Source organism: Vanessa cardui, chromosome Z, assembly GCF_905220365.1.
Source record: "Vanessa cardui chromosome Z, ilVanCard2.1, whole genome shotgun sequence".
Lineage (NCBI taxonomy): Eukaryota > Metazoa > Arthropoda > Insecta > Lepidoptera > Nymphalidae > Vanessa > Vanessa cardui.
This window is the reverse complement of record NC_061154.1, coordinates 16,806,167-17,040,296: the sequence shown is the minus strand read 5'-3', so window position 1 is coordinate 17,040,296 and position 234,130 is coordinate 16,806,167. Positions and strand designations below refer to the sequence as shown.

The window sequence follows — 234,130 nt, the reverse complement described above, 5'->3', positions numbered from 1 at the left end:
TATACACGACCTCTATAGTCTCTGCTCGAATACGGCCCTTTAACACAGACCAGCATTGCTTCTACAAACATAAATCAATATCGACAGTTATTCACACACACATGCACCAATGTGTCTGTGTCACACAATCTCGTCTCTTGGCTGTGTGGTGCGTGTTGTAAGCTTCACCTCATCCACGTCCACCGAAGGCGAGAATTGGCAAAATAATATTTAATCAACTACTATGAGACAAGATCTATATATGTTTCAAATGAATCAGAGGCGAACTGCCGAGCTAATTTAACGTCTATTAGCCTCGATCCAACTCCGCCCACACTGGCGACAGCGATGGCGGCAGTCGAAGACATCGTCCTGCGTTACTCATTACACTGTCGGGTAATGAGGAACGAATTTTACGCGTTATTTATGAGCACGTGGCCTCAAACGTTCACGGTCAGACGATTCAGACTACTCAGAATTTTCAACGAGCAAACCTAAAACGCGCCACAGCTCGCTAGTCCGTGAAGAGATTGTTGATCGGGCTCGGACAAACCCTGCACTAAATTTAATTAAGTTAAAAAATCCAGCCGTGACTTACAACGGGTAGTCACGCCGTATTCGTTGTGATAATAACTAAGTTCGAGTCGTTTGATGAAGACTTACTAAGCCTGAATTTGATGTGTCCGATCGATACTAAATATCTCTAAATACATGAGTAGACGTAGTACTGGAATACATCCGCAACGACTAAGTCACTTATAGCTCTCGAAGACTCCACGCCCCGTCGAGTCCTCGCGTGAAAACGAAACACCGAAGCGCCGCGCGCTCCACGCGCCGCAGCCGCACTGCAGCCCGCCTGGCCACGGGAAATTCCCGGACGCGAATATTCGCGCGGTGCGAACGGCGAAGCGTCTTGCGAATGAGACAAACGTTTATAAACTACAGGCCCAAGTCCAAAAAATGGATGGGTCATATGAACCACCAGGTGACGTATATAGGATGATATGAGAGCATAAAATAATAAGATTCAGCTCTATGCCGTCACTTGTAAGCTGCCCAACTGAGTGCTGGTGAGAATTCAAAAGCGCAAATAGAGTGAGTACCTTTTGGGTCATAAATTTTTGTACGGCAATTTTTACCATCGATAAATCCATGAAAAATAATAAGCGCGCAGTGCCGTAAAAAATGATGCGCCACAAAGTCGGTAAATTTTTTTGATTATCTGACAATTTCCAGGGTAAATTTGGTCATTTTATTCTGTACGGCATGAGTTTCATTCTGTTTCAATACAGCTTCTAATCCATTATCCCGCAACGCCGTACAAAAATCATGCAACATCAAATCATCAAACTTGGACAAAAAGCTCAGTTCTTCGTTGGCTGCATTCCATGCTTTTACGGGATGCGACTTTAATCCCGCATTTTATAGGAAGGGTAAACGCAGATCATTAAAAGTATTGGAGAAATCTGGGATGTTCCTAGATGCATTTATTGAAATGGGGCATAATACGTTTGTTTTAAATACACTATTCATGGAACAAACTTTCAATGTTCTGAAAGAATATGTATGCGTTTTATACGTAAAAGCAAGAAAAACAGTCAACGAAGTAAGGTGTATCATATTCGATAGAATATATACACCGAAAAGCTATAATGAAGCTTTTAAAAAGACAACTATGAAATTGGAAGCAACGTCATTTCCCCTTTGTTTCCGGGAGTTAAAACAACATATGAAGAGAAGTACCTACATGGCACAGATTTGGTGTGATGTCTACAAACAAATACCATCGACCTTGTTACCAATAAGCTATAGATGGATTCTCAATGACGGTCGGTACGATTTCGACTGGTTCCACGGCGAGGAATGCCCCCAAAAAGTCAGTGACATAACGGAACCGGATGAGGAATCAGGCGAAGAAATTGATGACGTCATAGGTAAATAAATAAATCTTTACATCTTTAACCTGTACGTAAGACTTTGATTTTGACGAAAACTTATTCATTAAATGATAATTCATTCAGAAAATGATAGAGAAGATAATTCGAACGTCGATTAAGACGTTGATTCCGATGACAACTCAACGGCTGATTCCGATACTGAATAATTTAAATAAAAACCTTATTTTGTGTTATCATCTTTAAATATATCGAATTTTTCTAAAAAAATTTTGTTTCATTTATTCACACAATTACAATGAAACAAATCAATTATATACATGTATCAATAATGTTTGAAGTATATTTTAAACCAAAAAGTATACAGAACTGTTGACACTGGGATTTCACTTTCACTTCAGTTAGACGTTATAATGATTTTATCATATTATCAATTGTTCTCTTTAAAAATATGTTAATACCGTACATTATCAAATGGCTATAAAGTACTACACCCTTAAAATGGTAACATCATTTTCATCAGCCTAAAGATATGGTCTGCATTAAAATGTACAGCATCACTTTTTCCTAATTTATTTATCTTAATTTAGAACAAGAACAAGAGGAAAATCTAGAAAATTGCTATATTTTATTAATCTATGATTATTTAAACATTTGCAATAATTTAAAAAAAACATTTTTTGCATTTCTCTATAATTTTTTTTAGAACAATTTCTTTTGAACGGCAATATTATATAACGATTGTATTTTACAATTTCATGTTTAAAAAAAAGTTGCCGTACAGAGTCCAATGATTTTACAGCTTTATAAATCAAGTATACTAGGAAATCAAGATAATTATTTATATAAATTCAAATGAGGAAGAATTTTTCGACGGCATTATTTTCAATAATACTTTTGAGTACTAGATAATGTTTTGGAACCGAAGCCGTACTTTTTTAAATCACCCCCACCACGGAAAGAGAGAGGGTTGCAACCCTCGATTTTTTTCCCTTGTCGCATGATTTTTGTACGACGTTGCGGAATAATGGATTAGAAGCTGTATTGAAACAGAATGAAACTCATGCCGTACAGAATAAAATGACCAAATTTACCCTGGAAATTGTCAGAAATTCAAAAAAAATTACCGACTTTGTGGCGCATCATTTTTTTACGGCACTGCGCGCTTATTATTTTTCATGGATTTATCGATGGTAAAAATTGCCGTACAAAAATTGATGACCCAAAAGGTACTCACTCTATTTGCGCTTTTGAATTCTCACCAGCACTCGCTTGGACAGCTTACAAGTGACGGCATAGAGCTGGATCTTATTATTTTATGCTCTTATATCATCCTATATACGTCACCTGGTGGTTCATATGACCCATCCATTTTTTGGACTTGGGCCTGTAGTCTTACTTGATTTTGACATACTTGATTTTGATACTCACTTCTTTATTGTTAACAAAATGTTAATATAATATAAAATAGAGAAACATTGAAAATAAAAAGAACAGTTTAATGAAATATCAAGTCGTCAAAATTTAATATAAAATTTAATAATTACATCGCAGGTAAAATTTGAAGTAAAATAATCAGTCGACGAGAAACATCGGACGAGTCATAGTTTCGTCGCCCGCTTGGCACAGTCGGAGGCTGAAGCGGACGGCGTCTGCGGAGCAGGCGACACCGGCAGAGGGGTGCCACCTATACTACCTAGATAATTTGTTATTTGACTAACCTAACTTAGCACAGGACGCCGTTTCATCAAATTGATGCAGTTTTGTAGACATAAAATATAATTCAAGTTTGTGCTTTTAACACGTTTATGCCGGAATGGATTGTGCATACAAATAAAAAAATATCATCTCTCGAGAATTGACCTATCTACGAGCGCACGTTCGCAAGGCAACGTCGTGGCGCCATTAAACGTAACTACAATTCGCATTCGCACTATCACTATTGCAGGTATTGCTTCGGGAACTTATCCGACCTAATAAATATATTAGTGTGTAATGATATAGGGCAGCCAGCGCGTCCGCTGCGTCATTTGTACTCTGTGGCTATCACTAGACGGTGTGCACGACCGTCACCCTCGCGTCGTCGGGCAGCGGCGGCACGTCGAGCAGGAAGCGCTGCAGCGCTGCGTAGTAGTCGGGTCGCGTCCACGTGTCGTCGTGCCCGCCGCCGGACAGCACTGCGAGGCGCTTCAGCGGCGCCCCGCAGCGCACGAGCAGCTCGCGCGCCATGCGCGGCGGCACCAGCGCGTCGCACGCGCCGCACACCACCAGCGTCGCGCTCGACACGCTGCTCATCTTGTGCAGCGACATGTACTGCACGAACGGTACCACGTTACATCGGACACGTCTCGCCGCGCCTTCAGCCCGGACTCGAGACTGCTCACCTTATTCTTATGACAAAACATTGGCAGCCAATTGAGACATCTCCACTTCAGCAATATCTTCGCCATGTCGGGGATACTAGTAAAAGTGTTTTCGACTATCAATGCCCATATCTTGTTCTTATACTCCAAGCGTGAAGCTAGATCTATCGCCACAGCTCCACCTGCAGAGACAAAATAAAAATGTACCATAAAGTGAGACCTGTACCATAAAAGAAAACAAATGTAATTTTATAGCTGCGATTAAGGTACCAACCGAGAGATCTTCCAAACAATATAATTTGAGTGCGGTCGATATCGTTTCTTTGCATGAGGTAGTCAAAAGCAGTTTGAGCATCCAAGTACAGACCCTGTTCCGAGGGAGAGCCCTCAGAAAGTCCATAACCTCTGTACTCTACCAGTAGGATATTTATGTTTAATTTATGATAAAATCCAGACACATTACACAATCTAAAAGAATTTACAAGATTAATTATACAATTTTTTTCAGTCTCTACAGCTTTATAATCAGTTTTCAAAACCAACAACTATGGCTAATGAAGCATGTTCAATCATTCATATTGCTATTTAGTTTTTAGTGAGAATATATTTAGCAGACTGTGATTGAGGATTAGATGAATGGCAATCAATACAAAAATGACTTGAATGTGTAAGTGTTGCATACTATACTGACCTTTGGCCCATGTTTCCAGCATTACCATGAAAAAATATCATGGTCGGTCTATGGTTACTAATTGTAGGCTGCTTTATTAGAAACATATGAATTTTAAATCCATCCTTACTTTTTATCTTAACACTTTCATATGGCAATTTATAGTTACTAGGTTGCAGAACGAATACTCTTGAATCTGGAGGATCATTGGGGTAGTATAACAGAAGATCCTGGGCACTGTACAGTATACCTGTCCCACAAATCACAACAAATGAAAATAAATACAGTCCTTAAATCTTAATTCCAGCAATAAGCATAAGTTTGAACAAAAATAAATTTGAATGGATATGGATCTCATTGAAGGAACTGCTAAACACTAACAACTATCAAAATATAAACTTTAAAAACAATCTTGCTTGCAGGTAAAAGCCTGCTTAGAGAACACAAAGTGTTAGGTTATTGTTGATGCTAGCATTATGTACTCTATATAGAACTAATTAAGCCAAATCATTAGGACATAAAATATGTCAATAACACAAAGATCTTCATCTGCTGGATGAGCCATGTGGTATGTATGAATGAGTGTATCGGTAATTCTTCAGACTAGAATACTTGAAAGTCTGATTTCTCCTTGTCACAATTAAAATATATTCAGACATATGTCTTCAAACATATTTATGAATTCTTATAACAATGGTCCTTTTTAATTACTTCTAGAAGTTTACAAGAAAATTGTGTCACCTAAAATTTTGATATTTATTGTAAGAAAATCTGCTATAATGTATGTTATGATTTTAATGATACTGACACTTTCTTTAAACAGAGGTAGTAAATCAAAATTGGTAAGTCACCCAGAGGTTTGGGCTAGATAGACCTTTGAAATTAAAGAATGTGTTGATGCACGGAAAAAGACTATAGCGAGCCATTTTGTCATTGCCAATCTACATGAACATACTCAAGTGTTTGGTCCTATGCCTGAACTCTTTCTCCTCACGTCAGATCTGCCGCTGCGAGATTATAAGAGTGAGGAAATGTTTGCACACTATAACATGGTGTCCCATGTCTTTGATATTGGCCCCTGTGGCCGAAATAGGTCAAGTGGGCTTTAAACTCAAGGCTGTTTATACTTAAGCAGAGTATTTTACACTGGTAACAAGGCTTATCCTTAAGTAGAGGGTAACAGATATAATGTAACTGATGTATATGTTTATTGTTGCTAGTCTAAGTTCTTTAGGTACGCTTTTCTATACATTGACATAACGCGTTTTTTTGGTTTGTACTTATTAAGCAGCTTTAAGGAGTTTGTATCCTCAAAAAATAAACATAAATGCAATCTTTTCATAGTTTCACACTACATTATAATTACGTACCTGATATTCCAAAACTGAACACAGTTAGTGCCAGAAAAAATCCATAAAACCAAAATATAATTGCGCTAGAGAATAAAGTGAACGTCGATACAACCCATAGCCTGTACAATAACACGCGTAGAATGTGATACATTATCTAAGCCTTTTAAAAGTCCTACAAAATATCATTTTTTTTTTATTTAATCTATTAGTTTTTAACGAATCTTGTATCATGTGATTATGGACATGATATATAATTAACTGTATAAAAATATCTAAGTACTAGATTGGACGAAAACACTGTAAATTTTTACTTCAAAAAATATTTATACACCTAAAAGTTTTATGAACCAAACATTAAATATGTTTACTTAATTATTATTCAAAGGTTATATTTAAGGCAATACGCATACTGTCAAGTCAGTGTCTTTAAAATCTGTAATCACAAAATATGACATTTACTTTTTACTTGCCCTGCGCAATGGCCTGTTTAGTGTTTACAACTTTACAGAAAAAAAATGTTTAGAAGAGAATTTAACATGTATTGTATAAAAATGAGGTTAATTAAGGTAATAAATATCATACTGGTACATACAGACCGATGGTTACACAATACACTTACATGAATGCTTTATTATTTACAAATGTATTCTTTTTGCTTTTTAAAAGCAGCCTAGTATTGTTTTAGCTTTATATATATATAATATAAATACTTAAAATATATATATGTATAAATCCTCTTTTTTCTTTTCTATCTTTTTATTTTGCATAACTTCTACCGTCTATGAATTTCAAACACACATTTTTAAATATAGGTTGTGTTTCCATTGTAAAATATTTTTAGATAATTAATTATAATGTATAATTTCAGCACTATCTAGTCATAACGTACGTCGTACATAGGTACTCCATATTATGTAATATTTTAATGTTTTTGTTAAGAGCTTACACAATATTGTAAAGTTCTAATTTTAAACTAGCGATAAGTGGTTATAACAAACCAAAGTTACGCTCATACCATTCGTATACTTTTATGTTTGTTTTGTATGTTTGTAGTCTGGACGTTTTATTTTATTTCAAGCACAGATTTAGGTAATAATTTTGTGTCGTTTCGACGACGTGATTACCGTATATGTATGAGGGTGATGTGATATAGTGGTAGCTTCACTTAATTGTTAAATGATGATTCAAAAGTGCTACTAGCACTCTAAATCCTACTTGAGTAAAGTTTATTTTGATTTTGATTTTATGCAGACTGCAGTCACGATACACGGTATCGATACTCGATACGACTCCGTACGTACACCATGTGAAACGGATTTCGTTCGATTTCTAAAGGAGGTACTAAATACTAATACGGCACGTTTCCGCTTGGGCGTGATGCCGTTGCACGTACGCGTATCGTTTGTTACGTCTCTGCGATATTATTATATACGATATCGCTGACATAAAATATTAATTGAATCACAAAGATGTCTTAAATTACAGCTTTTCGATGCCGACAAAAGAAAGCATTTATTATGAGACCTAACCACAGAAAATATTATAATAGGAATCTGAAGTAAAAGGCTTGGAAAGTCGTTTGGCCGCCGAAATTTCTACATTACACTTTTGATCGAGATCTGACCCAGAGCTGGACAATTTGATACGGAATAAATTGAAATGCGTCCACAATTATATACGAAGATACTTCTAGTAGCCGACGCCAGCGACGTCGCTCTCGTCGGTCAGTTTCCTTAAAGGTCGTCGAGTTATCGCCTAATAACGAGGCGCGACGAGAGCAACCGGGCGAAATCGAATCGTTTTCGAAAGTGATTGTGACCGTTCTAATAATACCTAACATTCCTTACGTTTGCTAAGAACTTACTTAATTTAAACCATCTTTGCCGTAGACGTCGGTAGGGTCAGACATTATCTTACTCACGATACATGTATCTAAATCATAGGAGAGCAGTTGTTGTGGTTTATTTTCGTTAGCGTACGTTCCAGGTGATGTGTTCACTGATTTCAAGCAGAACACTGTTCCGTTGTCTACGTTGCTAGGTTTCAGTACAATCACTGCGGGGCCAACAGCAATCCACGCGCTAACGACGACTACAAACCTATTCGACAGTCGACTCGAAACAAAAGGGCGGCACAAACTTGGCAATCGAGTGGAAATGAAACACAGTTATCATGATAGTAGACTTATTTTATTATTAATTTATTTACAATAAACTGTTATAAAAGTGTAAGTAACAAATTTAATCAATAATTGCATTATATCAGAATAAATTGATTGAGGATAATACGTTTATAAAATTAGTATAATTTCTTTTAAAATCGTCTTACTGCTATATTTGTATAGATATCTACTATAATCTTTAAGGCCACAGAATTAATCAGTTTTGTACATCTCACATATTATTATGAAGCTATAATTAATATTGTAAAACCACGTGTATAACAATAACAAAATACATTACTTATAAAGGTTTTAGGCTAGCTGCTCAGTACTAGTGTTTATTAGGTTCTACAATGAGTCCAGACGAGTTCCGCACTGCGCGAGGGCGCCGCAGCCCGGGGGCGCCGCCCTCGCGCCCTCGCGCGCGGGCTTAGAGATATGGAAGATATTTGTACTATCAGAAAGGTTATTTTCACTTGAGGTCAATTCGAATCATTTTTAATACATACAAAATAAACTATTCAATGATACCTTCGTAGGCAGCGTGCCGTGCTCACGTGTGTAGGCCATTCAGAGACGGGCGGTAAAATAAGTCGAAGCTTTACTCGCGGTTATCCGAGAGTTCGGCTTATATATTCATGCGCCTCAAACAGTTCCCGATTTATACATCGCTGTCTGTAGCAGTATGAATCTTATTTCATATAAGTTCGGACACCGACTTCTCAAACAATACCATAGACTTTGTTGAACTCGGAAGAATGAACAACTAATAAACCAAATACTGATTGTACGCAAGTTTTTGATGATTTGAACGAGATTAATATTATTAACTTAAGCTGCGCATACAACACACATTTATTATTCGTCGTTATCAGGCCACTCAATGAGTTGCCACAAAATCAAAGTCTGAGCGGTTTATTCACTTCTGTCGCTGCAGCGGACTACACACTGTGCTCTCGCAAACGCCTGCCTACGTACTTGCTACGTGAGTAAAACACTCGCTAAACTGACAAGGGAACACTATCAGACATGTAAGTAAGATAACTATATAAAATGCGCATGTAAAAGCAATCGTGTGTGGTTGCAACGGCTCCGTGGCGGCCGTCGCTAAGACTCAATAAATAACATTAAAATTAAGAAATATTTATTACCCTCACCTCCAAGCGATACCAAAATAAAATATCAATACAAATCTTTAACAATGCCCTCGACTGGTCGCGGGCCCGAGCAACGCCGCACGCTTGTCCTAGTCTATTCGAGTATCGGCGATACGATGAGTAAACGACTACTGCAAAAGTACGAACTACAATATTTTAAAGCATCGATGAATTGCATTGCTGAATTGTAAGTATTTATTAACTTCTAAACATTTATTTATTAAACGAAACAAAGAATGCACGAAATTGTGATCGATAATGATTTAAAATACTTGCGTTGTTTCCTCTTAAAATTACACAATGACGACAGACATGATGGACAACAGAAGTATTAATTACAACAAAAACAAAACCGCACAATACAAACTAAAACAAGGAGCCGCCCGGCGCGGCCGGCGGGGCGGCCGGCGGGGCGGCCGGCGGCGCCACTATTTGCCTTTCTTCCTCTTGAACTCGGCGAAGAGGTCGTGCACGTCCTGCAGCGACTTCTCGATCTGTCTCACGAAGTTCGAGGAGCTCTGTGGGCAACGACACGGGCGGTGAGGGCGGTTAACGCGGCGTACGGGGCGGTAATAGTACCGGCTATAGCGAGCGGGCTTACTGTGATGGGGCAGCTGATCTTGCTGGACACGTGGAAGAAGAGCGTGTCGTCGCCGACGATGATGTAGGAGACGCCGTAGCCGTCGTCGGCGACGGGGCCGAAGCCGCCGCCCGCGCTCACGCACTTCGGGTACTTCTTGAGGTCCAGCATGCTCGTTTGACCTGCGCCGCGCGGACGATATATCGATATTATGTGCTCGCTCGCGTTCACACAGCATTCGATTCACATTCGATTCGTTAGTCAAATATTAAATGTCGTAGTACCGTGTGGGGTTTGACTGGTGGACAGGCGCCACGGCTCGTTGAAGACCTCCTGCAGGAAGGGGGATTCTAGTTCGAGGTACTTGGACACGACGTAGAGACAGAAGAGGTGCCGGTCGATGCCGCGGCCCGCCATGGCGTCCTGGTAGCCCAGCTGGTGACGATTGCTGGCCTGCACGAACAGCGACATGCGCTGCTCCACCTGCCGAGAGAAACAAACTCTCAAACACGGCAAGTTCCGTCGCTCGGAGGACGGGCGTGCTAGCGAGGAGTGCTTGCGGGAAGATCGCGTTTACCTTCTTTAGAGAGCCCAGAGAGTCACCGGCAGTGCATATATCAACACGACCCCGCACTCTCTCTGATCAGTGCGAGGAGAGAAAGAACTGTATTGGGGCGTCAGTGTACTGTACCGTGGCGGTCGGGTCGAGCATGGAGCGCACCCAGGCGGAGCTCTCGAGCGTGCACGAGCGCACGGTCTCGGTGCGGCCCTCTCGGAACAGCCGCGTCATGGACGCCTCGTAGGTGAGGCAGAAGCGGCCCGCGTCTCGGAAGTAGGCCAGCTGCAGCACCATCTGGATGAAGGCGTCGGGCGACACGCGGCAGCTCTTCATGAAGCCCTTGCCGTAGGCGGTGTACATGAGGATGCGCAGGTCGACGTCGTTGAGCAGCTGCGTGGCGACGGCGTGCGACTGCTCCACGGCGGCCAGCAGCGGCTCGCTGAGTTCCCAGCGCAGGCGCACGGGCGCCGGCGGCGGCGCCTCCACCGCGCCGCGCGCGTCGCCCGACTCGTCGTAGCTGTGCGCACACATAGACGACTCATACTAGTAACGATACGATGCACGCGGTACGTTGTTGACAATTAACATCTTAGTGTTTTAGATTCTCACCCATATTCTAACTCAGACCAGATGACGTACTCCCACAGGTGTCCCATCACCGGCGCATCCGCCCTGCAAGTATGAGATACAGATCAGGTTCGCGAAGGCGTGAGGCGGGGGTTGTAGCTTGCGATAGCCAATTAATATCACTCGGTCTCACCATGTGTGCTCCGTGTTGAAGCCCACCTGCAATCAATTTTTCCCATTACACACACGTACATGACGATAACGCGAGTTTAGCGGCATATAATAAGCATATCGTCGCCCGTACCGAGCCGTTGGTGCTGAAACAGAGGTTGAAGGACTTGTCGAACCAGCGGTCGTGGCCGGAGCCGTGCAGCAGCACGCGGCCGTAGCGGTCCAGCTTGGCGGAGTCGGCCTCGTCGAAGCCGTACTCGATGTCGTCGAGGCACACGTGGAAGGCGGCGCGCTCGAGGCAGTGCAGGGACGTGCGGTTGTGGCCGCGGTTGAAGAGCGTCTGGCGCACGTGCGCCCAGTGCGAGCGCTCGCCGGCCGTCAGCGCCGCCAGCCGCGCCTCGCCCGCGCCGGCCTCGGCCTCGTCGTCGAGGATCTGCTGGATCTGCACTTGTATCTCGGCCGGGTTGAGCAGCCGGCCGCGCGAGTACACCAGCACCTTGTAGTAGCGGCCGCGGTGCAGCACCGTCACGTGCGCCGAGTCGCGGTAGTGCACCAGCTTGTCCGTCTCCACGCCGGGCACGCGCGTCGTGTTGAACAGCCGCTCGTACTGCCACGAGCACAGCGGCACCATGCCTTGCAGCATTATCGGCTCGAGTTCCTGCCGCTCGATCAGCCGTCGGAACTTGAGGCAGAAGTGGATGATGGTGCTGGCCCGCGCCGCCTGCACGCTCGTGGGCCGCAGTAGCGTGTCCGTGCCGTAGAAGTTGGAGTTGACCATGAGCGGCGAGCGGCCGCGCAAGTACACGTACTCCTCCCACCAGTCCGACACGTAGTTGCTGGACCACCTGTGGCGACCGATTAAATTAACTCACACGTGGAATACGCGCCAAACGCAATTAGAACAACATTCGATGCCTCGTGTTGGTGCATGAAAGGAGTGCATAAGTACCACGACTTCAGGACGAGATATCTCTGCAACTTGACGGCGATAGTCTCCTCGAACTCCTGGGCCAGCCTCTCCACGCGGCGGTAGTTCTCGTCGTCCAGCAGCGGCCTCACGCTTAGAAGGTACTGAGGATCAGAGACCTCGTGCTCAATGCGAATACTATCTCTTACGGCACATGCGTTTATTGTGTTCCAAACATACATGGTTAAATATCTCCAAGTGTGCGGCACCAGCAAAACAAAACTTAAAACATTTTGAAAACAGCAAAATATATTAAGAAATCATACAAGTCTATTTAAGATATAAAATGAACAAACTTCGTATGCGTGACGCGAGGAAGGACTACATATAACATAACTCTAGCAAAGCTATAAAGGTTGCCTATACAAATGATGCTAAGGTCGGTGTCTGGTTGTATCGCTCACCCGTCTCATGGTGTCCTTGACGGCAGGCAGCGGCAAGCGCGGGAGCGAGCCCTGGAAGCTGTAGAGCCGTGGTTTGTTCCAGCCGGAGAGCACTTTGACCACGCTCGCCCATAACATGGTCTTCATCGATATCTTGGAGCCCGGCGCGCGGGACTCGTACATCCAGCCCTGCGCACAAATGCGAGTTACCGCTACCGCAACCACCCCGACTCACGCGTGCTTCGGTTGAAAATCGTATTGCTAAGACAATTTTTCCTTACGTTCCGATTACAGAAAACTAGGACTCGTAGCATTTACTTTAGCATTATATCGCTAGTGGAGGTAACTCTCTTCTGTAAGTACGTACGATACGTAGGTGATTACGGCATTTTAGATCCGACTCGATCCTCCATTGACGACATCACATCCAAATATTGATTACCTTATACATAAGGAGCAGCTTGAGCAAGTAGCGCATCAAGAATATAACGGAGAGCCACATGGTGAGCGCGGCCAGCAGGCACGCGATCACCTGCCACATCGGCGACGCGCTGTTCGGACAAACACGAGCTCTGGTTACACTCATTCTGATCAATTCACGACGACTACTGCGCCGCGATAAAACATTTCTTACCCGGGCAGTATGGTCAGGGCTTTTTGTACTAATCCGAAGGGTATGTTGACCCCTCCGAAGTGAGCGGCCACAAGGACAGTCCACAGAAAGTATAAGGATTGCAGGTGACCCGGATACACGCCATTATGAATGCTGTTCTGTTGGCAAAGAAAACAATACTTATATAAACCTCGGTAATGAAAATCTCATTGATATTTTAATAATTCGTTAGAGACCAAATAGCTATCTCGAAGTCGTTGACTGCGAATTGAACCTCACAAATAGTACTACGACACGACTTGTTCACGAGACGCCTCTCCCGCCTCGACGCACATTTCCCAGCTCGAGTAAAAGCTCGTGACAAAAAATTGAATGTTGATTTTCTTCTTGCAGTCGCTGTAATAGCGAACCCACCATCAAGTCAACGTTATAGAACATAACCAAACTAACGTATAATTAGAAAATTTGGAAAGACACAAAAGTAAATTTTGTTCCGGATTCCCACATTCGACACTCAGGCTCGGCAGGGGCGGCACGTGTTGCTTGTGTACGAGTTGAGATTTGTGGCGTAATTATAATTTGCAAGGACAACATTATATGAATAAAAATTAAAACCCATACTCAACAAAAACAAACAATTCAAAGAGTGACGAAAGCAATAGGTAACATACGATTCCATTCCAAAGGCTCCAATTTTTTAAAGCAAGTTTTATTCAAAATTCGCGGCCTCCCTTTGCTTGCTGCGGTTACGTTTACTTTGTTACGTTTTAAACTACTACTAACTACTTATACATAAGCTATTTCTGGTTCGCATTAAGTGTACATAGACACGAGGCTGTTTAAGAACCTGTATAAAAAAGCCGTAAAACGCGATGAAGACAAAAGTTTGTCAAAAAACAAATGTTAGTCCGTTTATCCGTTTGGTCCCGTGCCCGTGATCCCAATCGTGAACTGTGTCAATGTCCGTGTCCGCGTGTCCGCGTCCCGTGATAAGCGAGGCGCGCGCCCTCAGTCAGCAGTTCGCTCGCCGACGCGCAATCGTCTGCCACGTGTGACCTCTCGCGCGCCTCGCGACGGGCGCGCTGTCTGACGCCGATTTTATCACTCATCTATACTTGACAATCTGTTCTGTTCTCTTGCAACCTATAAATAATAGCCTGCGCGCTGCAGCGTCTAGACGACGCGACGTCCCCGTCTAGACGCACACTTGTGTTATGTTGTCAAACATATTATATTCAGTTAACGTACTCGTTACTTTCCTTGACAGCTAAACTTTGTCTCGGGTGGGAGGAGTTCAAATGATTACTTACTCTGAAGCGCGCTAGCCTCTTCTTCCACGAGCGGATGCCGGACTCCCACACGAGGTACAGCACCTCGCGGTCGAAATTGACGTCCCACCCGTCATGCGTGATGGCGAACGAGAAGGCGACCGCAGAATGCGCTTCTGCCATCTTACTTCACAACCTGCGAAACGTTCTTCGCTGAGTCGTTGGGACCGCAACTTGTACTTTTAACTTAAATAGAAGTCGCAGCAATACAAAATTATATGTCGCTTACGAATCTAGGAAAATATTTTTTTATAAATGGTAATGAGGGGAAACAAAATAAAGCCTTCGCTTAGCGCATAAAAATAATACAAATTTATATCTTGAATGTTAGCATTTAAAAGGAGTGACAAACGAATTCTTCAATTTCATCCATTATGTAAAGGTTTATTTACAGTGGTTTTCATCACCGCCGAGCGAGACATACATTATAAACACTAATTATTATTAAATAGGTATAGGAGTAAGTACCAATGTACTTGCCCAGATTTTAAACTTTCATTTTATTTTACTTACAAGGATATTCAGTTCCAGCTTGTTCTAAGCTTAACAAACAAGTGTACTCGTCTGAGCAATACATATAAGAGCAGTGGGCTGTTTATATGCCATAAGTAAGAACTTTGTTACTTACATGAAAATGAAATGATCACTCAGTGAAAGGTAACCAGGCTATGATTATATTACATTTTTCTTACTTTTAGTTTTCAAATAATGATGATATCATAAGTTTATTAAAACTTACACTTGGGATTTAGTAACTGATATCAAGATCGCCAGCATATTTATAAACATAGGAAGAAACACATCATGAAATAAACTTTAGATGAAGTCATTATTTAATGGTTTAAATTTAAAGAAAAACATTATGAATGTATTAGATGCAAATATAATAATGACAATATATTAGGTAAAATCAGAATAATTAAAGATCATAGCTTGTTTTATTTTTCAGTGTACTAAAAAAACTAGTGTCAAATGAATGAAAAGCTTTGTTCATTACTCTAAGACAAAAATGTAGTTTGATATCATGTCATTTGTATACAAAGGATCATCACAATCAGTCCCACAAGATCAACAACACCATTGATGTAAGATGTGTACACTGCACACCAAATATTAAATCAAATATATCATTGAAATCACTTGTATAATCAATTGAAAATGGCCTTGGAGATAAAATATTAGTAAGAAAATAATAGCTCTAATTTTCAAATAAAGTTATATAATTAATTTATTACGAATTATTTTTATCCTTTTCTATATTTGTATTTAGAAATTAAAATTGTATCAAATGACTATAAAACTACTTTAATCAATGATCTACTGTATTGTTAACTCTATAGAACAAGTTTACAGTTGCATTCTTTTAAATTGTAGCACAGTAAGTCAACAATATATTGTGGGTACTTACTACTACTTTTAGAATAGAAGATTTTCGTAAAATTAACAAAATACTTACTCATAATGAAAATATAGCAAAGCATTTATTAATATTTGAATGTAAAGCTCACACAACTTACAACTTAAGAGAAATCGTTCCAAAACCACATTCGCGTAATCGGAATTCGGACGAACACATTCGCACGGCTCACGCACACTAGCAACCGGTGTCAAAGTCTAATCTGAGAATGCGACTGTTCTACATATACGTGGATTACAAGCAAAATACTTTTTTATAGCATGCGCTGCATATATTTAAGGAAATTTATATTTAAAATGAATTTTCAAAATTATTTTCTTATTCTTATTTTTGAAATTATAAATAAAATATTATAAAAATAATTTTATAATATCAAGCACTTTAGTAAAATAATACATAAAAATTGTTTAGTTACTGACCTATAACAGTAGACACTAATTTTAGCACCAACTACGAACAGTTTTCTCGCGACGAATAGCTACGCGGGTACTGAAATAACAGTACCTTGTTGGTTATTATTTAAACGACACCTATTACAAACATAATTGTTAATATTGGTAATTCCACTGTTCCAACTAACTAAATGTTTCACAATACAGCAAAAGATTATAAGATTTTCAATAAAAATTAAAAGTGTATACTAATTAAAAATTATGTCTGCTGAGATTTAAGTTTGTAATTTAAATAACTATTTAACTAGACAGTACGCAAAGTGCACACTGAGTGCTGTACACCATCGTGTGTCACCAACTGACTTATAAAATACAGTGTTGCAAAGCTAAAATCATTTATTTTTGCACTCATAGACAAGTGATAACAAAAATGCTCAGGTTTCTTATAATAATATTTGTGATTTTACTTAAGTTAATAAATAATTTACTTTTCATTTTGGCAATGTTCAAATCTTAGGCAGGTTTACGATAAATTGAATACTTTGCTTCAATCATACTTTTTGCAAAACATAAATATAAAATAAATAAAAAAGACCCAATAAAATTTAATTAAATTTATTACTAATGCATATAGTCACTTTCGAATTCTTATATAAGTATTTCCAAAGGTCTTTTGCCTTTAAAATAGATAAGGAGCTAGTATTGATAAATGCATGAAGTATAATAATTATTGGTCTTTACGTTAGATTTAATATTACCAAATTCTTTAATAAGTTCATCGAAGTTGTCGGCCCGATCACGTAATAAATTTAATATTAAGTCATGTACTTTAAATGACATCCTTATGTCTTTTGCAATGTCACTTTCGTTACATCGCTTGCAATTATTTAAATAAACTGCAGTTTCTCCTTTAAGTTCTGGTGAAGTAGCACAATAAACTATGGTACTAGCACCTTGCTTCTGAAATAGACAAATATCCTTGAATTAAACAAAAAATATTTATGTTCAGTATTTATACTGAAGCATTGTGTCATAAGACATTTAAAAATACACATCTACCACTACGACAGCGTAAATTGTCAAGGCATCGTCGCTTGACAATTCATCGAATGAGCTGGAGCTACATTACAATTCTGTGCCCTCTTGGCACAATAAAAGCCATAAAAAAATACATCACCATTTGCTCGTCTTCCTCTACGGCTGGTGTTGAGAAATCTTATAAAAAAGAGGAGTATTAAAGAAGGATTCACAACGCTTCACAAACGTAAAAACAGTATTCAGTGTACTGTATTTTGCGCGATTCTGTATGTCGTCTCTTGGAGGGTTGTTGATACTTCTTATACGAATAAATACTATTAGGCAAACATTTGTTGAGCCTAAGCGAGACTTCCCACATGTCGGTCTATTAACTTGTACAAGACCAAGGTCATATATTTTCCTCTTGGGTCAACAAATTCAAAAAGGAAACCGATCGAATCGTTCGCTTACTATTTGGCAAACTACGTCAACTCCTTAGGCAAAGGATCTTAGTTTGATTAACCAAATAGAAAGAGTTTCCAATAGTAAACCTATAAAACCTAAAAAAAGTCTTATTGTCCCAAGTTTTTACTAAAAATGATTGGTAATTTTAGAAGAAGTTTAATTTTTATTCATTTGTTATTTTTTCCATCAAACTATGTTGTCAACGCTTACTCGATGTACTGGAGATACTAATTCATGAATACTAACAATGGATTTAGAAAATGGCATCATAAGCGTGTACAGTGCCTCATATGCCCACCAATTGCGGCATAAACCAGTTTTAATAAAGGAACCGGGATGAGCACAAAAAACAGATTTTTTACTATTCGCCCACTGGTTACTCAAATAATGCATCAGCAACAATCCACACAGCTTCGATATATTATAGGCCTTAATAGAAGTATATTTCTCTTTCGGAAGAGATATACTCTCTAAAGTTGGCGATGAAGGCCAATTTATATTTCTGCAAATAAAGATAAACATTAAAACATACGTATTATTTCAGCTGTGAAATTCAATAAGTTTGTAAATTTATATTTATGCATATACTCATATACAGTCAAGAAGTCAGTGTAGTTAAAGGCACAACGGACATAACATCGTCGTTTTCAGAGTTGGTGATGCAATGACAATGTATGGGATGGTTAAAATATGGCTCCAATCCTACTACTGTTTGTGCCCGTTCTCAGAGGGGCCCGATATATTCTATGATTTGGCTGTGATTTTATTTTTCTATATTAAATCGATATATCTCAAAAATATTCAGATATTACCTTTATTATTTACTAGTTTAAGAATACAGTAAAAAAATTTATAATTAAATATTTTTAGTTGGATAAGAGCCGATTTTGTCGACAGTGGAGATTTTATTAATATATAAAATACACCTACCTAATATAGGTAAACAAACAAATGGGCTGAGACGCGCTGCTACGCACGTACGGCGTGTACGTAATAAAAGAATAAACGTTTGCTAAGATAGTTCGTATATATATCGACCACGCTGATTGATTTATTTTAAAAATGTTGTCAGATCCGAATGAAAGAAATAATTAATTTCTACTTCTACTTAATAAATAAAGAAACATCTACCTATGAGATTCAGACGAAGTGAATATAACACGTACATCCGATGCTAGAATTCTTCCAAGACATAATAGCAAATAATATTGACTGAGAAAATTGACCTGAAATATTGTTTCAAGCCGGTCTTCCGTAACTGTCCAAGGCAAACCAAACGTGGCTGCATTCAAAATAACTATGTCTATTTTTCTAAAAAGAAACAATCGCTATTAATTATGTTATATGAAGATAATAACTTAAATTAGAGAAAGCTTAGAGTATAAAAAAATGTTGACACCCGTATCCTAAAATTAATTAAAATCGATATGTATATTTTAGTAATCGCTTGGGAGCACTTTTGAATTAAAATTTCACTTTATTTATAAAACTACTACCGTATTAGTTTTTTTATCATATACATGTACTTATAATCGTTTCCGGAATAAAACTTATTCTCTTAACGATTGATTTAAATTCATTTATTGGGAAAGCTGAAATGATGCGTAAATTAATCATAGCAGCGAACACCTTGTCCAAAGAAGATTGAATTGACTTTCCGAAAATTTAAAAGGAGGGTAACGTTGAACAAATAAAAAATAAATAAATAATATTACTTATTATAGTTAAAATTAAAAGTAACTTATACTTTTCTTTAGTAAGAATTTCCTCGGCACAATTCTTGACTGATTTCAAAGAAGTTAAATTAACTGGATAAAACGTGAGGCGCTCAGTTTTCTCGCAATTCCTTTTAGCAAGAACTTTGGCCTTATACACATTGCGGCAAGCCATGAGAACGTTGCAGTCGCGGAGGCTGAGACAGCGCGTCAGCTCTAATCCGATGCTGCCACTTGCACCTGTGATGAGACACGTTTTGTCTGCTAAATTAACTTCTCTTACCAGCTGAAAGTAAATATCAATTTAGGAGCTGCGAGTAGACAAAGGCATGTTTCATATTTATTATCTAATGGTTCCGTTCGCGCTTAGTGTAAGGTGGTATGTGTCGTTTACAAAATTTCAAGATGTTCGGTGAGCAGTCGAGATGTGAAAGCGTAACAACCGACTCACTTTCGCTTTTGCAATCTAAATTAGGATACTTGAAAAGGTGCTCTTTACTTTCATAGTAATAAGTATTAAAAATATTATTTGTTTGCCCTGTGTATTTCTAAACCCCAATTTCTAGTCCCAAAAAGATTTTTTTACTAATAAGCTTATCCTTCAACAGAAAGTTTCAGCGAAACCGGCTCGCACTAGTTGGAAATATAAATAGGTACCGCTTCAGCCGTTGGCCCGAGTATTCTTTTATAGTCAGTCTTGCTTAAAATTTTCCTCAACATGAATTCTTTCCATATGATATTGCTCATATTCCTCCTTGTTTTTAAGCTGAAAATATTACTGTAATCGAGATTTTTTTTCTGTATTATTTATAAATAAGTACTTATTAATCTAAATATATAATAAAAGTGGTGTCTGTTTGTAACATTAAAATAGCTCTTTTTACTCAATGCATATGTATATTATATATATACACGGTACATATACCAAAATAACATTTTTTTACAAGTTTTGTCTGCCTGTCTATCTGTTTATTCCGGCTAATCTCTGGAACGGCTGAACTGATTTTGACGGGACTTTCACTGGCAGATAACTGATATAATAAGGAGTAACATATGCTACAATAAATATATTTTTTTTGTTAAATTTAAACACGTACAAGGTCGCGGGCACAGCTTGTACTAAATATTATTATTTAAATTTTAAAGGTCTATTATATGCGTTACCATGAATATTTTCTGTTGTTATATAAAGTCTTATATTTTACTATATTAAATGTTTATGTAATCTAACCGAAATTTATAATAGTTGTATGATGTCAGCATTATGTAAAGTAAGATTTAGTCCAGCACACGTTGATAATATGTATCCAAATCTTTTGGTTTTTCCTCAATTGTGATTGAAATGTAATTCGCTTCCAATCTATAACACCTTTCTATCACTTAACATGTCAAATGTCGCATTACCAAAAAGTTCGTACTGACATCATTAGAATATTAAAATTATGGAAGAAATCATATTACCTTATTGAATACTTTGATCCAAAGTGCAGAAATCAATATACTTTTTGTAAGCGCTAAAGGATATAGTAGTTTATATATCTCAAAAATACATCGTTTTTCTGTCATTCTACCGCACTGTTTAACTACCCTGCGTGGTATTTCCGCTGTAAATTAGAGCTTGCGCGTGAGCACGTTATAGGGGATACCTCTTTAAATATTTTTAATAGTCATAAATACGTAATTTTATATGACAACTAAGCTGAAATCTGACTTTATTGAAGGCCTTGAAAGATCTTGCTTTATACTCAAGTCAAAGAATCCAATAATATTTCATTAAAATAAAAAATAAATATAATAATTTTTGGTTCTTTTCCATTTCTAGCATGTATAAATGATCTTCCTTTGAATGTTAATAGTATTTTGATGTAGTGTTGTTTGCTTACGATACTTCACCGGTTTTGTATGGTCAGACACACCATTGGTTCATAATAAATAATTTAGTTTTGAATAACCTATATTGAAAATACAATATATAATTACACGGTGGTAGTCTTGATGTAACTGATAGTTGATACTACGATGTTTTCCGGAATAACTTTGTATTATAAACTTCTGTGGACTCCTTATTAATCGTCCCTCACAGAAAGAGCAAATTAAATAAATAAACGTCACAGCATACACATTTAGAAAACGTAGTCAACAAAACTCAAATTGATATTTAGCAGCTAAGTTTTAAGTTCTTATTTTTGCCGCCAATCCATATAATTTTTATTTATACATTGGTTTCCACTTGTTATTTGTATAATCTGTGTTCTATGTTACTGTACTCTTAACTCTATGCTTAATACGTTTCACTGTGCCCCGTGGTGTGTTCAGTGTTAAAAGTCATTAGATATTATGTTCTCTTAAACCACAGATTTCAGGGTTGAAGTCTAAAAAAGTTATAATTAAACAAGTTAAGGAGTAATAATCACTCATTTTATTTTAAGTGCGGAGTTTCTTACTCCTAATTTATCCGTGATGATGGCCGGTTCGGCTTTAAGAAGGCTAATGGCCGAATATAAGCGTAAGTTTATATGTTTACCTTACTTTTACTTTATTTACATACTTTTGAAAAGCTACAGTTGAAAACACGCTATTATTTTAATAGTATAGTTTCAAAATTGTTTATTATATTAGCATTGACATTGCAAGCAGATAGAGTACATTTTTGAAATTCTAAGAGAGAGGCAGGGCTTATTCGAAGTTGATAATGTAGTTAATCCAAAAATATTATCTTAAAATGTAAATTTTAATATATAATTAAATTTTATTGATATGTGATCTTAACATGAGATATTTATGTATATTTTTAAGTACTTGATCTACAATTAAAACAATGGATAAAATCTGTTTCAAAATTATAATGAAATTATAAGAGAGCCTGATTGTTTTGGGACATTGTAAGTATGTTAAAAATCTTAAAGAGACAGACCAACTGACAGTGTGTTCAAAAAATAATAAAATACACTGATTACATTCAAAATATTTTTGATAACTGTATGAATAAACATTTTAGATTTGTAGAAGCTTTTTTGACAATAACATAGAAAGATTAACTTTTAACATATTAACAAGGCAGTATGATCGGTAGAAAAATTAATGCCAACTTCTCGTGGCTCCTATACATTCTGTTACTTATATAGCTTTTATCTGGATAATCTATGTAGATAATCATAATTGTCTGTATAATAGTTTGGCAAACTCCCAGTTTAAAAGGTTGAATTCAAAATATTATTTTTTCACTAGGCTCAGCATACTTCATCTAAATCCATGAATATAATGTTGAATTATTTCAGATCCATCAACAGTTGCACAATGTTATATAAATGTTTATGTTATTGAATGTTCTGACCCAAAAGTTATCATTTAGTAAAAATCTGCCATCTATGTTTAAAAATATTACATATGTTACTGTAAAAGTTACAATGAAACAAATGTCTAGAAATTGATGGAATTGATGTGTTAGAAGTTGAGAAATTCAAAGCAAAAGTTATTTTCAAGGACTAATTTTTGGCCAAAGTGGTCACATATCTTTGTCAAATTGAAAGCAATTAACTTGGTTTATCTCATTATAGAACTGACCGTGAATCCTCCAGAAGGCATTATTGCAGGGCCAGTTAATGAAGAAAACTTTTTTGAATGGGAGGCCTTAATAACGTATGTGCTAAAACATTTCATTTATTGTTATTAAAATTAGTGCATTTGTAAAGGCCATTTTATATTATTTCATGTTATATATCTATATTTCTAAAATATTTAAATGAAAATGCTTTAATAACCTAATATTGTGTATTTGGTATATTATATAGAACCTAACATTGTGCTCTAGTGGACATGCTCATTGGAGAGTTATTTTAATTTTCTGCAAAAGACAATAATTTAGCAAAATAATGATTGTTACTTCTTTATTTCAAACGAACAACAACAAACATTTTCTTAACAATAATGAATTTACTATGTGTCAGAGGCATCAAAATATATATTCTTTTCCTACTTCTGTTTTCAGAGGACCAGAAGGAACCTGCTTTGAGGGTGGCATATTTCCAGCTAAACTTGTTTTTCCTCCAGACTATCCTCTGAGTCCACCCAAGATGCAGTTTATTTGTGAAATGTTTCACCCAAACAGTAAGTATACATTTAAATAACAACAGCTCAAAAATTTCGTAGTAACTACATACAGATAGTCATTATACCTGCTGGTATGGTTGTTTCGTAAATCGTTTCCAGTCTACGCAGACGGCAGGGTGTGTATATCCATACTGCACGCGCCCGGGGACGACCCCATGGGGTACGAGAGCAGTGCCGAGCGATGGTCGCCAGTGCAGAGCGTTGAAAAAATCCTACTCTCCGTAGTCAGTATGCTGGCTGGTAAGACTAAAGGTTTCTTTTTAAACAGGCTTGTTACAAAAAAAACACAAACTTATTATTTTAATTTTATTTTCAGAACCTAATGATGAAAGTGGAGCCAATGTAGATGCCGCTAAAATGTGGAGGGAAGATCGCGAACAATTCAATAAAATAGCGGAGCGCTTAGTGAGGAAAACGCTGGGCCTGCCGCCGCCGGAGTAGGGCCGCGCACTTACCGGGTGTACAGTTAGACGAAATAAAGTGTTCATTGTATTATATATTTGTATATTCACGAGAACATGCATTCTACATTTTTTCTACGTGTAACTTACCACCGCACAACACCGCAATTTGTTGGCTGAACTTATTTAATTATAGATGTATTTATTTAAATAATCCACCATCTTCAGGATAAATATTGGTTAATTTTCTTAAAATATGAATATTTACGTACGAAAGTCACGCAGAATCATTATCGTTATGTTATTTAAGCCAAAAATATTATATTTATATTCACTTCTAATGTGCTTAATTTAACAAAATTAGTTCGCATTACGCTCGCTTCTAACAAATTAAAAATTTGTGATAAGCATATTATTTTAGTTCTTGATATTATCATCTGATTACAATCATAGCAACGTGTTTTAAAAATTAATCAAACTGTAAGGGGAGAGGTGCCTGTAGTGCAACTCTATGTGAAAATAAGCAAATATTGTGAAAATAAACATATATTAAATATCAAATAAATTATTTAATGCAATGATTATTCACTCTGCGACGTGGCGCCGGGCGCGCGTTGTTTATTGTAATTCAGGCCGGGGTCACGAGGAGTCACTTTTATTGTGTACGAATATATACATTTTAATTTTGACTAGGTAGACTACTCTTTTTTCACTTTTACTCAATATGTCTGTTTTAATAATTTAAATGTATCGTCAGATATCAGGGACATGGATCACTAAATATGCAATTGTTAACTACACTTTTTTAAATATTAAAATTATTAATATTTTACTAATTCATTCGTTAGCATGTAGCCTGGGGAATGTAATGTCGTCTCTCTGCAGAATAGATTTCACTCATCAACGTGTATCGTCGTATCTTATCAACCCGTAGTATATGAATACATGAAGCGAACTCGATGGTTAATGTATTGTAATCCGCGATATCAAATAATTATGATACAATATATTCCGATAATTTTGAATGTTATTTCTTTATCAGCCGAAGCTACTGTTATTTATTTAAATAATAAGACAAAGCATCTTAAGGAACGACCCCCCAACAGTTGCTTCTACGAAAAGTTGTAATACTAGAGGGCGAATGATCAGGGATGGACAAAAATTGCAACGGTTTTAGAGGTGAGGTCTCTAAGTTCGCCAGACTATCGTGTGTGCTGCTTCGCCAAGCCGTCTGATAGGACGTAACGTCTACGGTCTAATACGGGGACAGACACCGCGCCAATCGCCATTTAAAGAGACAGTACTAGTGAAGTAGCGATAGCTCTCACCATATCATCTAATAATTTCGATCTTTCACATCTGCCAGACGCTTCGCGACGGTTAACTTTTTTTTTTTTGTTATGTTGGTAACATTCGGAGGTGCTGTAAATCACCTAACGTTTGTTGTGACATTTAGTTTTACTGTGTTTGTATTTTGTACATAATTTTATTTAACTCATAAGATTAATTTACTCATAATTGTCTAAACAGATTCTTCAGTTGAAACACCAAACGTCAACACAATCGTCGTTTTTCAAAATGTTGCGAATAAACAAGCTAAAAAAAACATCCCATGTTCGATGTCTACTTTTGTTAAGCAAAATGTGTCGGTCAAAACAAACGGAACTGCAATTTTCTGCGAATTTATTTGCCTAACGCTTCCATTTTATTGATATTGTGAAGATGATGGGATAATGATGTTTTAATTTTCATCAAAAATATGTGATGTAATATATTCTTATAAGCTTTGCGACTGACGCTAGTTAATTATTTACACTTGTTATGTTTTTGTAAACACATCGCAACTGGAGATGCATCGACTTAGAAATAAATGTCTTAAAATATAAAATAGAGATCTAATTTTATTCACCGCCCTTATCTACGTCTGCTCTACTTTGATCTGGCTTTGCGAAACCCTACGTTTTTATTTCACTGACCTCGATATCACGTTTTGCAGCTGGCTGACGAGGATTTCTATATCTATGTAGAGTTCGTTAATTCGTTTGCAGCATTGAAGTAAGTGTAAATTGAATGCAATTTGAGGAAGTCCTGTTAGATGAATAGTGGTGTGGAAAAATCTACATGGATTGATTGATGGCATACTGGACGAGCTTAGACGAGCCACAACGGCAACTCAAAAGCGCCATGATAGTTCAAACAAAATGGATTATGTTATTTGTTGTGAAATTAAAAATAAAAGGTTGTTTTTTGTTTCTATACTATTCTTAGTAAGCTTTGAATTTATTTTTGGTATAATGAGTTAAGTATTGACGAATAGTCTCGGTTTTAAGCTTTTTGTCCGTTAGTGGAAGTTCTACGGTCTGCTAAGGGTGACTATCCGATTTGTAAGTAAGTCCATTGGCATAAAACATATTATATATGGGTCAATAGTATCATGATTAGTATTACATTACACACATGGTCATTTTGTCTTAAATGGTAGCAGTGTGCCAGAGACAATGTCGCTCATCGATGACAAAGCGGCTTTGTTTTCTGGTTTCAAGTGTCGACATTCAAAAAATTGTATTCAAATAACATACGTATGTAAGAAACATTATTAGATGCCACCTTGAATTCCGAATTCTTAGACATTTTCTTCCTCGCACAATAACTTTGTAAAACCAGCTTTCTTCCTGGTGTTGGAAATGTCCATGGGCGGTGGTAGTAAGTAGTAACTTCCATCAGCTAATAGTCTTTCTTACATTCTTTTGTGTTTCCCATGCTCACAAATAACGATTGGGTTCACGGGGAGAATTGCAATACTCTTGCTTGAAAGTCATAAATCAGTAATGTTAATAAATCAATAATGCAGTAACGTTATCTTTGCAAGTGTGTAATAGTAGGTTATAATTAAGTTACGATACATTTGTAAATTAAACGTTTCTAAAATATTATACGGTGAAAATCACAATCCGAGTGAATATTAATTTTAATGGCAATTAGTTAATTGGGTTTAAATGAATCTCATTGAAGGCAATCTCGTGGCTAGTGATTAGAATGCATGCATCCTATTCGATGATTGCAGGTTCAAACCTAGAAATACACATCTAATAATAAAAAAAAGTGGTAAGTACACTGCATCGTAGGTGGCAGGAGACGTGTGCATGTTATGACTTTTACAACTTTTTGAGTCATAATATGTAAAAAAGGGTGGCTCGTAGAAAAAGAAGTATTGATACATTATGTGTAGATAATCTTACAATCTACAATTTTTGTCTGAAGTATTTTCATAATAAGATTTACCGTTATGTTGAAAATAAAATAAATTTATTGACATGAATAGTTAACATAGTTGCAAACAATGATGTTATAGTAAACAGATATGTTATTAACGCGCAAAAAGTGAAGATTAGAAAACGTCCTAATTGGGACGTTTGCCTTTAGTTGTTTTACGTAGTAATATTTTATAATACATCATAACTACGTAGTAATACGTTTTGCGTAATTAAGACATCTAGTTATCCCTTTTACTTATTGTTTTTATCAAGCTATCCTTTTAACTTTTAACGAAATGTAAAAATAAACTAAAATAAACGGTCTCCGGCGCGGCAAACTTTTTTCTGTTGTTTAGTATGGACAGATATGTTATAATCTGTTTATTAGAATATCATTGGTCGCAAAACATCCAATGGTCCCGCACTAGGCGAGCCTGTCTTGCGGGTACCAGCTACCGGTTACAATTTCATGTTATGAACAGGAGCTCGGTCTACATACGATCCCATATTTAATTATATAATAATACAGCATATAAGAAATTGAAAAATATCTATTACCTAACGAAACAAAAACAATTAGTTAAATAAATATAACAATAATCCGTATAATTAATAAGAGAGCCTACATAGAACTAATGTATTGAGGATGGAGCTTGAATATACTCTTAGTTTAGAATCTAGTTTATTGGTGCCCAAAAATGATCGAAAATGATGAATCATGAAAAACTATCATATTTTTCTGTACCTTGAGTAAATTTTTTTCCACACAGGATGAATGGGGACGTTATATTTATAATGGAAAAATTTTACCACTCATCAGCTTTTTGTAAGTTAATGTGTGTTTGCTCTTGTTTTCGGGTTCGGTCGGTAAAATAATTACCGAATTATTGTTATTTTATATAAATCATGGAATGAGGAAAAAACTAGTGTTACATACTTTGGAAAAAAAATCGCTAGCTCCTTTCTATATTTTTCTTGATTTGATATTTTCTTTCGTATCATTTATTATTATCAAATATAAAAAACAAATCTGAAGATTTCAAAATTTTATTCTTGGGTAGAATCGTAAAAATGTAAACATTGTAAGCATCTGCAAAAATCACTTGTTCAGCATGCTGTAGTCTATTATAAAAGGCTATTTGATTGGTTTCTAAAATCCATTTTATATTATTTAGTCGAAGTTAAGGATCCCCGTATATAGTTCTTTTTTTTTTATTATTTCTAGTACGTATTAGCAGAACATCATATTAAAAATTCCATATTTAAATAGCGCGCGAAAACGCTACTGGGACAATATGGCGCTGCAGGAGGTCGGTGACGTCACTTGCCTGTATTTTAATCTATGGTACATGTAGTAGGCAATCAAGTGACTTCATCATAAATACAGCCAATCAGTAGCGTTTTGTGGCAAGTGACAAACGTTTAAAAAAATGCAATTTTATTTATGGATTTTTAAATAAATTAAGTATTATTGTCAACATTAACGTTAGTACACAACCATTTTTAAACTCATAATATAAACTGATTACAATAATTGACATATTATTATAGCATAGTCAAATAGTCTATTAACACACAGGTTGTAACTATTATATTGTTAAATTTTAATAATAATTATATGTTTAATGCGTTGCTTTTGTTGGAGACTCATTAATGAAATAAAGGAATACCTAAACTGTCTGTTATTTATGTTGATCTGTGTGTTTTTTATTATCTGTGCTTTGTTTTAGAAGTGAAGTCGATTCGATATTTCGATAGGCTAAGATTTTCTTCTGTATGTTTGTTCTGACTGAGAAAAATAAATAATTTGTTTTCATAATAAAATATAAAATTTCATCTGTTATAACTTTAACCGTGCACTACGTTAGAACAAAACAATAAATTACAATTTATGTTTAAAAATATAATAAAACAGCTTCAATGTTATAAATTTTATTAGCTGCGTAAATTTTCCTATTGTGTACGATACTTTAAATAAATATTGTAAAAGTATATTAATGAAAAACTATAAGATGGCTTCATGTAACACTGATATGCAAGATCGACTAAAATTATTTAAATTTACAAAAATATTAACATTGAAAGTGGCTCAGATAGTTGTCCAAAGCAGACAAGGAAAAAAAATAGCTCATGATTGCAATGTAATCAAACCCTCGGACGATGGCCCACCACCTTCGCCCACCAGCTTGCAATGGGTATGTATGTAATGTTAAACTGCAAAAGCTAGGACATTTAAATTATGAATCTGTCATCAATTAGGTAATCATAACTCTCCACTCGTCGATACAACTACTTATAAATTAAAATATTTCAAAAGCCTCTTTTAGAGCCAAGTGAATGTAACAGTTAATAAATTATCATAAATATATACATAAATGTTGGAATAGTAGATTCTATGGAAAAGAACCAGTATATTTATTGTTTATATCTGCAATATAAGTGCCACCTTTAGGCAAGTAAGAAGTAGTTAAGCATTTTAATTTTCTTAAAACGGTTTGGACAACTCTTGTGTGCAACTCACTGCACAATATTCTACGAACTATCACCTTATATATGAATACATTCTATTGTAAAATAAACCTAGATGAGTCCTATTTGAATATTGTAAAAGTTATGTCAAAGATTCTCTGTAACTTTCACTAAATTTAGTAAATACTTTTAGCCAATAATAAATATATTGCCATATAATGAGAGAAAGAATAATTGATAAATCAATGGTTTTGCTGAAATTAAATTATGGTAATTTATGAACATTAATTTTTATAACATAATTCCTTTTATTTATATTGTTCCCTAGTCACATGTTCAAGATAAAAATTTGACATTATTCAAATATTTTTATTAACTTCTAAATAAACTAAACAAACTAAAATAATAATATACTCTTAAAATATATATAACATTCTGCCTGAAGTCTCAGTCACCAAAAAGAATATATGTATTTGTACCAAGCTTTACTTAGCTTCCTACCATATTTTTACCCGTCTTAATCATTGCATTTGAAACCCATGGATAGGGGACAGAAGTAATGCTAGTAATCAACAGAAAGCATGATAATAATGAGGGATAACATAGATGGAACACTCAGAATCCATATTGGATTGCAAAAAAAAATACTTAATCTTGCACCTCCTAATATCCTATCTTAATATATTTGCTATGATAAGTGATTTATGGTCGAAAAGAGTAACTACTGAATTTCCTAACCGATCTTTACTCTAGAACCTACATTCTGAATCAGTTGCGGTGATATATTCATTTCAATGCTGCTAAATGGTTATTTAAAGCTTTCTTGGTCATTAGTTGAGCTAATACACCTTTGATAAAAACTAATATTGTACTCTGGGCTTCTGTATTAAATTTTGAAGAAAATAAAACAAGGTCTTTGTTTTTAGTTCAATTTGTCCATACCAGACATGCCCGAAGTGAATACTGATACCAAACGAGTGATAAACGGGGAAGTTATCGAAGCATTAACGAATGTCCTGTGCATCGAAATATTCTTACGAACGAACGACGGCGACGAGATGGTGTTGGAGCAGTGGACCGTGCGCATGGCGCCGGGCTGCGACATCAGCATCAGCTCGGTGTCCACGATATACTACCGCATGAGTATTATGCTCAAGTCTACATTAAGTATTTCAAGGATAACACCTGCATACAAATTATCCAGATTGCAAAATAAAGAGTCCTATATTATTTCTCATAAAATTTATGGTGGGAAACCAAATTTAGATCTACTAGGTAATTATCTAAAACGTGATTGTGTTCTAATTGTGTAATATGAGTACAAATCACTGGTGGTGCTTACTCTGAATGTTGAAATTTACAGGAGAAAAACACAAGACAATCAAAGTGAGCGAATTACACACTCCAATAGGCACGATTCAGATAGAGGTCGTATACAGGACGAAGATGACAATATTGCCCGAGGACAGGAAGCCTGTCGAGAAGAATGTATTGATGACGAGCGACGGCATTATGATCAAAAGTGATCACTTCCCGAAGGAGAGCCCCAGGTAACAATAGGTCCATCGACGTATGCACGTTTCATATATACATACTTATTTAGGTCACGTATAATTACAATTAGAAAACAAACAATTTTAGAAAAAATTACCATGAAAAGAAAGAAATAGATCTCTCCAAGCCCTTGACAGCAGGAGCGTTTGTGGACACCGCTAAGATGAAGGAGTTGCACGACACTCTAAGCCAGCAGCTGCCGCCCGAGCCTCCCATGATGTGGATCCTGGCCGAGAAGGACAAAATGGACAAAGTTAGTTGATACGTCACATGGAAGGTGTATTTCATTATTTTGCGATTACGCACACGATTTGAGGCGGTACATTATTGTTGCTTTGCAGAAGATGCAGCTGCTGTCCCTAGCGGAGTGCGTGTCGGAGGCGGGGCCGGATCCGGGCTGTCCGGCGGCGACGGCCGGAGCGGGCGCGGCCGCTGTGGCAGGCTGTAGCAGCGGCCGCGCCGGCGCCAGCAAGGCCATCGACGTGCCCAGGCTCAGGGACAGCAACAAGTACGCCAGCCTGATGGTAATAATATTAGCTATGATATCCGGCGATAGCGATGAGAGGCGATGTTTCCTTACGAGGCGATGCGATGCGATGCAGGAGTTCCCGTTCGCCGACGGCAGCCCGATGACGGAGCTGGCGAGCTTCTACCAGGAGTGCGTGGCGGCGCGCGCGGCGGCGGGCGCGTGGGAGCCGCCGCCCGAGCGCGACGGGCTCGCGCGCGACGTGCTGGCGCGCCAGCTGCGGGCCTACGAGGACGCCGTGCCCGAGTTCGACAGCATGCTGGCCGCCATGCTCAGCGACTCGGACCACGCCGCCGACCTGGCCGAGGGCCGGGCCCGGTCTATCGCCGGGAAAAAGAAGCAAATATAAATTCAGAATGTTTAGCTAACTAGTGAGCTGATCTACTCGTTCCACATCGGCTCTACGCGTAAACTCTGAGATGTTGAAAATATATATCTAAGTTATTGTAGAGGTCATCGGGCGTAGTGAACGTAGTCTATCCTCACTGAGTGTTTGTTACGTCGTCTGGGGCGCAGGTTGGACTGACGTGTGACGCGCGACGTGCGCCGCGTGTCGTGAGACGTGACGTGTGACGTGACGTGACGTGACGTGCCGCGCGAACGCGCGGGGGGAGGTTTTGTACTGGCTTCGAGTACATTTTGGTTACATAGTTTATTTATGGCTAAAGTTAAATTGACGTTTCTCACGCTGTTGTATCGTTGAATCGATGGTGCCTTACGTTAAGGAAGAGGTATTTTAATTTGTAATTATAATATATATATATGCCTATGTGCCAATCGGACGTTTCAGCGCACTACTTGCGCACTAAGGTTTTACTTGGTGCGCGAGTGCTGGAGTTCGTTCGTCCGCTCGTCGCGCTCGAAACTCGATGTTCGAAACGCTGCTAGTCAAAATGTATAAACAAAAGTCACTTTTAAAAGTTATGCTCCCTGCCGGGCGACCCTCTGTCCGTTCGTCCCAGTAGGGAACTAACAAACTCATTGAAATACCTACCTTGATGAAATTATTGCTTTTTGATATATTGTTAAAATGTTTATTGTATCGAATCCATATCAAGTAAGGACTGTGCTCATGAAACAAGCGACTGTTTAATTAAGTGATTCATTGATAATAAAAATCATTTGATCATTGTTTATGTGTGCGTGTCTGCGTGTCTGCGTGTGTGAGACCGCGAGCTTGTTGTGTGTGTGTGCGTGAGTGTGCGTGCATGCGTGCGTGCGTACTTGCGTGTATCAGAAAAAGAAGTTTATATTTGACAATTTTATTACTCTCTCATTGATGTAAAATATCCGTGAGTAATTTATTAATTATGGTTATTATAAGTTAATCTCTAAACATATTTATAGTGTAGCGTATCGTATACAGCGCACGACAGAGCATTCCAGTGAGCGAGTCCGAGTTGTGAGTTGCGTTGCCTTTCATGTTGTACTGCATGCCATAGTGTACTAATTCGCTGACGTTGTGAACGTTAGTGCTGTGTAGCTCTGAAGCATTCGACAGATATTATAAATACATATGTATATTCAAGTTTTATTCTCAGGCCGAGTTTAAATATATGTTGCGTTGTAGAATTTCAGTTTTTCATTTGTACCTGCCATCGCAATAGTGTGCTACGTCCTGGCTTCAGGGTCGTGCCGAGACTTGCCGTTATTTTTCCAACGCGGTGGACTCTTTAGACAATTTCGAGACCTAGTGTTCCTCACTGCAAAGCAAACAGTCACGGACAGAGACAACCTCTTTAAGCTGACGTCTCACGGGAAATGTTGCTAAGGGTGCGTCCATTAGGCTACAATGTTTTATAAAGTCTCTGCATCTAAGTTCACTTAGCGTAACCGGCCTACGGTCTTGTGCTTAACATACACACGAAAGAATCTCTTGGAGGAGGGACCAGCACCTGTGTAATTGTATCTCTATGCCGTCCCACTGCCTCTTCTACCGAAAAGCCTTCGACAGATACTCTCAGATTTGGGCGCGCTTTGCTTTATATTCTGATGTTCTGATAACGGCTAAATGTAATGCTCCATTTCATGTCCAAATATTCAGAGGTTTCAGAGTGACGACAAATGAAAATGTTATAAGTTAATGACATGATGAATATAATATAATTTGCAGGTGGCTAGCCTGTAAATAGCTGCCCGCCAGTATGTTACTTACTACAAAACAGTACACACTAAATATAACACATAAAATAGGAATAAAGTTTCAAACATATGTACTGCTAATAACAATTGTTCTTTATTTGAATATTATCGCCAAAAACACAGAAACGGCAGTAGCAGTGAAATAAGACAAAAGGGAAAGAAAATATAGAAAGATTTATTTTTTCAAGTTAAATATCTGATATTACTTGTGACAACCCATATTTTGCTCAGGCGAGTCATTGGTCGGTGGAATGCTGTACAGCTTCATGCACTGTCCGGTTACATTCTGCAAATATAACAAATTATTATTTCGGATTTATTCATGCACATACGTATATACATACATAAACACGACGCAGACTATTTATTAGCGGGCCTATCCTAACGGAGTTTGCCACGACTGGCGACACAATCCTCGTTTGCCGTCGCCAATCTCAAATCTTGTAACCAATCAAATCAAATTTAAATTTCTTCATTCATTCATATCATAGAAGATAATTCAATATCACAAAGAAAGCTAGAAGGCGCTTGTTTCTCTCTAATAACCTTTTGTAAACAAGCGTTCTTTTACATTTTGTTTTAATTTTGACAATGAAGGCATTTTGAACGCTTTTTAAGCTCCTGTCGTAAGACCGTATACTCTATACAGCGCAAAACCTAGTGAGTCTATTCGGTCGAGTCAAACAATATCGTTCAAATAGTACTATAGCTCAGAGATAATGTCAGTGTGTAGTTATTATTTGGATGGAAACGGGTTCGGTTAGGAATCGCTCATTGTTAAATGCGTAGTAGCCAGGACTGTCACGTAGTAGTCGTTGTGTTTTTTAGGGTCTATGCGGGAGGACGCTGAAGGTATAATCAGTGTGTAGTGTAAAGAACTCAATAGTGATAATAGGTAACAAAGTATGGGTTGAAAACACACTGAAACCACATATTTACACGCTGGCATCAAATGTAGTATAAGCACAAAACTTTCGGATATACCTGCTCCTCGTTTGTTTTAAACTTATAAGAGACGCTATCAGCTGATGCAGATGACTGCATTTGGTAATAATAAAAGTGACCGAAGCCTTTGATTATATTACACAAACAATTCGAGATTCCTTAAAGTTCAGAAGATATGAAGAAAATATTCTTTGGTTACGTCACAGATTGTTTTCTTCTTATTCATTACAGCTTAGTCCTTTTAAGCATTAGAAAAGAAAGAGTATGCTGTAACTTGATCGTCGAGCGGTGGTCGGTAGGTGCGGATGAGCGACGCGTCCCCCCGGAGCGGGGCGTCGCCCTGCGGGCCGCGGTGCGGCGTGCGTGCGCTCCTGGCGGCGCAGCGGACTTCTCGTAGGGCGTCTAGTGCTACGTTAAGTCGCACGCGCTGTAGGAATACATACAGAGAGTTTTCATCTTCCAGTTCCTGAAATTATACAACTGAAGATAATGCTTTATTGATATCAGACTCATATGGATGTGCTGTGAATGGTGATCTTTAATGATTACTCTTTTGTGCCGGTTTTCTATGACGTCTTGTTGCTGTCGTCTGATGTCCTTTGCCCAGCCACCATTTATCTCTAGAAACTCGTTCAATATCGCTTCATCATGCACCAAGAGTCCTGGCCGGTTAGCCTTTGTTTCTGACCAAGTCTCGTTGATTTGAATCGTCAAATAGTGTGAGCACAGTACCAGGATTACCTTAAACCGTGTCTTTTATAAAATAAATAAAAAATACTACGAATATTTATTATAACATGATCGCTGAGTAGGGTTGTATAGGAATCACTATTTATACGTCCTACATTCTATACGTACGTAAGATGTTAAGCTATTAAGGGGTATCGAAACCTGTAGAAATATATAAAAGATATATCAGTGAAATAAAAAGGTACGGGCCAAGGAAAACATCTATTATGTTCGGGTAACCAACTCGTTATAGTAAGTACATACATATCTTTTTGGCCTTTACTTGCCACAAGTACAAGAAGTGCTTAGTGCGTTTCTAAATAGTTGATAAATAGCCTCATTTTCGGAACTCTTACCTCGTCTTCTGCTTCAAGTAGTACGTTTTTATACAAGTTGTACGCCTCGTCCGCCAGGGAAACTTTGTTCTTTAAATCTTCAGATAATAATTGCAAAAGCGCGAAAACCTAAAATATTCACATCGGTACCTTCTTATATTGTAACTTGTCCGGGACATAGTATATCATTCTATAGTACTCTAGCCGAAGCTGCGGCTTTACCCGCGCGAAATTTATAAAACACAAACATCCAGCTCCAATTCACTCGTTAACTAATCGAGACATCTACTGCGGCGCTTCATTGTGAGCGGATCCTGATTATACCGTACCAACAATGTTATTTAAAACCTTAATTTGTACGAGTATAAAGTAGGGCAGCTAGTATATCACGTAACAATCCTCGTCAAACCTTGGACGCCCGCGATCCGGCAGCTTTCGCCGCGGGCACGCACTCGGGCGTTCTTCGACTTCTCATTTCAAGGTTTTCTTGAGCACATATTTCCCCATGTGATTCTGACGGCTGAAGAGGGCTATTCAAATCTAATGAAAAAAAATCCGTCTTGTGATAAACTAGGAGGAATCTGTTTGCATAGTACTTCAGAACAAATATCCGTAAATAATATGATTGCCGGTGCACAAAATTATTGTTAAAGTCCTGTACTATATTCTCAACGGGTGGAAGGTCTAGTCTTGAACCGCCTACCGTTTTATTCTACTCTAGTCGGAAGGCTGAAGGAATTTTAATTTCGGTATGTCAATCGCAATTGGGTATGGTATGCTTACAAAAATAAGAACCTTTACAAAACATTGTGCAGTAAAGAAGGTCAAAAACATATACACAAGCTCGCAAGGCAGAGGTGTCAGAGCACAAAGAATCCAGCTACGTGTAAATCCATCAAAAGTTCGAATGGTGATTTGTTGTACAAAGACAGAGACATTATAACGGCTTGGTTTCAATATTACAAACAGCTACTGAATCCGAATCCAACTGCCACAAAACTTCCAGTTATGAATAAGAACTTGAGACTTATACCTCCTATACACCCAAACGAGGTGAAGATGGCCTTGCAAAAAATGTCCAACAAAAAAGCCATAGGACCGGATGGTATCCGAGTAGAAGCTTGGAAATGCTTGCGAGAAAAAGGAGTCAACTTGCTCACCAATTTCTTCAACTGTGTGATGTTCTCTTCTAAAATGCCAGACGCATGGAGATTGAGCACCATAGTTCCAATTTATAAAGAAAAAGGTAGCAAGTATGAATGTAACAACTATCGCGGAATCAAGCTTTTAAGTCATACGATGAAGCTTTACGAGAGAGTGATAGATAGTCGCCTAAGATCTGAGTGCGTCTTATCAAGAAATCACTACGGCTTTGTTCCTGGCTTATCAACAACTGATCCGATGCTCTGAACACAATTGCTGAAGAATATCGTGCAAAAAACCGGCCATTGTATGTTGCATTCCTGGACCTGGAGAAGGCATTTGATCGCGTCCCAAGAGATACGATTTGGTGGAGCCTTCGTAAGAAGAACGTCCCCGAACAGTATGTTAACATCATTGCCGACATGTATAAGGGTGCAAAATCAATGGTACGGACGCCAGCGGGTGCCACGAAACCGATAGCGGTCACAGAAGGTGTACACCAAGGCTCTGTGCTCAGCCCCTTTTTGTTTTGCTTGGTTTTGGACTCGCTTACCGAGATAGCGCAGAATTCAACGGCATGGACCTTTGAATGATGACTCACATTGTCTCGGAGGCCCGAGACAATGTGAGTCATCATTATCATCATCATCACACTTATAGGTCACTTAATTCTTGGACATATGAAATTCCTCGTGCAAAAGTGACTTATCAGTCAAAAGGAAATGAAGTGACAGAGAAGTGTCAAAGATAGTTTATTTATTAATATTAACTGTATATTAATATTTTGTGTGTTTTTCACATGTTTTTGTTCGCCGGCAGCCTGGCCTTTTTGATAATGGATTTCTCGATAATACATCGAAGTTATAACGTCATGTCAAAGAGCACGAGTACGGGTTGGTAGACCAAACGTTAAAAAATCTGTAGAACTGTTGTGATTTTTTTGTGAAATTAGACAGATTTTATTCGAACAATAACAAGGTCTTCCTTCTTAGAAAACAATATTTGTTTTTTAAGAAGGAAGAAAAGAAGAAAATAAGCCAAATCTTCAGAGAAACGTGTACAAATTGCGATTAAATTGATGGTATATTCTTCAAAACGTTGACGACCTCCATCGGACGACATCAAAAAGATAATCAATGACACGATGTTCACTCAATATCATTAATATTTTGTGGAAGATAAGTTTTTTAGGTTACTTTGTATGACGCCATGTTCGTCAAGTGGTATTCCTGCGGACCGGCACTCATCCCTGAAGACAGCCGCCAACAGAGCCGCTATTGAAGATCCTCGCTTCACCATACATGGATACTAAGTTGGTTTTAATTATAAGTCAAGATTATGCGTTTCTGCATTAAAAGCTTTGTAAGTCAAAATTTTTCATTTATTTGTCACCAGACTAGGCCGCCAGGTCACCAGTTGCGCGACGGCGTCTCCACTGCGCACTACGTCGCACAGCACCGCCAGCGCGAGGCACTGGACGGGTGCTTTGCTAACCTGTATCGGGATTGTTATTTCCAAAAAATAAACATTAATAGGTACCTGGGGCATCACGTCTCCCAAAACTAAAGGCGCTTTGGCCGATGGCTATAGCGCTAGAGCGGTGGTGACCACCTATCATCAAGAATAATCAGATCAAATGAATGTTAAATGCTTCACAACCAACGTTGTTAGAGTTAGCGATCGACCGACCCGTGAACCATATCGACCCGTCTAGTATCGCTTGTCCTTATCGGTCTTCTTATCTACTTATTTTTTTTGTTATAAAACACATTACATATTAGCAAGTAGAAATCAATTCATATATTGCGAGATATCTGAAAAGGCTAGAAATACTAAAAATAGTTCAAAGAACTGTAAATGAATCGTGTTAAATGATGTTTCACTGTTTTGTTTCCAACACTACATTTTATATAATAATATTGTACGTGATGTTTAAGTCCGTTATTAATTTATTTAATGAAATAAAAAGGAAATTTACAAACTACACGAACACAAGTAGGTAGTTATTGCTTAACATATATTCGATAATCGATAGAATAACTCATTATTTCGTGTTTCATTTTAATTGGTGTAATAAAATAAAGGGAAACACTGAACACATCACATAGCTTGATCTACCGAGCATTACATGTCAGCCATGTTGAATTAAATACATCATGAAAGAAGCCATTATTACCAGTTGGGAATCAATTGTGTTGTGGTTTAATTGGTCGTTATTAGCTCGTAGCTGCTATAGACGTCGAGACAGAAGCCCCACAGCGATAGGAGGTCTACATCTTACGGAGACGTTCACATAATAATGTGTACCAACAGTGACATACCGTGATGATATCCAGGAGATTATAAACACCGCTATTCACGATGAAACGTTCTCTGTGCTCGCTTTGCCAAACGATTGCCTCCCAGATAAAGTTTAACAACGATATAAGCCACCTGAACAGACATATTGAGTGAACAGAATGAATACGAGTAAGTATCGCCTATGATTACAGTAGTGTCATTTTAATGTAGTTGCTAGACAATGGACAGTAGGAGAGTGTCTCGGCCAAGCACAAACCTGTCGGCGATAATGAGATGCTTGTTGAGCGAGTAGAGAACGACGTTCAGCATCCTGGTGGCGAGCGCGCAGACGGAGGCGGGCCAGCCGAGCCGCGGGTACACGCAGCAGTCGACCCGCGCGCCCGCTTCCACCGCGCTCGTGAGCACGCGGAGACAGAGCGCGATGATGACTTGGCTCTTTTCCATCGGCGGGCACTTCTGGTTTAGCAGTGTGTAGCAGAGGTCTACAATACATACTTTATGCCTGTTATTTCGTGTTTCATTTTAATACAATTTGTTGTTTTTGTTAGCTATAGAGAACATGCAAATATAATATTTATGAAAATTTTGCTGTTAATGTTAAAACAATATTAAAGAAGAGCCACTGCAAGGTTTATATTTGATATAATTTTGTGTTTGAATAATCATTATGAATTACAATAACGCGAAACGGAATGTATTTTAAAACACTATTTAGCTTTCAGTGACGTCACTCCTGTTGTGACTAATTATTTAAGGTTAGGTAAGTATAGTTGTAAAAAAATGAACATTGAAACGATAATTAATTAGGTTTTCCGAACTAAAAGGGAAGTTGGGGTTTTCAAAACAGAGTCCAGATTCCTCCTTTCCGCTGAAAACCACTTTTATCAGTTTTTGTCAGAAGATCCAGTCAAAAACCGTATTTTTTGAAAACTTCATTGAAGTAGATGAACACATGGCACAAAATGGCAACATAGCTGGTTTACGGGGTATCGATACCTACACTCCGTTTTAAATTTTTACAAAAAAAGTATGTCAAAGGTCGAGAAACAGTACATAAGTATGTAAGCAAATGAGGACAAGTACGATCAGTGGGGCTGTGACAGACAGCAGTGACGTCATACGAAACATAAATCCGTTTTCGCGCGAAAATTTAAATTGACATTTTGAAACCGCATTTTATGCAGTATATTGCAGTGTTTTAGATTTTTTATCATTATCATGATAGATAGATGATAGATAATCGTGCATTATTGGTAAAAAAATAATCTTACGCGTCAGTATTATGATTCCGTGAGTGTTAAGCAGGTCTTTCACGGAGTCTTGTCTCGAAGAGATTTGACGATTGTGGGTCGCCACCTGCAGCAGGCGCACGCTCCAGTACAACGTCGGGAGCTCGTAAGGACTCTCCGAGTACCATTCTATGTACCACAGTATCCTAGAATATCAGAGTAGCTATGAAACGACTTCTAACGGTATATTATTAGTCGATTTAACATATAGCAACACCGAGGACAGGGTAGACGTAACTTAGTGACATGTAATAACTAATTTAATTGTACCTTCTTATTATCGCATACTCTTGTACCAATCTCGGTGGCATGACGGGTAGTGTGCTGACTAAAGCCTGTAACGCCGTCTTTCGGAGGTCGGAAAAAAGAGCCGGTGACCAGTGGGCTCTGAGAGGGCTTAGACCAGGATCTAGCAAAAACATCAGACCCAATAGCCAGTTCTGAGACTGCACCATCTGCGATACCAATGAATTGTCTTCTAGCTCAAAATAGGAATAATTAATAAGGAAAATATTAAAAGAAATATGGAGATAAACTCACAAACTTATTAACTGGTATGGCCTTAAGGAATGCCACAGATAAGTAAATCAAAACTTTTTTGAAAAGCAGGTCCGCCTGGGCGGTGTTGAAGTTGACGGTCCGAGTCCAGTCGTGTCTGCGAGGTACCTCAGTGAGCACAGACAGCGTCATTATATCTGAAAGATTTTCGCTATTAAATGATTATTTCAGATTTAAGTATAAAAGATTTGATTTATTTGTCACGATAGCATGGCATTGCGTATAGCAACGTTTGGTGTATTGGTCAGTGATCTCAACGATACGCTGACCCAACTTTATCATGAGAACTATGTTTTGTAGTCCAAAAATAATTGCCTAAAGAGCTTGCAACATTTTTATAAACTCTGTGAAAAGAGCAGGACACAAAAATAAAATATTTTAAAAATTCCGGCTCTTATTAAATCTCTGTTCTCCGTGTCCTAACAGTGTACCTGTTATTGTAGCAATAATAGTATGACACAAACGAAAAGTTTGCGATTACCGGGCATCAGGAGAGACGAGAAGGCCATCAGGCGGTCACCGAAGCAGTGCAGGAGCGCATGCGTGATCACCGTCAACGTGCTCCTCTCGTGGTGATGTTCCCGAGCGCGACATTCAAAACGATACGCCCAAATAAAGCATCTATTACGAACGTCAGGGAAGTTTAACCCATATTATACACTATAAGGGAATTACGCTGCCCCGTGTAGGTAATAGTTACCGCTGTGAGTGGTAATCCGGGCACGGAAGGAGAGTGCGAGAGGTAGCATTGGTGGCTAAATAGTCCTTTAGAGCCTGTATAAGTACCAGGAGCAAGGTCAGCGTCGTCGACATGTTGATGCTACTGTCTCCTGTTAAAAGCGTGTCTGCATTTTATACAAGTCACTTTTTAATTAAATAAATTTAATGAGAAAAACAAAATATGTATCATTGTTAAATTTTTGTTTGACAACTACTAACACAATACACGATGTATATATCGTACGTAGACTCCCAGCGTTCCATCAGATATTGTAAATTGTAAGAGGCAATTTAATTGTTTAGTAAGTGATAAATTGAACATAATTTACCAACTTGAGTTACAAATAAAAACTGCGTCAGCGGGTCATTACCTAGTCGGACTGCGTGGTCCTGGGGGTCGACGGGGTTGTTTTCATAGGCAGGCAACCTGTCGCCGGGGAAGTAAGGATTGAACCGGTAAAATATATTCTCAATTACGTTTTCTTCGAGCATGCCGATACCTGTAAGTATTGTTACTGATATTCCGTGTCTCAAGTATAAAATATATAAATCAATATATAAATTACTTATGAAATTATTGTGACAATCGATAACCCGAAACAGTACTAGTATCAGAGTATTTTCAGGCCAAATTTGTGTTAAAATGTAGTTGTATGTTGTTTGTTACGAATGATCTTAATACTTTGCTCATTTCATTGATTTGGCTACTTTTATACATTCAAGAACCTGGATATATTTACAGTATTCAGCAGAGTCGCAGGCCATAAATAAAGCAATTTGCAGGAAGGCGGGGAATCGATGGGACGAGCACAGCGCCAGCATGCGCACCACGGTGTGCAGCGCCGGCGCCGCGGCGCGCAGCAGCACCCCGAGCGGCGCCGCGCCCGCGCCGCGGTCCCTGTCTGCGGCTGACAGTTGCCATATCAAACCGCGCGCTACGTAGTCAAACAGCTCGTCTTCCTCCAACCGTATGAGAAGGTAACCTGGGGATATTTTACCTTTGGCACTCGACAAATTCCAACTCTCGAATTGAAACAATACGTAATGCATTTTGTATAGACAGCATAAAACGGAACTGAGCATGCTTGTAGCGCGTGCGCGACTGCTGCAAACCATTCACCTCGATACGCGCGCCAAGTGTGCGCATGGCACATATGGCAGCCACATACAATTAACACTAATTTAGACCATTATTTAATTCATTTTTACACAGTCGTGGGGTATATGATGTTATAATGAGACATATATTTCCCATAAATTACGACGTTGATGATATGATATCTATTGTCACCAATCTTTTAAAATAAATATGAATTTATCAATGCATAATAAACAAGTTTCTGATTCTAATGTTATGACGAATTATGAATAAATACATTTACAAATCTCCTTTATTGTTATTGTAAGTTAGTTTAGCTAGCGTTCGCCTGAATGACGACCTGATCAGGATCTTATCTCCGAGTAAACTGTCGTAATAACCTCCTCCTCCATCGTTTAACCATATACACATACTCATAAAATGTAACACGTACACGTTTCATAATTCTCTATTGAATTACCAAAAAGTAATAATGTCCAACGGAACCTACTCAGAAATCCGACGTATCTTGTAAGTTCGTCGAATTGCGAAACAATGTTAGATGCAACCGTTAGCAAAATTGGTTTATCCAAATTCTTCAATAGAAGGACAGTTCCCTCTCGCAAATTAGGCTTAACGCCTAAATTCTCCACGAGGTGTTCCAAGATAACACACAAACTTTTTAAAACTTCTATTTTCTGACACATTTATAGGTTTTTACGAGGTAAATATACATATAATCGAACGGGAAAATTTCCTTTCAAATGAGCCATCACGTATTACATGCTGTGTAATGCGGCTCACTCACACTTTCAGTCAGAAGACATCAATATAATACTCGCTACTTTTTGGTTGTACAATTAAAAAAGTTTGATGTAACAAATGAAATTATGACTGTATACAAGGGCCCTCATTCGCTTCTTGTCGACGTTGCAGGAATTATTAATCGTAGTTAAAGGATACATATCCGTGACGAGATGTTTTGGAGAACTCGCGGAGGTAGGCTTCGATTCTGTCCGTTTGCTGAGCCATGGGCTCCGCAGTCATGAACTCCAGGGTCGCCGCCACCTCCCATCCGCTGGCGGGCCGGCATTTTTCACTCCATTTACTAGCTGGAACAATTACAGCCATTTATTTTTATATACCATAACTTCTAATGATGGAGTTTTTTTGGATATTTCTGAGTGAAGAATTACCACAATTAGTAACCTATGTCTGCTGATAAATTCATTTTGTGGCTGCAGCAAAGTCAGAATAAAATGACATTTTACAGGGGTTAAAATTATTACCGGAGTATTCATGGGTAATAAATTTAGTTTAAAACATTTAAAATGTTTTATAATCCCAAGCATATTTTTAGAAAATTTTTAGAAAATCGATGTATCGTATCACTCACTCACGTCACAACTTCGAATATGGGATCTATTGAAAGAATTTATAATTATAGACAACCAAAATATCCATATTGCCTAAAATAATAGAAAATAGAGTTTCATTAAGAAAATAAAATATTTTTATTACTATAATAGACTAGCATAACTATTTTCGAATTTAAGAAACGCGTGTAGTATAATTAATAATGCCTTGGAGTTCTGTGATATAAGGTTGTAATTTTGGCCGTTATATTGAAGACTTTTGATTTTATTTTATAATGTGCAATCGTCTAATAAGTTTGTCAGATCTCTTCGTTGATGATCTTGTTACCGATTTGTTTGTAACTGTAAATATTATGTGGCGAGCTATGGTCACAATGATTGTGTATATGTTAATCCGTAACTAGACCGTCTTCTAAGATTACTTTTTATATCTACTTACCTGTAATACTTTACGCCCAACTGTTTCAAAGATTTTTTTTACTTCAACAGAATATTTTACGTTGACTATTTAAGATATTAAGGCAACCTGCCATATGTTCTCGTAAGACAAGTATTTAGGCAATGTATAATCGCTCGGGCGATCATCGATATTATAGATTTGATCGACTAAGTTTTCATGCTATCGACACCTACTATACCGTGCTGTGCTCGAGGTACTAACATAGACTGTGTTTTTTTTATTATTTTTTTACTTTATGTTATTAGAGGCCGTTTTAATTAACTTAGACCTTATCGATCTTGGTCCGTGTCAGGAGTTGCAGCTCTATAGGTTTATATATTATATTTTATTTTTATAAAAAAATTATGAACATATCGTCCAATCATTCGCGAGCGTCGAGCTAACTATGATGTTGTATTACATGAACAATTATCAAAATATTCAGATTTCCTTTCTATTTCGCAATTTCCTTATCTTGTATTGTTGTAATGTTTATGGTATTATTGGTTTAATTCAATATAAATTAAAAAAATGTCTTAGAAAAAAAAAATTAAAGAAAAACCTACGTAAAGTATTTTCTGGTTACGGTTTATTAAAATTTTATGATGATTATGTTGATTGATTTCCATATTAAACAATTTCCCAAAAGTTATATAGTCGATCCAAGGAGCGGCTAATAATTGTTTTGTGTTCATTAAAAAAATACTTCTTCAAAAAATACGGAGTAATCGATAATCTGCTATATTGTAGAATATTTAGTGATATTTTATATAATCTCATAATTATTGTGACATGATTTTAATAAATAAATCTTCTAATTTTGATTTTTATAAGCAAACCATGTATACTAGATTACAAGGAATGTAATATATCTCGCAATTGTGTGATTGGATTCTGTTTGATTTTTCTCATAATCTGACTGATTCGGATTCAAATAATTAAATAAATAAATACTTCACATTTTACATTGTATACAGTTGTAAGATCCAATCGCATCTCGGACGATTGTTATATTTATAACTCATATAAGTAGTTAACTATTACTCATATAAGTAGTTAAATAGTGAGTCTATTTATCAAAAGGACCTAATGACATAAATCACAGTTTAATAAATAACGTTTAATATTATAAAATAATCGTTTTTGATAAAACCTTAGAGGTTCGAAGCCTTTTTAAGATTATTTATTTTGTTTCAAACACTATTTTGGAATAGAAAACGAAGTTGGTACTTAAGTGTGATGTCGTCACAGGCGTCAGCCGACGTCGTGGCGAACGCATCTAACAATAGAAAGGTTTGCGGGTCAAGATAGTAGCACGCGAGAAATCCAATAAAAATATGACACTCATACGATGGCGATGTAGGTTGAGAAAGCGTATTTTCAATTCCAATAAAAGGACGCAATGATTTGCTTTTAAGTATTGCACGTGTACCACGCGGCACACATACTTATCCTTGCTCGCGACTACTTTCTTGTCTCTGTATGAGCTATAGATGGCAGCAGAAAGTTAAGTTCCTTTAATACAGTACTGAATAAACAGCACAGATAGTTTTAATTTTCGGCACCGCGTTTCAGAGCATCTTCATGCTATGAAAGACTAACCAGTTAGCGGCGCACTGTAGATATTCAGCAATATCTTTCAACGAACTCAACCGATTTTAATGAAATAAAGGCTGAGTTGTATTTAGGACATTATAACAACCTGATTAATTAAATTTATACCCGTTTTTTTAAATGTTATTGTTCCAAATAATATTCAAATTCAATATTTAAAAAACTGACTCGAGCTTCTACTCACGAATTTGAATAGGATCCAATTCCTTGATCAAGTTTCGTTTGAGGCGACCCTCCTTCGTGTAAAGCTTCCCCTGCGATCCGTGAAAGCAGTGAAATGTGTCAGACGATCCCGAAATTGATTCTGATTTCCCGAAGTACTCGTCGTGGGTGATTTGTTTATACCCAATTCCGTATTTGTCCCGTTTGAAAATATGTGCACGAGTTGAGCCCATGGAATCATCGTCGTATCCTTTTGCAGTTTTCAATGGTTCTTTTGTAACATGGCTTTCTCCCGGGGGCTCTCTTCTAGAAGACGTATGTATTGATTTTTTTTTATCCATTAACGATTGTTATGCTTATTATATTTCTTATTGGATTTATGAAGATTTGAGTCTCAAGTTTGATATTTTATCAAAGTATTAACACTCTTTTATCGTTATCCGTTGACTTTAAATTAACGATTTTTTTGCCATAAATACCAAAGTACTAATATTTATTTTAAATCAGATTTCGATAGAATGTGGGGCTCGTCAAATATCCTCGAGACGATTCGATGACGCCTTGCGCATGTCAGACGTCACGTTCGTCGGTGGAGTAATTTATTTTAAATTTGTATAATCAAAATTTATTTCTGCCAGTGACTTATAATAAAAACTAAAAGAACGATATTTCATAATTTTATGCAGGTTAATATTGTGATGTAAGTATATTGTTTTAATGAGAAACCGAGGAGAATCGGTCAGACCCCTGCGCCGGCGCAGCTTGCTGCCGAACCGTTCGGCGCGAGAGACCAACGCGGAGACGCTCACTCGCCAGTCGCCGCACGGCCGCAGTCAGTCGCAGATCGGCCGCGCTCGTTACTGGACGCACGTTGCAGTGATAAGCATTCAGTTGACTATTACGTCTCGCCGTTAAATTCATTAGTTTTCCTTCTGAGAAAACCAAGTGATAATAGCCGCGCCTCGAGGCTTGTGAGTGGATTTGTCATATGTGCTAATACTCGTATCGGAGCATTTCTATTCCACGCAAGTTTTCGGTAAGTGAAGCTATTTTACTTATTTATAAAGTCAACAGCTTGCCAGTTAACAGTTTGTTATTATTACACTATTGGGTTGACATAGTTAGCTGTTTCAACTCAATTATATCAGGGCATTATTTTAACATTAGCTATACGTAAACTATGACAGATATTGTATGAGATAGATATAATGCTATTTCATTTTTATATGAATTAGGGAAAATAAAAAGGACTGAAATATTGTAGATGGATCATTCGTCGACAGATGTTTGGTTCTTATGCGAGCGAGTGAGCTCAGAGCTGACACTAGTACAGGCAGTCTAGGTTAAGTACTAATTCACTCTCTTTCTAATAAGCGAGGCACGCTCTTATTAACCTACTATTTAAATAGATAATGATTTCCGGAGATTAAATGAATTCGATGTCGATGCCGTAAGAGCTGATGGAAGGTGCGCCTGCGGCGTAAATATGTTTGTAAATAAACGGGACAACTCTGTGTAGCCGTGACGGCGCGCAAACGTCAGCCGAGTGCCGAGCCGTTGCCAATAATTGCTAAAAATGGGTAGCTTATGACCAACTCACCGGCGAATGCTCCCAGCGTAGTATTCTTCGTTATTTTACGATTGCCTATATTTTTAATAGCTGTTATTTACATAACTCTGGTTGTGACCTTACGTGAGCGCATGCAGCGTTTACATAACAATATCACGTACTATTGAAAGGCATTTTCTTAAATATTTTAAAACAAAAGACCTTAAAGTAATATTCGTGTGTACAATAGACGTTACATATTTGTTTAACAGTTTTAATGAACCTCACAAGTAGTTCCACCTGCTGATGGTCATCCACTACTTGCTAGCGCTGCGTCGGCAATTCGTTGCTAAGGAAATATTAGATGCGTTGATCGAATCGATCGAAATATGAGGCTCAACTAGACGATACCTTGGCACTACTACAATAAAAAACATTCTAAGGTAAATCGTTTTTATTGTTGTTCATATTTGACATGACGCCGTGACGTATGTTACGTTATCACCGGCTACAGGCGCGGAAACTGCACATGCACGTGTACATGTGTGTTAAACGTATCGCAGCGAGTATGTCGTCTTATTGGTAAAAAGGGGCACAAAGTGATTGCTTCATTTATTAACGAACAAATTCCGTTTTTGATGTCGATAATACATATGTATGTTGTTAAACAACTTTGGCGTCGAAGTAGTTACATTTAAAATAATGTATTATTTTACTTTTAATTGGCAGAGTGACTGATAAAAAAGTCACCTTCTAGAATTCCTCGCAGAATTCGCCAGTAGCCACACTGTCTCGCTCGCTCTCGGCGGGAACTCTTTGAATACTTTTCTAGTCTCTATGCTAAAAGGTAACAGTGGTCGTTATACCAATACAATTGCTGCACACTTGCGTCAGGAGCGATCTGTTCGGAGTTACCAGCCCTGGAATATTAGAATAATTATACTTCATTGCCTCTAATTATTGCTCTCCATAAAAAATAAAAAGTTATACTTTATAAAGTTCTCTAATTCAATAGAAAGTCACACGGAGCCTTACATAAGCTAACACTTAATTTTGAATATTTAGCTAAGTAAATTATAAGAGTTATTTACAGTCCTTTTTTACCAGCCCCTGCTTCTCTTAGGGTGAGAGGGGCTGGGTCACGTTTAATTATTGCTGTCACGTGACACCAAATCATAGCGACAGATAAGGTAACTGCCATCTGCACAGTACATCGGTCGCAGCTCACTCCGCCTCGCACCACCACGCGCCGCCTCGTACCACCTCGCACCGAGAACTTTAATTGATAGTTTTGGAAAGATAATACAGCGTGAGAATAATAAACGACTACAGTTGCTCACTGTAAAAACACGTTTAATTTCATTGTAAAAGCCAAATGTTGTTAACGTTTTGCCAAAATGAACGCAGTGATGTAATGGATCGTTCGCTCCTCCCAAGAGTCCACGTGATGCTGCGATGAGAACCGTTATCGGCGGTATCTCCTCGTCTGCATGATTGACGCGGTGTCCTCAGGCGGCCGATAAGAGATAAAAGCCGATCTGTCACTGATAAACACACGAGATAATTCAAGAGCTCAGATCGCTTAGTTCGGAACAATATGTGTGCAAATGAGGTGTTTAAGTGTCGTCAGTGCTAAGTTAATATGGCGAATATATTAAAAAGGTATCGTCGACTCTAATATTTTGTAATTTATCATAGGTTAACTGTTTGGTGTATAATATTATAAAAATATGTATTTAAAAGCGCTATTTGAATTCCTTAGTTGAACACTCCGCTTGAAATAGAAAGTCAAATGACTTCGTCTCATACTAAAACTTTGTGTTGCGAGTTGAATGAAATTACATACGAACAAGCGCCGTGATTATTGCCCATTTACTCACCGTGAGAACACTAAGTAGTGAGTCGTACTTTGAGTTATTTCTGCTCCGAATCACCCTCCCGAGCCCAAACCTCGCGGTGGCAAAATGATTACTTTGGGATGCTAGTATCGATAGACGAATGAAAACGAGGCATGTGCCATATTCTTGAGATATCATAATTAAGTTTAATTAAAGCGTTAAAATCGAGCTCAAATGTGAAATCACAAAAGTCGAATATTGCTGATCGGAATATGTAATGTGCACTGCATTACATAATTTATTAGTTAAGAAAACAGCAAAATAACATTTTGTAGCAATATAATAAAATACATATAAATTACATTATATTTTTATTGCATTAATGACGTCAATCGAAATGGTCGAGACGGATCACTCCACGTCTTCGAAATTAGAGCAGGTATTTATCGGGAAGAAACACTCCATACCGCGCGCCGGGCACTTCAACATCGAAAGCAGAGTGAGCCGAGGGGCGAACTGAAGTGACCACTGTCTATGTTCTATCATAAAATTCCCGCCGAGAGCGGCGCAGCGGCGCAGCGGCGTTTAATTAGAACACATTTAGGTCGAAAACAACATATTTTTTCCGACATCCGTTCTATATTTTGCCCGCAAATGAGTTTACGATAACCCTGAAACTCAGTCGTTGCTTCTACCAACATTGCACGCCTTCAAGGCAGGTCAGTGATATTTCGAAGGAATTACTTAAGGCTAGCACACTCCCTCGTGCAATTATAAATATTCAGCGATCACTTTTATTTCTCCCAATATCGGCGAGAGTTCTCATATGACTTCCGCTAACATTGTTGTTCACTAAAGACGAATGGAACGTGTGGATGGGGCACTGAATCATTTTTCAGAAGACAGGTATTGCAAACAAAGGCTTGAACAGAAATATAACTAAGTAAATAGAATTTAATATCTGATTATTTTATCAGTAAGCCGAGATGATAAGAAATCATTTCGACGCGGTCATGTTATTTTCCTTCGCTCTATTTGTGGTGTCGCAGGACGCTGTACGAGCTCGCCTGGGCCCTGTTCGAGTCGTACGACTAACAAGGTGCGACGGATTTTGTGGTTGATTAGTCAGTAATCGGTATAATAGTTCCAACACAGTTTATATTTAACATATTTTAGCATGTTGCTTACTATATCAATTGTCGAACGATAACAAGTCGGTCATCTGCTAGCTTGCCAAAATGTGACAGCACGTCTGATTTGGCCAATCAGAAGGCAGTGATACTATACATCATACATATATCGGCAGTGATACTGCCAATATGTGTCTGCATGACAGAGATGTCTTAAAACATCTGATTATTTAAAAAGAATATCGCGTAAACAACAACCGCGCCTGACACGTCGGGGCCTGTAGCGGTCGATTATAAATTGGTCTCGGGAGACCAGGTTTCCCTTGATATGGAGTGCGCAACAGTCGAAGCACTAGCCTTGGTTACCCGTGGTGCATCAAATGGCTTACTTGAAATAAACGGCTTTAGATTGTCGGTGATTTCCTGCACTTTCTATTTAATTACTATACCGGCTGTTGCGCGAAAGTATCTAAAATACTTAAATGTTTAACATTATTAAAATACCGCACTAATCATACGCTCGCATCTCCGCGGGCCGCCGGGTGGCAGTCCTTCTACGCCTGGGTATTAGGTATTCGATAGCAACGCCGGCAGAGATATTGTATGTTTTCAATTCGGGCGATCAATTTATGATCATAGTGCAAGTGTTTAAATTATAAATTTTTTTATTGGACAGCATAGTATTAAACGAAATAATAATGAGAAGTGTAAAATCTTAAAATATTATTTATTAAGGTAGTGGAGTAGGTAGGAGTAGCGTCGACATTCACGGCCGAGAATACAAGAACAATGGCGATGCTATGACGATCAGCAGCGAGGTTGCACCGGCGCGGGCGGCGCCTCGGATAGACACGACCGCCGCCCGCGCCTCCCTCGCCGCCCGCGCCCGCGCCCCTGCCCTGCTGCGCGCCATTGTCTAGCACTGGCGTTATTGTTGCCGCTCCGGGTAGCCAGGAAGCGGCTGTCGTTTGTATTACCCGGTTTCACGCACTTTATATACGCCTCTCAGTTATATCACTTTGATTCCGAAGGCACTCGATATAAACATTTGTAGAAATGTCTCAAGCGATTGCCTTGCTTTACATAACAAGGCAAAGCACATGTGCCACGCTATGCGTTCGCTGCAGTGCGCTGCAGCTGAGTAAACTAGCCCGGGCCTTAGTTTTGTCTCTAACTTTATCTAACGTAAAGTTTGTTTATGCAGCTTTCTACTCCCAGTTTTCGATCTGATTAGTCTTCTTTCTAGTATTTTAAAAATGTTACATTTATTAGTCGGATTTGAAGTATAAACAAGTCGCGCTAGCGAGTTCGCAGTAATGGTCGCAGGTTCCGCTGACCTCCTTCAGAGCACTAGCTGCCCGACGGTCGGCCCGCTGGTACAGTTATGTCGTGACCGCTCAGGGATCTGAAACAAGAGTAACTGCGAAGATATGATACCTTTGCGCTGATTTCCACGACGATCGCTCACTAATGTGACGGAGATATTGCAAGCGCCGCGTTAGCCGGCATCCGTTTCTTTTAATTGCCTCCAAGATTGCGATAATTTAAACGAAAACAGTCGCTAAACGAGAGCGTTAGCGCTTTCATCCAGGATATCAACGTTTAAACCAAAGCTCATTATTAAATCTACATTGAGAACTTTTATCGTAGCATTTTGTTTTGTATAAACTGCAACCCCCACTCCACTCCTTATATTCTTTAAGTAACTTACAACGAGGTATGTGTATAAGAATGCATTATATGTATTAAAAAAAAAAATAACAAAATAATCGATAAATAGTTTTAGTAGGTAAAAATTGTTATTCGAGCTTAGATAAAAAGTTTAGAAATCTTATACTGTTAGGTTACATTTCTTGAATCTAAATCATTTCGTAAAAAAGATGCGCATTGTGGCGATCAGTGGAATACCGAAGTGCTCGTCAATCAATCAAAATCAAACTTATTACAGCTTCTCTGGATCCCGATTCTCCTGAACCCGGTAACCTTAATAACTATACAACAAACAAATAAAACTCAGCATTAAAATGCACCCATTGAATTTAAAATGGAATATGTGTTTATGATAGTTGAGCACACTATAGGTAGCAGTAGGTATGTCGTAGGTGTACGCTCGTACCAGCACAGATGCTCGTGCTCCAGTCCTGCTCGTCAAGTCACGGTGCGGCACGTTAGAACGGAGACGTTAATTTAATTATAGCGACCTTTCCATTGAAGTCAATTGCCGGTCAGAGCTGTGGGCTTCGGTGCGGGCAGATCCTTCCCCACTTAATATGTCATTGTGAAATACGCGTCACGTCTATTTTGAATCGCAACTAGTAAGTGATAGTATTGAAGTAAATAATGATTCAAAAATTTAACTGAATTGCTACATTCCGGTTTGAAGGGTGGGCGAGCCAGAGGAATTGCAGACACAAAGGGATGTAAAGGAAAGGGAATATAACATCGATAGCGCCGCGGGCTGATGGCGACCATCTATCAGTTCTCGTCTTTAGGAGCGTTTGCCTGTCGGCGCGCTTATCCGACTGATGTCGGCCAGTTTTGAGGAATCTGCTCGAAATAACCGCCGCGTTTCGACTGATTGGAGGAATGTGTTTGGGCCTGTGTAAATAAGACTACATTTTTCTCATACTTTTATAGTTCTTTTGTCGCGACACAATGACTCTACAACCGCATGCTAGTGAAAGTTCCGATGTTTTTATCTGTTCTCAAGCGAAGCTGCGATTGCGCACATTTTATGTATCTAACCGCCATTGGTTCTTATCGTTCTTAGCCGCATTACAACAATGTTTTTGTCTTTTTAATTATTCTAATATTGAACAGGGAAGCGCTTGCTTGTATGTTCTGGATTCTCAGAAAAACTTGACCAGTAATACCAGAATCATTTATAAGAAGGTACATAATGCGCAGAGACAAAACGGCTGAGGACGTTTTCCGTCGTTACTCACCCGTTTTCTTGTCTCTTCTTTGGTAGTTGGCGACGAGCTTTAGACTTCGCTAAAACAATATAGAAATAAGCGGAGAAAACGATGAAAGAAATTTTATTCATCTAAATGACAAGTAGTAATGACGGATATTAAATATCAAAATAGTACATTATATGTAGTTGTAAATGCAATCAATCGATAGACACGTAAACAATCATGTAAATAATTACTGTAGTTCAGGTCGAAAAAAAATATCACAAGGTCGAATCGAGCTGTGGCCTCCGGTGCGGCTCCGGCGCGGCCCCGGCGCGGCGCGGGTACGGCTCAGCCGACTGCGGACTGCGGACGCAGTAATTAAACCGAAAGGAAAAACCATCTGATATCAAAATACAAATATTCATTAGTATCGTTTAATTCAGGGTCTCTTAACTCTAAATATTAATGGAATCCGAAGTGTCTCAAGGCTTGTATACTAACAGCCACTGAACTTAATTGAGCGCACAAAACGTTGATACATAATATATTGTCCCTATAAATAAAAACACAGGCCGCAATACGTGTTTGTCATTTACACGAAACCGGTTGACTCGCCGTCGGTAACGTTTACTTATGTTTTTATTCTTTTGCTGTCAACGACAATTTAAAGCTGCGTTAATCGCCTACATTGTACAACAACATTAGAACACTGTTCAAAACCTTATAAAGTTACAATACTGCCATTGTTACATTCAAAGTATTACCAGCCGTTGATGTTTGTTCGTAAAAGGTAAACACAAATTAAAATAAATTAAATACCTTTAATACGTCAACACCTGTGTTGCTTTATTGTCACCTATAGAATGTTAAAGATACAGTATGCGCCAATTGCTGGGTGAGAGCACTCAGTCATTGGGGACTAAACTTAAGTTAGTTATTGACCACATCGAGTCGTCAATACTTAAGTTTAGTCATTGGGAGAGAGCCTGTCCGGCATGCTCTAGAGTTATTTAGAGCAATACATTTGAAAATAAAATTGGTACTGAGCAAAAAGTTAAATACCAAATGTAATTAGAACATTTTATTTTTAAATAAGCTACACAAGATTCTTGCAAACTACGAAATTATTCATAAAATGGAAAAGAGTTAGACCACTTAAATTAGAAATACAAGATATTTTAAAATAATATTTCCGACCTTACTATAGTATTCTGCTGTTCGAGATTATTTTTCTACGTCTCTATTTAACAAGAACATTGTAATTGACTTGGTTGATTGTATTGACGCTGCATTAAAATACTTACATTTTGAATGCGGTTTCGTTTGATAACGCAGATAACGTACTGATCTACCCGTACCATTAGGGATCTATATTTTTTATTATTTATATATATCGTATGGATTGTTTTAACATAAATTGTTACTAATAATTTAATGCTTTAAATGTGGACACTTTTACGATACATTTATGCACAAGGTTGAGCTCTAAAATATTCTATTTCAATACATAAGATGCATCCGCTTCTTCGCCCCGTTCAGTCAGATATAATATAACTTTATGAGTAAGGCGGTCCCTGGTAAATGGAAACTGTAAATCTGTAACTAAAGTAATCGATAAAGGTTTTTCTGACGTAATCATAACCAAAACTTGTAACGTATACAGTTGATTGTCACAAATTACGCAATGCGATTTTGTCACCGTTGAATCGACATACATTTACCAGCCTTTGATGTACTTACATTCACTTTTTGAACTTCATGCTTTAAGTATAAATAAATAATATTAAAAGTATCGATCGTTGATATATCTCATATCCAGTTTCCACCGTCGAGACGTCTGAAACGCCAACTCCTCTGTAATAAGACGCATACCAACACATTATCGATTTCAAGACCGACTTTGGCACCGGACTAGCCTTAACGTTGGATTTACATTTCTTGCTTTATAAGAAAGTAAAGGCGTCGGCAACGACGACTATGTACTGTGAATGTGTAATAAAGTAAGAGTGACAAGGATTTAGTTTTTGCTTCGCAAGCCGACTGCTGTGAGACGATTGCGTTGACGCGCTGAGAACCAACAATTCTCAAATTGCTATCGTTGTCGTTGCTTTTATCGTAATTCTTAAATGAGCAGCGAAGTAACTGCAGGACGACGTTTTTGACAACGTAGCGTGTGGGTCGCATCTGGCGGTCGTATCTGTTCGAAGGCAGCGTGACCTTCGGGCCCTGCGATAGCTTTATATTTTTTATTGTGAAACCGAATATGGCAGGCTACTGGGTCGAGTATACGCTTATACAAAATACTCGTTTCCTTTTAACTGTTTTAGGTTATGATCGACTTACAACCGCGGGACCGAACTCGACTCATGTTTGCGTAATTATTTCCATATGGTTGCTTTGCAACAAACTTATCTCGCTTTTTTGAATTGATGGAATGCATTTGGAGATGACGCTTGTGTATCGAGGGTCCTGTACTGCGGCCAGCGGTCATTGTGAGTCTTCCGTCGGCGACAGCAAACCTTCCCTTTGTTTTATTCTTTTATATTCTCGATATTAATGTCATATTACTCATATTGCTGACCGCCCATCCAATAATGCTCATAAATTATACGTAGTACGGCCTGTTCAAGGTTTACAAATTAATATTACCTGTGTTAATGGCGGCGAGAAAAACCCACTCGCTTATATAAATTATTTTGTTTAGGACTCTCCATTCGATAAAAATAAAATCACGACCGATACGGTCGAACATTCGAAGCGTGTCACCCACTAGGCCAGTAGTCTCTAGCGGGCACCCGCGCTCCGCTGCGCACGCGCAAGCGTGGAGGATGCGGATGGAAAAAACCTATTGATTTGTATGTATTCATATTTTGCATTGCATTACTAAGTAGCGGGCACTGCAACGAGCGCCGTTACTTCACCTTGCTCGCGAGACATCGTGCTCACTACTGAATCGCCGACAGCGCGCTCCGAATTGAACCTTACACAATAAACAGTAATAAAAAAATGGGGAACTCTTCAATTATGAAGTCTATAGTTTTTCAATTTGTATATTCGTCGTCGTCGACATAACTCAGCATGCAAAATTATTTCTATCTTTGAAAGAGATTTTGAAAGGTCTAATTTGAATTTCTTAGAGGTAGACAACTCTTCAATAAATACAAGTAATCAATAGCAGGAAGGCTGGTTCGTTTTTTGCTCGGACCGGAACTCCGAATCAACGGCGAAATGCAGATATGCAAACGCCATTACTGCCGCCATTGCTTGCGGTCATGGTTCCCATATAAACAATCAACAATTTATTACAGATAGTAATTATTTGTAATTCTTATCTGTATATAGTTCAGGTCTTTATAATAATTCTTATGATATAAAATACATATAAATATTTTAAATTTAAAAGTCATCAATAGTATATACTAGTAATATGCGTTGTTACGTTCTATTGTAGGCCTTTTTGTTGAAAATCTTATTTAGAGCGCTATGATAATTAATTAGCGTTTGTTTATTTGTTTAAGTAAGGAATCATAGCCAACGTTTGTGCACATCTCTGTTACTAGTATAGGTCGATGTAACACGTAATTCAAAGAGGCTAATTAAGTATTAGAAGGCAGGTCGCACGACAGGTGTATTGAAACTTCAAGGTTATCGCGTCGGAGCGCGATCAGCGAGCCGGGCATCGCAGCGGCGGCGTGCCACTCTGAGCGGCCACTCCACGCCGGCGGCGGCAGCGGTCACGGTCGACCGTCGGCGTGTTAAACGTGTCTGTATATCGTGTACCGTATCCTATCTGTATGTCTCTTGTATTATTTGAAACATGAAGACGAATATATTTAAGAAACAGCGATTCAACTGAGATGTAGCAATACAATTTGTATTATTATTAAATGAATTGGATCGAGGACGTGTCCATCGACGACAGTTTGTTTCAGCTCGTAACAATTCCTTCTCTTGCTCGAGTCGCCAGGCGAGCCGTTGAAATAGTTTCGTCGTCTTTCAGTTCGACAATCGACACGAGTGTGAGCACGGTGGGCCCGTCGTCTGCTCGTATTTCCTTTGGCGTCGCTAGCTTTGCGTGTGTGTGAGTAGGCACGCGCAGTGCGCATGTGTGTAGGTAAACAAATGTCAGCAGCTCAAAGATAGTGTATCACGATTACTGCGCGGAGCTGTGAGAAACTACGATAGCTTACGAGTGTTCACGTATCTGATGAAAATGCCGCTGATGAGGAGATTCGATCTCCTGGTTCACGTCGAGGTTGCGACCTCGCTCTCGGTCCCAGCCGATGTCTGCCAGATTTTTTTGAAAGATGTTCTGGCATACTTTTTCTTTGAATAAAATATAATATGAAGCCTTAAAAAAAATTAAAAAGTAACTTTTACTTGTGCATAGAAAAAGTGAGTTATTTGACGAGAAAGGAAATGTTTTATGTAGGTTTATAAATTATCACATTTAATTTAATTTGGAAAGTGTTTAAGGCGTAATATTATTCAAATGAAATAGACGCGAGCCTCATTAAAATTAATACGTCGAGAGACTTCGCTCTGCGAATAAGAGAAATTGTTATTCGTTTTTATTAAATAGTCCAGTCTGTGCTCATTGCAGATTCGGTAGAGTTTGTTACATAAAATAACTGTCGGTAGTCTACGGACGGGCAGAGAACTTTCTCTTGCCGAGTTTCGATTCAGGGGGAAGATGTGCCAGTTTATGTGACCAATCATGACATGCCAGATCCAGAGTCAGTGTCACAATGTGGTGGCCAGTGGTGACCGCTTAGAAAGGGTGGCGATCCCGTGGACCGGTGGAGTCGATCTCGTCGACGCTACTTATGGTCAATCGATTTAAGAGTTATGGTTAAGGTCGTTGACCGTTAGCGACTAGCACATACTTCCTTATTGAACACACGTATGCAAATAGTAAACACCTTGATTAATATGCAGACAATAAAAGAGTAAAGTATCAGTGCGTTACGGAGCGCTGCTTGAAAAAGGGCGTGGGACTCATTCTTCAAAGGTACAAATAAATTTTAATAACTCGCCCGGTAAATTTTAAAATGTTGTTTCAAAGAAATTACAGGTAAAACAAATGACAACCAGGACCGTACGTGCTGCGGCCGAACAACCGAATGCCCGTTCGGAGGACGCGTCGTGTGCTCGATTACAGACACCTTGTGAGGAACACGTTTAAGATTGAACACTAACATATCACTATAACGACTTATAAAAGCGAAAATACGAAAACGAACGCCACTTTTCATTGCCAAACCCGACGACCAATTACAGCAACGCGGGTCAAGCCGTAGGCGACAAATATAAATAGTGAGCTGTATAAACACATGTTATACTACAATCGAGTGATCCGAGCCGAACGGTCTATTTCTGTGATCTGCCGCGTCGCCTGAATCTGAATGCGCAGATATGCAATAAATGTCTGTCAAACTATCAGTCCAAAAGCAAAAGATAGCAGCGGGATTTTGAATTTGAAGAGAAATGTTTAAACAAATGTGTTATTAATTTCAATGAGCTTGATCTTAAATATAACCGTATAACAAAGCTATCATACTCGCATTTCATTTTTATATAATTTAATAACTTTTACTAGCAGATCTTGAGGACCTATGGTATCGACGTACATAAAGTCTGTTTCTTCACAGACATTCCTTTTATAGATAAGCTGCAGTACACTTATTTTAACGTAAATAATATTTATTCAAAGTATTTACTAAACATTTATTTAACGTGACTTTTATGATTTAGCCCAAACGACAGATAAAAACTTAGGTTACTATTAAATACAATTTCAATGTATTAAAAACCAAAACAAACAATTTGTAATGCATGTATATCGATGAATGCTTCGTCAAACATCTCGATAGATGTTTCATCGCATCCTAGAAATCAGCGATCTAGTGTAGTGCGAGGCCAAATTTTCCGTTGTGGATAATTTACGACCGCGATTGTATCAAACCTGAGTAGGAAATTAAATGTAATTTAATTTTCAACTCAGGGTCACTCGAGGTCGTACTCTGTTGTCGGGGAGCCCGAGAGAAGGGGACAGTTTTAAGAAATATTTATCATTAATAATTTCCGGTTTATTTTAAATCCGCTACTACGACTGATTGCCCTGTTTCAGTACTTAGAGCGACGATTACTACAAGTAATACTGGCGGATACCGACACAGGTATTACATCACATCACATTTGTGTGCGAAATACATATAAGAAGCCAAGTTTTGTTGCATCGCCGTCGGATAAGTAGGTTTTATATGTTGATAGGACAGCTCATGGTGAGAGGTCTCGGTAACAAACGAATGTCCCTCGTGCATCGCTCACCCTTCAAACCGAACGCGACGCGCAGGGTGCGACCGGGGTAGGTTACGTACGTCTCTTACTAGTCAAGGTCTAGTTTCCTTTTTCATAAGAGCTTCAACCTAATGACTTATACTTACTTCATATCAGGTAAACCGTGACGACTTTCAGATTCACTTTTGCGCTAATTATGCACATAAATATGCATAGTTAAGCGTGGGAATTTGCGATTTAAAGTTGTTAGCATTCGAATGTCTAATCGTCGCCCTGAAAATAAGCTTAACGCGAGCAGAGCGGCAGAAGCAGTACGCAGCGCGGCTCGCGCGCGGCTCTCGGCGCAGTGAAAGTCTCCGAATCGATCGATGTAAGTTTCGATCAGCAACACTTTCGTTGCCGCAAATCGATTGTCATTCGAGGGAGATCCTCGCGAAAGATTTCTCCTTAACACCCTTCAAGAAATTTTCTAAATAAGGCAGCCTTCCGACCATCGGTGGTAGCTTTACGTCCAACTCTACCCTGTAACGAGACGATTCATTCATCGAGGCGCTTCAATGAGCCCACTCGAATAAAGAATGTTTTGATTGTGATAGAATATATCTGCAGCCTTTTAAACAATAGCAAGGTCTTAAAGCGGGCGTTTTATTATTTTATTTCTTGACAGCATTCAAGCATTACAGGAAGGAAACCTCGTTTATCGCAAAATCAATTCTAGCTTCAATGAATATAACACAAGGTCCCGCCAGTCGTTACAGCCGAATGTCGGCGTCGACTTTCGTCTCGGCCGAGAGTGCGGCTGTCCGAGGTTCGGCTGTCGAGCGCTCGCGTTCTGCCACCACACATTGTGAAACCGATCCACTCGCCCCGGTGTGGGTTACGTGTGAGATGTCACAACGCGGCGATAGAATTAATACAACGAGAACGTTGCAGCGTCAGTGTCGGTTTCGTATTCTGAAGAATCAATTACAGTGTGGACGATAAACGAACTTGCTGTGATAGTCGTCGTATACTCGTATTTGTGAGAAAATAGTTTACACAACCGCAATCGGGTGCGATCACTCAACCGGCCTTGTTCCAAAGTTCACATCTATAGAATTCGAATATTAACTCTAAAACTCGCTTATGAAAAGGGTTGGACTCGATTGGGAAAATAGTGACAGTGCCTACGGGACGTGGATTCAAACGGTGCACTTGCCATTTCACATTTAACAAACGAGTAGCGTCACGACGACTTTCGAATAACGAATACGTATTAATTCGCATTTGACATGACTTGGACTTGTAAAACAATTCAGTTTCACACACAAGCTTAAACATAATAAAACTATCAAGTTGATTATGATAAAAGGATGTTATCAGTTGACGGGACACCGATTTCAGTAGGCAGTAATGAAGTTACGAGTGAGAGTGCACAAAGAGGTCAATGGGCCCCATGGCGCGGCGGGCCGGCAGCGGGCGCTTGGAGGTTATGTAACGGCCGGCGGCAAATCCTCCAATAGTATCTCAGAAACTAATCGCTCGGCCGTTTCGAAATAGCTAAATGTCATCATCCAAATAATTTACATTAATATGTGTTAGAAAATAAAATCGCGCAATACGAGATCACAATACGCCGGAATGAACCCGTATTGTATTTTTAATGAATATCTCTGTGTTCGTTTGATTGTCTCCTCAAACATTTCAAACAATTCCTTTACGCAATATTTCGATGGCCTTAGAAGCTAGAATTTAAATTTGAAGTTATAAAATGTACGCTCATCGCGATAAAAGCACGATTACAATTCTTTAATTAATTAAATTTAAACAGAATTTGATCCTAATTTGAACGATCACACATACGTGTCACCGTGTACCAACGGCCACCTCGATAATCGATATACGCATTAATGGGACAGTCGGTGATTTAGGACCGATGTGTTTCGTATAATGTGCAACATTCACATTCGCCGTTTTATTCGCCTGAGTCCATCCTGATATCCATTTTATTAAGTTTTGTAAAAGCTTAAATCTGGTGATTTTATTGCGTAAATTAAGAAAAAAATAAAATAAATTCAACCATCAAACCTTCCCTCTAAAATGAGTGTGATTGTTTACAATAGGTAGGTTGAATGTAACGATCTCGCACCAGGTGGTTTCGCGTGGACGGTTTCACAGAGCTTATCGCCGGCAATAGATACAAATTAAATAGAGCATTAATATTAAATCTCGAGTTTGCTGGTTTAACTTGCAAGTCTCGACGCTTTTGAAATCGAAACTCCACACGCTCGCTTATTTCTTAACGACGTGTACTAAGTGCCGGGCTTTGTCAATAAATTGCTACATCGGCTTGTCGTTACGGCGAATATTGAAAACGTCTCCAAACGCACCTCTAGTGAACGGAGTACGATAAGGACAAGGGAACATATCGCCGTCCGCCCCGTGACGGCGGAGTAGCGGTGCACACTGCACTGGTGTAACATGTGGCCGGCGGCGGCGACTACCGACTGCACGAGGGCAGGTGTCGGCGCCGGTGCAGAGCTGCGACGTAGCGGCGGAGACTGACGACCGGGCAAGGCCAACTCGAGCACGTGTCTAATCGTTTTAAAAATCTATATAGGCCTTACACAGGAAGCTACGCACATAACATAGCATAACACATGTGCATAATGTTTAGGTATTCTGTATTTTATGGCATAAATTATGCCTTTCATAAATATTTAACATTGTAAATATGATAAGAATTTCTCGAGTTCACAATTTTATATCTATGTTGGAACTCGCTGGTGATGGAAGTAGGTAGCGTTGGGTTTTACGAGAATGTTTTAGAAGATCTTTTAGGCGTTCTTGATTATTTGAACAAAATTAGAACCTCTCACGAAAGATCTCAGGTCCACCTGCAGTCTCACCCGAGCCAGGGCTTGGCAATATATCGCTAAGAGACGAGTGCATCGCGACGCGCCGCTATTGTATCGGTAAAAAGCTGTGAAATCGTCGATGGTAAATCTGATTGTCTTCGATTACAAAGTATATATGTATATCATATTTGACAGTAAACCAGGAGGCTACGTCAGAGTAAGGTTTCTGGCGGGCTTAGAAAAGTAAAGTAAAGTAATAGTCTGTAAACTTCCCACTGCTGGGATAAGACCTCCTCTTCCATTAAGGAGAGGGTTTTGGAACATATTCCACCACGCTGTTCCAAAGCGGGTTAGTGGAATGCAAGTGTGTCAGAATTTCGATGAAATTAGACACATACAGGTTTCCTCACGATGTTTTCCTTCACCGCCGAACACGAGATGAATAATAAACACAAATCAAGCACACATATATAGTGTTGCATGCCTGGGTTTTAAGCCGCAATCATCGGTTAAGATGCACGTGTTCTAACCACTGGGCTATCTCAGCTCTACTGGACCATCTTAGCACTCAGCTTATTACTGTGTAATTAATTACTAAACAAGACTCAAAAATATGTAAATAGTAATTATCATTATGACATTTTCACATCGCACTAAGTATTCATAGGTATAGGTATATTGTATATCGACTAGATAGTGGCGTCTAACTTAAATGTCCTTCAAATATTTCAGTAGTCGGACAGACTGAAACAGCGTTTCCTGTTTTTCATCGTATCATAGCTGCAGGCTAATTAAGCGTCATTTTTCACACAAATAACTCTCGATGAGTAAGAAAGACTTACGCATAAGGAAGTATGAATCATTATGACATGGCTCATTACAGCTCTATCGAATTACGTTTTCCGCTCCGTATTGTGTGGTAGCGATACTAACTGCAGAGAGAACACGTAATCTGCATAACATATCTCACACGTGCAACGCTAATGAGCAATCGTTTGCTGCAGGACGTTCAGCAGCAGCAGCGCCAAGAGCGTCGGCAATGAGGCGGCCGCGCAGCGCGAGCGGGACGAGGCCGTGAGCCGAGACGCGTCCGCGAACAACAGCGCCGGCATGGACCGCTGGCAGACCACGCTCGAGGACATGATTCACCTGCGCTCCTCCAACAACCAGGCCTTCAAGGACAACTACTGGGTAGGCTGACGCTCTTTCCTTGCAGCTCACATGTTTAGTGACAATTGCTTGCTTTGTTTGTAAGACAAGCAACATTAAGAGAAACATTGGAATTTCTTTGAAATCAGTATTTGCCAGAAAATCAAATTTCTATTAAATACATAAAAACAGTCAAAATCTTCTTAATGTTAAATAATAATATCACAATCTTTTTAGTTAGGTATGGTTTACAGAATTTATGATGAGTCAGTGCCGACGTAATCGTGAAATAAACAATTAAAGCCATTACCGCGCTCCGTTCGGCATCCAGATAGTGAAAGTGACTTAATGGGGGTAAAAGTTTACTCAACGGCGAAACTTACTGTACGAGTGAAAGGATTTTAAGAGTCAGCGCAAAATGTGCCAAGGGAATCCAGTTGATGTCTTCCAGGTCGATACGAGTTGCAATCCAACACAATCTGATAGGGAACCGTTCCGATGGCCGACTGTAACGGTTGTCGACGCGATTGGCGAGGGCTCGTTTCGGCTGTTGTTATTGCGTAATAACGTAACGATCCGATGTTTTGATTGATTCATAAAATAATTTTAATGCTCTGCTCAAAGTTATGACAGTATGTTACTTTTGAATGATTAGGGACGATCTACATGAAACCAGTCTATGGCATATTTTATTAATATCTACCATATAATTCACACATAGTAACGCCAACGAAGCGCCGCGCGCGGTGGACGAAGCGCCGCTTAATATCGCTGTTATGAGTGAGGTTTCGATATTACGTATTTCACAAGAAGGTCATTAACATCAATGAACTGAATGTACAGAAATACATCAACAATAAGTAATTGTAGTTGTGTCTATAATAAATAAACACCAACAGTACGCTTTTCTATTGAAATTAATTGTTATAAGTCGTCACTTTGCCTTATTTTTAGGGAAAATATTTATATTTTAGTAAAAAGAAAGGTCGGCGGTTTGTAGTTACGAAAACTAAGTAATACAGGCACTGATGTCACTGATTAAGGCGTGTGTACGTTTGAAGGAAACCAATCAAACTGGAATGACTGTACGGAACAATGTGAAGTCAAATAATTCATCAAATGAACAAATAACGCTGGCCTTCTTTAAAACAGTCACTAGCATAACATTGAATAGCGTAGAAAAGTTTGTTTAACGTTTCCGACCTCCGCGAGCCACGCAGCGTCCAGTAGGGAACCGCGACATCTGCAGTAAGTGAAATTACTTCGCGGCGACGGCTCTGTCGCATCATAGTAATAAAAATGTACTCACCTTTATTTGCTTTAAAAACTAAAAGACGTCGCTCCAACAAAATATTGTGAAATACGCAAACAAAGATAGGTGATCATTGTGCTGGGTGTCGCCGGGTGTCGCCGGGTGTCGGTCGGGTGGCCAGTGCGCTCGCCGCCCGACCGCCGCATTCGCTCACACGTGCGACTCGCGCGAGCTCGTGACGGCTGACATCCGCTCATCCGGTCCACTCGGGGCTGAGTCGTCATTCATTCTCTGACTGTATGATAAATGTCAGTATTTTTTTATTTGCTTAAAGGAAAACGATATTTGTATATGTAATCGAGATAGTTTAAAAGACGGCGACAAAGAATATGATTTGATCTTTATGCCCCGTGACCATTAACCGCATAGAAAGTTTAGTCGGAAGTATCGGAACTGTGAAAAGTAGATCATGAAAGTTGCAAAATATTGTTCTAATTCTGATTCTAGTGACCGGCGAGCAGCTAACCGGTCGACAAATAGGACCCGCTACGGATACGGTTACTAATTAATTACACTATCGGTAAAAAAATTTAGTTTACACTCCGTGAACACGACGAATGATGATGTCGTAGGTTTTGCTCGAGTTCGTCCGTCGTACAGGCAAAGCGATAACTATTTATATAACTTAAGTGGAAATCATTTAGAAAAAGTAGAAATCGTTTTCCTGCTTTCCACACCTACCGGTAAGAAATCTTCCGAGTAGAGATAGTAATTTAAAAACGTGATTTACTGGATCATTGCTACAATGTGTTGCGCGAGATCGAGACACGATAGAGACGTGGCGTCAGGCCGGTGGCCGGCGCGCCGCAAGAATACACAGCCGCGCCATACCAATGTTGGTATTAGTAGAAAACGTTTCAACAATCAACTTGAAAATTTTTGTAAATCTTATTTACATTTTGCTATCAAACTAGTAAAAAATGGTTTTGCATATACTCTTAACACCTTTGTCTCGTATAGACAGCGACTTCGTATCGTCAATAACAAATAGTACGTGTACGTGTAGCCGCGCCGGCCGTGTATAGAAAGCGTGCACGCAGGCGAGGACGTTTGCCTAAGATAACAAAGATTACCTTACTTTGCAAGTGAGCTATCAGTCACTCTTCACGGGCTTTTTACTAAAATTTTTAATTTTTTTTACTAACCTAATAACTTAAGAATGAATGATTTGTATTAAAACCGAAATGGAGTAATGGAAAATTAAATGGTATTTGCTACACTATTCCGTGTCATCGTTATGGCGCGAGTGCTTCCCGTGCGGACGGATGTTCATGGGCCGCAGTACTTGTCGCCATTCAACGCATGCGCGACGCTTGCTATAAGCGTCGAAATTGAATCGACTCAATCAATCGTGCACGCTAGTTGAAACCTTATGACTGAGAATTTTAAAATCCATTTCGACTACGGTGAAAGTAATTGTGTAAAGAAAGTTATGGTATGCTCGGTATATAGCATCGCTTAATCCATTGGTGTATACCGTTGTGGCGCGACCGGCGCGTGACCAGCGGATAAAGAAAGATTTGTTGTGACTGACGTGAATAAATTATATCAAACGGAGAAATGTTGCCGATCGGGAACGTGCCTCGGCCGAGTCGCCGGTGTCGCGCTGACCGCTAAGCACTATTCTGTAGATCGATCTGGCCTCGTATGTACTATGCGTTACATCATATCGAAAAATAGATCAACAAAAAGTGTTCATTGTAAACAACAACATGAGCTCGTGACAGCACGTGCTGCGCGCGTCGCTCTGTGACGTCACGCGCCGAGTGGCCACTCGTGTGTGCGCCGTGCGTCGCGCGCCGTGCGGTGGATGCGGAGGACACGATGTCGATGTGTTTAAATAATTAATCTTATTGCAACCATTACTTTTTCAACTATTGTTAAGAGCCGCGTGAGTACATGTTTGTATGTGTGGCAGGCTCTCGCGGGCTATCTCGTTAATGTTTGCGTCACGACTGCGAAGCTACAAAGCCATTTCTGATAAATTCGTTAGCCGCCGATGTTGTTTTAAATTACCGTACGTTATTTTCATTTGACGAGAGATATAATACAAATTTTTGCTAATTAACACACATCTTTCACCGTCTGCCAGCACTCAACGGAATATATTTTTTGCGCAATAAATATTAATTTCTCTTAAATATAATTCTCATTACCGTTTTTTTAATTGCGTATTTTATTTTATGGAAGTTTCGACTGTTATTGCCAGCGCTTAGAAGCCGCAACGCCGCGGTGTCCGCTGGCACACTTGCGCCAACCCTGGCGGCTCAAGCGGCGGCGGGACTACGGCGACACTCGTATTGATAAAGCGTAGTGCAGTTTCGATCTTAAGAGACAAATAAATATCGTTTCATAATAAGTATTGAGAAACAAAATAGAAAGTAGATCTATTTGACTGTAGATAGTGACATGAATAATTTATTTGAATGATGTAAAATACAACTCTGTTAGTAATTGGTGTGCAGATACTGTAAGAGCTCGTCGCGTGGTCGTTGGTGGTCGCGGGTGGTCGCGGGGTGCTCGCGCGGTGGTCGCGGGGCGCGGACGCGGTCGATTAGTATGTAATTATCACAGCGGCTCTCCGCGAGGATTCTCGCGTGCAATTAATAACTCCGATAATACAGCAGCGCTGCTCTCGATCTCCTTTTGTCTTACGATTTCTTCTCATTAGCATATTTATTTACCTACGAGCGTCTGTGCGCAAATGATATTATTGTTTAACTGAACTCAATATAAACTAGTGCAAAATATACTTACTGTCCGCGGTATTTATTGTTTATTGTGTAAAATTAATTAACAATTTATAAAGTTCACAAATGGAGTAAATCTACCAAAAACTTTGCAGCTTTAGCAATCCTCGACCACGGTTAATAAATAACTGTGACCTTGAGAAAATGACAATGAACTAATCGAGAGATTAACTAAGACTAAGATTAATTGAATTACTGTTTTATCTACCGAGAGTAAAAGTTATACAGACAAGTGAGATAAGTTTAAGATATCTTCGGTACCTCTTCGAAGTCACAAGTAATGTTTACTTCCGTTTATCATGTCAGTGTTTAGAGCGTGGCATCGTTATTTCGGCTTTTGAAAGAAATATTTTGAAACGTGACAAACACCTATATACGTGTAGTATATAACCTTGTTTCATGTGTCTGCGTGTAGCAAGTCATAGCGAGTGAGTGAGGTACACTTTGAGCAAATCAGCTCGAAGAATACAATGCCCTGTGAGTTGACAACTGTTCGCATATCACATTCGGTTTGTTGTTGTTTTCAGGCTCAAAATGGCTTTGATGAGTTGCGTCGCTACGTGAAGCAAGGCAGCGACTTCAGTAAGGAGCTGGCCTCCATTTTACAAGAAAGGTCACTTTTCAATTCAGAACTATATCATTCATTTTATTTATTAATAGATTTTTATCATTAACAGTCAGTCGTATGCAAGTTTGCTTATCTGACATCTTATCGATATTTCTTTGTGATGTTCGCTTTCTGCGGCTCGAGTGATACACACGATAGCACAATAGCTTATTGTTTGAAACGAATCAATGTTACGTCCTTCGCCGCGATCCGGGATGAAACAGCTGTATGACATGATCCCTTTTGGAGGGTTCGAAGATTATCATAGACGAACGATTCTTGATTCATTTTGCTTGTCATATTAGGCAAATCTACTTTTTATTTGTTGGCCTCGTAACAGGTTCCGCCCTTCCCACGAAACGGGGTAGGCAACTTGTTAGCACGAGTGATGCTCGCTGTAAGGTTACGGCAATGGCCACAAAAACAGAAATAGACCGTTGCGATACGACGCCCCACTCGGCGTCACCGCGACGGTCACAAATACACCGCGTATTTCAGACATGTATCGCAGTGCCGCTAAGAGCGACTCGGAATCATCTAAATTGTTTTTATACGAAACTGCAGTCGTACTCGTATTCGATCGTAATCGACTTCGACTATTACGCCACAATGACTAACTTTTATGATGCTTCATCACGATGCTTCCGTAATGATTCAATAAGTTGCAAAGTACACCCAACGATTTAACGTTACGTGACCTTGATAACTGTTGCTCTTGTGTAGACACTACAGCTTGTGCAAGTCAGTTTGTGTACTTTACAGGGTAGAAGCAGAAAATTATTATTCGAAATGCTTAACGAAACTCAGTACCAAGTTAAGCAAAGCTTGCAAAGAGAGTGTCGGCTCGTGTGCGGAGGCGTGGAAGCACGTGGCCTTAGAAATGGAAAAACGATCAGAAATACACCGGTCAGTGTAACAGTTCTTTCTTGTCATTTCGTTGATAAAGGCCATTTGACTAATACACTTATCTTATACCTTGCAGAAATTATTCCAGTGCCTTAACAGAAGAACTTGTCAAACCAATGAAACACGTCATAGATAGCCAACTTAAACTAAGAAAGAAGGTATTGCATTAAGTTTCGATTACATCAACCGACCTATGATCGGTCACCGACTGTCCTTTTCTCATCATATCTTAATAACGGGCCTTTCAGATTGAAGGTAATGTTGATAAAACGACTCGTACCTTGTCCGACTGGAGGTCTGCCGAGGCCAAATCGAAGCGGCAGTCGCACGCTGCGGCGCGAGAGAACGAGAAGCTACAGGACGCCTCACTGGATGTTAGGTCTGACCTCTTGTTAAACTCGGCGCCTCTAAACGTTATCTAATTACGCAAAGTGATTGATTGCAATGATCCCTCAACTTTGTTTGCTATGCGAGTAGCTGTGCGTTATTTTGAATGCTTTGCGATGATAAAAGTGCTCGAGCGACGGGAGCGAGTTACTAGCTCTGTGTGATTGTTTGCAGCCGCATCTCCCGGAGCTCGAGTGTGGGTCACATTCCGCATTCAATCCTGAGCGCGGCGCGGGCGGATCGCGCCGCCAACCCGACGAGTGAACGGGACGCCGCCAAGCTGCAGGTGAAAAAGAAGAAAACGGAGGACGCCGTTAAGAAAACCGAGGTCGAATATTACAACGTCTGCGTTCAGGCAGAAAGGGCGAGGTAAAACAGTACCAATGAAGCGCCAGTATCACAAGTTGGACCGGTTTCATTTGTCTTATAACATGCTGAAATCTTCCAGGTTGGAATGGGAAACGAGCGTTGTGAAAGGTGCGGGGATGCTGGAATCTCTCGAAGAGGAGAGACTCGCTCAGATGAAGAACTCCGCCGATTGTTATCTGAGGCTGACGGCCGCTGTACCTCCACAGTTAGCAGAGGTAAACCGATGAGCAGAGTGGCTAGCCATGCAGTCACAATATTCGATGTGTTTACTAACAAATTGGCAACACCCAGGCTACGAACGCTCTCGTGGGACCGATCAAGAACGCGAATGCGAACGTGGACATGCGCGTCGTGCGAGGCGTGCGCTCGGCGCCGGCCGGGGCGAGCGAGCAGCTGCTGCCCGACTTCTACTGCGAGCACACCACGCTCGCCATGAACAGAGAACGACGAAAACAAGTATGTTGTGCCAAATACATTATTACTTATTATATGTAACAAGCAATGCAGAGCGGTCCGCCTTAGTATACCACGGTATGTATAGTTCGAATTACTTATAATTTGAAGTAACTAAACAGTATTACATCTACAACAACCCGTAGGTGTAGCAGTAAGGTTTAACCTTCGCATCAGAGAAGAGATCCTAGCCCGTCTGCATTAGGATCGTTCCACATTCCAAAGTATATGCTTTACAAAACAATAACAAATCCGGAGATCGGAGTACTACCTAACCATTATATACAATCGATGAGGACAAAGTCGACACAGACGAAGCATTCATTGCATTTACTCGCTATTTTACATCAAAAGTTACATAATAATAGGAATATAAGAATATTATTTATTATATTTAAAATAATATGTAATAAAAATTATATTCTTATTATTAGTAATAACACTATACTTTTTGCAGTTTTCTTTTGCTTACGTCGCTGATAAATTTGGTTTTCTATATGTTTTAGACAACCCGTGTAAACGACTTGTCCGACATAAACGCTCGTAAGCATTGATAATTTATTAGCAATTACTTACGTTTTACAGCCATCTTGGTGAGGTTGTCATTGTTATTTTTTCTGAGAATAAGGATAATTTACAAATTTGTAAGTTTTATTATTAATTATTTATTAGTCTAAGGAGGAACTACGACACCATATTCAGCCTCGGTTTGATTTGTTTGTTTAAAATATTCGACATCAATTTGACACGAAAATATACCCCAATCTGTGTGATGAAGCAGACTTCTTCATGTATTTTTTACCCAGACAAGTTTGTGTTTTACTTTGACTCACTGCTATAATGAATAACATCAGGATAGAGTAATTAATTTGTTACATTATCTAAGCAATTAATTATATTAATTAATAATTTGCTCAACTAGTTTCACTTCATACGTAATGGCTACATCGGGTACGTCGGGCCTTTCGGCGAACTCTCAAAAATAATAGGCTCCGTCCAGCCGGCTGTCTATCAAGCTACTCAAGCTACCCTAGTTTTTGTTCACGTGTGCATCTTTTTTATTATACGGAACCACTGCTCCTCCACCAATCCTTAGATGTTATCACCTTGTACAAAGATTCGCCACGTTACAGTTTATAGTGAGTGATACGATTGCTCACAGTGCACTTTATTTTCAGGCACTGCTCAAAATCATGCAATTGGTAAAACAAGACATAGAAAGAGAACGCAAGTCCAAGCAAGGCTTGGAGAAGTTATCGATGGCTATGAAACAAACGCCGACTTTCGGTAGCGACGACTCTCAACAAAATGTCGCCGACAAATTGTATCATGTGAGTGTGGCGCCCTGAGGCATGTTATATATTACTACCTACAAATACCCGTGTGTGTCAGTTTATAGTATTGATTAACGCAAAACATTGTAGATGAGATCCATGCTAACCTACTTAGAGGCGGTGCGGCACAAAATCACCTCCAGCTTGAGCGAACTAGACAACCGCCCGCCCTGCCAGCACCCTCTGGCGACGCACATACAGGTCGTGAGAGACAAACAGGGCCTCCAACAGAGCATTCTCAAGGTATAACATATCATTTTACTTTATTCGTTAGTATCACTTTGTAATCTAACATGAGAATGAATAAAATATAAGAGAAACTTGAAGTATTGAATTAAGTAAGTAATATTTTAATGACACTAGAATAATGAATTAGTGGTCAGTTTTGTAGATCGGTTACCATGATATCGGGGTGCACCACAACATCGGTCACATTTGCTTGCTGTTTCATAGTATTATTTCGGAATAGATTCCGCCGTGGCTGCAAGCTGATTACCAAAACGAAGTCAACAAGAACCTACAACCGAATTACACAGCTTTATCGAAAAGCGTGAATGGAGGGGAGGAGAAGGAACGGCGCGACTCGATCATGAGCCGCGCGTCCAGCAAGCTGCGCATCGAACACCTGTCGTTCAGGCGCAACGCGGAGCACAAGAGCGCGCCGGTGACGCCCCTGAGCGCGGAGCCGCCGCCGCCGCTCAAGCCGCCCTCGCCGCCCTCGCCGGACCCGCTGCCGCCGGAGAGCCCGCTCGACTGGAGCGAGCGCGGCGCCGGCGACGGCCTCTCTAACCAACAGGATAGTGATTTCGGTGAGGACACTATATCCGGTGGCGCTACTCAGATGATTTATTTAGATGTATAATGTATGTTATTAAGTTGCCCGTTGAAGGTTTATTATATCTTTTACAACGGTTATTGATAGAGTTTGGCAAACTATGTATGCATGTATGAGGTTTTTTAATAATTACTAAATGGATACTATAGCAAAATGCATAAAATTCTGTTTGCTCGTAGACGAGTTCTCGTCGCAAAGTGACAGCTCGACAGACCTCACGGACGTGGGGAAGAACAGCGCGAGCGACGAGCCCGCGCAGAAGTACATCGGCAAGTGCCGCGCGCTCTACTCGTACGAGGCGCGGCTCGACGACGAGCTCACGCTGTCGCCAGGTAGCCGCCGCCCAGTCGTTACTGTCTACCAAACACTGCACAGAAGCTTTTCTAGTTACCCTTTTCGCAGTTCATTTATATTCATTATTAAAGCACCGATCTTCTAATCGCTCTTAGAGACTACAATTAGAGACACAGTTACAATACTTACGCACGACGAGCTAAACATGATGCCAACTCGTAGCTGTTTCTATCGACGCTGTGCTGCGCGTACACGGGTGACCCGCCTTTTTTCAACTTCCTCTGTTGTTTGTTCACTAATGCAATTGCGATTTTTTTTTTATTTCTTAAGAACAGGACAAAATTTCCGTTTCATTTTATGCAACGATTAACATCCAAACACATGTAACAATTTTTGTTTCAAAATAGTCAGCGCAAGTTTCGTTAATTAACCTATAAAACATCATCTCTGTGCTTCTTGCAATAAATGCTGTCATGAACTGTAGTGTATGTTTTCGATGGCAAGCAACAATTTTGCGAAATGGATTTGATTATTTTCTAAATGGTGTCCCGTTGCGATGTATACATGTATGAAAACTTTGCAAATAACAAAGACTGACTATACATTTTGTGAACCAGGTGACATAATAAATATATACGAGAAACAAGACGACGTCTGGTGGAGCGGGGACTTGAATGGCTCCTTCGGAATCTTCCCGTCGTCCTACGTGGAAGAGATCACCTCTTGCATATGAAGCTTCGCAAATTGTGCCCAGTAACGCGACCGAGCTTACCTGAACTGCGCATGAGAGTAAACAGATTTCGTGTTCATTTATAGGGAAATATAAATTATTGTACTAATCACACTTTTCGTAATAAATATAAAGAATTAATTTCACGAACCTCATTTGACTATTTCAACTAAAAAAACAAAATCAAGACGGTGCTTTTCAAAATAGAAACCAAACAATGAAATGCGAATATTTCGCGTGTGCGACAAGATGGGCTGAGAAAGGACGAGCTCGTCCTCTGCGGGAGCACCGAGTGCGGCCGTCACGTTACCTTCGCAGTCGCGATAGCACAAAGTCAATACGCGTCGTCGTCTCGGAGTCGGCGAGCCGGAACCATCCAGCGTGTTCATCTCTGACTCTCAGACGTTAGTGAAACGCAATACAAAATTACAGTAAAAACGAATTCGCTAAAGTGAAAACAGACCAGTCCGTTACGTAACACCAATAAAGCAGCCGGTGCTCGGCGCTTCCGCAGCGGCCGCGGCATCGCAAAAACTAGTCCACAGTTGGCTGCGGACTTATTTGATCAACAAACAAAAGCACAAATAGAAACGTATTACATTTGTAGTATTCGTACTTAATTTACACTTTGTTTACAAAATGTTTAAGAATACGAGTGTATCGAACTCGCGGCAAACGACGTCACAGTTGAGTGAATATGTCTCCTGGGTCGCTACTGCGCCATCGATTGCCTTTTTCTTTTTATCGTCTCGTAATAAGTCTAATTAGGATTTACTCGCGACTACCTTGTAGATAAACGTTCGTTAATTATTTATGAACATTGTGCATAAGTAAGTTCTTAGACATAACTGCTGTTAGAACGTCAATTGAGAGATCGTGAACATACGGAGATGCTAAGATAAGTGGTAGATAACTGCAATATGTACGTGTAAGTGTGCTAGCGTTAAATTAAACCAAAGTATTTTATGTAATAAACAAAATGGTGATAATTATACATAACTGACTTTTTAATTGTAATTATCTAAATATATTTCTTCAATGTTCCAAGTCGTTTCATTTGTCCCCAAAGCGGTCACTTCTCACGTATTACTTTTATTAGGTTTAATGCTCATTTTATTTATTTTAATGCCTCATGATGATGTTGTTACATCTCGCGATAGAGCAATCTTTAAAACAAAAATACTTCTGCCAATCTTAAATGTTATTGTTCTTATCAGGAGGCACCCAACTCCGACAAGCAAAAGAAACCGCAGCACTTTTATGTCTTATTCTTAGAAACACTTGGGTATTATTTATTTCGCCATTTATCCATCTTTCATACAAACCACACTGTTCTTTACTTAATGTATATTTCTGTATCTATCCCCAAACATATTTATTTATTTAAAAGGTACATCAACATCACAAATATTCAACACTTATAAATAACAGATAAAACAAAAAAAATTAGGACCTGATATGAGTGACAATTACAGATGTACACAACATTCACACAAAGAAAAAAATAAAACTTATTGTCTGATGTATTTAATACTTGAATACCTGTTGTATTTAAGTAATAATTAAATAAATATATTATAGAAAAATCATAAGACCTAATATACAAAACTAATATATAAAACCACAAATGAAAAATAGAACAATTATATCTAAGGAACAGTACAGTGATAAAATGTGACTACAGACGAAATTTTTTATTGATAGATTTTATTCTTAAATCTGGGCAAGGCATCAGAAATTATGTCAAGATGCGGGATCTTGGAACATAGTTGGTTGTACTCAGAGCAAAGTCTATTCATAGGACAATATTTGCCGACATTGGTGCGAGAGACCGTTGTATGAAATATTTTATAAATAGGCTTTGTAGGAGGTCTAACGGGTACTGAGGTGTTAATATACGACAGAAAGTGCTCACTTTTGACTACCCCGTTAATAATTTTATATAAAAATCAGGTCATGCATTTGCCGACGTTTAGACAAGGTTTCCATTTTAAAGAAATTTAAACGCGTGTCATATGGTGTTCTGTGTGATAATCCACTGCAATTAAAAGCAAGAGATCTGGTAAAAGCACGTTGTAAGTTTTCTATTCTCTGTGAATGAACTGTACACGTGGGGTTCCATACTGGGGACGCATATTCAAGAAGACTTCGTACAAGAGCATTATATAGGGAAATCTTGGTGTTACTGTTAAAAGTTTTTGTGTTTCTCTTTATGAAACCGATCATTTGTAATGTCTTCTTGACTATGGTTTCAATATGAGGAACAAATGTGAGTTTTTTGTCGATTATAACCCCGAGATCACGAACGTCATCAACTTGTTTAACCGATTCTCCATTAATTGTGTATTCAGCTGGACAAGCGTTTATTTTCATTTTGGTAAAACGAATGTGGTAACTTTTTTTGGGTTTAATTTCATATTATTGAGTGCATACCAATGTTGAAAACTATTCAAATTTTTTTGAATTAATTGCTCGTCACAGCGTGATTTAACTGTCTGATATATTTTAAGATCATCAGCAAAGAGGAAATATTTGCTATGACGTATGTATTGAGTGATATCATTAATGTACACTAAAAACAACAGTGGATCCAAGTGAGAACCCTGAGGAACTCCTGATTTAGCATAATATACGGCTGATTCATACCCTTTAATAGATACTATTTGAGGACGATCGGTATTAGTGTTATATATGTCGAAACCATATTATTATCTAATATTTTAAATATATTTTTGGTCCCGTTTTGGTTTAGTACGATTAACACGCTGACCTACCTGATCATTTCAACGAGGGCTTGCTGTCGCGTGCGGAATGAGGTTTCATTGATATATAATAGCGACGTATTCGCTTTGAAAGCTTCTTATCTTCCGTTTCACCGACATTAAAGAGCTAATGTCGAACAGTTCACAGTAATTATATTATAATGATCTTGTTCGAGATCGTCTATACCGTCTGTCCTCACTATGAATTTTCTGTAACCAAATGACTATCAACTTAATTATTTACTATTAACTTTCATATAAAATTTTAACTAAATTAAAGTAATATTTAGCTGTATTAAACTAAAAGAACCAACTTTTAAACCAACAATAGGCACGATTTTGAACTGGTGATTAAGTTACTATTGTAAGGATTTACCGAGGGTTGATCGCATCAATTTCGGATTAAATACAATTCGTTATTTATACGTCCTTCGTAACATCATCAATCTCGACTTCAATATTAGCACTGCCCAAAGATTTGTAGAAGCATCATCCAAAATTGCATTTGATGTAGCTGGATAAGATAAGCGTTAGAGTATTGAATCGACTACAGAAATATATTTTTCAACTGTTGCCAGACCAGGAGCTCGGCGGTCACGGGGCCCAGTCGCGTGCTTCATTTTGTACACGACAGCGGAAGTACCATACTTTCAGCAGGGTCAGTTATTTTTGTTGCGTTGATGGAAATTCCAAGAATAAGTGATGCACGAAATATCGTCCTTTCCATCGATCTTGCATTTTAGATCGTGGTGGATCTCTCGTGACAAATCAATCTTTCTTAAAATATATCTTATATATCTTATATCTTTCTTAAATATATATATATATACTTTTAGAACCAGAAGTAGGAAGTAGGTTAACCTCTAAAACAATAACAATTAATCTACCACAAAAGAAAAACATTTGGTCTACAACTCAAATAACCATCAATAATCACATTACACCGTAATAATTATAATTGCAATTCTCAATGTGTCAACTACGAATCTCCCGCCTTTTTTTTAAAGGGAAGTTGTGTGACTTGGCGCTGATGTTGCTTGTTTATTCCAACAATATGACAGTGTTTATGTCAATCCTAAGTATGGTGCCAGATGAAATGAGAGCACTGTGTTGGAGGCTAGACCATACTTGCTAACATATAGACCGGGAGATGATAATGACAAAATATTTGGTCATTTGTACCAGTATGGCGGTTCTTCAGGGGTCTAATTGTGTAAAGGCAAAAATGAAAATGATGGTCATACCGCTCGCACCGGCGGTCCAATCGCGTGGGCTTCAATCGAACACGTCGGAAAAATAACGAGTTTCGAACGATTTGTTCGACAACAATGCTTGTATTTTCAGATAGTCGAAAAAAAGCGAAATAGGCGGTAGCGTTATGCCATAATTCTCGGGTGTGGCTTACAGCCCGCCATACCGACGCGAATACATTAATTTTAATAGAACAATTCAACCATTTGTACCAGGCTAATTTTTGGATAGCTAATTATCGTCGAGTTGCCATTCACGAAAATCAGCTTGCCATACTTTTCCGACAGTTCCCAATGGACGCCATAGTGGCAAAGGAGTAATTTTTTTTTTAGCCAAATGATTTGTTGACGTTGTTGTTGTTGACGCGTTCGATTAAAGCCCACGCGATTGGGCTGCCGGTGCGAGCGCTATGACCATCATTTTCCTTCTTGCCTTAACGTAATTAGACCCCTGAAGAATCGCCATACTGGTACAAATGACCAAATATTTTGTCATTATCATCTCCCGGTCTAATATATTTCATTGGCGTTGGCTTCTACGAGCGCTTTTGAATCGTTATTTTAGAGAATTTTATTGAATTAATATTATGCGATATATTAGATAAGATTATTGGATTTATTGACTTCACCGAGTCAACAAAATTGCCGCGTAAGCTTATCCCATTAACACTGCGCCGTCTTGTTATTAACATGAACCAAACCTCTCTCAAATACGATCTCCCCCAAACTCCAAACATCACATTACTAAAAAGTATCATTGTCTACATGTAACTATCATTGTGTTGGACTTGTTAGTACACCCGAGTACAATATTAGATAGGATGTCAGCCGACCTCGCCTATGTAGTACCTGCTATAGTCACAATAAACATCATTACACAAGAGACAAAATGGGTTTACAGAAAACAATCTATAATTTTATACCCCAATTTACACTTTTAGAATCAGTTTATAATAAAAATAGATATAAAAATGTAGGTATCTAAATAAAAGTCGATTAGAGATGACAACAAATTATTTATTAAAATAACGTTCGTAGATTACAGTATTGGCAAGACAGGACTACAGTCCAAAAATATCTACTACTAATTGTTGTTGCGCGTAGTATGTTCAGCGAATGGCCCGCGCCAGTGCGGGCAGACCAGAGACGACGCGCACGCGAACACGACCACCGGCCCGCCTGCCCGCGCAGTCGCCTTACCGACACGGCGACACGGTAATGAGGTGCTACCGTTCCGTGTACAAAAATACTCTATAGATTTAAGATGGACGAGAATAGTGTGTATCTACGTGATACCTCCAGTGGATCGTTGGATCGACCGATAGAAACAACTTGCTACAACATTTTTAAATATGGACAATGCGTTCGTTCTCAGCTGAATCGGCCCTCCACTAACAGGCGGAGCAGCGGCCGCGAGGCACCCTCGGAGTTCTCGAACGTCGAGGGAAGGCCGCACAAGCGCATCGTGGCGCAGACAGACGCCTCGTCACGTGCACGGCAAGGGGGCCTGTGCGGCCGCGAGTGAGGATGGCACAGACTCCTCTTGTGTTATTCATAAATATTGATAAAAAAATATAAGAGTACTCTCCCTAAGCGACTAACGAATCAGCGGTCGACCCGTACCTCCTACGAATATCGGAATTGTTGCAAAGAAACACAAATACTGACTTCGCGTATGCAAGCAGCTGTGGTGTCGGTGGGTGTCTGTTCCTAGAGTTTGCCGGCGCGATAACGATCCCGAGGCAATCCTCAGTAATTACTTTTTACACCTTAAAACTTCGATACATTATTTCTGAACAATCGCATCAATTTATTGATCACTTGGTATAAAACTCTAGAAACATTTAATGCTTATAGATTATTACATTCATACATATAAGATAATTAGAATCACAATAAGTGTGCAATTCCTTTGCACTGTTGAGTTACAATTCCTACGACATCTATCAAGATTAATTCATTAATGATTAAACACTAAACACGTGACCGGCCGACACTTTACAAATGCCCCCGCCGGCCCCGCAGGCCCCGCAGGCCCCGGGGGCGGTTGGTGGCGTTGGTGTCGGTGCGGTATACGAGTACGAGAGAAGTTTGCTATGTAAGTAAGTTATCATATCTATATCTATTTTGTCTCAAAAGTATACTTTTTCAACCTTTAGGTTGCAGAGAACATACAGTTGGAGTATTATTATCGACTTGTGCGGTGTTACTTGTGCGTTACTCAAACGCGACAGGGCGCGCTGACAGATACACTACTACAGGTACTTTAAGACGATTTCAACGATCACAACTTAAACGCACATCGATTGCGATTGAACTCGCTCGCAAGGGTTCCGTATCGTGCCGTATCGTACCGTATCGTGCCGGATCCACTCTGCTCGGCGATCATTTCGTGAAACCCGTTCCACTGCACTCCGACGAGGTAACTCATGTAGGAACTTGTTTTTTCGCTTTTTGTGTTTTCTGTTTCTTTACCCATACGCGCAGAAACGGAGATGAAAAAGGGTAATTGGATTGAGTATTACTTTAACACTTCATACTATACTTACGCGCTTGGAAAGCTTTTGTAAAAGGAGCAAAAGTTGGCAAAGTTTTAAATTCCAGAAAAGGGATGAATGAAACACAACTGCATGACACTGAGAATGTTGAGGAATGCGTGGTGTTACGCCCATGGACAGAGTAAGGAGTTAATGCATAAGGGGAAGTTTGGAAGTGGCACCGATAACTGAAAAGTAACGCGAAAGTTGGCTGTCACGGTGCGGGCGTGTTGTGAGGAACGCCTTGACGTCCGTGCGGACGTGGATGGATAATAGACAACGCCTGCAATTTATCTCTATCACAAACGAATGAGTGTCAATGACGTTTCTGGGAACAGCAATCATTGCAAGCCTACAAGGGTCTTGGTTTCACGCAGAGCGCACAGAGCAGTATCACTGCTCGTCGCATTTGACACACTACGCACGCCTCAAAAGCTGCCGCTCGGGCCTCCGGCGCACAACTGCCAGCTACATCTACACGGACGGAGTCCCACTTCGAACCCTTTTCACCTTTCGTGATACGGAACCCCAAACTTACTTATAACTTTATACATCAATATCGAAGCGGTTTTTTAAAAACCAGAATAAATACTAAGTGTCTGCATTTCTAATTTGATACAAGACTTTGAACTTTCGACTGAAAACACACCGCCGCGCACGCGCGCCGTGGCGGCTGCGCCCGTGCGCGGGGCGGCGTTGAACAGACGACGACGATTCAATGAGTTATCGATGAGAATGCAATCGCTATTACTGAAAATAGATTCTTTCGCCTACAACATATTTACAAAAATACAATTCACGTACATTTTAATTTTTAAATATCACGTTTTCCGTTCCCGGGTGGTGCTGCTCGATTCGCAACCGACTCGCGAGCCAACGCCGTCGGCGGGCGCGGCCCGTCGGCGTAACGCGTCAATGGGAAATTATACGATATCAACATATCATTGTCATTTCGAGTGATCGTGTCACTGTGCACTGGTGAATGCCATTCAAATTAAACGTTAACGAAACGATTGCGCCGCGAGTGCTCCTCGAGGCGTGAGGGCGAGCGCGGCCGCAGCCGTCAGCCGACGGTCGCCACCTTTGGGACGTCACTTAATGTATTATTGTTCCGAGTGTACTCTTGAGACGGCAGACGCATCTCGTCTCCGGTTTGCGTCCCTAGCGATTACGACTTAGCTTCGCTACAACTAGCGATCGATTATATTTCAGCAACTTACTCTATATTATATCTTACGCGAGAGCGAGAGGGAGTGAGAGGAACGAAATAAAACACAAACACAAGCATACGTTTGAAAAATAATATAAAATAATAATAAAATAGAATACAAATCAACGCAAACACATCAGTAATAAAATATAAATAAAATAACAGTCGTAGGAGTGTAACCGATAAAGTATTACAAAATAAGAACACAAGTCCAGCGGTGAGGTCCAAGCTACAGCGGTGCGGGACTGGGGACTAGAGGGTGAGCGGACAGGCGCTCGGGCCCGAGGGACCGCCTACGCTATCACTATCACTTACGGCTACTGTATATATGTACACGTAATCTCCTTCCGAGCCACTACTCATCTCACTGCAGCCCTGGCCGCCGGCCCGCCGACGCCGGCTCACCGGCGCCGGGTCGCCGTCGACGCGGGCACTCGACGTTCAATATAAAAGTGAATAAAAATAATTGTGCTTTTAGCTGTAACAACTTAAATAAACTTTGGCCAACATATAACAAGGGCGCGCCGGCGCGGTCGCGCACGTCGCCAGTCTGCGCTCTCAGAGCTTACCCGTCGGCGCGCGCGCTCGGCGGCGCCGCGCTTCGCAAAGGAACGCTACCGAAATATCCGTAATCGTTGAGTTCAGAACAAATAGGCGACTACAACGAAACTCCTAACGCAACTAATCTCAGCAAAAGCATACGAGTAACACAACGTGGGAATGTCGTTAGTAATAATAACAATAAATCTCGAAATGTTCAACAGAGGAGAAGACTTCGTCCAGTGCGTCAGACGCAACGCGCCGGAGTGCGAGGCCATCGCGGACCTACCTATAAAGTATTTATAAAAGCTAGTCGTATGGCAGTGTTTTATTATGTCAAGGAGGCTCCGAGTCACTCGACAACGATACTCTAATCAACTCTCACCGGGCTCGCAGCGGCCCGTCGAACATCGATAACTTCCGAATTTGTAACAATTTTATTCAATAAGTTAAGAAAATTACGTGAAAATAGTTTCCAAATTAAGAAATGGCCTCAGACTCCGGCACCTAAACATTAGTAATGTGATTACAATATAAAATACAATAATAATAATAATATGTCGTAAGATCACATCCAATACAAATACATCGATAATATTGATCACTACTGGTAGAATACAATACAATGTACGTCAGGGGGCGCGTCACGGGGCGCTCAGTGCGCGGCGCGGATCTGGTTGAGGTCGTCGTCGGAGTCGGTGGGCGGCGCCAGCACGGTGAGGTGCGTGGAGTCGCTCTGCAGCGTGCTGCACTCGCCGGCGCCGCCGCCGCACGCGCCGCTCCAGTTGCCGCACTGCGCCTTCTTCTGCAGCGCCTGCACGTACGACTGCGAGATCACGTCCCCGTGCGCCGTGCGCACCTGGTACAGGTAGCGGTACTTGCGCTGCTTCATCTCGGCGCGCTGCTCGCGCGTCACCGGCCGCGACTGCTGCGCCTTCAGCCGCCGCTTCTGCGCGCCTATACCTGACCGCACGCCAGTCTACAGTCAATGTATACAAACATTACATTACCGGGAACGAAGAAAAGCACATACTTTGCTCGTGGTGCGTCCCGGCGGCGGTGAGCGCACCCTGCGCTACAAAGCCAACGATCGTGGCCGCCGGCCACGCGGCCAGCGCCAGCCACGACAACCGACACGGCGGCACCACCACCGGCTCCAGCTTAGCGCGCTCCCATAACTACAACACGATACAACGCAAGCTGTGATGTCGCCTGTATCTCAATAGAGTATCGTTAATGTATGTACTAATGAAACATACAAGATCAATAATATTGAAGCAATTCTTTGGGCAGTAATAACGACTCACAGTCGTCGGGCTCGTTGCACATATGCGTGGCGTGCGTCACTTACCCACTTGAGCATGACCATGCGCTCCAGAAAGTAGTCGAGGCAGGTCGCGATGACGGCGCCGCCGTACACGCTCGTGCCGAACACCGTGACCACTGCAACGACACGCAAACGCACCTTACAACCGCACCGATACACACGACGTCGCCCGCCCGACGCCTCTCACTATGTCTTAACATTACTTCCGTGTTACGATAAGGTAATTCTACTATGTTTGAAAAACTACTTCAAAATGACAATTTTATAAGCCACAAATAATATATTCCGGCAAGATAAACATTTCTAGTTATAAAATTTAATTTTAATCCTTTTTCAGTCCCGCAAAAACGCTGTTAGTCATTTTCGTGACGTCACATGGATATAAACAACAGTTGTGTGTCTACGACTGGCAGCTGTAAATATTTGGTGTTTTTTGGAAAAATATTGAATTACAAGGTTGTTTAACAAAATGCCAGATGCTATTGAAACGATAGATTTGAAAAGATACTGTTCCGACATCACACGACAAGGTCTTTGTTTATACGATGCCACACCACGGCGGCTCGCGTACACTATATATTTTAATTTTTATCAAATTTCACACATCAGTCATCGATATAAACTAACAATAAAGTATCGTTGGGTTATGGAGAGAATATGGCTCAGCATGTGAGGCAACCTCCGTCACAACGGGCGAAGCCTGGAGTCGAGATAAGGCGCAAAATCTCTCCATTTCCTAAATCAAAAACACCGAGAACTAGAACTAACAAGGAACCAACGCTCGTTTTCTTACGACTCTCCTTATTCTATTGACAGAATTTTTAAGGAGAACGGAATGAAAAGTAACGCAGAAATAAACGTTACTTATTTATTTTAGGGAGTGGAACAGCGCACGGCACAGCACATGTATCTGTTAAGCAGAGTATACATACATGTAAAGAAAAAGGTATTTTTCTTTAATTTGAATTCCGCACATCAACCGTTATCGAACGCATCGTGACAGCTAAATTTTGTTAGCTATGAAAAATATTAATATAGAAGCAATCTTAGAGAAGTAACGAATCTGGTAACTTAGGAGAAGGCATTGTTAATAGTAACATTAAATGTCGTTTCTCTTACAGGTGCGTAAATATTATTTTTTGAAAAGCAATACAATCTTATTTTATTGTATTTTGATTATTGTAATGTATGTAAAAATAACCAATAAATCTTCCCTTACAGAGAAACTCTATTTTGTTTCATTGACCGATGTCATCTGTATATATATATATATACACATATATTGAATATTCAATAATGTGTCCGTCGAAATCCTACGGCGCCCCCTATTCGATGCAATTGATAATGAAAGTCTCGACCGCTCCGGGATCTAAATGTATATTCACTGTATCGTAAAACCAGTATATTTGATAATTGGTATTCCGGTTTCTTACGCTACGCGAGTTATTATTAAGAATACTGGAAATATAAATTATCTTCTGAAGCAAAGTACGGGTGCCGAATTGTGAGGATTTCAAAAGTTATGGAACTCTGTTCTCGCTTTAGATATGTAGTTTTGTATTGTTAGCAACAACAGATTCCTTACCAGAAGCGTCCATATCTACAAAACGCATATTTTCAGTGCAATTACACGAGAGAGCGGTTCCAAACACTTATTTTATTTTTAAAAAAAACGCAGTGACGTCACGGTTCCCGCATGACTATTACTTGATTATCTTTATTGGGTGTTGTGTAATAAAGATTCAGTGCAGATAATATAAATGAAATACTTTATACATCGGACGCTTATACATGATAAATTTGTAACGTATCATTATTTATCTGCTGATAAGACAACTCACCTTTCTTCCAGTAGAGGTTAACGACCGCGAAGAATATCCCGGAGACGAGCAGCACCACCACGCAGAGCCAGTACTGCAAAACACGAACGATATTTATGTTGCGGGTTTCGTACGAGTTCGCTTTCCGGAGCATGAGCTCGCAGCAGAGACCGCGCCACAGCTCGTGTGATTACACGTAAGATCGGGCAATATTATGTTTAGGATATTTATAATAGGATAATAGGATAATTATTCACATATACAAAGCTGTAGGCAGACACACGATCGCGTATACCTAGCATTTCTGTTCTTTGTCATGTAATTTTTCTGTAAGGTTGTTAACGTATTTCATTGTCTGTTTAATACATAATACAATATAAAAATGCAATTTCGTTCTTTTTTTATCATAAAACATAATATTTTACGGGTAAGCAAGTAGTTGCTGTATTGCATGGGAGCCCCAGCTGTTAACACGCGCTGCGCGTGAGTTCATTTAAGGCATTACCGAAGCAAGTTTAGCTTCGTATGACACTATACCCTATGAGAACATTATAAAGAAAATATTTTCGCCAGTTTTAATATCAAAATTTCAAGTCGCTTGCAAAACATGTGAAACATTTTAATCGTAGAGATAAAATGGAATGCGCGTGCACACAATACGAGCAAATATTTGTGTTGAGTAATCGTGACATTCGAATCGCCCGCGCCGTTTGTACGCGTCATCATTAATAAATATTAAAATGTTTTAGGTTTCTTAGACCATCGTAATATGGTGCAATTCGCCCATTGGGAAATATCAAAGCAGTAATCATTCGCTTGCGACTGATAGATGTGTATAAATCAAATGACACAGGACCTCCGTCCTCGGCGGCCATATTGACGTCGCCGAAGCAATACAATAGCAAAGCAGTTCGCAGCACGCAGCGCCAACACAATCGTATAATATTCGAACAGCAAATTTTTCATAATTTCTCTTTTATTCGTATATAAACAATCGCTGCTTTACAATTAAATATACACGTAATAAATCGAAACATAACAAGGCGCTACACGGCAGACCAAAACGGACCAATGGCGCGGCAGTGATTGATTGTTCAGAAATAAGTACACTTATAGTTTCCAATGTGTTTATCAGTTTAACTTATTCATGTCATTTTATTTATTGTACAGCATCAGCCATCTCATATTCTATGAGCCATGCCCGCCACCGAGATCTCTCTATGTAGCTATGAGGTTTGTTACGCCAAAATTGTACACTTTTTCTCTTTATGATGGACAATAAAAAGCTCAAATAAAAAATAGTGCTGAGTGCAGCCTCGCTCAGACATCATGCACGGGCCGGACAAACGATTCAACTAAATAAGGTTACGCCTTTCTTTAAAATACATCACAGAAATGTCTCTGGGACCGACAGAGTGTCGCATGAAGCACTAACGAATTCATTCTGATTCGCTAACGAGTCTTCAGTGTGGCACAATTGACATATAGCAAACATCAAAACAGTTTTTGAGTATATTCAACCTGAAGATAACCCGGTTTAGTTAATGATTCTTCGGTTTGCCTACAAATGAAAAAAATATAATACTTGGTGGTAGGGCTTTGTGCAAGTCCGTCTGGGTAGGTACCAAATAACAGTACTCGGTATTGTTGTGTTCCGGTCTGAAGGGTGAGTGAGCCAGTGTAACTACAGGCACAAGGGACATAACATCTTAGTTCCCAAGGTTGGTGGCACATTGACGATGTAATGAATAGTTAATGTTTCTTACAGCGTCATTGTCTTTGGGTGATGGTGACCTCTTACCATCAGGTGGCTCGTATGCTCGTCCGCCAACCTATACTATAAAAAAAAAAGAATTAGGGAGTTTTAGTGAGTTTCGGACGTTGACAAGAATTTAAGTTTATTGCTGGTTCAGTACCGCCACTCTTGACTACTACGTAGTACTCTCAGATTGGAATGGCGATTGAGCCAGTGCCAATTGCTTTCAGCGTCAACGCCTTGGGTCGGTAGTGACCGCCAGCCTGCAGATCTATTTTAAATCATAAACATATGATTGATTCGAAAGAGTCGATTCTGATAAATGTTCATTTCGAAAAGGGTCCCCACGTACTACCTACGAGTGACCGCGTGGTTCTTCACGCTAGATTCGACATTACGACCCAGTATTGGCTTATTATTCAAATATTAATTGTGTCAAATATACTTTTGAAGAGCGATGAAAGGAAACAAGTGTCCTTAATGTATATAAATATTTTGTTTTCATATCTCCTGCAATATCGTCAATCGCAATGCGTCAATAAGTAACTTAACGAGTTGCACAGTGGGTAGCCGTCTTATAAATAACTAATTACAGTGATGCAAGCAATCTCGCCGCTCGTCTAGACTACGTGTAGCTCGTCTTCGCTTTGTTCGCGGCATCGATCAGTGCGATGACCTGAGATCATTTTCTCGAACGACTGTCTCACTTGTACTCGTGTCGCATGTGTCTGTGTGTTTGTAGATTTATTTATGAATCGCAAACTATGTAACGCGCTGCGATTTATGCTCGTGAGGATGTAATAGAATCGGTGACTGTGAGAGCGATATCCCCGCTCGGCCGCGCCGCGGTCGAGCAATCAGCACTCAGAGTGTTCTGCTCCGGAGAATCGGGTCGGTGGCGACTAGCGGCACGCATTACACTCGCACTCGGCAGATGCGCTCGCCACCGACGTTAACATTTTATCAATTAATTTACGGGAACTGTTCGTGTACTTGCGCCAAAAATTTCGTTAAATACTGTGCTTTTACAGTTTCAAAGATCGTATCTGTCATTACTTTACAATAATTTAAATTAATATTACAAGCAAAGGTTGTCGGTATTACAGTTCTACCTGTCTATCGCTGCGCGAAATACCCGAGACTGGTCTCGCTGAGGACGCTGCTTGTATGTGATACTACTTATAAGTAAGTTCCACTCCAGAGTACGAACCAAATTTTTATAAAGTCATGCAAAATTAAACTTTATCAAAACACAAGCTGAAGAGTGGTTAGACATACAGCACATGTCTCTTGCGACTCAACAAACAATACACATGTTACCGAATAAGTACCTACACCGAACGTTCCGTTCACCGATCCGAGCTATCTGATGGATCAATAGCCGGCACGCAGCTCATGATAGCCAATCACAGGTGCGATATGGAGCTAGGAGGTATTGGTATCGATGCTCATAACAACAAGCCGTAGCGACAATCGGTATGAATAAGTCCTAGTGCTGCGGCGATATCGATAGCGAGATCTCCGTCGAGGTCAGGGCTGCGTGCACACAGCGCCGCGCTCACCGCGCCGTGTGCCAAATACTCGCGCATAACACATAACATAGAGTATATCTGAATAGCGACGCTCATTACCAACGTTAAGTACACACAAATGTTCACGTTTGTCGTTTGCCTACGTTTCGGCAAAATTAAAGCGGACTGAAAGGTACATTTCGTCCGGGGTCGATTATGGCACGGTTGACGCTGCAGGGTATAGAATACGTTTCGAAGCAGTCAGTAAGGCCTAGGTGGGCTGCCGGCGCCACATTTTTAAATTTCCCGTTTTCCTCGAATGTTTCAAAAAGCTGTTAAGGAGCTAATGGTCCGTTCTACGCGGCCACTCATCGGGCAAGGCTCGCAGCACAGCGAGGACGTCCGAGCGCAAGTTGCATCACTCGTCCGACTTACGGACGTGACTCGAATACAATAAAACATAAACCAATACGTCAAATAAGCTATTTCGAAAATATTTCAACGATCATCATGTCTCAAGTTAGCCAATTACTATTACTAACATACAGTTCGTAGTTTAGTTAATTGTATTGACTAATATTGAATTCGTACAAGCTCCGCATTATCGCTGTCCGTGTTAACAAGGGGCGAGTCACTCGCTCTCCCGACACGACGGCGGAGACGTGACGCAGGCGACGCGGGAACGAGAGCGCCCTCGGCGACCGAATGAAACCACTCGAAGATAACAAGCGCAAGTTGCAATTGATAGAATCCGGTTTGCATTACGCGACGACGCGTGGGAGACGCCATCTCGAATCAGTTTTATGTAACGTACAGGTACACAGGCAGTCATTCGCATTTCTTATTTTTATAAATTATTTAGCAATCACGTGACCAAGAGTAGCCCGAGTGTCAATCGAGGCTTGTATCGTCCGGACCGATGATATATCGCATAAATGTTTGATATGCAATTGTCGACTTACCGTATTAGGTCTGCTTTCGAGAAAGTGGTCGTAGATGGCGAGGCCGGCGATGGCGAGCAGGAGGCCCGTGTGGAAACCCGTCATGAACAAGCCCACGTACTGGATCAACATCGTTATAAGACCGAACAAAAGTCCGGCACACACTGCTACCCCTGTAGAGAGAACCAAATTTAGGAAAATCTTATAGTTTAAAAGCTTAATGTTAAAAGAAAATGCTTTTCACTAATTTCTTTTCTCTAAATGTTGAAATTTTTCTTACCAACATTCCCATAAGGAGGCATTAAATATTCTTGAAGACATATTAGATATACTATCGCTGAACCAAATGTGAATCCCGTTAGAAACATGCTTGCTTTGAAACATCGGTACCCTAGAACAACATTTTGAATATTATAATGAAATATTTGAAATCAACGATTCTACCCTAATGTTTTATTAAACTACTTGTCACAAGCTTGTCTGGGAGCTGCAATAACTTACCAAAGAGTGTGTAGACAATTCCAAAGATAATATACATTGCACAAATCACACTGATGATGGGATCGTAGTTGTAATCTATCAGAGAGCAGAATGAGCCTTCTATGTGTGGTCCGTTGAACTTGATGGTCATGTTGGGTGGGCCACGTGTCACCTGGGGCACTAGCTGCCCTACTGATGACATCTTTAGACCACAGCCGTGAGGATAGTTACAAAGATTTCTGTGAAATAATTCTTCACTTGAGCTCAAACTCAAACTCAAATTCCTTTATTCAATATAAAAGCATTACACTTACTTATTGATTGTCAAATAAACACTACCACCGGTTCGGAAAAAGGAACACCCTGACCTGAGAAGAACCGGCAAAAGAAACTCAGCAGGTCTTTTTTTTCTGTTATTTTTTTTTTGTCAAATTTATGTACATTTATGCTCACAACTTGATTCTTTAAATTAAATTTATAACAAATATACAAATTATTTAAAAGTTACAATAGCAATTACATGACTGCTTTAAAATAAATAAATGTTGTCTTACAGTTCATACTAATGTATTATTACCAACTCAGAAACCGAAAATTATTTGAATACCATATAGTTACTAATATTATATTATTATGGATAAAATTTTTGCTGTTTTTATTATTACATCAAATTCTAATTATAAGTTTTTTTTTTAAGTTTTATAAGATTAAACTATGAACAAACATCGTCATAACAAGACTACTCAAACAAAATACTATTATTCAAAAAAAACATGAGTACTATAGAATATCTATCGTAATTGCGTCGCGAACGTAATTAAATATCAATTCCATTAATATATTAAATGTACATATCAGCCATCTACATACGAAGTAAACAAGAAAGTTTTAGCGAACAATAAATAAGTCACATACAGGCTTAGACCTCGACACCTCAACCAGTTTTATTTTAAGGCAATCATTAACTTTCACTGTATAATAATTAACACTTAGTTCAACGAGCAACCGAAAAGGAATACTAAAATATTTAGATTTTTAGCAAACAATGCTGGCTCAATATTTTGATAAACGGGTAAATACATAATATATAAATCACTTACCATTATACGTCAGTTAGTCGATTTCACATTGTAAACTAAAATAACTTAAGAGCCCTGACCTACTCACTAAAGATCTCAATGAGATTTTAAAGAAGAATTAAGAGAAATTCATTTTTTTATAATTAGGGACCAAAATTAAAAGGTTTCAAAATATTAAAGCTACCTATCTACAAAGAAAACTAACAACAAAGGTTTTCCTCGAGTTTCCTCTCGTCATTTACTTTTTTTTTTAGTGATGTCTAGGTATGTCTCTCAGAAACGCGAACCGCTAAGAGCCTCATAAAACCGGTATTTTGTACTCACGTTTGTAACACAGATAATCACAATTAAATATTTGGTAATAGTAATTATGTTCTTATTTAGTTAGTTAGTTCAAAATAAGAAGTATAAAAAATGATATCATTTTATTAAGTTTTTATTTTTTTTAAACTTAATAAAATGTATATTTCAATAACCGTTAATAAGACTTGAAATTGTTTGTGGTACATACCTACCATTAGAAGTAAGCTGCCTGCCACCTTCACGAAGTTCGAGGCTGAACTCGGAGAACAAATAAAAAAGTTTTATATTTGTGCGTGCATTATCGCGAAAGAACCGGGACTTTATATACCATTTGTACTAAAATGTTTTGGACAGTCATCCTTAAAATATAAATAACGCCGCCCTGCTGCTCGGGAAACAGTACACTCAGTCTCGGCGCATCATCAATATCTCACGATGAAAGTTACGGTCAGCACTCTTAACGACGAAATATTCGTTCTCGACGTGTCGGAAGACTTGGAATTAGAAAATTTTAAAGCATTCTGTGAAATCGAATCCGGTTTCCCCGCAGCAGATATCACATTGACTTTCAATGGGAAACCTATGATACACGATAAGAAATCACTCAAGGAACTGGGAGTACATGATGGCGATGTAGTCGTAATGCTCCACATGGTGCACAGCAGGACAGCTTCGAACTTGAAAATGAACGACGCCAGCCAAGGTAGCTTTCGCTTTACGCACAAGCATCGAGATTACATTGTGTTTGTTTAAAAGTGCATTGTCATTCTTTTCTGTTGTCATTTGTGACACTTGTTATTGTCATATTGCGTGTACCGGCGCACTGGAAGACGAGATTTCCATCAAATTTGTTGTTTAAAAATAAAATTGTCATTTAAATGTTATCATTATATATTTTTTGAAGTATACAAAAATTTCGTCATATGTTCTGTTTAAAGCAATAAATTTTATAAAACTTAAAAATATTACAAAAACAAAGACTACTTTTAGCTCTGCCAAGTGGTTTGGCGAACCTTGACTTCAGCAACATACAGGTGCCGCAAGGAGCAAGCACATCTATGGCATCAAGAAATTCTACAGTAGAGGAAGATCCTCGCATTATAAGAGAAATGTTCTTGGCTAATCCAGATCAGCTCGCCTTACTCAAGCAGAACAATCCGAGACTGGCAGATGCTCTGCTCAGTGGCAACTTGGGTATGATTTAGTCATTTATTATACATGTACATAGATTACATTTGGTCTGCTATTATAATTTCAAATTGTTTCTTGTTTTTAGATACCTTTGCCTCGGTACTGCGTGAACAAATATCTGCTAGAACGGAAAGGCAACAACAAAGAATAAGGTCATTACAATCCTCGTCTAGTGTCTTTTTCAATTTAGTTAATACACTTTGATAGTTTTATCTGACACAGTAAATATGTTTGCAGTAAAGAAATAAGCATTTGATGAATATGTTTAAACTTTATATTTAGAATTTATATAAAATTATTATTTCTATTAAAGTATACTTCTGAGACTCATAGATACATACTTCCAATAGGATGATGAATTCAGATCCATTTGACACTGAGGCACAGCGCATGATAGCAGAGGAGATCAGGCAAAAGAACATTGAGGCCAACATGGAGGCAGCCATGGAGTACAACCCAGAGACATTTGGAACTGTTGTAATGCTCTACATTAACTGTCATGTCAACGGGTAAGAGGAGAAGCATAGTGAGCGTAGCACGTACCGGCTTGTCAACTTGTGTGCTCACAAAATTTGTCTTTCAGTTTTCCAGTCAAAGCATTTATTGACTCCGGGGCGCAAACCACAATCATGTCAGCTGCATGTGCCGAGAGGTGCAACATCATGAGACTAGTAGACACGAGGTATAACATGCTCGATTTTTTTTTAATTTGTTTTAAATGAGGGATGTTTTTCATAAAAATGTTGAACAGATGGGCAGGTATAGCGAAAGGGGTTGGAGTACAGCGCATCATTGGCCGCATTCACATGGTACAGATGCGCATCGAAAAAGACTTCCTGACCACCTCCTTCTCCGTGCTCGAAGAACAACCCATGGACATGCTGCTGGGTCTCGACATGCTGAAGCGACATCAGGTAGGAACTAGGTCTTGAGCCACGCGCGCACCTGAAGCGTTCCTTGTACACTTGACATAAGCCTGCAATGTAATATTCCAGTGCAACATAGATCTGAAGAGAAACATCCTTCACATCGGAACAACGGGCACTGAGACGCCGTTCCTCTCGGAGTCAGATTTGCCAGAGTGTGCTCGGCTCTCGGGCATTTCCGAGGACGACATAGTGACACAGTCGGTGAGGGACGCCGAAGAGAAGCAGATGCGGGAAGCTCTCGAGAAGTCTAAACAAGGTGGGCGCGGAAAACGAAAGTGATTATCATAATTTTAGCTCCGAGATAACCTCAACATCACATTCAGCAAGCGCAGCGACACGGAACCAAAGGTTATCTCAAAGACGCGCGCCTTGCCAGAAATGTCGTTCTTTGTAGTCATTAAGGCGGGACAGCTGTACAAAAAAATGGTATTTTAGAAAGAAAATAAAAATGGTAATATTCATAATTAGTGTCTTGTTTGCTTGTCGCTTCGTGGTGGTTGTAACACTTGCCGAGGGCAGGTCACGGCTGCAGTCTTGCATTCGTGGACGTCGAGTGACGTATGAGTCCCTGAGTCCGTTGTAACGACAACCCACATTAAGATAATTGCTCAGTTAATGTTGTTATAGACCGTTTTACTATAAGTTAATTTTCTCAGAGAATGAATATTTAAAATAAGTATAGAATCATGACAAGAGCCTTTGTCGTCGTCGTTTGTGACGTCGCCATAGGCCGGTCACAGCTCGAGTGCTGTCTGAGACGAGCGGACGCTAAACTAAAACATAACTCATTTTGTACTGACTGGTCGCGTATCTCCCGAGTGGCTCGAAGGTGTGGGTATGTATCACTGTTTGCTATACTACGAACTAGAGATGCGATTGTTAGATTAATGTTTACAGTATGTATTAGTATATAGTTTATTTCCTTCATATATTTTGGCGTACCTATTAGTTTCCAGCCGTAGATGTAGACGTAGCCTCACCACGTGTCCGCCAGTCCGTAGCACTGACCGTCGTCATGCATCCGTAGCCGAGTGTAGCAATAGCAATGGCAAATGTACAATTGACGTTTTACTCTCGCCAAGACATTAGCGGTATTTGGAAGTGTTTAATGTTATAAGAAAAATTGCTTTCGTTTGTAAAACTATTGTACAGTTGTATTGGCATATTATATATGTTATAATATTGATAGTCATAAACGTGTGCTTGTGTTGGTGCATGTAGAGGCCGGCAATCAAGCCCCGCGGCCTGCCAGCTCTGCCGGCACCGGACAGACGACCACGCAGAGAATCGGTGAGTGCGATCCTTTTACGATTACACCCACACACACACACACACACGCACAGAGTAGAACATAGCGACCTCTCTGATGGTTCAGTCAGTTGACACCCGAGATCTAAATAAATACGACAACAATGTGCAAATAATTATTTACATTCGAATAATTCTGCCGCAGTGAACCCCAGCGTAACGATCTTGCCCACGGACACGTTCGGCGAGACCGACGTCGAGGAGATCGTCGCTCTGGGCTTCACCAGGGAACAGGTAACGAGCGTCGCTGGCGCGTGGTCGGGTGGCTGTTGTCGATCGTTGAACTGAACTGACACCTAATAATTTGCAGGCTGTCGTGGAGCTGCGGCGATTCAACGGCGACAAGACGCAGGCCACGGTGGCTCTGTTCGCGAAGTCGCTCAAATTTTAGCAAGTCTCCGCTCTCCGGAGCCCTGGAGCCGCACACCTCGCCGGACCGAAGCCGCGACCCGACTGATGCATCGCAGCCAGTGTCAGCTGCTGCGATTAACTGTTTAGGAATCATTCGAACTAAGCCCACGGCTAGCTTCACTTAGATAATTATGTGTTTGTAACTTGGATTCGTTCGCCGGACTCACAAATATTTCGTCTCCTACTTGTTCGAGTTGCTAACACCACTCTGTACGAGTTCCTCTGTAAACGCTCAAGTGTCTCCGACATTCGCAACCAGCCGACTGGCGAGCCAATAATGTTAACGTTTTTAACAATCTTATACACTTGCATTTGTAAAGGATTTATGTCGATCGATATACACGGCAATTGAGCCAAGTCCTCGAGGGGTCATTTCGGGTTCAGAGTCAGAGGACCCACAGCGCCACCGCCTCGAAAGAGCCCGCGACTGCGACCATTGCATTTGTTTAAGTAAACAGTAACAGGAAAGGCCTAACGTTTTGAAATAGGATCCGTGATTGCTTTAATGTAAAGGCTTGAGTGAAAGTGCACTATATTTTAGTTTTGTAAGTGAACGGTCGCCATCAGAGCCCGACTATGACCGATATGATTGCCAGAGGGGGCACGTCGGTTCTGTTCACGTATCATTGGCCGATTCGTGTGTTGTGATCAGAATTCAAAACTATGGGCCGGCCTCAAGTTCAATATAGATCAGATTATTACGACGTTGTAATTTGTGGCGTGTTTTGTAGAGCTACCACCATGAACGCGTTAGAGTCGAAGGCGCCGTCCGCAGGGGTGTGGAGCTCCCGTCTAGTAGTCACGGCGCCGCTGGGCGCGCCCGGCCGCAGTAATAATACGATGCATATCGACGCGCTGACGCTCGGGAGTCCAAAGCAATACTGAGTGTGACGGGTGTACTGTGTGGACTTAGTTGTAATTATTTGCGGACTTTGTACTAAATGTAAAAGTAAGTGCGGGGTCGTTTTTGGATACACATTATACAATTGGGTTTAACATAGGCTTTATAATTAATTACAAATATTAGTGAACGTGAGAGCTGTACTCTGTGTTAGCTTTAACACTGTGCCTTCGCGACGCACAGGGAGAGGGGCCTCTGGTTACTTGCGTGTGAACGTAATAGTGGAAGTGATGTCGCTACGTCAGACACCACACTGTAGTACTCTTAAGTATTTTATATTATTTTCAGTAAGAACTTATATTTACAATATATTTTAATTACATTGTTCTAAAATTAAGTATTTCCTTTGTTAAAGTTTTGTATTTCACTGAACACCGTATAAATAAAGTTATTGCATTGTACCGATATTGCCTCATTAACGTCCCCGCTCCGACGCGCCCACTCCTGTACCTTCACGTGTGTCAAGAATCCTACTGCAAATTTAACTTTCTTAACACAAAATCCGCTCCCGCCGACTGAATGTCGGTAACGACTTGTTCGTGCGTCGCCTTCATAACAATTAAGTGTCGATGCGAGTCCACTCTGTCCGACTAGTGGTGGCCCCGGTGCGCCTGACAGCTACAACGCTTCGACAGAAAAAACAATTGAAGGCATTTGCTGTAAATATAGCCTTCGCTGGAGGCGCGCCATATGTCAAACAACTAAATTGATGTATATTCAAATAATTTACTATTAAAGCTAACAAATAAATTTGGCTATAATAATAAACAAGTTGCTTTAATAACATTATTGGACTCCAGTATTTGGCAGATCGGAAATTCGAAGTGTACTCTTTACAAAGACAAACACACACTTTACAATGAACAAAAAATATATTGCAGGGCCTTAGATGTCAGTCGGTTTTCGTAATATTCAGCAGAATTCTTTAGATCAGCATCAGTAACTAAGCCGAACAATTAAGGCCTATTTCTTACAAATTGACAAAAAGGCACCACCACGGAGACTGACGCAGCCTAATCGTTTCGTATCTATTGCCATCCATACCACTATACGGAATTTGGCTCGCCAGCGTCAGCGTCGCCTCGCCAGTGAGGCGCGCGACCGCAACATACAAACGCACAGCAATTACAAGCGCATGTCAAACTCGATATCACAGGTCGCAGCGCAACATTGGGAATTCGCATCTCTGGATATTTCCGCGCCACAAAAGCACGTCATTCATAATCTCGAAGAAATTCGGGAAATTCAAGGGAAAGTAAGGCGAGACGACAATCTTCATTATGTTTATTTACACAAACGAATCGATGAACGGTCGACCTTATGATATAAATGCGGTTTGCCTGCTTATCACATTTAATGTACTAGTTAATATAGTATAATGCTTATCGCTAGACTCGCTAATGTCGAAGGCCCGCGACGTTCTCTGTACGAACCACTTGCGACATTAAACGTTTCATATACATTGTATAACTTTTGGTTAAATAGTTCTAATTTACATTTTTTATGACTGCTGCCGTCACCGCTCGTGGTCACCGGTCTCACCAGCTGAGAGCGATTGCGCACGTCGCATTGATAAATACAAAATCTTTGATTAAATACGACGTGATAATTATTATCATTAGATAAGGATTTTTTTTAAATGCTATACTTAATACAATGTATTGCTGGATCTATTTTATATAAAACGTACAAAAATGGACTAAAATACAGTTGTATGATTATTGGAAGTGAATGGATTATTGCAATCGGTCTCGTGCGAGTTCATAGAAATTGAGCGACATTCAGGTGTGTCTCCTGCGTACTGTGTTCTGTAACACGGGAACATGGATACAAAGTTATCAAAATATACATTAAAAAATGATACTTATATTACAACGTCCTTAGATCAAACATGTTGATCGAATGTTATGTGACTAATATCTTTTTACATTTAGGGATAATTTGACACAAGCACAGTTCTGGTCTTGAAGTCAATGTTATCATTCCTACGGGCTGGCTTATCTTGTCCTACGCGTTTCCTATACACGACTGTCTAATGCTATAGATTCGTTGCACGAACTAATGTTTACAAAATGCGGTATAGTGCACTGTATATATGAGCCGTTTACAAAGCGTCGTCGCCGTCTGGTGGCTGGTTCGCTAACTTGGAGGCCATCGCAGTAAGTATGTCCGTTAATCGGGAAAAACGTTGGTTAGGACCCGTGAGAGCGCCTCGTTCGCCCCACAGAAAATTGATATGAAATTCTGTCTTGAATAACTCTAACAGTATCGGGTCTAACATTGGCCCGAGAGAAGACATCTCCTGCACCACGGTCCTTGCGTTCCTTTTGAACATGTCAACTTGTTGCGGGAAGAGTCGCGCCGCCTCGAGGTGAGCGGCCGTCGCGTTGAAGTCGAACTCCAGGCTGTTCATGAGGCTGGTGGCGAACGAGTCGTCCGGCTGCATCAGGCCTCCGCCTTCGCCGTCTGAAATGTAACGCCATCAGGAATCACGTTATTTGAGAAAAAGAGAACTTGGATGTATTACAATATTTTTTGAACTTACCGAATAAATGAAAACACAGGACAGGAGGTATAACGTATGGAGTGGTCGTGTTGGGAGGAAGAGGGTTCGTGCCCTCATTCATGCTCTTGAAACACGGCCTTAATTTCGCTTCAAACATAAAAGCATTGTCGGTATAAGCTCGTCTTAAAATATTCCAAGCATTCTCCAAGCACTCCACCTGCAGACATTATTACATAATAATCCTTGTTACGTTATAATAAAATTAATTAAATGTGCTAGGTTCTAAACTTTACCTGAGGCATACATAAGCCGAACATTATAGCTGAGAATCCGTAAAGATTACCTAGAGCCGTTTTGGTTTCAATAGCCAAGAGTATCCAATCATTTATTGTATCTGCTCTCTGTCTATCCGTTTGGCAAGTAAGAATTGTTACAGCTACTAACAGGCGGAATGCTTCTACCCTACAAAGTAATAATGACAATAATATACTGATTAAATAATCATCCATATAATAAATAAACTTAAGAATAATTAATAACATAAAAGTAAAAAGTAACAGCCTGTACATTTCCCACTGCTGAGATAAGACCTCCTCTTCCATTTAGGAGAAGGTTTGGAACATATTCCACCACGCTGTTTCAATGCGGGTTGGTGGAATGCACATGTGGCAGAACTTCAATGAAATTAGACACATGCAGGTTTCCCCACGGAGTTTTCCTTCACCGCCGAGCACGAGACGAATTATAAACACAAATTAAGCACATATATATAGTGGTGGTTGCCTGGGTTTGAATCCGAAATCATCGGTTAAGATGCACGCGTTCCTACCACTGGGCCATCTCAGGTTTTAATTAACTGTATACTTAATAACATTAAATACTTAAATATATACAAATATGAACTAAAACTAGTTACAGTACAAATCTTAACCACGTGTAATGGTAGCAGGATGCTAGCATGATTTCACCGTTGAATCGCAATTCCGATCCTCTGAGCATAAAACGAACCAGCTTTCCTATCACCAGTGGAGGCAATGAGGCGAGATGTTAATATAATAGTATGTTAATAACATGTAATACTGAAATACCGTTGTAGTATCTTATACTACGGATAGTTATCATAGTCCACTAAGTACGTGCAATCTACTACATCGAATAACTTACCTTTCGATAACGTCCAGCCGCAGAGCACGTCCTTGAGGAAGAAAGCAAAGCTCCAAACCCGTCGCAGTTTTATCAAGTTTTTCTATTTGTACGGATTCTTCCAAGAGAAAATGCAGATCAACTTTAGTCATATGATTTGCCAGTATTCGTGGACCCGATGTTCGCAGTAACAGCTTTATAGTGTGTAATGTTTCAGACTCCAAGGGCTTCGTCAGTGTGGGCGGTATGATCTGCGATTGGAAATTTTCAAGATTTATCCGTGACTCTACAATGTAATCTAAATGTTCCAATTGCAGGAGCTTCGCTTCTGTCAGTTCAAAGTCGAACTGGAGCTTGTTAGTTGGCGTATTCACGAGGTTGTAGTCAGGTTCGTTCCTCGATTTGTTATTCGGGTCGCTGTGCGCTGAACTTTGTGTAGAGTCGCCGGAACCGTTGCCGGAATCCGATCCGGAAACATGGTATAGTCTGTGAAGCTCCAGTCGTCTGTCGTCCGCCTTAGGGCCCTCGTATCTCGCTGGCTTCGCAGGAGGGCTCGTCGGCAGATTGACGTCCCAAGTGTTAGAATTAGAGTTTGATTCACTCGAGAAAATTTTCGCATGCTTAATTGTTTGACTTTGGATAACACCATCGGCACTTGCACTCTTACCGTGCGTGACGTGCTGAGTCATATCTATCGGCGTCAACGAATGTGACCGTTGTTTCTTGAAAGGCACTCGCAGAGATCCACCAGGCTTCGCAGCAAAGTGACTGTAAAGGCTGTATGCATTCCCGTAGTTGCTTTCGCCATTCGGTGACACCATAGCCCCCGAGTCTTCGCCCGATATATAATTAGTTAAAGGCATACTTCGATTGGCGGGGTACTGAATGCGAGCTCCAGATGCTGCCGATATCGGTTTCCCCGACCCAACGTATGATGTTATGAGATCTGCAACAGTGTCATAGGCTTCGTCCTCGAATTGATACTGATATCTTTCAAAAACTGTATCCGGATGGACGATTATCTGAAATATAGCATGAGCACTTTATTGCAACCTTCCTTGGGTATAAACACTAGGCACGTGTATACAATTAGTAAAATATTATTTATGGACCATTATTATCGAATATAAACACGCAAAACGTAGATGCTCACCCTCTGGATCACAAAGTGCAGGTGTTGTCCGTTGGAGCGGCAACTTAGCACGAAATTATCCGGCTGAGAGGAAGACTCCCTGACAAGAAACTCCCGGTCCTGCTGCAGCAAGTTCTCGGCTGCCGTCCGGCTGAGTGCTCCGTGATACCAGCCGTGTGATATTATCTGATCAGATGGCAGGGAGAGCTCCCACTCTAGCAAACCGGACGTTGTCATCGCGTTTGTATCCTACAAATACATTTTCTTAATAACTGTCACGTTAATTTGTATCGATAGACTAAGTAATTCATATATTTACTCGATCACAAAAATAAAATGTATTTATGTATTGTAATCACTGTTTTACACTAAAATCGACCTTGTATCTTCTAATCAACGTTAATGTTAAACTTCGTTGTCACGTTAATATGAAAGTTATAAGTTTTACTCACCATCATATGCGAATAGTAAATTCAATGCAATGTTGATATATTACGCGAGTCGGCGCTCTCGCGAGGGGCGCGCTAGTGGGGCTGAGGGTTGAGCCCGATCAATAACATTACCCGCCCTATTTTACTTACATGTTGGCAACGGAAAGGCAAGAACTTCGCACCGAACTGCAACGCAGGCGTAAACAGCCATGTTTTGTAATCTGTAGGCAATTTAACGGAAATACACAGTACTGACCTCCACTTACTTTATGTAGACTTTTTCCGTTATAATACACGTCTCGTTGTTTGTTTTAATGAGCGGTTACATCTTATTCTGCAACATTTTCCGAGGGGTTATTAGAATTTCTTTTGTAAGATAAAAAAATCTATCTAGTCGATACTTTAAACAATTTTATTCATTTTCATATCCAGGTTAATTAAATACAAATATATGAATTACTTGTACCGCGCCAAGCCCCTATATGATCTCTACTCGTGCCTTATGGACAGGTAAATGTTATTCATCTTACGGTCCCTCTATCGTCTTTAAACCTGGCCACGTGACTCGATCTTTGAACGAGAAGATTCGAGCAACAGTTACTGATGTCTTACGAATTCGTAAGGGGTCTACATATTTTTTACCTTGTCTTCTAATTTTATACAAACATCCACACAACACAACACTCCAACTTTCTTTAAGTCTGGTTTAGGTACTGACAAATAACTAAAAACATGTTAATTTCTGACCTCCTATATTACGTGCCTTTGTTTAAATAACTGTTGTATAATTTAGTCGACTGATTGACTATTGTGTTGCAAAATTACATTTCACGATAGTTGTTAGATCGTAAATAAGAAACGAGAAAATAAAAATACATATGCTGTACCTCATTTGGATTAATTTTCGGCCAATTTGGGTGCTGTGAGTGACGAACAAGGAGAGAGATTCTACCAAGACATTTCCTTAATGGAGAAGCGGTTTCAAGAGAAATTAAGTCCAGGTATGCTAGCAGACTTAATAGGGATCTGCTGAAAGCCAAATATTCAAGTAAATCATAAGAATTCATTACATATAAAGAAATAATTCTGTGTGGCTGATTTTTTTACTTTTTATGAAAATGTATTTTTTTTTACACAAGAAAACCTTGATGTGCCCATTTTTTTTCATTGATATATTATTATTTTGGTGGCCCTAGTATATTCTCCATTTGATATAAGTTTTCATGTGATAAAAAAATAAATACAAATTTGTTGACCAGTGAAATTTTATAAATTGTCTATTATATAAAGTATAAAAATATGTTTTAGGGACTATTCAAGATCGACCAGGATGAAATTATGGAATACCAATGTATGATTATTAATATTAGAAACAACTTTTTACATTACCTCTTCTAATCAATATAATTTTTAAACGATCGACACAAGTGGGCCTAATATTTATTTTCGAAATTTATCTCCTATGGGGTTAAATCATTGGGTGTTACAAGTTTATACGAAAATTAATCTCAAATCAAACTCTAATATTTAGGAAAATATAACGACTAAATAAATATTAAATCTTTTAAATTTTAATATTTACCCAGAAAAAAATAAGAACATTACAATGATTTGATTGAGTATATCCTATTCGTGTCGTAATCACCATTGTCCGCAAAAGTACACTTACGATGCTTACATTTCAGCGTACTGGATAGTAAATCAAAACAGGGGAAAAAACGGACAAATCAAGAAACTTAATACTTTATTGAACATTGTTCAGTCCAAACATTCAAACACCGATTGTTCCGCGAACAGCCAGTCAGCAGAGGCCAGTCTGATTCGTCCCGCTGTCTGTCCGTCTGCTGTCAGCGATATGCTTATTAAAGTCAAGACAAAACCTTATGAGTTAGAGTTTGTTTTTATGTTAGTGTTTGTTCTGGGAAGTGATTGCTATGAAAAAAGTATGGCCATTTACTAGAATGATTTGGTATAAAATTCCGGCTTAAACTTATGTACCTAAAATTTTTTTTTAATTAATATCTTGTTTTGCAGCTCTTCGAAAAATCGTTCGTGATCAAACTAAGATGGTGCAAAGACCCTTTCATGATAATAATGCAGACTTCACCCTTAGTAACAAATCGCAGCTAAATTTTCAGAAAATGATGTATCCCCGGTTTACGCAAGTTAAATCAGTCGTGCACAGAATGGAAAGACCTAAAATATCCACAATCTTATCTTCTATAGATACGGCAAAGAGCAGGTCAATGTTTTCTAGAATGAATATTGCTAAAAATGAAAACCTAAATCCTTATGACCTGAGGATGGCAAGAGATGCCCTCACTAACGTTATCCGTTACACCGAAGATAACTTCATATTCCCCGATAGCGAAGCGGTCCTCGTAAGAAACATGAGTTATAATAATGTAAAACTCAACAATGTTTTTAATGATTCAAATTTCTTCTCATCTCTTGACGAACTACAGCAGCACAGCACGCCGTCGTCTGAAAAAAGACCTATTTTTTTTCCAGACAACGTAGCAACAAACATCGATAATCACAAATTTGTAAACGGTATTTTGAAATACAATACTGACTCTGTTACTAGAGACGTCACCGACACACGAGCCAACACGACGCGGCTGTCTCAGACGACCGATTCAAGCTATGATCCAAACTTAGAAAAGGTTGACTTTCTCATTGAAGAGGCACCTATGGTGATTGAATCAGGCTTTAACATTTACAATAAATCGGGGCCGCCTTATTTTTGCACAGATCTGTATGAAGCTAAAGCCGATATCGACGGGAAAGAGAAGTACTCACGTATGGACATTGAGGTGAGAGTGTGTGTAAATAGCTATAATCGCTTTTTTTAATGTAATTATTCTTATAAATCATTTAAATTTAAAGGCGCCGTGGATGGCAAAGAAACAGTTTTGGAGTCAAGTTTATGACAGTCGCTATGAATCGCTCATGAGAAATCCCAAATGGCCTTCATTAAGAGTAAGTTTATAGTCAACCTGTTATGTATATATTTATTTATAAGTAGAAATACTTTAATAAATATACTTTTTAAGGTTATTTTAATACCAAGGTCTCAGGTTCATACAATATGGAAGCGACCCTTCGAAAGTTTACATAATGATACAGTGCATCGCATCATATCAAACGTGGTCAAAAAACTTCAATTTTATCCAAATTTAACCTTTTCTTGGAATGAAGTTTCTCATTTGAGTCAATGGTGGAAGGGTGCCCGGCCAAAAAGTCGAGCGGTATGTGATTGTACGATCAAAATATATGAATATATTTTCATTAATTAATAATTTATATTTATTAGACGGCTTAATACAGGCAGTCCGTCGGTTAATCAAAGAAGGGCGACTCGAAGTCACGACTGGGATGTGGGTCGAAACCGACGAATCTACATCACATATATTCGGTATCATACATCAACTAATGGAAGGTAATCAAAACAACATCTTAAAAATGTTGTGCTAACGTGATAAACTGAAAGCGTCCAATTATTTTTTATTCACAGGTCACCAGTGGCTGCAGCATAACTTGAATTACTCGCCGGACGCAGCGTGGTTGACGAATAGTGTGACCCACAGTTCTACTATACCTTATCTTTTATCTGCGACGGGAATATCGAATTTAGTATTCACGAATTTACATTACTCTTGGCAGCAATTCCTTACTGAATATCAATTTACTGACTTTATATGGATTCAAAATTGGGACCACGACAAAAATACACAGACAAAGCTGAACGAAGCCTTCAAAAAATTTGGTAATGATCGCTATCCAAAACATTCTGTCCTCGCTCACTATTTACAATTCAATTCAGCTGGTTTTGAAGCTTGCGGGCCCCAAGGTGAAATATGTGCCACCGAATTCAACTTTGCTAATAATAATAACAACCTTGACATAAATACATTTAACGTTAAAGAAAAATCTGAAAGATTACTTGAACAGTATTCAAAGACTGGTTCTACTTCGTCGCACAACGTGATTGTGGCACCACTTGGTGGACCGTTCCATTACGAATTTCAAACAGAATTCGATTATCAGTACAATAACTATGAAAAAATTGCTAGTTTTGTAAACAATAATAGAGATATTTATAAGGCTACTATCGAGTTTGGCACATCCAAAGATTATTTCGAAGCAGTTTCGTCAAGCCAACCACCTATACCTACTTTGAAAGGAGATTTTCAGAATTTCGCCGACATCAGTGATGGCAGTCCAGCTTATTGGACAGGGCTTTATACGTCAAGGCCACAGTTTAAAATCTTATTAAGGCGTCTGCAATCAACTTTACGAAGTACAGAAATCCTTTTTTCTTTTGCTCTTAACTATGATGTCTTTAAAGCATACAACGCTTCGAAACATTTCGAACGTTTACTTAATGCAAGGGAGGTAGTTGCACGCCTCCAAGACAATCACGTGGTGTCCGGAACGCTCACTACTGGCGCGAAGCGATACGTTCACTCTCAAATTCTAAGTACAGCTAAAGATTGCTGGCAAATACAAGAAGTAGCGGCAAGTTTGCTCAGTACGAAAGCAAGCCAAAATAAAACATATTTGGAGAAATATGTTTATCGAGAAGGAGAATTCATATCTTCCTTTAAATCAATTACGCCAGGTGATCATATATACATATTCAATTCCCTAAATGGTGAAAGAACTGAAGTAGTTGAACTAATGACCAGACACCCCAACATACGAGTCATAGACCACAATAAAAAAGATGTGACCATTCAGATCAACCCTATTTGGAAATTTAACTATGAAAACAAAATCAAAATATCAAAGCAGTTTTTTAAAATTACCTTTGTCGTTGTGGTACCGCCGATGACTCTTGAATTGTTTAAAATTAAAAAGACTTATGACAACACACAGAGTGCCTCTACTATATATTGCGAAGTATGTGAATTTGATGGCATTGATAATTTTTATTTTGACGTTCGACCTGTAGAAGTGGGCGATATACAAATCGAAAATTACAAACAGCGACTCGTCTTCGACGAATACACAGGTTTCCTAAGAACTGTAATCGATAAAACGACAAATAATGAAAAACTCGTCCTCGTCGACTTCGGTGCCTTTAGAAGTTCTGCTAAAAATGCCGGAATATTTTTGTTCAATACAAATTACTCAAAACCTTTACAAGATATTCTATCACCATTCAGATTGGACTTCAAATCAAAGAGCATTATGATTATATCGGGACAGATCACGACAGAATTGATATCGATTTACGGAGTCCTTCTCCAACATTCGGTTAAAATATTTAACCTGATGAGCAGTCCTTTATCTGATGCCATTAAATTTGAAACGAAAGTAGATTACGAGATTGCACCTAAAAATAGAGAATTGGAGATATTTATTTCAATCAAAACAGACATAGGCAACGGTAACCCTCCAGAACTCACTATAGACAATAACGGCTTTGACTACAAATCACGCGTTATTAACCTTAGCAGACGTATCGAATCCAACATGTATCCTATGACCAATATGGTGTTCATACAAGATCACAAGAACCGACTGACAGTTGTTACTGACCACGCCCAAGGTGTCACGGCTCTACAAGAGGGCCAGATAATTGTGATGCTTGATCGACGAATTCTTTTTGACGACGGTCGAGGTTCAGGAGAAGGCCTCGCTGATAATAGTGCTACATTTCATACTCATTATATTTTACTGGAAAGTTGTGTCGAGCCAACAAATGAGTATTTAAAATCTTCGAATAAAAACAGCGTGAGATTGCCCAGTTTTTCCGCAAATTATTTTGCCAATATTCTTAATTACCTTTTGGATATTTTTTTTATAGATACGAGCAAGGTCAATCTTTGTCATTATGCTTTCAGGCCTCTCGTAAAAAACTCATTTCCTTGTGATGTAACACTCATAAATTACAGAACAATACTGGTTAGAGGAACTCCAGAAAAATATTCTCCAAACACAGCATTGATGACGCTCCACAGACAGAGCTTCACTTGTCTAATAAAGCACGACATAACTGTTCGTTGTAACGGAGAAGAAACGCTTAAGTTAGATAAGACTTTTCATAATGTAATTGCAGTGTATCAAACTAATTTGGTAGGTACGATCGAAGGCATCCCTGTTAATGTTTTGAATAAAGATAATTTTCCGTCTATGGAAATTACCACCTTACGAATACATTTCGGAAATGTTAGTAAATTGTAATAATTACTACAATTTTATTCACCATCACATTGGTATCTGTAACATTTTTTTGTAAAACTTTTAGTTACTTGAAACAAATTGACTTTATAATAAATATAATACATAGAAGCACGCGCTTTTACCAAATACCTGTATAATAAAACAAAATAAAAATCTCATACTTTATTTTATTTTAAAACTAGTTACAAGTACTGATTTGGACAAGACTACTCAACGCTGTTATGAAGTTAACGAATCAAACTAAAGGTTTTAATTTAAATTTGTATAAAAGTTTGTATAATAGATTCAAAATACGTTTATTTCAAAGGAGTCTTGAACATTCATGCAGTTTATGAAGTGTATATTTTTTTAACCTTTTACCTACCTAGCAACATTTTTTTATAATCCTTATGAACAGTCGAGAAATTGCAGAAAAAAATTGTTGTTAATATATAGATTAGTTACATTCAGAACATAATACAAACCTAATTATAATAAAATACGACAATTGATTTTTTTTTTAAATTGTAAACTAACATTTTTAATAAGTATTTTTTAATGAGAATTGCATAGACATATAGAGCATAGACTACAGTTATCATCGACCGTCGAGTAATAGATAATACGTGAGTCGTGACAGTCTTATTCTATATTTCATAATAAGTGTTGGTGTCGTTGATTTTGATGAAAACCTTAATGTAGATATTTAAAGGTAAATTAATAATGTATTTTATAATCAACTTCCTAAAGGACATAAATAATAAATGGAAAGTTAAAATATTTTAATCAAAATATTAGTAAATTGACCTACTTTTCAACAGGTATACTCACATAATAAGGCTCTCTTGTAAAATCGAATCTAAATGAAACGAGGCCTATGTAACATATTTTTTGGAATTTTAACCATAACAGAAGACCATATTATGATGTTTCTACTGAACAACCAAGCAAACCATGTGAAGCATTCTGAAAATTATTAGTTATTAAGTGCATTAACTTGCAGTGACGATATATTTAAAAACATTTGGAGACGATGTCAATATTGAACTAAAATTATTATTAAGTCTTTGTCGTAGAAACCGTACATTGGTTGTTGTTAATCAAATTATGGGACTGCTTTTTTCAAAAATATGGAGCTTGTTCGGAAACGAAGGTAAGCTAAATTTTTTACAAGTAGTTGTATATAAATGTCGTAACATGATAAGATAGTGCAGTCAGTTGAAATACTTGACGTAGTTAGATAGTAGTTAGGTCAAATTTATCTTTCTTTGTTTTCCAGAGCACAAATTGGTACTCGTTGGGTTAGATAATGCTGGCAAAACAACAATACTTTATCAGCTGCTTCTCGGTGAGGCCGTGCACACGAGGCCAACTATCGGCTCCAATGTCGAGGAAGTAGTATGGCGGAACCTGCGTTTTGTGATGTGGGACCTGGGAGGGCAACAGAGTCTACGCTCGGCTTGGACCACTTACTACACAAACAGTGAAGTATGTATTGTCAATGTCACACACCTGTGAGTTATGAAACTTTATGCCTAAAGTGACTTAATATCGTTTTGTTATAATGTAGGTAAACATAAAGGCTGTTTCTAGTTCTGTTGTTGAACTCAACTTCCATGCTTGCGATATTGCTGTGCCACATTTTTAAAACCTTCCTTGCAAAGATTATTGCTTTTGTCTGCATATTCTGCATTTCAAAAATCACATATGAAAATAAATTGAAAATAGTTTTGTCTGTGTTGTTGCTATTGCAATGCGAGTGTGTATAAAGAATAGCTTCGCAAAGAATGAGCACCTTGTACTGAGCTATGAGGACAATATATTAAGTAGACATACAATTTGTACAATTCTTATAAAACTGTTTTCTTTTAAAAATTGCAAATTTTCAGGAAATCCATAAGTAATATAGCAATGCCTTACCTTAGATACCCAACATAAACTTATAAACAAGAATTGTTTATTTATTATTACTATGAAAAATATGATATGCGTAAGTCATGTAATTAAGTACAGAGCGCTCATCTCTCTTACAGTTTGTGATAATGGTGATTGACTCCACTGATCGACAAAGATTGAACATAAGCCGAGAGGAACTGCATAGAATGCTCTTGCATGAAGAACTTAGCAAGGCATGCCTCTTAGTCTTTGCTAATAAACAGGTATATGTTATATACTGTACAAGTTACGATGTATAATTGAGTTGTCATTTGGTAACATTTGAAAATAGTATTGTGGTATCATAATCAATATTAGTATTTGTAATGTACATGAACATTAGTAATTCAAGTTGGTGAGTTAATTCATCACAATGTAACACATGCTATAGGTAAATCTTAGTTTGTAATTAATTATAAATATCTATGTCCCATTAGTTGTTAAGCCTGTTCATAGAGCACAGATTTATAAATGATAAACCAGAACACCGTGGACTTTTATATAAGATTCACTAAAACTGAATCGTGTTTTAACTTTACGGGGACTGTAGCGAATGAGAGAAGCTCGTCACCGATCCCTCAGAGCCGTCGCCGCCCCGTGTGATTATTAGGCATCTTAAAATAGTAGTCAGTCTCACTCGAACACGACAGATAAATAAAATTTGCGTAACTGTGGCTCTTGCCACGTTTAACTGTTATTTTAGTCGGTATATATATATGGACGTTATCTCGTGTTCATGTTCGGTAGCGTTTGCCCAGCACTGACTGCGCCCGCCGGCGCCTCACGGCCGTTGCGTACACTAATTGTACGAGTACATCGTGTTGTTCATGTACTTTTATGAGGACGAGAGTCTGTTTAAATCAGTTTTATTGCTAACATTTTTTGTCTAAGAGTCGTCAAAAGTAGTTTTTTATTGTATACCATTGGTTATATTATTGTAGCAGTGAACTTATGCAGGATGTGGATGATTGCAGGACGTGAAGGGGTCGATGACGGCGGCGGAGATATCAGAGCAGCTGGATCTCACTTCCATTAAGCAGCATCCGTGGCACATCCAGGCTTGCTGCGCGCTCACCGGCGAGGGGTAGGCCTGCCCCGTTTTAATGATAGGCTGTCGAATGATTTCGTTTACCTCTTCGCTTTACTAATTATCGGCAATGCTTTTAAAGATCCAATTTCACTTCATAATAAATAAAAAAAATTAAAATAGGTCAAAACTTATTACTTATAAATTTGTGATTTGAAATGAATATGTCAATCTAAGACAACTAATAGCTCCCGGCGTACTCGGTAAAGCTTTGGAAAACGAAAAAGCATTATTTGCTTTTCTCAAAGCTTTAGCCTTAGTTTGCGGTCGCCGGATAACCGGCGCGGGCGGCACTTTAATATTCCGTTGCGTTGGTTTCAGCTTGCACATGGGCCTCGAGTGGATCGCGAGCCGGATAAAGAAGAAGTGACGCCCCGGCAGCGTGCCCTCGTCGCTGAATATTAATATTGATGTTACTTTTTTCGATAATGGAGTATATTTTTTAAAACATGTGAAATTAAATCCTATTCTTCTTGTCTGATTTTACTCTATTATATATTGTAATAAATAAACTATTCACTAGGCATGGTATGAGTAATGTAATAAATAAATTTTCTCGATTTTTTTTTTCGTTATTTTATTTCAACTACACATTTGATTGTAAAACAAAAATTGTACATTTCCGAACAAAACACATAATCAGTATCAAGTAAAAAGTGCAGGAGAACGCAAATGCTGTCCACGCGCAAACACACCGTGGACACTCGGGCCGGCCACGGGAACGGCCTGCCACACTTGTCTAGGGGAGATTTTAGCCGACGCGACGTATGGGGCACATTGGCCCACAGCCTCCTCAATACTGATTAATTAATATGTTGAGGAAAGCTGAACTGCCAAAAATACTTTACGTTAGTAAGTATTTAAAAAAAACAATTAAACTAGTAGTATCACTTTGAAGATCCACAAACACAAAAATATTATTTAATAGCAAAAAAATTGCGGCAGATAGATTTGGAGCGTTCCCGTGGCCGACACCGCATCTGTACAAACGGTTAGATGACAGCAAGACACCAGGGCGTTCCCGCTCACGGGGTTGTCGTGACACAAGCACGAAATAAATAATATTTACACTCGTTTATGTACAAATAAATATAATGTGACAGTTCGTCTTATACAATACTCAACTTAGTCATCGGCAATAGGTCGTCGCGTTCAAAATAGTATTAAATATAAAATGTACGAAGTGAACATCGTGAAAAGCCTAGTCGCTTCAAACAGTGGCCCCTTCGTACTAGAAATTTGACGATAAACATTTAATAACATCCATTTCAATACTAACTACGATTATTTCTAGACAGCAATATTGATAGTAGAACGAAGACACAGTACAAGGTGACGTGGATGGTACTCGGATACCGGCAGAGCGTAACGAGATTCGGAAACATTCCTCTCAATATAAATAATGACTACTTCTTATCACCTCGGACGACCCGACGCGGCGACGCCGTAATCCCAAAACACGAGTAACTTAAATTGTACTAAATCGCCTAATTCTAAAATTATGCGAACACAACCAAATATAAATCATGATTGTACTTGAAAATAATACAAACGATAAATAATTATTATATCAAAATTATGACTAAATTAACGTTTTTACATTATTCAATTTGGCAAAATTTGTGATAAATCAGCGACGTCAGGCCCGAGCACCGACACGGCCCACCGGGTCACTGATCACCTAAAAATACAACATTACGTTTTACGACTATAACATCCGAATGGCCCTCGAGGGCGCGTACTGCGTACCGATTGTGTATATTCGTGTAACGATTCCTAACTATTTCACTAACATTGACCAGTAATGATAGAATTAAAGAGATCTTTGCAAGTACTAATATCATAGATAGTCAAAAACCGAAAACAAAAACCGTTCCTGAGGACGCTCAAACGACAGTAAATATAGTAACAATATCTCAAATCGGGTGCGAAGGCGAGGCGAAGTATATCGTGTATAGTGGCGCTGTCGAATAGGCTATACAAAAAAATAGATTCATATTTTAATAGACAGGGTATTGCAAAATTGTGAGTATTATTATAATTTGGTCCTGAGGTAGATTAATCTAGATTTTTGTTGACTTGATGTGTCGAAATATAAATTGTAATAATAGTTTGTTTGCGAAGAAGCGCTCAAGGAGAAGGGAGTTTACACACTACTATTAGACACGTACGTAACAGTTGAATATGTGATTCTAAACAGTCATTTCCTCTCATTAATGTTGACGCCGGCGCCCGTAAGGCGACTGGGCTACACGTGCTCCTGTGTTGTTTAAAACCTTATTTTGTAGGTTTTTATTTCGAGCGGATCTATTTCGATGTCCTCCAGTCCGGAGAGCGACTTGTACGTCCTAAGCCCAGTCAGACTCACTGAGGTAAGGTTTGAAATGCGCAATCCGTTGAACAAGGTTTTCGCCGTGAAGCGAGCGGAGGTCCGCCGAGAGCCGTCGCCCAGCGAGCAGCTGAAGCCGGGCCTGTGCAGCACCATAAAGCAGGCGGGACTCGGGAACTGCTCCAACACCTCATCAGTAATAGTTCGCAACGAGACCATGTGTACGTCCGGAGGGAAGTTTTGAATAAAGGTCTGATAGGTCTTTACGTTTACGTTGCCCACCTCGCTGGTGTCCACGACGTACACGTTTAGCGGGTAATTCATGGTCCTGCTCAAATGATCTGCGGTGCGCGTGGGCAGTTCGTATATAGTGGTCTTAGCATCTGGACTGAAGTTTCGTCTGTTCAGTACTCCGGACACGTGCTCGCTCGTATCTCTCTTCCGCCTGTCTGCAGAAATTGGCTCGAGGAGAATCCAGTTGTGGAACACCGTGGGTTTGTTGTCTACGACCCCTTCCCCGATGCCCCGATGGTCGTCGTACAGAGTTCGCCTATCGAGCATGACTTCTAAGCGGCCGGGTTCATAAGATGCGGCTCCCTGTGCGTGGTCGGTAATGAGAGTAAGCCTGACCTCCTCATCCTGCAGCCAAGCCATCGTCGTAATCGGATAGTAGTTTCCTTCGATACCTAACTTCTCTACTTTAATCCTCTTCTGGTACTGGAAGCCGTTCTGATCTGTGTAGAATTCAGGCACTTCTCCATTCTGTATGTTTGTTTGTAATCTCATGAATAACTCTGTTTCTCGGTTTTTCGGAGGGCTTTCAAAGTCAACGACATTCTCGACGTGTACGGCATGGGACAGAGCAATATCTTTGACATTGTAAATTTTAACCGTATGGACTAGAAGAGGTAGGTAGAGGGTAGTGATCTCAGTGGACACGGGCCCCGACAGGATGATTATGTTCTCGTCTTGCGGGCTTGTTCCACTGCCGTATTGATGTAGGACCTTTTTCTCGGGAGCGTCGTAGTCCGGCATGAAGAGATAAGCTCCCGAGTGTCGTTGGGCGCTTTGATAAGCACCGAACTGCATTTCGACGACGTGTCTCCTTCGATTGTCTTTCCTGTTAATTTGCCTCAGGAGCCCAGTATTTCTATCAATCAAAAGTTTTAAAACCGAATTCTCAAGTTGAATATCACCAGGCATCATCTTCTTTACTGTGAAGTTTTCGGTTTTATCGGAGGCCAATATTTTGTCGCTGCAATTGTTGCAAAAGATTACGCAGTGCTGCGACGTGTTCGTGTATTCCTCGAGATTAAAAGTGACCGCAGTCAGCGGCGGCACCGTGGCGACGAAAAGGACATCGAAGCTCGTGTCACTGATGACATACTTGCCGTGCTCCCGTACTTCGATAATCGGCGTGATCTGGTACTGGACGTACTCTTTCCTACGCGTGTCGTAAACGCGCACGCTGCTGGTATTCGAGCGGACCGATATTACATCCGTGCGTTCTTCGGCGAGCGAGTTAAACAGAACAACTTTCCTTTTGTCGACGACCGACACCTGCAGCTGTTTCGGCTGCTTGCCGTACGTTTCCCACTCGTACTGGCTCTGGAGAATGCTCTGCGCGTGGAGAGATGGATCGGGCAACATGATGGTGGTGAGCGCTGCCTCTTGCAGGCGAATGCAGTGATAAATGCTCGTGAACAGTTTGGTTCCGTAGTCGAACATCACGCTGGATTTGGACGTTCCGGTGATTGCATCATGGTGCTGGAACAGACCTAAGTTCCTACGAGCTGTAATCAATTGTTCGTAGAACTTTTCTAATCTTTTTTCAGATGAGATCAGCTTTAGCGTGGTCGATTGTTTAATATAGTTCGCAACCAGCGTGAAGATAATCTCAGCGGTTCTCAGGTGATGCTCAAACTGGCGAGCTAAGATTTTTAGGTACGGTCGGGTGGTGAAGTAACCGGACCAGTAGGCCGGTTTTCCTTCACTGAATATATCTGAGTACACAAAGAAGTCTCCTTTGAGCGTTGGTATATTTTTGTGCCTGTCTTTCATAGCGTTAAAATAGTCGAGGGGCGTTCCAAATGAAACATCAGCGTTAAAGGTATCTTTATGATTATTAATATAATTGAACATTTTCATATAATTAGTGTACTGGGCGTCGAACTCCACGCCGTACTCGTATCGGAAGTCGTCGCCGAGCGGCACGAGCACGACGTTGTGTGTGGTCAGGGAGCCAATCCGATCGTATTCGTCTATCAGGGTCTTGGACTTGCTGTGGAGGTTCTGGTCGGTTATCTCCTCGTATTTCGCGGTGTACTCCGAATATTCCCCCGGTATTTTCCTGAAATCAAAGCCTAAGCAGACAGAGGGGTGCGGACCACATGTACTCTTAATTGAATAGATGTCGAAGGGCTGATTATGGACGATAAGAGAAGGCTTCTTTTCGGACCAGTTGGTAACCCAGTAGAATTCCTCGATCTGCCTCTGCGCTAACCATTGCTTCCAGGCGTAGTGTATTCTCTGGATGACGGTGCCTTCGAGTCCACTCTGGTCCAGGAGGTACGGCACGGTTGGGCCATGACCAAATGGATCAATCGACCACCCGGTCTTGGGCGATGTCCCAAGATTCGTTTTGACCCATTGATGTCCTGAAATACAAAATACATGTATAATCTTATCTAGCCGGAAGGTACCTTTTTATTAAAATATATATGAATACCTTCAATGAACTGGTCCACCAGAGCATAGATATGTGTGCAGGCTTCGTCCGGCATCACCCAGCCTCCGCCCGTTATCTCTAGGCGACCCTCTTTAATCAACTTCTTCAGTGCCTGAAATACAATATAGCACATCTGTTTACATAACATTACACTGAGATAAATACTTATTTTTAGACATGTTGTAATATTTGCTCTCAGTTTAAGAGATGTCGCCAGCGAAGTCGATGTACGTACTGAGGTAAGCAGTAAGCGAGGGCAACTGGAGATGGCGCTCGAGGCTCTAGCGCTTTGCAGTGTATTTAATATCTGTCTGATGTATTTGCTAAACGTAATTCGTTTATTGCTTACGTCCTTTGATAATCAAAAATTTTTATACTTAATTCGGTCCTGTGTAATGATAATAACTTATTAAATCGTTTGTAACATATGAAGGAATACCAATCAGGCCCGTTGGTGCGGCGTCTACCATAAACTAACAATGAGATATGTTTTAGATGTAGTAAACTCGTGTAATTATTTGGATTTGAGCAAAATTTTGAAACCTGAACGATAGTTATAAGGACTTGTATATTAGATTATACTACACCACACAATATTTATATTTTATGAGAGCCGCTTCACTAGATGGCGATACTAAGCTTTAGAGCACGCGCTGCAGCGGAAGTAGTCACGTGGGGCGCACGTGGTTATTATTGGCCACGTGGATCCCAAAGTTTTTGCAAGTTTCATTTCGTAATGGTCTACAGTAATTAAATGTATGAATTCCCAATCATCGAAGCATTTGTGTCAGAACATTCTTATTAATTATATATTTTCACCTTTTGCTTGACCGGGTGAGATCGCTCCCACCACGCGTTGAGAAATGACATCTCGGTCCAAATGAAAGTCATATTGGGGTACTGATGGAGTTTCTGCACGATGTTGTTGATGATGTTCTTCGTTTTCCACTCAAAGTACTGCTCGAACGTCTTCAACCAGCCGGGGTCGTTGTGCGAGTGCGGCACCACGATCACCTGTAGAGTGAGAGTACCAAGGATACAATCTAGCCGCCATTTTGCTACAAATAACGTAACGCATACCGCGCGTGGAAACAATTAATCAAACTTATAAAAATCCGATTGTATCTTGCTCTAAGCTTTTAATGTAGTTTGATTACTCTTTTAAGCAAATTAATATAATTTAACGAGGCATGAGTTACAAGGCTCGGTTTAATTAGTTCAAAATATACATTTGTAAAAGTTAGGAACCGCACGCTTAGCGAACGGCTAGCGGAGTTATTTTCCTCTATAATTACCAAACTTTTAATATCCTAATACCGCGCTGAGACCGGTGTGTTAATGAATGCGAATGAAAGTTCAATCTGTAAAGCTGATTTTGAATACTAAGCTATACACTAAACAAAAGCATATTAAGTCCCCGCAACATATGTAGGTAGATTGATACATTGCATTGAGTTTCCGAGCAAAGTGAACTTGATTGGAATGATGTCGTGGAAGCATACCGGCGCATTAAAAAAAATAAAATACTCGGTCGAGATGTACCTTCAACGGCGGTCGCCGGCTGTCGTTCTTGATGAGCTCGTAACGATCTTCAAATGTTCGGTCCCAAAACTCCTTTGTCCGCAGCCAACTCGGCTGAAAAGTAAAGATTTTAATAATCATATGACGTGTCGATAACATGCACCGAAAACGAAAGACTCCACATCGGAGTCGGAAATCGACCGTGAGACATCTTTCTAGGCGAGTGCGGCCGGCGCGTGCGGACACGGGTACGAGTGGCGGCGAGCACGCGGCGCCACACACCATTAGACGCTCGATGCGGTCGCGCGTGCAGCACTGCTCTCGCTTTATCTACCCTTTACTATTTTTTTATTATAGTTTCAATTTTATGATATACCTAAGTATTTTGTTTGTTTTTGCCAAAAATAACGTTTATACATAGAGTTTTAGCATTGCTGACATTTTTGATAGTGTACGACTGACTAAAGTATAATGTGTTTATATATATATATATATATATATATATATATATATATATATATATATATATATATATGCAATAATATATTTTATGCTTTAGTTTATAATAATCAATAGTAGCAACCCGATAATCTCCCACGGCTCGGCTAAGCCTTCTAGTCCAGTCAAATTACGGCTAAAAACGGGTTAAATAAACATGAGCGAACACAGTTTGGGCATTTTGAGGATTGAAAGGGGGGTGCACCCTGAGCTTAAATTCCAATTTGAGGGGCTGTAGTGAGGTCAGCTCAAGGTCATTTCGACCGAAACGCGTTTAATTCGATATCTCGAGAATGATCACTGTTAGCCAAAAAATTATAGAGACCTTTTCTTTTCCAAATTAAATTTACCAACTTTTTTATTTAAAACTTTTTTTTCTAACATTAATATTTTTCAACTTATGACTCCCGCAAGGCAAAAATTTCATTTTTTTTCCTATTTTTCGTCGTTTTCTCCCCAACCATTGGATTTTATTGAATTTTACCGATCATCAACGTAAAGATCTTTTAATTATGAACAATTTTGTTCTTAAACTTTTTTCTGTAGTGCCAATACTTTCGTAGTTATATATCATTTTACCGAGCGAATTCCGCGCCATTGTCGCAACGTGTATCCACAGACACACTGTTGCGTGTATTAGTGCAAGTAAGGAACATCTGTCCTCGATTTTTATACCTGGGGTAACCCTCGTCCCATGAAATCTATTTTTAGCCTAAGAAAGGGTCGGGGTAAAGGGGAGTGGAAGTGAGCATAACCGTTCAGTTGTTCAGTGTTTTCTTGGCTTCTACGCAGTGAGGATCAAAAATCGTGTATTTTCGGTTTTAGAATGTTGTGCTGCTGTAAAAAATAAAAATGGAACATTGCTTTATATGCAGCAAAACGTTGAGTGAAGGAGAAGTTATAACGGTGCAAAAAAAACGGATACAAACACTTATAAAAGCCAGCGTGATAAGGGGAAATAAGGAACATGAGCGCATGTTAACCTCTCTATCGAGTATAAGGTAATATTCATTATTTTTTGACCGTTATAAAAATTACTTTTCATCATCACAAAATTTTCCAGTATTTACTCCTGGTATTAATTATTTATTAGGGTGCATTCTTCGTGTCAAAGACATTATGGAGACGAGAGAGCTGCGGCGGCTGTTGTACGGCGAAGTCTGTCGTCAGACTCTTCGTCGTCATCGCGGACACCGACACCTTTACCCGTGCCACATGAAGAGGAATTCGATTTCAAAAACTCGTGCTTTATTTGCACCGAAAAGATTCCGGAAAACGTTCAAGAAACGAACCAACGCGTTCGCCTCAAACAACGAATTCGTATAAGTTCGGTAAAATCATTTTCAGCGGTGAAAAAATCCATATTGTCGATATTGGAGGGCCGAAATGATCAAGTGTCACAGTCGGTGAGTGCGCGTATACGAGAAGTTTCTGATGATGTTGGTGCTGGCGCAAGATACCATCACAAATGCTGGCTCGATTTAAAAGTTAAACCGAAAAGGGGAGTAAAAAGAAGACGCAGTTGTGAAAATATCGAAGACATTGTCGACGCAATATACAATTACATGCTATCGAATGATGATGATTGTCAATTTAAACTTTCCGACATAACCCACCAAATCGAGGGTGCTGAAGAAGTAGACTTCCGTACCATAAAAAAGTACTTAATAAACAAGTACCGCGATAATATCGTGATATTCGAACGACCACGTCTTGGCACATTTATTTGCTTAACGAATGCAGGTGCGAAAATTTTGAGCGATTCGTTTTATAAGGCGAAAAAAGGAAATCCAGCAGAAGAGAGATCACGTGTTGTCGAAGAAGCAGCAGGAATAATACTAGAAGATATTCGAGGCCTTTTGCTGCAAGACGAATTTCCTCCGATCGACGATTTCATGAAAAATATTGAGTCGACAATTCCACAATCGCTCAAAGTTTTTCTTCGCACTTTAATAATGAAATACAAGTGTTCAACGACCAATAAGTGGGAAACTATCTGCACTACCATCGCACATGCCATCATGACTGCAGTTCGACCTCGCCGATTTCATTCTCCCCTGCAATTGGGAGTTGCAACATTTCTGTACAGGAAATTTGCGTCAAAACATCTCATCGACATACTGTCAGCTTTTGGATTTTGCTCTTCCTACAATGAAGTGTTATTATTTGAATCATGCTGTATCCAGAATCATTCTCCAAAAATCGGGGTATATGGTTTTTCCCAGTTTGTCTTCGATAATTCCGATTTCAATGTTAATACAATTGATGGCCACAATACTTTTCATGTAATGGGGGGTATACAGTGCGTTACTCCTTGCGAAGCCGTCTCTTACGAAGCACCTGCCTCGCGGAAATCTACGAAATTAACTGCGGCGGAGATAGCAAAGTTCGGACACATCCCTATCGAGACATACGAAAACCGTTGTGGCCCGAATGAACTTTGTGCCCTCAACATCAATTCCATTCGTCCGATAAATCTGACGATTTCTCCAACGCTTGCCGACTTTTTATGGTTGTATGGCAAGTGGACTGTTCGACCCGATATTGGTGGATGGAATGGCTTCATGCAGCAAGTGATAGCTGAAAGATCATTCAAGAAAACGAGGGTGATTCCATTACCAGTCATCGATGCTCCTCCGTCCAAAGAAGACACTATTTATACCGCGTTACGTTTGGCTACCGAAAAATGCAAAGATGCCGGGCAAAAAGGATGTGTTGTCACTTTCGACCTTCCGCTTTTCATGAAAGCTCACGATATTATATCTGGCGTTGATTCGACTTCACCTGTCGGTAAAATAGTCCTCCGTTTGGGCGGGTTTCATTTATTGATGTCCTTCTTAGGCTCAATAGGAAACATTATGGATGGCAGTGGCCTGACAGAGCTTCTACAGACGATATACGCTGGTAACAGCGTCGTCCATATTTTGTCTGGACATGCATATTCTCGGGCTGTCAGAGGACACACACTGGTTCACCAATCGCTAGCCAAGATGATAATTGACAGCATGGAGAGCGAATTTACGGAAGAAGAGCGAGAAGAACTTGATTCGATTTTATCCGGGCCCGAACGATCCTACATCCTCGCAGAAGCCGAGAATCCTGTTGTTGAAGCCGCGTATAAGAAATTCGAAAATCAACTGAAAGTACTTGAAGAGCTGAGCCCGACCGGAAGACTTTGGATACAATACTTTCGTATGGTTACGCTCATGAAAAACTTCATTGAAGCCGAAAGATCGGGAAATTGGAACTTGCATCTTGACACCATCCAAAAAATGTTGCCATATTTCCACGCTAGTGGCCATTTCTTGTACGCAAAAGCAGCACATATATATCTGCAGAGAATGATGGATTTGCAAGATAAATTTCTTGATTTCGAGCTGCAAGATTTTGTTAATGGCTTCTTTACGATGCACTTTACGGACAAGTCGTGGTCAGGAATTATGTCCGACATGGTAATTGAGCAAAGATTAAATCGACCTATGAAAGTAGCTGGTGGACTAACGCAAGGACGTGGGATAAACTCTCACACAACATCCAGATGGATTCTAGGAATGATCTCAATGCTACACGTTTGTGACGAAGTCGAAAATTTTTGCGGCGTATTCAGCGCAACTACTGAGCAGCATGTTGATGCTAGACCGTCGCGCATTGTGCGAGATAACAGCGACTCAGAAAAACTGGACAACTGGTTGAGTGAGCGCCAACCTTTCATCGAGGCATGCAACTTGCGGTCACTAAGTACTGGTGCCATCGGCGACTCGACAATCAACTGTCATCTTTGCGATGAAGTTGGCGCGAAAATGTTGAACGAGATGATCGGAAGACCATTCGCGACGTACAAGTTTCAACGAAAAAAAAAAGTCCTTCCATTAGCTGCAATTACCAACAGCATCCGCGTGGATGACAATGCGCCAGTTGTTCCAGTTCAGCCGCTGTTATTATTCCAACGAATGACTCTGTCTGAAAATTTGCCAACGGAATTAAAAGAAATCTTAAAACACGAGCTGGCACCTTATCCGATGTCGTTATTCACACAGGAAGGAATGCGCCACGGCACAAAATCTACGTTGTATGATTGCTTCCTGCCGTTAAAAACACCTCCGGACTTAGGGCCGAACCCAAAATTCATTATTGACGGTGGATTTCTTCTACACAGGGTTGTGTGGGGCAGCAACGTTACCTACTCCGATATATGCCAGAAATACGTAGCATACACAAAAAAACACTACGGTACAGACGTAGTAATTGTATTCGATGGCTATCCCGAAGATATTTCCAACTTTGGCACCAAATCTGCCGAACGACTGCGCCGATCCCAGTTGAAGCCATGTGTGGATATAATTTTCACCGACAATATGACCGTCACCGCAACTCAAGATAAGTTTTTAGGCAACGAGAGCAATAAGACCAGATTCATCTCACTACTGAAAACGGTTCTCATCAAATCAGACATAGAGGTGGAGCAAGCCGTAGAGGATGCGGATGGTCTAATTATCAGTACGGCTAAGAGAATTTCGCAGGAGTATAGTGCTGCGGTTGTTATTGGTGAGGACGTGGATTTGCTGGTTTTGCTGACTGCAACAGCCGGCGCGTGCAACAACATTTTCTTGAGAAAACCTGGCCGAGGCAAATCGACGGACGCTACATATAGCCCACACTGCCTCAAACCGATATATGGGCCGAATGCCGCAAAAAACCTATTATTTTTGCACGCCATTAGTGGTTGCGACACAACGTCGGCACCATTCAACCTAGGCAAGCTGAAAACAATGACCGCATTGAAAAAATCTCCGGATTTGGTTTCGTTAACTGAAGTTTTTCTGCAAGACAAAGCAGATAAAACAACTATCGCTTCAAACGGCGAACAATTCATTTTGAATTTGTATCGCAAGGCGGGTGACACGAATTGTACAAATCTCAACGAGCTCCGATATAAGGGATATAAAAAAATGGCAGGCAGTGGGAGGGTTAAATTAGAATCCCTTCCTCCTACCTCTGATGCGGCATTTTTTCACTCGCTGAGGTGTTTCTACCAAGTACAATACTGGCTGGAAAATTATCTGGAACCCGAGGAGTGGGGCTGGCGTCGCACCCCCCGTGGATTGGAGCCAATAACGATGTCATTGCAACCAGCTCCGGATAATTTACTGAGATCGATTGCGTGCAAATGCAAAACCAACTGCGGCAAAGCGTGCGGATGCAGAAAGGCCGGCCTCTTTTGCTCAGTTATTTGCAATAATTGCCAAGAGAACTATTGTTCCAATATGGCCAAGATTACCGACGATGATGATCTTGACGTAATGGACGAGGACGACGTATGCCCCGATACCGCCAGGGCCTTTAATATTCACGAATCACTTCCATCGACCTCGGGTGCTTAACTTTCCGAATTTTATAACCTATTTTTTTTATCAATAAATGTGTGAAACAGTTTTAATTGTTAATTTACTTCTTACCCAAATTAACCGAAAAATTTACCCAAATTAAATACCCTATTTTTAAATAGTTTCATCGATTGACCTTTTTATATTGCGACAGTGGCGCGGATTTCGCTCGGTAAAATGATATATAACTACGAAGGTATTGACACTACAGAAAAAAGTTTAAGAACAAAATTGTTCATAATTAAAAGATCTTTACGTTGATGATCGGTAAAATTCAATAAAATCCAATGGTTGGGGAGAAAACGACGAAAAATAGGAAAAAAAATGAAATTTTTGCCTTGCGGGAGTCATAAGTTGAAAAATATTAATGTTAGAAAAAAAAGTTTTAAATAAAAAAGTTGGTAAATTTAATTTGGAAAAGAAAAGGTCTCTATAATTTTTTGGCTAACAGTGATCATTCTCGAGATATCGAATTAAACGCGTTTCGGTCGAAATGACCTTGAGCTGACCTCACTACAGCCCCTCAAATTGGAATTTAAGCTCAGGGTGCACCCCCCTTTCGATCCTCAAAATGCCCAAACTGTGTTCGCTCATGTTTATTCATTTCGTAATTTGACTGGACTATTCTTTCCCTTTGAGGTGAAGGTGAATCCACCCCTGCTCCAATGCGGGTCGGTGGATTCACGCGTGGCAGTTTGTTGGCAATCATTTACGCGTTCTAAGCACTGCATGACCATCTCGGCTCAGTGTGTTTATAGAAGTGTATCGCAAGTCGCATACTAGCAGAGCCTAGCATTTTGTTCGAGTACGTACGAGAATGACGAGTACTACACAAACGAGCATCTCGTCTCCGCGACCTCTCTTCGTAACGAGCAGAGTGTTCCTCTAATGTGAACATAGTGTTTGTATGTTCATAAAGTAATGAAGATATCTTAATTAAACATAAGCTAGAGTTGCCCAAACGAACAATTAAAATGTCTACTGTTATTGTTTTAGAAACATACCAAGAACATATTCGAACGGTGGCTAGATCCTACATCAAGGGTGCATGACTGAAAAACGACATAAACGTTTATTGAAACCGGAGCAATGCCTCCGCGCGCCGCCGTCGTATCTTGTACACATTGGTATGTGTACAAGCGAAATAGATCGTGCATATGAAATAAAACTGAAGTTGTAAACATGATATTACACTATATACGCGTCGCAGGGCGCGCTAAAGAGTGTCCGCCAGCGTTGTGTACAAATAAGTGCGGGCGATGCACGCGTAGGCCAACTTCGTTAAGAGACGCCGCCACTTGGAGCGGGCGATAATCTAATACTGGAAATAATCGCGTTACTCGGCGGCAGGGCCACCGCGCGCGACTGTACAAACATTTCACACCGACGCACTTTCCAACGTTTAAAAACGTATCTACCGGCTTGGATTTAGTCAAATTATTTCACAAAATCGTAAGTCATTAGAGTACTTCAGAATCAATATCGTCGTATGCAGAAGCGTGACCGCATGTCGGCCGCGATGCCGTGTAAATAATTGTAATATTGTGTAGAATATTGTATAAATCGTAGTATAGAGCTGCCGTCATCCAACGGTCGCTATTTTTCCTAAATTCGATTCGGGAAAAACAAATATTGACTCGACTTTGAGAAAGCAAACACGACGAGCAGTGATACTGCTCTGTGCGGTCTGCGTGAAACCAAAACCCTCGAAGGCTTATTTATTTGATTTTTTGTAGTACCCATGTTCTCTAATAGATTTTTTCAAAAAGCACAATGTCCATCGGCAGAGTTCCGTAACTTTAATGAATTCATTTCATTCGCTCCCGGTTCCTACGGAGTAATTTTTCATAGCTATTCTTCCTATTGCGTACTGTATTCATAGACGTTTTGTGTATTTGCAATAGAGGGTTTTTTTAAATGCACTGGCAAATTATCCTAATGTATGTACTTGAGAAAGTTTGTTCATTTCCAATTATTTTAGCCATATAATTAACAAATTTTTTATACTGCGTAACTTGAATCGGTGCTTTTAAAGATATTAAAAAATACTCAAATAAAGGAGAGATCACACAGTAAAGGCGATATACATATTTTTCACAGGTTAAAATATATCACGGGATAATCCAAAAGTTTCTTTAAATAAACTGTTGTAAGCATGGCCACTTAAAATATTACCATCAACCGTTCGTTGCAGCCGACAGAAAGAGGCGTTCGTCAGTAGAAACAACAATAATATTTAAAAATGGTCGAATACGAATTTTTCTGTTATAATTTCCTACCATTTGTAAAGTGATGTTTTCGTTACAATTAAGAACAGTTCCAACAAATAAATTAAAACCGAAATAACCAGACTCCAAAAACCATCAAAGTGATCGAATCAAATGAAACGAAAATATTTAGCCGCGCCGACAAATGTGCATTCGTCTCGTATCGCGATTTCGGGACGTGCATGTAAAAGCAAATCGAGTTTCCAATCAAAAATTTTCACACATTCAAAGGTGAGTTCTATTCGGTGCAGCAAGGGCTGCGGGCTCCGGCTCACTGGCAGATATTTCGAAATCCAATACGTCAAAGTTATCATATCAAAAAAATATATATCGTAAGGTATTATATGTACTATTGTAACAATATTCTGTGCCTGCACTTGTTGTCGGTCTCAATATATATATTAAGTATAGGAAGAGAATGATTGATAATTATTTTTACGAGAGCGAGCAGATAACCAAAAGGCTGGCGACGGGCGGAGCGACAGCCACGAAGTCGTAGTCGCATAGTTAACACAACTCTGGTAGAGGCTGGTGAGCGAGCGACCCGCCGCACGCAACACGAGAAGTCGACCCGCCCGTTTCTAGGGAAGCAATATACTCCGTTCGGATACACGAAGCTACCGTAACTTCACCGACTCTCTTTACCGGCAGTTCTGTAGCAACTGCGGAACAAAACTAAGATGGTAAATGTTTTTTTTTAATTTTTTATTTTAAGCTACATCCACGGGCTCACAGTTGCCGTGCCTTTTTTTATAATTTAATTTAATATTTTTGTGTCAATTTTTGGCGTACAGAGATTTACAGTAGCTGCTATTCTAACATTATCAGCTTATTAACTACAGTAGATCGAAAAGCAGCGAAGATCTCCTGCGACTCCAATGTCTTCTTGCCGGAGGCTCTCGCCCGTACTGACTTATATGTACATACTATTTATATAGATAGATATTTTATGTATATACATATGTATACATTTCACTTTTGATAGTATTTTTGCGCCAGTAACCTCTCCATTTTTAGGGAGTGGACGACGGGATTTGCGGAGTAAAGGTTGCGGAGGATATAGTAAATATTAAGATGGATGTATTCACTACACTATTCACGCTTGGATATTACCCACTACAGCTGCACGACGTTGCGACGTCGCGGCGTCAAGTTCTTAAACGAGATAAGGGTTAAGGTACGCCTTCGCATTCAGTCGTTCTAAGAGAAACGCATCTCTCCGCGACTTACGCTTGGAACCGCGTCCTCCTTTGTCCTTGGCACATCACTCGAGCCGATAGCGTCACGTAGCGTCAGGCAGCGCCCTGAATGCGACGTCTCACAATCGTTGGCTACTCGGAGTGCCGGCCTTTGTATGCCATTTCTATTGCTCTTTGATTTCCCCTGAAACTTGATTGGAATATATTGGCACAAAGGGTATCTAAGGTATCATACTTAAATATTTGTATCCCAGTATTAGTTTGCGCCGTCGAGGGACGCGCCCGTCACGGAGATGATCAACTTGTTACGATGTCTGAAATATTATCTCTCTCTATCTCTAGGCTTGTCGAGGAGACTGTGTATTATAACAAAGCCGATCATAACATGATACACGCTATTATTTAATTTCTTCAAATCTGGGGTTAAAAAAAAATCTCTTCACAGATAGCTTTCCGAATGATGTATCTCGCCGTAATATTTCTTGACAAAAATACGAAGATATGAGAAAGATTCTGTTTTGTGAGAGTCGGCAATGTTTCTCTAATTAGTAGGTACTAAACTTCAACCAAAATCCTTCAAGCAACATCTTTTGATAGGATTTCGTACGTAGAAATTTCAAATAATTCAAAACCTCATCAGAATGTTCATCAAGTGTTAGCCGAACACGAGCCTAATAATTGCAGTCGCTCGGTCGGTCGGTCTGTCGGTCGGGTATCGTTAGTAATACAAACGTACAATAACTGGGAGCACTTTTGTCTCAGACGCCGCGCTGGCTGCGATATGGGAAAGTCGGTGCACATCCCTCCGCAGGAAATCACATGTACTCGAACGAGTCATTAGTGACACAACTTATATTACACATGTTATGTGACGTAAAGCTTAGTTATAACTTCCTTCTAAAAATGTTATATTTGCACAACAATTGACGCTTGCTTCACTTATGTCAAACAATACGCAATGAATATGCATATTAGAAAGATCTTAATTTAGTTGAATCGAAATGTTAAAAGTGCAATGCGAACGAATACTGTGTGGGGTTGGGCTGGATTCGCAAGCGAGGATGGAATTGAACCGAGGAGTCCGGTTACGGGCATTTAGTGTTGTTAGCGCGCTCACCGGCGAGCCGAGTTTTGTGAGATATTTCATGTATACGGGATATCGCTCTTACCGAGCAAGACGTCCTAGTTGTAGTCTAGAATTCGATGCGAGTTTGCGTACAGTTAGCCGATAGCTCCTCAGGCTGAACTCTAAAGTGGCGATTGGTTTTAGTGTTCGTTCAGTCGAGTTCACACTCGCAGGTAATTCTTACTCGCAGCCAGATCTTTGGTCTGATCTGATCTATGAGTAGCCCAGCCATTATATTATTTTTTTACAATATTCGAAAACTCAAGATAATGAAGTGCTATGAGTAAAGAATAGTAATTAGTAATCAGATTTACATAACAGGTGTGATATCGCGGTGGCGAGCTGTAACGTCGGAAGAGCGGCCGCCGGGCGATGGCCACAATCTGATAGGCGTTTGTGGTTGCATCGGATGTGCGAACGCTATTACGTTGTCCTCAATAATTAGCCGATTTAATTTGATGGCTTAATGATACGCCGGTAACAGCTGATAATGTACTTTGTGGTTAACACGAGGAATGGGAGTATGTTTTTATATTATACTTAGTTTTTATATAAATATAAACCGTACCAAATGCTATCTCAGAAACTAAACCACGTGATATAGTTCGCGGAAATAATGTTTGTAATTTATATTTGAAATATCAAAGGATACAGACACCCTCATAGAAAAGTCGGCAAAGAACGTAGACCGTAATAGATATGAGGAAGGACTAGGCATAGGCTGCGCACGCCAGCCAAGTCACCAGTCGTTTTTTTATTCATTTTTCTCATTTTGTCGCTCGAGCCCTTTGGTCAAAACAAATGATTTTCAGTGGTAGTGCTTAAGTTTATCGCGTTCAGATAAACGTAAAGACGCTTAACTATTCCTGCGCGACTGCCTTCCGCGCGCCGGCCGCGACAGTACCCTTTTGATGTGTCGGAATTACTGTTGGTAGAACTATTCACCCACGAAGGCGCGCCCCTCCTCGCTGCGTTCGTTTAATATGTAGCAATTTAGAAGCTCCTTTCATCACGGTGCATCGAAAGGACACTCCGACGAAAACAGTTCCTTAGCTCAAGTTTGGAGACATAAGGTCATTCATAACGTTTAATGCATAAGTTTGACTGAATCAATCAATCGAAAATGGAATGAATGTCAGTGAGAGTGTGGTCGATAGTTAGGTCGTTAATTGTCTTAGAGCTGGCTAGAAAGTTCGGCGGAAAACCAATTTATCACCGCTAGCAGCAGGCTCTGTCGGGGAACTTGGAGCTATTGATAAAGCACCGTTCCAGTTACCTACAGACCCTGACGTCTATACGTGCAGGGCACACACGTACTGTACGTTCGTCGACCACAAGATGAACAATCACAGATTTGGGATAGCTTTGGTATTTTCACTTTTGGGCAGGTGATTTATAACAGCTTATATAAGTTTAATATTGTTAAGGTTAAATTTTCGTAATTAGAGGCAACAGCGTCTGTATATGGAGCTGTAAAATATTTTCCAGGCTTCATAGTAGCTATAGTTGACGCAAAGGGCCGTCAATTAGTCTCATCTATCTCTACAAGCTACTCGTGAGCGTCAATGTGGCCAACGTTTAAGACCGAACAGGTGAGGTCGAAAAGTCATGTTAAAACTTTATTACAAAAACACATCGCAAGCCACAGGCGAAGGGAAAAATGCATGGAGTGCTAATTCTATATCGGTAATATAAGAAGTCGTAAGTCGTTCTACCATACACATTTTTCTTAATTTTTCCTAGTTCGAATAAAAAGTCGACGTCTATACTACAAAGCAGAGTACCGAAATTAAATATAATTTTTATTAGACATTCGATTCATTGACCTCAAAACTGTCAATTATTGTTGGCAGCTGAGGTCTCGAAACAGAAATTCACCTGTGACTGAAACCGTTAACTGCGACTTTGGCTACGAACACAGAATCGAGTGCGGATATATTGAACCGTGAAGCGTGTTTCATGGCGCTACAAAAACATACAACAAAATAAATTAAAATTTAGATTGAACGCTTGCAGCCCTTATGGATTTGCATAACATACGACGATCCACAGCCGAAGCAATTTGCAAAAAATAAAACATTAATGTTTTTTCACGAAGTAACGTAAACTGTATATATTCGTTTTTAATGAGTTCGTATTTATATATAAACATAGCGTTATTTAACGCATAAACAATACTACAAACTAAAACCTTTTTTTATGTAGGTTTTTCGAAACTATAGTTAATCGTAAACTTATTCGCAAGATGCGACATTGTTAAAGCCTAGTCGCATCTTAACAACAAATAAATGATTCCACTTAGCGAGAGACTTTCTGCAGCTAGAACTCCTGCGTAAAATATATAGGTATCAAACGGTGTAATGCTCCGCGGTCGGAAAGTATTTGCTTCTGATTCTGTGAATAAACTCATAGTTTTATTTAATACATATGCTCAGGAGCTCGGCAACATATTCCGTTCCAGATAACTCCACGCCACCCCCACCCCGCGCCCCGTCCGACCACGACTGATCACGTTAATGAGGATTGCATTAGCGCTGCTTTATCGTGTCACTTAATACGGCACGAGCCTAAATATTCCAATATAAATGTAGACGTTCGTGAGGGAGAACTTTTCTCAATTCCAACAATGGCGGTGCAACGAGTCCTTTTCTGACTCTTTCCTCAACTTCAATCTGCGATCGTTTTCATTAAAATCAATCGATCAATATAAACGTGCGTTATTTTTGGAGGCCCATAAACACCCCATATCGTAATTCGCGATAGATATATTTCAAGTTACCAAAGTATGTTAGTTGATCTACGAGTGCATCGTTGATGCATAATATGTTTCGGTACATTTAATTCTAAGTAAAACATTTCAACGCCCACGTCGATGGCTGCGATGTGTAATCTCGATTTCCCGTTCCAATGAGCAACCCTAGTCATTTATTTGCACACCTCACACAGCGCTGATCAGTTGCAGCATTTTAATTTACAACTTTGAAGTTTCGAATGAGGGATGGACACAATATGATCGAACTTTCCTCGTACGCCGCAAAGTTCCATCCTCAAAGGCACACGCTCAATACGATCGCGAGTCGCGATAGGCTACCTCGCATTTAAATTGGTTTTTAAATGAGAGTTCCTATTTTTAATAGCTATCGAATGTAGCCAGGATAGTCGAAGGGATGCGAGCGGAAAGTATTATAGTCAAAAACACTACATACTCGAAGAGCATCGTAGGGACGGCAGCGGAGATGCGGGAAAAGGACGTAGTCGTGACCGTTCGTATAATAAATATCAGGAGCGTGGCGTGCGCATATATTCAATGAACGTTTCAATACCGACAATTTTATGCGTAATTACAAGAAATCATACCATCAGACATGAATGCGCATTCATATATTTTTCGATTCTTGCAAGAGTAAGATAATGTACTAGTCGAGTAAAGCTAGTCTCACAAATGACTACTTTTTATTAAGTGTATGTTTATAAAACAGATAGGAGAGCGGACGAGGAGCAAGTTGGCAGCAGTTCACAATATTTGTCAGCTTTAACGTTCACAATTTCCTCGCCATCAACTCCACTGGCTGTGTACTGATTGAAAAGATAATGAAATCCTGATTCTCGCGACTATCGGTCGGCGTCATTTTCATACATAAAAGACTTCAATTAAAGCTTCACAGCGCACACGTCTGCTATTATTGGGATTGTTTCGCAGGCTCATTTAAAACAAGATGAATGCGGGTGCGGTGCCTGCGTTATGGTACTGAAATTATGACGTTCAACAAATTTAAGTATTTCTTTTATGCTGTCCGTCCCGACATCGTAGGGATAAACTTCATAGAAAGGGGTAAGGGGTATTCCACCCATTTCTCTCCCTTGATGTTGGAATATCTAACAACTTTACTTAGCAATTAATATCTACTTTGAAAAATGAGTAACTACACGTACTTGCATGTTGATTGTATGGTTCCAAAGACATTTATGGATTTCCTTTCGGATATAAATACTAGGGGCTGCTCATTAGGCCCAATCAAATGTCAATAATAATAATATACGAGAATGCCATCTGTGTGTGGCACACAACTACTGCGTGAACCGATGTTGACTTTATCTTCAATTCAACACTGTCATTTGACGGGTCAATAAATCGTTTCTGTTTTTGCGTACAACCAATAACATATTGACAAGACCGTCATTATTTTATTTAACTCTTGGGCCCTGGTTATAAATCGCACGAGTAGAACAAAAATGCCCGGACGCTCTTTGAATAAGACCATGTACCTGGATCAACCGAATATTAGCTGCTGGGGCAGACACAAGAGGCTTGAGAAGGAAAGTACCTTTTTTAATTTAAAGCGCTGCAGCGCAACAACGCGGCGACATTGACTTTAATTGCCTGGAACATCCCTCGCTATTCTAATCCCTATCGACGGGCGACGCGGCGGCTCCCTGACCGTAAACGTTGCATAACGTGTGTGTTCAAGGCGCGGTTTGGTCTTTCACGTTGCCCGCATTCGCTTTGTCATATTTAATGTTTGCATTTCACGGATAGAAATCATACATGACTTCTAGTACATTACAGTAATTACAGAATGCGAAACAAATAAAAGATTTACGTCGACAGTGTAACCATGTTTGTACAAAACAATATAATACAATATAAATAACGCTTCAATTTTAGGCAAAACAAGTTAATTCGCCGTAAGAGGCTTAGCACACTGGAATGCTACTAGTTACGGAGCGATCGACACCCGCCCGGAACGCGCCGACCGCCGACGACCTCGCTTTACTATTTACAAGCTTATTTATAACATCTACATAATTTACCACTTTTCAAAAAAATACTACTGATTAGTAAAAAAATGAGTACAGAACTATTTGGTAATTAATTGTCAAAGTAAATATAAACATGTATACGATATAATTATGTGCCTTACCTGAAAGTCGAAAGAAGGGTAGATGGTCGTGGTGTCGATGTCTGCCGCGCTCTCGCGGACCAGCGGGCACTGGTCGGTGAAGGGCTGCCGACAATGACTGATCGTGTAAATATCAACTTTTATGAAAAGTATGTAACGACCCGAGGCAACGAGAGAAAACAGTGCAATGCGAGCGTTCACGATTTCACTTAACAATAAAAAATCTGCAAAATAAAATTAAACGCCACTAATTCATGTCAAGTGCAAGCATGAATGACATTTTACGGGAAGATTGATGTCAATATTTATAAGAGAACCGGAATAGCTGTAGGGTGAGAGGAAGCCTGTGTAGGATCTGTCTACCGCCAGAAAGAATGCAAACAGGTGCTCCCCCAACGCCAAATAGACGCGGAAACGGCATCATAACAAAAATATATTATTTCCCAAGATATTCTTCTGATATTTAAGCAATTCTTATTGAATGATTGAGTCATTACAACTGGAGGCATGCCAGGCAGGCAGTCTCCGTAATCTTCATGATAAACTATCTATAACACCCATGTACATAGCCATCTCTGAAATTCTGAATTCTTTGAAAATACTTAAATAAAGCTAACGTACAATGTCTACGATAAGCTTCCGTAGACCTCCAGGAATTTCCGATATTGCAATATCACCGCGCCGAGTTTTTATATCAGTTTGAATGTAAAGTTTTAGAGTTGCGATGCTCTCAGTGCACAAAAGGAAAAGCCAGCAGCACTACTATCTGATCACAATTATTCACAAGCAATGAGATGCACCGCACGGCGCGCGCGGTCTCCTGCAATTTCATATCCCTGGTATAAGTTGACTCCAGCGATAATGCGGTTTTCCAGTGACTGCATCGATCGAAACCAATGTGACATAAAGTTATTTAAATGTAATTAATATTTATCTCTTAATTATAAATCATTTTCATAAAATAACTTTTGCGGTCTGCGAGGTTTCTTTATAGGAGCTCGTGTTTCTTATCAGCAGAGTAAGTATAAGAAGCAAACGTAATCTCCGCATTTCTACATTAGAAGATTTATAGAAAAATATAGTTTTACATTTATGTTAACGGTAAAAGCATTGTGTTTGTGTCTGTTGTAACAAAAATGGCTCGATGGGAAATAGGTTAAACTCCCGAGACAAACGACTGTCGTGCGGCATGTTTGACGTAAATGTCTGATTCCCAATAAGATGCCGCTATGCCTCGTCTCAAGGTTCGCAGTACTACCACTAATGACAACCGAGCTCACCTTCTCCTGGAGCGCTCGGGAAGAGTCGCGCGCGTACTGCAAAGTCTTCGTGTTTTCATTATTGTTCAGAGTATTTGCTGAAACAAAAGATAACCATATAAATCACCACATAACTACAATTCCGTAACACATAAATAGTAAGAGCAACAAACGAGTTTTTCAGTTTTTACTGGTGATGGGTTACGAATGCACGTAAAAACGAAAATGATTCGATAAGATGCTTTTTAGTTACATCAATTAAACAATATATTTTTTATTTGTTAACTACATTGTGTATACAAAAACCTTCTTCTTTCGAAACACTCTATCTACTAAAGAAACAATACCGCATCAAATTCAGTTGCGAAATTTTAAAGATATATCCATACATACGGACTGATACCCGTCTTCTTGATATAGACACATATATATATAACATTTGTAGCTGTACATAATATTCACGAATGTAGCTTTTTTGTAAAAGCAATACGAACTTAAATGTTGTCTTAATGGAACATTAAGAGGCGCATCGCGCCAGATTTATTTTCGTTTAAAACTTTAGCGTTAACTTAAAATTACTTAAAGAACGTTACACATAAGTGGCGGTTGTCGACAAAATGACACTGGAAAAATTTAATTGTAAGAACTTAATTGTCGAAGACCTAATTAGAATATGTTTAGAAAATGTAAAAGAGTTTATATGACGATGAAGAGATCCGACAAGACCACGGATTGACGGCTCGCATGGCACTTCGGTTCCCGAGTTCCTCTAAGGAAATATCATTTTAAAACATTGGTACCGTGAACTGTTTATCGCTTTAAAAGAACACAGATAAATACTCGGCCCACGTCTAACCCACCAAGTGGCCATCGAGTATGTCACGAGCCACCGACCGGTACTCTCACGGTATGAGACGCTTCTTAATATTATTAAGAACCACAGTACAAACAAAGAATATATTAATAAAGTCCAACGTGTATAGCTCGACTCGAGCTGTAACAACTATAAAATTGCTATAGAACTGAAAACGAAATAACAATTCATATTCTTCTAACCAATTATTTATTCAGAAGCATTCCCGGAACAAGATAACATAAGCCAATAGCAGCTACTGAGAAGACGTGCACTTTGTAATAATCAACTCTTGTCTATGAGAGCAATCTAGAATATCTTATATTTTTTAATGAAAGAAAAGAACTCAACTATCAATGATGGTCGATAAATATTTCGAGGGTAACCTCGGCCAGCAGCCCGATAACATTGAGCGCCGTAAGTTCGTGAAAGACAATGATCACATATTTTTGTGAAATAATATTATAGGTGTGTTTATATTTCATATTCCATTACTAAATGTTTGTCAGTCAAACTACAAGTGTCGCCCAGTTACAAGGAAGGCTAAACTATTTGCTGCTTGTTTTCTTCGAGCGGACGAGATTATTGACATGACTCGAACATTAACTCACTAAAATTTGCTCGCTGCTGTACTACTGGCAACTCGAAATGAATTAGTCACTCTAGCCCGCTGATTGCCGGCCTTTACCCGCGGTGTATCGAACGAGAACGGGAGCGGCTTCTGCACACGAATACACCTTGTATTCAGGAACGTCAAAGTGAAGCGGTCTTCGTGATCTCAACGAGCTATTAATTAATTATGGAACTCGTAATCCATTAGGTCTATCACGTAGTACAATGCGAGTACATGCGGTTATTAATTGCTTATCTTGGAAGCGTAATTACTTATCATCCGCTAGACGACCGCACGTAGGATACTAGTACACATTATTATATGACAATTTTGTATTAATATATCAATTCATTGAGTATAAGAAACTTTTTCGTATGTCATTAATCCGTCATGTCGCGGAAAAATGGAGTTACACGCTAGTAAAAACTAAAATCATTTTTGAACTATCTATGAGAATTGTTAATAATTTTCCTCTTTTTACAAATACATTACATACGATTACTTAACTTGAAACGAAAAGTATTCTTAGATTTTAAAAATTTGCTCCTCATCGAACTCACATTCCGATGAATGAAGTTCGGTAAGGATAAGGTAAGGTGGAAAGCCGCCACACAGCTGATGAGGCGCGTGGCAACGAACACTTTATATGTACGTGTGAAATGTTTATTAGTTTTATTTTACCACGGAAACGTCTGCGACGAGCCGATACGTGTCGTGTTACGTATACAAGAGTTGACGTTCGCGGAATGAGTACGTACGTATTTAATTAAAAGCACAATTCGACCGTATACAGTTATGGCGATAGTGTCCCTGGCGACTGCATTCATCTCCGTTATTGTTACCGAGCATGGGCATGCTTATCTTTGCCGTGATTCATTTGACAAGTTTTCGTCGTGCTCGACATCTTGTACCTTAGGTGTATCGACGTATTTTACTACGTGGCAGGAAGTCTGAATATAAGTTTTTGTAAATTTTAAGAACCAAATGGGCAGAAAGGTAAGGCTGACTAGCCATGGCTGCAGTCATAATGCAGTCTCCGTCGAAACTGTAGTCGCCCAAGTCAGCCGCCAACACCGTTCGCGTCGCGTGAGCACGTACACAGACAACATTCAGGTAATTATTATTGTCTAGGTAATGACGCAGCTTATTAACATTCTTGTTGTTGCGACACAAACCGGTTCTTAATTGATCATCCAGCAACCGACAACAATTACTTTTGGTTTTTAACTGCGACATCAAACTACAGATGCAGCCACGACCACTACCGTCATTGTAGTAAGGGTTGATATTATTTTGGGGAAACAGCAGTATAAAATGGACACTCTGGGTACAGCGAAGTCTTCGTTGTCACCTCAGTTCAGAGAAGAATCGTCAGAAGTTTTCTTAGAAAGTACCAGAATCTTTCACAAGCTATGCCTTAGACGAAACTCAGGATATATTTAAATATTTTAGTTCAAAGCAAGCCAAGCCCACCTCAACGTAGTAAAATGCACGTATTACGTAGAAGCGGTTTTGGAACGGTCGACGACTCGCACAGAGTAACGATTGTAGAAAAAAATATTTATTTAGTTTTAGTCTTAATATACCGCAATGACGGCACGATCCGATATTAGTTATAACGACGATTTACTGCAAATAATGAGGGAATAAAAGCAGCGACCTAGCGAGGACGTGATGTTTGTGTTGATATTGGATCTGTTGGCAGTTGCTACCCGCGGGCACGCTCCGGAAGCTCTACCCTACTTTTGTCTTCTCTTAGCTATTTAATCTGCACATATCATACCTATGCCAACATTAAAAATCTACGAATCGATAGCAGGGAATTACAACATCATTACTGGATTTAGCAAAGTTAACACGAATTGTTTAGACGTTCGAAAATGACCTTAGCACGAGAGCAACATTGTGTTCGACTAAGTAGATGATGTCTGTTAGTAGCTGATACCGGCTTCGTGACAGCTTTAACATTGTTAAGCGAGGCGAACTCTATTTACATTAGTTGATTAGAGACTTGTTTTAAACCGAGACTCGCTACATTGCTTATAGCGGCGGCCAGCGACCGGCACTACACTTCAATTGGCGAACGTTTGTAGAATTACGTTAGAACGTTTGTAGTTTGTTATTCGCGAGCAGATATGAGCCTATAGTCAAATGGATCGGTAAAACATGTGTCAATAGTTCGAGAAAGCACTTTTATATTTTAGTCTCATGGACACCGTTTCAAACAAATGTGTAATCGTTCTGTATATGTGCAATGCACTTGTTTATCATCATCGTCAATAAACACACGCTTACCTATACGCGTCCACTAAGATCGCCCTCGTGTATGAAATATATCCGCACCTTAACGTCTACCCGGATAGTGGAACACGTAGAATACGGAGAAACAGTTAATGCATGCAGTAGTCGGGCTGCACACAGATGTTTGTAGACTTAACTATTTGTTTACTAGCTTAGTTTGTCACACGACATCTCATAATTAGGTTTTAGCTTATTATTTAACGATTACATAACCTGACCGCGTTGTTCGCGAAAATACGAGACCGTACACAGTGCATACATTAGACATGTACTAAACGAATTCCGATTAATCAAAGCGGTAACGCAAACGGAAGCAGCCCGGCCGGGGCTGAATGAAATGCACCTGTTAGTTAAATTGCACAAGTGGGCTCTCGGCGACTCGCAAGTGTTGCGTTTGTGCAATGCTGAGGGAATCGGAGCCACGTCAATATATATTGAGGCTTCAGGCAATCGCTGCGAGTTAGAGTCCCTGTAGACTCTTTTCAATAGACTCTTTATTTTATCTATATCTGTAAGAAATTTATCTTTATAATTGTATGTATGTATATAAACAGGACTCGTCTATCTCTATCACCGCTTTGCATTGACCTATCGGACGTCGTAGGAGCTTTGAATATCGAGCATCGCACATCGTATCCGGAACTCTTTAGTACTATAAATATTAATCTAGCTATTCACGTGGCATCCATCATTTCAAACTTTGTCTTGCTTACAACTAGTTCCAACATGTCGAACTGACCTCATATTGTCAGGGAAAGACTTGCCGCCAAAGCAACATGTTCGAAAAACCTTTCTACTTATGCGAGTATAAAGTATTTTAAGTATTAGATGGACAGACAAACTTTGGTAAACAATTACTATTATAATAGTGACGAGAGGAGCCATGAGAGTAATAATTTGAAGTGACTTTAAATTGAAAGCATCGTGTTTATGTGTGGAGTCGATGTTAGCGCCGCGCTGTTTTTGGCTGTTGTGTTTCTGAAGTAAGGCCATCGCCAGGCCAATTGATGAAATTATAATAAAATTAAAATAACACAAAAAGCTTATGTATAAATTAATAAAATAAGTATGATTATAAATAAATATTATTATAAGCTATAATTAGTTTATAATACTCCACTTTCATGGCGTGGCATCTGTAAAACTTATAATGCTCTATGAGTCATTTCCATAAGCTAACTCTCTGGTTACTAACTCTGGGTTACTAACTCTCTGTCTACATACAGTCGTAGCAGAAAATACATCATAGTAAAAACAAATTAAGAAACAAAACACAAGAGTGATTTTTTTTATAAACGGAATGCAAAAAACGCTGCAAATTAGGGCATGGATGTGTGCGTGCGTGTGAGACATGTGTGAGAGTGTATCGAATAAAATATTTTGTAGATTATTAGACGCGAGCGTTTGAACGATAATGCTCATAGTTTTGGTTTCAGTTGTTGGCTGGACTGCGCGCAATCAAATTAGAAAATGCTCTGCTGGTGCAGCACGATACGCTCCCGGCATGTCATATCCATTTGACGCCCTGAGAGACCATATAACAGCTGCTATCAGCAAATGGTTTTCTTCAAATTATTCCTTTTCTCTACTTCTCGTGACTCAATTTTGTACAATCTCCCAAAAAATTAAAATAAATAGTAATTATCCGTCAGAGTTCAAGCCACATTCATCGATGCCTCGCCGGCCTCGGGCCGAAGTTTGTGCCTGTAATTACACTCACCGATTATACTGGAACACATATAGCTTTGTTTATGTTTGTTGATAGAATATCTCATGTTTGGATGAAGCCTACCCAGTACGCTTATTAATATTGATATTAAATAGCATGTCTATATTTCCGAAAAACGTTAAACAAAAAAACGACCCGCCAAATAATAAAATTTGATGAATAATAATCGCATGAAGTTCAACTAACGTAGATTCTAATGGTCACTTAAAGTTTACTTAAGCTGTCACCTTTTTAGTACCACAAATCCACACTGTACGAGTAAAATACGACACATTTAATAATCTCGATACGTGTATAACGTGCAAATATGAAATAGCCACGCGCGTCGTAGCGGCAACGCCTACGGGCAGTCGACGCGACGGCGGTTCGCGGTCGCAGAAAACTGCACTCATTCGAGGTGGAATTATCACGAACGTCGCGAGTGCGCGGCATCCCCGTGTGCCGAGGGTGATAGTGTTACGCTAGCTCGTCTGTGTGTATACTGTATGTGTATGTACGAGTTACATAGCTGTGTGCGCCCGTGTCCGCAAGGTGTCGGTCGTGAACACGGCTTGTAGGCGAGGATAGACAAGCACACCGAATACTGACAACTGTGATGATTATATTAACTTGTCGATATGTATTGAGCTGTAACGTCTGCTTGGACTAATTTCTCTGATTTCTCGAATCTACTACTATAAATGTATTTGGAATCTTCTACTGACTGCTAAAATAACATACTACTTGAGAGTATTTGATTTATAGGATCTAGAACAAAATATTCTTTGGAGTCGTCAAAAACATTCGCTTGCCGGACCACGTGAATACTCTAGAATATTCATGTGAAGTACTAAAATATTTTTCCGTTGAATCGGTTCATTAATAAAGTTATGTTGGGTTAAATAATTTTAGTTTTTGGTAAAAAACATGTTATGATAAAACAAATTAAAAATAAACGATGAAAAATAATTGTGACCAGTATTTTCGCTGTTTGTTGGAGAAATATGTTTACATTACCAAATAGAATTTCAGAACGATGTTTGTTGAATAATTTACTACTTGCAATACTTTATTTGCCGTTCGATAATTATATACCTTTAGCGAATATAAAAACTAAAATTATACATACGTACGTTGCGTGGCGTGACATCGTTTTGGAACTCCAAGGCGTATTAATGTTTTTGTTGTACCAATGTTCTCTTGTGTTTCACGCAAAATCTGCTAATTATGTTACGCAGCTTGAAATTATTTTAGTGTCGGATCGGACTCAGAGAGTATGAGAGAAGCAAAATTTGTTTCATACTCAATTAATATTTGTCGAAGGAGGAAAAATTGGCGGTCTAATCTGTTCTAAAGTTGCCAAAGCTGTAACAAATACACACAAAAATTGTTTGAAATATGTTTAAAAGGCAGCATGTTCCTATCTCCTATAAAGACAGCAGGTATATATTTGTAATTTAAGCAACTGGTTTAATGAACGACAAATGTAGGTAGCCCAAAAATATGAATACTTATCAAAATAAATAACTTATACGTTTTAAACGTATGTCGCAGTTAAATATAGCGTTTACACGTGAAAAATGACGGAGTGTAGTGAACGTACAGCGCAGGTGAGTAGATCGGTTGGCGGATGTTCATATCCCATAACACCCTTATTATCCGAACAGAATCGGCTGTCGGTCAGAATGGAATTGAAACTCGTTCTACGGGTGGATCTTGTATAAAATTATTTTTATATGATGTTTCCAGAAGTGCTAATAGTCACGAGTCTAGTCAATATCTTATTTTGGTTTATATAGAATTCACTCATATGAGGCCCTCCTGACGTCAAAACGACGGCTCACATTATTGTGACTTTTTCGTAACGGTAAAGTAAATTTATAAAAAAGTTTAGATCACGTACAGCTTTTTTCCTTGTCTCATTTCACGAGTAAACCACTGTGCCGAATTTGATGATATTTGATAGGAAACAAGCTTACAGTTACGTTTTATGCCAAACACCTAACCTACAAAATCTGGAACGGAAGCAAAACTGCGAGTGACAACTGATATAAAATAAAATGACTATACTTTAGTAATTATATAAGATGAACTTAATGTTAAAAACAAGGCTTTCTAGGCATATCCATGTATATGAAATAAAATATAAAGCTACCGATAGCGTCCACTGCGGAGCACTGCGAGCACGACGCGGCACTGGTCCACAGTTAGTGTTCAGCCACATTCATGTGAAGGTGAGTGTCGTCGATACGTCTCCAGTGCACGAACGTCCATGCACACGAAAATCGCCAAGTACTAATCCCACGCTTTTTGTCACTAATTTACATATTCAGGTTTAGTGTTGCCTTACTCGATCACTCGACGCGGCCGCGCCACCGCCGGCCTAGTGAGCGCGAGGTAGAATTTCATTTAATTACGACGGCTTGTCACCGCCGGATCCAACGTTTTAGGGGATTATTGTGGCTAGTGTCGCGTATTATGATCAATTAAAAATTTCGACTAACTCCAAATATTTTTAAAATCTTTATTATTACTAATTTAAATAATGATATCCATTCACTGTCTCGAAATAAGCTGTAATAAATGCACTCATACAATATTATGCTATGTAAATAGGCTTTATTTAATATATAGTAAATATTTATTTTATTTTTATTTTATAAAAACAATTATCATTATTATTTGTACAAATAAGAGTAGCAATAAATACTTTATTATTATTTTATATACTCGGCCATTGTAATAAAGTTGATAACACATGATTTAAATTTAATGAAACAACTGCTCAGACTGAAATTATTTACAAATAATAGCTTCGGGTAAATTAATCAATAGTAATTAAGAGAGCGGCCGGCTATTACAATGGAGAGCAGAGGAGATTGAAAGCGCTGTAATTGTTTGAAAATAGCTCAGTGTACTATCAGCCGTCGGGCTCGAGCGAGCGTGTCTTTGCGCTGGAAGTTGTTTATTTGTTTTACTTCGTCAAACCGTTTAAGACAAAACATAAGTACACATCTCCCATCGTATCACTCATTTTTTGCCATAAAAATAGGTTATAAGATTACTTAAAACAAAGATTACTCCGACTATTAAACATCAACACATCTCGCATACATCGCTTTCATATATTGTCTTCTAAAAACTTTTGGTAACAAAAGCAGGTATGCTATAGCAGCTATGCTAATAGCAGGGTGCACGAACGACATCGTAAAGAAGAAGTCAGCAGAAATTGCCTCACACACAGAGCCCTATATAAGGCAAAACAGGCTATGTAGGAACTCATAAGCTAGTGACCGTTTGCCATGGGTGCTTATCATTATTATTTGCAAGTAGAAAGAAAATACTCTCCTAGAGTGAGGAAGATGAAGGAAATTTAACGTTAGTTGGCGTGGAATATATGGTGACTTTGTTCGATATTTTCTACAAAAATCTATAACCTATCATAATACGAGAGTTTCATAACAATCGGATCAGTGCGCCCGAACTGGCCGCTGATCCATCAAACCGTCACCGCACCTTTTTTATTAGTTTTTCAAACATACTGTAATAACAACAAAATAACTACGTGGAAATATCTATTTACATGTATGTTTTTTTTATTAATAATCAATTTATTTGAGATATATAGAGCTCATATGATATCTATTATACTTAAGGCCTTTCCTTTTACAATTATTGTATAATATATATTCTTTATCACTTCTGGATTGCCATAATCAACACGTAGGATTCAACTACTGCTTTTTTAACTCATTTGAGTTCATGTAAACGAATAAATAAGCAGAACCTCTTTATAATAGCGGTCAATAAGATCTTCAAATCATTTGACAAGTCAATAAAATGCTACGAAATAACTTTATCTCAGCACTAGAAAATCCAGAAAATCACAGCTAATATCGGCAAGTAGTAAAGTATCGAAGATACAGGGAGCAAGTTCCAGTCGTAGTAATGAAGCCGTGTAGCATCACGCACCAGGGGCATCTGATGTTCCTTGGGTGGCGTATTGTCAGTGTGAGGAAAGGCTTAAGCTTAGGTACCCGTGTCGACGGCAGCGGCGGCCAGAGTTTCTTTGAGGGGTTTAACGCCTGGCATCGACTGTCATCTACTAGTGTTGAGCCCCGACACGTTGAACTCGAGCATACACGTATTACTTTGATCTGATTCACAGGATATCAGATCGTTTACAAATGTAGAAGCTTATTATGCAACAGTTTGTAGATATTCGTATTATTTTATAGCAAGTCTATATACTAGTGATTGCCACAAAATATATAAAATTAGATACTGGTATGCGTTTCACAAATATATATATATATATATATATACCTATATCAAACTCAAATCAAATTACTTTATTCAATATAGAAGTAATTTTCCATTCCACGCGGTCAAGATTTATACAGTAATTAGTTTTAGTTCATATTTGTATATATTTAAGCATTTCATGTTATTAATTCATATAGTAGCATTACACTTACTTATTGATGGTCACAAGAAACAGTACCACCGGTTCGGAAAAGAAAGCACCCTGTTCTGAGAAGAATCGGCAGAACATATATTACTATTACATTGAATATAACCCGTTTATATTAGTTTCGAACCGTGATGGCACAGTGACTGCATGACGTGAATCTTAATCGATGATTCCAGCGTCAGTTTTGGTGTGGTTCCGGATTTCTTTTGCCAAACACCACTTAATCCATGTGCTTAATTTGTATTTATAATTAATTCATCTCGTGCTCGGCGATGAAATAAAATACCTCGAGAATATCTCAATTTATGGATGAGAATCTGCCACGGGTACCCAAAAACCAGAATGGGCAACGTAGTGGAGTAAAAACCAAACTGTATTATTAAAACATAGAGAATGCCTGTGATCAGCAGAGGGATGTTACAGACATTAACAGGTTACTGTATTTTTTAATTCAAGTATATTTATTTTTTTCTTAGGAATAGCTGACAATTAATTTTGTATAATAATGTACTTCAACAAGTATGTTATTACGATTCATAAGAATTAAGTACATTATTTATACCTTTACCACTTAACCGTCTAAAATTTGTCTCGATCATAAATTGAGGATGTGTTTCGGTGTCTTGACTTGGTGTTATTGTTGTAAAAGCTGAATAGCATTGATAAAACTTAATCATTTCGCCCATATGCGTAGTATAAAATTACTTTGGAGGCGAATATTATGTATGTTAGACAGAGCTTGTAATGAACACCCTTGGGGCCTAGAAACGTGAAGATTTGTCAAAATATGAGGGTCGACTAGAATCACTTCCACTTGAGAAAATAGAAAGGCCGGATTATAAATCAGAATAAAGCCTTAAAAGTGACGTTATAATCTATTTATGGAGGATATGAAATAGTTTTCTGCTGAATTTTAAAACTTCTTTAAGAAGCCATATCGATGAGAGAAAACTGGCGAACTGATATTCCTTGAACGCGTTGAACGAAACCAAGCCGACATCTTTTTACAAGCACACACTAACGGAACGGTCGCGCCGTGTGCACTAATCATATATGATTTATTGGGAGAGCTCTCACGAGGCGCTGCGATCGTGCTGCGACCACTATGTGTCAACGTCACCATTTAGACAATGTTTCAGGAACCGCCATGTATATTACGAAGTTGACATAAAACGTTACATACTCTTTATAAAAGTATTTACCTACTTCGTTTCAATTAATAAAAAACAACGACTTATTCGGTGGTAGCCGCTTCGACCGTGCGGCAACCGTGTCCATGTAAAGGCTTAGAGTTAGCAAGTTCCGGCGCCGCGCCAGTGCCGCTTAGAAGCGTGCATGTGAAAATGCACTTACGCGTAGTTCCTTTCTTTATTGTTTTATTTGTAACTCCAGTCGCGTATATTGATGACAGAGATTTTTATTGTGTTCGGCAGAATGTTTACTAGTATTTTTCACAATGACGTCCCGAATCCTTTGCCCGTACGAAACGTAGCTCAGTATATTTTATTTGTATCTACAGTATTTTCTGAATACTTTGACGCTTTAGATATTGAAACTGTTCGTATTTTACGGAACCGTCTGATCTATTTACAATATCGGTGCTCGAGACGACCTTCGAGTTGAATTCGACGAAATAGGAATAGGTAAGGTACTCGCATTTACTACACAACACCGGGTCTATGTATATCAACAGTATTATTTAATATTTTGATTCACTGACTGATTATTTGCCTCAATCATTGTATAGACTAGAGAAGGAAGGACAAGCTCATTGAATCAAGTTTCCGACTCCACACAGTAAGACTGTTACAAATCGTAATGTATAACATATATATAAAAAAGTTAAAACTACAGACTCCCTTCAGTGTGCGCCAATTACTTGCGGAACTATAAGCTCTCTTAAGTCTGAAAACTGTCCCCTCGTGTAACGTGGCTCATCTCAATACCCCATGCAAATAAAGATTAGTGGTGAGGATGCATCACCTTTATCTTTGCATCATACTGACGTGTCACAGTTCTCAACAAGCAAATCGACCAAACTCAAGGCATACGCTGTTCGCGATTTGTGTTATCAGCATCATAACAGCGACGAGACAATTTTACGGTACCTATTCGTCTTTTGGGCTTTGGCAACTTACATCTTCGTTTCGTATCGTACTCTGGTGCCTGAGTGAGTGCATGATCGTACATGCTGTCAGAGTCGCGCTGTGTATATTAGTGAACTAATAGTATCATAAAATTATTAGAACGAAATTAAAATGAGTATTTATTTACTGCTGTTCACCTAGCAAATAAGTTTGAGTGATCGGATTCAGCGCAGTGTCAGTTCTTTAACGAGTACAGGAACGTCAAATTAGCAACGTAAATAGTAATATTATATTTGCAAACTCCTGGTGTGTTGCAATGTTTATGCACGAGTGTAACTGGGCCCGCTCGACTCAAAGGCCGCAGAGTAAACTTTAAAATTACAAACGCACTCCCCCTGGCGAAAGGCAAAGATGGAATATGGAATTGGATAAATAATCATGTACGCAAATACAGTTGTTTCAAGTGCGCTGCAAAAGAAAACGATAAACAGTGTGTGCGACTATATTACACTCAGCGGTTTGCGGATGTTATTTAAAATGTTCTGCGACACAGTCATGGTATTAAGGATATCACGTAGAATAAATGACTGCAATGACGCGTGCTCGCTTCACACGAAAACTTGAGAGCTTTTAGAGATCAGTTCTTCTTCTTCTTTTTCTTCTAACTTAATCACACAAATCTGCATATTTTGTCGATCCGGTATTATTTTTTCATATTCATAGTATTTCATTCATAGTATTTCAGATGATCAAATCTCGCGCTGGAACTCCCGTCTTGCCGCATCGAAGTGTTACAGTAACGTACGTTTTTATACTATTCCAGAGTGGAATATTGAGAGCAGCGCTTAATCGCACTTATTAACTTAACGAGGCATATCGACGGTGGAAAATAAACCACTTAATTCGATTTTCCGACGCTTGTGTAGGGAAATGTTAAATGCTATATCGGATTATGTCACCTCCGCGTCGCGTTTACTGCAGAAACAATATTTATTGCAGCATAAAAGTCCAAAGTCCAACGAAAACTCCCAACAAACCTCGACTGAAGTTACGTTATAAAGACTGTAAATATTAGCCAGCCGATGAATGGACATAATTCTAACGAACCCTCAGCTGAAAGCTGGCGAGGAGTTGGATATATTCCAGATAATACTCCAGCATCAGATCTGGGACTTATTTCGATGCTATGAATGATAAGGTGAGTTTTTTGATTTCAGGAATTGAGAATGTTGTGAGTGAGTTTAACCTAACTCACCCACAACATTCTCAATTACTATATTATGTTCTATTTATTGAATCCTATATAATCCTATAAACGTACAGTTACATATGTAACTAGCTATACCCGCCCGCTTCGCTGGGCATTCGTCGCAGCAAATTTATTTTTGTAATTTTGACTAACATTGCAATTTATATAGTAGTATAGATATTAAACGAGGCATAGTCGACAGCAGTTTCACGGTTACCGAGAGCTCTACGCAAATCGTAGCAAATGTGTGTCCGCACCGCGACGTACAAATGTATCTCCAAATTCGATCCCGCCTTGCCAGCGTCCACAGTTGGAATTGTCAATAGTCCGCATCAATTATTTAGGATAACTAAGCCAGCCGGCAGCGTTTAATTCAATTTGCCACTGTTGTTTTGTAAAGCAAACAACAATGATGGTGTGGAGAGCATACAATACGATAATTGTCAATCCGAATAGCGACCTAATGAATAGACGCACGTCCACTGCGAGCCTTCACTTGTGCGCCCATTGTAATGTTCGAAGCCAGGAGCTTTCGTGAGGAGATTCTCTGATCAATGACAATCCTATTTTGTTAAAAGTAAGATGCTATTTCCTTTAAACTTCACAGAAATTCTGTACAGGTATGTAAAACGTATATTTTATAATAAAACATACAGATTATAAGATTCACTGAGGATTATTCATCGATGCTTCGAGCAGTGATAGTGATAAATATTTCAAAGCACAACTAACATTTGGAACAGAACAAGAATCGCAAATCAAACAGAGTCACTGTAATTTATCTTCGTTCCTTTAAAACGATATCTACTCATCGAATAAATATTTGTAGTTAAAGATAAATATTAATATTGTTCAAAGGATATCTCGGTAAACATCATTTACTTAATGGTTCTCTCACGAAAACATTTATTTAATTTAAGCTGGAATTCCAAAAGCTTTCCTATGTATCACTTCGCCGCAGCAGTAACTCCTCGGAGACCTTAAATACCACTATCATTTTATAAACAGACCCAGATTCTTTAATATTGTGAATAAAAATATTGCCTATATTATTATCTGTAAGAATATATTTTAGAGACTATCGAGATCCTGGTGTACCACGAGCTTTGTCTGACTTCTACCAGTGACCTGAATGCCTCTCGATCATTATGATTTGTTAGAGGTCGCAGAATCGACGCCGGGTTGATTTGATGACATTCAGACCACGATTGAACATCAATATTTATCTTAGTCACTTTTTTATCTTATAGGTGAAAAACCAGTAGAAGGCTCATCAGATAGCGAGCGGTTACCACCGCCCATGGACATGTTCAACACAAGGAGACTAGCAACTTCTTTGCCGGCTTTAATAGTACGCTCTTTTTTCAAAAACTTTCCAAGTATACGATTTAAAGAGTAAGAAAATGTCTTAAAAATCACGCCGTTGTGGGTTTTCGAACATATACAGGTGGAGCGGGTGAAGCTTGGAATTTTGATGAGATGTCCGAAGGTCGCAGTCAGCAGCCGGGATTAATCTAAACAATTCCGTTAAAATTTCGGTGTACTTTTAATTAGTTGAATCTTCAAAGGTGATGATTAAATTACTTATAAGAGCTTAGTAAAAAAAGTATATTCCAGACTTGTGCGGGTTGAATTTGAATTTTAAGCGAGTCCACTACAATAGTACAATAAGGCAGATATGGCCGTGACAATTGGTATATATTTGAGCATGCAGAATATTGTATTGCAAACCGTTTCACACAAAGGTGGGTAAAAAAAAATGAAAAGGGCGCCGAGTCCCGGGTAGTTGTATAGAAATCAAATTGGTGGACGGCCATTCATAGCTAAGCTAATAAAAGAAACGACATAAATGAAGTTTGTTTTCAATTTCAATGAAGAACATTTCATTTTTGGTAAGATACAAAAGCAAAAGGCTTTCACAATAACTTGAGCACCGTCATTTAACGAAACCACTGAGACGAAGCGGCAAGAACCTTGGTAGTATTTTTTTCTAAAATTTTACATACGAAATTATGTCAGTTAAATATAGTTATATATAGGTGAATATTGTGGACCGACAGTCAACAAGTATTAGCAACACGCGTTCTTATCCTATATATAACACTAGATGAGCAGTAAAATATGTTTTATTATTTGATGTATTTTTTTTAAAATGATATAAATATGAACGGGTAAATTTAAAAATTTCTGTGGAATTTTATTATAGAAACGGATACCCAAGGCGGATTTATTGACTTTGACGTTTCAGAAACTTGGCGTTACAAGCTTATGCTTATGTTTCGTGTATACACAATGATTATCACTGATTCTATCCAAGTGACCAATGTTACTGTGAATAATCCATAATATTGCTAAAAGTATATTGTGACGCACCAGTGAGTATTCTTACTTTATAAAAAACACCCCGAACGATGTGTCATATTATATATGACATAATACTATGAAAATAACCAAAATACACAAGACGAGCGGTACCAATATCAGTTAGTTGTCTAACTTTTCTAACCGCGTATGCTTCGGAGCTGAGTATTCTTGGTAGGGGCGATAAATGTGGACTACGCTGAAGTTTAGAATTCAATACTATTAATTAAAACGTAGTATCGGCTGCATCTAAACAAGTAAACAAGCAAAATTATATTAATGATATATTACAATTTTGCTTTCTAACATTAGGGTAAAAACTAAACACTAATATAAACATACATTTTATTCCGTTAGTGGCAACTTTGTATAGAAGCATACCGTGTCCATTTGTTCTGTTCACAATCAAATGCTTCAGACAAAGCATAGAATAGTCTAATACCATTCTGTGATTTTCGCACGCACTGTAAATTCGTTTGAGAAGTGCTATTCCCGTACCAGCCGTCGAGCGCAAAACCCATACGAAATGTCTAATGCCGTTTCTAAGTTGGACTTGTATATTAATATCGGCAACATGTAGTAAAGTAAAAGTAAAGTAACAGACTGTAAATTTCCCACTGCTGGACTAATGGTCTCCTCTCCCATTAAGGAGAGGGTTTGGAACATAGTTATTCCACCACGCGGTTCCAATGCGGGTTGGTGGAATGCACATGTGTCAGAATTTCAATGAAATTGACACAAGCTGGTTTCTTTACGATGTTTTCCTTCACCGCCGAGCACGAGATGAATTATAAACACAAATTAAGCACATATATACAGTGGTGCTTCTCTGGGTTTGAACCCGAAATCATCGGTTAGGATGCACGTGTTCTAACCACTGGGCCATCTCGGCTCATATCGGTAAGCTATGAATATTTTATTATATTTATTGTATTTGTTTGTATGTATTTTATACATTAATATTTACTGTTTGCGCTGCTTTTCCATGATGACAAGTCCCAGACTATGACACTATACAAAATAACTAAAAAATATTCTTAAAACTTTTGGTATCGATGCCTACCAAAACATGTATATTTTTTCCTTGACTCACTATAAGAATGTATCTTTATTTAATTGTGTAAATAGCATTAGTATTCATTTTTATTTACATCTGTACGAAATAACATTATATTCCTGGAGGCCATCGAATGTTAGACCTCTCGTGTGTTCTATGGACTAACAACAATTAGCATTATTACGTTCGAACGTGAAGGGTGAGTGATTCAGTCTAATTATTGTCACGAGAGATATTATATCTCAGCTGAAGCGAGCACTGTCTCCGCGTCGAGCGCCCAGAGCGATGGCCACAAGCGTCGCTGATCGGTTGACGCCTCACAACACAAATTATGTTTGCATTCTGATTTTATAACTAGTTTTGTTCGCGAAAAGCAAATCTTTAACGCCCGTAGTTGCGGCGAGACAATAACTCATGTAATACGCACCACGCGAAATTGTATGTGAATAGAAATTCAATGCGAGCGTTTTTCTGAACTGCGTGAGCGCAGGGTACGTTAAGGAAGAAGGTATCATGCAGAGATGATTGTTGACACACAGACGTTTGAATTCATATAGAAAAATGCTTTATTAGCTGCACTCGATACAAAAACAGATGACAATGTAATTAGTTACATCGACTACATCATGTGATGGTATTTTATCTTTTTGCGATGTAATTACTATGTTATTTGTTTTCAAATTTAGCCCGATAAAGTGGAAATTTAAGCTATGAAACGTAACGTAATATAATAATCGATTACTAACACCTTTATTCACCGTCCTCGGCAATTTCAAATTTAATTATTAATTATTGGACCGGAACCACTCCGCGCATCGTAATAATATTCATCATCTTATATGACACAAATATTCGAAGCTGTTCTATAAAAGACAGCACAAACGGTATTATTGGGTTGGGTCGGCCTCACTGGACTTTTTGAGTATTTCTGTAAAAGTACCGTCCACGACGTCGATAAGCGGCTCGTCCACGTCGTCTCGTGGAGGGGTTACGCGGGTTCAGAGAGCACATAACTCGGTTACGGCTAGAGGTCGGCAATGATAGCGCTAGGTAGGTAAGTAGCTTCACCCCCACTGCGAACGGCTTGCGACAGATTATCTAGATAAGCGACTTTGTTATACAATTACAAGATTAAACTTTAATTCTAACATCGCAATCAAATAATCTTGAGTGACTTAATATAATTGTAACGACATTACAATGTTAAGAAGAGATTTTTATAGTTTTCATTTAAATGAGTCGCAAATATTTCATAACTTGATCGCAGACATAATCGCAAAGTATCAGAGATAAAGGCAGTTTCGAAAGATTTTGATATCCGACGTAATGAAATAAAAATATGGCTCGGCCATAATTCGTCTTCATTCGAGTACATATCGTGTCTGTACGAAAGTTCAAAGAATAGATTTTTCTCATTTTTAAACCAGTTCTAGAAATAACTACACTATCTTTAAATTTGGTACGTAGCTATATCACAAAGGACGACATAGCAAACAGGCCGCTAGGCCCGAGCCTCATGAATCAAATTGTCGCCCGACATTAGTGATGTCTTCCGTGGTGCGCTGAATGTCCTGTACAGCGGCAACGCTCCCGGCTACCTGATGTGACTGCTGCAGTCGCCCGATATCATTTAGTTTCGAAACAATGTGAACACACGTATAGCGAATTACAATCGCGGGAATACCTTCTAGTCCATTCAAGATGCAAACGGAGTTGTAGACAGGTATTACGGAGAATATTCCATCGACGCTTCAGGTTCGTATGGTTCGAAGGCGGTATAGTCGTATGTTAACTCATTTTTTATCTGATGATTATGCTAAAGTATGTAAAGATTTTTTATTGAATTGTGGCTTTTTGATAAACATAAAAAAAAACATTATTAAGAAAATATGCTAGTGAGTACTTGTAGGGAATATACTATGTGTGATATTGTGTTTGCAAATACAAGACAAAACAAATGTCATCATCTGGAAATCGAAGACATCAGCTTCTGCAAGCGGTTGGTAATTGCCAGTCGTTTCTACTGCAAATCACGTAACCAGGTAGAAAATGAACGTTTTTCTGCAAGCTACAAGCAGTAGCAGCATAACAGCATTATTTTCCGTTTTAAGCTTACAAGTAAACTCAGTAGTTTTGCTGCGTCTCCGGTCGCTGGTTACGAACGGTCGTAAGCTCTTGTTCTTCGAAACTAACGCTATAAAACGTATACAAACGTGTCCCAGCATTAGCATTAGCGAAGTGCATTCAAGTTTTTGTCAGTTTGGTGCCGCACACTGTGAAAGTTTCAGCTGCTGCGCGTTACTTCACTATCTAATCATAAATAAGATTTTATTTAATTATTTTTCTCTTTCTTTCTTTGAATCATCTCATTTTCGCTACGAAATGACAGTTTGTAACATTGAACTAAGACTAAAAACTTTATGATGATGGTAAGAGACCTGATGGATTAACATTGGTTCCCTGGGAACGAGGTCGGGCCCTTGTGTGGGACGCTACATGTGTTGACACGTTGGCCCCATCTCATATCCGAGAAACAATGTTAAGAGCCGGTGCCGCTGCGGAAAAAGCTGAAGCCAAAAAAATAACTAAATATTCGTGTATTATGTCTAATTACTTTTTTGTTCCATTTGCTGTCGAAACGCTTGGCCCTTGGAGTAGTGGTGCAAAAAGCTTCATCAAAAGTATAACACCTCGCCTCATTGCCTCCACTGGTGACAAGAGGGCTGGTTCGTTTTTTGCCCAGAGGATCGGAATTGCGATTCAACGGGGAAATGCTGCTAGCATTCTTGCCACCATTCCACGCGGTCAAGATTTATACAGTAACTAGTTTTAGTTCATATTTGTATATATATATTTAAGCATTTAATGTTGTTAATTCTTATGTTAATAAAGTTTTACTTATCTATTGAAAAAAAAAACTTTATTATAATAGTAATTATTAATGAAACTAAACTAGAAGAAATATGATAAAGAAAACTACGCCACAACACAACCACTCGCTTTTTATATAAATATCAAACATACTGTTTGGATAATATAAAGATTTAACAAAAAAATAAACAAACACAACAACAAAGAAAAATACTTCATTGACAACTTTGCAAAAATAAGTAATTGTACCATCACACTGTGAAGTATTTCTCGTCCATATCTTTCATGGATTTTGGGGCGAATTGCTTTTTGGTTTTTTTACATAGTTTGGGGAACAGGAAAATGGAATGATGAATGAAATTTTATGTTCCTTGTGTTGTAACTAACCTAACCTAACTCTTCAAATCGGAACACAGTAATACTAAATATTGTGGCTCTTTGGTAGAATAAAGGATGAGTGCGAACACACACAGGCCTACAAAGCTCTATTCACTACAAATCCACGCCAAAAAAATTATGCTTATTTTTTAACATTGACGGAACTATATCATTTGACTATAAAGGGGCGACGTGGGGTGTGCGTTTACGTCAGAGATGATATCTGCTCTCGACGCCTCGGCAGCCTTGAAGGGCAGGACCTATCAATTATCTGGCTGCGCGTAGACTGCGACGACCATCCGCGAATCTACGCGTGCCTTTATAGGTCCCATAGCGGTAATGCCGAAACTGACCGACTGGTTGAGCACGTCCAATTGGCTACAGATTCCGTGCTGCAGCAGACTCCATCCGCAGAGATCATTATTCTGGGCGATTTCAATGCTCATCATACAGAGTGGCTTGGATCACGCACCACTGATCATGCGGGTAGATCTGTTCTCGACTTCGCTTTGGCTTATGATTTGACACAACTGGTCACCTCGCCAACGCGAATACCGGACGTGGAGGATCATACACCTTCCCTGTTGGACCTTCTGCTGACTTCGCATCCGGACGGCTATAAGATTGTCGTCGATCCCCCTCTGGGCTCGTCGGACCACTGTCTCGTCCGGAGTACAGTGCCAGTTACACGATACTCACGACCTCGTTTCGCGGGCTGTCGTCGCGTGTGGCACTACAAGTCAGCAGATTGGGATGGGATGCGGTCCTTCTTTGCATCTTACCCATGGGGGCGAGTTTGTTTCTCGATGGATGATCCGAGCGTTGTTGCTGACTCTGTCGCCGATGTGGTGCTTCAGGGTATGGAACTATTCATTCCATATTCTGCGGTGCCCATTGGTGGCAAGTCCCAGCCCTGGTTTGGTCGCCTCTGTAAGACGGCTTCACGCCGAAAATGGGAACGCTACCAAGACTGGGCTAACGCATCGGCGTCTCGTGATACAAACACCAGCACATTCAGAAAGGAATATAACTCTGCCTCCAGGTCCTTCAAAAACGTGATAGCTGAGGCGAAGTCGAAGTACATTGGCAGAATTGGCGAGAGACTGGTGCGCTTCCCATCAGGAACACGTGCGTTCTGGTCTCTCGCTAAGGCTGTCCTAGGGAATTTCTGTCAGCCTTCTTTTCCATCTTTGCACAGGGACGGTGAGTCCTTGGCCCATACCGCGAAGGAGAAGGCCGATCTTTTAGGGTCTCTCTTCGCGTCGAACTCGACTCTGGATGACCAAGGAAAGTCACCTCCATCAATCCCGCGATGTGATACGACGATGCCGGAGGTTAAATTTCGGCAAAGTGCAGTTCGGAAAGCACTTCTTTCCTTGGACATTCACAAGTCGAGTGGACCCGATGGCATCCCTCCAATCGTGCTACGGACATGTGCTCCCGAGTTGGCACCGGTCTTAACGCGTCTTTTCCGGCAATCCTACGCATTAGGCGTCGTCCCGAACTCCTGGAAGACTGCTTTGGTGCATCCGATCCCTAAAAAAGGCAACCGCTCAGATCCGTCCAATTATAGGCCTATAGCCATCACCTCCTTGCTCTCCAAGATAATGGAGTCCCTTATTAACTGCCAGCTCCTGCGGTACCTAGAGGAGAATCAGCTGATTAGTGACCGCCAGTACGGTTTCCGTCGGGGTCGCTCAGCCGGTGATCTTCTAGTTTACCTTACTCACAGGTGGGCTGAAGCAGTTGAGAGCAAGGGGGAGGCATTAGCAGCCAGCTTGGACATAGCGAAGGCCTTCGATCGTGTATGGCACAAAGCGCTTCTTTCGAAGCTTCCTTCTTATGGGCTTCCCGGGAAATTATGCAATTGGATTACCAGCTTTTTGGCAGATCGGAGCATCAAGGTCGTTGTCGACGGTGCATGCTCTGACTTAAAATTCGTCAATGCTGGTGTTCCACAAGGCTGCGTTCTATCACCCACTCTGTTTCTTCTGCATATCAATGATTTGTTGCAAATCGGGAACATTCATTGCTATGCAGACGACAGTACCGTTGACACCTTATACACCGGCCGCGCTAATATTTCTCGGGAAAACGTCGAAGAAAACCGGAACAAACTTGTGTCTGAAATCGAGTCTTCGTTAAACGAAGTCTCGAACTGGGGCCGGCTAAATTTAGTCCGTTTCAACCCCAAAAAGACGCAAGTTTGCGCGTTAACCGCTAAAAAAACACCATTTGTCGTATCTCCACGATTTGAGAACATCCCGATAGCCGCTACAGGTAGTATCGGAATACTTGGCGTTGATATTTCGAGCCTCGTTCAGTTCCGCGGTCAATTGGAAGGCAAAGCCAAATTGGCTTCAAAGAAGCTCGGTGTGCTCAGCAAGGCGAGACAGTACTTCACGTCGGCCCATCGCCTAAAACTTTACAAGGCGCAAATTCGGCCTCACATGGAGTACTGCGCTCACCTCTGGGCGGGTGCTCCCCAGTACCAGCTCCTTCCATTTGACCGCATCCAACGTAGAGCGGCTCGAGTTATCGACGATCAAGCCCTTTCCGATCTCCTTGATCCTTTGGCTTTGCGTAGAGATGTTGGATCACTCTGCATCTTCTACCGAATTTTTCACGGGGAATGTTCCGAGGAATTGTTCGGATTAATCCCGGCTGCTGAATTTCACCTTCGGACATCTCGTCAAAATTCTAAGTTTCACCCGCACCATCTTGATGTCCGAAAATCCACAACAGCGCGATTTCTTAGACATTTTCTGCCTCGCACAACCACTCTGTGGAACCAGCTGTCGCCGGCGGTTTTTCCGAACCGATACGACATGGGAACCTTCAAGAAAAGAGCCTACTCCTTTCTCAAAGGCCGGCAACGCACCTGCAAGCCCCCTGGTGTTGCAGATGTCCATGGGCGGTGGTAGTCACTTTCCATCAGGTGAGCCTCCTGCTCGTTTGCCACCTATTCCATAAAAAAAAAAAAAAAAAACTTACAGGTTTCGCAAAAGATAGAAGAATCTGAAAGAAGCTATCGCGAAACCCAAAAATAATAATATTGATTGAAATTTGGAATTATAGGAGGTATTTTAGGAGGCCTTTATTCATTCGTAAAGAGAGCAAGGGCTGACAATGCTTTTGTGTGTTAAATAAGTTATTTTTCAGTCTGCTTTATTCATTGAAGATGAAGGATGGCGTCAGAAAATGTTTGTCATTCCATTGATGTGCAGCTGCACAGTTAAGCAGAACGTAACGAAAAAACATTACAATTCTACAAATATTTATGCCAATACAAAACAGTAGGACACGATAATGTCTTAATTGAATTAGTTACTTGATTTGATTTAGTCCCTTTAACTGGGCTTTTCTGTCTTTTCTATCTTTTGACTGATGCAACAGACGCAGTTTTTATTTCTGACGTCAAATATCCTCTCAGTGCTGTGATATACACGAAAATAAACTACATAGTTTACATATATTATTTATGAAAAATGTTAGTAGTGAGTCATGGCATGTCTTACACAGGTGCACACACTTGTGCCCTTATCCCAATCTTATTTGAGCTCAACGTAACATGTCCGCTTCTTCCATACTTCTCTGGCTGACGTCATCTCCAGCCATATTGTCATTTGTGTGTGTAGTTGTTTAAGTTAAATGAGACTACATTATTATTATTATATTATATTAAAATCATGTAAGCATACATATCTAAAATAATAAATAGACATAACCCACACAATCGAAACAAATGGTTAATGGCAAAACACGTACATTTTATTATTCTAAATACTACACTTATTATTGTTAGTTTAATTATAACAGATACAACGAAATGACAGTTATTAACACATAAATCCGGTATGCCGTAGCGAGCAAACTCGGGTAAAGTAATACTAAAGTCACTATAGTAATTTTATAAACTTTTATTAGTTTTTCTGAGAATGTATTTAAAAACACCCAATTGGTGTAACAGACTTATTTTTCTGAGATATATAATTATTAAAATTATAATGTAATATATATTAATAAATTAAGAGATAAAATATTAGCAACTTTATATTAGATTAGATTACATTACATTTATATTTATTTCTAATAATATTAATTAAGTAATTTATTAAAAATCAATCGTGAACGCGAAATAACATTCGAATATGCAAACCAGTCCGTATTGAATGATATCCTACATCATTGAAGCGCACTTAAGCCCTCATCTCCTAGCGAGCCTGCGAGTCATTGCGATTACCAGATGTTACGCGATAGCGTTCAGTGATAAGCTGAACGGCTGAACATCTAGCCAGATAATGTAACGAAGACAAAGTGCCCCTTGAAAGACAATGCTGAATCTGGCTTTACTAAAGATATGACTACGTCGCTGGCCACAAATCTGTGTAAGTTTGTATAGGAGCATTTAGTTTTTACGGCTACTAATTACTATTACTACATACTACTGATGGGAAACAGACACGAACATGATGGGTGTGGATATCTAAGCTCCGTTCGGAAGACAATATTCCTTAAAAAACGTAGACTGAAGCATTAAAGGCGAATTAAAACCATCCACAATGGGCTCGACGAGGCTCGGATAGCGCTCCTGGTGTTGTGAATTAGCTTCATGTTTTTATTGCAAAACGCGGATTCGTGTAGAATTTATAAACAATGGTTACTGCGTACAATATAATATTGGTCTATCGGCTAATTTTAATCTCATGTTAAAAGACTAAGTCGATGATAAAGAAGCGAGTTGTTACTATTCCTTGATTTTCGTATAAGGCATCATTTCATGTAATTGGTGGTATTAAGGGTTTAATTTACTCCTGTAATGTCTTTTAGCAGCCCACTGACAGTAGGTATATATCTGTATGTATATATCTTCGACTGATAGAAAACACCGTATACTGTATAATGTTACTACATTCACCAGTCAAATAGACAGCAAGTATTCTGCGCGACCGAAGTAATGGAAAGTATATGAAATAGCTATTGATATGGAAGTGTATGACATGTACGAAATAAACGCATGTAGAGAATCACATCATACGCAACAAAACAAAAACCGCAAGGAGCTCTAACATTAAGCTTCTGATACGATTTCTCTAATTGGTCCGGAGGTGCGAGACGACACGTCACCTAAAGTCGTGTGTGACTGAGTATCACGTCTTCGAATACGGTGGAAATGTTAATAATTATGATGCTCCTGCAATAAACCGCTCGAGAATTATAACCTCGAATATTACTACATCTTTATGTAAATTTAAATTATACCAATACATCTAGTAAATAAATGTCACAAATATTAGTCGTGAAACCGAATTCATTAGTTTACTATACGGAAACAATGGAACCTATTGATCTCAGACGAGTGTGAAAGTTGGACGGATTAAAGCACTAGAAATATACAGAGCACGTGTGTCTGACGGCTGAGATGAATGTAATTAATGCGAACAAACACAGCGGAGCCTCTCGTGGCACCGCTGGCGACCGCACGTTTTATAACTATGAAGTACGCGTTGGTAAAGATTAGAAGCATTCGAATTCGATTGTATTGAAATTATTTCTTCTTAATGTTTGCCTCTGCGAGTCTATGGCGTAGTGTATTCTATATGCGAAGGGCGAGTGCGTTAGCCAGTGACGATTGGTATGGGAGGGGTTACAATTTAACACGAGGCTGTTTGCTTGGTTTTCCGGCTGTAGAGATACAAAAAAAATCCAAAGCCCCAAAACCGTACAAGTCCTGGCACTTATTGCGTCATTCGCAATATTAATTTCTAATAGTAAAACAAAATTATTAAACTCAATCAGATAATTTATTCACAAGTTTAAGGTTTCTTCACTTAATTGAAAGGCAAGGGAAATTTTTAGGATTATTTTGAAGAATTTTAACGTTACTATAACATTAACGATTTACTTTTAATTGTACAAATTTGATTTTAGATAATTGATTCTGTAAAACTAACAAGAGTATAACGATTAAATAGTCACTGAAATGAGGGGAAGGAATTTTTCGATCGTTTCTAAGGCTTTGCTGTTGATGTAGATGTGATATTACAGTAAGTGTTAAAATAAACACTATCGCGTCAATATTTCAGTGCATTTGAGATATCAGTGCGAGCAATCGGCTTAGGAGTACATGAAGATACAAATGCGGTTATTGCAAATGCTTGTGGAAACTAGTCAGATCCCACCGACAGCCGCAAGCCCGCGATAATTGTTCCTCGATTTCTGAGGTCGAGGTACGAGCCGTTACTTGGTACACGGTTATGGTAGGACTCGCCGCTTCTGTCAAATTGATGTATTTAGTATGTATTTATTAGTGTTTCCGTGACAAATACACTTAAGAATCGCTAATTGCTAGTAACTAACTGACTCCGTAAATATTTTAAATTAATCCAGTAACGAGTACTGCCGAGAGGTCACATACCATCGCAGTGAGGCAAAACAAGCAAATCGCAAAAACATTTCGACACGTTTTTTCGTCGGTTCGACGTCAAAGAGCTGCAAACTGCGTTTTATTTACACAACCATTTGATAATACTCGGCGCGGCTGCGGTTGCGTTCCTTTTAATTTACACTCAGAGTGTGATGTTTGCGCCAAAGAGAGGATTAACACTTTTTCAGTTATCTCATACATAATATAATTACTATTAACATATCAGGAATCCTTTAACAACAACAACAACAGCCTCCCACTGCTGGGCGAAGGCCTCCTCTCCCTTTGAGGAGAAGGTTCGGAACATTTCACGATATTTCCTCACGATTTTCCTTCACCGCCGAGCACGCGATGTATTATAAACACAAATTTAGCACATAAATAATCAGTGGTTCTGGCCTGGGTTTGAACCCGCAATCATCGGTTAAGATGCACACGTTCTTACAACTGGGTCACCTCGACAGGAATCCTTGAATTCCTCAAACGATGAGGTCTATATCTAAATCTAAATTATCTCAGCATCAGAATCGTGGTTATCGTGGTTTGCAAGACGCGCTCTGTAATGAAGGTAGATTGGGGGCCTATACGTTTAATCTTTTCCTCGACGCGAAATATCATTGGGCGAATAATGTTTTTAGTTTGGCCAAACCGCAGTGGGTGGAAGGTAAAAATAGTGAAAGAGTCCTCTAAATGTAAACAAAACACATTTATGAGTATTAAGTATATTACGAAAAAGTACAGAATGAAACATGACATAATCATTCGTTGAGAAGTAATTAGTGAAGTAATAAGTAAACACAAGCGCGGTTTGCTCGCCGCTCTAATCGGCTTATAAAATAAGAAATAAAACGGATAAATAGCAAACGTTGCACTTCAAAGGTGTAATATTTTGCTACTTAATGGTGCGCCTCGCGGACGTTTTTGTTTTATTGTAATTATCTCAGATTATGAAACCAAAGGAAGACGGAGCGCGCTGAAAATATTAATGAAGGAACAAAAGCGAATAAAATATCCGATGGTAAAAATGGTTTCACCGTCATTATTGATGTTTTATCGAATACGAATATACACGTCGTTTCGGTACTGCTGGGAATGTGTATTCGCCTCACTATGATGTCTCACACTCCTACCGTTCCTCTGCGTTGTTTTAATTACATTTAAATATTTAGATCATAATATGCACAATTTGTATAAAATTATTTCAAATTTGTAAAAAAGTTCAAATGAATGTCATAGTATAGAGCACACGGACGGGTAAATTACCTTTGTTTGACGACAAAATTAGAATTGAAATTGCACATTCATTCGTTCGTTTCTTTTAGACTTGGAGCTCGAACACAAACGGTTTTATTTAATAATTCAAGAACTAAATTATATCTGTCGCTGGGAGGAGGATCGATGATTGTAAAAGTTGCGAGGTCGCAAGAATCGATGCAACGCTTGCGAGTCGGTGACTCCTGAATATACTTTACAAGGTACGCTAAGAAATCGCTGTTTTCACAGTACCTTACTAAACATTACATAAATAAAATCACTCGACATTTCATATAACTGTAAAATCATTTTTTTTGTCGTGTCACACAATATAAGAAGGTTTACCGACAAATGAGTAATCTAAATCTATACTAAATGGTCACCTTCGTGCTGTAAAATAGTAACGATTCCTACTGTCGCCAATGCGAGGTAATAAGGTGTCGGAATGTGTAATAAGTGGGTGGTACCTCAACAGAACGGTCAGCGTCTATCGCCAAGTGAAATGACAAATTTTGTCATCACGTCATGCTCTTGATCGGAAATTAGACGTGTTTAAGATAAAATATTATAATTATTTATATTTGTCGATACTTTAAATATCACTTTGGTGTAAGATCGTGTTACGATATCTCAACTCAGCCGATATTTAACTTCGACCAGCGTGAACTTGATAAACTTTCACACGGGTCAAGGTTCTGAGATACATGTATCTTCGATTTCTACTAAATTGTTCATTTGTACACTTTAGTTACTGATCTTATTTTTTACGTTATTCGGTGAAACGGCTTTGCATGTAATTTGTTGTTAAGAAAACACTTTAGCCAACAACTGCTTTCGTGAGGCTGAGCTGGGCTGAGCTGAGCTGAGCTGAGCTAGAGGCAAGCTTCAAGCGAGGAATTTCAAAGCGATACTTTTAAACCTCGGGAAATACATGAAATCCGTTATTCCCGTGCAACAGTCTCCAATCCATTACCAAAGTAAGGGAATAAATCCGGCAAGGAGGATATTGATATTTATAAAGAGGAGTTATGATCATTTGTTTATTTTATTTCCTCAACACTAGGTAATCGCATATTACAAATATGACATTACGAAACCCCAATTAGTATCAGTACGAAGTAATTACAATGAGAACTGGACTCGCATCAACGCGCGGGCATCGCGCTCGCCGGCTCAGAACCCTCGCATTGTGTGAAAAGTTATCGCAAGCGGCACTCGGAATTAAAGACTCTGTACGAGTATGTAACTAAGCCCTTGCGCGGTCGTTTGCAGTTATTTATAAGAGCACTGTTTTATTTTGTCTAGATTCATAAAGCATGCATTAAATTTAGTTCGTTCTCTACTTCGACTTTTATAATCATTGCGTTATACGTTTATTAATCTTGTTTTATTTTATTTAGTTTGTAGTTTAACGTTAGGTGAAACTGTTCACAGATTTTTTACGTATCAGAAGACTTTGAACAACGTATAGTAACGTATAGTAGTTATAAACAAAGATAACAGATACCTACTAGTTTTGACTAAAAACGTGAACAACATACTTCTACTGGCAATGACCAAAAATTTTTTTTTATTTCGTATATAGTTTTTATGATTAATTTAATTATTTTAACGTGCGAAATGAATAGAAACCTAGAACAAGGCGCTGCAACCGGCGACCAGCGATCGCTGCAGCAGCCGCTACTAATGCAACTCAAAAGGAATTTTCACACGATAAAATAATAGAACTAAAAGACAATTGAACATTTTAAAAAATTAAAGTTACAGAGATCTGATTATATCATAATTTGCGAGTTATAGTACGTGGAGTCTCTGAGGTGGAGGAATGCAAGTCAGGGCAAGCTCTTATTATATGTTACGCGAGGAAACACGCATTGTAACAGATGAAAATCCGTCACAAATTTATTTTCACTGGCGCGGGATGCATCGGAGTTTCACCCCACAAACCCAGCATACGCCCATGCTTAAAATATTGAGCTAATACTGTTGGGCTGTACAGTTCTGTGACATCATCATAATCGTCACGTACTTCTATGCATGCAGTGGACGAGCGTCGCAGGAAACGGCGGAAGATTTGTGCGCGACTGGAGCGTGCAAGGCCGTTTTCATTACGAGACCCACTATTACCGCCAAATGTTTCTTATTTAATGAAATGAGCGTCGCCGCGCGGTCTGAACACGGACGTTGCATTCAATTATTGAAAATCGTAATTACTTTATCTTTCGCTACTTTGCTCTTCATATAATGACGGCGAAATACGTTGTGATCAGAAATGCATATCAAGCTGATAAAATAATAAAAAATGTGAATTTGCTAACTTTTATTAATAGCGGTAAACAGAATACGGTAATACAAGAGTAATCGCTTCAGCCGAGTCGGACAAAGTTGGAAGTGCGAAAGCCATACGTTAGGTTAGGCAGCTCCACGTCGGGGCTCGTAAAATCTCACGTGGAGAGTATATCCGATTTGAAACCGTTTCAAAGTTCGGAGAGGGAGGCCTGCGCCCACCGGCAGACCGGTCGGGATCAAATATTCCCTATGAGGTATATTCCTCGCGTTGGAAGTATAGACAAGATAGAATAACAACTGCGTCCAAGGCGCCCTCGGTTTACTCGCGCCGGCTGCAGCGCGCTCGCCTTTATCGTTTTGTCGATTCCAATATTGCGACTTTGTTTTGTGAATCAATTTCCATATCGATATTTGCTTTCATTTGGAATATTACTTTTTCAGTGTAATAGTGCCGTGTTTTGAAAATAACAAAATAAGCCGATTAACGAACGGAGAAATGAACGAGGCGCTTTTGAACTCAAGCGAAATATTATATCAACAAATAATTAATTGAAGAACTAATTGGTTGAACGAGCTGCTTATTTTCTTACTGTATTAATAAAATGTTCTTAATATTATATAGATTTGCGAATAGTGACTAGCTCGTTTGCGTCGCGGCCTATGAGGCCGCACACGAGGAGGTCCTAGATTTAATAATAATGGTATTGAGTTTTCTGTCGACAAAATCTCAGAAACAGCCGTCCGCAGTCCCGTTCCGTCCCGTGGGGCTTGGCAGGGACTGAACATCAGGACATTATATATTTCTCTTATGTTTCGTGATATTTTGTAAAATAATAATAATTACTTAATCTAGTAATCTAGTATTTCAACGTGCACACGTATACAAAATGTAAATATCAACCAAAAGCGAAGAGAGCAGAGCTCGGTCGTCGCGCCGTTTAACGTTTACAAAACTTAAACAATAATCCGCAGCGATTGCGAACCAGGAGGGGTCCTGGTAGCTCAGCGAGCTCTAACACGACTTGTGTATTGCTTATATAAAACACAATGCAGTGCACCGCGAGTACGGGGCCGTCGCCGTCGGCAGCCATCGGGCTATCGGGGACACGTGTAGCTGGATGATATGATCGAAACACCGAACACTAGCGGCGCAACGATAAGCGGTTTCGGTTATTTCATGAAAACAGCGCACGCACACATTACTGGTATTACGTCAGATGAACTACTTAGCATCACAGTATCGTTGAACGTGTAGCACTTGGAGAGATATGTTTTTTTAAATACGTTAAAACGTTAATAATAAAAAATTCATCCAGTAATTAGTATTTGAAACGACGCACTAATCGACTTCATACATATAGACAGACACAGGCAACTGATGATGAATGGCACCCAAACAATATAAGTCCTTCCTTCCACGCCGATGCGCAGCCAACGCATTCTAAGAAGAAAGGCCCCTCGTGTTTTTTGCATTGAATCGCTTAGACTTTGAAAGGGAATATATCGAAACAAATATCAGATATTCTGTATTGATTTGTAATTAACATTTCAGTTCTAGCTTGAAGAAATTAAAGGCCTTAATGAGACCTTTGAATTTTTTTAAGGCGATATACATGGATTAATTTTCCCTTCGACATACATATATTTATATCGTATGTATAACATACGTATATGAGTGGTTGATAGGCGGCGGTAAGCCTCTATAATCTCTCTGTAAGCCTGGTCTTCCTCTCTATAAAATCAATTCGGAGTTATTAAAGCCATTACTGCGGCGTAAGCTAAATGTTGAATGAAACATGTTAACGCTTGTTTTATTATTAATAAACCTCATTTTTAACACACGTATTTATTCATTTCACCCACATATCAAAATTCGGCGTTTAACAAGTCATTCGGCAAAGTCCAACACTATGAAGCTATACTTCATATGTTATACCAGAGAGCAGGAATGAATAAAGCCGGACACGGCGAGTTGTGAAAAGCGACAAAGTAATTCCCGCAAAGCTCTCATATAAATAAAAGAATATTCTAGATAATCTTATTCCAAACCATGCTCCGAACAAATTGCTGGTCATTAATAGCAACAACGTATATTTTTTCCTCGACACAGCGTCGTTGTGGATGTGATACTGCTGTCGTTACTATCAATTCTTCTCCATTTCGATCGTATTGTTCATTCGCAACAGAATGAGGATATTGTTAAAAAGCTAATTTTATCTCACTTTAAAGTCCTTCTTTACATTTGTATCGAAATTTGGACATTTTGACAGACGCTAATTTCGCCCCGAGTGGTTTTTCACTCAGACTCAGAAATACAAGGATGGAGCCGAACTGGATTTAACCAGTCTCGCTCTCAATTTTTCTGTCAATTTGTCTTATCAAGGTAATGTAAAATATTCCACTGTAACTGCTAATGGAGCGATTTCAATGATTTCGCGTGGGTTTCGGTATAGCTCCGTGTTGTTTCCGTTTAAATTTAATTTATATCAAACATCGTTCAATTTTATTTGAAGAGCGTTTCTACGAACGTTTTGTGCAGCGCCCGTCTCTCGACATCCTGGAATCTATTATTACTTGTAAATTTAAAGGCGATTATTATTAATAAATTAATAATCGATATTGGCTCAGTAAATCGTTATGTTAGAAAGGCTTTCTCAACGGCAGAACGGTAGGAAGATAACTGCGAATAATTATTTTTTTTTTTTTTTTATGGCATAGGTGGCAATGCTAGCTGCATTTCATTTCATTACATGCATTGATGCAATAAGTCTGAAATAAATAGAAATTCATCAATTCTTAATTAATCATCGTTCATTGTTTATTTTCCAGAACCCTGCTATCTCTACTCAAGAAGGTAGTTTATTTGTTGGTGGGTTAGTCTTTTGCTAGATTATGTGAACCCGGGCGTCTCCGTCAAAAGTGGGTATCAGTCGGTTACACATTTATGTGGCTTCTTTTTCAGAAAATCATATAGTCTTAGTTAATCTTAGAAAAATCTATTATATTCGAATGTATTAATATTAGGGAGTTAACATCCCCAAACATGTTTCCAAATTCCAAATCCTGGGTCCAAATAATTGTATATAGTTCATTTTAGTAATGTATAAATAAGATACTTTAAAATATTTAAAAGATTCAAATGTCGTTTCTTAGTCAAAATTGTGTTATCTTTCTTTTTGCATTTGAAACACTTGGACCACGCAGTAGTGTTGCTGGAACCTTTATTAAAAGTATAACATCCCGTGTTATTGCCTGCACTGCTGACAACGGGGCTGGTTCATTCTTTTCTTTGAGAATCAGAATTGCGATTCAACGGGGAAATGCAGCTAGCATTGCCACCTACATTCAACCTGGGCATGATTTGCACAAAAACTTTATTATTTTTTGTATAATTAACGTCTTTATGTAAAACATATAAAGTAGAAACCACAGTTCATATCCTTCAGTTTGACTAACTTACTACTTCTAACTTAAGACAAGTAATTTACTTATTTCCAAATTGGAAAATGCAATTTCGTTTAATATTTTCACACAAATAAACGACTACGTACACTTATAAAAATAATATTGACCAATAACCTAACTTGGATTGCTATAGTAATAGTAAGCCTGAGCTCAGACAGTTTAGTTGTATCGATACACGTTAGTAGAAAGCTGATTGGGTTATTTTTCAATTGCAATTGTACACATCGGAAGTCGGTTTAAACATTCCTAGCGACCGTGACATAGATATAAGACTAAATCTTTAAGTACAATTCAACGTCAACGCTGAGCGTATTTAATTGTTAGAAAAAGGCTGTATTGCAAAAAATTTTATTACTCGTAAGTCGTAGGTAAATAGTTTGGGAGCGACATTATTTAAAGGGCAGTCCGTAAACATCGTGTCATTAAGTCGCATCACGACGACCGCAAAACTCATAGCCGTCGCAGAAGGTTGTAGGACAGTCTGGTTGTGACCTGGTCCTCACGTTTTATCAATAAAGTCTATACGAACTAGCAACTCTCCGGCAATTATAGAGCGCACGGGAAGCGACGACAATCGTACGGGAACGATAGATGTCGCGGTTTCGATTTCCGCTTCCCGCTTGGTTTACATAAAATATGTTGGGAATTTTACCTCATAATAATATAATTTTTATTTGGATACTTTGATACATATAGCATACACGTCCCTCGTAAGAGTAAAGTTATGCAGTTCTGCGTGGCTTTTTAATAAAGACCTTTTCCATCTCACTCGAATAATTGTCCTTTGCAACCCTAGTCCAGCACGATTGGCCCGATGTCATCCTTCCATATTGCTTTTGAAAATTCCTACTTTTCAGTCCTTGGCTAACAGGGGAACCTTTTAAGTTTGCTATTTATCTGTTGAGTTGGGATTGGACATGTTGTTGAAAAAAGCATCTGTGCATACCTTGGGAACTTTTTCCATCGATCTAAAATCACGACTAGCCCACGCTACGTCCACGGCCCCATAGCCGTGAACTCTAGTTAATATTCAAAACATGGTGCATATACGCCTGTGAAATTATTACTCTAATCCAATTTGTTCCTTGATCTCTCACAAAGGGCAGCGGAGATCAGATGACAGTCGCCGTCGTAAATTTAATTATCATATCCAGTCCACATCAGGCGAAACTTGTTTGTTCAATATCTTGTGAAATCTGGCTCCGTGGACATACAACGATAATAACTAACTATTTAAATATTGTTTCACTTACGATTCAGTCAACATATGGAGTTGTATAATTACCCGACCGCTATTAATACTATAAGACGAATTAGTACATAACGATTATTAATTAGTCATTTCAGATGAATAGACAGTTATGACTAATAGTTACTCTGATAGATAGACTGATAATACTAAACCTTACTCAGTAATACAAAGTACTAATGTCAAGCCGGGCCGAAGATTAGTTGTGAGAAAGGGTGACTGGTACCTACCCAGACAAACTCAAAATTTGGAAAATTAAACGATAACATAACATTAGCTTGTCTTTTCTCGGAAGACAAAGAATAAAGCAGAATAAATAATTGTAAAAGACAATAATTTAAGAAGTATTAAGGGTGCAGTTCAATCGTATTAGTTAGGATTACTTGAAGTAAACCATTACACTACCATTATGCATCTACACTACGCAATTTTCATGTTGATATGAGACAAACTACTAGAGTAATGCTTATATACTCTCAAATAACTCTTTGATTTAAAAATAACAATAATTATTCAGATCAGATCAGATGAAAACAGCAAAGTATCCGAACTCATATTTAATCTTTAGCAAAGTTGGCGCCAGTTGGTGCAGATTTTAGTTTAGTATTAGTTATTTATGAGAATCTAATTAGCAGGTACGTGGAAATCTGAAGCCGCTAATTTATAACTGTTTGGCTGTATGTGCGGTACGTGCTCTGTGCAACGCAAGTCAACGAACCACACGTGGAGCCGTGTACGCAAATATTGATCTACATCGAACAGGTACGCATTACTTTTGATCGCTTCACATATCGCCACATTGCAGCGAGAAACTCATTACGTTCAATGTCATTGTGTTCCTTTTATTTATTTTTCGAGAGAAGCCTTTCGTAACGACAGAAACGAGAAGAATAGGGAACGGACAATGAGAGTCATTTTTATTAAAGAGTGTCGATATGATCAAGCGTACACAGCGCCGATTTCAATTTATCTTTTTCGAAATGTTTTATAGTCGTGCATAATATTCTGTTGCATGCCATCACGAGGTTCTCCCTGCAAGGTGACGTCTATCATCGAGCAATGCCACGGCCAGAAACCGCAGCTGCTTCCATGTACGTGTACAGGACGACGCGGTCTTTACTCGGGACTCGTCGGCCATCGACGAGTTATTTTTGATGTTTTATATAATCGAAGACCGCAGTCCATTGAACAAATTTGTTTCAAAGAAAAATCATTTGCCGTCGAGCAAGGTTTTTAAGTTTCAAAGCGATTGAGTATACTGTATTTTTTTTGCATACGATGCTCCGATACACAAAAGTAAATATAGTAGGGAAGGGAAATTAAACAACTCCAATTGTTATAATTATTAAATATAAAAACTAAACATGGTTCAAACTACTACTTACTCTTTCTTTTGGTATATAGTATACCGAAACTTAAAAGAGGAACATTAATTATTTAAGGAATTAAATAATAACGCTACTTTTCTTCTTTATTATAATTATTCGCTAGGTTTCGTATGCATCCCTTAACTGCTCTCAGTATAATGGTACAATGCATCCTATCTATTTGATGTTTCGTCGATTTCAACTCGTACGAGCATATAGTGGTCAATACCTAGAGTGTCATAGAATGTCTTGGCATTTCCGTTATACTTTATTAGTCATTTATAAAAGAAAGTGTCATCAGGATTGACGGCTGTAAGCTGTAGATACATTTTACGGAAACCAATTTCGATAAACGTTTTTGTAATATAATAAGCAAGACCCTGCGAAGTCTCGCGAGCGAACGATACAGTCTTGAGTATATAATTTTGGTTTTCATTGATATTTAAAAATGAGTTTTTATTTAACAAGCTTTTACACTTTAACTTTTTAGGCTCAATGTCTTTTAAAGCAGTTTCTCTGAGGGTCTTACATGTTAATCGCAGCAAACTTACGGGTCAGTGGAATTCTCCTAAACCAGCTAGCCATATATTTGTCAAATAATTTTCCCCTAAAAGTTTAAACATTATAGTATGGGTAATACCGAAAACTGTTATATACTGTTAGGATAAACATTAAAGTGTTACACATGTTTAAAATCACATCATATTGTAGAAAATCTGGTTTCCGAGACATTTTTAATGAATGATATCCTATATACGCGTATTTAGAGAAATATGAAATTTTCGCTCCAGCCAACCGCGAGAACTCTAAGAACGATGTTATGATTACGACTGTAGTGACTTATGTTTTAACTTATACGTTGACGAGTTCAAGTAGCCGCGAGTTGCAGTCGGGCTCACCATAACCCGCCAGGCAGGTCGAGGAACGGGACAGCACACGGGATCATCACTTACCATGGTCGGCAGTTTGTTGTCACTCTATGAAATGGCTCATATTAATATCCGTGGTGATTAGGGTCACTCACATAAAGGAGGAGTATATGATTGTCTGAAGGGAAACAATACTCTCTCAGTTAAGGTTGTGTCAATAATTTACTATGAAATGGTAAAGACGATTTATTTTCCAAATACAAATGTCAAAAAACTGATGTACTAGTAAAGGTATAAAAGTTTGTTAATTTTTTTTAAAGAAATTAAAGTATCGACTTTAGCCTCACAATGTACAGTAAGTACTTTTTAATGTGACGTATGTTTGTGAAAAGTCTTTATGACTTTTGTAGAAATTGTGACCTGCATATTAACGAGATATTACAGTAAGATGTTTTACCGTATTCCATGGTCGCTTATTGGGTTGCCGATACAAAGTAGGTGAGCTACGGAAGAAAATGACCTATAATACTTGCACAATAATATTACGGGGAACAAGCACAAGCTAGTAACGAATGTAATCCGACTACATTTCTTGACAATCAATAAGTACGTAAGAGTAATGCTCCTATATTGAATTTAATGAAATGGCTGACTTTTAATTTAAAGAAAAGATTCAATCCCCAATGACATAATGTATGATGTAGTTCTATCCTATTAGGTAATAATAATTTTAAAATTCTCTACCACACGAATGTAAGTTACTTTGCTGCGGAAATATCAAAGTTGCCGGGAAGGAATTATGGAAGGCGACGGCTCCCGCATAGCACTCGCGAATACCAAGTATTAACATCGCTATTCACGCAAACATTTATTGGAATATACTGCGACGCGAACGCTCTAAAGCTCGAAAGCGCGAAAGATAAGATACAGTAATCATCCACGATACACGACACGGCTATGTTCAGCAGTAATCACGGTTTGTATGAATGGCTGAGCACAACAACTAACAGCCCAACTCGAATTACCCTTTTGGTTGAGGCATTCCGTCATTGAGTAAGTTCATAAAATATACAACTCCACGCTGCCACCGAAGGAGCGGGTACCTACTATACTATACGGGAGACACATGTCTCGAAAATAGTTTCTAATATACAACATATTAAGGTTAATATATTAATATATAGCTAACAATATCTCTTTCCCTATAAAGTTAATTAGAGATGCTGTACTATACGCATATGATTTTTGTAGGATATTCGGCATTTGTTTGAAGAGCCTTAATCACATAGTAATTACGTAGAGCGTAACTGGACTTAATCGTTTGTACAGAGTCGATAAAGACACAAAACTAGAAGAGCGCCTAATATGCTTATGCGTCTGTTTTTATGACACGAGGCAGACATCACAATACGATACTTTACAATATTTTTTGACTGCTTATTGTATTGGATAAAATAGTTAAGTTACGGAAAAACATTACAATTAATTTAGTTTTGAGAGATATAAGCGACATAGCTGACATCCATCATTTGGTAATATCGAATTAATTTTAACTGATTCAGGTGACTTCAGCCGTCATCACAATCATCGTAATTAAAAACCACGAGTTTGTGTCATGTTTATTTAACAACGCGTTTAAACGACAGAAGCCTTTGAATCGAGTTCGGTTATTTAATCACACAAGCTGATAAATGTATTTCGAATTTAAAACACAATAACAATAAATCCAATGAAACTACGTTAATTAAATATTTACTTTCGCGTCAAAGGGACGGTTACTTGTGTGCGGTGTTAAACGTTGCGGACACAGCATGTCGGCCGACGTGAGGTGTCTACGCGGAATGAAATCTCTAACTCTCACGAGTCATTGATCTGGCTTAGGAGTTTAGTTCGGTTCATCAAGTAAGCACGTAAGCACCTTGAGCCGTCCGCAGTTCGGCGGTGAGTAACGTCACCAGCTGTAAAGTTGCAAAACCTAATTTATATTAACCCTTCTTTTTAACGTGCAGTTCACACTTGCAGCGATCCCGAGTAGACTAAATGGTAACGAATCATTATGAAACCCATAAAACGCGTGTGAGCGTGGCGGGGAACGGCTCGCACCCACGAGATATTGCAGGGCGTCAACGTAGCTCCTCCAAGTATGTATCGATTTCAATTTAATTTTACAAGGAACTCTTTTCATGTCGCCTACATTTGTATTTGTATTATTGTTATTTTAATATATAATATTTACGGAGTTTTTCCAGGATGTTTTCGTTTCTTCATAATAAAAAATCAGTCTAATTAAGACGTGCAATTATTTCAGAAAATTAACTTCAACTATAACTAACTGCTTCCTAAAATGATTAACGATACATTTTCTTAAATTACACATACCATAACCGCTATATTTGCTCTACTACCTGTTATTCTTAAATCTGTTGAGTGAGCGTTTATCTATTGTTTAGGTACATACAATGGACCACATTTCTATTTCATTTCAATATATAAAGATATTTATTTACGTCGAGTATAATAATTTATGTATATTTGTTAAATTTGAAAGTCTTAGTTTATGATAAAAATCCTTAAAAGAACGAAACATACACATGTCGTCGCGTGCAGACGGCTCATACTCCGACACGTTCATGTGCAGATACGATCCCCGAAGTGATCTTTTTATTACGTTCGACTTAATTAACTCTCCGGCTGTTACTATTAAATCTTGTTCGTAGTAGTGAGGTCGTAGTCGCATTAATTATTAGTCCTGATTTCTTAACGTAATCCCCGCTATTTAGGTTAAGAAGGCTAAGGTAAGTTAATCTTTTTTTCCTTACAAAAGGCAGACGGAAGTTGGACTAGTCGATAGTAGTTTACTCTGACACACATTGCCGCTGCAAGATATTTAAAAACTATACTTTACTTAAACTGGGACGCAGCACAACACAGCAGAATATTAATAGGTTTGGCGGTGGAATAGCTCATTACTACGGTTGCAGCTTGTTACCGCGTTATATTTTATAACGTCAAAACATAAGTAATACTTTCAAATATTTTTTTAATTTTGCACTGGTATTGTAAAATTTACGTCAATCATCATTTTTATTCCGCACATTCAGTTATTTCGTGAAAGTTTCCGACGCTACCGACAGAGCCGCCGGAAGTGACGTATCGCTTCTCGACGACAGCGTGTATGTTAAGGAAATATTCACATTTTAGCAGTGCTATGACTTCATATTTTAAAAGGAATTTTCAAAGGAATTTTGCGATAGCACTGCAGATGAGTCGCTGAAGTCCTGATGAATCCCATAAGAGGCAATCTCGTCCTATGAATACTTTACTGCGACGTGAACGCGCGTCGAACGCGAAACATTTAACTTGCTATTAGCTCAATCGTCTCGTCTTACCTGTTTCCTCTCAATCTTTCAATTAGCACAAACACATATTTTACAAGAATACACGAAGAAAATAATGAACATTGTAATTGATTTCGCATTTATCTATATCTGTTTACTCTAATTAATTATTGTATTTGCCAATATAAATAATTTAAACACTTATAATGTTTTAAATGTTTATGATTAAAAACAAAGGTTATGGCTAGGAGGATGATGTTGACAAAATAATAAAAACACGTAATATTTGAATATGAACAATTTTAAACACAACTTTAAAAATTAAGATAAATAATTTCTTGAGTTTTATAGCATCCCTCTGCAGCACCCATTGGGGCCCAATCCTTTGTACCCATTGGTGCATTTATATCTTCAAAACTGAAGAGTTTGCATAAAACTCATCAACCCCAAACTACTCTTTTAGAAGACTGAAGTGATGACTTAGTACCGTCCCTGAGATTCAGATTAGCTTCGTAAAAAAATCGTCAAATGCCATTCAGCGGTTGGTTAGATGTAAGAAGTAACATGTCGCTTCTTTTGTTTTCGGCTCGGTACTTACCGAATTTAAGCAGATTCGGTTCCGTGATTTACCCGTGAACGCGGAACAGAGTTACTTTTGCATATTTTATATTAATTTTATATAATCAGATTTACAGTTTCTATATTATATATGTGTATGTGTATATAACAACAACAACAGTCTGTAAATTCCCACTGCTGGGCTAAAGGCCTCCTCTCCCTTTGAGGAGAAGTTTTTGGAACATATTCCACCACGCTGTTCCAATGCGGGTTGGTGGAATGCACATGTGGCTGAATTTCTATGAAATTTGTCACATGCAAGTTTCCTCACGATGTTTTCCTTCACCGCTGGGCACGAGATGAGTTATAAAGACAAATTAAGCACATGAAACAGCGGTGCTTGCCTGGTTTTGAATCCGCATTCATCGGTTAAGATGCACGCGTTCTAACCAGTGGGACATCTCGACTCACTATACTATATAACAAAGAATGAAAAATTATAAAATTGTAAGCGGAGTGAAATTTCCGTCTCAGTTAACAATGGAATGAGCTTCTTGCGCTGTGCGCGGCCTACGTCGGATTAGCACTTTTTGCTAACATTATATTACACGTCGATCGAATAATTGTCGCACGCGCCGTCATTCAAACATGTTCGCATCACGAGATCACCGATTTAAACCTCTATTTAACTACTACTTCAGAAGCCCCACGCTTGTATCTATACATAGTAAGTCATTTTCCCCTAAGCTGGAGGATGGCAACACTGTACTTACACCCGGAGCTAATTACATTCTTCACTCCTCTGACTAATCACGACAACATTAACAAATCGAAGGAAAGTCCGCAAAAATCACAAGTCATTTCGACATCGAGACATATATAAATAAGATTGTTTACAATTTAGTCATTACGTTTCGAATGTAAACAATCCTTCGTATATAACATTTAGTATAGAAGACGCTAAAAGATTTATACATCGAGTGCAGTTCAGACGACATTCTCCCGGATTTCCAAACCTGTGAGCACTGTGTCGAGCGCGTAGCGGTTGCGTCTCAGGAAGTGTGGCGGACGCGAGAGACGCGTCGCTCACATCGGAGCCGCTATACACACTTGTTTTATACCCACATGACACGCGTGTAGAGCGTTGTTTTCAATATTAATATTAATAATATATATCCTCATCGTTTTTTATGAATATTATTGGAGCTGAATACAAAATTTTTAATTGAAAGAAAACTTTTATGCGCGAAAGTTGTAAAGCTCACATTACAACACTCATTATCTAGTTGCAGTAGTTAATGAGCGATAAAGAATAAAACTAAGGCAAAAGCAGTATTGTTTTCGAAGCTTTGTATCCGCTTTGGTGCTCAAACAGTTTGCTTGGTACGACAAAAGATATTTGTCCACGGGGAGCGATCAATATAAATATACCTGTACCTTTATTATGAAATCAGTTTTCTATTTAATTTAAAAAGTAAGTAGTATTGAGGTCGTATGGATTTAGTCAAAATTAGTGACGCCCGATTGCGCTTTCCATGGCTAGTGTTACCAGCAAGACCGTGATATTCATAGTTGCATTCACTATTCATGGCTATGGCTTTTATTATTAGAAGCCCGGAAAAGCGCCGGGGCGTCCAGTAGCGGCTACCGCGGCAGGTTTACCGACATCGGCCTGAAAAGCTCACCAACTACGTGTACAAATGAGACTGTAAACTAAATGCGCTGCTACTCGTCGAGTAATTAACTGCTTCAAGTCTTAGCCAGGCTTTGTTACATGAGCCGCGTTTCATAGTTTCGTAACAAAGTGTAGAATACCTCTTCCGGTATTTATTCACTGAGGCATAGTCCATTAGTTCTCGAAGAGTAATAGTTTATTTAACTACTAACAAATTTATGTTACGAGTTAAGTCAGTGCTGCGATGACGACATTAGGAGCGGTCAGGCTTAAATTTAGTTAGCTAAAGCTCAGTCCACACAAATTTCTCTTTCCAATGTTACCACTCAACATGATACGCCAAGCGAACTAATACACTCGTATCTAAGTAATACATTGGAAATATTAACTCAGCCATTCGTCGCTACCAATTTGTAAATGCACAGAAAGTTAAAATAACTATTTATTGAAACTAATTTAAAATAAATAAAAGTTGAAATCCTCACCAGTGTAGTTATTAAGAGTCGTGGAAGATGCAGCTCGAATGTAAAGAGTACTAATCACCGCGAGCGTCCCACACGAGACAACATGAAAAAAACTACGCTGCGAGCTACAGTATTTAAATCATTCGTTTTATTGCTGCTTCCGTACACTTTTCACAGCAAGCTGAGCTGAATGCGAGGCAGCGCGGCGGCGAAAATGTTCAACAAACGACGTTATTTCTGATCTTTGTTAAAATTTAGGGCGTAAATTAGAAAAGACGATACTCGTCTAATATGAAAGTATTCTTAAGATTATGTGAATAATGAAATTATCCCTGTATCTGTGGTGCGACGCTCAGTACCCACGTGCAAGGATTAGTTAGTAAATCGCACCGGCTCCTTTAGATTGGCATAGATGACCTTATTCTCGTTATCGACGCAATGTTTCTCTATAAAATTTGAGCACAAATCTGTGTAATTTAGTTTGTACACTTGTCACAAAATTAATATTAAAATTACTTGCCTTAGTAGTACTATATAAACACAATAAAAACCAACTTCCTCTAAGTTTACAATTTACTTAGAAATAGTGAGACAGTTGATATGAAATTTCTGCTATTTAGTTATGTCAACGTAAATCGTAATACAACTGTGACAGACGAACAAAACATATCGTATATTCGTTGGAGTCTAAAACGATGTTCTGTCATTGATTGCAAAATTGTGAGTCCTTTATTGGAATTTTGACACGAAGAATTAAGTATATGTATGTAGATGCCTTAACGGTAACCTCGTTATATAAGCTAAGAGCCTTACTTTACCCGTGCCACACCGGGACGGATAGCTGGATTAAGTGGAATACACTAATGTACAGCACTTACGCTTAATCCAATTGCGAAATATAAAATCTCATAACTTAATCAACTCGTCACGTGACACACGAGGAAGTGCCGCCGCGATACAATAACCCCGTAATTCTTGGCTCACTCGCCTCATGCGGTTCGAAGCACATGGCCACACGTGTAGCCATTAGCACTTAAATACATTCTCTCTTGAAAATGTGACTGAATAAAGGCTAGTTTCAAATAATTAGCGCCAATGTAGGAAAATACAAGTGTTTCATTAAGTATCCGGTAGGTACTCATTATAAATCATAGTAAACAAATACGAGGTGCAGAAAAAACTTACGCTCCTAAACAAGGTTCACATTGGCCCACGGTGAGCGAACACTGCAGCGGTGTGATTGTGTTACTTTTATTGCATTGAGAAGCAGCCCCGCGTGAAATCCAGAGAGCAATGTGAAATTAGTGAAAACAAAACAAGCCGATAACGGACTCCCATTAGAAGCGGCATTGTATCAGCGAGAGGAACGCGCGCCGCTAAGCCGCCCGAGAGCCTCGCTATTAATTTGCGGACCGACGATTTTCTATTCGGTACTAGTTATGTGTTGCACTTCAGCCACCAAACTGTAAGATATCACATGTCCGCTGCCGGAACTTTGCCTGCAAATATACGAACTCGCATTGCACCATTTATCAGAGATTTATTTCCATGACGCGAACTTATAACTTGTCCGGTAGGGGTGCATTCATATTAACGACGGCAACAATGAATTACGGATGACAATGCACTGAATTCTGATACAAATGCCAATTTCACGAGAACTGACAACCTTCAAGAGCGGCTCGGGTAATTTGAGATAAAAAAAATCATTGCTCCAAGTCGATGGCATATTATTTTCAGCATATTATTAATTATTTATATAGCACGACACACAATGCAAATTGATATTATACATACATAGGTATATGGATGAAATAATGCTAGATATTGTGAAGCGTTAGAAATCCCGAACGCGGCTATCATAAAGCTAGAGACAGTGTTAATGTTAACAACTTCTAGACAACAACGGCTAGAGGCTTCTTACTGTCACTTAGCGCGGCCGAGGGTTTTGTGCGGGCCCGGGGAACTGTTAACAGCAGGGTATTTTCTTGCAACAAAGGTAGCGATAGATAAGAATTTGTCATAAGCCCGCGTAAAGCTTCCCTTGCGTAATTATTTCGTTCGAACATAATCGCATCGCATGTGATGTGTTGGGTATGTACGTGTGCGTCGATCCTATATTTCTCAGCACGCGGTAGGCTTTGCTCAGATTCGGTTCCGATCCGCCGTTCAACTCCATTACCCGTCCGCATAAGCTAGGGAATGGACGGATTTGAATTGTGCGAGACAATATTAACGTGGAAGTATGCGTATATTCATTAAAGGTAGTAAATAAAAGTAGGTATTAATATTTATCTAGATACACTTTAAATATAATAATTATATTATAATCGGCCACCTGGACGTCGAGAGCAACTAATAATGTAATTACACATGCATATCGTCCAACTCGACATAATGCCAATAAATAGAGCGCTGTGGACAGCGCGGCGCGAGCGTGTGAAATGTGTGTGCCGCATGAGAATACAAAACATTAATTCACAAGTACAGTAAGCGCAACACGTCCACAGACAAACACTCGCGACGGGCAAAGCACTAAAATCGCTTAAAGTCATCCATCATCCGCGGCGCGCTGTCCGCGGCGCTGAACTCATCGCTCGCTACAGAGCTTCCGAAATCCTTTCGCACAATTCCGCGACGGGTCCCTACAGTCCGCGCATAGTAACCACGACATACTGTGACATTAATTACTTATAAACCTACATCGATTGCAATTTCAATAAGGTAAAAAATAATGCGAATCTATTAACAAGGCAAAGCAGCGGCAAGCGTTTCGTAACCAACTATTCCTGACGGTCCCCGCGACACCCACTGCACGTTGGTGATGCTATACCGACCTACGTTAAACAAATACGATATGAAATAACGTCCGAATCTATTTTGATACATAATAAATAGTACTTACTATTTAAATAACTCGACGAATTCAAAATGATATTCGCTTAAAGCCAAGCCGATATTGATAGTGATAGATAGAATAGTAGTGTGCAATAACCGCGACGCACCGCCGCTCATTTGGTCACCTGATGTCAGGTACGGCAGCAGGCACTGCTCAGTAAACATTAAACTCGTACACAGGTACACCTCGATACCGTGTTGCTCTTGATGTTGACCACTACTCGCTGTTAATGAGATGTTTGTTTCGGCTGGTACCAAAGTCTTAATACCAAAGTGCCAAACTCATAAAATATAGAACCAAGAAAAAGTTTAGAGTTCATTATGTAAAATTAGTCTCACTTTGTAAAATATTTTTACTTGTGTAGTCTACCTGGATATTGCTCGAACCAATACACGAACAATAAAATCACTGCAATATCAATATCGCTCCTTTTTTACACATTTGAATAGATCAAAGGGACGCGCCGCTGCGCTTTATTAAAAATGCAGTGCGCTGTCATTATTTTGTGAAAGTATTAAAATCTATTAATAATGACATTCTGTAACTGAGTTGACATGGAGCTTTCAAATTAAAAAATACGTCAACGGCGAACAATACGAGCTCGTCCGGGTCAGGACAAGTTACACCTCTCCGCGCTCAGGCGCAGGCTCCCGTCTGACCCGTCGGGTTGCACAGGAGACAGCAACAATTAATGTGATACAATTTCCGATAAAAAGTTAGACAAAACGTTAACTTTTCTACTTTGTTTTACTTTCATTATTTTCTCGCATTTCCAAATACAAAGCGCGATGCAAACTTTTTAAATTATATGTTTCTAAATGAAAGCTAGACACAAATACTTTTGCAATCGACGCTAAACGTTCCAGGACATGTGTCCAGTTTATAACAAAAAATTTCATCTCTTCAATATTGAAGTAAATTACATACACAAAGAATCACTATTCAAACATCAGTAGTTTTGAATGCGACCAACGCACAAGCTAAGGCTGTTCTGACGTGTGAGTAATCTGTTTGTGGTCGCACGAGTGCAATAAGAAAGTATCTGCCGTTGCAACTCGGCTTCCCCCGACAGGACCAATTGAATTTGATGAGCGGATTGCGAACGCCGGCGGTACAGTTATCTATAAACAGTAACAGCTAATATGGTGTCGCGTCAAAGGATACACACAAGGGGTATCCTCTGGGGCGAAACCTTTTGTTACCCAGCGGAGACTCGGTGCGATTTCACGTTCATTTATTTCGGAACGCTACAACGTATAGACACATATAAAGTAAGGCCCTAACTTAATTGGTGACGAATTCGAGAACGTGACTGTGTATTTTATACTTGCACTGATGTCGCCAAGTCGTTGCAAGCTTCGTATGGTAAATACGAGTATATGGCAACGTCAGAATTAAACCCGGCGGTAACTAGCTAGCTGACGGCTAGCTTGATGACAAGAGAGAAAGCCGAATACAAAGCCGCGCGGCCGCCTCGGCGCCGGGGATGAATCATATTCTTTTTCGAATCGACTCTGCCAAACCTCTTCCCCGTCGATGCTCTTTTTGGTCGCCCTGGGATGTCCTCATGTTTAGATATTTGCGTTATACGTGATCCATGTATGAACTTCGTTTTGATTGCAGTCCACAATTATTTAGTCATCGAATGTTTTGTTTCTAGTTGATGTATGTTATGTACATGTATGTGTGTCCTGTCAAAAGTTCAACGGTTTTTACAGGCTTCAGCACACGTCACGCACAACAAACGGCTTTATCGCTCAGGTGTCGATTTTCTTTGACGCCGCATCACTGGCGTACCTTTGACACTCGCTATAGCGCTTAGATACAAAGTAATTGCAGTCGCGAAACATACACGGACGAGCATGTTCCAGACACTTAGCTGGTGTGTTCGTTATCAAGACAATATACAAGATGAATAAAAGGACCGATGACCAGTCGAGAGTACCCTTTTTATAGAATATTCTGAATGCAGAATATCATGAATATTGAGCACTTCCGTATCAAAGGCAGCCGGCCGCCGTCACCGCTCACCGGCGTCAGGAGACATTGTCTGCAGCGTCATTGTCCGCGCCCAACGTCGTAATGTGTTACGCGGAACAATTACGCCTTACGAGTGCAAACTAAAGTTATTCGTTAACGACGACTTACCGACTGAGAAAATGCAATTTCATTAATGCTTATTACATATACAACAAAGATAAAATTGTATTGTAAAGCGTACTACTGAACTAATTTTATAGAATTTATTCTATCGACCGACGTCCTGTCAAATATAATACACATGACAGTCGCTGTAACTTTTTATGTTAAATGTTAATGAATGCTTATGCCTACTATAGTGTAACACTATCAATCTCCTACGTCGGGCGCTATTGGGACGGTACTGACATAATCATCAAAGCCGTGCACTTTAATTGGGCGAGCTCGAGATCTGCGCCATCACAACCATTAGCCCTAGGGGCTTAAACATTTGTATTGATAGTGTTTATATTTATTTTGTACGAGGGCGTCTAAAATACCTATATATTAAATAATCTTCACAACAATAAAACAAGTGTATTCAATAGAAATCTAGATGTTTAAGTTATATAAGACATCAATTTGATTCGATGTAGAATAGCGAAACGGTTTTAACTCAGCTTTGAGCGGCTATTCAGTGCGTCTCTCAGTGCAAATGCAGCCGCCAAAATATCGGTGCATCTATTCATAGTAGAAATTGGCTATAGATATCAACATTCATTTAAAAGTAACAAAAAAATAAGAAGTATGTCTTGAATTCTACTATGTGCATTTTTATCGTGTGTATTTACTTTCTTTAATAAAATAAAGGCAAAAATAATCGATAAATATGAAACAAATCAAAAAACGGAGAATAATACAAGAATAGATTATTCGCTTTTTGGTAAAGAGAGCGATTATTTTAATCGATTCCTAAGTTATCTGAAGCATGTTTGGATTGTTTTATATGAGCCTTAAACATTAAGTTACAGAGAAATCTCCCGACGAGGCCATCAACTCCACGACTGTTTACAATAGAATATAACAGAATATAATTATTCTGAATCTGCGAAAGAAATGGGAGTTGTAAAATTATTCATTCCAGGTCCTCATCCAGTTTTGATATGCGTAGTAATATTCTTATGAACGGTATTTCATTGTTTGCAGATGATATATCAGTACTCGTGACAGGTCACATACAAAAAAAATCTTTACCAAGTAAGAACACATTATCACTGATAAGAATGCTCCCAACAAACAATGACGTTTTATACTTCAAAGAAATCAAGAGTTACCGCTATTTTTTCGCCACAAAAATTTACATTCCGCGGCAATGGATTCTTAAGGTACATTTGGTATAATGAAGTTCAAAGTAATAAACAAACACCCTTTTTTACATTTCACGGCTTTACAAACAAAACGAAGTAACGAAATTCACATTCACACACACTGCCACCAAGATTTAGATCTTCCGAAGTCATTTCTTTTTGAGAGTCTACGTCACAAGTCTGCACCCAAAATGGAATCTAATCCATATATCTTTATATTTTTAGTTTCAGCGTGGCGGTAGACCGATGACGATGTCTTGTTTTGTTTAAAGAGATAGGTATGAAAACATCAAATATAAGATCACCCAAGAACCCGCAATCTACAATTTGTAAAATAAAACTACGAGACTCCATTTGATATTTAAAAATAACTATCTCGTATAGAATTCAATACTTGGTTCCGACGAATCCCAACTTGAATATACGTATAAATACAAACATTTACATGCATGCGATTACCTTGCGTAGGTATAACGTAACATTGTTTACCGTGAAAATGAAATTCAGTTACAAATAAAGTAAGCGATGCGATTATTAAATGTCCAATATTTCCGACAGAGTGCGCTTCGATCGCTTCGGAGCTTGTCATATTTAAACTCAAAATAACATTCAAACTCTCGCTATTTGCTGATGCTTTGAATGCATAATTTGATGTAATTACAGTTTATTAATTGATAGCAAGAATCATCACATATGCACGAATTATTTCGTTTCAATAATGGACCACTGATTTGATGTACCAATGCATATATTTTATTGGTTACTAGCGACTCGCCCCGGATTTGCACGGGTGCAATACTGATGCTAAATATACTACATAATATCTTACAATGTTCACAGCTTTTTTGTCATTAAACAATACAAATCGCCATGTCGTTGCATTTTAAGGGTCATATTGATATATTGCTATATGCACAATTTATTTAAGGTACTTAATTAGATAAGATTTTATACTGTATTGCTTAATTTTGTTATTATTACACGTAAAAAGTAAAAGAAATAGTAATTATCCCTAAAAGATTGACATTTATCATAGCGGACTTTGTCGAAGTCTTTAAGATGTATCTATTGAAAAAACTGCATCCGTTGTGTGATTTCAAAGATTACGCATACATAGGGACAGATAGCGGTAAGCGATTTTGTTGTATACCATGTGTAGGTATGAATATATTGTCTCGAGTATTACCGAGTATGTTTGAGTGAGAAAAACTTAACATAACATACAGTGCGTAACCCGCAATAGTATTTGCTATTGGCCAAATATTACATGATATGATATTGCATGATTCAAATTGATCGGCTGCAGGCGAGTGATCGTCAGTCAGTAAATTAATAAATCTATGTGAGAGAGTGCTATAACGTAATTTTCAAAATTGAATCTTAGATTGTTGACAGGGGAATTCTCCCGGCGAGGGGCCATCCTTAACTTTACTATCTTAATTACTACACTAACTCGTTCGAAGTACTTTTTGTAAGATGTTTGTAACACATTTACTATTGTAGATATATGTAGATATATATCGCGCCCGGTAACTAAGCAGGGGATGATTCCCAAAGTGAAGATAAAATAAATAAAATTTTAACAAAAAGAAAAACCGACTTCAAACAAAACACTCTTTTAAAACAAATAAAAATGTACTAAAAAGTAATAAAAATAATTGCATATTTAACATATTTTGTAGAGTACTCCTAGGTTAAATGAAATGAAAAATATTAGACTATTTAAAAGTTGATTCACGATTATATAACGTAGTTATAGTTATTGTTATATTTGGAGCCGGTGTCAGCCACGGGCACACGCTTCAACAATCAAAAGAAAGAAGCGATACGAGCCTCTTGATTGACCCAGTATTATATCGTATAAAAGGTATATACATATTTATTAAAGTATTCTCGTATTGTTTTTTGATAGATGTAGTATAGGGTTGGCTGACACCGACTCCAAATATAGCAATAATTATAACTACATTATATAATCGTAAATCAACTTTTTAGTAGTCTAATATTTTTCATTTCATTTAACCTAGGAGGACTCTACAAAATATGTTAAATATGCAATTATTTTTATTACTTTTTAGTACATTTTTATTTGTTTTAAAATAGTGTTTTGTTTAAAGTCGGTTTTTCTTGTTGTTAAAATTTTATTTATTTTTTCATTTTAAGCGAAGCTGATGTAGACTAACATTTTTTTCTTAATATGGATAGATTAAGCGTACCGTTTATATGAATCAGAAACTACTTCGGGGACAATTTCAAAAGAAACTTTCGAATAAAGCAAAAATAGACTTTCGAAAATGCGGCTTTAATACGTAATGCGGCATAAACTACAAGGTACCACCCTCGAAAGAGCTGTAATCGACCTCAGTAAAAAAACTTTGCAAAAGAGCTATTCGTATGCTATGTCGTACATCATATGACATCACATCATATACACAAAATTTGATTAAAGACAGTAAGAAATTCTGCTCCAAATCGCACCCCAACTGTAAGCCGTTTAGGAGTTCCGTCAATACATAGTATAAAACAAAGTCGCTTTCTCTGTCCCTATATCTTTAAAACTACGCAACGGATTTTGATGTGGTTTTTTTTAATAGATAGTGTAATTCAAAGGGAAGGTTTGTGTATATAATAAATGAACAATATAGTAAAGAAACACTGACAATTTTAGAAGTTTGCAATGTGATGTCGTAAATAAACAAATTCGTTAGTACCTATATTTAGTATCAATATTGCAGCCGTGAGAAGTCGGTACGGGTCGCTAGTTCATTATAATATTCGATTATGACAATTACATGAACATAACCACGTTCCGGAAGGTGACTCAAATATCCAAATAACCTATAAATAAAAGATTCGACTGAGTATCGCTTACGTGCTCCTCAGAATTGTTCCGTTCCCTTCCGTTCCGTTACTTTGTCATGGATCCTGTGCTCAGAACCTTACCAAACTTTCACCAAATTACCCTTGAAGTATATATTTTAAAAAAAGAATTATCAAAATTGGTTAACGTGATTCTGAGTTATTCACCTATTTGTCGCGCATATACATAATGCAAATTTAAGACTTATGTCCTTTTCATATGGATACTATCATCGGAAAAAAATAAAAAAAATGGGACCCCACGGGAAGCACTACCTTTCAAACAAAAAAAAAAAAAATTATCAAAATCGGTCCACCCAGTGAAAAGTTATGAGGTAACAAAGATAAAAAAAAAAAAACAAAAAAAAAAATACAGACGAATTGATAACCTCCTCCTTTTTGAAGTCGGTTGATTAGTCGCAGACGTGTTTTTATCGGTACTGACAATGATGTATGATTTTTTGCTCTTTTCGGACTTACTGAGAGCTCTGCTTGTGACTCGTAACTCGCTGCTCGGACTCCAACTGGACAAAATGTATCCGGAGTAGAATGTAATAATACGCAAGATGCCTTTTTAATGACGATCAATTATTCCACAATCAATAGTACAATAGCTGTTTAATTAGCGTACATTATAAGTATTAGGTACATGCTAATAAATATCTATATTTATTACATTGATACAAACTTTTCGTAATGACTTTTCGTTGACGAGACGACGACGTTCCTCGTGAGATATGTTATCGCTCTGTCTGTTCGTTTGGCGAATTGCAAGGTCGAGGTCGAGTCGATCGATACGTATATAAGTATAAGTACATAAATACGATCGATTTCTGTCATTTCGCAAAGTAGCCTCGCGTTATATTTGTCCTACGTCGTAACCTCCTCGTATTCAACTTGCATGGTGGCTTGATTGCTTCGCCGGAGGTTGGCGACGTTCTGTTTAAAACGGTCAACATTAACTATTTTCGCTTCCATTGGCCGAAAAGAGGCGCCGACCGTTTTAGTATTACTCGCTCCGGTGTATGCGTAGGGACGGCTAGAAGTCATGTCAATAATAAATTGAAATCGAATGTCTAGCTATTTAGGGCTTTCGACACCTGCATTATGAAAGCGTGTCCGACGTGCTATCGTCTGTCCAACTACTAAGCGACCGCGCTCTGTTATTGATGTCTCCCTCAGCAGCTGATGCGGCGGCAGCTCGGGTTGTTATCGATTCCACATCGAGGTGGCTTCTGCTTCGATTAACCCTGGTCACCATGTTCAGGAGTTACGTATGTGTATCCCATGTATGTTGTAAGTAATTGCCATCGTTTTGTATTTGATTAAGATAATAGATATTCTCAAGTGTTAACGAATAATAAAGAGAATTTTGAGATTTTTTAAAATATCACTATTGATACTTCAAACTTAAAAAAAAAACATAACATATAATTACAGTCGTTTATGTTTACTAATTAAAAGCGAGCGTCCTCGCAATCGCATCGCAACTACAATATCGGGAGTTACATTTATTGTTGTTATTGAAGTAATAATTGCCTTTATTTCAATGTATATATTGGTGACCGAATAAGTAAATATAATACTTCAATGAAATATTCATCCAATCCCTGGACATGAAATAAAACAAAAGCGCCGCCTCAATGCGAACAGTTGCACTCGCAGATTGAGTACAACTCACAACAATATTATTCAGCTCTAAACAAGTTAACTTCTGCTAACAACTCGTCTCTCACTCGGGTTTGTTTGCTCGGGTAGACTGCACAACTACCGAATGGAATTATATAATTACATTCATTTCAACTCAAAACTCCTTGTACAAGCATATTGTCCTGAGCTATGTATGGGACTTTGTCGCTCTGAGTTTTAAACAGATCTAGCTCGTTACTGTTAATATTTTTTAAATTATTATCTCGATCTCCGGGCATCGTTCCGGTAGAGTAGATTTAAGTTTCCGCCTCGCAAAATGCGATTTCCTTCGAACTAGATACTTTTTTCTTGTGCATCCACCGATATAGATCAGTTCACTGGCGAGGGCGCGCCCTCAATGTTAAATTATCGTCCTACTATAGCAAATATAATCTGATTTGTAATATTTTTTGCTGCTCTCGTTCTTACATTAGTCATCTCACGCAGCCTAATCTTATAAGCGCGAGCGTCACACAAATGCAGGCGGATAAATGACACCTTCGTGATGGAATATATCTCTATACAATAATGTCAGCACTCGCACAGTAACCAGGGAAACCAACCCGCCAGCAGAAGCATTCGAATAGCTCTTCGTGCGACAGCTCTCACATATGTATGACGCTGCTCCTGTCTATAATACAATGAAATTTGCTCACTGACTGCTGCTTAACTCGACTGATGAGTAGACAACCTATCAGAATCTACCGGCACCTCTGACTATTTAGTACATAAACATTATTCGAACACGAAGGTAACATTGTTAATTTAAGAACGAATCATCGAGATTGGAAATATTTTCCCTCATATAGATTACACAAGCGATTAAAGAGTTCGTTAGCGAATAATTGGGCGAGCGATAACGCAGCGGCTACCGCGCGAGTGGCACGTAGCCCACGCATGGAGCTGCTACAGTTTTGCATCCCTGACACATAGACAACGCACGGTCTACTATACTATACTCAGTATGCACAACCCGCATGTTGTTGAGTGTATATATAAATATATAAAACAAATGCATTGCGAAGTGAAGCTAGCCGAGTTAGGTCATTATGATATCAAAGCTGACTTTCGTAAAATCCATATCTAGCTAATTTCATACAAAAATCGTTTCATAATCATTTAAAGTTGCGATATAATCTTTACAAATGGTCGCTTCTGACAATTTGAACATTCGGATTCTGCAACTGCAGGTAGTAAAAAGGTTTTCCCAGTATCTTAGACGACGATTTTTGGTTGGTAATCTGACACCGCCCAAAAGTTAAAAACAATCCGCGCTTTAGGCGGGGAAGTTGCATACGTGGTGTATGTAAAACATTTTAAATAAGAATATAGAATATCGGACTGAAGCTGTATATATTTTTATTGTAATGAGTATGACGCAATAACACCAAGTTGTAATTAAGTCGTTACCGAGTAATAGCACAAAGAAACTATTATTGTCGTAGATTTTAAAAATTGCCACTTAAACTACGGCAACCAATTAAAATAATGAATTTCTTGACACAAAAGAATTTGCCAACTTAGACACTTAGAAGATATTTTTATTTACATCTCGCCGGCAAGTCATCTGCCTGGGGCACATTATTGCATCAAATTGGAAAAGTACTTAATAGTTCACTATTAAGTACTGTGTCAGCAGGCGCGCATAAAGTTATGAATTTAATATTAATGTAAGAAAAATAGATCGGGCAATAGAGCTGCAAGTCCGCCTGGAGATTCCACTGATCAGTTATACCGACAAACTATAGCGCTAAAGAGTATTGACGTCATTACAAGAGCTTCGATTTAAGTATCCTTGTTCGTCATAGACACATGATGATAGTGACGCCGTAGTGGCTTCGTATATAAAATTGAAACTTCTACTAAAAATATGGATATTTCATGTGCATATTACTGGCAATGTACTTATTTTATAACTAAATACAACTTTTTTTAATGTTAGCTTATATTGATGATAACTTCTATTATGTATTGATAATATCGAAAAAGCCGACGCGCTGCGATATGGCACGCTCGACTTTGAGTTAACCGAAGACAGTTCGGACAGACTTCGCGCGCGATAAACGTAATTATACCAAATATTTGACCGAACTTTTAATTAGCCGGCACGTCGTCACGCTTCAGTCACTCCGAGACGATAACGCCACGTGCATATTCCTAACGCTTTACCGAAACGAGACTATTATTGATTATTTCATTTATTGTAATGTTCATTTTTCGTATTTATCTATATGCGGAAGGCCAAATTATTATAATAAATTTGGTATTACCGAAAAGTCCTCAGAGCAGTGGAGTTTAAATAACTTTATCGATATGTTTATAACTTCGTCCAGTCATATTTCATGTTGCATTTTCTTACCTCCGGTTTGCTATATATGTACCTCCCACATATGTATCCGTGAGCACTGTTTGTTTGTACTGTTTTAAGATACGACAGCGCGTCACGTTTTGCCAATTAGATATTATTTCTAATTAAAGTTTGCAAACTTCCCAAGTCGCCGAGGCCACAGCAGACTGCGCACATTACGTGTATTATTACATGTGCTGTTTATTTTTTGCGGGCGTCGCTAATTTTAATCCTAATCAATTTTAATTAAACTGCGCATCCATTTCAATTGTTTTATTAGAACGCCTATTTTTATTCCGACCCCAAAATCTTTCCATAAAAAATGTATCAAACATGTAATTAAATATATAAAGATTCTGTATTTGAGTATTCTGTATATAAACGTATTATTACGCGGCCGGTATGAGTTTTAAAGCCAATCTGCATCTAGCAAAAGTCGTCAGTGTCCCCCTGCCCACGGGCCCGCGTCGGCAGCGGCTACGTACTAAATAACTAACTACGAGTTCGTAGCCGTACGAATGAGATTCACGATTAATTATTACCGCGGCTCGATCGTGACATTAAAACATTTTAGAAGACGTATGTAGTCCATTGCTGTTTCTTAAGGAAATGATAATAATATTGTTACCTATATAATCTTATCAGGATATAGTTAAAAATCCGAAATCACCCTGACTAATTATTTTAAAAATTAATGAAAAAGAAACATTTAAAGATAGGACATCTGCTGTTCGGCAAAGGCACGTGTCGCGTGTCAAGTTTAGAGTTTATTCCACCACGCTGATTCAATGGCCGCTAGCGTACACATGTGGCAGGATTTCCCCACACGTGTTACCATACGACGTTTCACTCCACCGCATATAAAGGACGAGTTGATTAATTGTAAAAAAGAATCGAATGTTCGGTTAATTCTACGGGTCGGAATCTGCTCATTCAGATAATATTATTGTGAAACTAAATTCATTGGCTATGTATTGATATGCCTAAGTATATGGTACCAGACGCGTGCGACTGAGGAGTCGGGCAGTGAATTGAGCTGGGGAGTGATAAACGCGTCGCGACGCCCGCCTCCGGCCGCGCTTGCAGATCCGTGCTCCATTGCGTACGCGTCACTATCCCGCATATTATTCTATTGACCGAATCAAATAAATATGCGCGACCACTAACAGGCACTAAGCCCTCTGATACTGCGAGCGATACATTGTGCATCGGATAGTTTGCTCCCCACGTCGACGAATAAATATTAAGTACATCAAATTGAAAGTAATCGTTCTTTTTCGCGAACGCAGTACAATGCAAACGTTTCATCGTCGAAGTTACTAATGATAAGGTACAACAGACCTACTTTAAATGATATAAACTCGGTAAAAACCGACACAGTCTGCGCCTAAAGTCGATACATTACGTTATATCCAGTCGGCGCCTCCATTAATTTCAGTCCCATTTGATTAGTGACGCTTATGAACGATTGGAAATTGAAGCACAATCGTGCCCGCGTGGCTTCGCGACGACTTGAGCCGTGCGAGCGGTTACTGTGGCCTGAGTGGCTGGCGTATGCATGTATATCCCTCATTAAGTTATAATTAGTCGAAGGCGAAGTGTGAGCATTCATGTTAATTATGCTATTTGAGTGTGACTCGATGTTTTTTCCTCGGTTGGCATGCGTCATACCGCCCGACTATGTACTGTACAGTATCACTGAGACTTCAGAATGCCTCTTGCCGAATCGAATCGTGTTATATTTATGAAGCGTCGACTTGTTTACAGAGTTACTAACGTCGTGCCTTAGGTTGGTTATCAAATAAATGTTACGTAATACCTAATAGATATTCGTTTAACATATTATGAAATTTTCAATCAGACCTTAATATTGAAATTTTTCCTGTACAACATACACTCGACTGCATGACATGGAATTTAATTTTCATGTCGTATATTCCAATCTCGCGCGCTTGTCATAACATGTACATTTATTACTTTTTGATGTAGCTATGTTTTAAATCGCAAAGGAGTGCAAGTTTAACTCGCTCTCCTGAATTCAAATAAAGCAATATCGTGTCATCATCGTCAATTGTCTGTTTGTATCGATTCAATGGTGTCGGCTTTAAACATCGCAATTTATAAAACAAAAAAATTCTAGTAAATATACTTGTCAATGTCACTCGGAGATCGTATTCATTTAATTACTTTTCGAGTGACGTTTCAGCGTTATGTTATAAACATTCAAGAAATGTATTTATTTCAATGAAATGGAAGAAAAGCATCGGCGGACTGACTTTATCTCCGTGTATTCTAAGCAGACATGCTCGGGATGAATGTGCTTCCTGAATGGGTCAGTTTCAGAGCTAACTATAATATATTATGAGTCTTTTCAATTTCCAAACGTAAATTGTTCGCTACTGGTAATTGTAACAATACTCTTATGACATTATCTTTTGTACAGGTTAGAGGCTCACTTCATGACGCCAAGAGTGCAGTAACATACTGTGCAGTAATTCATCGTCTCGAATTTTTTTCACGCCCGATACGAAATGATTTATAATTAAACAAGTACGTAAAAGTCAGCGATGCTTGGCAGCATTTATTGTTTTTTACGAGTTAACTCACAGTCTTCGGCACAACATTCTCTACCGACTGGGCTAGCTCGGCGCTTATTTTACTTACAACTTGGGTAGATATAAGATTATTTGTATTAGAATAAAATATAGTACGCTATATTAGTGGATTGAAGGTTTAACGTATTAAGCAAGCGTTGTTTGTCTGAGTCGTTTTAGTCATAATCATCGGATAAAATGTTGCGATTTACTATTATTATAATCCCGATCAATTACCGTCGTCATTTTGATTTGTGTGCTCACACACTGAGCTCGTTAGCTCAGACATTTTAAACATCTGATAAAGAAGTTTTTCAAGCGATTTGCCTCGTACCGCGTGGTACCTTATCGCGGCGCGGCATTTATTTTATTATTAATTAAGACTGCTGTGCTTAGTTTCCTTCTGCCGTGGATATAATTGTTACATTGCTCGTTAGCTTTAGTATATTTTTTATTCATATTTATACGTTGAATTAAATGTCATTCGATCATAAATTTAGTTACATAATTATTTCTTTAAAAGTATTTTTGGTTGATAATTGATATTAAGGTCGACATCGCTGCAGCCTCTTCCCGCCACTCTGCGCCCGCATCTAATATGAGATGTATCTACTCACCGAGGGCCAGCTCGCCGCCGCCGGTCACGTTCCTGGGGGACTCACCTGGTTTGGGGTAGGCCGGCGACACCGTGTAATAATAGCAGTAGATGCCGAAGGCGAGCGCGATCAGCAGCAGCGCCAGCACGCGAGTGGAGAACGGCCGGCACCGCAGGATGCGGAACACGCGCATCTTGCTGCACACAGATAACAAAGCGCTGGTCACATCGCACAACTGTTGAGGCTATATGTTAGACTACATTCAACTGAAAGCAAAACAAATTAGTCGAAATATAAGAAAATTAATAAAAATGCATAATATCACATCAAGAGGAGCACGGGTGGAAGTGTTCAGCTGTAACTAATCTGCTTTTATTATTTGAGGAGCACCTCGTGCTAGCTAATTTGTCCATGTCAATTTGCAGTAGCAATTAAAACTTCGCAATTATATATCGCAACGCCAACTTAAAATAAACATGGATTGCTGTAACAGTAAACATGAGCGAATATTTTATTTCACAGTACAATTAACTAAAACCAATTTACTAAAATAACTTTGATAAAGTTGGATTGCTACTATATATTTTCTAGGAGCAGTGCTAAGACCAAAAATCTCAAATGTAAACAAAAGAGACTACACAAGCTTAACGCCCCGAGCATTTCATTAGCAAGCCGTGACGATTTCAGGAAAGTATTCTTGTTATTTACATTTCTTTGATTCTAAAATGAACTTGAAAGGATTATTATCCCTGTCCAGTTTGATAGAGGGGAACATTATAGTAACTGTGTATTGTAAGCCAGTGAATGTATTTTATCGGACCCCCGGTCCACTTCTACACAATAGTCAACAGACATACTTTTATCTCAGAAAACCAGTTGTGCTACAATAGTTACAGAGAATTAACAGCCACTGAAGTCTATGGTATCAGACCAAGGAAGTCCCATTTTGTGCGAATCAAAGAAGGGTGGGTGATCTTATAAAAGTGTCTCCTTTTGCAATTTCACATGGGATCCTAACTTGTCTCATTTTTTGGATTGGCTTCAAAATACATACTTTGTTTATAGATGCATATACAACGACAAAGTACATTGCAAATACTGATATAATTTAATCACTTTTAAGTATTTTCATTGATGTAATATTGATTGCAATACTTGGTTGACAAACTTAAATTTAAACAGTGTATAGTGCTTAATACTCTTATCATTAACTGTTACTGTTGTTCTAACTGGATGGACATTTCATAAAAAAATATTATTTAACATTCCTTGGATCAGTAATTTTTACAAGAAAAAAAAATCGGACTGATTTATTTAAAAAAAATAAATATATAAAAATCACTCGTTTCATAATACACTCTCAGAAGCACTTTAATTATTGTCATTTAGCCGGGAAAGTTAAACGAAAAAAATTGACACTCGCAATTACAGAGCGATCAAAAATAAGGGTAATTAATTAATAATTAGTAGTTTCGCGGAGCATAATTATAAATAAAGTTTAACAAGACTACAACTAGCATAAAGTTTAAAAGAAAAGATATTAAAACAATTGACAACACTTTAAGTTAAAAAAAAAAAACACCGCGTAACTCTTCTTCCAAAAGTTGTAAACATCTAAACAACTACAGCTCGCACTGTTCAAATAAATTAATACTCACTTTAAATAAATTGTCTATAAAAGTTAAACGTTACATAGCATTTAAAAAAAACTTCGAGCGAATAAACATTAATAAAGTATTTCCGATAATTTACGATAAAGCGTTCTCAATCGCGAGTCAGTTCCACACTCGGAGAGGACAAGTTAGGCAATATTCACTGTCATACTGATTGGTGGACACATTCTGTAGGGTTGCCATATTCATTTCACTGAGCTACTACGCTCTACCAAGCACAATCACAAACCAGTATCTGATACACAAAACTAAGCGTATTGAGTAAATTGCTAAAGTATTTGGTTCTTTTTATTTATTATATAAGGCATACATCAAAATATTTCTCATCCGATGATATTTTCATTGACTTACTCTAGTAGAATTGCCAAAAAATATAGTATTTATTTACTTGCAACTCTATTCACATAGGTGCGTTCCGAACAACGTAAACTACGTTTTTGACGTTTAACATCAGTGGTATTCTCACCAAATGATTAAACGATTATACTATTTTAAATATTATTTTTATAAAATATTTAGTTTATGTTGAATATTTATTTGGTTATCTTGAAAGTTAATTAAAAATCTTACAATGATACGACCGCAACATTTCAGAACGTATCTTGCTTGCAGCTTCACTTTTATTTTTTTAACTCAAATTATCTCATTTTTAAATTAAGTTAACTAAAAATTAAAATTGAAAAAATAGACTATATACAACACAAGATTCAGCTGTTATATCAAATAAAATTCAATGTAACTATATGTTATGCATTGAAGTAAAGAATTTTATTTGAGTTAACATTTAATAATATTATAAATTTCAAGCAACCAGAACCTAATATAAATTAGGAATTGAGCTAAAGTCAACAAAAATTAAAATAAACAAGACTATGCATATTATATTCAACTTTTGTATTATAATATAAGAGAAAAACTTTCAAAATAAGCGCAATTGAAGAAAGTTCCGAAAAGATCCGCTCTACAGCGCGTCGCAATATTTAAAATTGTGATATTATATCAAAGCAATTAAAATATATTTTATGGGGCCAATTGAAAAAAATGTGTTACATTTAATATTATACTTACAAAAATAAATCTCCATGGCATATTTTTGTGTTCAAAATATAATTATTCTAGCCCAAGTTGACCCATTACGCCATCTAGCGAAAAGCTTTAGAAATAAATGTTACCCGAATGGAACTAAGTTTTGCTCCGGGAATACGTTGTATGGAATAATAAATAATATTATGATATCATGTATCATCAAAGTAGACTGTTTAGAAACTTACATTTTTAGTAAATTTTGAATAGAACCAACCAAGAAACAAGCAAACTTTTTACCATTTTACTGAAAATAATTTATTGCTTTTTTATTATTTAGAATAGTTTTGAGTAGTAACTTCACTTGATTGTTAAATGACCATTCATAAGTGCTTGTAAAAGCCTACTTGAATAAAGTTTATTTTTTAGACTAGATTTTTTTATTAGACTAGGTAGTACTTCGATTTTTAAATGGAAGGATATAGTCACTACATAGTATAAAGCAATGTCGTTTTCTCTGTCCCTATGTTCCTTTGTATGCTTAAATCTTTAAAATTAGGCAACGGATTTTGGTGCGGTTTTTTTTAATAGATAGAGTGATTCGAGAGGAAGGTTTTAGTATATAATACATAGACAATATAGTAAAAAACACTGATAATTTTAGAAGTTTGTAATGTGATGTCTTAAATAAACAAATTCTGTAGTATATTTAGTATCAGTTTTGTACCCGTGCAAAGCCGGGGCGGGTCGCTAGTTCTATAATAAGATAATTATATACAAAAAAGGTTATTATATATTATTAATTTATATATATATTACGAATACCTTGATTTTAGACAACAAGTTGGTTCAAGCAAACTTGTTGGTTCCTAATTGATTCATGATTTAACGTATGTATTACATATATTATGCAAATAAAGTTATAAAACGAAGGTCATGATAACTTTGTATAACGTTTTTTATAGAAAAGCAAAATTTGAAGGTACCTATTCGTTTGTTGAAAAGAAGTGACTTTATATTTAAATATCATGAAGTGTCATCGAGATGAAGTATTAAAAATGTGGTTGAATTATAGTATATAGGTAATTGACGAATGTGTGACGAATTGCCAAGCCGCGGGGCCATGTTCCCTTACCACGGGGTCTTCTTCTTTAAGAGATTACCACACAAGTCTATTGAACTTTTTAATTAGGTTTCAGAAATTTAATTGTACTCACAGTAATTGACACAAATATGCTTATAAAACGGAATCTGAGGATTAGACGGTAGACGGTATGATCAGGACATAGCATACTGCAGGAGAGTAACGACTCTGTACCGTGACACACCTGCATATGAGGCGTATATAATGCTTTTCATTTTGAAGATCCAGTACAAAAAAACACAGACACACACACACACACACACACACACACACGTGACGCCGCCGTGTCGTCGGCCACGTGTCGCTGACATCAGACTCACTCCAACAATACTTTATAAACTCGGTAGCTTTCGATACGAAGCGGCCCGTGTTTGATCCTGTCAAGTGACAAAGCGTACAAAATCGGGTCAAAGAATGCCAAGTTTTTTCACGTAGAAACTATCGCGCCGAGAATGCGGAAAAAGAGGTAAGGCAAAACGGACAGCACTTCTGACGACGAGGGCCCTCTTTGTGCGACCTGGCGCCCAACTGCACGGCTCGGGTGATGTAACGTCATTTTAATACCGTTTTCTGTTCATATATTAATTAGTGCTATGTCTGTAACTAATTTTTAAAAGTTGGGTCTCCAATTTATTTTTATTTTGGTACAAGTGGTCGAGATTATCGTAGGAATAAAAAATATAACGTATCACTAAAATAGCAACCCTTAATAGTAATTCAGACTATAGAGAACATGATTAAACGTAGTCATCCAGAAGATATAGCTCAATCGATTTTACTAAATACAAACTACATGTTTTGTAGTTTTAAAATATTTTCTAAAGAAAACAATTTTGCTTCAATAGCTCGTCCGACACGCGAACAAATGCTTCTGTAACGTCACGTCGCCGCGGACAGGACCTCTCAGCCCCGATTGTTCTTCTTTCAGCTCGAGCGTGTTTTGTTTACAGGTGACTCTCACTCCGACTCATATAACTATTAAGCCATAGACACGCTAAAATACGTCTTAGCTACAAATTTATTGTGTCTAAATCAAATATTATTAGATAACATTTATTTTATAGGAATCCCGTCAAGTGTGCGTCAAACTCTCCTAGCTAAATCACTCTTTTAAAACGCGCTACTACGATAGAAAAGGTTTTTCAATACCGTTCCAAAATTTGATCTTAATGACGTATTTCAGAGTGTTGTTTTGCAAAGACGGGAGAACTAACCCTCATACACTTCGTCGGTCCACTGTCGTGATGTTCCGAGCAGATGCCAATGAGTGCGGACACGACAGTCGTTGAAATCTGCGCGCGTCTCATTACAGAACAAATTAAACTCAATTAATCGGACGGCTCATTACGTTTTATAAAAAAAGAAAATTATTAATTAAATTTGAACCGATTTTAACGGAACTTTCACTGGCATATAACTGATATAATAAAGAGTAACTCAGGGTACGATACATATATAACGTGGAGTTATGCATCAGCTCGTTACCACATATGATATTCAAAATATAAGTCTAGTCGTCTGCGTTCGTGATATCTTTCTCTATAGTTTTTGAAATATCCCTTATTTAGTTGTCATCATATGTACGATAAAAATGTAATAAATCCTTATCAAACATTTTGACGCTTCGACATATATGTATTTTTTTGTTATATTCAAACGCGTTCAAGGTCGCGGGCACATATAATACAACCATTTAGATTGCAAAGGATGGACTTATTTGCTTAAATGTCAATGAGAATTAATGAAATATCAAGAATCAATATGTTTAAGTTGTTATGTAATTAGCCCAAAACTCATTGAACGTTATGTTCGATCCCCAATTCAATGCAAATTACTGGCAGAACACGTTTTCGTATTGAATTTGTATCAATGTTTACTAAAAGGCTTCAGACAAATACTCCGCGACGAGCCCTCCAAATGAAGTGTAAGTCACAAAACATACAGTACCTGGACCAGTCCAATGTGATGGTATAATTAATGAAAATTGATTGATTGATTGATTGATGAATATGCAACACTTGATTAATTAAATTACAAATATAGTATTGATCTTTTTCTATTATTTTGGAAAAAGCAATTGGAAAATGGATACTGTTGATGTTTGAAAATTTTTTTTTGTTTTTCAAACGCGTTTGTGATTTAATAATATACAAAGCAAAGCCCATAAAACAAATAATTACTTTATTTCATATACAGATTCATCATGCCTTTGTGAAAACCGGCGGACAATATTTATCCGGTATATTTTCAATTTAAACAGAACAGTTAGTTTTTAAATGAAAATGGCAAATAAAAGTTGGACAAATAGTATCAAGGTCGGCGACGTTAAATGTGAACATCAGGCAGGTATATTTTTACAAGTTAATTTTCCCTAAACAATTAAAAAAAATACTCCAAGTCTAAACAAAATCGTATAATTAGGTATACGTTTGGCCGTAGCCAAGAATTGTGTTTTGTTTTTTAGCTTTGAACCAGAGACTGTAATATTTGATATATTAGGTATAATTTTCACAAATAGACAACCTCAAAATCCAGTACTCACATAACTCAAATATTTTCGTAAATGGAAACTTAATTTTGGCATACACGGTACTAGCGACCCGCCCCAGCTTCGCAATGTTGGAATACTCATACTATATATACCACAGAATTTGTTTATGTTCGACATCACATTAGAAACCTATAAAATTATCAGTTCCTAACAATAAAAATATTTTATCGGCTACAAGGGAAAACAATTGTTTGGATATATACATACAATCTGCGATAACGTCACTGCCGAGAAAGATCGAGGCGTTATTTGAGCAGCATTAATCCGCGCCACGATTACATATCTACAGAGCGTTAAACGTTATGTGGCGATTGCCACTTAACGGCCGGCTGCAGAGCCACGGCCTTCCGTCTTGTGAAGGAGAACGTCTGAAGCTTATTCCGCCGGGCTGCTTCAGCGTGGCTTCCTAATTTCAGACGAAGCATACGAGATCTTGAAGGTGCTTGCTTGTATTTGAACCCGCAATCTTCGGCTAAGATCACAGGCCCTCCGATTTTTCAGATAAAATATAATAAGTCTCGAATAAGAAAAACAAGAAAATAGCGATTCAAATGAATAGTGATGACTAAACTAAAAAAAAAAAATTGTATTGCATTTCAAAACTTATGAATATCACAAATAGTCGTCATATAAGTCTTTGAGCAGAATGAAATCATATTTGGAATGAGTTATTATTTAGTGGAATATACCTAGAGTATTTGAGGAGTAATGAATTACGTCAAACACAAGTTCGTGGGAGTTCGTTTTCAAATATTACATTTAAAAGACAACTTTAGCTCCTTTATTGAAATAGTATTCATTTAAAACGTTTCTCGAAATATAATGAGTTTGAACGTATTATGAGATTATAATCGTTTGGAACTAATTATATAACCGATCCTGTCATTGCAGTTACATGGTTGTGTCTCCTGATTGTGTCATCTTAATTGCCAGCGACTAGATGGCTAGACGGATACCGTCGTTAGGGAGTTAAGACGGTCATTCATTTAGTTTTCGCGCAAAGAGCTCTTATATCAAAGAAGCTCGAAATTAGTAATTTTAATTACACCGAGTGACCTACGGAATTTTTACTAACTACCTATTTCTCGGAAGATATTTTCCTCTGAGAATGTATCTCAACGCAGACATACCGGGCTCGGTTACACAGACTGGAAGACGTGAGCATAAAGGAGAAAATATCAAATAATATACACACAGCATTCAATAAATGTAAGAACAATGAGCGCCGGCGCGACTGCGGCGACAACAATGGCGGCTCGCGACCGTCTCGAGAAACACCTACATTAAGAATTACCAACAAAAGCAAATAGCGGACCGAGAGCGGCGCCCCACTCGAGGGTATCAATATTACCTTATTATGTAGGAACCATTGAACCTGACAGCCACTCGAGACGCGCAGGAGACCCGTATAACGTATGAAACCTTTGAATAAAAACACTGCATTCTCGTTACGTAGTTGCAGACGTTTCTTCATGTTGACTGCAAGCGAGTGGGTGGTGGTCTGATGATCGATTGTCAAATAAACAAGCGTTTTGATCCGACCGTATTCAGTGCTAATACATTACGGTACAACAGCTTGCAACGGCCTGCGTCTATTGCAACGTCACATACATTGTGCGATGTACATATGTATAGGTGACGTATTGTCTTAATGTTGTGTATGTATCGGAAGTGCTAGTCCAAATACCAATTGGGAATGTAAATGGATATTTTCATTTGAAGAAAACCCGTAGTTAATGTTTTATTAAGTGTGATAAGGTTTCATAGGATTAATTATTTGATTAAGTTAAAGAGATAGCGGCGGATGTCAGTACGTGAGCGGTACTGTGAGCTGCAGCAGCACTATACCAAGTACAAGAGGTCGACCATTTGTGAAATTGCACCAATGGGCGACCTCTAGTACTTGGTATAGACCCAATGCACGTTATTCATTTTGTTATTCATATAAAAATCCATAAAAACATGTGTTAACAGTGAATGGTACGAACTTGTATAATAATACTATAAATGCGAAAGCAACTGTCTGTCTGTGTGTTGCTCTTTTGCAGTCAAACCACGGAAATCAGTTTGAGGAAATTTTGTAAGATCTTTAACTGGAAGAAAAGGCATGCCTAACAATTTGTCTTATCCAATACTGTTTATTCGTAACACATATTATATATCCATTTTTATGCACTGCTCCCCCATATAACCTGTAACTGCGGCAAACCTCACTCTTCTCAGTGCGCTCAATGTCCTAATGTAATAAAAAGGGTATAAACTTTACATATAATGTAATAAATGTGTAGAATATAATGATCCGATGTCGATAAAAAGTTAGCAAGGTAAATGTCAAACAAATCTCCATGAACGTAACACAGCCTGAGCTCTCGCTCGAAAAGCAAGATTGCTGATATGTTGATTTTGCATTGACAGTTACTGTTAATAAAATAATGTATGTATATGAACGTTGTTATGCTTCCAAGGGATATGTTTGATACATACAAAAACTTTAAGGCGACAAATTATTTCTGTCCAGAGAAGATTCTTTATTATTATTTTTTTATTTAAATTAATTTTGTCATAAGTGTTTGAGACTAAGTCTGGTTGATTAATTATTTGTTCTGTGTGGTGTTATTGTAATTTCCTTGGGGTTCTCATTCATAACAACAAAACTCCCATTTTCTGTCGCGGATCAGTTGCTGCTAGGCTGTTAAGAGGAGAGCACCTCGGGACAATTATGACAAAGCTCTGTAATTATCATAATCTTATAGTTAAATTAAATACACCATTTATTTCATCATAATTTTTAAGATATACATAAATAAAAAAATACACTTCCAGTAGTCGTAGATAAAAAAAGAGCTTCTAGAAAGTTTAGGTACTGGACATCGAAAACTGAAATTTGGCGAGCTTCAGGCACGTTCTCAAATATTTAGAATATTTCGTTACGTTACTACGTAATAAAACAAAATCCTTGTCAAGCAAGCTCTTGTGAACAACCAGTCAACAAACAAAACAATCATAGAGTGAGTCATAGTCGTGGGCTTTAATAGAATAAGTAAGTAATCCGCAATCGACTCATCTCTCTAAATTTATAACAAAATTGTAAATAATTTACATTAATAAACGATTAAAGTCTTTATAGCGGAAAATATTTTTCAGTAAATCCGAAAGCCAAACTTGAATAAAATAAACGGACACCCGTCATCCAAATCTGTGTAGCCGGTTTCGAGTATTCGGGGAAAATTTATAAAATATGCGCTTCGGATACGAATGAAACGTAAGAAGGCCTTGGCCCAGCTGTGGGACATTATGAGCTATTATTATTTTTAATTTAAATTGTCTTCTCCGCTATTTGTTATATTTCGCAAACATGCGTATATTATACTTAAAACTCATACGAGTTCAGATATTTAGAATTAATTAGTCTGTTCGCATGTTTAACTTAACAACTTGAAGGCAACTTCATTGCCCCTCAACACTACTTCTAAAACATCGACGGACAGACTCGCGTATAAATACTCTACTAGTTTTTTTTAACTTTTACATATTCCTCAACAGAATATTAGATGATGAAAAAGCGGTAGTTTTCGTTGACTTTCAGGCATCGTATAGATAGATATAAGCACGCAAATGTATTTGATCGATATAACTTTTTCTCTGAAATGGCGGAAATGTGTCACCACTGAGTTTCTTGGCGGATATTCTCGATCATAATTCACGATCCGTATCTATTGCAGTTTTACATTCAATCCCATCCTGAATTCAAGTCTGATTCTCGTGCAACACATAGCTTTCTGATACCATCATTGTATGTGGATAAATAAACATGTCAAGTTCAATAATTAATATTATATTTGCTTATGAAATCATTAAATATTTCGCTCGGAGCCGAAATGTTGTTTGAGATGTGAATTAATGAGTTGTTCTTAATTTCGATAAATTATAATGCTCTGAGCAGCCGGACCGCCGATGCGCCACGAGCCTGCATCGAAGGTTAAGTTGAAGCGGGCAACTTACAAACAGAATCTGGCAATAGTGTGTGTCAAGATTAAAAAAAGTTCAAGCTCGTAAGAAGGATCATTCACATAGTGCATGTAATAAAACCTGTAAGCTAAGTTTGTTTTAAAAGAAAAATTGGGAAATATATAAATATTTATGTTATAAAAATAAGATTCAATAATGTAGAATATGACATATGACGATAATATCAAAAGAGATTTTGAGAATCAAGAATACAATCGGGTCAATAGAAACAATTAGTCCGCATTAACTCCGGGAATCCGAAACACCGAACAAACATATTACAAACGGATGATTCGGAGATTAAAACTTAATTGCCGGCCTTAATAAACACACTGTGAAGTATCTTCGCCGATAAAGAACGTCCTCAAATATGTTCTCGCCTCTGTAAGCTTCTTACGAATATGAAATCATCCGTAACATTCAAACATAATTATACAGATTATCCGCCTTTCGATACATTATTTGTTTCGTTTAAGACATAATCACAAACGATAACCGTATAGCCATACATTTGAAGCTTTAAAATTCCACGCTAAAATACGCAAAAATATTGACGAAACAAAGGGGATATTGATGGATTATTTTGTTGTAGAGTACCTGAAAGCTAACTTTTTGCTACTAAAAGTCCATCTAGGATTACATCGTTATTTTTTCTGCAGCAATAACTAAATAACTAAATTAACCATGTTGTGCTTTTTTTAACCGGTTTTATTCCTATCGATTTAATTTAACAATTTCGTCATTTTTATGAGTCTACAATTAAGCATCGCTGAACATCGTCCGATGGAGACCTTGGCTAGATGATTTTGTAGAAGAAAAAAGACGCAAACGATTCATTAGCTCCTGATTGAAAGTAATCATATTTGTCGTGACACGGATGTCATTGTCAATGCGAAGCCGAGTGTAGTTGTACGTGTGTGCTTCTATCGACGACAGACATGATTACATTCCTCGTGTTACACACTAACGTGAGCAAGACGAACGGGCAGGCTACCTGACTATAAAGGAGCCATGACCGTTGCCAATTCACCGCTGAAATAATAGATATGAGGCCGAGTTTGTCAGTCGTCTGACCTAATCTGTTAAGTCCCTTATGCATGTAATGAAGCTTCAGAAACAGAGCTTCATAAACGGAAATAGCTTCTATCTGGGGAGTAGAGCTATTCGAACGACGAAGGCCGTCTCGGTGACTAGGATGCAGGTGACACCACGAATATATACTGTAAAAATTCTAGACATCAATAAGAAAGTGACAAATGCGAAACGATGATAAAAATAAGTATAACATTTGTACCGTACGTATTTCCCTTACCCTGCCAATACTTTATAAAGTGCTGCTCCAGTTTGAAGAGCGAGTGAGTCAGTCAGAGTCCAGCTGCAGGGACCGACTGAGTTCCCGTGACGCCGTAAGGAATAGTCCGTGATACTTGCCATTAGCGACAGATTGACTTGGCAGCAAAATTAAATAAATAATAATATCATAGTGTGCTCGGCGCTTTCGGCGGTTCACTGTTACAGTCAATCTCTGACGTGAGCTTGACAAATAGATAGTCAATATGTTGCATACAATTTGAGATTTTCAGGGAATTGATTTTATAATCATTATTATGCTCTAGCAATATTCAGCCGACTTATTGAATACATTCTGAAATTGAATTTCCGGCTTCATTTTCTGCTAATGACTGGGCGTGGCGTAATGATGCCTGCCCTTTTAGACAATACATGCTTATAGGTTTATTATCACAGTAAACGCTTAACGTGAAGTTTTTCGACGAATTTCTTATTACATAAACTACATAAAAAGATTTTGAAAACACCACTACTCGTTTAGCTGAGCCATAATCACATCCTCTCATGAGATCATTTGGATACGATTAAGCTAAATTTCCTTAAAAGTTCTACATCCTGAAATCATTTTTAATTTGCCGAACTAGTGCTAAATAAATATATATATAAACTATTTAATCTATAATTTCTTTTTTGCATTACGCAAATAAATATAGTGAAGCTTCGAAAGGATTAATACGCATTATAAAGTAATTTTAACGGACTGACTAGTACTCTTTGAAATGCTCGTATTTTTATATAAAAACAAAAATATATGCGTCGTAATCAAAGTGGCAAGACGAGGCGAGGCGCGTCGGGCAAGCGAGCGCGATGCAATGTAGCCGCTACCAGAATAAGACTGCTCCGTATGCGCTTGCTGTTGTTGGATATTTATCAGTAGCGCGGCCCAATCACCCAATCAGTCGCTAGCTGCTGATCGCGCGGAGAGGTTGTGCGTAGTTGTGCAAGTGAGGCTACTCCAGTCGGAGTTATTCCACTCTCCAGCCATGAGGTACAACCAGCTCGGAGTCACCGGCATCGAGCTTTCCCACGTCAGCCTCGGCGGAGCGTCTTTCAGCCACATCTATGGGTATTATCATAAATTCAGTTTCCTATTTTTTATTTATATGTGTTTATTTTTTATATCGGCAGTTAAAATTTAAATACTTGTTTTGCAAAACTATTTTTATTCTTAACATAAATTTCGCTAATTATTACTGCTAATAAATGTTAATTATGGTCGTATTATCTAAACATGTTATGAGTGTTCGAACCGCTGGTCGACATAGTGTCACAGAAGTGTTCGAAGTGTCAGCGCGAAATCTTAAATCCTTCATCTTTTAAATAAGTTTAAGAATAAAATGTACAAAGTGAAACTGGCAAAGCGAATTCTTTAATAATTATTATCTTTCAAAGCAAAGCACTAAAGATACAAATGATTAAGGTTTTTATCTTTATTCAATTTATGAGCGCCGGCCGACGACGGCCGACGACGGTCGACGGCGAGTGATTAGTTTCATAGCGCTATCGGTAACGAAGTATGGATTTGATTTAAATGTTTAATGTGTACAAGCGAGTTATGTCACGTAACTGTTCGTGTGTCTGTCAACGCTCGTTCGCTGCCGATGTGTTGTTATCGAGATATTGTTTACGTTTCTAAGGACTTATCCTTAGCAAGAAATTGAATGTTATAAAAGCGTATGCTGTGGAAATACCTGATTGCACGTGTAATAAAGATATCGCGCAATCGTAATAATTAACGTGACACGACTTGGTTCCGAGGAGCAGCACCGTCGGCGTCGCATTCGGTGCCGACGTAAGCGCCTGTATCAAATGACCGAATTAGATTACCATTTTCGTTTAATGTTCTGATTCGACGTCATGCGGCAGAGATATTAAATAATGTGCGAATTAGTAAGTCTCCAATCAAATGACTCGCTCCGATTGTCGTACAACTAAACACCGGAACGAAGCTAAGCGATACCCTAGCGCTATAACATCGGTACCGAATATAGCACACCCATTTACCAGCACATATCCAGTAAGCATATCAACTATTCCATGTCTGGTCGTGAGAGCAACGCGAACGATTATGCCAATGGTAAAGTGATGTGCGAGTCTTCGGTTTGGCACCTGCTCGCCGGCAGGATATTTGCCGGCGGGCAGGTGCCAAATGCCAATGTATTTATTATTATGTTTAGCTAGGTTCGTAAAGGAAAAGTCTGTACTGGTATATTATACAGATGGTAATTATGGTAGATGACTCCTTCTTAGTATAACGAAAGTCATGACTTACCACGAAGTAGGGGTATAACTTGGCCCGTTTACCTCATTGCCCTTATTACATCAGAGAAGTATTTATAAGAATGTTTACAACCCAATCACTGTCTCTCAAAAAGGCAACGCCAATTTAAATAGAAACGAATACGTCACACTGAGACGTCAGTCCGTTTGCGATTTTATTTGTTTTGTCTCTTCAGGAAGGTATTCTTTTAATTGTTGGTAGTAGTATCGGTACCTATTACAATAACAAACACACGATGAGAGTGACGATCTCTATCTTTCCATCATGACCTTATCGACTATGTATACTCTCTTAATTATCATCCTTGCGGTGTAAATATATCAATAAAATAAGAGTGAGAAAAATCGGGTGCTAAACGGCGAACGTAATACCTATGGCGTAACAAACACAAAGTAATTAATGGGTAAACTTTGCAATGACTATGAAAAACTAAATACGCTCAAGTTAACATTATTAGTATAAGTATCAACAATATAACAATATATGGAAAAGCTTAGCATTCCTCAGTTGCGACTAATATTATCGTAATGTTTTAGTTTGATTTTGAATGAAGGACGTACGTCAAACTGCCGGCGAATTCTCCGTACACTGATATCGCTTCGATGCATTCAATTCTCCTCTGCACTTGTAACTCTCGATCAAACATTCAAGTTATAATTGATAATTTTAAAATAATTGAACGTCAGGCGGATGACAACTCACATATTCATTCCTCGTGGAACGCAGCTGGGCTATAGGAAATTACTAGAATCATTTTTTTTTAAGTTCGTCATTTGTGAATTTTGAGACATGGATATCAGTGTTTAGTATTCTGTTTATAATATTATGAAATTGAGACCGTCTTATCGTTTTAAAAAAATATTACCGAGAGGGTAAAATTGGAAATAAAAGTTTGTATGGAAGTTATCCATTTCTGAATGTTTGAAATACTGATTGACTGATTCACAATCAGTCTGTAGGCCTCTACGTGTAGATGTATCAATGTATTGAACTACGTGCAAGTTTCTATCCGTTTGTGAAGCTTTAATTAATACGACTAAGCTTATGTAAAATGGTATTTCGTGACTTATTCGATTTACTATTTCGTCGAAAGTAATTATCTACAAGTTTCCTTTTGATTTAGTATTGTAGTAAGTTTTCGTGACTTTATCGGTAATGGGCCAAACTGCATTCGGAACGAACTACTCCTTGCAAACTTATAATTGAGTCATTAATAATTAGGGCCTATTTATTGTCATTGAATTAGGATAACCGACTTTGACCACTTACTATCAGGTGTGCTGTAGGTAATATTATTCGTCAATGCAACGCTAACCTTGGGAAGTATAATAATATGTCATGACCCCTGTGCATTAAGAGACACTGGCTCACTCACCCTAACACAATAACACTAAGTATTGCAATGCAGCGATAGAATACTTCGTGAGTGGATGGTTTCTACTCAGATAACTTGCACAAAGCCTTACCTTTAGTTAAAGCGGAGTCACACATAAAGATAATCTTCCATGACCAAGTAATATGAGAGCATAGGCAATGGAAATCACGCTGATCGAATCTTATACTTCTAAGAAAATTTGGAGTTTCCGAATAAGGTTTAAGATGGGATACCCCAATTGGTACACGACTAGTACTTAGATAAATGTTTAAAGAGCAAGATTACTCGTCAATTATACAATTTCTCTCACGGCGCGAACTGTATTTCATGATAAATTTTTAACACAATTGTGACCAGAAATAGACATCAACGCTTTACATGTTCAACTCGGACAAAGAAATAAAAAGCTAAACCGCACTTCTTTGCATTATTGAAAAATTTCACAAGCGGTTAAATGTTATTATAAATTTTTGATTAAAAGTAAATATTACCTTACAAGCACTTCTGAATATTCTGTTACAAATAATCGAAATTTTAATCAAAGTTCAATTTCAAGCTGCAAATAGTTCGTAATGTAGATTGGACCGAAAACAGCCGGCAAAACATTATGTAGATATTTCCCATCTTTAATCATATTAACTCAAATGGCCACACGTATAATCTTGATAACAACCGTGTAAGTATCCACTCCACCTGTTGATTTAATTGCTTTGTAGCAACAGTTTGTATTCATTCAGTCACTGTTATAATTTCTAACTGCCTTAAAGCGAATTATTTATTCAACAACCAAGTTGAATCCGGGGGTACGTACTCGTATGTAGAGCTGGCTGCGTCCTAAGCATGCGACCGATTTACACAAATAGTATGTCATTAGACTCGTGGCGATCCGGATATTGTCCAAGACAAAGGAAATTGTTAGCTGCAATTAATTTAATGGCGTATAACATGAGGGATTGCAGTTACAAATAAAAAGATAATTAACTAATAATGGCGGGAACCGAGAGCTTACGATATCAACGATACGACTGTGTTAAAAAACGATACAGCTTCACATACTCTTTTTATAGGGCAAGTACTGTTGAACTAAATGCTAATTAATATTATATCACGGTAGGGTTGTCCCGAACGGTTGGCATCGTCGCCAATCAAGCTGAATAGTATGTCGACATCCATCAGGACGCTACGACACCTCGGGCTTGAGTCCAAGGACTCGTTGAGCTCGATGCTGAACTGTTACACCCAAAACCTATGGCCCGCTAATGTAGTTCGGTCCGGGACGGTGTCTGCTCCGGTCCTCCGCTTTAATTTAACATGTGTTTAAGTGTGTGAAATCCTCGCACCATAAATTGTTCGTCGTATTCTCAATATAATGTACATATTTTTGTATTAATCCCTATTTCGTATGACATAAATATTAATCTTCTTTAAGAACCACGGTCGAAATTAACATAGTTTTATTGAATAGCGCCTTGGCCGCGATATTCATAGAATCCTACCGTATTAACGTTTTTGTCGTGAATCCGATTGTATTTGATTGTTTTTCGTAGAAAATGGAAACCACAACAAAACCATACTCAACAATAAGTGTCGCAGATTCCGATGAAAAAGATTTTCATTCGGAAAATGATGAATTAAATATCTGACGAATTTATTATCACCACGCGACATTATATGCGGCGCGATTGGGGAGCGCTTTTTGCTGGAAATATTTAATTAACAAAACAACCACAGCTCTCAGATTGTTCAGTGCCGCGTGTGTCTGTGCGAGCTGTAACAAAAATATTGAACCAACTTAATGCCAGCGAATCAACTACATGGAACTCTTAAGTGATTATCATAACTAGTAGCTATGACTGTCTGTCGCCTCTTGTATTATTACAACCAGATCCAGATCATATTTTGTCAAATGCTAGTTCGTTTCCCGTCGGCATTAACTTTGTTTCGTTGTGTATTACATTCTGGACGGCAACCTGGTATAACGATAGTTTTAATACACGAGGGACACAGCCGTCGGTGAACGAAGTAGCTAGCGCGTCGACTAATTTATCAACATACACAAATATTGTAATGTTAGTTAAGTCAAATTTAATAGATATGTTATATTTACTTGGTATAGCATACATTATATAAGTGTTTGTCATCCCTTTCCATGAGAATATAATAGTATTGCTGTGGTTTTTGTAACTTGTTACCTGGTCGTCAAAACTTACCAATGTTCCACCCATCTGTCTGTACCACTCAATCACTACTTACCAACGTCACCACTATTTCGCGGTTTCGTGTAAAACTAGTTACACGGGCGTGTGAACTAGAGTAAATACAGACGCGACATATCTCTCGAGATTGGACGCGAAATAAAAAAGTGGCGCCTACTTTTTGCAGGCCAATGTCGACGGGCGAGGTGACCATTTATAATTAGACGGCCCATTTGTTCGACCGCCTTCCTAAAATAAATAAAACGATCTGTCAGCTATAATATTAACATATTTAATTAATTAAATTCAGAAAGTATTTCCGGATTTTCTTTGCTGGCTATCGATGCCGCGTTTGAATATACCTCGTTCATAGTTCATAATAAGATTTAAGCTCTTGGTGGTGAGATTCGAGAGTGTGTTGCGAGTTCTATTCTGGTACAAAGCGTTATTTTTTTTGTTCGGACTGCTAACGTTGTCTCGTGGGCTGTCGCTCCACGCTTCTATTAACCGATTAATGTTCCAAACAGGCATTGCTTTGCTACCAGCGGCGGTCGCTCTCTACGACGCTTATCCGTAAGCTGTTACGGTACAAACCCCGATAATATCACATCGGTAGAACCAACTTCGAGCCAAACGAGTCATAGACTATGTTATTTTAAATTCGACTTATAGTATAGTAGGTAATATTTTGATAGAAGAATCGAGTTTACTACATTGGTTGATCGTTATTGGACGCACACACTTGTTACAAACGCCACTGAATGAATATCTTTTCGATTAACATGTATTGTATTCAGAACTGAAAATGAACAGAAATGTTTGCAAAAAATCACGTCATTATCACTTTTTCATAATAACATCATTACTATATTACCTTCATATAAACCTTCATAATTTCTGACTTTAAATGTACTAACTCAATTAATCTAATTAATTTCATTTCATTAGTATTATATAATTCGACGACGAAAGGAAAACAATATGTAAATTGCAAATCGGATTTGGAAATAAATGCTATTTCATTTAATTAAGTAGGGTTACGTAATTATTTTTTTACTCTTTAAATTTTCCGTTTTCTACTATAAAATATCCGATTACATTCCGGAAGTATTCGAAATAATTCCAGACTTCCGATTTCATTACACAAATAATAAGGTGAACGTCTCATCTTGATTAAATATTGTCCAACGAACGAACAAACAAAGTTACCACGCAAGGCGCGCGTCCTGAATGACGGCGCTTCTAAAACTTTCAGAACCTTTCTGGTTCTCCCTGGGCGATGCGCATGCGACGAATTGAAATATGCTGGCGAATACGCATGCGCGGGGCGCCCTTACAGAGGACGCACACTATAGCTAGAATAACGCTGTGATATGTTCGAATGGGGATAGCAACTTTTAAGAAATATCAAAAGCAATACCTACTAATGAAATAAGCAAACACCAATTTCAATCTAATATTTTTATCTCAAAGGAACCGAATAGCCGGCCGACCCTATATATCAATAACCCTATATATCAACCGAATATCACAGTTCGGTAGAATTTCCCTTTAGTGTAGATTTGAATCTGATGAGTTGTTATCGTAATCGTAACCGAGTTCTATCGCAGAGCGATACTTGTCGAGTCGTGTATTATGTATATTGAAAATTAGTTATAAATGTATGACGTACGTGGTACATTGTTCCCATTCAATCTGGCTGAGGTTGTTAATTAATAATTATGTCTTGTCTACAAATGTAATATTGTTTAACCTTTAATTTTACCATAGCTTTTCGAAAAGTAAAGTAACAGCCTGTAACCTTCCCACTGCTGAGATAAGGCCTCCTTTTCCATTAAGGAGAGGCTTTGGAACATATTCCACCACGCTGTTCCAATGCGGGTTGGTGGAATGCACATGTGGCAGAGTTTCGATGTAATTAGACACATGGTGTCCTCACGATGTTTTCCTTCACCGCCGAGCACGAGATGAATTATAACACAAATTAAGCACATATTATATAAAGTGGTGTTTGCCTGGGTTTGAACCCGCAATCATCGGTTAAGATGCACGCGTTCTAACCACTGGGCCATCTCAGCTCTTTTCGAAAAGTTAACTAGAATCATGATGTGAACACGGTGAATACAAATATTTAGATTCGCACTTTTATCATCACGATCTCATGTATTCTAATGAAAACGTAACACTTGATCTTTACAAGTAATGTTTCTTATAATGGCTTAATACGTCCGAATGTATAAACTAGATTCAATTTTAGGAACTTCGACGAAGAAAGGAGCCTGGAGCTCATCAAAGAAACGTTGAAAAGAGGAGTGAATTATCTGGAGACTGGACCGTGGTACGGCCAGGGATGCTCCGAGAAAACCATAGGAAAGGTAGGTGTTGAATATTTTCCATCTATAAATCGATTTCAGCAAGAACCTCGGGAACGTAATATGTCGCATTTGGTCGTCTAAGCTCAGGCAATCACGAAATTAGAGAATTTAGACAAGGCGACTATGGCTGACATTGAATTTGCGCTTCCAGCCGTGAACCGTGAACCGTGATCGGTTACGCCTCCTGTACCTGTAATTACATTACGTCCAATTATGCAAAATATTGTTATCTGACTCGGTGGCGTCGGATATAATCGACAATGATTTTCAGGCCCTGAAGGATGTACCGAGAGAGTCATTTTTCATCGGAAGCAAAGTCGGCCGATACGAGCAAGATACTTCGAAGATGTTCGACTTCAGCGCCGTGAAGACGGCGGCCGGCGTTGACAACACTCTGAGTCTGCTTGGACTCGATTACGTCGACTTGATACAGGTAAAGCGCACTCAAACATATTTGCATTCTATACTAATTAAAAATATATATCACGGAGAGCCGGCAAGATTGTTTGGTTAAGAGTCATCATCTTCGACATACATATTCACGACATAATACAACAAATCTATAGCTGGATTCGTATATTGATTTGTTATTTTATTAGCCGCGACACCATCCGTCATCCATCTTATTCAGCCAGTTGACATTTCTTGTTTTTCTAACATGATTCTCACTGGCCAGAATCAAATCTCTAAACCAAGTGATTTCAGCCAAAGTATTTAAATATCTTATGCAGCGACATATATATAAAAAAACCCAACTGTATGAATATAGATGTAGGAATGAGAGGATAAATGAAGGAGGTTTGATAAGAATTGAGCCATCCTGATAGCTCCAAGAGCCACTTAAATCGTTCGGATTTCATTAGAGCTATCAACTGTCTTCGTAATGGACATCTTATAGGAGTCTCTGCAGCGCTAGTGTTCAAATTAGGTTACTAACGCTAATATAGATAGAAACAAATAGATTACTACTAGTATTTTTATATCTTTAAATGCATCGATTTCGGCCGTGTCGATTACTTTATTTATTCCTTGAGTATTGAATACCTAGCAAAAATTAGCAATTTAGATTATAGACAATAGTATTCGTTAATGAGAATTTAACTCCAAGTAGAATGATTACGGCCTTAGTCCTGCTATCGATGTTTGTTATTTTGCTGAAGAAAAACAAGTGAATTCATGGTGAGTTGCATCCCCGCACGTGTTTTAAAACGTGCTGTTATTTACGTTGTGAAAACATCCCTCCGGTCGTCGAAAGTTGACGCAAACACGTTGAGAAAATTACATTACCGGGATTAGATACAGGTCAGATGCAAGGCCGTTTCGGGTAATTATGTTACTTCATTTTCCTAAGTAAACGTTGCAAATTTGAATTTCGGCTTATTTGCCACGGTGTTCCTTAGAGTCTATGAACAGAGAGGTGATCATGATCAGTATTGATAATTTGGAATTATTTTCCATTTTTAATAGCCTTGCAAATTTTTGTTTAACATTAAGCAAAAGGTTTAATATAGAAATGCGTTTTTATTATCTTAAGTCAATATTAATTACTGGATTTCCTAATGTTCATCTGTCGCTAATTATTTTTTGTATTACGTAACTTAACTATTGAAAAGTATCCCTATTATACTTGGGGGACATTTGTTGGTGGTCCCGCATTTCGGAAACGGAAACTAATATGTGAAAAATAATTTATAGGTTTCAGATACGGTTACGGAATCGAAATTATCTCGGTTTGTCCGATTGTATTTATAGTGTCAATAACGAATATTAGATTGCTTAAAAATTGTAAAAGAGAAAATTACGAGGCATGCTTAGTACCATAAGTTATCACGTAAAAAGGGGCTCTTTCATGCCACTGTGATATACAAAACTGTAACAAACGCTTTTCATCAAATACGGTTAATGTTTCGGATATTTTTTATTTCAGGTATTCAATAGTTTCGGTTACGAATAAGGAGGTCCATTACATCCCTGAAATTTACACTTATCTTCCTGGAACATTAAATTGGTAGACGGTTATTTGTAGATGACGTGTAGACCTTTTGGCGCGCTTAAAGATAAGGCTGGGATCATGTACGTTGCATACTATTCTTTATCTGTATTCGTCACTCAAACAGACGTCGACTCATTTATGATTATATCGCTCCACATCACTGTGTTCCCTGGCTTACTTTTCAATGCGGGATCCGGGATTTACTCGCGCACAGGTGCACGGTTCAGCGCCGCTGTGGCGACGGCGTCACGTACAATGTACACGGAGTCTTAATATATAAACACGATCGTGCATGAATAGCCGCCAGAGCAGGGGCTTATCAATTACACTGATGAGGAGAGTGGTTACATTGTGTGTTCTACGTCTTGAGGTGGAGGTGACACATTATAAAAACAAGCATATAACAATATTTATTCACGTCTCTGAAATATCTAAAATCTACAAAAAACAACAAACAACACTTTTGCCTGGATAAAGTCGTAATGACGTTTTTGCATGTTCATATATCTATCTATTTGCGAGTCTAACAAAAAAAACATTCAGATTTTAGAATGTACACTGAAGTGGTTCTCAATAATACTAAATCAACAACACATACATATAATTTCGTTATTATTGTATAAGATACAGTTTAAAACGAGTTGTCTTCTTATCTCATCTTTACTTCTTCTACAATAATATATAATGCAGTGACTTTTTCTCGGTACACTTACTTCCTATAATTTACTGGAATCGTAAGCGAAAAAACTTACTCGGAAAACGGAAAAGAACTTATCGTGCCAGCGTCGCCGCGCGAATCCGCCTTGCATTTGTGCGGTTTTACGTGGGCGGCCTTATCAGTCATCTTAACTTAGCAATTTTGTAAAAGTATTTCTATTTTGAATGATTAATTTTTATTTAGACAAAATTAAATTTATTTATTAAAATTTCTGCAACATTCCGAGAATATTCTATAAAGAAAACATAGTTATAAGGCAATATATCAGAAAATTCTGCTGACACTGGAATTTATCAATTTCCTGCTTCTCCGTAGACGTTTGACGATGAAACAATAGTAGGGCGAACAAATATTTCTTTCTCTCAAGTAGAAAATCCTACTATAGTTTGCAAGGAACTCCTCTGTACTAGTTGAATTGTTTTCAAAGACAGGATATAAGCAGAACTTAAGCTTTGAGACTTGAAGTGAACTTAAACGTGGTTTAATGTACTTAGGTTGCAACTGCTAATACATTTTAGTGCTCATGTACCACTTTGTGGTAGAGCTTTGTGCTGCCCGTCCCGGAGGTAACACCATCTCGTCACATAGTCTACCGGCGTGCGACAATGGTCCGAATTGTTGCTCCGCTTTGAAGCAAGCGTTACAACAGGCGCAAGGACATACCATCTTAGTTTCCGAACTTGGTGGCGAATTGTGGTTATTTATTTATTGAGGACCGTCAGCAGTCACTACACTTACACATGTTATACATAAAAACATATTTGTACTTAATATCAAGTATGCGACTCTTTTCGTGACGGCTACAACACACATTTAAAGGTACAATATAAAGGTATAGTTATCTTACTAAAATCATTTTATATTTCTAAAATACTAGAGATTAACTACATTTCATTTCACAAATAAAGCAATAAATGTTATAAATAACATGTTCAGTAACATAATTTATCATGTTAATAATATTAAACAAAATTAAATTAAAAAAAACTTAGTATATCGTAATAATTTCAAAATTTTAATTGTGTAATAAATTAAATAATTGAAAGAATGGTCAACATTGCTTGCAATGCTAATCTCTGTGGCCGATATTGACCAATATTTGCTCGTCCTTCAACGAATACCATGAAAAAACTTTCGTGATAATTTTCTTTTAGCTGCTTTCAATACCGGAAAAAATACGTACATACATGGAGAAAACTACAAATACTAAACGTAGAGAAAGACATACTGTGAAAAACGTAAGAACGGAAACAGTGACAAAACGATAAATCATTTATGATTTCAACAATAAAAAAAGATTTGAATCTATCAATAGAACATTTAGACGATTCAACGTAAATTACACGCGGACTGGACAGCCGGACGCGGACGTAACATGGCATCAGAATTGTAATTGGTAGCGCTGTTAGCGCGGCCCGCGGCGATGCAGCCGCTTTGTTCCTACTACTACTGTTCTGTAACTATATACATACTCGGCGTTACCGGTGATATTGATATCCCACAAGAGTGTTTTTATTTCGTTAGTCCTGACCAAATTCCTCATGCAACAAGTATTAGTATTAGGCTCGAAACTCTTAGATAACTTATATATACATGAAAAAAGAAGATTTTATGTACACTGAGACCCCGATTTAACCAGGTATGAGTATTTAAATATTAATATGGATTGAACAAGAGGCAAAATATCCCAAAATCGGTGTGATTGAATCGATACATGGGTACATATTACGCGATACAGTTTCTGGTGTTAGTTGCTGAAGTGTTACTTAAAAAACAAACAAAATAGGAACTCAAAAAGAAAAAGACAGACTGACGCTAGGACAGGTTTACTTTAAAAAGTAAATTTAACCTGTCAATATTCAGCTTTGGTATCAAGGTAAACTAAAATAGATTTGAAGTTGACGCGAGTGGAATAAAAAAAATGGTGTGCGAGATTAAACGTAGTCACACTATCCACTTCGAATTCGACACGCCTTCTGACTAGTTCTATATTAAAGGAAAAATAATAATTTGTAACTATTAGTGTTATGCTTTGTGAGAAATTACACAGCTACTTACTAACTTGCAACACCAGATATCCTTAAGGAAATAGGAGCTGACTCGATAATCTGAGCTAACTAAGCGTTGCTTAGAAATCATTTCCATCCAATAAGTATATACTTCTTTGTATTAAAAAATCAAACGACTACGCAGTTTCAATGCACATGTCAACATATTCAGATTTATTAGTAGTCAAATATTTAGACGACAGTAATTCAGTTGAGGCGTTAAGTGCAGTTTTGTCCTCTATCAATATAAAATGTTTAGTAAAGGAACGATTTAATGTTATGAATTATTAAAATGAATATCTACGGATATATGAAAAATATTGTGATAAAATACCAATCTCATGTAAAAAGTAACATCCCGTAAATTTCCCACTGCTGGGCTAAAGCCTGCTCTCCTATTGAAGAGAGAATTTGGAACATATTCCACCACGCTGTTCCAATGCGGGTTGGTAATCTCGTCAAACTAATCAATATTATTGCTGTTAATATATTATGTAGTAGCTAATTATTCCTCTAGGACAAATGAGAGGGTATTTTGTAAGCAGATTGAATATTTGTGTTTCTCCAAACTAATCTGACCTAAGACATAATTCCATGAAAATAACAAGGTATACTTGAGCAGTGGGGCTAGTCGGACGGTATCGATAACAGTTAACTGCCTAAGTTTTCTAACCACTTAACTGCAGACCTGAGTCTTCCTGTTAGGCGAGCTCAACGAGGATTTAATCCAAATTTAAATTTAATGTGATTCTTAAAAACACTTTAGCATCGGATACATTAACATGGTTACTGTTAAGTGACACATTCGAATTTTTACACTTTCTATGGTAACCATAACCAGTGGGGTAAAAATGATATATTTTTGTATTTGTCTTTTTTTATTTCTATTTGGGGATAAAACTCCGAAATACGCTGATGTAAGCGGTTGTCTGTTAAAGTTATCAAGATATAAAATAAATTAAGTAGATCCTAGTATGCCTTGCTTTAAGGTATGCCAAAATTGCTATTTTTTATGAGTTTCCCTTTTTAATTTAGGCATTGTAAAAAAAAATACCGAACGTTCCAACATTGACCTTCTTTTCAAATAGTCAAAAATAATAACAATAAGTCACTAAACACTGAGCATTCCCCGGGCTTCGCGGTCAAACCAAGCAACGCTAAACATTCGCAACCTCCAGGCTCCGCTAAACGTCAATGGTTACACTTGTGTTTCCGCTACCGATGATAAAATATAGAGGCCGCCATACAGTGTTCCTGTTAATGACAATACGACATCCATTTATATTCGTGGTGCTTAAGAATTTCTTTTTGAAACTAATCTTTTAATTTTAGTAAAGTAAGATACGTAAGCATTTTCGTTTCATCAGTATTTCCGAGGTAATAATCTCTATGATCGATCTTAGTATAAGTGTTCTTGTTACAAGTGTATCATCTGTTATATAAGAGAGACTTGCAATTCGTTTCCCCGTTGATATTATCGTTGTACGGTCCGAGCACGACATTCCTCAAGTCGGTATGGTTGGTACAGGACCGTGTCCTGAATTACAAAGACAAGTGGGCAGAGATATCGCGTACGTCGAATATTGCGAGACGGTGGCATTGTGTTAATGTTTATATCTCAACAAATATTAAAATTCTGTTGTTTAAACCATGAAGACGATTATAGTGTAGAATGTTACTACTGCGTACTGTTCATATAAAATGATAAACGGGCCGCTTCAGCTTGTAGTTTGGTTGTACAGCGAGGGCGCGCTTTTAATATTTTCACGACCATTGAAAATGAATTGTATACAATATGAATGTGTATAAGCATGATGCATGACATACTATAGACAAGTTGACTAAATCCTTATTTTCCTAAAGAAAGTATTGGATTGCGTATAAAGCAATCAAACAAACATACATATTATTTTAGCGTGTAGAGTCAGGACGTGTGTAGGCCATATGGCATGTTGATACACAAGGCACATTTTTAAGCTAAATATTAACAGGTGACTTAGCCAGGCAGAAATTTGTCAGTCCAGTTGGTTTCGAAGCGAATGCTACCAATACTTTAACAGAAACAGAAATTCTTTTGTATTTTCATACAAATGTAAGCTTCCGAAAGCCAGCGACAACATATACGTCGGACATGTGCATCGGATAACAGCGCGCCGACCGCATCACAACGGCGTTATCGAATATAAAGTTACTTTTGTAGTGAAGATCTAGCTGTCATAACAATCGGTGTAAAATACGTTCCGTAAAGAAAACTTTGAGAAACTAATTACGACGAGAGGTTATACCTACTGATCTGCATGATTTCATAAGAAAAACTTAGTTAGTCTCAAAGATTAGATCTTAGAAACTTACTAGTATAAACTTAATAGTTTTTGTGATATCATCAATTAATCATGCCGTTTATATTATCCGCCGTTATCATGTGATAATTAAAACCGAATTTCTGGTGTCAATCGATTTTGTAAAGTAACAATATATTTACTCCGAAGTACTTGTACGAGTTTTACCAGACATAGACTATATGTGGTCAATTATAAATAGACAAGAGACAACGTGTGGTTTTTGTTACTCTGATTGGTTAAATATTATGCCTATAATTTAATTTAATGCGAAATTGAATAAATAAAACAAAAGAACGATACGAGCACTTTATGTATTTGCTCGATCTTCGACATAATTAATGACATTTTTAAAACATGCAAATAATCAATTACAATAAACTATAAATGTTCTTGTTACAAATTATGATAATTATAATTCCAATATTTTTGATCATTACCTACGCACACTCAAAAATAAATTTAAATCTGTAAGGTATGAAGTTGTTTATTTCGAGCGACTAGACAGTTAATTGGCGGCTTAGGAGGCAACTTCATCGTCTAATTATGATGTCACCCGGAGCGCTCGCGTAAATCTAATCACACTCATCATTTTTTTTTTCATAACGCACCCATACAAGTAACAATTTAAGACGAAATAATAACGGTTTTTAATAAAAAGAAAACACAAAGCATTGATTCTTATCCAAACAAAAAATGTATTATTTAATTTAAAGTTATGTAGAGAAATATTGCGATTATCAATTGTAATCGGTAGTTTTAGAAAATTTACGAAATATATAAATAATGCGTGACAAAACAAGCGGGCCGTGTCGTACGCCGCATTAGCACAGTACGGGGGGATAGGTCTGTTGGTGAAAATTTTTATCTCGTCGGTGAAAATATAGCACGCGAGCGAAGTCGCGGCTAACAGCTTGAGAAAGAAATCAAGTTGACAAACATAAAATACAATTAATAAAAAAAATGTTGTAAGCAACGAGCCTTCATTGAAATTAGGTTTACTCATGTAAGGCTTGTATCACTAAAATCCTCAAGGCGAGTCTTTTTTTATGGCATAGGTGGCCAACGAGCAGGAGGCTCACCTGATGGAAAGTGACTACCACCGCCCATGGACATCTGCAACACCAGGGGGCTTGCGGGTGCGTTGCCGGCCTTTAAGAATCTAAGAAGTCTATAAGAATTCTCTTTGTGTCTAACTCGCAATATACTTTTGGTGCGGGTTTTACGCGATTTTGATATCTTATCAATGTTACGATTGTTATCGTCGGTGTCGCATATGACATTCTGTCACACGTGGAGTGCTGCTCTCACCTCAGGTCGAAAGCTCAGACCAGTTTCTTCCATTTGACCGTATCCAACACAGAGCTGCTCAAATTATCGACGATCAAGTTCTTACCGACCGGCTTGATCCTTTGGCTTTGCGTAGAGATCTACTATGTTTTACTCTGCATCTTCTACTGAATTTTCACGGGTATTGGTTATTAAACAACTTTTAACTTCCCAAAAAAGAGTTAAAACAGAGAGGTAGCTTCATTTAATGCGCCAATCTCCTCGAAAGAAGTAATCAAAAGCCCAGTTCCCTTATTTCTCTAAAGCCACCCACCTCCTCAACGATAAAACTTTAAAAGCTGTTCGATTGTATCATTATTCATTAAAAGATTATCTATAACGAATGAAACATACAACGCTTTTTTTATTCTCTTTCTACCTACGATATACAAATGTAATACGCAAATCCATAACGGACCAATTAAAATGATTTTCCAACGGGCAGTTGCAAAAGCAATGCTTGGCGGACTAAAGATTACAATGTATTCGAGAAATAACAGTGCTAAATTTCGATACTTGGCGAACCGCTGGGCTATTCTGTTTTTTAACAGAGACGAGTGAGGATCGTTTATGTTCTCTCGGCTCATCGTAGAACTCGATCGTGACATGTCATAATAAAGGTGAAGGATACATTAATTAAACTTTCGTGCTTTCAGAATAGCAAATTTAGTATTTTATTAATATTAAAAACTCGAATACCTTCTATAAATCTTAACGTCAATGTTCTACAAATGTTTTACATAACACTTCATAAATAATACCTACGTTTTGGTTGGTCAAAACAAGAATATAACTTTCCACGGCATGTGTGTAGTTAATAAACCGGTAATATACACTAAGTCTTATTCAAAAGCTTAGGGTAAGAATATTTTAAGTCATCGAAAATTATCAGCTTTTAGGTACACAAATACATACGATTTTCGCTATTAAGTAGTTTAATATAAAACGCGTGCGTGTTATGCCTTATACGCGTCCATGAAATAAACTTCAAATGTAGAAAACATTGCAACAACTTTGATAAAAGTTACAAAGACTTATTAGATTTTTCTTTTCAACTCGCGGCGCAGCTTCAGACCTTGGTTTGCTGATTTAAAAGTTGCAGCGAAGATGTTATTGTCGGAGACTCGGATTAAATCTCAGGCACAATAATGTTACATGTAAACCGATGCCAGAGCGCACTCATTGTATCAATTGTGCCGCTCGCCGTTCATATAATAATTCATGTTCTCTATCATTTATTGTCTGCAGAGCTCGTCTTTCGCTCATTAAAACTATGAAACTTGTAGGTTTTGGAAAATATAAATAGTTTTGGTTTCTACATTAAAGTACCTATAAACCGTTGAAACGCCACTGCTGAGCACTGCAGACCTTCCCCACACTGTTCCCCGCTTCGAGAGCTTGATGGATGGATAATGTATTTGTATATTTTATTTAATCAATCAATTTCGTTACACAGTTATGTTCTGAATGCAAAACTGTTTGTTTGTAGTTCAGTTAAAACGCGCTCAAAAGATATTATTTCTAAACGGCTAAAGCGAAAAAAAAACCTCTCTTATGAACTTCTCTATGTGAGATGCACAAGGCGACAAAACATATAAAAATAATTTGACCCTTTCAGGTACACGACGTGACATTTGCTCCGGACATGTCTGTGGTCTTGAAGGAAACCCTACCAGCGCTGGAGCAAGCGGTGCGCGACGGCAAAGCGCGGTACATCGGCATCGCTGACTACGACATCGATTTGATGAAAGAGATTGTGGAAGAGTCGGACATCAAGATCTCCGCAGTGCTCTCTTACGCCAAGTCGACGCTCTTCGACAACCGCCTGCAGAACTATACGAAATACTTCAAGGTAAATATGGCACTTCAACGATAATATTTAACGTATTCAGGTTTCCCCTAGCATGTTTTCATTTGGGTTACACGTGCTCTATGTATCCACTTTTCCATCTCATGTTATCCAGCAACTTTTTAATAGCTTAACTTATTCCTTGTTACAATGCAGCAAGACTAACCCTCTGTTTACGAAACTATAGGAGATATAATAACAAAGCAATTATTTTACACGGATTAATTTGAGGTTTTTAGTTAATTGAATTGATTAAATTCGATACTTGTACAGAATCGCCGTGTGCACCCGTAACTATCGCATCGATTGTACTCAGTTCGATGTCGCTGTTTGATATCGAAATCAATCACTAATTAACTAATGCGAATTCACTTTAACGATTAATCTTACTGATACCAGCTCGGGCTACAGGACTATCATGTTTCATCTGGCTAAAGTGTCAAGACCATTTTGTGATTTTACTTTTTGCACATCATTGACCACAGAATGATTAATATTAATCCTAATATTGTTTTCTCGTAATACGTACAGAGCGTTACGTATATTATATACATACTTATTGACCTGACGATAATAAGGTCGGCCATTATAGTTTTTTACTTCATGAACGTAAGTAACGAGGTCTATTTTTAATGTCCATTGATATAAACATTACTGCTGACTTCGAGAATCAGCGATATCTTTAAAGTTTAAAATAAATTATAAAGTAATATGATATACTCCGATAGCACACGCGAACAATCAATATGGAGGAGATAACAAAGGTTGATTTAATGTCGATTGTGTATCTGTGAGGTGTACGATTTGCAGTTGACATTAAATCAATATTTAAATCAATATTCGCTTTCATCTTCAATCATTTACTTGCATTCGATCGTTGCCTATAATAATACCGTCTCATTTAAACAAAGTATCATTTTGAAATTAAAATGTGTATTTTTATTGATGGAAATATTTTCAAACATTGTCGTATGCATGTTTACAATTCTAAGGAAAACTCATTCATATAGAAATCCTGTCTCTGCTTTGGAAATCGCAGCGTCCCTAACAAGAATCGAGCAATTTCGGTTACTAATACGGCTCGGTTGTTCGAAAGCAACTGTGTCCATCATTATTAGTGATTGGCATGCGAAGCCTCATGAAACTAGCCCAGCGAGCGCTGATGAGTCGAGATGGCCCAGTGGTTTGGATTGGTGGATGGCGTTCATCTTAACCGATGATTGCGGGTTCAAACCCAGGCAAGCACCGTTGATTCATGTGCTTAATTTGTCTTTACAATTCTTCTCGTGCTCAGCGGTGAAGAAAAACATCGTGAGGAAACCTGCATGTGCCAAATTTAATGTAAATTCTGCCACATGTGTATTCCACCAACCAATGCGGGTTGGTGGAATACACATGGAACTGCATGGTGTAATATGTTCCAAACCTTCTCCTCAAAGGGAGAGTAGGCCTTTAGCCCAGCAGTGGGAATTTACAGGCTGTTGTTGTTGTTGAGCCCTATTATATCGTAGTTGTTTTATAAAGTTAATTCGAATTTTGCATTAAGCAGAATGAAATTCTATGTATTTTTGTATAGTTCATCATTTGAAATAAAACATACACCTTATTTAAAATAAAATATTGTAAGCTATGTGTGATTACGTGAATCCTATAGAATACTTGATGATTCAATAATAATTTATGGATTTAACGCTTATCACTGGTTTACTCATACAAACAAATGTAAACGTAACGAAATGTAACATGCACCTTACTGCTGACGATTCATCTTAGTGGATTTTAACCTGATCACTTGGAATTTTATACGCAGTGTGCGCGTGCGACGGCATCGAGTTTAGGCATTCGGTGTCACGTGTCCGCGTGTGGCCAATTTATTTATTTGCAACGCAAAATTAGATGTTGATATTAGTTACATACCAACGGTTGTTGAATGATAAATCAATTCAAGCGAAACGACGTTCGGCTCTTCAGGAAATCAATCGTACATTTTATTTTTTAATATTTATGACAGACAAAATTACACATATATCAAGAGGTTTTTTTTCTTATATAAATACAAAAATCACTTCAAATGAAACGTACTTATTAAACACACAGAACAGTAAAATTAAAAGTTAATAACTTCAACTAAATATAAATGTTGTGATAGAAAAAAATATCAAAGAAAACTATTAACACAACACCAGCGGCGATACCACACTGACTAAAAGCTGTTTCATATGTATATTATATGTATATTAAATAGGGCGTTGCGTAAATATAGGAAAACTTGCACAATTCACCATGAAGTCGGGTAACTTATTGTACATTTTCTGCGAATATTATATTTTATTTTCCCCTCGTTTTACCAATAATTGGCAACTTGCTTCTTGTGACATGTATCTGTGATTTTGTGAACTCAAAATTGGGAGTAACTAACAAAAATGCAAGGTATCCACATTATTGATTAATATTAAGATTTTTTTTACGTGTTTGTGTATCTTTCTGTTTGGTTTTAAGAATCGTATTTCTATAGTGCTTTATTTGTTTTGTTTTGCAGGATTCGCTTGGAAATTACTTTAGATAATATGGTCCTTTTCTTTTCTTAAAGTAATGTACTCCGTCTGCCGTATTGTATGATATAACAATCACATTGGGTACTTAGACTAGGTCTCCTCTAATGTAATCGATACACTAACCAGCTGCAGATAAATTGCAATAACTATTACTCAAATGAACCTGTGTCAAAGTCACATGAGCATGAAAGAAATAATAAATATTTATTGCACATGTACTTATTGTTTACACGAGAAACTAGTCTCGTCGACATGAGCCGGAGTCTGATGTCGAGATTCTTGGATGAACCCACTTAAATCACATGTCATACAAATATGGATGCGTTTTATCTGCGTAACTGTTTCGGATATGTTTACAATCTCCTTATTCAAACGACACAGAACTGGAACAGCGAATTGTCTTATCTTAAAGTTTAATAAATTAAAAGTAAAAAAAAAACCTTTTGAAAACAAGTTTTTATTTAAATGCGCTAAAAAAAAAATAAACCATTACACTAAAACGTTCACTGTTAACTTATACCTTCATTTCACATTTGACATAATTTATATGATATACATATTCGTCGCGATATTTAAAAACTCGTAAGTACGTAGTTTAAAAAATCGAATAAAATAATCGATAAAATTATTCACATCAAATTACTTGATTTACTAGCAAAAGCTACAATCTACACCGATAACTCACTCAGTACTGAATCAACTAATTGATTTGTCTCTGGTTGAAAGCGCTAGAATTATCACAATGTGGCGTATTACAAATCATGTTATTGCATTAGAGTGATAGGTTCGACTTGAAGTTTAGCGTAGTAGCGTTGACTAAGACGCACGTGATCCGAGACGCTTCTTCCCACCATCATTACAAGCCCCCATCTACGTAGGTACATAATGACAACAGTGGTCACAGTCGTTGTAAAGCTTTCTTAGCTTCTTCTTAAAGTCGATTCAAGTACAATGATTGGGCGACGTTGTTTATAGTGGAAATCTATATTTTTTAAAGTCACAGACAGATCGATATTAAAGAAAAACGAATCACGTCTCAAAATCTAATAAAAGTAAAGTAAAAAGTAACATGTAACAAGTAGGTGAGGGCGAAATTGGTGGGATTCATAAAGCCTATTTCAATCGAAAAGGGAATAAGGTTCGAACAGTGATTTAACTCCTTATATCCTTGTATACTCTAACTTTACATTTCAAGTTCCGATAACATCTTCATCGACAGTCGAAACTCCTTTCCCGAATCTACACCGACGCTCTCGTAAGCTGCATCAAAGTTCACTACTTTTTAATTAATTCATATTTTTGTTAAGCTTACTAAAACTATTTAGACTAAACTAAATGAAAATCTCAGAATGTTCATTAATATAGCAAAAATACAATTCAGTATCATCATTCATCTTCATGCAACTATCATTTCTGTTCAAAAAAGTTGAATGGTTCTTTCCAGTGTATACTGAAACCTACATACACTTTAGGATATGAAACTAGGCTGTTATCAAGTAAACGAACCAAACTATAAATTTGAACTTGTATAAAAAGTTTGTTTATTTCTAAGGCGTCTCGAATCGGTCAGTCAGAGTCAGTGTACAACGAATATCATTGGTTACTTCAGATCTTGATCGGCGACATCGTGTCAGTTCAGAGTCAAAACTGTCTATCAGTATTTACTCATCATGTGGTTGAAATACACGTATGCATTAAAAACAATTCAATATTTACTTAGTTATTTCTTAATATGGATCAGAACAAGGGCGTCGGAGTGATCAACGCAGCAGCCACGGGGATGGGCCTGCTCACCAACATGGGCCCGCGGCCGTGGCACCCCGCCAGCGACGACGTCAAGGCCATTTGCCGCAAAGCATCCGACTACTGCAAGGTTAACTTTCATGAGCTGACGAGTTCATATGTTATTAAGAACTTTGACTTGCAGATATTACTCAAGTGTTAAGTGTTTAGTTTGGCAATAATATTTGATTAACTCAGTGTCTAACAATGATCGTAAGAAACAACATATTATATGATTTAATCTAACCATATTTTGGTTCAAATATTTTGATTGCAATCCATCAGGAGCGTAATGTCGAGTTAGCCCGCATTGCGACCTGGTTCACCCTGAGCCAGCCCGGCATCGACACCAACATCTGCGGGTTCTACAACCGCACGCAGCTCATCGACACGCTCGACGTGCTCGAGAAAGGCCTCACCGAGCACGAGCAGAACGTGCTGAGCGAGGTCCAGCTGAGGTATGTACACACTAACTAAGCTACACGCGGTGACACTGCTAGATATTAACATTGTCGTTCAAATGATGGCATACATAAGAATACTCTAGTATGATGGCTGGGATTATTTCAATCATTTATTATAACGGCAACTTCTGACGGCGCCCGGAACGTCGGAGTTGCTTCAGCCAACTAACTTGTAGTAAAACCACCAAATTACCGAGAACGTCATCACATCTGACCGACTCAGTAGTTCCGAGGATTATTTACTAGTTCGCAGGTACAAATCATTTCCCCATTAATTCAATCTACATCGTTTACTACAGGTTTTTTGATAAGATCATCCTGCATTGGGATGACGTTGAATTGCCCGCCTACCGGGCGAAAATGGATGAACTGCTGAAGGCTAGATGAAACGTAGTTACAAGTGACATATTGTCATCGATGTTGCCAGAATGCGAAATATATATTTAAATATCGCAAGGCAACCAACTCGTACAGGAGTTTTCAAATAAAACACAATATTACGAAACAATTTTTATTTTTAAACGAAAACGAAATGGTGACACGAGTTGCTATTGAAACATAGGATCCAGCACGTGGGACGAAGTGTTTTATCATATTATCTAGTTTCTTAATGCTTGTAAATACATTTTCACAATTACTTTTGCTTACTTAATAAATATATCTACAGGTGGTTAAACTAATAACAAACTTCTATGATGAGCTGATGACGACTGATCTGAGTCTGAAAGTTAGATCTCAAAATTAACCATATAAACAACGCTTAGTTTGTTAAGACGATGCGTTTAGTGCGAGGTGTGCTCGACTTACTTGCTTACATTTCACGTGATATACGTACACGGTACATTCCAGTGTGCAAACGCACCAATTTTCGAAATTATAACAATGGTCACGAAACAAATTTTCAAAATTATATACAATTAAGATAACAAAATATTTTTGTACATTATTTATAGCGAAAACAAAGAGACGCTTGATCTATCATTGTATAAACATTTTAACCAAGTCCAAAGAGATTGTACAATTTAATAAAAAAATAAAATACTTTCGGAACGATGGACTAATATGTAATGTATGTAATCGTGGACACAACTATTTTATGAATCACTTTGTAATTGTCTTTACTATACAATCTGTAGCGGATTCGCAATATGTCATTTATGAGTGACGCAACTGATCTCACATGTTTGTAAGCGTAGATACTGAGTGAAGTACAATGCGTTCGTAACAATAGACCCTTCTTAATGTTGTTAACGTTAGAATAATTCCTTATCATCTATTGATGCTGATATACAGATATAATAAATAATTAATGTAGAGACACATATATTCATATTTTTAAGATATTAAATCATTCTCAGTGTTAATTTTAAAGATATTGTGTCGAATTTACTCACAAGAAATATTGGTATCACTCTCCCTATTGTAGTTGTCTGATCCTGATATATACATAAGTTAATATATAATATATAATACATGTAATAGAATAGTCATAATATTGTGGAGGGGCTTGGCAGTTACTTAAGAACAGGTTGTAGAGAAATTTTAGACGCTAAAGTCTATGGTAATTTATTTCTGTAAAGTTTTACTATGGTAAGTCAAGTGCAATCGGTTGACGTAATTTGTCAGGCCTCTTTTAACGTTAATTAAAAAATGTATCCATAATAATATAGTTTGCTGTCATTATAATATTGCACGATGATATTTAATTAATATTAATCGTCATGTTTAAAATAAGTCAATGTAATAAAAATATTAACAAACTACATATACAGTTTTTTATTTGATATCCTTCGGTTCTACGTGTTCCGTGACTAGATTCAATGTATTTATTCGATATAAAAATAATCTTACACTCAAGACCACTGACCAAATAAACTTTTCTGAAAATAATAATCTTAAACCATTGTGAACGAAGTATTTATATTAAAATTTACAAATATGAACATTAATTCATATGGCAACCCTAACATTAGGCTCTATTGGAGTTAACAATTTTATAATTACTAATTGCTATTTAAAAAAATAAAATAAGTCCTTACAGCACGTTGAAAAGATTTTTAATAAAGCGATGAACGATTTATAGAAGAGACGTAGAATTTTTTCAGTCAAACTTTATTATTTCCACAGACTGTATAAAAATATTTACAACGTGTTAATCCCTTGGCTAAGGATCTGTCATGACACTAAGAGCGCAGTTGCATCAACTCTGCACTCGGATGGAGTTGACTCGCCAACGGCATAAGGATCGTAAGTAATAGGCTATTTGACTGGTTTTTAAAATCCATTTTATATTATTTAATAGAAGTTAAGGATCCCAGTAAAAGTTGTGTTTTTTATTTCTAGTGCATATTTGCCGAAAAATATCATATTAAAAATTCCATATTTAAATAGCGCGCAAAAACGATACTTGGACGATATGGCGCTGCAATGGAGTCGGTGACGTCACTTTCCTGTATTTTAATCTGTGGTACATATAGTAGAAAAACAAAGTTTACAAGAAAGTGACCTTATCATATGCCCGGCCAATCACGAGCGTTTTGTGTCACGTGACGAAACGTTTGAAAAAAATGCATTTTTATTTATGGATTTTTGAATAAATTAAGTATTATTGTCAACTTTCGTCAGTAAATAACCATTTTTAAACTCATAATATACACTGATTACAATAATTCACAATTTATTTTTCGTATTGTCAAATAGCCTATTCTGTACTTAAAGGTATTTTTACATCAATATTCGTATTCAATTATATTCGAATCACATAAATAATCTCCATAACACAGACATTGATGTGTCTTTAGATTGCACTCATATCTTAACATAAATAAATTTTAAAATAAAAATTACATGATTATTTTTCGTACACTAACCAGCTGTTTATAAAACGCGGATCAAAGTGTGATTACAAATTTAATTCGTGTTTAGAGGGATGTAACGTAGACTATGACAAATGAGTTCGACTTGGTAAATCTGACTTTGATCACCATTCCAGAAAACGGAGGTTATATTTTATAGTAATCATCCATTCGTTAACACCGAGAATTGAGAAATATATGCAGCTAGGTAATAGAAGCCGGTAGTTATTCTTTGTATCATCTTTATAACTGTTTTATACTTCGCGAGACATTACAGGTTGCGAATACAATTATTTTTTGTAAATGAAACATACTTCAGAGTGTTAAAAAAATGGTTGAAAGATGTTTTTTTCAAGAATATTCTATCTCTATACGGTACATAAATATTTGATTACATTCCTTTCATTATAAATAGTTTGCTTTTTTTTTCTTTTTCGTTTAGTTACTGTAATGTTACATCTAATCTACGACTACAACGATTCAAGTATAATAAACTAGAGTGATTTGTCCACGGGTATTGTTTCAATGATGAAATTAAAACTCTGGCCGAGCTGCTATTGCTGTCAAAACTGTGATATTATTATTTCGATTGCACTAAGTTATATACACACGACCTGGCCGACTCGACCCACTAGAAGTTGAAATTTCCAAAATACTGGGAGTGTCTAATTTGAGAAAGACGTAAATCAGACTTTCGGAGTTTCCTGAACGGTTGGACCGATTCGCATTAAGTATTCGAGTGGGACCATGGATGGCCCACATTTGACCTGATAGGTGGCCTTGCGATCGGGAAGTAAAGAAAATTCTTGTGTTACGCGGACGAGGTCGGGACGGGCCTCCAGAGCTACATATGTAAATGTCACACAATGATATTTTGATTATTTAAATTTTAGATGTATATTATTTTTTTCTAAGAGAGCAATAGGATTAATTGTGAAGGGAGCACTGATTGGTCCGAAGCTATTTAGCGCTTTTACATAATATATCACAATTTGGACAACAACGAGCAACCTATGTATTCACACACAAACGTAATGTAGGCACAGAGTAGTGAATGAATAGAGATTACAATTACATCTATTAATCTTTTATATTATTTTTATACTTTAATAAACAATATAATACGTTTAAATTTTACGATCAGTCTGAACTTCAAAAGGTAGTCGACTTGTTATACATCCGTAATACCAATCGCGTACGGACTCGCTACCGGAAACACAATTGATTCTCGTTTATATGCTCACTATAAATGCGCGTACTTTTATCCTAATTCAAATACGAATGCTACATTAAAATATCACGATTGCTAAAATTAATTCACCATTAGTATATTTGGGACAGTTTTGTTGATGAATATTCTCAAAACCTTCTATAATAAATTAATGTTCGAGCCCGTTGTCCGAGATCCCGAGCCTACAATTGTCTAATTAACGAGTTATCTAGGAATTACTTTAGTGGCCGTCGCCCTAACAATTCGTTGGCCGGTTTGTAATTGTTGCGCTTTATAACCTTAAAGTTAACGAGGATCTGCTTATAACGTAACAAGTCGCTTCTCGAAACGATCTCTCCGAATACTGTCGTTGAAAAAGATCACCGAATAATGACAAATGTCGTTTAAAAATAATAATATCTCGATCTCGGATTGTGAAACAAAAGCGAAGCGCGCGGAACATTAACACTTGTCAAAGCTACGTCAAAAGTGCTGACACTTAGTTATTAATTATGGTCGTATTGACACAAAGAAGACGATTCGTTCCGCGATAATTCGTATTCGGTTTCATTGCTTCACTTTAATATTCCACGCGCTCCACCAGCTTTGTTTTATATCCTGAGGTCTCAATCAGTAAAATGTTTTCTGCTAATCACGTCATGAACGAATAAAATCAAACAAACAAACAACTCAGAACTTATTGCACTAAAATACTACAAACTAATGTATAAATAATATTATAATTATCGTTTGTTGAACACGACTCCCTCAGCAATTGGATATATATTTATCTATATTCCGAAACTATCACCCCGCTAGAGATTAAAATGAATAATACTTATCTTTTTAACTTTTTTTCTTTAACTTTTTTCTATTAATAACTAACTACAGTCAGTCGAGAGGCGCCGCGCGACGGCTCGCGTTTTACTTTAGTTTCATACGTCCACTCTCTTCATTTAACAAATAATAAATACATATAGTACGACACAGATGTAGCATCGGCAAATTCAATAAAACCGATTACTGCCGATTTACACGACCAAAAGAAATAGTTCCCTATCGCGCCATTCGACGCTATTATACGCTATAGATTCTCGCGTCAGTTCACCCCGAGAAAGCAAATCGACGAGTCAAAATAACGAATACATTATAGTTTGTTCGCGTTAAGAATGCAGTGAGTTGTCAATGTTTACCGGCCTTACTCCGCCCCCTGACCAATCAAATCTTTTTTAACAGCAGGGTGAAGATGTATGCATATTTGTGTTAAAATTCCAACAAATTATATTTGTTTTAAAGACTAAGTATAATGACTTTAAAAAATACACATTAAAATAAAAAATCGAATCG

General features: G+C 38.4%; 14 protein-coding genes across 18 annotated transcripts; 7 read left to right on the top strand and 7 right to left on the bottom strand.

Annotated features, from left to right (window-relative positions):
- Window positions 1-3,376: 3,376 nt before the first annotated feature.
- Window positions 3,377-6,702, bottom strand: LOC124542961 (protein ABHD13). Its single transcript, XM_047120922.1, has 5 exons — window positions 6,278-6,702; window positions 4,929-5,157; window positions 4,512-4,705; window positions 4,259-4,419; window positions 3,377-4,187 (listed from the first exon to the last, which is right to left on the bottom strand). The coding sequence occupies exons 1-5, from the start codon at window positions 6,408-6,410 to the stop codon at window positions 3,924-3,926; spliced, it is 981 nt and encodes a 326-aa protein (XP_046976878.1). The 5' UTR covers window positions 6,411-6,702; the 3' UTR covers window positions 3,377-3,923.
- Window positions 6,703-8,429: 1,727 nt separating this feature from the next.
- LOC124542906 (carnitine O-palmitoyltransferase 1, liver isoform) lies at window positions 8,430-16,923 on the bottom strand. 2 transcript variants are annotated; one of them, XM_047120830.1, is made up of 13 exons: window positions 16,582-16,923; window positions 14,728-14,881; window positions 13,439-13,575; window positions 13,247-13,355; window positions 12,826-12,993; window positions 12,404-12,525; window positions 11,588-12,299; window positions 11,477-11,502; window positions 11,326-11,388; window positions 10,849-11,233; window positions 10,442-10,640; window positions 10,179-10,339; window positions 8,430-10,095 (listed from the first exon to the last, which is right to left on the bottom strand). In XM_047120830.1, exons 2-13 carry the CDS (start codon window positions 14,866-14,868, stop codon window positions 10,006-10,008), a joined length of 2,313 nt encoding a protein of 770 aa, XP_046976786.1. In that variant the 5' UTR covers window positions 14,869-14,881; window positions 16,582-16,923; the 3' UTR covers window positions 8,430-10,005. The 2 variants fall into 2 exon arrangements, with proteins under 2 accessions (XP_046976786.1, XP_046976787.1); XM_047120831.1 differs by lacking the exon at window positions 16,582-16,923 and adding an exon at window positions 16,263-16,398.
- Window positions 16,924-17,237: 314 nt separating this feature from the next.
- Window positions 17,238-26,402, bottom strand: LOC124542854 (WW domain-containing oxidoreductase-like). Its single transcript, XM_047120740.1, has 6 exons — window positions 26,239-26,402; window positions 25,558-25,621; window positions 19,784-20,037; window positions 19,168-19,347; window positions 18,283-18,538; window positions 17,238-17,514 (listed from the first exon to the last, which is right to left on the bottom strand). The coding sequence occupies exons 1-6, from the start codon at window positions 26,400-26,402 to the stop codon at window positions 17,251-17,253; spliced, it is 1,182 nt and encodes a 393-aa protein (XP_046976696.1). The 3' UTR covers window positions 17,238-17,250.
- LOC124543037 (ubiquitin-conjugating enzyme E2 G2) lies at window positions 22,023-26,152 on the top strand. The gene is made up of 5 exons (XM_047121049.1): window positions 22,023-22,257; window positions 23,309-23,390; window positions 23,740-23,858; window positions 23,961-24,101; window positions 24,178-26,152. Exons 1-5 carry the CDS (start codon window positions 22,212-22,214, stop codon window positions 24,300-24,302), a joined length of 513 nt encoding a protein of 170 aa, XP_046977005.1. The 5' UTR covers window positions 22,023-22,211; the 3' UTR covers window positions 24,303-26,152.
- Window positions 26,403-29,232: 2,830 nt separating the features above from the next.
- LOC124542970 (autophagy-related protein 13 homolog) lies at window positions 29,233-33,637 on the top strand. The gene is made up of 6 exons (XM_047120935.1): window positions 29,233-29,711; window positions 30,912-31,260; window positions 31,349-31,535; window positions 31,627-31,792; window positions 31,881-32,063; window positions 32,142-33,637. The coding sequence occupies exons 1-6, from the start codon at window positions 29,514-29,516 to the stop codon at window positions 32,412-32,414; spliced, it is 1,356 nt and encodes a 451-aa protein (XP_046976891.1). The 5' UTR covers window positions 29,233-29,513; the 3' UTR covers window positions 32,415-33,637.
- Window positions 33,638-34,363: 726 nt separating this feature from the next.
- Window positions 34,364-47,415, bottom strand: LOC124542853. The gene is made up of 19 exons (XM_047120739.1): window positions 46,919-47,415; window positions 44,269-44,417; window positions 43,817-44,003; window positions 42,968-43,210; window positions 42,599-42,727; window positions 42,208-42,337; window positions 41,989-42,128; window positions 41,490-41,644; window positions 41,220-41,404; window positions 40,932-41,095; window positions 39,917-40,142; window positions 39,681-39,792; window positions 38,752-38,853; window positions 38,524-38,667; window positions 36,626-36,928; window positions 36,238-36,345; window positions 35,702-35,893; window positions 35,427-35,618; window positions 34,364-34,493 (listed from the first exon to the last, which is right to left on the bottom strand). The coding sequence occupies exons 1-19, from the start codon at window positions 47,235-47,237 to the stop codon at window positions 34,410-34,412; spliced, it is 3,264 nt and encodes a 1,087-aa protein (XP_046976695.1). The 5' UTR covers window positions 47,238-47,415; the 3' UTR covers window positions 34,364-34,409.
- Window positions 47,416-47,674: 259 nt separating this feature from the next.
- On the top strand, window positions 47,675-75,619 carry LOC124542901 (nostrin). 3 transcript variants are annotated; one of them, XM_047120816.1, is made up of 14 exons: window positions 47,675-47,932; window positions 64,455-64,641; window positions 69,189-69,274; window positions 70,031-70,174; window positions 70,251-70,332; window positions 70,423-70,553; window positions 70,736-70,930; window positions 71,010-71,145; window positions 71,222-71,386; window positions 72,562-72,714; window positions 72,808-72,960; window positions 73,187-73,526; window positions 73,732-73,884; window positions 74,464-75,619. In XM_047120816.1, the coding sequence occupies exons 2-14, from the start codon at window positions 64,561-64,563 to the stop codon at window positions 74,577-74,579; spliced, it is 1,935 nt and encodes a 644-aa protein (XP_046976772.1). In that variant the 5' UTR covers window positions 47,675-47,932; window positions 64,455-64,560; the 3' UTR covers window positions 74,580-75,619. The 3 variants fall into 3 exon arrangements, with proteins under 3 accessions (XP_046976772.1, XP_046976773.1, XP_046976771.1); XM_047120815.1 differs by lacking the exon at window positions 47,675-47,932 and adding an exon at window positions 49,915-50,107; XM_047120817.1 differs by lacking the exon at window positions 64,455-64,641 and having other exon boundaries at window positions 47,724-47,932.
- Window positions 75,620-79,587: 3,968 nt separating this feature from the next.
- Window positions 79,588-92,054, bottom strand: LOC124543118 (transmembrane protein 198). Its single transcript, XM_047121175.1, has 8 exons — window positions 91,811-92,054; window positions 90,732-90,949; window positions 90,511-90,621; window positions 90,252-90,403; window positions 86,044-86,116; window positions 84,227-84,318; window positions 83,909-84,053; window positions 79,588-83,838 (listed from the first exon to the last, which is right to left on the bottom strand). Exons 2-8 carry the CDS (start codon window positions 90,910-90,912, stop codon window positions 83,531-83,533), a joined length of 1,062 nt encoding a protein of 353 aa, XP_046977131.1. The 5' UTR covers window positions 90,913-90,949; window positions 91,811-92,054; the 3' UTR covers window positions 79,588-83,530.
- Window positions 92,055-92,300: 246 nt separating this feature from the next.
- LOC124543117 (protein DDI1 homolog 2) lies at window positions 92,301-97,233 on the top strand. The gene is made up of 10 exons (XM_047121174.1): window positions 92,301-92,795; window positions 93,083-93,286; window positions 93,369-93,435; window positions 93,634-93,792; window positions 93,867-93,965; window positions 94,035-94,197; window positions 94,279-94,468; window positions 95,434-95,502; window positions 95,666-95,754; window positions 95,831-97,233. Exons 1-10 carry the CDS (start codon window positions 92,528-92,530, stop codon window positions 95,909-95,911), a joined length of 1,389 nt encoding a protein of 462 aa, XP_046977130.1. The 5' UTR covers window positions 92,301-92,527; the 3' UTR covers window positions 95,912-97,233.
- Window positions 97,234-97,722: 489 nt separating this feature from the next.
- LOC124543155 (breast cancer anti-estrogen resistance protein 3 homolog) lies at window positions 97,723-102,137 on the bottom strand. Its single transcript, XM_047121226.1, has 6 exons — window positions 102,066-102,137; window positions 101,635-101,862; window positions 100,503-101,503; window positions 99,632-99,800; window positions 99,378-99,555; window positions 97,723-99,298 (listed from the first exon to the last, which is right to left on the bottom strand). Exons 1-6 carry the CDS (start codon window positions 102,069-102,071, stop codon window positions 98,937-98,939), a joined length of 1,944 nt encoding a protein of 647 aa, XP_046977182.1. The 5' UTR covers window positions 102,072-102,137; the 3' UTR covers window positions 97,723-98,936.
- An 874-nt stretch (window positions 102,138-103,011) lies between these two features.
- LOC124542852 (alpha-mannosidase 2-like) lies at window positions 103,012-108,325 on the top strand. The gene is made up of 6 exons (XM_047120738.1): window positions 103,012-103,045; window positions 104,079-104,860; window positions 104,934-105,026; window positions 105,101-105,295; window positions 105,375-105,486; window positions 105,562-108,325. Exons 1-6 carry the CDS (start codon window positions 103,012-103,014, stop codon window positions 108,234-108,236), a joined length of 3,891 nt encoding a protein of 1,296 aa, XP_046976694.1. The 3' UTR covers window positions 108,237-108,325.
- A 473-nt stretch (window positions 108,326-108,798) lies between these two features.
- Window positions 108,799-111,802, top strand: LOC124543186 (ADP-ribosylation factor-like protein 5B). 2 transcript variants are annotated; one of them, XM_047121271.1, is made up of 6 exons: window positions 108,799-108,927; window positions 109,037-109,368; window positions 109,495-109,703; window positions 110,249-110,374; window positions 111,125-111,234; window positions 111,559-111,802. In XM_047121271.1, exons 2-6 carry the CDS (start codon window positions 109,323-109,325, stop codon window positions 111,605-111,607), a joined length of 540 nt encoding a protein of 179 aa, XP_046977227.1. In that variant the 5' UTR covers window positions 108,799-108,927; window positions 109,037-109,322; the 3' UTR covers window positions 111,608-111,802. The 2 variants fall into 2 exon arrangements, with proteins under 2 accessions (XP_046977227.1, XP_046977228.1); XM_047121272.1 differs by having other exon boundaries at window positions 108,811-108,927; window positions 109,292-109,368.
- A 312-nt stretch (window positions 111,803-112,114) lies between these two features.
- LOC124543185 (alpha-mannosidase 2) lies at window positions 112,115-195,475 on the bottom strand. The gene is made up of 8 exons (XM_047121270.1): window positions 195,325-195,475; window positions 193,733-193,863; window positions 134,471-134,547; window positions 133,212-133,295; window positions 117,837-117,929; window positions 117,114-117,308; window positions 116,295-116,406; window positions 112,115-116,223 (listed from the first exon to the last, which is right to left on the bottom strand). The coding sequence occupies exons 2-8, from the start codon at window positions 193,857-193,859 to the stop codon at window positions 113,507-113,509; spliced, it is 3,405 nt and encodes a 1,134-aa protein (XP_046977226.1). The 5' UTR covers window positions 193,860-193,863; window positions 195,325-195,475; the 3' UTR covers window positions 112,115-113,506.
- Window positions 195,476-206,306: 10,831 nt separating this feature from the next.
- LOC124542914 (L-galactose dehydrogenase-like) lies at window positions 206,307-230,483 on the top strand. The gene is made up of 7 exons (XM_047120841.1): window positions 206,307-206,481; window positions 213,524-213,641; window positions 213,913-214,074; window positions 223,687-223,920; window positions 228,214-228,345; window positions 228,540-228,712; window positions 229,018-230,483. Exons 1-7 carry the CDS (start codon window positions 206,399-206,401, stop codon window positions 229,103-229,105), a joined length of 990 nt encoding a protein of 329 aa, XP_046976797.1. The 5' UTR covers window positions 206,307-206,398; the 3' UTR covers window positions 229,106-230,483.
- Window positions 230,484-234,130: the final 3,647 nt, after the last annotated feature.

Coding starts and splice junctions, on each gene's coding strand:
- LOC124542961 (XM_047120922.1), bottom strand. CDS start 6,410: ATGTATCACATTCTACGCGTGTTATTGTACAGGCTATGGGTTGTATCG. Junction 4,420..4,511: donor ATTGTTTGGAAGATCTCTCG/GTTGGTACCTTA, acceptor TTGTCTCTGCAG/GTGGAGCTGTGGCGATAGAT. Junction 4,188..4,258: donor TGTTTTGTCATAAGAATAAG/GTGAGCAGTCTC, acceptor CCGTTCGTGCAG/TACATGTCGCTGCACAAGAT.
- LOC124542906 (XM_047120830.1), bottom strand. CDS start 14,868: ATGGCAGAAGCGCATTCTGCGGTCGCCTTCTCGTTCGCCATCACGCAT. Junction 11,389..11,476: donor TTCAACACGGAGCACACATG/GTGAGACCGAGT, acceptor TCATACTTGCAG/GGCGGATGCGCCGGTGATGG. Junction 11,234..11,325: donor TGGTCTGAGTTAGAATATGG/GTGAGAATCTAA, acceptor GTGTGCGCACAG/CTACGACGAGTCGGGCGACG.
- LOC124543037 (XM_047121049.1), top strand. CDS start 22,212: ATGATGGCCGGTTCGGCTTTAAGAAGGCTAATGGCCGAATATAAGC. Junction 23,859..23,960: donor TGAAATGTTTCACCCAAACA/GTAAGTATACAT, acceptor AATCGTTTCCAG/TCTACGCAGACGGCAGGGTG. Junction 24,102..24,177: donor CGTAGTCAGTATGCTGGCTG/GTAAGACTAAAG, acceptor TTTTATTTTCAG/AACCTAATGATGAAAGTGGA.
- LOC124542854 (XM_047120740.1), bottom strand. CDS start 26,402: ATGCCATCAATCAATCCATGTAGATTTTTCCACACCACTATTCATCTA. Junction 25,622..26,238: donor CTGCAAAACGTGATATCGAG/GTCAGTGAAATA, acceptor AGCGTCTGGCAG/ATGTGAAAGATCGAAATTAT. Junction 19,348..19,783: donor GAAATTCTTACTAAAGAAAA/GTATAAGTTACT, acceptor GTTTCTTTTTAG/AAAAATAGACATAGTTATTT.
- LOC124542970 (XM_047120935.1), top strand. CDS start 29,514: ATGAAAAACTATAAGATGGCTTCATGTAACACTGATATGCAAGATCGA. Junction 29,712..30,911: donor CGCCCACCAGCTTGCAATGG/GTATGTATGTAA, acceptor CTTTGTTTTTAG/TTCAATTTGTCCATACCAGA. Junction 31,536..31,626: donor TTCCCGAAGGAGAGCCCCAG/GTAACAATAGGT, acceptor AAACAATTTTAG/AAAAAATTACCATGAAAAGA.
- LOC124542853 (XM_047120739.1), bottom strand. CDS start 47,237: ATGGATAAAAAAAAATCAATACATACGTCTTCTAGAAGAGAGCCCCCG. Junction 41,405..41,489: donor CCATACCAGTTAATAAGTTT/GTGAGTTTATCT, acceptor TTGGTATCGCAG/ATGGTGCAGTCTCAGAACTG. Junction 35,894..36,237: donor TACTTGAAGCAGAAGACGAG/GTAAGAGTTCCG, acceptor ACACGGTTTAAG/GTAATCCTGGTACTGTGCTC.
- LOC124542901 (XM_047120815.1), top strand. CDS start 50,088: ATGGCGAATATATTAAAAAG. Junction 69,275..70,030: donor GCCTCCATTTTACAAGAAAG/GTCACTTTTCAA, acceptor TGTACTTTACAG/GGTAGAAGCAGAAAATTATT. Junction 70,333..70,422: donor AACTTAAACTAAGAAAGAAG/GTATTGCATTAA, acceptor CGGGCCTTTCAG/ATTGAAGGTAATGTTGATAA.
- LOC124543118 (XM_047121175.1), bottom strand. CDS start 90,912: ATGTCATCAGTAGGGCAGCTAGTGCCCCAGGTGACACGTGGCCCACCC. Junction 84,319..86,043: donor TAACCTCTACTGGAAGAAAG/GTGAGTTGTCTT, acceptor GTGTCGTTGCAG/TGGTCACGGTGTTCGGCACG. Junction 84,054..84,226: donor GCATGGTCATGCTCAAGTGG/GTAAGTGACGCA, acceptor ATCGTGTTGTAG/TTATGGGAGCGCGCTAAGCT.
- LOC124543117 (XM_047121174.1), top strand. CDS start 92,528: ATGAAAGTTACGGTCAGCACTCTTAACGACGAAATATTCGTTCTCGAC. Junction 93,287..93,368: donor TCTGCTCAGTGGCAACTTGG/GTATGATTTAGT, acceptor TCTTGTTTTTAG/ATACCTTTGCCTCGGTACTG. Junction 93,436..93,633: donor AGGCAACAACAAAGAATAAG/GTCATTACAATC, acceptor TACTTCCAATAG/GATGATGAATTCAGATCCAT.
- LOC124543155 (XM_047121226.1), bottom strand. Junction 101,504..101,634: donor TGCACTTTGTGATCCAGAGG/GTGAGCATCTAC, acceptor GCTATATTTCAG/ATAATCGTCCATCCGGATAC. Junction 99,801..100,502: donor CGGCTGGACGTTATCGAAAG/GTAAGTTATTCG, acceptor ATTACTTTGTAG/GGTAGAAGCATTCCGCCTGT.
- LOC124542852 (XM_047120738.1), top strand. CDS start 103,012: ATGGAGAAGCGGTTTCAAGAGAAATTAAGTCCAG. Junction 103,046..104,078: donor TCAAGAGAAATTAAGTCCAG/GTATGCTAGCAG, acceptor CTTGTTTTGCAG/CTCTTCGAAAAATCGTTCGT. Junction 104,861..104,933: donor ACTCACGTATGGACATTGAG/GTGAGAGTGTGT, acceptor TTAAATTTAAAG/GCGCCGTGGATGGCAAAGAA.
- LOC124543186 (XM_047121271.1), top strand. CDS start 109,323: ATGGGACTGCTTTTTTCAAAAATATGGAGCTTGTTCGGAAACGAAG. Junction 109,704..110,248: donor CTTACTACACAAACAGTGAA/GTATGTATTGTC, acceptor TCTCTCTTACAG/TTTGTGATAATGGTGATTGA. Junction 111,235..111,558: donor TGCGCGCTCACCGGCGAGGG/GTAGGCCTGCCC, acceptor CGTTGGTTTCAG/CTTGCACATGGGCCTCGAGT.
- LOC124543185 (XM_047121270.1), bottom strand. CDS start 193,859: ATGCGCGTGTTCCGCATCCTGCGGTGCCGGCCGTTCTCCACTCGCGTG. Junction 134,548..193,732: donor GCCGGCCTACCCCAAACCAG/GTGAGTCCCCCA, acceptor CTTTTGTTTCAG/CAAATACTCTGAACAATAAT. Junction 133,296..134,470: donor CCCGAGCGCTCCAGGAGAAG/GTGAGCTCGGTT, acceptor CATTGTCGGCAG/CCCTTCACCGACCAGTGCCC.
- LOC124542914 (XM_047120841.1), top strand. CDS start 206,399: ATGAGGTACAACCAGCTCGGAGTCACCGGCATCGAGCTTTCCCACGTC. Junction 206,482..213,523: donor TCTTTCAGCCACATCTATGG/GTATTATCATAA, acceptor ATTCAATTTTAG/GAACTTCGACGAAGAAAGGA. Junction 214,075..223,686: donor ATTACGTCGACTTGATACAG/GTAAAGCGCACT, acceptor TGACCCTTTCAG/GTACACGACGTGACATTTGC.